The sequence below is a fragment of the Pagrus pagrus genome, assembly GCF_965226575.1.
Source record: "Pagrus pagrus genome assembly, chromosome: 18".
NCBI lineage: Eukaryota > Metazoa > Chordata > Actinopteri > Spariformes > Sparidae > Pagrus > Pagrus pagrus.
In genome coordinates this window covers 7,028,711-7,317,068 of record NC_140202.1, presented here as the reverse complement: position 1 = coordinate 7,317,068, position 288,358 = coordinate 7,028,711, and the positions used below count along the sequence as shown (strand labels likewise).

At 40.6% G+C, this 288,358-nt stretch overlaps 9 protein-coding genes across 12 annotated transcripts; 4 read left to right on the top strand and 5 right to left on the bottom strand.

The window, feature by feature from the left end:
- Window positions 1–23,315: 23,315 nt before the first annotated feature.
- Window positions 23,316–48,302, bottom strand: gabrg1 (gamma-aminobutyric acid type A receptor subunit gamma1). The gene is made up of 9 exons (XM_084381259.1): window positions 48,214–48,302; window positions 41,142–41,302; window positions 39,561–39,628; window positions 38,655–38,875; window positions 38,273–38,355; window positions 35,419–35,556; window positions 35,098–35,250; window positions 33,008–33,210; window positions 23,316–31,235 (listed from the first exon to the last, which is right to left on the bottom strand). Exons 1-9 carry the CDS (start codon window positions 48,288–48,290, stop codon window positions 30,954–30,956), a joined length of 1,386 nt encoding a protein of 461 aa, XP_084237385.1. The 5' UTR covers window positions 48,291–48,302; the 3' UTR covers window positions 23,316–30,953.
- An 8,650-nt stretch (window positions 48,303–56,952) lies between these two features.
- Window positions 56,953–102,842, bottom strand: gabra2a (gamma-aminobutyric acid type A receptor subunit alpha2a). Its single transcript, XM_084381258.1, has 10 exons — window positions 102,639–102,842; window positions 102,281–102,357; window positions 98,620–98,732; window positions 94,807–94,874; window positions 79,483–79,703; window positions 68,947–69,029; window positions 67,410–67,553; window positions 65,800–65,952; window positions 62,919–63,121; window positions 56,953–58,979 (listed from the first exon to the last, which is right to left on the bottom strand). Exons 2-10 carry the CDS (start codon window positions 102,346–102,348, stop codon window positions 58,677–58,679), a joined length of 1,356 nt encoding a protein of 451 aa, XP_084237384.1. The 5' UTR covers window positions 102,349–102,357; window positions 102,639–102,842; the 3' UTR covers window positions 56,953–58,676.
- Window positions 102,843–130,543: 27,701 nt separating this feature from the next.
- gabrb1 (gamma-aminobutyric acid type A receptor subunit beta1) lies at window positions 130,544–195,698 on the top strand. The gene is made up of 10 exons (XM_084381232.1): window positions 130,544–134,942; window positions 135,038–135,129; window positions 135,229–135,296; window positions 157,662–157,882; window positions 170,815–170,897; window positions 175,018–175,161; window positions 176,428–176,580; window positions 178,350–178,603; window positions 189,645–190,087; window positions 194,138–195,698. Exons 1-9 carry the CDS (start codon window positions 134,863–134,865, stop codon window positions 189,984–189,986), a joined length of 1,437 nt encoding a protein of 478 aa, XP_084237358.1. The 5' UTR covers window positions 130,544–134,862; the 3' UTR covers window positions 189,987–190,087; window positions 194,138–195,698.
- A 1,601-nt stretch (window positions 195,699–197,299) lies between these two features.
- commd8 (COMM domain containing 8) lies at window positions 197,300–204,058 on the bottom strand. Its single transcript, XM_084381233.1, has 5 exons — window positions 203,955–204,058; window positions 202,868–203,023; window positions 201,872–202,024; window positions 200,987–201,142; window positions 197,300–197,518 (listed from the first exon to the last, which is right to left on the bottom strand). Exons 1-5 carry the CDS (start codon window positions 203,997–203,999, stop codon window positions 197,498–197,500), a joined length of 531 nt encoding a protein of 176 aa, XP_084237359.1. The 5' UTR covers window positions 204,000–204,058; the 3' UTR covers window positions 197,300–197,497.
- Window positions 204,059–204,119: 61 nt separating this feature from the next.
- atp10d (ATPase phospholipid transporting 10D) lies at window positions 204,120–235,612 on the top strand. Its single transcript, XM_084381231.1, has 23 exons — window positions 204,120–204,647; window positions 211,160–211,497; window positions 212,024–212,218; window positions 217,933–218,137; window positions 218,734–218,819; window positions 219,897–220,003; window positions 223,089–223,220; window positions 223,324–223,436; window positions 225,043–225,295; window positions 226,423–226,637; window positions 227,459–227,650; window positions 228,315–228,993; window positions 229,123–229,229; window positions 229,501–229,627; window positions 229,726–229,910; window positions 230,216–230,516; window positions 230,697–230,773; window positions 231,159–231,284; window positions 232,129–232,329; window positions 233,185–233,265; window positions 233,453–233,557; window positions 234,417–234,604; window positions 234,698–235,612. The coding sequence occupies exons 2-23, from the start codon at window positions 211,211–211,213 to the stop codon at window positions 234,891–234,893; spliced, it is 4,158 nt and encodes a 1,385-aa protein (XP_084237357.1). The 5' UTR covers window positions 204,120–204,647; window positions 211,160–211,210; the 3' UTR covers window positions 234,894–235,612.
- Window positions 235,613–238,306: 2,694 nt separating this feature from the next.
- Window positions 238,307–247,543, top strand: dapp1 (dual adaptor of phosphotyrosine and 3-phosphoinositides). Its single transcript, XM_084380871.1, has 9 exons — window positions 238,307–238,461; window positions 240,068–240,190; window positions 240,682–240,815; window positions 242,100–242,230; window positions 243,894–243,941; window positions 244,112–244,174; window positions 244,312–244,397; window positions 246,113–246,200; window positions 247,468–247,543. Exons 1-9 carry the CDS (start codon window positions 238,379–238,381, stop codon window positions 247,489–247,491), a joined length of 780 nt encoding a protein of 259 aa, XP_084236997.1. The 5' UTR covers window positions 238,307–238,378; the 3' UTR covers window positions 247,492–247,543.
- Window positions 247,544–248,547: 1,004 nt separating this feature from the next.
- Window positions 248,548–251,281, bottom strand: lamtor3 (late endosomal/lysosomal adaptor, MAPK and MTOR activator 3). The gene is made up of 7 exons (XM_084380878.1): window positions 251,148–251,281; window positions 250,836–250,885; window positions 250,609–250,643; window positions 250,449–250,507; window positions 250,121–250,254; window positions 249,781–249,844; window positions 248,548–248,964 (listed from the first exon to the last, which is right to left on the bottom strand). The coding sequence occupies exons 2-7, from the start codon at window positions 250,842–250,844 to the stop codon at window positions 248,891–248,893; spliced, it is 375 nt and encodes a 124-aa protein (XP_084237004.1). The 5' UTR covers window positions 250,845–250,885; window positions 251,148–251,281; the 3' UTR covers window positions 248,548–248,890.
- Window positions 251,282–251,335: 54 nt separating this feature from the next.
- Window positions 251,336–256,868, top strand: LOC311273685 (protein YIPF7-like). 4 transcript variants are annotated; one of them, XM_084380874.1, is made up of 7 exons: window positions 251,336–251,446; window positions 252,148–252,253; window positions 253,689–253,811; window positions 255,041–255,177; window positions 255,514–255,659; window positions 255,788–255,969; window positions 256,210–256,868. In XM_084380874.1, exons 3-7 carry the CDS (start codon window positions 253,690–253,692, stop codon window positions 256,370–256,372), a joined length of 750 nt encoding a protein of 249 aa, XP_084237000.1. In that variant the 5' UTR covers window positions 251,336–251,446; window positions 252,148–252,253; window position 253,689; the 3' UTR covers window positions 256,373–256,868. The 4 variants fall into 4 exon arrangements, with proteins under 4 accessions (XP_084237000.1, XP_084237003.1, XP_084237002.1 ...); XM_084380876.1 differs by having other exon boundaries at window positions 251,353–251,446; window positions 252,200–252,253; XM_084380877.1 differs by lacking the exon at window positions 252,148–252,253.
- A 7,783-nt stretch (window positions 256,869–264,651) lies between these two features.
- LOC311274154 (retinol dehydrogenase 14-like) lies at window positions 264,652–267,819 on the bottom strand. Its single transcript, XM_084381594.1, has 2 exons — window positions 267,526–267,819; window positions 264,652–266,538 (listed from the first exon to the last, which is right to left on the bottom strand). Exons 1-2 carry the CDS (start codon window positions 267,763–267,765, stop codon window positions 265,921–265,923), a joined length of 858 nt encoding a protein of 285 aa, XP_084237720.1. The 5' UTR covers window positions 267,766–267,819; the 3' UTR covers window positions 264,652–265,920.
- Window positions 267,820–288,358: the final 20,539 nt, after the last annotated feature.

Sequence of the window (288,358 nt, the reverse complement as noted above, 5' to 3'; positions counted from 1 at the left end):
TGAAAACCAAATACATTTGTGGCGGGCACTCAGTGTTGTCTGATTAATTATCTCTGGTCGTTATACATTATTCCATGTCACACTAAAGGCTCATTGATGCACAACATTAGATGTGCAAACAGATACAGAAGGAGCCCTCTGTCATTACTCTGCCTTCATTTCGTCCAAATTTCTGCACGTATGTTGGAAAGATGGATTGAACATTGAAAACTGAGGCTATTGCTGAACATAGAAGCCCTATAGGATGCAAAATCAGGAATTTTCCAGGAGCAGCACACTTTGACATTCACCACTGTTGAATTTAATCATACTATTTCCTGTCTATGATATTTTGGAATCAGGGGGTATCACTCCCTCCAAGGGAAGGTCATTTAGAGGTTTTACTATAGAAGGAGAAACTATTGGATCCAGTATTTGAGAACCCTCTCACCTCATGGATTAAATATAGATTATGACTTGAAGTGTTGTCTGTAATGTACTCACAACCACCTGATTGTTAAATGTGTTTGTGACTTATACATTGCTTCTCCTGCATTATGATGATAATGTGACAATGTCTGACAAACATCTTTGTTGGATTGAAGAAGCTCTGTTCATGAAATGTTTTCTGGGAGCTATTAGTAAAGTGTGTTGGTCTCTTATCTGACCTTTTCCTGCAGGAGTTACCTATGAGAATAGTCACGGAAAAAACTAATGTGTTAGAAAAAACATTGCTGTAAAAGGTACCTCATAACAATTATTTTTTCCTTTATCACAGATACTAGTGAACTCAACATCTTAATAAATTAAAAGTTGTTTAACTCTGGCTATGAGGACACAATGCTGAGCTAGTTGAAAAGATTAAAATCATTTATCATTTTACACTTACACTTTGCATATTGAGTTAACCCTCCCATTACATTACCAATGTTATGTATCCAATTCCAAATATTACCCAAGAGGCTTCATTATCCTTGTAATTGAAACTAATGGGATTTTTGTTGTTGTTGTGCAATAACAGAGTAGCAGGCTGTAGGATAAAGGAACATCAGAATGTGATCAGATGTGTTTGATGTAAACAGACCAGTGAACAGAGAGCCATTAGCAGCTATGTACTCCTCACTTATCCCTGTCTGCCAGGGCACTGAGTCTATAATTCAGATCCTGATCCAGCCTCCTTCCTTCCTCTCTCTTCTCTGCATCTCTGTCAGTGACTGTGGATGATGAGGATTCCCTTTGGATGGGGGTTTGGACATCCCCTTGGCAGAGCGTGGGCAGTGTCATCATGGCAACTGCCAGCCTTACTGATTGGGTAGTCCTCTGCCAGTGGTTTCACACGCCCTGGGGTCCGTGAAATCTCTCTGTGCTGCGGCTCATCACATTATATCAGCTGGAGAATTACCAATTCAGATCTGTGAGTGACTACCAACATAGCAAACCATCACCTTAGTATATTTATAACTGTAAAGACAAATATGCATGTGTGAACAATGATCATGATTGGCAATCCCCCCCTTAAAAATAGTCTGTGTTAATGTAGAATTTACCCAGACATGAAACCCATTATTACTCGGCTCCCTAAACTCTAATAGTTCACCTCATCAGTCAGTAAGCTCCAATTTCTTTCATGTGGTCAGTCAAAATTGTAAGCTCACTCTTTTTTCTGATTACCTCTATAATGCTATTATCTCTGGTGTTGGAATGTGAGTGAGGTTGGTGTAACTAGTACTTAAAGGGGCAATTTGAAAGATATAACCAGAATCCAGAATTTCAAGCAGTTATCAATGATCGCTGCTTTAAAGTCTCATAGTGTGGATTTACAAGTGAGATGGCTGCGTATAACTGTTGGGTTGTTTCCTTCTGCCTAAAATGAGTCTATAGGACTTAATTTAAGTAACCCCTACACCAAAAACAGAGCTGTCAGAAATGAGTGTGTATGGTCATATGACACTTCTATCAACATTGTGAAGCCTGAATGATGGACAAATTCAGCATGTGTTTCATATTCCAGTGTGCTGTCGTCAGTTGGCTCCAGCAGACTCACAGTTCAGAGCTTAGCTCTGACATAGGGGATGTGCAGGGTGGGCCTGTAGAAAAACTGTTGTTCTGTGTTTCAAACTTTAGCATTGATGAAAATGTATTTATTACCCACATCAAAATTAGAACATCACATCCTTTTTTAAACTGAGATGTTACTCACTTTCTTGTGCTTTTCGCTGATGCCAAACACAAAGTGTTCTTTTAAATCTTGAATTTTTGCATTACTCAAATAAAATCTTGCATTTCACTGCATGTTTGTACGGTTACGGCAGACATGTGCCAGCGCCTCAGGTGGACTGGCCAAACCTATTTGTTGGTGAATACGATGTATTAATCCCATGCTGCAAATATGTTCTCACCTTGTGTCAGCCCGGTCATGATTCATCACTACCACCGCTGTGAGTCATTATAGCTCCTCTCATAGTGCATGTGTGCAGGCTCTGACCTGATGCTCAGAGCACTAGTATGCTATTCATGATCTTTGTGGCTGTCTCGTCTGCTTCCATGGAAACTGAGCTTCTATGATGTGGAATGGAAAATGAAGGTGACAAGAAGTAATCCAGCACATCCGGCAGGACAGAAGGTTTACTCCAGGACAGACAAGCATCGCTGTGTCCACCTACCACTGTGGCCTCGCTGTGGACTACAATACATTATTTCACACTCATTACCATATACCTTTGAATTATTCCCTGACCATCAGCTACAAGCTAACATGGTGCCATAGTCTATCGTCTTTCATCATATTTCCATGAGAATACACTGTGCCTCCTTTAACTCAGCTACCGTATGGAGCTTACCCATTCACATTTCACATTCAGCCTTATTCTAGAAGATCAATATTAGTCTCATGTCTGTGTGTTTAAGCACTGAGCCAGTAAGGATGTGGTTAATTTACCTGTTAATTTCCCAATACTGCGATGTGCTCTGATGAATTACCAGAAGAAAATCTACTTTTATATGATAATCAATGTCAACTGCTGAGCTGAATCACACAGTACCTGATATATTATCCCATGGTCTATCTAGTAAACAGTTATCTCTATATGTGGCATTAGTTGTGTGAATTAGTGCCACGGCTAATTCCAGAATTTTAAATGGTAATTAGACTTGTATTTATAAAGTGCTTTTCTAGTCTACCGACCTTTAGTGCTGTACAACACTTGGCACACTCACCTATTCACACACATTCATACACTGGCGTCCTGCAAGGTGCACCTGCTCATCACGAGCGATACAGCGCTTCATATCTTAAGTTTCCCACAAAAATTCTATACTCCATTCACACACCAATAGAAAAGCCATCGGGAGCAATTTGGGGTTCAGTATCTTGCCTCTAGACATGCAGCTGGGGGATCTGGGGATTATACCACAGACCTTCCGATTACTGAGCGACCTGCTCTCCTGAGCCACATGTTTTTTTTTAAATGCGGTCGCTGTGGATCAGGGGTAGAGCCACAGCGGTCTTGTTATTGGAAGGTCGCCGGTTCGATTCCCCAAACTCCTCCTGATGTGCTGGTTGGAACCTTGCATAGCAGCCACCGCCATCAGTGTATGAATTGCTGTAAGTCGCTTTGGACAAAAGTGTCTGCTATATAATGTAAATATTTTTATTGAAGGCATTTTTCATGTATAATTACAAAAGAGAGAAGACAGACAGAAAACAAGCAAACACAGTAACCCTACCACCCCCCACCCACATCTCTGCTATGGTCAAATTAAGTAGCTAGATAACTTCTTCACTTCTCTTACAACCAAAAAATAAAATAAAATACAATCAAGTAAGGTATGAGGTCCCAAGTGTTGATAAAACGTACAGTAGATCACAAACATTAGGTAGACAGAATAATAAGGGAGGGGGCAGATTTTATACTGACTCACTAGTTAAGTGGATGTAATGATGGTAGTAAAGCCAGGAAAGAACCCCATATTTTCTCAGATTTTTCTGGATTCCTCCTCACACTCAGATTTTTTCAGGTGTGCTATATGATGTTAATTCATTTAACCATTGTCTCTGCGATGGAGGAAGCTCTGATTTTCAGTTCTGCAGAATACACTTTTTACCAGCTGTGCCTGAGAGTAATATGAAATATTTTTTAGTGAAACTCATATTAAGACCTTTTATATCTTCTTTAATTATGTATTTCAAAAATTCTTCCAGAAGAGGAGAATTCCAGATCATACGAAGCAAGTCCCCATCACACGTTCTACATCTCTGACAATTGCGGTTGAGAGGTGTTGCGGTGTATTTGATGCAGTCTATGTGGAGCATAATAAGTTATATTAACTATATAAAACTGTATTTGTCCGTGTTTCATTGAACAGTCTGAGAGATTTCAAGCATACTACATCAGTCACTGTTATGCCTACAGTCAAGATCTGATGCCTATTTATTCTTCCTATCAATCTTATTGTAAATTGTCAAGTTACTGTTTAAAATGGCGTAAATGGCAGATATCAGCCCCTTACTAGTTTTCAATGTTTAACACGTACATTTGTTTTCAAACGGGGATACCGCGGGGATACAAGGGAAGTCTGTATAGTTGTTGCCGGTCCAATGTCTAATCTGAAGGTATTTAAATAATGTATTTTAAATTTCTCTTTCTTAATATTCCATCTGTGAACTGATGAGAAATATTAGGATTATCACATAGGGGAGTTATATGAAATAGTGAGATGTTTAAACCAATGGCAGCATGAGCTTCATGCCATGTGGAAAAGGAATTTAAAATTATTATCAGCATATAACCTGATTCCTGCATAGTTGTCCTGTTTTTTTAAGGGCAGAACCTCAGTTTTTGTAAGGTTTATCTGATAGCCAGAAGCAGCACTATGTTGTGAAACACTGTAAAAGTGGGGGAGTGAGTTTGCAGGGTCAGTTATAAAAGTTTAAAGGCCATCTGCATATAATGCTAATTTATTTTCACTCAAACCAAAATTAATAGCAATAATTGTGCTGTCAGAGCGAATAGCAACAGCCTTAGGCTATATGGCTATCAAAAACAACAGCGGAAAACTATGGCAACCCTGGCGGACACCTCTAGATAATGAAAAGACATTTGACAGGACTAGGACATTAGTTAAAATTTGTTAAAGAGTGTTTTGAGGTAATGAATAAATCTAATTCCAAAATTCATCACCCCTAAGAGTTTGGAAAAGAAAGCTAGGTTCGATCCTGTCGAACTCCGTTTCCTTGTCCATCGACATTAACATGGGATCTTTTGTCAGTGGGCTGCTTCTATTATATGAGAGTCTATGCGCATTGTCTGATCCATGTTGATTTCCAACAAAGGCCATCTTTTTGGCATTAATAATTTTAGGGATAATGTCTTCCAACCTTAATGTTATTAATTTTGATAAAATGTTGTAGTCTGAATTCAGAAGACTGATAAGATACGAAGTACACTTTTGATGATCCTTGCCTAGTTTTGGCAAAACTATTACTGTAGCCAATTCCAAAGAGTTAGGGAGAGTATTATTAGTCAGTGCTTCGTTTTGCATGTGTGTTAAAGGGATAAGAAGCTTATCAGTAAAAGCTTTAAAATATTCCACTGAAAAAGCCATTTGGCCCAGGGCCTTTATTATTCTGCGGAGACTTCATGGCATAAAGAACCTCCTTTTCAGATGTATCAGCGTCCCAACAATCCCAGATCCTTCATCCCCTGGATCAGGACTGATGCAGCCTTTGAGTAATTAAGAGATCTTGGTGTAGATTGGTCTAAAGCTGGATCTATCTAAGACCAAATTGAAATCACCACCAACCAGACAATGGCCCTCAGCGGTTGCAAGTTTTAGCATCGTCATGGTTGGGGCCATATACATTGTGACCCTGTTCATGTTTAATTCACCCTTAACTAAAATAAATCTATATAATAAACCATTATTGTCTTTTTCTGTTGATATTTGTCTGAATTTTTGTTTTTTTGTTTATAAGGATAGCTACACCCCTTGCTTTTGTGTTGAATGAGGAGTAATAAATGTGTCCTACCCAGTCTCTTTTGGATGAGTTTCTTAAAACAATGTAATTTCTTTAAGTATGTCAGAATTGTTTTTCTCTTGATTGGAGAATTGATCCTCCTGAAATTCAAAGAAATTAATTTTAGTAGACTAAACATGCCTTGATGAAAGATGAAAATGAAAAATGTTGGGGTACCTCAGACCATACATATAACATTGGAGCTGTGTGAATGACAGTATAAAAGAAAACCACACTATATCCCCATACAAGAGCACCCATTAATACCCCTTGAACTAAACATTCCTAGTGGGTAGGTTACTCTCTATTCTCTCTACAAGGCCTCTCAACAGTTACAAAAGAAGTATAATAAGTATCAAACCACATTAAAGTTTCTAGGAACTATAGCCTCCAATCAACAACAGTCAGAATTTAAGGCATGGACATGGAACCTGGTAAGTCATTGGGAACTGGACTTGAGGTATAACATATGCCACCAGTTAGTAAGAGGAATGCCGTGAAAATAATAACAATAATTCAGCTTTTAAACAGAAAAAGAGAAAACAGTATGAAGATTGAGCAGGGGTCCTTGGTAGGTTGTTTTATCAAAATAGCAAACAGTTAACTCAGACGTTACAGAGCTGCCCTCTCCATAATCCGTATGTAACTTACATGCGTCCTCCCCTCCACATCAGTGCAGGTAGCGCAGCCAGGTGGAGGTCACTCGGTGAGTAAAATGCTGTTGTCTCAGCTGCTCAGTTAGTTGTCATTGTCAATGATTTTCAAGAATTCCACCACTTCAGAAGGTGACACAAACCACCTGATAGTTCCCTCGTGCGTAATTTGTAGTTTAGCTGAATGGTACAGGGAATAAACGATCCCTCTCTCCTGAGAGCTTTTCTTGATATCCTTAAAGGGGTCTTTAAGGTGTTGCAGACTCTGGCTGCAATCAGGGAATATATACAGTAAATCCTGTTGTTCTCATAATTAATGTCTCCCGCCAGGCGTATAATTTTCTCCTTTTTCTTAATGTTAAGGAGCTTTCGTGATCATGGGTCTTGGTCTTCACACCGCCGTGATTTTTTCATTTTTTAAATTGTGTGAATGTGCGCGTGAATGGTTGTTTGTACCTAAATGTCAGCCCTGTGATGAACTGTCGACTTATCCAGGATGTACCCCGCCGTTCAACTCCAGCCCCATGAAAAGGATAAGCAGTTACAGAAAATGGATGGATGGTCAGCTAGTGTTGACAGCGCTGTTTCAATTTTAGAAAGTGAAAACTGGATGGAAGTTGTTTTGGTGTCTCCTTGTCTTGATATGTTTTGCTTACTTTCCTGAATGGCTGACGTAACTGCATCAGTTGAGAGTGAGGTCTTTCCTATAGGGGAGCTGGTCGCCATTTTGGTTGTATGCGCACGTCTGGTTGTTCATTTAGACAGCGATGGAGTATCTTTAATACCCCTGAAGTTGTACTATACCATGCACTGTGTCAATGAAGAAATTACTTCAGAGGTGTTAATAATGTGGTTTGAGAAATACATTTGAAAATAAGGCAACTGTTGAGATGCACCCACAGACCTCAGGTTTGATGACCTTCCTTGTCGGCTGCAAACTGGAAGTCCCCTGATCCACATGTTCTACAAGGAGTTTTTAACTGGTCATGAAACAGTCTCAATTTAATACTAATGCCTCTATATGACCTACATAAGCAATTGAGAGCCTCAGCGAGAAGACTGACCATGTTTGTATGCAATTGGTGAAGGCCAAAATTAAAACGAGCCATCTCAGAAATTGCTACAATGCCACTTCCAGACAGTTCCTTTGAGGTAAATCAATTACCAGAAGAAAAACATTTAGTCCTGATTAAAAAAACATGACAAAACACTGGAACACAGTGTATTCTTACACTTGGTATAGAATCAATAAAATCAGAAGCAATATTTCAGACTTTTATAAAGAGCAATAGTTTTGGTGGTAGGTTTGTATATGGAGTTATATGCATATTTAAAGTGACATCTGTCCTTGCATGATCTTTACTGGCAGTGACACTTTGAGTGGAGCGCATGCAGAGACATCAGTGAGAGGAGTCTGACACATCAGGGGTGAAAGCGGCACTGAGGAGACAAACCAACAGGGACCACATACTCACACATAGGAAAGAGTGGGGCAGGAAAGCACAGCTGAGGCCTTTCTACTTCACAGAAACCAGAACGCAGTGTGCCTGACCCACTGAGACCCGTTTACCTCCCCTGACATCTGGGTGCTACACTGAGACCAACACAGGATGATTTAACAGGAGGTAACACAGGTGAAGAGGAACCTCATTCACTCTGTCAGGGGAGCACTTCAATAATAAACATGGACTTTGTATTCACAGCTTTTAGATACTTTGATTCAGAGCTTGAAGTGGAAACAGCGCCAGTACTACCCTGATTCACAAGTTGGCATGTCTATCAGCCGGTATCAGCAAATCATCCAGTATTACATTCTGAATTTCTACAGCGAATAAGAGATACTGTAATAGGAGAGGTTGCTAATGTTCACAACATACATTTATTTAACCAAGGAGACAACCATTTTAATCACTACAGTAAAAAATAATTGACTATGTAAGGCTATGACTTTGTATGGTTGGGTATGATTTGAAACTGCTGACAGGAAAGGCTTTTATGTGTTCATATTATCCGATTTAGTACCAACCTGCACAGCTTTAATGTCAGCAGTCAATTCTTATGAGGGAGAATACCTGCCGGTGTCAGTGTCTTTACAATCTGCAGAGGGTTGTGTTAAGTGTGTATCTCTCTGAAGACACATCAACCCCACATCCCTCCGCTTTATTTACTGCAACATCATTCCTAAAGGTTATTTATGATGCCAATACCCAAGTGCCTCAGTTTCCATTATATCAGGAATAAAGGGGTTAGCACATTGTGTTCTTTAAATAATGAAGCCATATGCCTTGTTGCATTAATAAGTCATGCGCCAGCTGCCTGTGAGAGTAGGGGAGTGGGGATTGATATGCCATTTGTGCAGCTGCAGGACAATGTATTAATTGATCAGTGTAACAATATATCAGCTGTTCTTTCAGCTACAAAAGAAATCTAAGAGCATCTCCGGAGCTGCTGTATTCTCATGAGAATGTATATGGGATAATGAAGCCATGTCCTCATTAACTTGTACATGCCGGGCGCACATGCTGACCATACTTGAAGACAACTACATTCTTGAAGATAGGCATACAAATAATTTAATAATTTTGCCCCACATGACTGAGATTTTTTTTTTTATTTCAAGCGTCACAGCCTGAGGGGTTAAAAGGAAGCAGAGCTTACAGTCCACTGTGCAGTGTACAGCACTGAACACTGAACAGCTGATGGCAAGTCTTCAACCTACATTATTTCAACTGAAAAATTCATTTAAATTTTCTAGTCTATTTTTGACGTTTCAAAAGATACCACATATGTTGGGCCCATTTTTAGCAAAACAAAAAAAAAGAATGCACAAGTCTTCTTAATAATTCAATTTTATGTAAAAAAAAAAAAAAAAACAACAACAAAAAAATAGCAAGAAAGAAAGAAAACAAAACCCTCCATCTCCACCTATATATATATATATATGTATACATATGTGTGTGTGTATATATATATATATATATATTTATATATATATACACATATATATATATATATATATATATATAATGTTATTTTAAAGGCATACTATGCAGTAAAGGTCAACCGATAGTGGATTTTTAAGGGCCATATGTCAATGCTCAGTGCTGGTATGTGCTCATATGAGTGATGGTGTAATACTAGACAACGATTTCCTAAAATCAAAGTGTTTTTCTATCCAGTCTGTCTCTAATCTATTTGTAATAACAGCTGCTGAGACATGTGTTTGTGATATTGCTCGACTGTCATGTATGTCCCACCCACATTTCTGTACAGTCTATTACCTCCAAAGTGCTGGGTCTGAATGCTGCTGAGCTGAGATGGGATGGATGGAACATTTCATTCCTTCATGCTTTAAAAAAGGAAAGGGCATCTGAGAGAGCACTTCCACTGACATATATGTGTCATACATTGTTTATGAGGCATTCCACTAAAAGAAAGGCTTGCTATACTTTTCATCTGGGTGGCACATGGATTAAGACTGAAAGAGTGAGATTTCTGTTGAAATCTTCAGATGGCTACATAGGCTGCTAAGATTAGCTTTATTATTTATTAAAGCTGATAGATTCTAAATGTCTTCATAAAAATTCTCAGAATCTATCTTTATCTGTGTGTGCGTGTGTGGCTTCTTATACTGCTGGCATTGTGAGGGGCGGATTGAGCTTAGGACCTTTGCAAAGAAGAGACATTTTAAATCCTTATGCTATAGAGGCCTTGAGTTGCCAGTTGACAAACCAACAGATACTTGAAAAGTATGAGGTGGCCTCCTTTTTTTCAGACACAGGAAGGTGGTGGGTTTTTTTTTTTTTTCATCTTTTATTTTTTTAACTCTTGCATTGTTTCAAACTGGTGGATGAATATTAAAGGTTAAACAGTTACAATTTCTTTGGCTCAATTTTGTTAATCCAGAAACTGATTTTAGTGTTGTGCTTCCTAATTGTGCCTTGATAACAGTGGTAGCAGAAACAAACTTAATACACTCACTGAAAAGTGAGAGCAGATGTTTGAGTTAATCACAGTCTATAATCGTTGCCTCTGAAAGTCTCAGGTTTAATTTTCCAATCTAAATGTGTTTTTACAATCTCAGATCAGTTTGAAGTTGGTTATAACACCTTTAGGGACCTCCACAGGCTGGGTCTTAAAGTTCTATAGGAATTACAATGAACCAGTCGACTGTAAAAAATAATGGACAGAGCTACAGCGACAATATTTCTTAAGGGACAGAATGAAGCTCTAAGTGGAAGGTAATGGATGTCACCATCTTAGCAGTACCTGACTCCACGGGATCATCTCTATGTTCCCCGGGTCCTATGTTCCCCAATTTGTATGTGACTGGGGAACAAAGGACCCTTTTTCTAAAAAAAAGGGTCCCATGTTCCCCGCTGTTCACCCAAAGGGTCCTATGTTCCCCGCTGTTGCCGGTTGATGAACAAACCGGGGAACATAGGACCTTTTTTGGGAAAAACGAGCAACATAGGACCCGTAGAACATAGCTACGCTCCCGACTCCACCCAGCTTCTGGCTAATCAGAAATGGCCAAAGAGGCAAAGTGTGGATGGAGCTGATGGAGAGCCGAATGAAGCCTGGTTACTGAAACAAGAACATCTAGCTCCGAGCTACCGAGCTACCTCAGGCTTACAAGCTAAATGTGTTCACACAGAAGAAAATACTAAATCACCTTGCATCATTCATGCGAGTTTGATCACCATGGAGCCATTTATTGGCTTTTTTTCATGCAGGGCCTTACTGACACAGTGTCACCTATAAGAATGTTACTGGATACTGTGTGTGCATTTTACCCACTGAGTCAGAGCAAGTGGACGGGCCAATTAAGTGCTTGTCCTGCTCTTTTTGATGGTCTATGCCCGTGCTTGGGATAAGTCAGCCTGCTGCAGTTTGTCCTCCAATAGACTGTCACCAGGTTGGATTCCAACTTATCTGTGTTGATATAAAATTAAAACAATTTTCATGGCAGACTGCTAATGATGAATTGAGAAGTCTCACTGGAAAGAAGCTGTTCTGTAGTGCGGTGGTACGGTCGTAAAACAATGTTTATTCGTCTCGCCATTGTCATATTAAAATTATAGTTATACTATAAAAATAGTATTAAAAATATGTTGCCTGTTTCTTTCACTTGCTCACAGAGGCGAACAGGTCAGTAGCTGGGCATGCTATTTAGCATGGCTAAATGCTACAGACAGAACACAACAGACATGTCTTTGTGTAGCGTCATTTCTTGTGTGATCACTTGGTTTGGTCTTGTGCCCCGGTTTCTCAGATCCTGTTTGTTTATAGCTATTTTTAATCCATCAATGATGACAAATGATCACAAGTAGGACCAGCATCCTAGTAACTTAACAACATAGCAGCTTGGCCTTTGGGCGAGCTGATCAGTGGGGTTTCACAACACATCACACATGCCGACTATGGAGTGACACTCCAGCACCGCCACACAAGCCTGCAGCGCTTTGCTGCACCACCTGATTTGGTCTGAATGTATTCTTAAAGGAGCAGTTGCAGAGTTCAGGGAAACCTGCTTGCTAGCTGTCATTCTGACAGTCAGTCTTTCAGACAGGCTCTTTCTTTGTCTCTTCATAATGATTTCACACACGGTTGGTCATGGCGGTGTCAAATATGTAACACCTCATTAATATGATAATTTTCATTGGTTTTTACCTCGCACACAGATGCCACAGGCTGTGACTGGGCTGATGATATCATCCCACTGTGCTGTTACTAGGCAGTTTATTATTATGGGCCAACATGGCTTTTTGTGTGTTTGCAGTGTGTTTTGGTCTCTTGTGTGTGTTTGGGGTGTTTATTACGTGCCAGTTGTCAATTGGTATTGTTCTGTTTCTGAGTATCCCACAACAGACCTGGTAATTTCCTGTAAGCAGAACATTTTCTTCCGTCAACCAACCATTGTTGCCATTCTTGTTAATATGCAAGGACACAGGCATACACACGTACACTACAAAAAATGCACCCAGATATGCGGTGTGCTGTGCACTGAAAACAAAAGCATCTTAAGGGTGCTTTCACATCTAACCTGTTTGGTTTTATAACAAAGAAACCCTGCTGCATTTTTCAGTTAGTTAAGTTGAGTTGACCTCGTGTGAAAGCTGTCAACCGAACCAAGGTGTGAGCTAAAGTAACTGGACCAAGACCATCTGAATAGGAAGATGTCTCCACTTCCATTCAGACTCTGGTGTGTACCAATAGTGGTGTGAGACCAACAACACAAATTTATGATAGAAAATTTGCAATTTTAGCATGATTTCAATAGCAATAGCACTAATAAATCATCTGCTGATCAGTAATTGTTTTGGAAGCAATCTTAGCAGCCTGTATCAGCAATGCATACATTTTTGTAAATTATTTGATAATCACTAATAACCCTGATAATCACTTATTTTCTCTGTGAGCTATTTGTGAAACCGGAGAGCATAAATATACTTTACACAATAAAATCATTAAGTGTAGCCTGACCAGCTGTCACTCACCTGAATTTGATTTCCCCATGTGGTCTGAAAATATATTTTTTAGTGTCCTCAAACAATCCATATGTACATCAGTAAAATAGGTCTGAATGATGATTTTTGTTTCATAGTTTTTCATGTTTTTTGTTTCCTTTATTTGATTTACTAAGACTGATAATTTTTCTCTGTAACCTAAAGAATGTGTTCTGCATTGTCCCACTTGAATAAACAAACGTGTAGAGAATATGAGAATATTGTGTGCAGCAGCTAAAGGCTGAAAACACAGCAGTTATCTGCAGGCCTCTATCTGACCTAAGCCTGTAATTCACCTATGTAAGTGTGAGGGAGCACCACTGAATCACAATGTTCTTTTTTTTTAACCACATGTTGTATAAAAACTTGCAAATCCTGTCAGCTGAGTCGTGTTGACTCAGTGTGGCAGACGCTGAGCACATTTTGTTGGCTCTGCAAAAGCAGACATAGTTATTTTGCTGTGTTGCAGGATCTCTTTGCCCTCAAGCTGATGACCGGTACTCTCTGGGCTGCTGATGGCACAAGATACTAGGTAACTTTCTACCGAATGACGTACTTACTCCAACTGGACTGTGACTGAACAAGTGATGAGAGAGGTTTAAGTAGAACACCATAGTTTGTGTTGCGTCGAGTTTGGAGAGAGAACATGTTGGCCTAGGACACCTCTTCATCGTAAGATTAATCCATACTAAATGTATCTGCCATAGACTTAGGCTACATCTTATTAGGTAGACAGACAGTATGCAGAGTTAGGACAGGGCTCAAAACTGGCAACTACACTGTGAGGAGGGGAGTTTTGAGATGCAGCACTTACCGTGCCAATAAGCGCTGCCAAAATCCCAGTTTTTCAACTTTGGTCAGCTGGAATAATATTACACTAGTTTCAGAGAAATAATTTGTCCTGCTTTCTTTTACTAACAGCATACTCACAGAGTCGTTGGAAACCCAAGCACTGGAAACTTTTCAGGTCAAGACACAAGCAGTCAGAGAATCAGACGGTTGGAAGCAATCCCTCAAGTTAGTCAAACTTTTGGGATGGCTCTGTCTCTGAAAATGTTTAGGGTCCCAAGCTGTACAACTGTACCAAGTGTCATGCTTTTATGAAAAAGTGAGCGATTTCATGTGTAGATATACTTACAATTGTGTATTCCATTCAGTTAATATGCTGTTTAGATATATTTTTTATGGTGTGTGTATGACAGTTTCAGCCGTATTCTTTCAGCTGTGAGTCCTGCAGTGTCAAACAGACTCAGGAGCAAATAAAGAAATAATATAAAACATAATTCAAAACAGTAATTGTCTTTTCGAGGATTTGGTGAATCAATGTGTCTCTGTTGTATCAGTATAGAAGAACACAATGAAATGGCTTTGCAAGGGGAAAAATGAAGAGGACAGGATGAAGCCTATGATCGGAGCACAAAACAGCTTCAACAGCTGTCAGTGCTTCTTACATCTGTTAACTGCAGCGTGGGGGGTAACACGCTACAAAAGTAACTACATAAGTAACATAGTGTCCATTCTTTGATAACTAATATTTATTAAGTCCATAAGAGTCCAAGAATCAAAAGAATCAAAAAGGGTTTTTCATCAAATTAATCCAAGTTGTGAATACTGTGAGTCCTGTGTCCATCACTCCCTGTCTGCCAACTTTGTTTGTCAAACAAAAACTCTTCTTCCAGTTTTTATAGTTATTGCCCGGTCTGTCTTTATGTTGCTGCCAACAACACAAATGTGTCCCCATATTTTTCTATATAGGTGTCACCCTGGGACAGCCCATGGACCATTGCAAAGCCTCCAGTTTGGAAGACTAGTCAGCTCTGGTCAGACAGAGCAGTTTTTAAAGTGAAAGGCATTTTTATTAAACTGTGTTATAATGCCTGGCATTATGAATGCATGTTGTGGTTATGGGGCATACAGTGTAACCATTTGGATCATGGTACAGAATGAGGAAACAGTACAGCTGTACTACAGAAGTAGCAGTTCGATGAGACGCTGTGTAGTGGATCTGAGGCCAGAATATTTTGTAGAGAACATTTGTTGAGGTAGTCTGAATGCAAATCTAATTCAATCAGCAGAGACCAGTTCATAAACTCAAAGCTCCACAGACCCATTTCAGACTAATGAGCCCTTTGTCACATAGCAACAGCTTCCCGGCAGCCATCCTCATCTACTTTTGCTGTTTAAAAGGTAGAGGCGCTGAGGGGGGAGGGGGAACAAACAGTGATTTGATCATTCACTTGGCTGTAGAATTTAAATTGAAAGTGGGGGCAAAAGGTGAGGTGTGACTTCTGTTAAGCTTTAAGCTTTTTAGATCATTTATTTTGTAATAATACGAGTTATTACCTAATTCCATTAATCAGTGTCTCATTTTTTTCCCCCACTTACATTAGAAAACAGGAGCCATTGTTTCTAAAAGCACCATGCAAACAGAATCAACACAAAGTTCCTTGTAGCGGCTTTAAGATTTATGGCATTTATAATTATTTTAAATTTGTATTCATTCATCATGTATGAATCCACCTTGTGATACAGACAAACTGAGAAACTGAAGCAAAAACAAAAACATATCCTCTTCTGGCGGAGGCACAGTAACAGCAAAAGCTTTGTCTATGTTTGCCAGCTGAATTTCCTCCCTGGATCAGCATGCCTGAGTCAAAGAATTATAACAAATGTACTTAAATCAACTGAATTATGACAACTGAACAGTGGATTCCAAGAAAACTTCACATTTTTAATTAGCTTGTACTGCGGCCCCTGGCTGCAGGGCCAAAGGCGGCTCAGTTATTAGTTCATGCCCAGAAAACTACAAACCTGTGTGGATGATTTTCTTTTGACATTTGAATTAATTTGAAGCACTTATCTCTTCTGCACTGTTTTCTATGAAGACATAAACCCTCAGGAAATAAATCAGCTTCCACTTGACTAAAGAAAGAAAAATATAACTGAATAACAAATGAATAGGTAGAATTTAATTTGTATGACAATTCAGTTTACAGTTAATTAGTAACATCACAATAGTAAGTAACTGGACGGGCAGCCGTGTGTGAGAAAGCTGAAGCTCAGGTAACAGTTTTGGGGTAATGAAGGGGCAAAAAGTGTCAGTGACAGGCAGACACTTTCCTTTTCATGAGTGAGATGTGGATGAGCCGTTGGATTACAAAAGATGGAAATGGCCTTTTATCTATTATTCACATGGATTGTGGCTTTTCCACTGATTTCACTCTGTAAATGAAGACGGTGAGTGAGCGTGCCTTTGAATATCATATTTTGTGTTCATTAAAGCATGAGCTGTCACCACACTCAATTATTCCCACTTAAACAAATCTGGAGCCACACAGTGTTTTTGTAAACTTTGGAAAATAATGTTGATGATAGTCCATGTGTGTGTGTGTGTGTGTGTGCGCACGCGCATGTGTGTGTTACATGATGATCCTAGAATATGAAGATGTGGCAAGTATGCCAATATTGTTCAATTTGTGCAGAACAAACTCAAAAACTAAAAGTCGTTTGTTGACCTCAGTGCTGTTTTGGGTCACTAGCAAGCTCTTACTGACACAAGGGATTCTTTGTCAGCTTATAAACTTGTATCTTCTGTTTATGTTGATGTGTTAGAGAAAACTTGGTGAAACTTCTTGGATCTTTCTTGGATCAGCAGCATTAAACAACTTAAACAAAATAGCCTCAGGCTTGTATAGGCAACCGAGAAAGACGGAGAAGGTCTAATTTTTCCTGTTAAAGTCCACTCTCAGTTTGCCAATAAAAAAGTGATTAATACAGTTTAATTGCTAAAAAATGTTCCATAGAGCCCCTTTAATGCGTGGTGTTTATATAAATAAAGAAATAAAGGGGTCCCCAAATTCATTCATTAATCCTGAGTAAGACATAAACCAAATTTTATGGCAATTTGACCAATAGTTGTCAAGATATTTCACAAAAAACACAGATGACAATAAATAAATAAAAATAACCCAGCTCACTGTGAGAGCTTCCACTTGTCAGCGGATCACAAACTTCCTGACAGGCAGGAGGCAGCAGGTGAGGCTGGGGGGAATCTCATCCGGCACCTGGACAATCAGCACTGGCACACAGGTATGTGTCCTCTCCCCTCAAGGAGGAGACCAGGAGACCCATCTGTTAAACTCCTGAAGTTTTCAGACAACAAAACTAGAACCCGACACATATGCAGTCTTTGTGGCCGATGTCACTACCAAATACATCTGCCGATAAAACACACATTATTTGCACTGATGCCTCAAATGTGCTTATCAAACAAAAATATGTAATGGGGGCAAGATATTTAACAGTAAACTTTATTGTCTGAAATGACATCAGTGAACTGATACAGTAGACTTCACTGTGAATTTAATTATTATAAATCACTCCAAGCATCGTAGTCTGCACTGTGTGTTTTTAAAACCATAAAGTAATCATATTGGCTGATATCGACAACATGTCGGCCAATATCGGCTGGTATAGCTAACAGCTAACCCTCTGGTGTAGTGAACAGACCTAAAACCATGGAGATTACAGTGGACTTCAAGAGGAGCCCCCTAACACTGCCCCCAATCACTACTTCACAGCACTGTATCTACTGTGGAAACCTTCAGGTTTCTGGGACTATTCCCCAGGACGTACAGTGGACAGCCAACACTGGCTCATCATCAAAAAGGCTGAGTAGACTATATATTTCCTGCAGCCAGGCTGCACCGTGGACACGACCTGTTCCTAAAAGTCAGTGGCTCACCAGTGGAGTCACCAGGCCGCATTGTCATGAACTATTGAACATGACCATCCAATAGCATGGCTAATGAAAAGTTGCCTTTTAAATCAGGACTTAACTCTGATTAGATACTTCCTGACTATGCCATCCTTCACTAAATTGAACCAGATTAAATTCCACATCTTTGTGAGTCCTGGTTAGTAAGATCATACACACAGCTCTGTCCTGAGGCTGCTTGTTACGACCATAACAGCTCATAGAGACCAAAGTGGAACAAAAGCAATGAGTCAGTCATGCTGTACAGCTTGTAGGCTCCAGTGCATTCATTCAGCAAGTGATGGCTGTGTTTGGGTATAAGTCAAGGAAGGGATATTAATACATTACATAATCCTACATCAAGTTATGTACTGCTCAGCTAATCAGCTGTGTGCTGCAGCTCATCAGTGGGTCGAAGACAAACCTAATCAAGTGCTGCTAAAAGCTCACTGTGGAGCGGTTCACATTTTAACTGTTAGGCACGGCTATAAAACACCAGAAAAATGCTAAAGCGAGTCACAATTGTGAAGTACATGCCAGGTGCAACGTACCACGGAAAAACAATCTCGTTTTAGTGGCTTGTCTTTTTTCAGGCCTCATTTATACATCCCCTCGCACAGCAAGTCACCTTCCAGTGATTTTAACAGAACTGAGATGAACAGAGGGAATAGCAATCCACACACTGACCTCATCTCATTCAGGCAGGTGTGAAGAGAAAAGCATCCAGAGGCCGGTAGAGCCGCAGTCACCTCTAACTCTCTATGGATTAGTCAGTCATATCTGTGCCTGACAGGGAGCGAGCTGGAGGGAAACACTCCAACTGTTAGAGCTAATTATTTGGAAGAGGGACACCTGAGAAGCAAAGATGACTTTAGCCAAGTCTGACTGCTAAGGCGAACCAATTATAAACACAAAGAATGCCAACTTCAACTTCAACTTCAAATATCTGCACAAATATCCAGCATATCATTATCTTATCTACTTTTCATTTTCCAGCCCAAGCAATGAGGAATAGGTATTTCCCCAGAATTCTCTGAAACTAAATTTGAATCAACATGACAAAAACTCAACTTTAATATCATATTACCAGCAAGGGTTGGGCGGTATCCAATTCTTGATACTGTTTAACATTCCCCAAATGTTCAGCGGTATACAGTATTACCATCAGCTGATTACAAACCATAACGATACAATGAAATTCACGATATCACGATGGAAAAATGCCATGATACAGTTGTGGGACACGCACCTTTAAAGGTACATTCCATAACTGACTAAAGTGGAATTCTAACTTAATAAGCATTTCATGCTTTTACACAGTCTCCATCAGGAAATACTTTTTGCTGAATTGTCATGAAGCTGTAGATGTTCCAGCTTTCAAAGATTTTAAGCACCAAACTGGTGCTAAATCTTAGTTCGCTGGCTCTTAAGGGCACTAATATCCATTAAGGGCACTTGATCTTGTTCCTATGCCACAGGAAAGTGTGATGACTTGCTTAAACAGAGCTAAATATGTCACCTAAAGTCTGAATATGTAATGTACTACCAACCACATTTTTACACAGCTGAAGTTAATGGTCAATGGTTAATACAGATAGGATACTTGTACTTGGCACTATGTTTTAAATGTTGCAGTTTAGACATTCATCAATTTAAAGTGCATAAAACAGCCACAGTATATTACCTGTCACAGTTAAACACTAGCACAGACTGTGTTCTGTGATTGCACAGAGACCTATTATAGCAGCACAGCGTTTCTCTTCATGTATCTAATCCGAAGGTTTCACACTACACTCTCATTTGCCAGCCAGGAGGTGGGAGCTTTTCAACTTCTCACATCTTTATACCCATAATCACGTCACACCAGGAGACGACAGTTGGCTTTATTTTCATCCCCTCATCATCACCCTCATTCAGGCACCACTGACTTCCCCCATTCAGCCTACATGGTAATTGGTACCTTCCAGCAAGAACAGAAGAAGAGAGACAGTTACAACTTAAGGAATGTGGGACCTAAACAATAAAGGAAACCTCAGAGGTTCTTTGGATAACTCACAGCCTCGAAATAGCTTTTGTAATATTGTACCCGGCCTCCGAGATTGCCCCCATGTAGAAAATGTTCCATTTCCCTGGAACCCCATTTTTAATAATTAAATTTAAATAAAAAATGAATCAAGAAAGAACTGAACAGTTATGAAAACCTAAACACTTTGACAAAACAATGTTTGTGGAGAGCTCTGACAATATGATCAGGCTCCTGGGATAATACTAAAAAGAATGAGTGTTTTTATTATTCCCTCCAGAGATGTGCCAGAGATCTCATTTATGAAAGCTCTTTAATCAAGTACTTTTTTCTTTAACAGTTTACATTGGCCAGTAGCAATCCTTTAGAAAAACAAAGTGGAAAAATTAAAGGCATAATAAAGTTTTTATTTGTATCTTTAATAATAAAGCTAATGACACCAGTAAGATGATGGAGGACAGTGAGCACAGGGACTTTGGTGATGTGTCATTAATTATGAGACTATTACCAGACTTGGCATGAAATACTTTTGAGCCCACTAAACTCTATCCTTGTCTAATGTGTTAATGGTAGTCATAACTTAGAAGGCAGAATTGACAGCCAGGAAATTAAAATCGGGTAAATGTGGTGCAGTTTGTCTGTGTTTTTAATCTTGAGTGAGTTCACCTTGTTAATTGATAACTTTATTTTCCCCAAGGGGTGAGTGATTTGCTGTGTGGGCAACGAAAGAAGCTGAAGAAACAAATTAAAAAATGCATGTTCCCAAACACATTAGGGAGACACATTCTACACATAAAACAGAGGAAAATATAGAGGAAGTGTAAAGCATCAATGTGCAGCAGTTATCCAAGTACTGTTAGCTTGATAGGCAAATGTTAACAGAATAGTCATTTATTTTCATTTTACAACATAAGGTTGTATAATGAAATGAAGTTTGTAGTCCCTTAATGCTACTATTAGAAACTGATATTATATAAACTGATTCATTAATAATAACTCTTAAACATAAAACTGTCCGTTGTATTTGAGTGTTGAGTATAAAAGCTGTGAGCTTGACACAGGACTTCTGCTTTCTTAAGTTGCATTGAGGTATAAAGCTGTTTCTGGCCATCTTTTTTTAGCCGGGGTGGGCTATTTTTACATGCGGCAGATGTGATGAAAGAATTCCCTAGACTGTCACTTTGGAATGGAATTTTTAATTTACAAATGAAAACTTCACTTTAAATGATGTCATTTTTCCATTTGCAGCACACATGTGTGACTGAATGGGCATTAAAATTGCATATATAATCCATTTTGACCTCCACTTGAATAGTTGTTGGTGGGTTCATTAGGGTTTGACCTTCCAGTCATGTGTTTTGTGGACATGGAGCCAGGCTGTTGCAACTAGCCATCCGGTCTTATATACAGTATAATAAGTAAGACATGTATTCTCGGCACAAATTCAAACACATTTTCAGTGAGTAACTCTGTCAAGGTTGCCCTAGTCCCTGATCCCGTTTGTGATATTCGCCGATTGAATCTAAAGGCACAGCTGGTGAAGAGTGTGTCCAGGTTTTGGAACCTCAGAATCTGCTTTTTGCAGATGACATGGTGCTTATAGGATGGCTGAGCTCAGCCTTAGATATAAGGTGAGGAGCTTGGACATCTGGAGGGAGCTTGGAGTAGAGCTGCTCCTTTGTGTTGAAAGGAGCCAGTGAAGGTGGTCCGAGCATCTGATATGTAGTGAGACTGGACATCTGGGAAACATTTTGTGATTTTATGTTTCTAGAGGGAAGGAGGTTAGTCGATAAACCTGATTGGAGTCTTCTCTGACCATTTGAAAAATTGCAATTTAGAGGGCCAGTGTGTAGGATTTAGAGGCACCTAGAGGTGTGATTTGCAACCAAACACCCCTCCTCTCACCATCCCCTGTGGTGGCTGCAAAAAACATGAAACATATGTGTAACATTTCATACTCCTTGAAAGATAAAGTAAATAAAAGGCTCTTTCTAAAGTGACAAAACCACCACCATAAAGATTCTTAGTTTCAAGTGATAATATGCGAATGAAAACAACAATAATATACAATTCCATTTCTCCCAATAGATCCCCCTAAATCCTACATATTGGCTTTCAGTAATGGTTTCAGCTTTCTAACAATGGAATTAGTCTCAATTGTGGTTTAGTTAATACAATGAAGTATTTCTAAGTGCTATACCGTAGGCAACTAAGTCCAATTGGCTACGATATAGCACTTAGAATCACCATGACCTGGAGGGTTAAGAATCTTCACCAACACAGTTTTGTATTGCTCTAAGTGAACCATTAGCAGCTTGTGGCTCTTTAAAAGATCAGAAATTTTGTTTGTTTGGTCCTGATGTAATCCAAAACAGTGCTCACGGTGTGATGCATATTGCTAATATATCAGCTCAGCAAATATGACTCCCTTCATCCTTTCCAAGTATGAGTAATGTATGAGTATAAGTATGAGTAACAAACTTTTTTTGTATACTGTATACAACAGCACTTTTTAAAACTACACAATAAAGTGCCTGACAATGTAAAATTAAAAACCTACATAAGAACATCATACCAGAGGTATGCTCTACAATATGAAAATACCATTGAATGGCCATTGCATAAAACTGAGGTGTAAGAAGGCATTTAAAAGATGACATTGATTTTGCAAGTACATTCAGACCAAATCAGGTGGTGCTGCGAAAACACAGCAGGTTTGTTTCTCCATGGTCCGTGTTTGAGACGTGTTTGGAACCCCCAGTGATCAGTTTGCCAAAAGGCAAGGAAGCTGCTATTTTGTAATGCTACTGGCATGCTACATATCAATGGATTAAAAATAATAGTAAACAACCAGGATGCCAGGCATTAGGAGGGTAAAGCAGCAGCTATGTTCAGCAGTTATACATTTCACAATACTCTACACTAAAGTTCCGAAATTATCTGTTTCCATTATGACAAGCATGTACAGTTTCCCAGTTACACCACTAAAATGCCTGAATAGTGCACTTTGGGTATTGTCATCAAGTGCATGTGCAGGTCCATTATTTAGCCTGACTAGCAAAAGAATGAAAGGATTTAACGTTATTTCTTTCACTTACCTGGGCCGGTCATATTCTCAGTCTCAACAAGTTAACTTTCGCTACATTACTGAAGTATGTCTTGAAGCTGTTTCACTCTTTCCTGTAATGTTAGACAGGAACAGTTCTGCAGGATATTGTTGTTGGAGACTTAAGACATAATGAAACTGCATCTAAGGTCTATGTTAATCCCAGTGGTCAAATAATTAAGTACATTTCCTCAAGTAGGCTACTGTTATATATCTGTTATCAGTCTCCTTGATTACTAATAATCAATAATCGGTAAACACTGAGTCTCAGAATAACACTTTTTCCAGGCACTGCTTTATTTTCTCACAGTGTAGAGTTAATAGTCACGATACAATATGAGCAACGTTTACAGAGAATGACATACACAGATGAGAGATGTGTTTATATGGCTTGAGTTGAATGCAATACATAGTATTATGCCAATTATTAATAACTAGTACAGCAAACAACCTTGCTCTCATGTTCACCTGACTATTGAACATGTTTTTTGAGGTTGTTGGGCTGAAAAATACAGCATTCGATTTTGATGTCATTAGCTACTTACAAGGAGGCAATGCAATTTGTATGACATGTTACAGATCAACTTTTGAATACACTAATATGGAAATGAAATACACATAAGTTGAAAAGCCATATAAACTTACATTTTATTTTTAACATAGATCATGAAAACAATCATTTTTTGAAAGCCAAGACATAGGAGTGTTGAAGCTGAGGGAACTGAAGGCCCAATGAGACTATACTGCACTATCCTACAATGTGTAGGCAGAAGCCATCAGTGCTAAACCTAAGACACAGCTTTGTCGAAACGTGCAAAATTCTTGGAATTATACTCAGCAATTAAATATAGTCAGCGATGTAGCTACGATATGTGGGCAAAGAAGCTCTGAAAAACAAATGGTGCTTGCATTTATTATGCTGTAAATAACTTGTGGTATTGTAAATGTTAAACATATTCAGTTTGTAATTTGGAAATATAAACAAATGCACTTTGGAGAGATATATTTGACCAACACTATATTAAAATGCAGCCTGCTATATTTAAAAGCATTGTAATGATGAAAATCAGAATCATCAAAACATTTTTGCAACCCATGTATCTACAGAATTTCCTTTTGGTACAGTCTTACCAGGTCTACCAAGTCTGCTATAAATGTTATATTAGAAGTAAATGTGTCATTTGCACAAAGATCTGATCAGCTCTAAGAATAACGTGAGTGGAAGAGGAAAATCCTAATAAAGGGTTTCACTTCTGCTGAGGTGGGGGCAGGTAGGAGGAACTTTTGTGTGTTTTGGCTGTAAAGCTCAATCATACTGTGGTGGAGCCAAACAGTGATGTGTGATGATTATTGTATACATACAGACCAGATACATACATACCAGATACATTGTCTGGTTAAGTTTACAGTAGGATAGGCTTGCAGTGTGTGGAGAGTTTAAACTTTAAACTGGCCTGCCTCTCAATTTGAAAATCTGGTACAAAGAAAAAAAATCATCTCTCATAAAAGCTGGTTTGAAAAAAACACATTGAGTTGCGGTTGAATGACCCGTACTATAATGGGTCACATAAATTCAGAATTCCATTCATAATGTACTGTACATTTCCACAGCACTAATTCCATCAGTTCGACAACAAAGCAGGGCTCCAGACTAACCTTTTCTGCTGCTATCACTCCTCCTTTCAGTAGGGCAAAGGAGCAACAGCCCAAAATTTAGGAGCACAACTTAAATTGTCACTTGGACAACAAATGGGAAGCAGAAAACCTCCAATACTAACTGAAGGCAACACATTGATATTTTTCCCATCGTAAATTGTATTTGTTATGTATAAGTGCATTATTAGATTTCTTGTAAACCAGGCACTTATGCACAAAAACATACACTGTAGGTGTTTTAGAGGATATTTTCAAGTGTCCCCCTAAATCAAAGTAACATCAGAGTCAGACAGACCCCTGGAGGGATTTCATAACTGCTACTACTGCTGTGTACAGTGACTCTTGTGGGGAATTTGAGGGAGCATGCGACATTATACTAAAACTTTCTCCAGTCCAGTATTACTCTACAGTTCTCTGGTTTATCAGTTAAGTAACTGAACTGCAGACTGACTCTCTTTAATAATCAGAGTGACAGTGGACTCATATAAACAGGTCCAACGCAGGTTGAATAAGCATCTTACATCTTACACGTCTCATGTAAGAAATGCCTCTATCCTCTACGCTGCATTTTTATAAACTATGATAATCTGGTCATCCATCATCTCTCGCCCATGTTCAGGCAACGTCTCACTCCCTCTTCCTGTCTTTGGGTTAGAGGCCTGGCAGGCAGAGTAATGAACGCACAGCACAGCTTGTCATGCTTTTGTGTGAATAACACATTGTGTTCAATTTACTTTCCTTTTATGTTTTTGTCATTGTATGTCCATGTGGGAATGACTTTGTTTTGTTTGGTATTTTTAAATGTGTGTGTATATTGGGGTTGGGCAGAAATAGTGTCCATTCTATGAAGAAAGGTAGGTATTATGCCATCTTGAGCTGCTAGAAGGCTTTTCATGAGAAACAACTGTGCAGGAAGTGCTGGGCTTCATTGACAGAAGCTTAACAATGACAACAAAAAAAAACCGGCAAAGTAGAATAGAACTGCCTACACTGAATTAGTGAGTGGGAAGTGAGTTCATAGGAATAGACTAATAGCAGCAGAGTGGCTAGTACTGGTAGAACTGATGCTCTGGTAATGTAGTTTATGATGAATTTATCAAGACAACACGCAAACAACAGTTTTTACCAAAATATGATCAAACCTACCTAAACCTAGTTGCAACAGTGGTGCAAGCTGCATCAGTATTGCCGAAAGACATGCAAACATTTCTCCCACCTATTATAAGACAAGTCTGGTGTGGTTTGTCATGTTTTAAATAAACTGGTTTAACTGTAATTGGTGAACTAAGTTCATGAAGTAGAAAATGCTATAACTCAATTTGGTTCAGACAAAGGATGTACAGACATTTCAGTCATGTCAAGCATTCCTCATTTCTCGGTGCAGTCCGGACTTTCAACTATTTCTTTAACATCATTTATCAATTAAAATAATTCAATCGATTGTACATCCCTTGTTCTGACCAAACTTAGTAAACTAGCAGGTGTCACTGTAGGAGAACAGTTGCAATAATGTTCATGTTTGCATAGATTAATGTTGCTTTAGGTACATTCCTTGTTAGATACTTGCATGGTTGAAAACTACTTGTGTATGGAAACCTTCTGAAATATGGGCTAATTAACAGCTATGCCACCTGGCATGGCATCAACTGCAGATGCTGTTTAAAGACTGTTTTTTTTTATCTGATGTTTTACATATATGGAAACTTGATTCAGTCAGAACATATGTGCAACATGACTTTTTTACAGGAGATGCTACTAAACAGTTTCTTTGGTGTATGTGAAAAATTCAAGAACCGCTTGTCTGCAGTTATCTAAGTGGAAATGTTGGTGTAGCATTTTTCCTCTCTTGGTATCTGCATTGTCTGCATGTGTTACATTTCCATTTGTCTTCTCTCTTTATTTTTTGAAATATCACCAAAAAGCAGAGGATGTTGCAGTCTATATCGATGCACAGTATACTACTGAGTAACTAGTGGATCTAAAAAAAGTGTACAGGTGTTTCAGGCTGAAAGCTGAAATCTTTTTCAAAGTACTATTTACATGAAATGCTAAATAACTTATTTTCTTGAGTTATGGTATGGGCTCATGATGACAGTTTAACAATGTATGGGTTTGTTTAAAAGAAGCAAAGAACTTGTGTTACCCATAATATGCTTCTGTTATACTTTCTTTACTGACCAGCAGAGACAATAATGATGATGTCTGAGTTACATCACCAACAGTAATGCCCATCAGTAGTTGACTGAGTAACATTGGCTAATATTAGAGTGTGTAATGGTCCAAATCAGCTGTTCTTGGTTTGGAGCCCCTCTCTGCTAACTTAAAATGATACTGTCTATGGGTCGACCAATTTTTGGCCTGGCCAGTTATCGGGTCCTAGCAGAACAATGATCGTCTTTAACATTATTTCCTGCACTTACCTGGGCCGGTCATATTGTCAGTATAAACAAGTTAACTATAGTGACGTTACTGAAGTGTGTCTTGAAGCTGTTGGAATAGACTCTAGGAAAGACTATTTCCCAGAATGTTAGAGAGGAGCAGTTCTGCAGGATATTGTTGTTAAAGACTTAAGACATAATGGAACTGCATCCAAGGTCTCTGTTTTTTAAATCCAGTGGTGAGATAATTAACTACATTTCCTCAAGTAGGCTCAACAAGTACAATTTGAGGTACTTGACTAGTACTTTAGTTAAGTGTTTGCATTTTCTGATACTTTATACTTCTACTTTCCTACATTTTGGAGGCAAAGATTCTACTTTTTACTCCACAATCATCAAATGAATTGGTGTGCTGTTATAGATTAAGCTATCCAGCTAATATAAGCTCTCCCTTAACCAGTTTAAGTGATGACACTAGTGAACAATGCATTAGTAACTATATTCCAGTAGTATATTGTGCACTTTTATGTTTTGGAAAACTAAATGGTAACACTATAAGTTCTATTTTATTTAATTATATTCTTAAATGCATTTCTGCTAAGCTTTGTATTGGATTGTGTGGTAAATCAAATAAAAAATGTTGACACCAAGATTTTTATGTTTACTGTGAATGTATATCGGTTACAAATATCAGTTATCAGTCTTAATGACTAATAATCAATATCCATCATGATCATTTCATTTGGCTAAACTCTATAAACAGATATCTACATTTGAAAGCAGATAAAGAAATAAAAAAGGTTGAATGAAGCAAACAAGCTAGTTAACAAAAAGCAAAATCTCTGCAGACAATAGCAGATGGATGCTGAGATTGCATTTATGCCAATCTTTCCGTCTCTTTTGCTCTCCACACGGACTGCATTTACCTGCATGCAACCAAAGTCCACCCAAACATGATCTGTCAAGACTACTTGGACTAAAAACCGACTAAAAACAGAGACAAGCGGATTTCTTCAGAATACCAAAAACTTGTCCCTTGCCCACAGATTCTACTTTCATATGCAGATATCTGATTATAGAGAATTTATACCGACAAACTATTTAACAACTTCATGAACGTTGGCCATTTTTGAAGAAACGATTCACTGTATTTCTGTGCAGCTGCATAAAGAAAATTAAGATAAAAAAAATCTGCTTTAAGTCGATCATAATTTATCATTCCTTTATGAGATCTTCATGACTCTATGCTCTTGACAGCTGCCATTCAGACAATATAGATAAAATGCTGTGGAGAATATTTCTAAGAAGATGGTGCTGGAAATATTTTAGTATGCATTCCTTGTTTTGGATTGTAAGTGGCATTTTACATGCAACAGAACTGTATAAAAGGAAATACAAGTAATTTATGAGTTGTATAGTGAAGGACATTGTTTTTCTAACCTGTTCATGGAGGAAATGCACAATTAGAGCTGGAAACTTTAAATTCAGAACACAAGTGTATTTGAGAGTGTATGCACATTTCCTTGAACAGTGCATCAATGACAATTCTTGCACTTTGTGTAAGTCATGATACTTTAGAGTATAAAATCTGGCTGCTCGAAAATCAACCATCATTGTTCATGACAATTCACTGTTTGACAGAGGTTACAAATTCTTTCCATGCACTACCTTCTGAGCGAGGCTGGCCCAGTTTGTCCTCACTGACCATAATTTTGTGAGGTGTTGCCTAGAAAAATAGAACTGTATGAACAATGGAGTTGTTCAACTATCTAAAGATATGCTCCATGGTTGTAATATAGTGACCAATAGTGCCCCGAAGCCCCCAATCCCTGCAAAACTCACTGTTGTTATTTTAAATCTCAAGTGATTTCAAGTGAACCCAGCTGAGTTTACATCATGAGAACGACTGGTCTATTTAAGAAAATCAGGGAATATACCTTTAAGAGAGGAAACAATACCCATTTATTCCACATTACAGCTACAAAGTGCAATGCACCTCCTCTTTTCTGTTTCTTAACAATGTCAATAGCACGGTGGCAAAGAGTAAACAAACATTGGGCTTTTTTTTTATATCTTTGATGGCAATATCTCCTCTGTATAGACTGGAGTTTTACTTCCTGCAAACATTTCTGGGGTCAGAGCTGCTGTAGGTAGGGTGAGGGTTTGACAGCTTGTAAACAAATCAAATCTAATCTGCTAATTGAGTCAAAATACTTTCAAATCCTCCTTTGATCTGATAAGGTTTAACTTCTACTGTTGTAAAATCATTTTAGTTGTTGAAATCTACATTTCTTAGCCACCGCTGATATTCTCCCACTGGTTATGTCTGCCATTTTAACCGCCAAAAGCAACAACATGCTGGATAAAAATGTGGACCAAATGTACCCATATGTTTTTTACGCAACCTGATACCATGTCAAATCGTGTAATAGACCCACCAGTCCACAGTCACACTTTTTTTTTTTTGGCCTCAACTACCAATGAAAAAACATTTTCTCATTCCACGGTCAAGTTAGCAATAACAGACATGCAAATATAGGCAACAAAGGTAGCTGGTTAGGTTTAAGATAATGTTTCAGATCCTGGTTACGATTAAAAAAACACTTCCTTAAAATAATCCCCATTGACTATTTGCTTCACACAGGACTTGAACCCTGGTCACCCGGATGTAAGTCCTATCATCTTGCAATACAGACTTTCTGGCTCTTTATACCATGTTCATCATTTGCTCCCTTTATTGCCGCCCCCTGTTGGTACTGCACCTTCACACACGCATGTACTTTTGCACCTAAGTGACGCAAACCGTCACACTCACAAGCTGTCCTCAGGTGGATTGGCGGGTCTATGACACGCTTTGGCGTGAGCCTGGGCTGAAGAGACACAATGAGAGCTGTCAGCTCAGTGAATCAGGGTATGTTGTCAACCTTCAACAAGATCCAAATTGGAAAAATCAACCCAACATTTTACTGGTTGAGATCAACTTAAAAACCAGAGAAAAAAGATTGAGTGAAAAGGAAGTATGAGTGGAGTTAACAATTATCATGAAGCATTTTTGAAAAATGTAATTTAGCTATACTGTGTAATTTAGATTACCTGCAGTCATTAGCCCTGATGTCAAGATCCCCACTTTAAATGAAAACAAAAAAAAAAACACTTGGGGCTCTACTTCAATAGTGCAGTCACAAACACCAGTGCAAGGGGCATGTGCATAAGATAAAAATATAAACCTATAGACTGATTTTCTAACATACAACGGCCATGCAGCGATGGGGAAATATATCTGGGCTATCGCGCTCAACTTGCTGCAACCATGAAGCCAACCAGGATGAGTGGTGGACAATGGATAGATGGGTCGACTGTATTATGCACCAAAGGATTTGTAAAAGTGGAAAATAAATCAGAGTGGTATGTGCATATTTGAGATTTTTTCTTGTTGGGTATACAAATACTCAAGAAGAATACCACCTTGCTGCAGCAATGGCAATTTAGAGTCATAAAAAAGGAATCAACCTGGCAACCATGAATGTCCTCACAAATTTCATAGAAATACAGCCATTTTTTTTTTTTTTGATTCCTTGCTATGTCAAGTCATAGCCATACTGTACTAGCCAGTAGTTGTTGACCGATCTTGCTCTGGAACAAGGTGTTGGACAGATTGACAGACTAACTGACAGCACTCTTTTGCATTTTTGCCTCATCACTAGTACGAAAAAAACAAGGCACTGCCATTCATAATTCATCTTCAGATTTCAATTTAGTTCCTTTTTTGCCATACATGTTTGCTGAGTAGCTATTATTTATGCTACAAGAGCAGCTTGGCTTTAGTGAAATGTTTGCAGATGTTAAACTCCAGTCGTCCTTTTTTGAGGTACTGGTTTTATAGATACAGGTAACCTATCCAATATACCAGGTTGAAAAGGCCAAAAGCAGTAGGAAAGAATATTCGAGAGTATGAATCAATCTTGGAAACCCGCACATGCATCCTGTTCTCACGCCAGGCACCTGAGCGGCAGTCATCGAAGCAGCAGAAGAAGCTGGCGCAGTCTTTACCATCCAAACACTCGTAAGCATAGTCAGGCTCCTCATGATAGGGCACAATGTTGTTCATCTGCAGCAGGGATGTGCCAGGTCGGATGTTCACCATGCTGGATGCTTTCTGCTGTGGAGGAAAACACACATGCAGGTATTTCAGTATGTTACTTTATAAAGGTCGACCGATAGTGGATTGTTACAGGCCGATATAATAACCGTAGTTGGGAGAAGGAAAAAGCCAAGAGCAGATTTATCGGTCGATATTAAATATATATATATATATATATATAAATATATATATATATATATATATATCATGGGCGAGCGGTCATAATAAGCTATAAATGCAGTGCATGCCCAAGCCCTTCAATAAAAATAATTGAAAATATTAATCTGGCAGTGTGTTCAATTATACAATACCTTAGTTCTACTGTTTTGGTCTTAAATCCGTGCCTAATCTGTCCCGTTTTGCTTGCGAAAAGCTGAAAAGCTGACAGCTTGTTTCGCGCATGCGCACTGTGACACCGAGTAGTACAGTAACTGCTAGAAGCTGTGTTTACTGTAGATGAACATTTTGAATGGCAAAAAAGCTGTCAGTGAAGCAGCTTATCTGCCAACGCGCATGCGCAAAACTGACTTGTTTGAATTGTTCAGCGGGAAATTGTCAGTGGTTCATTTCATCGTGTAGCCTGGTCAAAATGAGTGAAAATATTAATTCTATTCAGTCTTTGCGTTCAGTGCCGTTTTCGTGGAGAACTTTTGAGGAAAAGAAAACTATAATTTCAAGTGGACGGCCTACTCCTAAAGTAAATATCACAAAAACTGCCCGACCCCCCCTCCCGTCAAACGATCCGGTCTGACAGTGACATATTGCCTGTTCATTCATGAAAACCATCTCGAAACACTCTGTCAAACAAGGTGGGGAATGAGAAATCTGCGGCGCTACCAGCCTAGTTCGCTCATTTTAAAAACACACCGGCAGCAGCGCCTACTGATCTGAGACGTGTCACGTGAGTTACTGTAAATGCTGTGTGGAAAACCAGCTGTGGTCTGTGATTGAGGTGCAGACGGGTGAGTTTGGAGCTGACGAGAGGATCACGCTGACGACCGTTTCGTTACATTTTTCTCATTGAAAAACTATACAACTGGCATTTAGATGCATAAAAAAAATAAGTGAAATAATAACAATTCGGTTTTATCAATCAACTGCTTTTAGTGATCAAATGTACTCTGGACCAACGTGATCACTATAAGCGGTTTCCACTGTAGTAGTTAAAAACCATATTATATTTTTCATTAATAAATAAATACCCCCCTTACGGGCGCGCATGGTATTGACACTTCAGCATGACCACAGTAAAAGGTCACCGCTCGCCACTGATATATATATATATATATATATACATATATATAATTAAAATGAGGGTTGGTACAGCTTGAGTTAGCCCATATTCTGTCCCAATTGGCAGAGTACTGCATGGAAGGTATTTCATGGAGTGGAGAATTACTTTATAAAAAAAATCTGTGATGTAACGTTAGTCTCAGTCTACATTGAAAAACGTGACATTAATTAAAGTCTGTTGTGCATGTATGGCTGCTGCATATCTAAAGTTAACGTACAGCAGTTACCTGTCTGTGTCAATTTATTTAGATTTAGATATTTTCAACAGAAGTGGCCCTCAAAATGATGATGATTGACTCAGTGTATCCTCCATGCAAAATAGTGACGTACTCCCCTGCGGTCGGTGGAGGCTGCGAAGCCATCGGCAACTATCGGAGCCAAGTTCAGCTGATAACAATAGTTTATAAAAGGTCCAAATCAGTCAACCTCCATTTTTTTGGGCTCAAAAGAAAATGACACATTGAAAAGAAAGAGAAGAGATAATGAGTGCTAAGTACCTGTGCGTTATTGTTGGCTTTTGCCTTTTTGGTCTGTCTGTTGCTGGTGAAGTAGTGCAGAGTGCCGTACTCCATGAGGGCAGCGAAGGTGAAGATGAAGCAGACAGAGACGAACAGGTCCATTGCAGTCACATAGGAAACCTTGGGCAGGGACTTCCTGGAGATGGTGCTTAGAGTTGTCATTGTGAGCACTGTGGTGATACCTAATCGGATTGTCACAGATACAAATTTGTATTTTGAATTCATTCATTTGAATGTAGGTGTAAATAAATAAAATTATGGTAATAATTATGAATTTGACAGAATACGTCAGCCAAAGCACAAAATCAATGAAATTCCATAGCAATCTGGGGTAGTGGGTCATAGAAAACCAACAGACCAGGCGCCAGGATTTCAGTTTTGGGTTGGCCACGGTAGTTTTGGCAGGGCCTCATAATTACATATCTATGTTAACAATGTTTGCCTTCTTTTGACAGTTTCCAGTCTGTTATAACAGAGGTGATATACCTTGGAGGGAAACTAGCACATCTGGTTGATTATGACACTATTCCACTCTACGTCTAGTGAGCTAGTTTAACTTTTAACAAGAGAGAGAGCCTTCTATTGAGTTGTCTCAATAGAAGGCAATGTTGAGACAATAAAGTTGGGCAGGAATCCTCAGCTCTACCTCCCGTCTTTCCTACATTGTTTTCTCAGTTATTCTAGTCTCTAGAGAAAAGCGATCAAAAGTTATCATCTAAAATTCACATCATAAAAAAATAACTATGTTGTGAGAGAGTGTGTGAGATCCCTCAAAAAGAGGAATAATGGTGCAGGACTAGCAGAGTGGAGGCAAGAGGACGAGCAAGTGTGCTCGTCTTCAGATTTTAAGTCAGTATATTGTTACTATCGTACACAGTATTACACAGTAGTACTGTTGAAATATATATAAAATCGAGAAAAAAGAATAGAATTGTACTTCACTTAATTTAACAGTCAGTTGCTGACAGCATACAGACGTTGACACAACTACTAGGCTACTTCTGTACGCTCTGCACTGAAACGTAATGCAAATTAAACATTATGAGGTTCAGGACCTTCGCTTGAGGACATTTTCCCTAACTGGACCTGTTTGAATTTTAGTTGAATAAACTCTGCTATATGGCATAGAACAGCTCAGTTTCTGATGGGGTTAGGCTTAGAGTTGGATTTCGAGGTTCAATAATTACCTCTTTCTAGCTTTGGGGCAAATGTATGAATCTTTCATAGCACAACTTTAAAGCCCTTGAAAAGTTGGCTTCAAATGTTAGGCTTCAGAGTTTGGGTTGGTAAGTTACTCTAGAAGCCCGTTTTACTATACTTGTAGAAAATATTTTAACATCCCAACAGCAATAAATAATTCAAATGCTCTGACAAATAAAAGAAAAAAGTCCAGGATCTGTCTCTGTTGCAGACCTCTAATAAGCCCACCAAACCATTTCATTTGGCCCATACGAAAAGATTAGATAGGCTACGTGTCTACCAATGTACCTGCCTACCTGCTAGAGCTAAGCAAGCTAGGTAAAAGAATGTAAGCGAGTAAGGCAGTGCGCAGTTGTGTCTTGGTTACTCTGGAGGGACGGTTAAAGAAAGGAGGGGGGGATTTTCTGTTGGACATTTTGACACTTTTAAAATTTAGCCTGCTCTTGTTGGTTCCTCCAATATTAACGAACCCAACTTTAAGTATTTCTCTACAACATTAATATTCATGACTAAATATTAAAAATCAAATTATGATAATAAGACTCATACAACCCGCCAACTGTTTTCACTCAAATATTGCTGAATCTTGATTGGTACAAGGAAGTATGTGACATCACCTTTTTTCTAACAGAGCCTTTCCCATTTTTAACCCGCGGCATGAGGAAATAATATTTTTTTTCTACTTCGGATGGGATCCCATCACTCATAGTAAGAAATTACTGATTGATGGAAAACAGTGTATGTTTTCAGGCCCCTAAGGCCTTTATTTTGTTGAAATATTTCCAATATTGATGGCCAGTACATTGCTTTACAGAACAAGGCAAATTTGAACTCTCTTCAACTTGGTATGAAATAATAAGATGTCAAACCTAGAGATGTGCGGGCTGGGACAGCATCCTTGTTGATCCAGAAGGATACCCAGGACAAAACCACAATCATACTGCAGGGTATGTAGGTCTGGATGGTAAAGTAGCCCATTCTCCGACTCAGGTCAAAAAAGATCGTCATGATTACATATTCACCTGAAAGTTTAAAAATAGGGTGGATAGGAAATAAAACAATAAGAGGGGAAGGACATTAGCTAAGGAAGCGTTAAATAGAGCACAGATTGGGATTTTACATGATTATGCATTCTTCAAGTAAAAGTGGAGACTGGCCATATGTAAATCTGCTTGCCTATAACATCTTACCTGACTGTGTGTGTGCCACATCAGAGGTGTTCCTCAACCCTACAAAGGCAAACTGGTAGAGTCTCCAGTACCGCTGGTCTGCCACCTCCACTGCCCGTCTTTGCCACCGGTACATGATCTCATTCTTAGGATAACCATCTACAGAAAATCACGCAACACAGACACATGATACAAAGTCTTGCTAATGCGTATTATTTGCAACACGAAGCTCAGATATGTCATTCAGTGTAATGTACAGCACAAGGGAACATTGCACCACAGCAAGCCAAAGGGGAGCATTAATGATGGGTCTGACCTGCACAGTCTCATGAAATTTCTTCAAATGAGCAAGATGGCTTAGAATGCAAATAATAGGCTGTGCACTGCGGCATGTGGTAGGTAAACCTTGAGCTTTAATAGACATTCCTGTAACAGTCAGTGGGACATAGTTAGGTTGTGCAGTAGTAAGCTGGTGCTTAGTCCGAGGCAATTCACAGTTTGGAGGCAATTGCTCTATGTGAGGTTTACGATGACAGAAGAAAGAAATCCCCTTTGTCATTTTACTAGGGGTAGACCGATTATTCAGCCTTTTTCTGATTATCGCTATCTGAGATTTCTCTGTCAGATTGCTGATACAAAAAAGCCTCCTCTCGTCCTCTGACTTAATTTCCTGTCCACAACAATATCTGATTGGTAACACATAACAATTAATAGCCTATAAACACTGAATAATCTGAATCTGCAAAGTAACTAGTAAGTAAATGTAGTGGGAAGAAAGTATAATTGTACCTTTGAATAGAACTTGAGTAAATTGTACTGGTTTGAAATTTTGACAGATCTTTGAAGATCATCATTTTTACTGCTAATGAATGTTGGTCTCAAATATCGGCTTTTAGTCTCCATCATTTCCAATAATTGGCATCAGTATCAGCCCCGAAAAATCAATTTCAGTCAACCCCTAATTAAAACATTGATAGTGCAGTTTGTTTGTTGATGCCACAATACTGATTTGACTTAAGCTTGTAGTGCTTTTACACTGGATTATTTCACACATGGAAGTCTCATGTTTGCCTGTTTTTAAAATATTCCAAATTCTGAAATAAATATTTTTGGGATTAACAAGTCCTCATACATTAAATTCATCAATCATCAGTGCCTCCCACAGTGACCTGTACAATACTTATTGTAAAGGTTGTCTGACATGGCACTCTTAGGGTGAAGATCCTAAAAAGGAAACCAATTGGTTTGGGGAATATTGTGGTGAGTTTAAGCTATGGGGAAGATTGCCTCAGCAGTTTCGAAATTATTCTTCCGATAAACACAAAAGAAGGATGCCGCCTCAGGTTACTGTAAAAAAACACAACTTAATAACTTGTTCAATAACACAACTTAATTGCATTATTCACTGATTTGGGTAAAACTGGATCTTATTTTAGTGGCAAAATATTTCCTGGGTTTTCCACTGTTGTCCAGCTGCTCTGCCTCAACTGTGGCTCAGTTAAGTAGCGTATCATATCCCCAGGTGCTACGAGTGACAAGCCAACAGCCAATCATTTAACAGGTGTGTAGTTCGGTTGCACCATCGCCATGTGACTGACATCAACAAATTATGGATCCCACCACAGTTCTCACAAGACCAGCTCTAGTTCACCTGTAAATGCTTAGCTCACACTCAGTAGCTCTGTCTGCTTTTCTTGCAGTCTGATATGGGGGTCTCTGAGCCTCAGCTCTGCCGGCAGACACACCGACCATGTCGGCCTCTGTCCCAGTCTTCCGATGCTCCTCTCGGGGTCACTCATTCTCCAGTTCGGCTCTTCACTGCAGGAGTGTCTCTGGGCTCATTAGGTTGAGCAAACAGGACGGCTGTCTGCTGCTGCCGGCTGCCCTGCTGCTGCTTTGCCACCCGGTCTGTATGCTCTACCTACGAGCCAAGAGACATTGCTGTTGCGACAGCCAAGGGGTTGGTGTTTTATCGGAGCAACTACAGCTCACAGTTTGCTGAATAAGCAAACATGCAAATCAAAAAACACAACTGTCTTTGATAAAGTGATTTAACCTCTTAGAAAAATTAATTTTAATTCAACTTTTTTTTGCCTGGTCTTTACAGTTGATAAAAGTAATACAGGTCATTAAAACTGATCAATATTACTGATATCGATCGATATGAAACTTCAGCCATATCACCCAAGCCTACACATAATTATGCCAAAGCAAATAGCACTCCACTAGCCGTTTCATGGGAACATTGATTGTTATGTGTTGGTTTAACAATTGACTCTGCTCCCTGCCAGTGAGAGCTAACAGCTACAAAAGGAGGCTTGTTTGTAATCAAAACTTACGTTCTTTTAGGCATTCAAACAAATGACCAGTGCTGCTGTCTTCATCATATTTCATTAGTTGTTTAGTAGTTTTTGTTGATACAATTCCAACTGGTTTGTGCTCATTTGATGACATTTAGTGTGACTGTTTTGGTCCTGATATTTGTCCTTAACTCCATGAAATGTTTTTTTGCATTTTTCACTTGTGTGTGGAAGATTAAAATCATGACAAGATATGAGAGGCTAAAGCACAATGCAAGAGACGAATGAAGGATGACACAGACAGCATGAATCAGACTGGGAGAGGGTGCATAATTCATTAAGTCTGTCAGAGAAAATGGGGCTGGGTGACCTCCTCTCTCCGCTGGTGGAGCATATGATAGATTGGTACAGGCTGAGAGAGGGCAGCCTCAAGCAGATGGGCCTGTCGGCAAGGAGAAGGAACAATGGCTTAGCCACTATGCTAGCCCAAACAGAAGCCCCTCTCTCTGAGTGAGTAACGGAAGTTGAAGTCGAGATGGTTCAAAAATGGGACAGGAAAGCGTTTGACCACCTACAGCTTGAAAACTCCAGTGGACACGAGTGTTCATCCATTGGAAAGTTATGCAGCTTAAGGTAACACTCCGCATTAATAGTCAACCTGACAAAAACAGAATTGTGACAGAGAAAAAGGCAGGTCTCAGCATTGACTTTTTCCCTCCCAAGTGTGACTGAACATAATAAATGTACTTCATGTTCTCTCTGTAACTATACCAGCAAATGCAGAAAAAACAATGACCATTATATCATGCTTTTATAAATTCGGATCACCTAAAAGAGAACTACACGATATAAATACAGACGCACACACTAAAGCTGCACAAACAACAAAGCGTTGATAGTTAAACGTTAAAAATGGCTACCGAAAAGGTCAGCAAACCAGGTGCATAACGGTCCTACCTCAATGTGTACATGACCCTTCCATTGCTCCACAGCCTCAGCAGGCGGTTGGGAGTGGTGATCCAGTGGGCGTCTGATTTGCGGGAATTTCTGAAGAATGTGTCGGGAATCCAGATTTTGCCTACCATGTTACTATTGAGCATGAGCAGCTTCATTGAGCTGTTAAACTTGAGTCGGCTGTCATACCACGTCTGGGCAAAGAAGATGTCGATGGTGTATTCCTGCAACAGAGTTAAGAAGTTAGATCTAAAGAAAAACAAAAAATCTCAAATTTCCTCTTATTAACTTGAGCAAGACATGTGACAAAAAAAAACTTAAACATTGATTTTGACTTCATGTTAACTTTGAAGAGGTCATATAATGCTAATTTTCAGGTTCATACTTTCATTTGAGGGTCCTAGTAAAATAAGTTTACATACTTTAATTAAATAAAATAAATTCTCATATGGTGCATTGCTGTAGCACCCCTTTTGACACTGTGTCTTGAACGCTCTGTTTTAGCTATGGAGCGAGACATCTCCCCTCTGTTCAATCTTTGATAAGACCGGCACATGCACATTACTTAATGGGCAGGATGTAGCCAATCAGAGGCAGAGTAGGCCAGGAGCCCAGCAAGGTAGTGTGATCCAAAATAACTAGCTAAAGCTGGTAATGCCGTACATGTTTGAGCCCAATTCTGATAACGAAACACAGGCAGAACAAACCAAACCACCTTCGCAACCAAGACTGGGGCAGGACATTTCAGAGTGGCAAGTTATTATTTTGTAAATATCTTTTATTTCAAATATAACGTTTTAACTTTGCAATTTCTCTACATCATAGTAGCAACTGTATGTCTGCTGACTGACTGGAGTGGTTATATTTTATAATATATACAGAGAAATCAGAAGAAGCACCAAGTCTCACCATGTTGATAGGGTCCACTGGTCCAATGCTGTTCACATATACGGCTGTTTCAATTACTGTCGGCCTCACTGAAACATAACAGAAGACATACCACATTGACACGGACAGCATCAACTTTTGTATGTTTGTTAGCTGATGTCCAATGTTGTCTGAGCTACAACAAAGAACAGCATTCTATCCCTGTGACTGCATATCCAAATGTTTGTCTAAGTAAAGGCCAAGTTAGGTTAGGCCAGAAATATATTAAAGGTTTTTTTTTTTTTTTGCATTTCAAGTTGTTTTAATATTTGTAGTCTAGTGTGGTCAGTCTGGTGCTATGTTGGTGCCAAGTGATGTCACTGAGAACGTTAAAGGTCATTTTAGCTAACTTGCTGTCAGGTTTACGGTTAGCAATCCCCTCCTTCCTCTCGCCGTCACCACATAAATACAAAGCGGTAGTTGCCAGACATAGCAGCAAACAGGAGGGTGCACAGAGCAGGACAGGACCACCTCTTTATAGTGTTCACTGGCCTGAGGCAGGGATACCAAAAAAAATGTGTTCTCTTTTATTGCTTGAGCAGGGGGAGGAGAGACCGACCAGACACCTTGTATTGGTGATTACTGTTGGAATAATAGAGCTATTTAACAAAATAAAATAGATCACATACAGCAGCTTCAATGTATCTTTGTTGTGTCTAATCTCTTGAAAAATGCAGGGGTAACAAACTAACGTTTAAGGCAACATGAAAAAGAAGTCACATAGGTTCTCAAAATCATTAAGTTTGAACATCTACAGTTTCATGTCAACTTAACAAAATGTATTTCCTGATGGAAGCTGTGTAAAACATGAAATAACTTAAGTTAAGTTATGTACGTCGATTCAGACATGCTAGCAGCATGAATCACCAAAAACACAATAGTGTAAAGTTGGTTTTCATGTGAGGACACCCTCCTTGTGCACCAGTTTAAAACTCACTGCAATGATAGGCCTTGCATTATGGTTATTTATAGGAAGTTAATGCGCGTTGCTTTTTTCCAGCGGTTGTAGTGGACCTGTAGTGTACTAATCAGGCATGCTAAACCTACTATGGTGAAGGCATGTTGATCAGATGCAGAGCAGGATGGCATTCACGTAGCATGGCTAAGTGCTAGCACCAGGAGGAACACAGTGGACAATTCTTTATGTAACGTTATGTTTTACTTGTATTCACTCAATTTAGTCTGTATCAGTTTTGAACCCATCATTATAATATGCTTTGCATCCTGTGTTTTTTTAAACTGTCAATGTGGTCCAACGGTCACTTGTAGGACCAGCATGCTAGTAGCAGACCAACATAGCAGCTTCTACTTTGGTATGTAATGGTGGTTGGCAAACTGCTTTTAGGTGCATTATTGCCACCTTCTGGATAAGCGGGTTAAAGTTCATAGCATTAATTAAGACAAACATGCCATGAAAGGACTCTCCCACACAGCCGCACAACCCTACAGCTGGTCACCCAGCTGGTCTTTTTGCAAACATCTTTTGAACTTCTTTTAACTTTTTTGTGTTTTGTGGTAACAGTTAAAACAAAAGCACATTTCCAGAGGATGAACTTGACTTGCCTCCAATGTCGGGCCGCAGTTTGTTGTCGTAACCCAGCAGCAGTTTATTTAAGATCAAAGTCACATCGCTCTCGTAGACCTTTGGTGATAAGACCCAGGTCTTGTTTATGGGAACGTCTTCATAGTCCTCTTCTTCCTGTTTACTCGGGCCAAATGCTGCACTGTGGTGAAGAAAAAAAAGAAACATTGTAGGAAACAAAGTCACAGGTATTTACAGTATAGTGCACATAATCCAATGGCTATGTGTTAATACCTATGGGCGTTCATGCAGATATGGGTTGGCTTTGCAGGAGGTTTTGAGCAATCTGATGGTTTTAGTATGACCATATTGTACTGGTTTACAAAACTCTTAACATTTTACTCCATTTAACATTGAAAAACCTCTTAGACCGCACTTGAGAATCCAGGGTCGACTGCAGCACTGGGTGAAAGTAGTATACTGTGATTTGTCGCTGAAGTCAGGAGCCTCACAATCACAACACCTGCATTTAGGGAAAGCCTACACCTGCAGGAAACCACCTCTGCACTCAGACAGAAATAGCCTCCCCGGCCTCAGATTACCTTCCAGCTAGAAGGGAAAAGCATTGCACGAGATTAGATCATCTTCCATCAACCAAGCGTACTCATCAATTTAGGCCCAATAGTCCTTCTCCCTAGACACATCCTCCAGAGGGATTCTGAGGTATACCCATGCCAGATGGCATACGTAATCCCCCAACCAGTACTCCCAGTTTGAAGTGGGTAGAATACCTCCATTCTTATTCAACATGGCTTGAGAATACGCACACCTGATTTGACATCTACACCTGACATCACTAATCATCGAGGCTGTCTATATTAGTACTAATGGCTGTATGCAAAGCTTCAGCCTCAACTACACTGTATGTTTACACTCTAATTTCTTCTGACTTTAAATTCTAATCAATTCATCCTTGAGTTCCTGAGATATCAATACCCTGTCTCATTCGTAGTATTTTCTGTCAGCAACCAACCACAGATTATACAATCTGCTTCCTATTAACAACGTCTAGCACATGGCCAGTGTACCTGAATGGCCATGGTATAAGTGTTTTCAGTTGCGTTAGTATGGACAGAATATTTCTGCAATGATGCTACAACCCTTGTCTGAACAGAGATCTTTTTTTTTTTCCATAAAAATAAAATACCTGTGTCATTGTGGACTGAAATGTTGTGGGCGTGCTGTGCAGATGACCAATAAATGGGCTGATGACAAAATGACATCAGGTCATCATGAAAGTAGAAAAAAAACAGTGGAAACCTAGTGTTTTAGCGCCATTAACCTCACTATTTGAATCTTTGGCTACATTTATTAAGACGTCCAACATTGTGACATTATACATATATAACAGAAAATAAGGAAAAGCATTTTGATGTCAAATAGTGTGTTTTGTGACATTTTAAACTGACTGTTTCGGTAATTAGTGATAATTGTGAGAGTAATGAAGTGCTTTGTGTTAAAACTACTTGTACTAGGCCAGGCATAGTTTTAAAAATTGATCATTGGTAAAAGGTAAAAAAGGGTTTAAAAACTTAAATAATGATTGAGTTCTGAAGTCTCGCTACATCTATTTTAGACAAGAGTGTTGAGGATGAGTTCAGGAGTCTCATTGACGCAGCACTTCACTGAGAGTAATTTTATGTATAGATTCACTGGGTTTGTGGTTGCTATGTTGAATGAAGGTTTCCACATTGACTAGAGTAGATAGTGAAGCTATTTGGTTTATTTCAAGAATATTTAGCTCATGTTTCTCTTCTCTTTTGGTTATAGTCATCTAATTGATTTAACAGTGCCCATTAGACCTTTCCTTTGTAGTTTTGCCTCACCTCTTTTTGTTTGTGCCCATTTTCTAAGCTCCTGCTAATGCGTTTAATGAACTTCACTTTAACGATTGCCATCTGCTTTTTATGTTGCTTCCCTCTCCCTAGCGAGTTAGGTTGTAACATTGTTTTTGCAAAATATCATTGTGCCAAAGCACTCTCCAAGGACAAAAGCAAAATTTTGCTTATCAAGCATGTATTTGTTCTATGCTTACTTCAGCAAACAACACAGCATAAAATCAGCTGTCGCTGAAAGCTATTCATTTTGTGATCACACCGATACATTTCAATAAAGCCTCTTTTTAGTTATATTCTGTTGTGAAGCAATACATTTGTGAAGTAAAGAAAAAATATATTTTTTTGTATAATAGGAAAGGCTTAAAGGGTATCTCAGACCTGAATCAAAGTCACATACACAATCTGAGTGAATATAGAGAAGCAGAATGCTTAGTGAATCCCATGAAAAAATCCTTTTTTAGGATGTAACCTAGGAATGACACACAGCTGTAGGCAGTGGTATGTGTTTTCTGATGCCCTGCCATGCTGTGTCTATTACAGGCAGTTTCACACAGCTGAACTCTGTCTGTGCCAAGGTGTGCCGCTGCTGTTCCCTCTTAATGAACATGGACCTGATACTGTAAAGAGACCCGAGGACTTGGCGTTCAGCCCAGACTTCTAATAAAAAAAGAACATGACCGCAACCTCAGCACAATAACCCAGTGCAGCAGAAATTATCCTTACTACTCTCACCTGAAAACAGAAATAATACTTTATAAGACTTGTCCACGTCTACTGTATGTGAATCATGTTTAGAAAATAGCAACATTTTCAGCAATTTGGTAACTACAAATTTACAATATATTTTTTGTCATGTTCCCCATTAGCAGTGGAGTTTAAGAATGGTAGTTTTGGTCTATTATTCTATCTGTTGTCCATCCAAACAACTTGGTTGGTACCAAACACGTGTTAAGAAGCAATTTTAAGTTCAGCTCGAGGACACTAACATGGGTATGAATATAGAATGGTCCTTTCTACAGCAACAGCCACACAACACTTACACATACATAGTGTGGATACGCATATTTCGCCGCGCTACGACATGCTGTGTGTGTTTTTTTTCCCTCTTGGCACGCCTGCCGGACATGACACTGGGGGCGTGGCTTAATCTTCAATTCCACCTTTGATTTCGAAGGTCGAGCTTGTGACGTCATTTCGATCTATATCTGACTTACAATCGAGATCATGACACCTCTACCTCTTACTACAGAAGTTCATAACCGTCTTCTACTTCCCATAGTACATAAAAAAACCATAAAAGAAAACAGAACGAAAACAAATCGTCACCAGCAACAGCTCCAAAACCCTATGATAGAACAAGAAAGGATGTCAGACAGTTTGAGTCTTTCTTTTGCTTGAGTTGAACTGAAGTTTAAAGTCACACACTGAAAGCTGGTGAGGCAGACTTCCACTGAACCTTCTTGCTTTGATTCTTGATTCAACTGGAGCCCCGGAGACTTTTAAACATGAGTCACTGATTCCGCACCAGTTCAGCCTGTCTTAGCATGTTCTTCTCAGGGACTTTTCTCCACTGTCATATGTTCTAGTGGTTGCTTGGTGGGCTAAAACCAACAAAGCCTGTGCTGTGTCCGGTATGGACAAAAGACCCACACCCACTAACGTCTGGCTTCTGTATGCAATGTGAATGTATGTTGTCTGGATTAACTTCCTGGTCAATTGATGCTGTGGGAGAAGAATATGACTCTCCCAGGACATTCTGTCTTCATACGATAGGATGTCATACGTACCCTGTATAATTGTTAAGGTCTGGATAAGGGCATAGTGATGTCTGCTCTATGAGTTTATATCTCATGGTCTCTGCAATTTAGCAATTCGAAACTACCATAGATATATCTACAGAACAGATGCCCGACACACCAAGCCAAAGCAAAGCTGATTGTTTGTGTAAACTCGTAGGATGGCCTTCCATCTATCTATGGTAGCAGACTTACTGTCTTCTACCCATTTTCCTCCTATTCCTCACTTGACCAGAGGTGAGAAGCTCTGCAGTAGCTTTTCCCCTCCTTGTTGTTAAACAGATAACCATGTATGGGAAGGATGCTTTCTGAGCTGTAGATATAATCTGAACATTTGGAGAGACTCGACAGGATTAACATGGCATCGCTCTGTGCAGATAGATGCGCTGTAATTGTGTTCCTCCTTGCAAGTTTGTATAAACTACTAAAGTCATCGGTGTCTCTGGGTCTTCTTCATCTCTCCTGAATGGTCAAGCAAACCAAAATTCCACAACAGATGCTATGACGTGCTGCTGGCTTGTTAATATCTTTCCCTCCATCTGTGTCAAACAGAACATCGAACATCGTTCAGTGGGCACTGAGTTTGAAAGACAGGCAAAGTCAAAGAGTCAAAAAAGTAACCGTTGTCAGTGTCTTCCATGTGGTCTGAGCCTATCAGCTGCCTGATCAGTACTGGGCATGTGCAACTCTCTCAACCGAGATCAGAAAGAAGCAAGAACTCCTCAGCAACTTCCGTTATCAGCTCCAGAAGAAACGTGTCTAATTCAGAATGTTATTGAGTAACACTTTTCAGAATAAGTTTAACGTCTTCTGGATGTAGTCTGATGAGGTTTATGATCTCCTACTTTCTACTGTTGCATGTTATCCAGCGCTTTTGTGACACACAAGAGAAAAAAACAAAGGCCAACTCGTCTCCTGGCAACGTGAAATGAGTTATTTGCTGGTTATTAGCGGGTTTACCCACGTTTTAAAAAACCTGCGTATACATGCCAAGTTCATCATGACACTGTTAGATATTGTGTACAGTTTGTAAATAATGAAATTCTTGCTCCAGATATGAAGGAGCAGGAGAAGCTCTGGCTTCAACCTCCATGATGCAACGACCAGGGCACACAGAGCCAGAAGATCCTGCTTTACCGTACTCTACCTTACTCTGCAGTGTTCCTTATTTTCTTCCTAAAAGAGGGCAGGTGGCACTGTGACGTACATGAGTACTGACACTGTCTGAGGGAAATAATGAATAAATCCTGTCTGAAATATTAAAATTAAAGATCCTACTAATCATATCTTACATGTACAGAAGGCTTTACGAAAACATTCAAAACACTACAGAGTTCACACTGTATATATCTTAGCCTGATCATATCACTGTTCACGCTGTATAATAAACCAGTCCTAACATGTTCTAATAAAAACGATGTGTCTGAACCAAACTAATTGCCCTGCAACACCTTTGTCTTTTTAGGAGCAGAATTCCAGTCCAGCCACCCCCAGTGATGAATTACCACCCTGCCCTTTATTCTCATCTGCAGCTGGTCTCACAGGATAGTGCCGGTGTTGTGTCAAAGTCTGTTCCCCCGTCGATGTGTGCGTCCCCTTACCAGCGGGACTGCATTCTTTCTACTAGATCAGTGAGTAACAAAACCCGCTAATTTATTAATACAACTGGGCATTTTACTCTTTTCATAGCACAGAGATCAGGCATTCTAGGTTAAATTAGGGTTCTTATGGCTGATTTTTGCTTTGGACAGTAGCCACTCTGTTAGCGGTGGGCATGTCACTAAAGCTGTCTTTGCAACAGCGAACACAGTGTTGGCAACATGGCTATACCACAGGGAAATGCTAGGAGTGGCAAAAGTTGAAAAGTTGCTGCTGCAACTAATTCTTTAAATGACATCTCCCCCTTCTGCCTCACTGAAAAATACAGGAATACTTATGCAGATATTCTTAATTTTCCATGTGTCATGCTCAACACAAGATGTCTCCTACATTACAGACAAGTTAAGAGAGAGAGAGAGAGAGAGAGAAATGACATTTTAGAACATGACTGGCTTCAGAGCTTGTCATGTCACAAATCATGCTGAAAGGTGCCACGTGATTCAGCTCATGGTAATGAATTCAACCTATTCTGCACAGTGACGCTCACAGTGAAGAGAGAAAACTACACCTATGTTACTGTGGAGGGTGTCACTTTATTTCATGTAGTTATTCCCCTTTAATTAGTAGTTTTTGTAAATGACATCCGAGCATCACCATCATTTTAGAGGATAACAACCTGTCACACAGTTAGGTTTTGAGGGTTAACCCCCCACCCCCACCCAAATGTTCCATGTTAGTTTCCTAATCCCTCTCTGCCTGTGAACACAGGTTTATAATCTCCTCTGTGCCTCTGGAGGAGTTTTGCCAAGTCTGAGAAAATAACCTGGATGGTGCCACAGTGACCGTCTCAGCCCTGACCTCAGACTGCAGGCAACAGACAGCTTAAGTGACAAACTGTGAACAACACAGTTTGAAAGGCACATTACTGGGAAGAGGTGGGCCTAGAAAGGTGATGTTAAGGTGCATTGTGGGAAATGTGGGATCCAGGAGTTTGACCTCTAGAGATTAAAGTAAAGATACCTCGACCTCTGCTGCTGCAATTTTTAAACAATGTTCTTGGAATGACAGCGGTCGAGGCTCAGCGTTGACTACACACAGATCCCTCAATGAAAACTATCAATGTTAAAGCAAGAGACAGATCAGTCGTGAAATGGAACAGACACACTAACTGACGCACCAGACACTCATTTTAAGGCCCAAATTGAACTTTTTTGGATAACGAGTTTGTTGCTTAAAGAAACAGGATGTCTCCTCAGCTGATCTGCAGCTCTCCACCTCACATTTTGACATTTTTCATCTGGAGCAGCAGGCCTGTCCTTACCAGGACACAGTTTACACCTCTGCCATCAACTGACTGACAGAGGTTTCCTCTGGGGCTGATCAGTGAAGATCTGTGTCTTCCAAGGAGCAAAACCATCCATCATCCCTGCATCAGCCTACATGACATCCTCCCGCTGCACTGAGACAGACAAAGGCTGAAGGCTCATGACAGACCCGCTGAAACTACAAAACTTAGATGCCGGTGTATTAAAGCCATTCTGTTTTTGTGCGCAAAATCACGCACAGATTAAAAAAAATGCAGACATATCACTCAAGGTCTGTTAATTTTCAGAACGTTTTCGGAGGAGGCAGAGGATAATCTCTCCCTCTCAGGCCCCGGCGAACACAATGACCCATTGTGCCGTGATCACACACAGACTACAAGATGCGGAACGCGGCGATTCAGGAGGCGGCAACATCTGCAGCCGTTTACTATGACAAAGCTTCCTCCTCTCATCATGGTGGAGGCTCCCTGCTCCTCCACATCAGCGCACACTTACCAGAGTCCGAGCAGAGAGAAGAGCAGCCAGGGATTCATGGCTCTGTGCCGCACAGCTCTGACAAACAGCCGCTTCATCCTCTCCTCCACAGCTGGAACACGACCTCAACAGCGTCCGCGGAGAACACCAGAGATCCACACTTGGCGTCTTCAGGTCGCCTCTAAACGCAGCCGATGAGGGTTAAATGTAGCGACCGGAGGACGTGAGAGATGCGTCCATGATTTGTGTGTGTGTGTGAGTCCGTGCGTGTGTGCGCGCGTGGAGGGGGATGTGGCAGAGTGAGTGAGGCTGCTGCCAGCGAGCTGACTCTGCTGTAGTCCATCTGCAGTGCCGCTAACAGGCTGCTCTGACAGGCTGCTCCTCACCGGTGTCGCTGAAAAATCCGTTTTTTTTTTCTTTTTCACATAATAGCCGATTTACGGTTATAGATTTGTATTGTGCATTGTTATTCACACTGACTTTTTTTTTTTTTTTTTTTAACAGAGCTGCATGCAGATGAAGGCACCTGCTGCTCTGCACAGCCTCATCACGCAGCGTGCTGGTGACCACATGGCTCCTGAGCAGCTTGAGCAGTTTGGGATTGGATTAAGCCCCTTGCTCAGGGGCACCTTGACAGAGTTACGTGAGGAGAAAGTGCCACATTCAGTCCATTGTACACATCATGGTTCCTCGGTCACCCAGCAGGGCCATAGCCGGGATTTCAGAAATGCAGTTATCCTGAGTCCAAGGAGACCCCGAGTCAAGAAAGCTGAACGTGCTTCACATGCATCCTCACACTTGAATGTTGGCACTGGATGGAGATCATGAAGCAGTGAAACTGACATAATTCCCAATGACGCTGACCTTGCCCATGAATATTGTCCTTGGTCATAAAGAGATGTACCATATATTCAAAATAGGGGAGAGGAGATGCAGACAGGTAATAACAATAATTTCCAACTGAAGGTGGTGTTGGAAATACTTATATCAAGATAGTTGTGTAGATTTTTTTTCTTTGACTAAAAATACATCTGACCACTCCAGTAGACATTATGCACCAAAGGGTTTCTCGGCCTATTTAGATTCTAGCTTATTTTGCATGTTTTATTTAACATTATGATGCAATCTACACTTTAATAGTTTTATTAAACATCAGATTTAATGTGAATATATGCCCATTTTATATAAATATAGGCCTGATAGGCAGAATATACTCACATCCACTGGAGTGGACACATGTATTTTCAGTCACAGTAAAGAATGTAGGCCTACAAGAAAAATCTGATTACATTTTAACAGTTCACTTTGTATACTGCTGATGTATGGTGAAGACTGCATTGGACACATATGTCACTCCTTCAAAATAACATATATTAAAAACAAAAGTTATTGTCGTGATTTTCACTTGTCGAAGAGTTAAAACAAACATTAAAAATGATTAGAAGTTACAGCCCTGTTGCTTTCTTCCCTTGCAATGAATTGTATTTTCTTCAGAAATTTCCTTTCATGTGTTTGAGTTATCCTCCCCAGAATAAAGACTTGGACTCACACAGTAATGTAGTTTACTGTAGCCTACTTTGTGCTTTTTTTTTAAACCTTAATTGCCTTTGGTCTAGTGAAGTTCTGTGAGATGAAGGCAAAGTGTTGGCAGTCATATGTGCAACATAGCTCAATTAAATTCCACTTTGTCACTTGGTTTCACTGTCAGCAGAGTGGATGAGTTGATGGGATTAATATCTATCACAACATGATCAAACTGCCTCTGCATCTGAAGGCTCATTAGTGTTCGTCCTCACATGAAAGAAGAGGAGGAGAACCACAGTACCATGTAGGGTTGTGTTTGACCAGGAAATTTAAATTGCTCTTCTTAGAAGAAATACATTCAACATTATCCTTGTGTCTGATTGATGTATTCATGGACGACATCACTGTGGTTTTCTGAAGGGATGGTTTGAAGTCTGGAGTTTGGGAAAATGTCCTCTACCTGAATGATAAAGGTCTCCTGTTTGTCTAGTCGTTGGTCTTGTTGATAATGCATTTCAAGCGATTGTTGGGACACCGTGTGAAGAAGCTCTCTATCTCTATCTCTGTGTTCTCACAGGATGGTTGGAGTTTGGCTTTACCATCGCCAAACATAAAAATCTGAACTGAGGGCAGAGGCGAGGTGATGACTGGAGGTGTCTGATGTGAGACACAATGCTGCAGCAGTGTGATAGCTGGACACCTGTCAATAAAGTCAACGCACCAAAGCGTGCTCACTTTGTTTGAAGCTCAATATCACCCCTTTTTGATCGTTACCAAGAAAGTCATTAAAAGACATCAAATTAACTACTGAGACCTAAACCTCCTGTAGGGAGAAAATGCTTCTGTTGCTAAGCAACTGTATCAACTAATTGTTCACGCCTAAATGGCATGAAAGAGATGACAGAAACCAATTTCAAGAAATCCCACTTGCTTTTATCTTTTCATCAAATTTCCCTCTCTGTAGCATCAGCACTTCTGTCATAAGACCACACAGAATTACATTATGCTCATATACATAGTGTTGTATTATTCCGGTAGGCCTACAGCTCAGAGTATTATCATTTCCCCCTCAAATAGTCTGGTTCATCCCACAATACTTTAAAGGGGCAATTTGTAAAATATGGCAAGAAATTTACATTTAAAACATTTAAAAAAATGAACTGTTATTATCAACAGAATCTGAAGAAACAACAATATTCACTTATGTCAGAGATGTCTATGTTTGTACTGAATTGCAGAGATGTCTACTGAGGTTAGTATACTAACCAGCTAGCCCTGGCCCGTCCTGTCTCCCAATACCACGATTATCACAAGAGGTGACAGTTCGATAGCCCCTGTAGCTATTTTGTCGGATTAGTAAAACTATGTTCCTTACTAAACAGAAAAATACTCCCATACACCGTTTGAATCCAAGCTGCTCTTTTGTTACAGAACTAAGACAAAGTTAATTGCCTTGTTAATTCATTGCAAACCACACTTCATTCAAAGCTGACATTAATGAAATAAAACTCACCAGCTCCTAATTTGTCTTTCCACAATCACCTCTGGTTCGGTCAAAATAAATCTGCAATTCAGAGTGAGATGTGAAAATATTCTAGCTCTTCATGCAGTTTCACCCACTGCTGATGCCCAACTCTGTCTCTGTCCTCTGCGTCATGCCTTTCCTCTGTACTGTGTCCCCTGTCTTCAAACTGACCACCATCAGTCTCAGAGGCTGTGTTCAGTCCCAGGCTGGTATCTAAATGTGTTCACCTGGAGGCTGCTGAGCCCGCTTGCATTGAGCCCTGTTGTCCCTCTTCACTCAAGGTTATAACCCAGGCTGACTCCAGTCAGCGAACAGGGCCACTAAGCTCCACAGATAACTGAGTTGCTAACAGTAGCTGGTCGCTACAGCCAAGATAGCTACAGATATCCTCTTTAGTTTTGGAGCAATGTTCTTTGTAATGAATTCTTACCATTTCTTACAAATTATACCTTTTGAACACTTTATTCATTGTGATAACAACATTCAGTCGTGAATAAAGATTTGTCAGGTGTTACTCTATGTTTTACTTATTGTCAGAAGTCCTTTAAATTAACAAAAATAACAATGTGATAGTCCATCTTTCAATATTTTCTTCCCCTTCCCCTACTGAGGATTAAGATCTTGAAAAACATCTCAAAATGAATAGTTTAGTTTTTTTAATTCCAAAACAGCTAGCCATTGTAGTTTTTAGCAAATCTTAATCTGTGTATTCATACCACAGCTGATCTGGCACACACATTCTTGCCCAGCTCCTGCATACGAGCAAACAGTTCCACCTCTCCCATTAAGTCAAGCCAACATGGAGTCTTTGGGCTCTATCTTACACCTGGTGCAAAGCGCCGCAGCGCAAGTGTCATTGATAGTTTCAGACCGACGCAGTTGTCATTTTCAAGCCCAGTCCCCACGATTGATTTATGATTTATAAAACACACCCATGACTAATTCAGAGTCTAAATACCACCTCTTTGCAACATGCGCTGCACTTTGCGCCCAGATAATCTGCCTTTTAACTAGCAAAATGGACTTGGACACGCCCTAAAAGCCCTAGTACGCTGCACTTTAGACCATGTGCTATAGGCCGTCTAAATAGGGCCCTTTGTCTTTATTATGTCTCTGTGCTGTGCTGGCAATGTTCCTGACCTCTGATCTTATGTGAAATGTACATGTGGACATGAAAGTTTGTGTGTATAGCATTCAGTTAAAAACACTCAGCAAAAAAAAAAAAAATATTGATGACTGGTAGACATTATTCACTTTTGTTCCCATCAGATCACACTGTGAGATAGCAGTGTGTTTGTATTTGTTTATGGGTGCAGGGCTAAGTCCCTTGTTGCTGACTGAGGCGGCAGACAGCCTAGTGGTGAGAGAGGAAGGAGAGAGGTAAATTATTCACACATGATAAAACCATTGTGAACAGCCTCGCCATCCCTGGGGCCGATGCTGTAGCTGTAATTATTTTTTAGATCTGAGTGGTGCTGCTGGGCATACACGAGGCTTCTCAGTGGCATTTTACTTTACACCGAGAAGCTGATTGTGTCAAAGGTACAGAATGTGATAAGAGCAAGCTATTAGTGCTAATTACTTTGTTGGGTTTAGAAACAATAGCCAGGTAATTAATGGCGATGTAATCCAGTGATGTGATCTGAAAGAACATATTCAATCTGACATTTTTAATTCTAATTAGCCACTGCCTGCAATGATCCATATCTGATTTGTGTGACCTCAGTCTGCCAGAATTCATGTAAATTTTCTCCAAAGACAGAAGTGTCATTGCTAGTTTCAGACTGAGGCAGTTGTCATTTTCAAGCCCAGCAGCAAAAATAAAAGCTCTACTTATTATTGTAGTGTATTTGATGGAGGTACATACGTTTTTCATAGAGATGTGATCCATAAGTAAGTTTTTTTCATTGTGCAATGCATGTGTTGTTCTTTGATTTCCAGTTCATGAGGTGATAGTTAGAGCTATGTGGAGTAATTTACTGTTTGATTCGTTAAGGTTAGTTGTTGATTACAAACAAACAAACCTCAGAACTGTTTTACATAAATTCCACCAGCATGTTCAGATCCCCACCAGAGGAAGTACTATCCTGGACCATGTGTATACAAATATTCCTGGCAGCTACAAAGTCCTCCCACATCCTCACTTTGGTCTGTCAGAGCATAATTCTCGGCTTCTTCTTCCTACTTACTCTCAGTTGATAAAGAGGGTCAAACATCAGTTAAAACTGTTAAAGAGGTGATATTATGCTTATTTTCCAGTCCATACTTGTATTTGGGGGTCCTAGTAGAATAGGTTTACATAGTTTAATTTTCAAGAAACACATTATGTTTCTCATATGGTGCATTGCTTCAGCATCCCTTTTTACACTGTGTCTTGAAAACTCTGTTTTAGCTACATAGTGAGACATGTCACCTCTGTTCAATCTTTGGTGAGAGTTGTCATGTGCATTACTTAACAGGCAGGATAGAGCCAATCAGAGGCAGAGTAGGGCGGGTCAGGCCGAGCAAGGTAGTGTGATCTAAAATAATGCTGCTACAGTAGTAGCAACTTTATGTCTGCTCACTGACTGGAGTGTATATCTTTTATTATATATATATATGTATATATATATATATAAATATATATATAAATGTATATAAGGCTGTTACATAGTGACATAATTCTTGGTGTTTTCCTTTCCAATAGAATTTGGAGTCTAGAGATTTAAACCGGGAGAGGGCGGGTTGAGTTGGAATCATTGTGAAAAGGTCATCTTTTTTAGGGAGTATTGTCATTTTAACGGTCCCCATTCTGCTCATGACGGAGAGTGGACGGTTAAGAAGTGGGGTTAGGTTGAGACCGAACAACTGTGACAGCCTGGGGGAGATATTAAGGCCCAGATATGTGATGTGAATTGTGCATAAAGGGATAGGTGGTGTTTGGGGCTGCCACATTGCAGCTGTTACTATGCAGTGGAACAATAGAGGATTTATGCCAGTTTATGGCGTAATTAGAGGAAGGATGAGCTATATGTTATCGGCATAATTTTATGATGCATTTGGTGTCTGGATCCCTTTGATTCAGGTGTTCTGATGAATAGCTACAGCTAGTCATTTCATGAAAATGGTGAAGAGGAATGGAGAGAGTGGGCATCCCATTGGTGATAACACCCGCTTCAGTGTATAGAATTTTATTCCAGCCATTAAATGATTCCACAAAGACAAATGTTTGCATTGTGTATATGAGAAATGACCAGTATACTCTGTGGAAGGCCTTTTTCTAATGAGACGATGATGGTTCCTCTTTGTTGGAGTGATGAATAATCCATTAAATTGCAAAGTCTGCGTGTGTTACTGGATAAATGTCTACTTTCGATCAAGACAGTTTGGTCTGGGTTTATTATGGATGAAATGAGATGATGATGATTTTTTTCTATTCTGTGAGTGTGTGTAGTTCTGATTTTAATGTTCACATATAGAACCCAGCAGGAAAGCCATCAGTGCTTTGTTGTTTGGCATGAGCTTGAGGGCAGTGTAGAGTTCGATCTCTGTAATCAGTGAGTCAATCATTTCAATTTGTTTCTTACTGAGTTGTGGTAAATTAATGTTGTTTAGTAATGAGTGGATGTCATGTCAGTTCTCACACGATAATAGGAGATCGAGGGGGTGGTGATGGTATGACAACCCACGGCTGCCACGCGAGAGACCACTGTTTGAGACAGCATTTCAATATTTCTAGACATGAAAACACTGGACATTTTGAATGAGACTTTGTGTTATTGGCAACAAAATCAGATAGTTTCGACAAGACTTGAGGACAATTTCCAGTTGAGTTTGTGGTGACTGAACTCGTGAAGCCAAAACATGATCTTTTCATAATCCTAGTGGCTTTTGTGCAAAAACCAAAAGAGACCCTAATCACACCATTGTCACAACATAAAATTCAAAATTGAACCTTAAGAAACATAACATTTTAACGTAAAGAAATGTCAATTTACAACATATCTGTTGTATTAATTCTGGTGATTAGGTTGGGTAAAAGTGTAGAAGAATTCAATAATGAAATGATGTGGTCACATATATTCTGAGTCAGTTTTGTAAGTTTTTGTCCATAGCTGACGAGTGCAAAGCTTGTGGGGTTTGAGCTTCTGTGTGAATGGGCAGATGACATCCTGTAAAAGGCTAGCCAGCAGTAGGGATAAGGTGATGCTGGTGCAGATCAAAGGCAGGTGGTCAAGTGCAGAGAAGAGGGTAAATGTGCTGATGTGCTGTGGATGCTGTGCTGGACCTTATTATAGCCGGTTCAGCAACACTCACCATTCAGGAGAACTCCTCTCTCAGCAATGCTGTGGATCTAAACACTGTTAGGATTTGCCTTGTGTGTGTGTGTCTTTCTGTGTGTGTGTGTGTGTGTGTGTGTGTGTGTGTGTGTGTGTGTGTGTGTGTGTATTAAGGATATCGAGTCACCTTTGTGTGAAGTAACCTGCACAGTGCAAGATTTTAGCCCTAGTAGCAGCAACGTGGACAGATAGTGTTCAGAGCCTGTAGCATGCTAGCCCTAAGCCATACTGCCATGGAACTTTCATACATTTACATTCCCAAGAGATTGAATCTAAACACTTCTGCTAATCTTTCATTTAATGCTGGCATCAGGCTGAAATGCCCAGCTGCCAAAACTCAGCTGATGAAAATACAGATAAACTAATCCTGTGGCTTTACTAATGCAGGCTTTCAGTGCAAAATTGTTGCAACCCTCCTCCACTCTATTCACCTCCACTTCATCATATCGCCCATTTCAAGCTCATCACATCCAGATTCTCAGCCATCATCTTTATCCCATCACCACCACCAGCGTCTAGGCTTCATCAGGGGGTTTCCTATACTACTCATGGCTTCACCATCCCTATTAAAATATAATAGATGTCATGATGGGGCCTTATCACCAGAGACTTATATTTCTCATCTAATGTGCACATTGCAATAAATATTTATTAACTGACTGAAAATTGTCTCGTTAGTTCTCTTACAGTTGAGTGGATTCTTTGAATGCAGGTTGGGGATTGATTTGTGAATCCTGGAGGTTATCTTGATTAATGGTATTGTCTAAAGAAAACTGTCTAAAAAAAGTTAGTGTTGTAGTAGTTAAAAAATCATGTCCTTTTCAAAGATGAGGACAGAGGTTGAATACAAATAAAATGGCAAAAAACGGTCACTGTCCAGCTTACTTGCGAGGAAAATCCATGGTGGGGGCAGTCTGACTGAAAATCCAAGGCACTCTGATAAGTTTAAAAACACTTTATTCGGTAAATGGATACGCATTTCGACTACAAAGTCTTCATCATGGCATCAATGCCCTCAATAATTTTCATTGGAATTAAGCTGGAGAGTCACTGTTTTGCCATTTTTTTTGTAAATTGTCACTAAATTTTACTGTGAACACCAAACACATTAAGCCCAATGACACACAGTTATTTGCACTGATTTCGAAGAACTTAGTGGGTCCCAATACTAGGTTAGAATGAAAAACTGTGATTTCACAAAATAAGCGTAACTCAAATTCTAGTTATGATGTTTTTCCAATGCTTACAACTGTATCTCAAATCTTATCAAGTAACCTAATTATGGATTGTCAACCATAAGTTTGGGCGATCTAAAACCTCCCGTCTCAGATATGAATGTCCTCCTTACTCTTCTCTGGTCATCCACTGACTCCTGGTCATTGACCTTTCACCTCTTCCCAGTGGATGCTTTGAGACAGGGTCTGAGGCGGACCTTGTGCTTATTCTTTTCTTGCTAACTAACCTTTATGGTTCAGAACTGTTAGATCTGAGCTGAATACAAGAAATAATGTTACAGATTAGAGAAAATTCAAGAATTTTTTTCTTAAAACCAGAACCTAAAATCATGCTAACACCCTTATGGTTTTCTTTTTTTCAGTTTTTGTTTTCTTTTCGCACATGTTGGATCTGATGGTGCACCTTAGTTTTGCCAAGCTAAAAACAGGAAGACACTAAGAATTGTTGTTAGTGCATTTCACAAGTTTGTATTAGTGGTCAAATGAATCAGGAGGAACTTCTCCACTCCAACATTTAAAGAAACACAAACAGGGTCAAGTGTGCAAGAAGGAAAAATATTGATCTCTAGAACAATTTTCATCTAAAAGATATCTAAATTGAAAAGTGTGTTTAACAAAGCACAGGGTTTATATGTACATATATTTGTATAAGAAATCTATTTAACAAATATGCAGAAAAAATAAAAACTTTTACACAAATTGAATACACAAAATTCAATAATGCAGTATTATTGACACAGTAACGTCTTATAATGGACCATATCGGATGCGATTATTAAATATGTTTAGGTCCATTGTTCCTGCTACATTTTATATAAAAAAGATTACAATTCAACAAAAATCATTTAAATAAACACAAAGACACTGTTACAAAACACATAAAAACATATCTATTTTACACACACAGAGACGCATATTCTCACACATTTGTATCCATTCAGATTTATCTTCCACAGTGTGACACAGTCCATGTGGGGAGGCAAAGTGGAAAAAATTCTAAAAAGCTGTACAAAAGCTACAGAGTGAGCAGCAGAGCACCATGTAGCCCACGGTGTGAAGGTGGTGAAGCTGTGGTGTGGAAGAAGCAAGTATTCTGATGTTAATGTGATCGTTGCAATCGTCCCATAGAACTAGACTACTTCCCGCAGAATCAGTTTTTGCCCAGAGATAACTGCTCACTGTAAATATACTGAGGAGCAATCAGATAACAGTGGGGAGGGTACAGTTGACAATTAGTGTTGAGATGACAACATCCCAGTGTTGTATTTTCAAGTGCTGACTTTGCTGCTGCCCAACTCCCTACTGCCTAGTGAACAGAGAAGTTTATTAATGACAGAAATGTCAAGAGAGCATAAAACTCATCTTAGTGCAAGAAAATATAAGCAGAGAAACAAAGATCCATAAGTGTTTGCGTGGTAAGAGATATTTTCTTATATTACTTCCTTAAGACTTCAGTATTACATTTCACAATTATGATTGTTACAAATTTATCAAAAAAAGGATGACTGACATTAATTGTGGGCTGTTTCATGGACCATGTTGATGAAAATAACATTTCTTGAAGTGACCACCTGTCAGTTTATGATGGTCTCTTAATATTGAAGTCAGAATAAATGTTGACAATGTAAGTTTTGCTAACCACAAGAACGTTGAAACTTGACATTTCTTTGTGTTGCAATTTTACATTTCTTTGGGTTCAATTTTCAATTTTATGTCATGACAACACTGCTTATGGTCTGATTAGGTTTTGACATAAAAAAAAAAAACAAACACTTTTCACAGATTTTTCCATGCATCTAAACAGCTTCTCACAGATGAAAAAAATACCAACAGATGTTTAATTCCTGAATGGGCTGTATGTTTGAATTGAGCCCTTACAGTTCATTTGGCAGGATTGAGGTCTTTAATGACTGGTTCTCTGTTCAGGTAGGTGGCCCAGTAGACCAGGTTAAAGCTCCCGAACAGCACAGGGAACATGATGCGGGATATGCGGTCGATCTTACTGACGCTGTTAAAGGTTTTCTTGTTCTGCTCGGGCTTTGTCTCTGCTGTCGTCTTGTTGGTATCACTCAAAGCACACTTGGATATGGTGGGCAGCGTGGAGTCTTTTGTGATGTTGGGAGCGTAGTTAGCCACAGCAACAGCATAGGCGTTGTTCTTCTTCATGATGGCCACTTCCTTTTTCTGCAAGGAGAATGTTTCAGGGTTAGAGACCTTTAGAAGTAATTATTACTACTTTAATATTGTGGTGCACAAAACAAATTTATTAGCACGGAAATGCTTGTATTTTCTTCTACAATTGTATTTTTTTACATGGACAATGCCCATTTGTCAACAGTGTATATAGTGTATATTATAACCGAGAGGCTAATTTATAATCTATTTCAATAAACCAGACATCATTCACTAGTACATAGCTGTTTTTTGAGTGAGTCTTAAGCTACTGTCAACAAAACTCTGAACTTCCTGCAGCATTTTACATAAAATGCCTACCAGAAAAGGATTACACTATGCACTGAGCTTCTAAAAGACTTTTAATGTGACACATAGAGTCAGCCAGTTTACTCCAAACATGTCACATAGCAGCCTGATCAGTGCCCCTTTGCCTCAAACTTTTACACCCCTCTAGCATTGCTTCTTGAAGCTCCCCTCTCGTGGAATAGTATAAAGAATGAAAAATGTCTGACTGGGGGTATGGTTGGAATGGTTAGATGGGTCATACATAGGTCTTACCCCAGTATGTGTGTGTGTGTGTGTGTGTGTGTCACCAAGTGTCAAGTCTGATTTGTTTTTAAGTTAGAGAACTTATGTAACATAGTTATTTTAAGTCGAAACTTTATCTTTTCCTAAACCTAACCTCTACGTTTTCCCAACTTTAATAACAGCCCAAAACTCATTTTATGTTATCTGTTTGTCGCCAAGCCTTATCTTGAAAGTCTAACAAGATGTAGAATATTACATGTTATTGCTAACTTGACCGTGGAGACCGTCACGTCCAAAACTGACACTAACGGGGTAGGTAGAGCGTCATAGTTTGAAGCTGCCTTTGAAGCTGAAGGCCGCTGACAATGCTGCTGTATATGAGGAGTTGGAAGTTAAAGCATGTTGCATACAGTATATGCAGGAAGAGTCGGTGTTTCACTGCATCAAGCCTAACAAACATGCTGGATTAAAGGTTTTGAAAAGGCACATTTTCTACCCTACTGGGCAGCCATTAGGGCAACTGACCAACATGACAAGTATACGATATATTGTACATAGAGAGTGAGTGGGTAAATTGTTTCTGTCAAAAAGAGAAACTGGGAGTAGCAAAAAGATGAGTATAACCTGGCTATATTGGTGTACTAATGGAATTTGTTGTGTTGTTGAAACATACATGCTACTATGTGAGAATTAATGGTGAAACTCAGGATCTCAAAGAATCCTGAAAGAAAAACCCTTAATATATAATATAGAATTGTTGTAGATTCTACTTTATGTGGAATTGCTGGAGAAAATGTTGATGTTTTGTAGATGTTACTCCTAACATTTTATTTTTATTTTGTATGATTTCAACTCTTTCACACACACTGCATAAAGACAAGCATTGGCCCATTTACACTTAACCACTGCATCTTGGCTGAATTGAAAAAAAGTGTGACTGCTACCAAAAAACATTAGAAATGAAATGACATCTGATTGCTGAGACGCTTCCACCATGCCACATACATCATCCTCTCTCCTCCCAAGTCATTGATAGTAACCACTTCCAGTCTCTTGTGCTTAATGCTAATGGTAGCTCAAGTGACACTGAAATCTGCTATCTTTCTGGCTGTTTCCTGCATTGCTTTCTGGATGAATCATACTAACCTTATAGCATGTCAGAAATAAGTGCACTGTTGTGTCTTTGTTCCCAAATGAATCAGAGTCGTGATTCTCTGTTGCAAAGCAGGAAATGCACGATGGCAAGTAATAACATAAATTATGGCTAAAAACAGGCAATTACCACTGCAATTGTCAAATCATTGAATTGGTGACGCCTGTGTTTTATAAGTCAAATGATCTGTGTGAGACAGTTCTATTCTTTAGTTCCACTCAACATTTTCCCCTTATCATATGCACTGGTTAAAATTGAGGTATATCTGCTCAGTCAGACACGAGTGAGACTGAAAATCAAGGCTTCAACATTTAGTGTGTAGGTTGGTGGTATTCTTCTTCCATGTTCAAGTCATAGCTCATTCATTCATTCATTCATTCATTCATTCAGCCTTTATTTAAATCTCATAAAATCATTGAGGGCAAGCCCTCATTTTTAAATGATGTCAAGAGCACAAATAATAAAAAAAACAGAATGGGTGCAAAAATGTGATAACAAACTGAAACAACCAACATAATCAGAGAGTGAGTAAATAGAATGGGTACATTAAAATGATAACAGATAAGAAGCAATCTGACAGCATACAAATAAAAGGGAAAAAGTGATGAAAATTATAAGAAACTGCAAGCAAACAAACATAACAAAACATTAATAAACAGAGGTGCATAAAAGATAAATGGCAGACAACCATACAGGACAGCATTTAGTTAAAAACAGTTACATTCAAATGCTGAGTAGTTTGAAATCAAAGTCAAACTGACCTATAGGTATAACGGCATCAAGTTTAAATGTACGTTGTAAGATGTTCCAAGTGTATGGAGCACTGAAACTGAAAGCAGTTTTCCCAAATTTAGTGTTTACCCGGGGAACTTGGAGCATTATACAATCAGTAGAGTGTGTTGAATAGTGACTCTGTGACCAGTTTAATAAAGAGCTGATATATGGTAGCATGTTGCCCTTCAAAGCTTTAAAAAGAAACACAAACCAATGGCTGTCATGTCTTACTGTTAAAGGTGCCCATCCAACTTTTTCATATAGAAGACAATGATGAGCGGTATAACAGACACCAGTAATGAATCTGAGGGCGGAGTGATAAACCCAGTCTAGTGGAGTTAGAGTGGGGACAGAGGCATGTCTATAGATAACATCATCATAATCCAGGACAGATAAAAAGACAGCTTCAATGATCTGTTTCCTACAGGACATGGGGAAAGTAGTTCTGTTTCTGTGTAAATAACCATTTTTTTCACAAATGTGTTAAATTTAAATTTAAATGTGAGTTTCTGATCCAACCAGATACCCAAATATTTGTATTAGAAACCCTTTTAATACTGTGTCCTGTCAGAGTGATGTTGAGTTTGTTTGCATTGAGGACTAATTTCAGGTTAAAAAGAGAATCTTGCAGTTTGTCAAAAGCTTGCTGGAGAATTGTAATGGCTTTATGTGCAGTTTTAGCACAGCAGTACAGGACTGTATCATCAGCATAAAGATGGGCATTGCAATTTGTTATAGAGGATGTAATGTTGTTTATATAGATTGTGAATAAGACAGGATCCAGTATTGAACCTTGCGGAACCCCTTTAGACAGTGATAAAAATACGGAACGATAATTTCCTACAATCACACATTGTTGTCTATGAGACTGGTAGTCCTTGAACCAATTACTGGAATTACAATCAAATCCAACATAACTTAACCTCTGTATGAGCAAAGCATGGTCAACAGTATCAAAAGCTTTTGTTAGATCCACAAAGAGGGCAACACACTATTTCCCTTTATCAACCGCAGATATAATATCATTAGTAACTGAAGTGTGAACAGTACTATGCTTAGCTCTGAAACCAGACTGGTGAAGACTCAAAACAGGATATATTGAGAGGAGTGATTTGAGCTGATTATTGACTAATGGTTCCAGGACTTTAGCAAGACAAGGCAGTTTAGACATTGGTTGATAGTTATTAATATCAGTTTTATCACCCCCCTTTATGCAGTGGGACAACATGTGCAGTTTTCCAGATCTTAGGGATAACCCCAGAAGAAATGGATAAAATAAAAAGTTAAGTAATTTCATCAGCAATAAATGGAGCACATAGCTTTAAAAAATATTGGTCTAGTTGATCCTCCTGATGTGGGTGTGTCTTACTCTCCCTTAGGATATCAATATCTATGAGGTCCATCACATTAAGCATCTGTAAATTCACTTAGAAATCATGGAAAAATGACACTCCTGAAGAGCAATGTGCCCTCTAATTGTGTTAAAACTCTACCTTGTCATTGACAATACTCTTTCCGTCCCAGGCCCAGCCTCGCTTGGTGAAGTAGTTGACAGTAGCAAATTCAATAAGTGCAGAGAAGACAAAGGCATAGCAGACAGCGATGAACCAGTCCATAGCAGTAGCGTAGGCCACCTTGGGCAGTGAATTACGGGCACTAATACTCAGGGTTGTCATTGTCAGAACTGTAGTTACACCTGGAAAGAGAGGACAAAGGCATAAAGAAAAAAAATATTCAGTATTTTTAGTAAAATGCAAACAATCCTTCCACCATCTGGTCCAGGAGCAGGCCTACAGCATTGGGAGCAAACAATTTCTCGAATACCTACAACTCAAGTCATTGATTCAGGCCACATGTAACAGTGCAAAACTCTCTTGGTGCCACTACCTCAACCTAACAGGAAGTCAACCAATTTGAATTATTCTGCTCATTTTCTTTCCTTTGGGACTACATTCCCTCAACTGTACAATGGTTGTATTCCTATGCACAGGCACAAATGTGCCTGCCCCGTACCATATTACGCTGCTGTAAAGCACAATAAATGTTCAAAATATAGCGTACACTTAAACCGATATATATATTTTTTTAGGTGGGTCTTATTTTAGGTGGCTAAAACATGTCTTGCTGTCGGTGCCATTTGGCAGTTCAATGCTCTGCTTCTCTGTTGGTGCTACACGCCGCTTCTCCACAAAAGGGGAGAGCTGCTGGTCATACAGTCATTATGCCACCAAATGGCAACCAGAATTAAGCCTCATCTGTCATTGTTTTATTTACATAACATTTTCATGGTCTCTCATTGATGTTCTTAAAGTGTTTACAATTTAAAATTTACAAAAGTACAGAGAGTTAAATGTGTACACTAAATAGTGTACACTACATGGTTACACTTTTTAACTGGAGTTTGTACACATGATTGTAAGTCAGTGTCTAGTGCTATAAACAGAATATGTCCATCAAAAAATGTAAAACCAATGAATGTAGGGGATCTGTGAACAGCCTAAATGGTATTACTCAGTGTTTTTTTCAATCCCTGTCCTGGGGGCCCCTGCCATGCATGTTTGATATTTCCCTGCTCCGACACACCTGATTCAAATGAATGGGTCATTATCAGGGTTCAGGAGAGCTTGATGATGATCTGATCATTTGAATCAGCTATGGTGGAATGTTAATATGTGAGCTTACTAATGGTGTTTTTACTCATGATGCACTCATACCTGCAAAGGCACATTATGAATCACGAACCAGATGTCTCTGTTACTGAGAACAAACTCCTAACTCCTTCACTAAGTCACAAAATGCCCTTCAACACAACCTTTCATTCCTGCCCTGTTTGTCACAACGGATAATGACTGGGCTTATTATTGTGTTTTATATTTCAGTGGATAAATGGAGAGAGAGCATTACGTTGTCCCCAGACAGGTACCTGACATTTTACCAAAGGGGAAATCAGAGTGTGGGTGTGGGTCCACTGTCCTTTGGCAGATAAGCAGGGTGAGGCCTCATTGGGACCCTCATCTGGTGGCCTGCCTGCAGTGTCGTGATAAAATGTTCACGTGTCAGCATGAACACAGTTTACAGTGAGGACTGCAAACCTGGGCAGGTTCAGGTGAGGATATGATGAGGTGCTGTTCGTGGACGGCTGTTTGGCTTTATGTGCTTTTCGGTTTCATCACAATAATGGATATAAATACAACACTTACAGGTATTCCAAATAAAAGGCACAAACACATAAATTAAGGTTTTCTTTTCTACCAAACACTGTATATGACAACATGATGAACTTCCGTTCTTTTTTATCACACAGTTAAATAAGTGTGCATTATTTACTTAACACTTGATGTCATTTAGCTATGGCCAGTTGAGTTTTCTTCTTTTTTTTTACTTTTGATTGAACTTTGATGGTTTAAAATTCCATTTGGATTCAGCTCTAAGCAGATAAAATGTCTTAGAGCTTTGAGTTGAATGAAAACCTTTTTGTCATAAATTGTCCTCTGGTGATTTGGGACACACAATCCACAGCGGAACAGGCCTACTGTTCATCAGTAAAATTTCAGACATCTTGCTTGGTCGACAGCTTGGCACCCTGTTAACCTGTTTAAAATCACACAAACCCCTTTCTTTGACCTTTTATTTATTTTTACACTTTCATTCTACATCCAATTGTTTATTATTCCTTCAAGTGGATGACATGTGATCATGTCAGCGTGATTGATTCTAACTAGTTCTGTAATCCACAACAGTTAGCAGCCTATACTTACTCTGGTAACTCTGAGTGTTCCCTAATAAACTGGAGTGTGTATTGCATGTCATCTCATACAACAGCCTTTTCATTTGGTTTTGGCTTGTTCAAAAGACATAACTTCAATACTAAGATAACACAGTACTAATGTGGACATTACTGACGGCCAATGTGGTTTCAAAATTACATCAACAAATATATTGTATACTGCAGCTGTTAGAGAAAAGGCTTATTTTAATGTATATTATGGAAAACAAATGTCTACATGAAACAGATGTTAAGGACTATATTAGATTGCATCGTATCACACTGAATTGCACCAAATTGTCCTGTATTAAAGATGTATCGTTCCTGATTTCTATCGAAGCCCGTATATCTAGATGTATATCAGATTGTTTTACAAGGGAGAGATGCACACCCCTACTTACACCTACTTAAACTAGTTAAACTAGAAGTTTTAAATGAAATTATTCTAAATCGTCTTACTTAATGTTGAAGTCGGGATCATTTGACTAATGAAAGTGTATATGGCTGGAGAAATTCAACACAGCCATGCGTTGGATAAATCTGTTTTCTTTCTCTGTGGAAAGTGTGAATAGAGTTTGTTTGAATAAATGTTAAAATAAAAACCTCACCAAAGACAGTTCTGGCTGGCACTGACTCTCGATTGAGCCAGAAGGAGACCTGTGAGAGGATGACCGTCATGATACAGGGCAGATACGTCTGGATCACAAAGTAGCCGATCTTCCTCTTCAGATGGAAGTGAGCTGTCATGACTGTGTATTCACCTGAAGACAAGAAGTACAATGAGGAAGTACAGAGGAGTCCAGCTGAGTCAGGATGGTCACATAAAGTGGGGGCATGTCATTTCAGATGTGGAATTTAAAAGGTACGTAAGATATCAGAAGAAATATTTGTTATAGTTCAGTGTGGAGAATAGTCCTTCATGATTTATTGACCATTCTAACTGTTCCCTAATGGGAAAGCTAAGTACACAGCCGGAAAAAGTGTGTGTTCCTGTCAAAAGTTGCTTTGATCACTCAGCTCAGCTGCCTTTGGTGGAAGTCTTCAGCAGCCTGGTTTGTGTAAAGTTCACTAGGCTATTTTCTGGCCCTGCAATGCCCTGCGACGCTGTAAACTTTGGGAGCTGCTGCAGCTGCCATCTTTCATTTCCATCCTTCACTTCCTCCAGGCTGAGAATAAAACAACTTCAAAGAGATATGAAGAGGGTGGACTTAATGCTACAAAAAACTGATAAAAAGAGCACAGTGGGACTGTGAGAACAATCTGTTTGCTCACTGGACAACAAACAATGTCATTCTCCAAGTGATGAAGATGTTGAAGGACCCTACCTTCATGTTTGGGCAAATTAACTACAAGATTCTATTACTAATGGCCATTTTTAGAACGTACCGTACCAGTATCAACAATACCAGGGCCAGATGCATAAAACTGAGCGGAGATGCACAACTAAAGCTGTGTGTACACACAAAGAGTGGAGTAGAAAGTACAGTATTTTTCTCTGAAATATAATGGAGCTGAAGTATAAAGTACTATAAAACAGACATATTCAAGTACAAGTAGTCAAAATTGTACTTAAGTACAGTACTTGAGTAAATGTACTTACTTACTTTCCACCACCTCTATTAATAATGTATGTCTAGTGTGTAAGTGTGCATAGTAAGTTGTATACTGAGGGAGAAAAAGTTCAAAAATGGAACTGACAAAAAATGTGGTCATAAACCGTTTTCAGATCATCTATAAGTGAAAGTTTCATACTGAGAATTACTGCAGCTCAGTACAGAAATGCCAGAGATTGTCTGGGATGAGGAACAATCAAATGTACTCCTACACAGAACATAATGTTAGAATGATTGAATATTAAAACCAGGTTATGCTTCATACCACAATCTAAACAATAAACAGTTAAAATAGGTCATAACAGGGCTAGTCTCTGTGCTCTAAAAGGTGATAAGGTGAGTGAAGTTGAATAAAGTAACAAATAATCTAATATTACACCATAAATTGATTTACTGTCATACAGTACTAAAATGAAAACCAGGGGCACCTATGGCTGTCTACACTGGGGTGCCGGAAATAACTCTAACTTGTATTTTAACTGTATATTATTTGTGGCTGTATGATCACTTACTTTTATATATTGTTGGCAAATAGCATGATTTCATTCTTACAACTTTGAATCAGCAAGCATGTTAACATGGAAGTAACTGTTGTCTATGCTCACCAGTGCTGGATTTAATGGTCTCTTTCCCCACAGTCTGGCCCACCAAGTCATACTGGTTGAGTCTGGATCCATCAGCTGCTACATCTACTGACTGGGAGGCATTACGTGTCCAGATGTAGGTAACCTCTGTCTTAGTGTAGGCATCTGATGCAGAGAACACACAGAGACACTGATCAACAAAACAAATCCTACAAATCCCTCTTCATCGTATTCAATACACACTCACCTAATTAAAGCTCTTGGCTCAACTAACAGAGATCAAATGGTATAATTATAAAAGAGGTATAATTACTATCTTACACTTAGTGTAACAGCAGTCTGATAATTCTATGAAGAGTAGGCCTATAGCCTGCTATAACTTGAAGTGTAAGATAATTCAAATATTTGATTATAACATTAATGTCACCGGGCTGTTTCATACTTGTTAAAAAACAAATGCTGGATATTATGCTTCTAACAACTTTCACAATTAAAAGAATAATAAAAACTACATTTTAATATACAGTACAGAGATCTAAGTTAATGTTGCAGGTAACACTTTACATTAAGGTCCACGTCATATATTACTTATTGTAGTTAAGTCCATAAGATGCCTGAGACTATATAAGTGTCACTAACAACATCATGAACACGTTTATTTTCAGATTACTAAGACATTTATAAGAACATTAACAGTTTATACACTGCTTGAGAGTTTTTTTTATATTGCTTTAATTAACAATTAACTACAGCTTTTAAAGCTAGACAATGCTTTGTGTGCTGTGTTTTTTAAAAAAGAGTCGCTAGAGGGGTCTGAAAACTTGCTAAATATAGCGACAAAGTCGCTAAGTTGGCAACACTGGTTGCGGGGCTGCACGTGGTCATCAGGTCATTAACCTGATGTCCACACTGAGTTGCAGGGATTAAGTTAAAGACATTAACATTCCTGAAAACACTTTAAATAAAAACAAACAAACAAAAATAGAAGTTTAGTGCAATTAATCAAGTTTTTTTTTTCCTTCTTGACCTGAGAGTGTAATAGCTGTCTTGTGTTTATATTTTTGTTTTGTAACACAAGTATTGTTTGAAAATGTTATTTTATGGATATGTAAGGACCTCCAATCCAATTTGGAATTTAGCAGAGCTGATATAATTCAAAGGCTGACAGCTAAACTGTCAGCCTTTTACTCACATTTCCATGTTGCTCCTCACCTGTAAACTTTTCAGCATGAAGATAAGCTTTGGGGGTTTATATTTTTGTATTGTAATTTTCACACCATGCCAGCAATGTTTAATAACAAATTAGCGTTGAGTCCCCAGATATAGTTCATTTGTGTAAACCTATATCGATTTCATCTTCTTTTATCTAAGGCTGAAATTGAAGCAACAGGCTGATATACTGTCTTCAAACTGGAACGTTAATGTTGAGCAATGAGCTTGAAACCCTTGTAACATTTTACTGGTCTGTGTTTAAAACAATGAGCATATTATTTTAAGTTAAAATGAGGCCAAGTTTTAGGCTGTGCAGTATGGATGAAGGGAATCTGCTCACACTTACAGCTGCCAAACTTGAGAGGACAGGAGTGAGAGTCCATGGGGAAGTCTTCCAGGTGCATGGGGCACTCAGCTTGAACTGTTAACCTGGCAACACACACACACATACACACACACACACGCATTGTTTAATTAAATCCATACAAAGAACAAAATGCATTTCTTTTTCTACATTGTAAAATGATCTGAGATTGAGACATTGTTTTGATGAATACAATGTGTCATTAAGGGCACAAGCTTGCACAAGCACAAGCTTGGAAGAGAGCAATTTTAAAATTTTACCAGGAAAATGCTTTGTTGAGTATAAAAATATCCTTTGTCCTGACAGGCAGCAGCACATTAAAGAGACAGACATACAACATACAGTATAACAGTACGGACAATAAGATCATGCTGAGACAAAGTAAGACTTTGGTCATTGTGTCCTGTGTAACACAGGGCACATAGCTTGGTCAAAGCATTGACAGCCAGATGTGCCTTCCTCCAACATCTTCAGTCTATTTCTGAAAAATATGCTGTCATAAAATGTGAGGTAAGAAGCTTACTGTGCATGATTGATTTTGAGTATGAAGGTTTATTGTTTTGAAGGTCCTGGATAGGACACCACTGCTTTGTTTCTATGTCCCCTTCATTATCAAAGTGACTTTGTCAACTGTAAAATCTAGTTATTGTGATGTTATTGTGACGTTCCTGCTGACAGGTAAGTGACAGTCCACATTATGACATTTCATGATTAGTTATTACACAAGGGCTCTGTTTGGTGAATCAAGGCATAGAACACAGTGTCTGTTCCTGGTTCTTGAAGACCTGTCGTTGCTGAAACAGGTCGCAATCCGTAGAGCCAGTCGGCCCCATCAGCCTGATGGATTTTTCCTTTAAGTACAATCTTAGGTTATATCTGTGCCTGGATTAATTACTGACTTAATGCACCACCCAGCAAGCATGCTACATGACCCAAATTAAACACACCCATGATGCGACCATGCATGCTGGGTTTAGCTATTGTGCTAAATGCTAAAATGGCCATGGAAGGTCATCATACATCCACTGTGTGTGAGACCTTTCCGCTGTTTTTGATCATCCCTGTCAAGGCTCATTCAACTAAAAACCTTTTGAAGATTTTGAGAAGTGCACTAGGACAAAAAGGCTGAGTGAACTGGTTTTATTATGCATTGAGAATGGGAATCAGCTCACACATGACCTTCAGAAGTCACTGATTGCTGTACTTCACTGTATGAGACTGCCAACAACCACTGCCTTACCATGCAATGCAGCTTTCACTGTTTTGCATTACATCTTGTGTAAAAACTGTGCAGGCTCTCTTTTTGCTTCGGTGTGTGTGTTTATGGGGTATACAGTAGCTGCTGTCAGTTTACACCAATCAGCCATAACATTATAATCACTGACAGGTGAAGTGAATAACATTAATTATCTTGCTATAAAGGCACCTGTCAGTGGATGGGATATATTAGGCAGCAAGTGAACATTTTGTCTTCAAAGTTAATGTGTCGGAAGCAAGACAAATGGGTACGCATAAGGATCTGAGCGACTTTGACAAGGGCCAAGGGAGAACAACCAGTGACAGGGTCATAGGCACCCAAGGCTCACTAATGTGTGTGGGGAGCAAAGGCTTGCCCGTGTTGTCCAATCCCACGGAAGACCTTCTGTAGCACACATTGCTGAACAAGTTTATGCTGTTTCTGATAGAAAGGTGTCAGAACACACAGTGCATCACAGTGACAACTGGATTAAAAGTTAGTAGCTTATCTTCACGGAAGTCTTTGCCTGCACGTGTGATTCTAGTCTTTTAATAGGGATTTGACTGCAATTGTCTTTCTAGATCCTAGTCATTTTTATTGAATCTTTAAAGATAAAGGATTAAGTCATTGGACTCGGATCTTAGCTGGATTTTAACTGTGGACTTGTGCCAGTTTCTAATGAGCACTTTTGACACTTTAATCATTGCTATATGTAGTGTCTGCCAGCCGGCTTACTTACAGTTACTTACAGGACATCAGACTGTTGAAACAGGTTCTAAGAAGCAAGGACTAATTGATCATGGGTGTTTCATCCATAGCAGCTGCTCAATCAACTCTCCATATTGAACACTTCCCGTGATGTCGGCCCATTGACCAACAACTGTTCAGCTGCTGTCCCACTTGGTGATGCCACCAGATCAGCAGATTACCTGGTCCAGATCAGCCAGGACCGCGGGGGGAACCAATTCTTTCAACTGATGCCCTGGTCCTGAATGATGACATCTGGCCCACCCTTGGGGCTAAACCCAAGGTCCAAGCCTGCTCCACTCCATGCAACTCTGAGCCTTGGGTCCACGTCAGGAGCAGCAAAGGTCAGGCTAAAGGCTCTTTCCAGCTGTGCACTTCTGACACGCTGCCACTGAGCAATAATTCTAAGCACTGAGGACAGACAGCACTCTTCACAGCTGGGTGACCATCCATCCTCCACTCCCAGGCTAGTTGGTGGCTCTCCTGGATGTTGTTGGCAGACTGAGCTCAACTGTGGCTGTAGGTGTGATTTTAGTCTGAGGGGCTGCTTGGGTGGCTGTCACCACAGGGGCTTGAATCTTGGCTTTGTCTCTCTCTTTTGTTTGGACAACTCCCCCAGCTGTAGCTGTGTTAGTTTATTGGCCAGCTGTATATTAATTTCTTCCTCCTGACATTTTCCTTTCTTGTGGTTTTCCACGTGATGAATCAGTCCATTTTAATCTGGCCCACAATGTTGTCTAGCCTCTTTTGCACTTCTTCTGGCATGGCTTTCTTCACCTCCAGTGAAAAGACTCTGGGAGTGCCTGGAATTCCAATACCACTACTCAGTCTCATCCATCAATCTTTGCTGCTAGTTGGAGGGGCACTTGTCATCCTTTAGTACCTCTGCTTCCAGCTTTGATGGATCCAATTTTTCTGGGTAATGTTTTCTGAGTTTGGCAGTGTCCACCAAATTCGACACCCTCAATTGTATTTCCAGTCACCAAAGCTGGTAATTATGCTGCATGGAAAATATCTTCAGTGGTGTACTTACCAGTCTCATCATGCAAAAGCAGAGCATTTAAATCTCCTAGCACCAGTCTTAACCCTGCCGTGCTTTCCTCCAGTGCCTTTATTCACTTGTTTGCTCCATCTGTGAGGGCAGGCAACCTTCCTGCCAGGCCTATCATGTCCATAATGGACCACGGCGATTACCAAGTTTGCCTGGCCCCATAATATTAAGAGGATACATGCCATCTCCTCCTCTGCCCCCGTCATCTCTTATGTTGAGCCAATTAGGGTCAGATATCCCGTTAGGGGGCAATTTAATAGTTTGGTTTTCTCAACCCGCTTCCCATTTCTCAATTCCATGTAGTCTTCATCCCTGTGATTTGTATGACTGATGCTGTGATGATGTAGTGCTGGTGGTTCTCTCCTCTCTTCGTTGTCCTTTGTTTCTAGAGTGCTATGCAGTCGAATGATTTTTCAATCATTCTGTCTCCTCACCATAGTAGTATGGTCCCCTCGTAGGTCCCCTCTTTTCTTTAAAACCTTTCTCTAAGATGTGTTTTTAATAGTGTCTTACTTCCTCCTGGGATCTCAGGGACTTTCCTAACTGCGGCATGCCTGATTCCATTATTTCTGGGCCTTTCCACAGTATTTGTAAGCAAAGATTTCTCACAGAAATACATATGATTCCAAATACTGTCCTTTTACATGCATTTTATATCATTTTGTTTTTACAGCAGTCAGCCTATTTTTAACCCATTTTCCCACTGTGCTCAAGTTTGGTAATTTCTCCCATTAATCTCCCGTTTTCATAGTGATACAGATCAAATGGGGGTGTCTTATTGTCTGTGCGGTATATGTGTTGTGGTACCTGGCAACCCAACCCAGAGGCAGAGGTGAGCATGCGCAAATAACCCTGTTTGTCAGTCATCCCCAAGCTTGCTAAGCACTCCACTACACTCAGTTTGCCACTGGAAATGAATGAAACCAGTGCCAAGTAGAAGAAGAAGAACTTGCTGCAAGACTTCCCTCTTTGTTGACAATTGTCTATCTCACTTATGCGGGGCACATAGGAGGGGGAAGTGCTGCAGAACACTGTCCGCCTTCTTTCAGTACCCAACCAGGTACTAGCAGCAGCGGTTGAAATATCCCACTATGAAATGGAACAATTCTTCAGGACCCTTATATTTCATCTGTTGTTGATGATGTGTTTATGTAAACAGACAACCAGACAATATTTCGTTTTCAGCTGTGGTGATTTCTCTTTGGCGATCCTGGTATTATCACAATACCATTCTTATGGGGATAGAAAAGCATGGATGCTTGCAGTTCATTCACAACCTCATGCTTTTAATCATGCCATCATGTAAAAAAGAACACTGCTTCAGTACTGGGTGATAAAATTAATAGTGCTTTATAGGCTAACATTAAAGAGTACCCTGCTAGTCTGTACTGATATGAGAGGAGCCGTACCAAGCTGCAGGCAATTAACAAGTGGCGGACAAGATGGCATCAGTCTCTAAAGTTCCGCCAGTTCAGTCCAGCAGAAAAAACTATTTTAACTAATTCCGCTGCTTTTTAAGTTAATCTAAGTCCACGTTCCACATCCTGAACTGTGTCTTTCTTAGTTGGGCTATTGTTTTAAACGATCGAAAGGTCCGATCGCCCCAGTTTGCACGGCTCACTGTGGCTCACCGCCACCTCGGAGACGCCCTTGGAGTGATGCCAGTTTTTGATTACGCACTCACTTTTCTGTTTCCATCACCACTGTACGGGCAAGTCTTCACATCATTGCGTGGGTGATCCCCTTGTGGACATTTCGGCCCACGGCTGAAGGCAGTTTGAAGAGATCCCGCAACAGGTGACCCTGGAGTGTGCTGCCACCGCAAGTTGCAGCTGGCTGCTGTTTCGCCTTCACACCGCTGCGGGCTCCTGGACGGACGGAGCCCTGGCGAGCAAGTGTTCTGCACGGCACGTCTCTCAGCCGTTGCCTCGGTCTGCATATAGCTCTCTGGCTGTCTCTGGCTGTCTGCTGGCTGCTGTGCTCCCTCTCTCTTTTTCAGTGTACCTGTATATCCACATCCATGCCTCCGCTCATCTCGCCATCAGGCTGTGATGGCTGTACCCGCCTGGCTGGAAAGATCCTGGAGCTGGAAAAAAGAATCTCCAGCCTCTATCAGATCCAGGAAGCTGAGAAGTTCCTGGACACCATCGTCTTCGGACCGGCCCAGGTGACAGGCAGTGCGCTGGGACCAGGTGTCACCGTTCCAATGGATGCTGCCCCGCCCCTTTCTGCCCCAGAGCCTGCCACTGCTCATGCCTAGGTCGTTTCCCCTCCCCTCCCTGCCCTGGAGAAGTCTTGGTCACGGCTTGGGGCTAAACCTAAGGGCCTGGTCAGCTCTACTTCGTACCACTATAACAGCTGGACCAAGGCCAGTGGGAAAACAAAGAAAGAAACCCTCCCCACACATGCACACACATACACACACGCACGCACACACACACACACACCTGAGGTACCTCATTTCACTCTCCATTTGGAGAACAAATTTGACATGCTTAGTCAACAGGATTTCCCCCCTCTGCCCGCACCTTCTCAACCCATTTCCCCACTCTCCCAGCGGTTACAGGGTGCCTCCAATTTTTCACTACCACTCCCTCCTCCACCCACTGTGCCAAAGCACTTCCCTCCCGGGTCCCGTCGCTCCATACCCTGTTTCACTCCGGTCCCCCGTGCAGGCCGCATTGGCCCTGCTGCTTCTTCTTCTTCTTCTGTCCAACCGGCTCCATCCACGCAGTCCTCACCGGTGAAGTCCACTTCATCATCCACTCACCCATCCGCTGCAGCGACTGTCCTGCCCCCGCTTGCAAACGCGACTACGCACTGTTTTCCTGGAGCTACTACCTCTGATACCCTGAAGAAACTCCCTGGTCTCCTGGCCTCTTCCCCACCCACAGTTACTAAAATCATACTCCATTGTGGCTCAAATGACACTGCTCAACAACAGTCAGAGCTGACAAAAACAGATTTTATCCGCCTTTTTAATCTCCTCAATAGCAGTGGGAAAAGTGTTTTTATCTCCGGCCCAATCCCTACTCTGGGTCGCGGCTCGGATCGTTTTAGCAGGATTCTTTATCTTCATACCTGGTTGCAGTTTGCCTGCTCAGAGCACAAAGTCGCCTTTATCCACAACTTTGATCTGTTTTGGGAACGCCCCTCCCTTTATGCAAGAGACGGCCTTCATCTTAACACGTTGGGAACCCGCATGCTCGCTACTAACCTACAGCTTGCTGTACAGTATATCCCCAATTGACTACCAGTATCACACACAGGCCAATTTGATAGCCCCTCTTCCCCCATGTCCAAACCAAACTCTGTCCCACCGTCATCCTATATTAGCTCCCCCTTGTGGGTAGAACACGCTGCTGCGCCTGTGTTGTCTATCCCTGTCCATGTCACCAACAGTCACCATCATCATAAAGCCAGCAGAGGGATTATTTCAGATAATTTAGTATCACTTAAACTAACCAGGGCATCTGTATCGGATGCCCCCTGGACGCCTCCCTCGGGAGGTGTTCCAGGCATGCCCCACCGGGGGGAGGAGACCCCGAGGAAGACCCAGGACACACTGGAGTGACTATGTCGCCCGGCTGGCCTGGGAACGCCTTGGGATCCTCCCGGAAGAGCTGGAGGAAGTGTCCGGGGAGAGGGAAGTCTGGGTGTCCCTGCTCAGGCAGCTGCCCCCGCGACCCGGCCCCAGATAAGCAGAAGAAAATGGATGGATGGATTAAACTAACCAATTTACCTCCCCAAGTTGCAACTAGAGTTGCCCTTCTGAATGTGAGTTCCCTATCAAATAAATCATTTATTTGTCAAGATATTATCTCCTCCAATAAGCTGGATATGTTTTTTGTGACAGAAACCTGGTTAAGCACAGATATTATTCCCTTAGTTGAAGCCACCCCTCCGGATTATTCATACTTCAATCAGCCCAGTCTTTCTGGTCGCGGCGGTGGTGTTGTTGTCATCTATAAAAATAGTATAACCTGTTCTCCTGTCTCCTTTGGCAGTTGCTCTTTCTCTACCTTTGAACTCCTTGGCATTGTACTAAATAGTAAAGCCCCTGTGTTGTGCATCATTGTATATAGGCCACCAAGTCAGAGCAAAGCCTTCCTGAGTGAATTTTCTGAATTGTTATCTGTTGTCATGCCACAATATGACAGGCTCCTAATCTTGGGTGATTTTAATATTCACGTCTGCTGTCCTACAAACTCACTGGCTACTGATTTCCTGCACTTAATTGACTCCTTTAATTTAGTGCAATCTGTTACCTCCCCAACACATGTAAAAAACCATACCTTGGACCTAGTATTATCCTTTGGTCTCTCTCCTAGCAATTATGCTTTTCATGATATCTGTGTGTCTGACCACAGGGCTATTCTATTTGACACTGAGCTTTTCTTACCTGCACCAAAACTCCCTGTCCCAACCTGCGTCCGCATACTAAATTCCACCACACCTAGTTTATTTTCCAGTGCTTATACTGCCGATCCCACTGTCCCTGTTATTGAATCTCCCTCTACCTACTTAACCACCGATGCATTGTTAGACCTCTTCCATACATCATGCCTGCGTATCCTAGATTCCATCGCCCCTCTCAAAGTCAAAGCTAGGAGGAAAATAATGAACCCCTGGCTGGATGAATCCACACGCTCTATTCGCAGGGAATGTCGGAAAGCAGAGCGTAAATGGGCAAAAGACAGACTACATGTATCGCATGAAACATATAAAGAACTTTTGTTTACATATCAATCCGCTGCTAGGCATGCAAAAACAAAATACCTCTCAGATATCATACAAAAAAATACAGGCACTCGAATTAGAATCACATTAAAATCAATCATTCTGTACTGCCAGTGCACTGATTTTCTCTGTGCTGTGCTGGGGTCGGTGGCGTCACAGCTGGTGAGGCCAGCCGACTCAATAAGTTAATAAACTCTGTTGTTGGGATGGAACCGGACAACTGGAACTAGACTCCTGTGCTGTTTTTCCACCATCGTTTTTTTTAGCTGTGCTGAGTCAAACAGAGCCGTGCTGATTTGCTTTTCTATCACCAGTTTTACTGCGCCTAGTTAAGCTGAGCCATGCTGGCAATGGAACTGCTCTGGAGTAGGGCCAAGATGTGCCCGCCCCGCCTCCAAGCAGGTTGTGGTGACATCTCACGACTTGAATCGATACTCATGTCAACTCATGTCTGTGCAGCAAACCTGAGAGAAAGATGTTTTTAAAAGTCAGTGTGTTCAGCTCTCAGTACTTGTGTAGCTTCTAACTGAACCTCTTTAGCTCCTCTCGTCCTGTTTGTTCTTTCAAACATCTGCTGTGTTTTACGGTTTCATCATGTTTTCTTTCAGCTGTTTTGGGAGTCATGTTTAGGCACAGCAGGTGAAAATGCAATGTTTCCTAAAATGACTAAATAACGGGGGGCTTTTATTGTGAAGAAGTTAAACCGAGTAGAACCACATCGACAGATGTTATCGACAAACGGCAATGGATAATCCCTCTCAACCTCTCCATAATGGGTTATGGTTAGGGTTGGGGGTTAACATCACTGCAAAAGATGTCACATTAAAAAATGTTTTGGGATTACTGAAGGTTTTTTGATTTCATTTTTTTGTGAAAAATGAGTCATCAGAATAGACAGCGTCATGTGCATAAAAATGTCAGTCAGTGACGATCAGTGTTGGGTGTCGTTACTTGCAAGTTACTGTGTTATCTACTGAGAGAAGTAGCACGTTAGAGTACTTTAGAGTTACCAAAAATTACGGTAAAACCCCTTTGCGACTCGTTGAGCATGTCGGTTATATTTTCCAGACAGCGTGTAGCCAACTGTACATGTACCTTTGAATGTATTGACTCTACTGCCATGTTGTAGCCTTCTTTGCTGCCCACAATCAGTAACTCTGCAGCCTAATAATAGGAATGACAGAAGCAATATAAAATTTACAGCTCTATATTTTTCTGACAATCTGACAGTGACTGGGCAGAGGCATTCAGTATTAGGCACAGCTGTTTCAATGAAAATAATACAACACGGGCTCTGCAGGCCTAGTATTTGATGTTTAAAAATGCAACTAATGAACCCATAAACTATGAGTGCTTACATAGAAACGATAAAAGCACAAATACAATGAAAGTGCATGTGGGTTTTTTTCAAAACATATTCCTAAACACAAACTATATACGTTCATTTAGGCTTTTCAAACACACAGACTTACCCAGCCAATGTTCTGTTCTCTGTAGTTTAGATTAGTTTTTAAAATTACTGATCATAAAGCAGGAGAAGAAGTTTTCCAAAATGTTTGTCTGACAGACTGTTCCTCTTGGGGTTAAGGACAGGACTTCCAAGGGTAAAAAGGCTCGCCATGGGCACACTAGATGGCAGCAATTGTTTACAAGCAATTGATAGTTTACTGTCTGGCCTCAGATGGACGATAAAGTTGCTCCCATGCTTTGAATTGTGGGCGAGAGTATTTTTTTAAACAGACATCTTGGGGCACATGTCGGATTTTATGAACTTGCTGGAAAGCACAAACTTAGACAAGACCCACACTGAGCGTGACTTCTGCCTCACAACAACAACTAATCACGTCAGCCATTTTCAGCCGAAGCTGACGTCTGCAGCCATAAATAATAACTGTTACAGCAAGCCCAGCTAATCAGCCAAGATCTGAGGAGGTGCTGTCAACTTTGCCGTCCAACTCTGAGAAAGGTGTATGCAGCAGAGTCAATAGATGCCTTATCTTAAAGCTGCCATGTGAAAACTTTATTATTGTAGATTACAACAGATGTGAAAGGCACTGCAGATGGATGAATGTTTTGTTTTTGTAATTTTTATGTACTGAGATACAGATTTTGAAAAGCTTTTATTTTGTAGACTGCTGTGGTCTGATTATTGGAAGGACTTTCTGAATAAAAGGGGAATTTAAATGATGAAAAAGTAGCCATGTGCAGTAATAAAGATCATTGAGGATGCCATACACTGATAGGCATCGAGATGCATCGAGAATTGTTTTGCATTCGAATCGCTGACAGCTGAATCATAATCATGAGGCCAATGAAGATTCACACCTCTAGTTACAGATTACTTTTATGAAAAACAAACTAAATAACAGATTTCTTGAATTGCGGCACAAACGTGTTACATTAGTCATTACAACAAAAAAGTAATCCGAGTACCCAACGGATTACTTTGTAACTAGTTACCCCCAACACTGGTGATGATCCAGTGTTAGTATATAAATAAAGAACAATAAATAATCAAATATGGACCACTGGAGGACTCCACAGGACACAGGTGTCTAGGATTAGCTAGAATCACCACTATGAATGACATGAAAAATATTTTGCAGATGTGATTAAAATCAACGTTCTATTCAATGTTTAGTACTATACTAGTGAAAAGGAATAGGAATTCTGTATGCCGCTATAAAACCTGGATGATTGAACATTTCATATCACTAGTTGTAATAAGGATACAACCAGCTACCTCATGGTGTAGAGCAGGGTCCCATCCTCCATAATCCTCAGCAGCTTGTTTGGCATAGTCATGTTGTGGGCCACAGATTTCTTGCCATTATGGAAGAAGGTGTCAGGGGTCCAGATCTTACTGGCCATCAGGTTGTTGAGAGGCAGAATGTTCATTGGTCCATGGAACTTCAATCGCTCATCCTTCCAACTCTGACGGAAGAAAACATCTACAGTGTACTCCTGAAAGAGACACAGAGCAGGGGCCACAATGTTAAAAAGACCCATGTTTGCATATAATGACTTGTCACAAACACAGGTGTAACTGATCCACTTATGACTTTTAGAAAAATGAAACAATATAACCACTACATAATATTATATGGGAAATGAGGTGTGATAATAGCACTGGTGTGACAGAAATATATGGCAGGTGGATGAATCATAAAACATTAATTATAAAGTATTTGCAAATAAATTATAAAGTACAGTCACTGGTTAAAGGTGCAAGTTGTAAGGAATGGCCAGAATTCAAAGGTAGCTCCAAAACTCAGAACTGCTAGAGTATAAATGTTCTCGTGTGTAAACTTTTGAACACTGTCAATATCAAAGTCACAATATGACCAAGATTAATACAAAATTGAAGAAGCTGGAACTGTTTCTGCAATTTTGTGATTAAAATGTATAATGAAGCACTGTAATGCTGCAAACAATTCCTGGTCTACAAATGTTCTCCGGTAATTATATTTGTTTACAGGCCCCAACAAATGTCACATTGTCATTTTTTTCAGGGAAAATAAAAATTGTGATGCAAAAGTTATCCCTACAAATCATGAATCATATCCCAATTGTATTATCTGTCAAAGTAATTGCAATATGTTTTTTTAACCATATTGTGCAGCCAAAATCATATATCAAGTACCACACAGTCCCATGGTTGGTCTGCTTGTCTTTCGCATGATACGTATAGCCTATGAATCAATCGCACAAGATTCCCCAAGAGATACCGTGTCTCTGAATGATGTCTATTCTATCCATCAGCTTATAAGCGGGTCCAACAAACACTGACAGACTTAGTCTTGTTCAGTCAAGAAATATTTATGGGCAGAGTCGCCCAAAACCAACCCGAAAACACCCTTATTTGTGTCTAGTCATGCAGATACAGTTTTAGTGGCCAGATATTTTAATACGTGATTCATGCAACTACTCCAAAACAATGAGGTCAATTTGTGATGCTCACATTATGAAGAAAAGTTAAAACAATAAATAAATAAAATAATAATAATAAATAAAGTTTTTTTTCACAAAACAGTGTCTCTCCATGCTGTAAACTGTTTTAAACTACTTTCTATGGAAAAATGACCAACTAAACCTGTCTGCATTAGTACAGACTTTTTTAAAGTTGAGCAGGATCATCTCACTAACATTGAGTAATACCTTGTCTATCAATATAATAGATGTATAATAGAAGGATTTGTCAGTGTTTTCTTTGAAAACATCCATATGTGGTACATTGTGTTTTCAAATCATTCATGTCCTGTTATCCTGGTGTGTCCTCAGCTTCAGACAGAGTTTAATGCATGTTCGTGACCTGGCCAAGCAGCACCTGGATGGGTGCGGACCTGTCGGTCACAGATCCAGTTGGTCCCTGAGGCAAAGTGTCAGCCACAGTTTACATCAACATCAATCCCTCCAGCCGAGTGGAAACATCACTCTCTCATTCTGTCTCTCTCATTACAGTATATGTAGATCCACATTTTCATTGGACTGCACAGGAGGTTCCAGCAGTGTGTCAGCAAATCTGTGCCAGAACAAACTCTGATGAGTTAGGTGTCCTACTGTCATGTCTTTGATTTTGGTGCTGCAAGCAGCAATGTTTAAATGATGGCTTCTGAGGAAACAAAGGGAATACTTTATTATAATATCCACTAGTAATTTAAATTATATCATGAGCTAAAAATGAACTGTAATTATCTGCTTAACACTGTGTAAGCCTGAGCAGTCTGGTGAACCATCCCTTCTTTCTTCAGTCGGTATCAACACACAATTAATCCTCTTGAAGCCAACATAGACTATGTTTATTCAGAGTATAATAGTACGTGTATTTGTCCTGAACCATCACATCTGTCACATTTTGGCAAGAGCTTCTGGTCAGCTTTCTGGTCCACACTCCAATTCAAGGTGCTACAATAGGTACACAAAGGTACACAATAAAATAAGTCAAAGAATTGCGGTGAGGTCAAATGAGAATGCTTCTTTTGAATCAGCTGTGTAGGAGAATTTCAGAGAGCGAGTGTTGGATTGGAGGAGGACGACGAGTTTTGTCTGTGTTCTTAAGGAGCCTGGAGGACACTAGGAGGAACAAAGTGCAACTTAAACTACTGTCTGTTTAAATTAAATAAAAATAAAATTTACCTTATGCATTTGGGATTTTCAATTCCTTCTTTTCTGTTGTATACGTCTGAATACGTACCATCATACTTGTACTCAAACTGTGACCCCAAAACCAAGGTATGTATCGAACCGTGACTTCTGTCTGCTGTCACACTCTTAATGTTTATGTTTGTATTTGTGTAACAGACTGTGAATATGACATTGTTGTAGTGAGCAGGTCCAGGTGGCTCAACAAAGTGTGTCACTTTGACATGAGAGACCACAGTTTGTTCTAACAACAGTCAATGGTGCTTTCTTTTAACCACACTATGGTCTCAAAAGAAAGAACCATCGTGAAGATGAAGATTTCCTTAATATAACAAAGTAGTTGCTACAGTTCTAAACCATGAGTTGATCTACTCTGAGATAGGAAACTCTGAGTTTTCGGTTCCAGAACAGCTGATTTGAGTTAGTTTGATCAACTCGGAGTAGTTTCACCTGGAGTTAAGCGCGTGCACCACAAGTATAAAAAGACAGCATCAATGGAGCCCCGATTCTACGAGTCACCATGGCAACGGGGAAGAGGAGGGCTACGTTTTTCACCCCACTGGGCGTTTCAGGGCGAGGCACACTTTTCTGACCGCTCTGCATACAGTTGCCTTGCTCAAGTGCTCTGCATCTCCGACGTTGTATAAAAAACTCCCTATTCAAAAAAAACGCAGCGCAACACACAATATCTGCTGGGATGTGAGAGCATGACTTTGGTTGGTAATGTTGGAAATGTAAGGACAGGTTAAGTTGTGTATGTAAATGATGGACTGTGATGTGAAACGGACCGCTCAAAAAGATAAATGTCTGGAAATGCAAGAACATCTATGCGCGGTCTGATAATCATCTCCCGACGAATATTTAATTCTCTGCGCAGTAATGCTGCACCTTCATCCACGGGATCATTATCAAAAGGACATGCCATGGTAGTGAAAATAGTCGCCACCTAATATAACTTCTAATGTCGCCTACTGACTGATTTTTGCAATGATTTTTTTTTCTTTTTTCAAAAAACAGACGGCAGAACTATATGACGCCAAAACTCGCCTGCTGACTGAATGAATGAGGAAATCAAATACCGTTTGTGGCTGAAAGAGGGCGGAGACAGAGAGAAACTCGAGGTTTGTTGAGAAAAACCTGGTCCCGACCAGGTTAGGTTCATAGAGTATGTTACCATGGTAACTGACCGAGAGCTTAAGTTACCTCTCTCTGTGAAACAGGCTAGAGTTACCCCTCTTTCTCTGGTTTGAGTTACCTCCCTTTGTGAAACGGAAAACTCAGAGTTTCCCTCATTTCAGGGTTAACAGACTCAGAGTTTTCACTAAACCTGCGTTGTGAAACGGACCCCTGCTTAGTGATACTAACACCTATGAGGCTCTGAGGTGAGATACTATCAATAGCTACAAAAATAAGGTTATAGAATATCTACAAAAACTAGAAAAGGCCATTGACAGGCCATTATATTACAGACTGTACCCCGGGGAAGCCATCCCATGTATCTATGGACTCCCCAAGATACACAAGGAAGGATTACCACTCAGACCCATCATCAGCAGCATCAACTCAGTTACCTATAACATATCCAAGCACTTAGCCAGTATCCTAGCTCCTTTGGTCGGTAACACTCACCACCACATCAAAAACTCACACGATTTCATCAGCAAGGTTAGAGAGATAACAGTGGACCCAGACGAAACAATGGTTTCTTATGATGTCACATCACTACTTACATGCATTCCCACTCAAGAAGCTGTTAAGATGGTGAAGAAATGCCTGCTACAGGACAGCACTTTGTCCAGCAGAACCAACTTCACCCCAGATCACATTTGTGCCTTACAGTACTTGACCTCTGTCTGATGACCACCTACTTCCAGTACAATGAAAGCTTCTACAGACAGAACTACGGCTGTGCCATGGGCTCACCGGTGTCCCCGTAGTGGCCAACCTCTACATGGAAGAAGTTGAGAGCAGAGCCTTGATTACCTTCACAGGAACTGCTCCTAGCCACTGCTTCAGGTATGTGGACGACACCTGGTTCAAAATCAGAGCAAGGGAAGTGGAAGCATTCGCAGAACATATAAATGCTGTGGACAATAACATCAGAATAAGTTCACACGGGAAGATGTCAGAGGAGACAGTCTGCCCTTCTTGGACTGTGCAGTACACACTGAAGAAGACAGAAGCCAACACATTGAGGTGTACAGAAAACCTACACACACAGATCAATACTTGCTGTTTGACTGTCACCACCCACTGGGGCACAAGCTGGGGGTCATCAGAACCCTAAACCATCGGGCTGAGACTGTGCCCACGAAGTCAGAGGGGGATGAGAAGGAACAGAAGCACATCAGGGGAGCACTTAAAACCTGTGGCTCCCCAAACTGGACCTTTGTCAAGACCTGTAAAAGATCCAGAGCAGGCAGAGAGGAGGAGACGAGAAAACGTAACAACATTGTCATTCCCCATGTCGCACGAACATCTGAGGAACTCAGGAGGGTCTTCAATAAACATCATCTCCCGGTTCATTTTAAACCTACCAACACACTGAGGCAGAAACTTGTCCATCTTAAGGACAAAACACACAGGCATAAACAGAGTAATGTAATGTTGTTTATGCTGTTCAATGCAGCCAGGACTGCACAGATTTGCACATTGGGGAGACAAAACAACCTCTCCATAAATAAATGGCACAACACAGGAGGGCCAACTCCTCAGGTCAAGACTCCGCTGTCCACTTACATCTTACATCATCCAGAGAAGACAGATGGTTTGAAAGAGGAATAAAGGAAACCATCTATGTCAAACTGGAAGGACCGTCTTTGAACAGAGGAGGTGGCCTAAGACATTACTTATCACCCACCTACAGTGCTGTACTGAGTTCTCTCCCCAGACAGCTTAACAACCATTCACACCTGGGCTCACCTAGCCCTAGCAACCCACATGAAGGCCAGTTTGACCAACCACCCACATGTGACCCTCACGACTCTGAAACTCAGAGCTCACAAGTGTCCTTAACGACTCTGTAAGAACACACCCACACAGAGTTTAAAAGCCAGCCTTCTCCTCTCCAGTTAGTTAGAACTGAAGAAGCCTCTTGGATGAGAGGTGAAACGTCTTCAAGAAACTGAAACAAGTCCAGTTGCCTACGATACAGCACCTGGATTGGGATCTTGAAGCTAACATAAAGGCGTCCTGAGTTTCCTCAAAAACAAATAAAATATATGCTCACATTCATGTAAATGAATGTGAACATATATTGTTCACATAATATAATATAAAATGTATATAATATAAATATAATATAAAATGTTCTAATAAATGTGTCAAGTGCATTAAATACATGCATATGAAATCATTCCACAGGTTTCACATGGGGGGGGGTAAAATAATGGGGCCTGATGGAATTTATAACGAGACAAAAGTAATACCAGGACCAGAAAATAAATGAATTAGGGCTGAGCAGAACAGAAACACAGTGTAACTGTTGTGTAGCTGGACAGACTATTGGGCAAAGACTGGAACACTAAATTATTTAACGTTCTATAACATCCTTATAGGTCAAGTCTCCGTATCCTTCTGCTCAACATCATGTGTGGCACTCCTCTGTTAAAGACCACACACTTCACGCCATGTCTTTGTTTTACTTATCTCTTTGATTTATTTCTGTAAAATTTCTGTATAATGTCTTTATTGTAGATATTTTTATTATTTCTTTTTTTGTTCTCTTCATTATTAGAGTTCTATTTTCTATCTTATTGTGCGTTTGTGTTTCCCCTTGCATTGCATTACAAATGTGTACCTTGTGCTGGTACTAAATAAAGTTAGGAACATACAGTTAGGAAATAGCACTCTAGATAGCTAATTCTTGTCTCTCTTGTACTCTGATTTAACAGTAAATTTATTGTGGCCCAGTGATCTCTCTCTCTCTTTCTCTCTGGATGTACACCGGACTACCAGGTCACTTTGGGCGGTGACACAGAAGGACAGCCAGGAACAGGCACTCAGCCATGGGCATGGGTCCTACTGATCTCCTATAACTGACACCTTATTATTTCCTAACTGTATGTTCAGTGGCTGTCTGTTGTTAATGGGCTGTGCTTGGGGTTTTTTGGGTTGTTTAAAATAAAAAGGCAGTGGCGGAGCTGATGCAGTGGACTGTGAGCTGTAGGTGCCCTGTTAAACACACCACCTTGACTGGCTGTCACAGTTGCAGTGTCTCCACTCCTGTCCTGCAACTAAAAGGCAAATTTAAGACCGCATTTAAAGCCCCCCCCCTCCAGTGTATTTTGGTATTTTTCACCAGCAGTAACTTGACACAACAAGGTAAAAGGATTGGTAATAATCTGCTAAAGTTTAGTGATAATATTGGGTTGATAATCACATTAAGAAGACACACGTCATGTAGCATTTTCCATTGGAAAAAGGTAATGTAGTAGAGATAACCATCTGAACCATCTGTCTTGTTTTGTACAATGTGTACATGAATTACTCCATACGACGACGTGCTATAACTCAAGATATTTATTTGTCAAAACGGACATGAATAGGCTCACTGTTTTGCAGGAAGGATATATTCACACACGCTGTGAATTCCTAGTCACGATTATATGCGGATACTCTAGACCAATACTTGACTGTACTGTGGACATCAAGTCATGATATATTCTATGTGAATATTATCTGCCATCCATTGTGGCCATCATGAAATTAAGAGGAAGCATTATGTATTTATTTTGCAGCCCTTATCCAATACGTAAACTACCATCTGTGTTTACAGGTAAGAAATCACAGCATATGAAGTTTAAGTTTGACAGTATTATGTTTTTAATGTCATGGTTCTTATTAGAGATTAAAATAATAAGATGATAATAAGAAATGCATAGTTAACCAGCCAATTTGCCCCCCACCCCTTTCTTTTGATGGCTACTCCAAGATTTCCAATAGGCCCTTCTGGGTCCCCCATAAAAAATCTCTGGGGACAACCCTGTCAGTGTGTGCAGGGTCAATCAAAATATCAAAATATATAATTCTCACTTTTGGTTTATGATTTTGTTCTCAAAGAAGAAGTGATTTACAAAGCAGTATGATGTAGCACACAAAAAATGCAATTTAATTTCAGTTTCAGTTGCAGACTTTAATAAATGTCAACATTTTTTGTTAAACACCAATATCATTAAATATAAAGGGCTTTACAATGCAGTCATCTGCCAATCAGAATGGAGAATCCAACATACAAAACAGGCAGGTGTGTTAAGCTTCTGAAGGATCTCACTGTGTTTTTGCTTTCACATTATTTGTGTGAGAAGCACATACGGGACATTATAATCCAGAAATGAGAAACCCTCGCAAACATGGAGGCAGAGGGAGCAGCAGGGGGTCGTTCAATCTATCAGGAAAAGGGAAGAGGTGTGTGTGTGTGTGTGTGTGTGTGTGTGTGTGTGTGTGTTTGTGCGCGCGTGTGCGTCCGTGCGTGTGTGTGTGTGTTCTTGCGTGGGAGATGTATGTGTGTATATCAGAGACGAGCTATCAAAGGCAGAGAAAAGATAGACACTGTGGTGGAGTGAAATTATCTGTTGCAAGTTTGATGGAGACATGGCATGAATTAAACATGAGACCATCTCTCTTTTTTCTTTCTTTTGAAGGTGCTGTCTCAATCATCACCACTTCCATCCCTCTGCCCCGTGCTTCTGTGCCTCTTAAATATTTGAAGAAGGTCCAGGTGGGGTGAGGAGGGGGTTGGGTGGCTGCGATTGTGATGGAAAAACTGAGGAAAGCTTTTAAGGCAGGAAATTGTGTTTGTGTGTGGGTGTGTATGTGTGTGTGTGTGTGTGACTTTAAATGTGCATTTGCATGACAAACTGGATGTTGATATTAAACCTACCATTTTAACATGGTTTCATGGAAAAAAGACTCCCACACAGTCCACTTCACTTGCAATTAAGGTTGATGACAACAACGTTTAGATACTTAGACCTTCATCAGGTTATCTTAGGGGGGAGGCTGTCTAAAGTAGGGTTGTGGACTCACGTGGCCCAATCAGGCCACACCACAGACAGACATCCCTCGAAATCCCATCAAACACACCCCGACCAACAAATCTACGCCACTGAATCCACTTTCCTGGAGGCAGTTGACAAGTGACTATGGTGGGAGGTGGACAGATGGATATGTGCTGATGTAAAGTTGGGTGTCATAAGCATAGGAGTGGAACCTTAGACCATTGTGGCGGATGATTTTACCAAAAGAGCAACATGTAGTTCTTGACATCCTTCCTCTGTAAAAATGTTCGGTCCGCTACAACTATATATACAGCTTTAATAACTTTGGAACATATTTGTTTATGGAACAAGGGCTGTGGATTTTGTCCCATATCTTTTACAGCATAGTTGTTGTGGATTCCCTCTTTGTCATAATGTACAGGAGGAATAATTCCAGAAACCAGAGCATATGGAATCTAGTTTTGCATTGAGATGGGTGGGATTCTTTATGCCCTTAAAGGATAACTACCGTTTTTTTACAACCTGGACCTTATTTCTAGCATAAAATACGATCATTTACTCACCCAGATAACTTTGGTGTCATTTGGCGTGGTTTGGTCGAAATTAGATCCAGTGGAGCGCCGATATATCCATATAATGCGAGTGACGGGGCACCGAAGCGCAGCCTCTATGAGCATTATCTGCCACGAAACTAGTTCATTTCACCTACTACCTCTGACCTGGAAGATGTCGTCTCTGAGCTGCGCGCGCACCCGCGACAGCCCGGCTTGTTTACCTGTAGCTGCTACTGCTGGTTTGACCCCGGATGTTGATAACAGCCAACCCCGGACTCAGAGGGGAATAGCACTAGCGTATCGTAACAAAATATTGGTGAAATGAACTAGTTTCGTGGCAGATAATGCGTTATATAGAGGCTGTGTTTCAGTGCCCCGTCACTCGCATTATATAGATATATCAGCGCTACACTGGATCTAATTTCGTCCGAACAACTTCAAATGACACCAAAGTTATCTGGGTGAGTAAATCATAGATCATATATTTTGCTAGAAATAAGGTCGAGGTTGTAAAAAACGGTACTTATCCTTTAAGGACATAAAAAATCCCACCCATCTCAATGCAACACTAGATTCCATATGCTCTGGTTTCTGGAATTATTCCTCCTGTACATTATGACAAAGAGGGAATCCACAACAACTATGCTGTTAAAGATATGGGACAAAATCCACAGCCCTTGTTCCATAAACAAATATGTTCTTAAGTTATTGAAGCTGTATATATAGTTGTAACAGACCGAACATTTTTACAGAGGAAGGATGTCAAAATGTTGCTCTTTTGGTGAAATCATCCGCCACCATTGTCTAAGGTTCCACTCCTATGCTTATGACACCCAACTTTACATCAGCACATATCCATCTGTCCACCTCCCCCCATAGTCGCTTGTCAACTGCCTCCAGGAAATAAAAACTGGATGACATCTAATCTCCTCAAATTGAACACCAATAAAACAGAGCTCATGGTTGTGGCTCCCAAGGTGCTGCTCAAGAATGTTGGTGATCTGCTCCTCAACGTGGATGGTTCCTGAATCTCACCATCCTCTGTCCGCATAATGGGTGTGATCCTGGACTCTTTGACTTTTGTGGACTTTTTGGCTCCGTGCATTCCAACTCTGCAGCCTGTTACTGAACACAACAAGACTGGAGAACAAATGCTGCGTCTCTCCTCTGTGGCCTTAGATATGCCTTATTTCAGCCTGGACTAACTATGCTAAAGAAGTGAGACCAGCTGCTTCACTGAACCTACTGTACAGCCCGCCGTCATCACCTGGCTGTGTCTTGGCGACCGTGGATTACTGAGTCTGCTTGACATGCCCGATACTTTCCAGGAAGTTCACTTCATCATCAGCCTATCCATCACCTCAGAAAAGCAACAACATATTCTTACTCCCAAATACAACAGTTTGGTCAGTGGCCTTACACATCAAATTATGATGCCCTACCTACCTCTCTAGTGTCAGTTATGCAAGTGAAGGGCTCCAGGTTGGAAAAAAAAACACTGGCACAACTCTATTTTTTCTTCAGATCTTATTTTAAGTGGTCCCGCCTGTAATTCTTTCAATCACAGATGGTCTTCATCAAGTGAAGAAGTACAGACACCTGTATTAATTTGTGACACAATATAAAATTGCATGCACCTACTTTAACAGGGCAGCCTGACAGCAGTCTAACATCACCATAAATTATATTCATTAAAAAAGTTTTGAATGAAAACATAGGCAAACTCATTTAATCTGATGAATCATTTAAATAGGTATGATGGAGAGCTTCTGAAAATGCAGTGGTTAAGTTCTTAAAGTCTTTTATTATACTAATATACTATACTATACTATACTAATTTTTCTATAAATGTTATCTTAACAGCCGATAGAAATAGCTCTACAGGAGGTCATAGTATGGGTCCACTGCGGTTTCTGATTTTACCATAATGAAACATTTCAAAACATCCCGTTCTCTGATTCTTTCACAAATTACAGTCTGTGTATAACAATATGTACATAGTATATCAGCTTTTACTCCAGCTCAGCCAGTCACAATGTGGATGGAAAATGGCGGAGTGATATTTTAGTGATAACAAGTTGTGCTGTCATAAGGATTTGAGCATTTTGTAAAAGTGGAGTGACCAATCAGGTTGCTTGAACTTAGCTAAATTACTTTTGAATCAGTCAGTGTTAAAAGCCTTTCTACAGCCATCCAATATTCACTCTTCAGCTGACAGAGCAGCCACATAGGAGAGATGATCCATGGTGTGTTAGCATTTTATTACTGAATGATGAGCATTAGAATCATTTCTTAGACTGCAAATCTGATGTTTTCACATCAAAGATGATGAACAAAGGCATTAAACCTGCAGAGCGGGACATTTACATGTAAATGAACATCAAGTCCTACAAGTTCAGACAACACTGATTAAGCCAGATTTCTCTCTCCGGTTTTCATAGTACACCTGAGTTTTAAAATCTGGAGTCTCTGGCATTTTTCTGTGGCAGTTGCACACAGCAGTGATACATTTTATGTCAACCAGCAAAGATTGGTTTGTCAGAACTGAAGGGGCAGCAACTATAGTGATTAAGAAGACTACAGCAGGGGGAGGATGGAGAGAAACAGAGAGGCTTACTGAGAATCATGCCTGACACAAGGTTTCAGTACTTGTAGTTTTGATATAATACCTGACACACCAGCCTTCACCTACACCTCTGACTTCACCACATTTTCAATGTCTATTGAAGGATGAAGGAGCAGGTTTTCTATCCAAATCAGTGTGAGGTAATTCATTAAAAGGTGAGTTAAGACAGACTCCCTATATTCACAATCATTGGGGGGTTATGGCCATCTCTATTTTTATCTTTGTATATTAGGTTTTCTATCATTTTAGCTTTCATGTATTCACATCTCCATACTCACATCTATGCAATTGTACAAAGACAATGACTTTTATTAAGAACCAGGTATTTGCCACCTCTTAAAATTAAAAGAAAAAAGGAGTTGTAGTGTTAATTAGTAAAACAAATTCCAATAACAACAACTCAATCATATCTGATTCTGAAGGACAATGCATAATAATAAACAATTACATTGAGGAAGTTAGGTTAACGATCCCTAGACTATATGGATAAAATAAAGCCAATCTAGCATTTTTTCATGATTTCTTTTCAAAATTAATGCTCTTTTCTGATACAACTATTATTATTGGAGGTGATTTCTATGAATGCTGATTTAGACCGATCTAAGTCAACAAATTCTTCAGACCATGGCAATCAAATTAACCAGTTGAGCAACACATGACCGATTATGGTCTTGGTGATATTTGGCACCTAAAACCCCCCACTAAACAAGAATATACATATTAATCATCCCATCACAATTCTCTCTCCCAAATTGATCACTTCCTCTCTAGCAACTCAATCATTTCAGAGATACAAGAAGTAAAAATCCAACGTATTACCATCTCCGAACCCAGTACAATAAGCATTATTTTTTTATTAAGAAAGCCAAATTTAAACCATGCACAAGATGGCATTTCAACACATCATTACATTTAGATCTGTCTTCAGTACATACTTGAGGAGAGAGTGGACATCCTCTAGTTGAGCTAAATGACTCTCCAACAACCTCTCTTTATAGAATATAACATCCCTTATAATATATAATACAATATTATAATAAGAAGACCCAGTTTCTCATCCAAAACATAAAACATAATGATTTCATCAACTAAAGCAACAACAAGAAAAAAATATCATACAATCTGTTAAAGTTTCTGTAGGGAATACTCTACCCCAAATGATATATCAAAAACATTTCAAACCTTCTACAGCAATCTCTACACACCGGATTGTACCTCTGACTAAACTATGATAAACACATTCCTTGATAACATTAATCTACCCAAACCAGACATTTATGCAAATATCTTAGACGGACCCATAACGCTAGATGACTGCTTTACAAGCACTTTTGGACCAAAATAAAAAATATTACCACTATTTATCAAAATGTGAACAGAAATGTACAAATCCTCCAGCATCCCACCACATATGAATTTAGCACTCATCTCAGTTCTCCTCAAACCTAACAAGGATCCAACTCTCTGTGCAAGCTACCACCCAATATCACTTATCAATAAAGACATTAAAGTTATTTGTAGCGTTCTATCCATGAGATTAGAAAAGGTCATCCATATCCTAATTCACTCAATCAAACTGGTTTTATTAAAAGGTTGACACTCCTCAAACAACAGTCTATTCGACCTAATAAATATGTCCAAACACCAAAAGATTAATTCATCATATCATTAGATCCAAAAAAAAAAAAAGGATTTGACCGTGTAAACCGGACTAACAATTGAAAGGTTGGTCATCAAATGGATTAAAATATTTTACTACTCACACAAAGCATCAGTAATCATCAATGAAATAAACTAATTTGCACATCTCATTTGCACTGTTTATTGAACCCCTAGCAGCCGCTCTTCGCCAAATCACCAAAATTACGACCACCAATACAACCCATAACGTCAGTTTATATGCAGACAATCTATGATAATGTCTACAAAAACCATCAACATCACTGTTTCATCAGTGTTTCAAATCATACAAAGGTTCTTGTCCGCAAACAATCTTTCAACATCCAAACTGGTAACTTCCATTATCTTGGCATTCACATTTCCTCAAATCTTCCAGAGTTGTTCCACCTCAACTTCATTCCCAATCCTTAAATCTACTGAAGAACAGGTAAACTGATGGAATCATTTATGATTATCCCTCACAGGTCGCATTGCAGCAATATTGGTCAGCTTCCAGGTGTGTATATACTGTATATATTTGTATATGTATATGTTTCCTGGAAAAGAGAGCACCGCTCTCAGTGAACCAACCTTGAATAAATAAGGGTTAAAATTAAAAAAAAATCCCAGTACCTGAATGACTGAATGGGTCAATTGCCAGTTATTCCCAAAACAACATTTATCACTGTTCCGAAAACAACATTAATATGTTTAATATGTATAATATGTATAATACATCAAACCTCTCCATGTCAGAGGTGCATGACAGTGAATGATCAGATCTTATTTTTAATAACACAGTCAACCCCTTGCCATGTCATCACTCTCCTGGTTGGAGTGGCTGGGTTTCCAATAGCAACAGGACAAGCAGAGCTGACAGGGTCTCTGTCTGGAAGATTTTATCTGCTGGATGTGTGTAATTACATCAAAGCTGGTCCGGTAAGTCAACATATCCACATATATCCAATATCCACAGCATATTTAATTATTATTTAGCCTTATTAAACACAGAGTGCTTAGTTGTGGTAGCTTAGCTGTTTTCGAAAGTGGCACTAGAGGCTCAGTTATGAGTGAAATGGAAGCCATTGTATCAACTGTTATTTTTTAAATATATTTTATTTCAGTCTCTCTCTCAAACTCAGCACCAACTGAACGATGTCTGAGCACTGCTTGAACAGAGATGGACGGAAAAGTGTGAACTAGTCAGCAGCTGTAACTTCAACGTGCATCACAGCATTGTGCCAGACAAGGGGTGAAAATTAGTGTGTGCACCCAGTTGATGTATTCCCATCGTAGTCAATCGGAGCTGGAGCTGATAAACACCCATAACTGTAGAGTCATTTGACCCAAGAGTGAATGGCAATTGTACCCATTAACATTAAAGAGCAAAAGACAGATGCTTGTGGGTCTTAGTGGGGATTTTGTCTGGTGTAAAAGGGCTATAAGTCATTATACTGACACTCAGATATCAGATCAGTACCATGTGTGATGTATAAGGTTTTGTGCCTTGCAGGTACCCGCTGTTGGCATGTACGTAATACAGAAGTAGAAAATTAGTTGTTGTTGTTGTTGTCCAGAGCTGAAGCAGCATGCTCTGTATGTTATCAGTGGTGGTCCTAGCTTGCATGATGCCCTGAGTGAACCTCACCTTACCCTAATTTGGTTCAATTCGATTGAATAGAATACCGTTTAAAATGTTTGCCCTTGTGTGGTTTCCCTTTTTGTTGGGTCCTTCTCAACCTGGTTGTAACAGTAGCAATTTGATTGTCTTTCAAACATGCTCGATCCTCCTGATTTGTTTACTCTCTCTGAGACGATTCTTAATTTTTTTTGTTTAGGTTTTGTTGCCTCAGAGCCTTATCATATATTACAGATCACTTTCACAGAGTTCCTGCTTAACACCCAAAGCAAAAATCCTACAAGCCTTTTGAAAACCAAGTGATGTGTTTTTAAACGTCCAATTTATTTTGACTGCTTGAATTGTGCATTAGAGGCTTTCAAGGACACTGACATTTTCATTTCACACTTTGTGTATTGTCTTGATTCCCAAAAAGATGATGCACTATGAGACAAGGTGTGAGACTTACCATATCTGTGTCAGACACTGGACCAAAACTGGTCACATAGATGTCGGTTTTCACTTCCGTTACTCTGTCTGCAAACACAAAGAAATAAATTCATTGCAGAAAGTTAGCTGTAATTGCAACTCTCAAACACTCCTATTCAGTTTTATACTTCTAAAAGGTAGGGGACTTGTGAGAAACAGATTAATGAAAGATCTGTCAAAAAAGTAGCAAAGGCTGAAATATCCTGACTTTCAGTGCCTAATGTGGGTCAAGCTCTAAAATTTGAGTTAGGTCCTTTAGCATGTGTGTAAAACTGCAAAGAAAATCATTGGCACCCAATGGGGGTCTACTGCCATTGGGGAGTTCAGTTCTATATTTGTACCATATTTTCTTGGGTGGATGATGCACATCAAGTGGCATCCACATGAATGCCAGGACCCAAGGTTTCCCAGCAGAGCATTGTGTTGTAACAAAATTCTCAATGTTATTCACTTCAACTGTCAGTCCTTTTAATGTTATGGCTGATCAGTGTATATGGATGTATGTGTTAATGGATCATTTTAGCACAAGGAAATTTACGCCAAATTAGATCATTGTGTGGAATAGCATATACACAGGTGGCCGGAAGTCAGCGACGTCATCAAAACAGTAAGACAGAAGGTCTCTGTTTTTTTTTTCCTAAAACTGTTCTGCCTAGCCCCGTCCTACTGTGCTGTAATGGCTTGTACACGTTGCCTGTTGCTAGCTGTGAGTGCTAGTCCCACTTGACTGTGCTCTGTAGATTTTTCAAAAGTTGGGAGAAATTCAAAGAAGTTGTGGTGGATGAATGGGTCAAACAAAGTACTTTCACAGAGAAGACTGGACTCAAGGTGAGGGAAGGAGCCCGTGAATTTATGTGACACAGTTACAAACACATAGAAATGCTGTGAGCATGGTTTATGAATCAGAGAGCATGGTTTCTAAACTTGATTTGTAAACTGAGAGTGCAGATTAAAATGACTCTTATTTTTTTTCCAGCTGATCTGAGGAGGGCGCCGTACACCCCATTACATTTTATCTTGTGTGGAGGGACGGTTCAGGCTCCAAACATAAATTAAACTTTGAGTGATTGTGGCGTACACAGGCATATACAGCAGAAATGTTGCAGTAATCAGTCAGTCTCGCATTACAGTACCTGGGGTGCTGAACATGGCACTGACATCATTTACTCTACATCTCCCACAAAAAAGATGAACTCCACAAGATGTTTTTTTTTTTTTCAGGTGCATGCCTCATAAATGTCAGAGCTGTAGCCTGAACACAAACCATAAATCCACCAAGTGAAGATCACCACATTTATCAAACACACACCTACACTATAAGCAAAAAGTTAATCCTGGAACAACTCTTAATATAACTGACACCTGCAACGCGACTTTCCAATTTCCATTTTGGATGACTGAGTAGAGAGACAAAACACTGAATGAGAGGTACAACTACCAAAATTCAACAGGCTAAGAAATTAAAAAAAAATGCATTTGAAGATAGTTGAAGAGCAACATATTCTCACTCTGAATTATAGCAGCTTGGTTGGTGGCCTACAGCCTAAAACTATGATGCTCTACCTCCCCTCTGGCGTCAGTTTTGCACGTGAAGATTACAAGGTTACAGGCTAAATTTATTGTCATTTTTTAAAACAAGGGTTTAAAAAAAACAAAACTATGTTTGAGTCCTTTGTGCTGTATCTATTTTAGAAAATGGAGTTATGGTAAATTGATGAGTCTCAAAGTACGAAAAACAAAGCAGGTCTGTGTATCATTTGTTCATTTGATATTCAATTGAGAATTCAAAATCAGAAAACGAAAAAATGATTAATGTCATTATTTGTTTATGAATGTGATACAAAAAAAAATCATGCATTGTTTTCCGTACTTTTGCTTTAATGCTAAAAAAAAACGGATCGATTTGTGTCCACTGGAAGTTATTTATTATGGCTTTATTGACTCACACTGTAGGTCTGGCTTGTAAACTGCTTTGTTTATGACAGTGTCTTGTAATAGGGTGAATGGTGTCTATAGTTTAACCCCATGCACCTCTATCACTTGTTTCTGGACTATGTTATTTCAGTGAGATGTTAGGGTCACAGTGTTGCATACAGGTTTACTTCAGAATTCAGGATAGGAAGTTTTCAAGACATAAATTTGTTTTGACTTCAATCTTCTTTTTTGTAGGTAGCATCCACTTTACATCTAACAAATTGTTACACACCTGGGATTTGAATTTATGACATTGGTGTTGCACTCAGAAACTGTGGGAGGCGCCAAATCAAATAAAATGCCAATTTCTACATGTAAAACTACCTGCAAAGCTGCATTACAGACACAATTACTGAATCTTTCCCCCACAGGTTGATGACCTTAGATCATTTTAAAACACACAAAGTGCACTGACATTTACTCCAATATGCAACATACTGTAGTAACCCCATTACTGTTAATACTCTGATGTTTTATTTACATCCAGCTGTCTCCACCAGACAGTACTCTGATATATAGTGTTTCAGCACAGATAAACCAATATAAGGACTGACCACGGGGACACTTTAGTGCTTTGTTCAGTGTGTATTATTACCAGTCTTCCAATAGGCGAATAGGTGTCTTTTTTCAACAGCTGTTAAATCACTGCTGCTGAGGGACATCAAGTCATCAAATTCCAAATGTTACATGTGCAAAGCACAATACACACATGTGTAACATTCATTTTGACATGTCCTGTGCTTTAAAATGAGCTCAGTGAATCATGTGTGATGAGCAGTTATAGAAGAACACGCCTGTGCAGTAATTCACCACATCACAAAAGCGATGAAACACTGACGGAACTCCAGACAAATGGGAACAATGAGGCTACAACTGTCTCTCATGGACCATGCATAAAATAAGAATTTCTCTTGTGACCTCTATTGTTCAGCCAACAGCTCCCATTCATCCATGTTTGTTTTGCTGTTGTTTTGCTTGTTGCCAAGGCACCAAGCTTTGATGTCAAGTCCAACCAAACAAGACAAGCCAAGCCCATCCAGCTTTACCAAGGCAAGGTCCCAATCACCATTATCAACTAACCACAGCAAACGCTCTATTCTTAATGTTGAGTAAATATACTGTATATGAGCACTGTTTGACAAAGAGAATAGTAAGCTGCTGTTTTCAGATACCTGTGTTCATGTGATGGCTGACAGGAGTATATAGACCACCTTGTACAACAAACCAACACACAGACCAATGTGCAATTTGAACTGTAATCACAACTCAACATTAAGATCCAAAGTGAGGACCCTCCTACATGGAGCACACATTAGCAGGTCAAGTTTGGCAGTATGGGCCGACAGGTACATGAAGCGGATGGTGATTCAACACTTACTATAATCATTTAACAATCTACAACCTCCATCACGCATTAGCTTATATACAATTTAACTGTCAATTCTGACAAAATAACCCTGATAATGTCATAGTGATGTCATCAGGCTTATATCAACTTGGGTAAGGAGATTTCAGATTTATAACAGCCAGTCTGACTTACAAACTGCAGGTATGAAGCTTGAAAGATGTGGGTATTCACCAGGCAGGAGTGGTCTAATGACTGACCTAACTAATGGATGCATTATGGGAAACGTGGAATTCAGTATTTGAGTTTGACTCATAGGGAAGTAAAGTCAAGATATCTCAGTCTCTGCTGCTACGATTTTGACCTTTTTTGTTTTCGTCTCTTTTGAGTTCCCCAACATTATAAACGTGTAATAGAAAATCACTGGAGAACTCCTTTACTGGTGCAGTATGTGAGTAGTCTTCACTGTCTTACCTCCCAGGCCTGGTCTCAGTCTGTTGTCGTATCCATCCAGCAGACTGTCCAGGATCTTGGTGAAGGTTGTGATATCTTTGGAGTTCTGTGTGGAATTGGAATCTGCTTTTGACCTAAATAAAAGACAAATGTGTGATTCTCGACGAAGAGAAAGAACAAAATAGACTTGTGAACTGAGAACTGTGGGGGTTGATACTTCTTAGAAATCTCCACCTACATTTTTAAATCCATTTAAACCCAGATTATTTCACACTAAACCTGGAAGGATATGTTGTGGTTTTGCATTTCTGCTATGTCAAATTTTGATATGCATTTTTAATCTTGTGCAAAATATTTGAAAATACTTGAAATTTAAATCCTTCGAAACAAAGCTGATTTATTCTCATTCTAAATAACCTTAAAGCAACTAATCATTACAGTTTTACTGTAAGCAAGACACATTCATGTTATGGCCCGTTTAAATTGTGCAATATCTTATGTATCTTATTCCACCATTTGAAATCACTTCAACTACAGACTTTGAGGAGCCTCCATAGTTTTCATTATAAACTGGTCAAACTTAAAAACTGTTAACATTTCTAGTGATCAGTCTACAAAGCACTTTTTTTCTTCAGAATTATAGATTCTGTTGTGTTACAGTTTATTTATAAGGAACAGTCCAACATTTTGGCAAATATGCTCATTCGCTCTGTGAGTGTTAAGAACTGTGCTCCATCAGGCTGTGGTTAGCCTAGCTTAGTGCAAGAACTGTGTGTGCAAAGTTGAGAAATACCAACATCTCTAAATCTTACTAATTAACAATTGTATCCCGTTTGTTTGATCCGTGCACAAATTGAAAGGTTAAAAAAATATATAATTTGTGGTTTTAGGAGGAGGTATGTGCTGGAACTATTTCTTGACAAACTGTGTTTAAAATGTTTAACTTAAAAGGTCCAATGTGTAAGAAAGTTGATTTTTGAGTGTCAATCCCAACTCGTTAAATACTGATGCTTTGGGATTGTAGGTTGGGTCAGCTGCCATCTCAGCATCAGTATTTGACAAATTGGGAATTCTTACAAATTGGACCTTTAAAGATACATAGATCTACCAAACACAACACAACACACACTTTATTATTTAATTCCTCAAAAAATTGAAAAAAAAAAAATGAATCTCCATAAGCTACATTAAACAACAACATAATAACAACACAACAATGCACATTCAAACGTGTTCAAAATCACTGCATCTGCAAGTACCAGCCTGTGTGTACAGTATATTGACATCAAATCTACAATACAGATCTTGCTCAAACATCTAGGAAAATGTTACAATGAAATGCTACAACGGCTACTATATGCCTCTTGTAACACAGCTGAGGATACATTTATTATAACAATCATCCTGGACATTTAAACCACTTTTAAACCCTGTTTGTTTATTGGCTTGTAAACACTTTCATAACGTTTTAAAATATTTTATGAATGAAAGTTAAAATTGTTTGAAATAAAATTCCCATCTCTGACCAAACAGATAGCCAGTCGTAATTTAGCATAATGGGTTATTTAACCAGTGGGTGGCGTGGGGTGGCACCCTGAAATATAATTGGCCACACCAGGTGCCACACCACGCCACCCACTGGTTACATAACCCATTATGCTAAATTACCTGCATTGGAGTTCTAAAACTAAGAGTTAGGATTTCTCACTATATATGTTTCATATGGTGATTTCACCCATCAGTAAGAAATATAAAATTGGCATTATGATCCAATTAATAATTAATTTAATAAAAAAATAATCAAATATTGAAATGGATTCAGGGACACAGATGAAGCCCTGGTGGTGTCTAATGTTAAATTAAATGTCTTACTAAATGTCTAATATCACAAACAGCACATTTTGTATATAAATGTAGGTGAAACAGAACAAGATTTGACATTGGGGAATAATGGGTAACAATCTGGGAATTAAAAAATATGTTGTGCTTCATGCATTTATTATGATGTTATTATTATATTTATTATATTATATATTATTGTGTGACCTACTGAGCAATAATATGAGTTTTAAGAAAATGAATATAAGTATTTTTACCTGCAGGGTATCTCTTCTCATATTATGGTGTACCTGTGTGTGACTATCTTTAAAAGTGGCAGACAGGTCATAAACAAGCATCAACCATTTATAACGTATGCGTTGGTAAACTGAATGACAGCTGAGACTGGCTCGCAGGGAGCTGTTGTTAAGCGACACTTCAGAGATGATCTGTGTAGAAAGGTTTGCCTGTGGTTTACATCTGCTGAGTTTCTGATGTAAGTTGAAATCATTTGAAGTTAGTCAGAAGAGATGTGCAGAGTTTGAAAGTAATGAAGTTAATTAAGATTCTCAGTGACTGCAGTAATCATGTCCTTTGCTGTTGATGACATTTACACTGTGGCAGGACAGAAAATCGGTCATCTTCTGCAATTGTCTTCGTTGTCCAATGGACACTTCTGGTTTTCAGTTTTCAGACAAGAGCATCAGGTCAGAAATACCTACAGTATAAATTATTTCCCTTGTAGCTATCAGTACTGTCCTGGCACATCCTTAGTATGAAAATGGACACTGTAAATTGGAAAGAATAAAGCTGTGCTGACACAATCTGAAGTGTGGAATTAATTCTGACTTTTTTTTTTTTTTTAAATGACTAAAACCAATTATCCTATTATCAGAACAGTTGGTGATATTGTAATAGTTCACCACTACTAGATTACCAGACGTTTTAATGTGAGACATGTAATCTAATATGAAAAACAAAGAATGGCAGAGGATCGTCAGAGGGGCCAATGTGGAAAAAAAGCCCTGCTCCTCTGTTCTAGCTCCTTAACCTGTTATAGCTTTTAAAACACACAAGTCTGAATATGAATTTCCTTTATTGTTTTCTTTATTTCTGAGTAATAAATTACCAGGACAATGAATTACCACAGCACGTGAGGCTTCTTTTCTGTTTAATGGCTGATAAACCTAATGGATTTATTTCATTACATTATGATTTGCATCACTACACGCTGTTCTGTGGAACACAATTTCTACTGTATGTGTAAAAATCGAATTGAACAGTACAACGTTACAGATGAACGAGGTTGCAGTTTGATGCTCGGGTTACAAATGAACTTTTAGAAGAGATTTGCTTGTAAGTCTGCTTCCATTAAGCTATCATCTCCGTCTAATTGCAGCGCGGTGCCAATGAGTGCCAATTCCAAAAGCTAAGATTCATCTAAACAAATGTATGTTTGGTTTAATATCGAAAATCTAAATCCACCAGAACGTCAACAAAACTCTTACATGACTGCATGTAGCACTGAGATACGTTTGAGATTTATCCTCCACAAACAATCCTGTTATTGTTAGATTTTTTCAACGAGGTCTGAAATTGCGCTTTCCATGTGGAAAGGTACCGAGCGCACAGACTCACCGTGAGGAGGGAAGATTCTTATATCAACGCGCTTTATTAACAGTATTAATGAAGCGGTGGTGTCAGTGCAGCTGCTGCTCAACCAAACAGTCCGTGAAACAGCCTTTAGGTCTGAGCACCAGAGAGCCGTGTCCGCTGCCTGTGCGCGCGGTCAGTCCGCCGCTCTTGTGACAGTATTCTGCGTTAATGTATATAAAAAAACACAAATCACTGACATAAAACTTACCGTGTCTGCCACAGTACGATCAAAGACACCAACACAGACATGGAACGTGAGCTCCATCGTCCTCTCATCGCTGAAGCCTGCGAACAAGACGGGAAAGGCTTTCAGTGCGCGTAATTTCATGGTAGAGCGGCACAAAGCACCTTACAGCTGTTACCACCGCACACACATCTCCATAAAGACAGACATTTCACCGATTTAGTCTCCTCACACCGGTGTTCTTTTCAGTTCAGTTAATCCAACACTCTGCAGAACAACTCTCTCCCCAAACACCGCCTGAACAAAGAGCTTTCCCCACTGCTTCTGTTGAGCAGAAAACGTCCAAATAAGTGAAATCTACCGAACGATAAATGCTGCCCACCTGAAACGCGACAGGTGTCTCCGGGGTTGCCAAGAGAGACTGGTCAGTGGCTGGAGAGATGAACGAGCCTTCCGCACAAAAGGAGTCGTAACCCAGAGAGATGAGCGCAGTTACTGTCCGTCCATTATGACAGCTCCTCCGACAGGGAGTCCCCACAGCTCACCCGCAGCTAACCTGAGAGTAAACTGTACAGAGAGCAGCGCCCTACTGTAGCACTGCACGCTCACAGATAGAAAGACTCAGGCGGAGTTGTCCGCCTGTAGGGAAGCGTTCATTTCACGGTAATGAGCTATTCGTGCGTACGGCTGCGCACGGTGAAGATCAAGCGTTTAAGTTGCATACAAAGAGTGCGGATGTCACACATGGGTAATAACAGCTGTTATGGTTAGTAGAATTAAATAAGGTCAGTTAATTGAATGTAAAAACAAGGAGAAAGAAAAAGCTTGGCAAAATGTGGAAAACTTATAGTGATCAAAAACAACCACTTAAAAATCCAGAGAAACCAACTGTAGCGTTCAGTAGAGAGTATACCTCCACGAAGGCCGAACAGACCCTTTTAATTCCATGAGTCCTGATCTACAAACTCCATAGCCCTGAATCACTCTAAATTTGAAACCACCCATAACTACTTAGGATCCACAACAAATTGTACTCACTCATAGACACCAGCATTATCCCCTGAGAAATTAATGTAAATGTTGAAAATCACTCGATCTCGCAATGTTAAAGAAAGATATTCCTGGATCCGGATCCACACCAACAGTTAATGGAGTCTGTTCTGGGCTGAGACACACTCTGCATCCAACTTTCATGTAAACCAGTTCAGTAGTTTTTGTCTAATCCTGCTGACCAACCACCCAAACAACCAACAAATCAGCATTGGTGAAAACACAACCTCCTGATGGAGATCATAAGAAACATTACATTTATTATTACACGAAGAAAAAATCTGTAACTAATCTGTTATTACAAGTAGTTCAACTGTTCCCGGTGTTGTTACCACTTGATAAGAATGAAAATATGTTGTGCATTCAGCTTCAAGACAGATACAGCCCTGAAACCAAGGCTTAGCCCAGCACCAGCCAGTATTGGCTTACTCATGTGACCAGATTGATGGACCAAAACTGGTCCAACACTGGACGGGACCAGATGCTTCTAACTGGAACAAGCTCTCAGGGCAATATGACCATCAACAAAGCCAAATCAGACAGCCATACAACATGGTCGAGAGCCAACTTACATTAGGTCCTCAGCTGCATAAAAAAATGTAGCATTCATTTTCCCTCTGAAAAACATTTAAAAGAATGCTACACTGAGCCTGATCTCACAGTATGTTTGCCAAATGATACATTTTGTAGAGGACTCCCACGGGTGTCAGTCGGCTGCACCATGACATCACTTTTGGTTGGGTGACAGGTGCAACAGAGGGCAGCTCTGACATACGCATCAGGGATAAGATGTTTAAGTATAAAACATCAAACATTATTTTTGTCTGGAATAACAGACTTCTCATAAATAAATAAATAAAATATGGCAACATTTTTAGCATAGGCTTATGAAATGAAAAGGAGTGTTTTTTGTAGAATCCATATTATCTGCCTGTCAATACGCAAAGTATAATATGGTATTGTGGTACTGACAAAGAGTTAGGAGTGGTATCACCTTGTTAGCAAAATTATTAAAGGAAGGAGTCCCACCTCCTGCAGGTCACTTTCACAGCACTGGGCAGCTCCTTCAGCAACAGACTGATACACCCTAAGTGTGTGAAGGAGAGGTATCACAGGTCCTTCCTTCCTGCTGCTGTCAGACTCTACAATCAGCACTGCTCCCAATAGACCTCACTCTGCACTCTGCACTGTGCAATACGGCTATACTATCTGGTCAATTTTCTTAATACCCATATTTATTATTTGTATTGTAAATAAAAATTCACTGCTGTTAATTTTGTACAATATCATGTTTGTATGTATATACAAGTCTATTCTATTTCTTACCTTTATAATTATATTGTTAATTTATGGTTATTGTTATTGGTTGTTTTTGTAATATTCTGTCCTTTGCCTGCTGTGGCAAACAAATTTCCCAGTTGTGGGACAATAAAGGAATACTGATTAAAATGCATCCTCCTTGTTGCCAGCCTCCCTATTATCAGTAGCCTATCTGTGCTGTGAGAGGTGCTTAAGTAGCAGATGTATTTGTAATTGTGTCAGTTTAGCCTTGAATAAATTATATTCTCTGAACTGTATAGCCTACCATGAATACTCAGTTCTTTGCTAAATTGTAGCCTGTATACTAGGAGTGTGACTCTTTGGCAATCTCATTAAATTAAAGAAATGCATGCAACCCCTGCCTTGTTCGAAGATGAACTTCAAGATAACTCTGCCGTGTGCGCACTTTAAATTGCCCGGATGCTAGACTACCCTTGCAGTTTAGTTCCACCTTTTCAATCCGTCAACATCCCGCTACTGATTAAGAATTAGAAAAACGATTTTTGACATTTGCAAATTCTGAATCGTGGGAGACAAGAATCGCAATTCTTATGTGAGTCGATTTTTATTTTCATTTTTACCCACCCCGACTGTATACTATATAACATAGTCTCACCATCATGATCAAGGTGATAAGCAGCATGTAGTCGTGGAAGAACGAGAGGATCATAGAGACACCCTGCTGCCTGTGGTATTCTTATAATAAAATCCTAGAACATTTTTATGATCATTAGGTCTGTGCTTCTGCACATGTAAATACATCCCCAGACCAAACCAAATCTGCAACACAATATTGTGGGGGTGACATGACCACAGATAGTCTTTACTTTAGGGATAGGGTTAGGGGTAAGGTTAGGCAGAAATCGCTGGTTAGGAGGTTATTTCAGGAGATGCTGGTTGTCCACTGTGCCTCTACTTTCAAGCCAGACCTTTTTACATGAGTGTCAAAGGACGACAATCACAAGTGGAACAAAGGGCAAAATTTCCAGAATGAAAACCTGAATTGTGAGAAAAAAGAAAAACAGCAGGAGATGAACTACGAAGGCACTGAAACCTGAAAGGTCGTAAATGTCTCAAGTAATAGTCCCTGATGGCAGCAACCTTCACAAACAGAAAAAGGAACAGTACTAACTATTCAAAACCACACAGAGAATACATTTGGGCGTGTAGCTATCTCCTGCGAGCAGGGCTTTGGTGTCAGTAAAGATGCTCCAAGATCTGATGTTAACATATGTCAGGGGGTGGCTGCAAGGAAAGAACAGAACACGTATATCAGATCAAAACAATGTACCTGTAAAAGGTCAAGTGCTCCAGTAATTAGGAAGGCAGCCATCTTCAGGGAAACAGTCTTGTGTCTTTGACATTTAAGATAATCCAGGGTTATAAGCTTTGTCTCATTTACAAGAACCACATAAGCCTCCAAATAAACAAGACTAAAAGCCAAAACCCCTGCTACAGGGCCCTAACACATGCAACAAAAGGACAGAAGGCTGCAGAAAAGAGTCTGCAAGGTCTCAGTCTCAGTATTCCTCAAGCAAACTTTCGATACAGACAATCAGGCCCACTTGATGCAGCAGTCGGCCAGGTGTATGGAGGTGAGTAAGTAGGCAGAGTTGAGCTTCTCTCAACAACCGAGTTTAACACTGAATGAGGAGGGACTGAGTATCCCCATTTGTAAATTCATGGCATTGAGAGGGCAAAGACATTCACAAGAAGCAGTTTGTGGAGAGACATTGAGACAGCAGTGCGATGCAGCCCTTGGCTCTTAGTTCTGCCTTTGAGAAGAGTCAGGATTGGATTTAACAGCGCACAGGAGTGAAAATGAAGCTTAGCTCAAGTTCAATCAGGAAGACAACATTTGGATTCATAAAAGCTGAAGCATAGCTGCTGTTGTTTTATGTTTGTGTATTCTCTGTGTATACTTGCTATCAGATCATGAATATTTCAGTTGCATACTTTATAAGAAACAAAAATTATTTCATGCAAATTTCTCAGTCAATAACTGAAAAAGGAAAAAGCTGAAGCCCAAGGCTTATTTTCACCTACTCTATAATAAGATAACTAAGAACATCAGCAGTACCAAAAGAGAGGAAAAAAAATACAATACATTATTCTTTAAATTGTAATCCTTGATTATTTTACACTTTTATTATATTAGCAGCAGCAGTGCCTGCGTGGATACCTGTGTTCCACCCTTGACTGTGAACCCAGCCACCATGCAAAGGAAACTAATTTTGGCTGCTTGTAATTGCTGTATCATTACTTCAGTTATTACCCAAAGCATGTGACCAGCAGTGAGGGTTGACCCATTGTTGATCGCAGAACATATCTTGAGTTGATCTAGCTGCATGTCCATTCGCTTGCCAGTGCTGATGACTGCTCCTAATGTGGGCAGCACATTTCCTGGCTTTGTTAGGGCAGAGCTTCTGAAAGGGTCATAGAGTGGATCCAGGCATTAAGTGTAAATGCTTAGTCATAGACACAGTCACAGTGGCCTGAACATGGCTACAAAAGGCACGGCAGCCACATGTGTGTGTGTGAAAGAGACGAGAGAAGTGATTTTGGCAGAATAAAGGAGTTTAGTGACAAGGAAGCTTGCTTTACCGAAAAGTCATTTTTGATTGGCAGGTAGGTATCTGTTAAAAAACACATACTTCTGGCATATTAACTTGTTACAGTTTAATCAATACGCTACCAAGTCAGTACGTAAGATATATTAAACTGCAGTTACCTTGTGCTTTATGGTGGTATACATACAGTACAAGCGTCACAATAAACCCCAAAGTGTCCAGATAAATAAATCAACAACTAGATAAGTAGTTCAATTTATTTTTTTGGTTTTTTGGGGGTTTTTTTTTCCACATTTAATTTTTTGTTTGTATTATCATTAACAAAGATCCAATTTGCAGCGTGAGAGAATTAACCTGTTAGGAGGCTCAGTATTTGTGTTTTTTCATTAACTACAGTGCATATATCCTAAAACCAACACTTACTATCTGGTCTTAGATTTTAAGTTTGGGACAATTTGACTAAACACAACTTTATTCAATAATCAGGGAAGTGTCCTTGTTAATGATGCCCTTTATTGGCAAAAGAAAAACTACATACAATTAACTGACACACTAAAGATGTGTCTTTAAAAAATAACTTGTCAGAAAGGGTTCATCCTCTATAAGGAGTACTTCAACATTTGATACTGAAGTGAATTTTTCTGTTTTAGTTTCTTCGCCCTCCTGGTTTCCAGCAGCAGCAGGCAGCTGTTCAGTAAAAGTTCAGACAAAGTTTAAGACTAGCTGGTGAACATAGTGAAGCATTTTGCAGCAAGTGGTGGAGCCCAAACCAGAGCTAAAAGGAGTATGACAGACCAATGAGCCTGTCAGTGTCAACAGTGAGCTATGCTCAAACAAGACCACAAAAGGTTTTGTGAGGACCAGCACAAGAATCATGCATTTGGTTGCACATGGTCTACTTCAGTCTTCCTTTTCTGACCTCTACGCTGTGACGTTCCTTTCAATACAAGGGTTGTATGGCTTTTCTGTGATTAAATTAGTTGATATTTTCCTGTTGTATTTCATACAAAGAGCCCAGGTTGGTTTGGTGCATCATTCAATACTGAAATTTTGGACCTGCACTATTAAAAATGTATTATTATTACTGAAATCTTATGTACTATTACTGAAATCTTAAGGGGAATCATTTTACAGACAATAGACAACCTTTTGCTTTAACTTTTCATTCTGAAGTAAGCAGCAGCAGTTTTTCTTTTTCTCAGGAGGTGGTGGAGACCAAACCAGAGCTAAAAGGAGAGTGACTATCAGACTAACATCCATCAGGCGGACACAAACATGACTCCAAATGAATGGTTATATTGATATGTGTCTGCTGGATGTGGAAATTGGAAACTCTTCTGTAATATGTTCGCCAGATACTTTTTTAATACTTCATATGGTATTAATATGTCAGAGCAGCGTTGACAGCTTGTTCCACTGCACCCAGATTGACCAAAGAAATACATAAATGCAACTCTGGATTGGAAGAGTGACCTTATTCAACTTCACAGTATGTCTAAATCAAGCCTGTAGGTCTCATATACATTTTTTCTATAAATGTTTTTCAGTCAAATCCATCAAATATGTATCAAGCTCTTAGGTAACCATTTCACAGATGACAACAACATAAGCCATGATGCTCTACTTATAGTTGAACTTGACAGCTAGATGAGTCATGACAGGTTCAGTCCAGTATGAAGAATTCTGCCTAAGGCCATCTGAAGAGCTCCATCTTGGGATCATCCTGACCCTAGAAGCTTCCAAACTGTAGGGTTAGTGACACAAGGCTGGTGGAGATTTCCATACATTCACATTCAAACCTTAGCTCAGAATTTATAGCACTGGTTTTGGTGAAGGAGCTTCCTAACCCTCCAAAATCATGTCGTCTGCTATAAGCACAACAACTCATTATTCATCATTAGACAGACTCCTTCGCCTCTGGATTTACCAGACTCCATTGTTCTCTGTTGTTGTCTTTGTGGAAGATGGAGTGACGATCGGGCCGGATCACTTGATCCTGATCCATGATCTGATCACTACCTGACAACAGTAACATGCTGCTTACACACTGATGCTTCAGTATTAATATCTAATTATGTGATATATACTAATATATTAGTCAGTGGGGCCAAACCAGTACTTTTAACCACATTTTGCTACTGGTACTGAGTTACCTTTACTTCAGTAAAGGATCTGAATACCTCTTCCCCCACTGGCTATAATGTGGCATAGGTGCTATTATTGGCTAGGTTTCTCCATCAGCAGCTTTATGTATTAATATAATATAACACCCAGTGGTCACATATACTCCTCTTCTCTCTTCAGATGCACTTTTGAAATATTTTGTTCCCACGCCTGCAAATCCTCAGCCACCTGCTGACACCTCCACCTCAGCACCTTCCAGCAATGCAGCAGCAAGTGCTCCTGCAGCAGGGACCCTGCTTGGCCATTGGTTTTAACTGATAAGGCAAAAACAGAGTATGTTCTCACTGATTTCATTGAAATTATACTTCTATGTGCAATACCTTATTCATATTGTATCTATATTTCACTTTACATCATTGTTAATTTAATACTGACTTTATTTTTTGGGTGTTTTATCTCCAAATAAAAGAAAAACGTGTGCAATGGCAATTATCTTAGATTCAAGGGGCACCAGCTAAAATCTTGCCTATGGCATCAACTTGGTCAGGGCCGGCTCTGCCACAGAAAGTTTTAACTTAAGACAATCAAATCCATTTTTAAATGCTCAACATTTTTTTTTTAACAGCAAAGCCACTCGACGTTTTTTCTGTCTGAATAACCTCTTCATATAGTAGTTTGTTTTTCCTGGAAAAGTCTGTCTCTGGGCAGGATTCAGTTGCATGCCCATGCACAAATTATCAGGCTCAGCACACAAGGAATGCACGTACTGGACATGCAAGACACAAGCTGACGCATTCATGCATGTAATGCGGAAGACAACAGCTGTTGCCGAGCATTTGTCATGTTCTTTCCAAACTCTTGGCTCTGTGCGCACAGTCCACAAAAGTTAATGTGTCCCTGCTCACACAATTCACGCTCTCAGTCTTTCAGGATATGTCATCGCTCGCTGACACTGTAGTCAGTGCTATAGATTAATTTATTGCAGCACACGGAGAGTCACCCTGATGGCTTTTTGATGTAGCCCTTGTAAAGCACTGTACTGCTACTTAGAAATACATTGGGCTGCAGGTATGTGTTTTTGAAGAACATTGAAGAGGATGTGATTGGCCGGGGGGTGTTAGAGACCAATGAGCCTGTCTCAACAATGGGCCAAGCTCAGTCAACGAAACCACAAAAGGTCTGCAAGATTGTGAGGACCATTACAAGGATTATTTTTGGTTTAACCATGTTGGGTAATGGTCTTCTTCAGTCGTCTTTAATACAACACTGTGACGTAATGAATCCATTCGTTCAGGGGTTGTTTAGCTGGGCTGTAACATCATACACCAGTTGATATTTTTCTGTTGTATTTCTGACAAAGGAGGGGCTCAGGCAGGTTTAGTAAGTCATTCCAAACTAAAATCTGTGAGCTGCACTATTAAAACTGTACAACTAAAACACATATTGTTTACGTAAGGTGTCCTCAAATCAACCAGGACTCAAACCTTAAGGTGAACATGTTTTTGACCTAATACTGCCCTGAGAACAGTTAAATCAATGCTTAAACTGGCAATAGACAACATTTTTGCTTTAACTTGTCATAATGAAGTAAATAGTGACTGCACAGTGTAATGGCTGTAGAAAAACAACACCAACCACATATAGATTGGTTATACACCTTGCTTTCACTATGCTATGCAGACTGCCAATTTCTCCTGAAGGTCGCATTCTGGTGCAAAGGACGTGCGTCTGCCATTGTGCAACCACAACAGGAAAAGGCTTTGAGGCAAAGGAGGTGAAGAGGGATTGGGATAGAAGCCCAGGTAAAACAAGGGTGAACAGACGGAAATTAACTTGATGGTGTGCTCTCCTATGTTGTGTCGAAGTCTGTTTCCTTGTTGCTGTGTTTCCCCTCACCACCAGGACTTGAGATGATTCAGAACCGACATTCTTTCCACTAGATCAGTCAGTAACAAAACCTGCCTACATATTAATACAACTAGGTGTTTTACTTTGCCTTTTCATAGCACTGAGATCAGAATCTCTTGGTCAAATTAGGATGCTTATGGTTGTTCTTTTGCTTTGGACAGTAGCCAGGCTGTGTTGCTAACGTTGTCTTTGTGACAGCCACGCCTACAGTAATACCACAGGGAAACGCAAAGAGTGGGGAAAGTTGAAAAGTTGTCTGTTTGCCCTATGCAATGTAATTAAACATTGTATGTACAATTAATTTGGAGTTGTCACGCACGGCAGGAGGAATCAATGTCATCAGCATCGCAGGATAGTAGAAATCACTGACCTGGGGTCTCATTAATAAAGCTTGCGCACGCACAAAATGGGGCCTGAATGACGCGCGCAAAAGTTATGATCTATAAAAACAAACTTGACAGGAGAATGTGCACACCTGAGCAAACTCTGAACCATGCATATGAACATTTTGGAGGCAAGGGGAACTGGCGACACCAACGGTGAGGTGTTGAACTGAAGCAGATTGTAGAAATTAACTTGAGTGGCATTATTCTGTGCATAATAATACATCTCACAATTGATTTCACTTCATATCAAATGTTATTTATAGATCCACATTATCATAAACATTCAAACCAGTGGTGTCATTTGTTCTTGCACATGTAGTGAAGCATAACTATTCCACAAAAAACACAAATCTGAAACCTTATTTCCAACCCCCGGAGCGCAGCGGAGAGGGGTTGGAAATAACGATGTCCTGGGGTGGGGGATAACACTGATCGTTGCCATCAATTTTGGCAAGTGGAACAGTCAGTCTGATCGCTGTAAACGTATAAATACTGCGGTGCCACCTGTGCGTAATGCTGCAGGGACTGCACGGACTGTCACTGTGAATGAACGTATACAATATGTGCTTTGTAATCTCCACCTCACCAACAAACACCTCATTCTCTGGTCCAGAAGTATGTATTTTTTCTCTTATACATTAATGAAGCACTTTGCATTGACCATTTATGGTTGAATGTGGGTGAGGGCGGTATATGAGGCGGATCCATGCGTGAAAAATTTCCAGGTTGATTTGGGATTTATAAAAGGGAATTGGTGTACACCAGGTTTTGTGAATCAGAATATTTTTTGCCGCGCGTACACTTTAAGTATGGACCCTACGCAATGATTTCTAAACGAGGCCCCTGAGGAGGAGATGCACAGCCTTCAGTTCATCTTTTAAGATTCTCAACCAAAATTGCAACACATTTAAATTCTCAAATTAAGAAAGAATTAAGAATTAAGAATTAAGAAAAATATTAATTTTAGAAAATTGCCTTTATTTAATTCATTCAATGTAATCTTGTTTCCCCTTTAGTTCCTTTGAGGATGGTTAGATACAGCTCTGTTTTACTTGGACAAATTATCAGTATGCTGTCGGCTGGCCTTTATTGACATTAATGGCTTAGAATATTTACAGCATAGTATTGCATGCATCCTCTGCGGACAAGTGACTGTGATACTGAGGGATGATGACAGCTTCACAAAGCAGGCTTACATATGTGTGTGTGTGTGTGTGTGTGTGTGTGTGTGTGTGTGTGTCTGTGTGCATATGTGCGTGTGTGGCGGTTGGGGGAGGGTGTTCATGGGAAAACAAGGTAGGTGGTCTTGACAGTTCGTGTTTGAAAATGCAGCGTTCATGACAGTGAGCAGGAAGCAGGGATGTTTCATGGCTTCCTTCCTGTCTGTGCTCCACAGTATGGAGGTGCTTTATAGAATAGACTAAAGCTGTGACGTATAACTGTATATTCTACGTACATGATGTGTTTACAATGACAGTGAGTAAATTTAAAAGAAATAAGTCATTATCAGGGTTGGGGAGTTATACAATTATATACGTTATGTAGTTATGATACATGATTACAATGATAACATTTTTATGATACATTTTGAAGTAAAGATTGATACACTACCATGCACATGCGCACACATAACAAGTCTCACAAAACCACTCTGGTCTCGAGTGAAACGATAGTTAATCTTGCAGTTTTCATGATCAGTCATAATCATGACCTCCAGTGTTAAAATGCTTCCACAGGGTGGAAAAGCGGAACAACTTTAGGGTATAGTGCAAGTAATGGCTTCCAGCTGTGCAAACAGTATCATCAACACTGTCATTCAAGTACTCTGCATCTAATTTTAAGAAACATTCACAGGTAAAACCACCCTCTAATGTTAGCTACACAGAAATCCAGTGAGCTATAGAGGTATTCTATCCAAGATTTGTCTGTACATGTTTGAAAACAAACCATTCAAAGTTTGCCAGTTTGAATGCGAGCAGCGGCCGCCAAGAAAGCTGTTGAGTGCATGACAATAGTGTGACAGCAAGAGCACAGTGGTAAATATTAGATAAATAAAAAAAAGATTGTGATGTCTTGTACTTCTGTTTGAATAGAATCTGAGTGGTGTCTTTGTGCTGCAAAGATAAATTCCCCTTCCGCCTTTTATACTCCAACCATCAAATTATACTCTGTTACTATCAAGTGGATTCTCCCATGTGAGCTAAAATGAGCTGTTTGGCAGATCCCAGAGTGAATGGAGGATGAATAATTTCCAACCAGGAGAGAATCATTAAGAGCAAACAAGTATTTATTGACATGTGCAAAATAAAGACAGGACATGTGAATAGTCTTTGGCAATTAGACCCCATCATGATGCCATTGTATTTTAAGGGGGTAATGAAGCCGAGTTTGGCACAGGATATCCCCCTGATTTAGTCTAGACACAGTTGGTGGTGGTGGTGAATGGATGATGAGAATGGCTGAGATCTATGGATGAGAAGAGGAGCAGGCTCCCGCTGAGCTGAGGGTGCTGCAGGAGAATTGGGTGTTAAAACATTAAAAAAATTAACTAACGTTATCAACAGAATGTGAAGAAACAACAGTGGTTACGTAAGATGTTGATCAGGAAATCTACTAAAGGTAGCATGCTAACCAGCTAGCTCTGGCCGAGGTGACAGTATGATAGTCCCCGCAGTTTTAGCTGGGAAATGTAAAAGCAGTGATTTGTCTTTCTGCAAGCACCTCTGGTTTGCTCAAAATAAATCCTCAGTTGGCTAAGATGTGAAAATATTCTGGCTCTACTGTCAGTCTCAGAGGCGTCCCAGTCTGTAGTCCAGCTGTAGATAGCTAAGGATAGCTACAGCCGAGAGTGTAGCGAGAGTGTAGAGAGAGTAGCAAGCCCAGTGCAGTGAGCAGCAGTATGTGGATTTGCTGCCCTCTACATTTTTGGAGCTACCTTAGAATTCTGGCCATATCCTACAAATCAGAAGTTTGAAAACCTTTTGGTTCCTCACCTCAGATTGTAATTTGAATGGAAGCACAAATATCAGTTTTCTTTTAACACTGTATGTCTGACATGGCTGGTCTGTAGTTCACCAGTGAACAAATAACATTTGTTTAGAGTTTATTTGTAGGTGGTGCTCTCACATGCCATTTTCAACACCCTCTTGTGGTGTTTTTTCATTAAGACAGTTCTGGTGCTACCCAACCAAATATTCAGATATATGTCACTGAGATTCATGACACTTTTTCAATACAATGAAAGGGAATGGAATTTAGTCTGTATTTCTCATATGACATTTACAGGATTCAAAATCAGCAGCCCATATCAGGCTTAGTGCCCCATGTAAGACTGTTTAGTTCTATAGATTTTGAAAATAAAACTAATTGTTCTTAAAATGTAAAAGTCTTATCTAATACCTCAGTGAGATGTCCAAGCAGGAATGGTACTGTATATATTTCTTAAGAAGGTCATGTTCCATGAGCCCCTCTTGTAACATTCATCCACTTCAGTAAAGAAGCCCCAGCGCCAGCTGCATAAACTTAGTCAAAGAGTAGTCTTGGCCTTAGAGTTCTTCCCTCGATGAGAGTGGCTGAAAGAAGACATGTTACTCCCTCATTATCTCAACTTTTGATCCATCAAGTCTCCAGCTTACTGCTGGTTCTAATACAGATGGCTACAATGGGACCAGTAAAGCAATTGCACTAGTTGTAATGACTTTGAAATGGAGGACTCATGAGGGTTTATTCACTGTGTGACCCCTCACCTGTGTGATTTAGCTGTCAAACATAGACTGATGGTAACGAGGGCAGACTGTGATGTATGTGTCACATAAAGGTGAGGTCAAGTGTAAGTGAGACGTTCTCATGGAGAGTTGTGCATTAATGAGACCAGGTTTCTGAGTTTTATCAGTTACAGTATGTCATGTGAAATAACCAGGATGGTTTTATTCTAAGACTGACTTTGCCACATGGACAACAATATAGCAGAGAGACCATTTCTTACATTCATTGTTTAGAGGGAACTAACATGGTATACAGTTTTTAGAAGGAACAGATCTAATCCTTCTTAAAAGAAAGGAGAGAAGGAGATATTAAAAAATGTGCATAGACAGGCTTATTGGAATAATATCTTGGTGCCATGCCACCAAATGGTATGAATAATAGGCTTGATTGAAATAAAGGGGGCTGTTAGGCCTTGGTGGAGGTATGCACTCCACCATTTACCATTCTAGTTTCTGGCTTTTTGTTGGATACTTTAATCATTTTTTGTTTGTTTTTGTTGTTGTTTGTTTTTTTGTGTTTCATTCTTAATGCCATTCTGTAAAGCATGTGTGAAAATATGTAAAAGGTGCTGTATAGAATAAAGTAACTGTGACTCTCTGATTTGGAGTACATACAGTATTTAACACAAATACAGTTTTAAGTTGTGTCTGATGTTTTAAAACATTAAACAACCCCTACAGAGTCTCATGAGCTATTGTAACAGACAGATCTGCAGATAGAGGGCAAGGAGAAAGATGCATGAAGTTAGTATGCCATCTTCTGGTCAAATTTGTCAGAACACCCCTCAGCATTGGGGTGACATCAAAATTCTTTACTGATGCATATACAGACCCTTTCCAAAAAATTAGAATATCATGGAAAAGTTTATTTATTTCCATAATTCCATTGAAAAAGTTAAACTTTCATAGATTATAGATTCAGGGCCCACAATTTAAACGATTTCGAGTATTTATTTGTTTATTTGTACATAATTTCGGCTTCCAGCTCATAAAACCCATGAAAACAGGAATTCAAAAAATTAGAATACTGTGAAGAAATCAGCCCAAAATTTAAATTGCTTCACTTTGGTTCAATTGTCTCAGTTCGGTTCAATATGGGGAAGACTGCAGACTTGACAACTGACCAGAAGACCATCATTGATACCCTCCATAGGATGGGTAAGCCACAAAAGTTCATAGCTAAGGAGGCTGGCTGTTCACAGAGTGCTGTGTCCAAGCATATCAATGGAAAGTCTAGTGGAAGGGCAAAATGTGGCAGGAGAAGATGCATCAGCAGAAGAGATGACCGTGGGCTTCAGCCTATTATCAAACAGAGAAGATTCAAGAATCTGACAGAGATCCAGAAAGAGTAGAATGAGGCGAGAGTCACAGCTTCGATAACCACCACATTCAGACGCATCCGGGAGATGGGCTACAACTGTCGGTTTCCTCAGGTCAAGCCACTTCTGAGCCTGAGCCAACATAGGAAGTGTCTCAACTGGGCCAAGGAGAAGAAGGACTGGACTGTTGGCCAGTGGTCCAAGGTCCTCTTTTTCGATGAAGGTAAAGTGTGCCTTTCATTCGGGAATCAAGGTCCAAGGGTTTGGAGGAAGACAGGTAAGGAACAGAACCCAAGCTGCTTGAGGTCCAGTGTGAAATATTCACAGTCAGTCATGATTTGGGGTGCAATGTCCGGTGCAGGTGTTGGTAAACTCTGCTTTCTTAAATCCAAGGTCACCGCAACAGTCTACCAGAATGTTTTAGAGGACTTCATGATTCCTTCTGCTGAGGATCTGTATAGAGATGCAGATTTCATCTTCCAGCAGGACCTGGCCCCTGCCCATACCGCCAGAAGCACCAAAACCTGGTTTGATGCCCATGCCATCACAGTGCTTGACTGGCCAGCCAACTCGCCGGACCTAAACCCCATTGAGAATCTATGGGGTATTATCAAGAGGAAAATGAGGGGCACCAGACCCAAAAACAAAGAAGAGCTGATAGCAAGCATCAAGGAAATCTGGGCTTCCATAACTTCCAGGCAATGCCACAGGCTGATTGCCACGGCGCATCGAGGCAGTGATTAAGGCAAAGGGATTCCCAACCAAGTATTGAAGATTGACATATCGTTTTGAAAGTACCATATTTTGATTGATTTGATGTGATCCTAATTTCTTTCTTTTTTTTCTGCAAAAACTGAGAAGTAAATGGTGATTTCTTCACAGTATTCTAATTTTTTGAATTCCTGTTTTCGTGGGTTTTATGAGCTGGAAGCCCAAATTATGTACAAATAAACAAATAAATACTTGAAATCGTTTAAATTGTGGGCCCTGAATCTATAGTCTATGAAAGTTTAACTTTTTGAATGGAATTATGGAAATAAATAAGCTTTTCCATGATATTCTAATTTTTTGGAAAGGGTCTGTACTATTTGTAGTGGGCTACCTTCTACACAAAGCCTGTATCACACTTTTCATTCTGTAAATGAAATGTTTTATTTACTTAAAAAGTGTATGGTCAAGTGGTTTGTGTAACTGTCTTAAATAATACTACCTGTATTTTTTACAGCATGATCTCACAATTGACCAAACAAACCCACATTTCTAGGAATGCTTTTTAAAAAGACATTGTTTTTTTGAGGTTCTACTGATTTTATATGGTGTTGATGGTCTAGAGGTAAGGTTATAGTAAAGGACAGTGTTGGGGCAGAGGTTCTGCTGAACTTGTACTGTTTGGTTTTACTAAATATCCCTCTGATAAAACCAATGACTAATATATTATCAATTATACTATACTGTTAACACATCTTCATAGATCTAAGGTCACTAATTAACATTCATGTCCCGACTTCCCATCAGAAATACCTGGTTTCAGTGCCACACACATGGCTCAATCCTGCTGACAAAGCAACCAACCGACAAATGGACACAGGTGAAAACAAAAAAACAAACTCCCCTTGGTGGAGGTAAAAAGACATACTAAATTTGATAATAAATCATTTAAAACAAAATTATTAGAAGTAATGGGAATGGTTGAACTGCTCTGACATATCTCCTATAGACTTGGCTATAAAAGCTCACAAGACAAAAATGAACCTGCACTTAAGGCAACTGGAAAGGGACGTTGATCCTTTTCCTTTTTCACCCTTCAGATGTTGTCAAAATTATTATTTAAGAAGACCTGGGCCTTCTCTTAATACCTTTAAAAAACAGGCTCACAAGGGACTTACCATAGGGGTTTATACGAGTGACTCTAAATAAACCTGTGTCATGTTGATGACACTGTAGTGTGTGAGTTCAGTGCTTTTAGGGGAAAAGCATCAGTGTTCTTTCAGTAGGAAGTGAATGAGGAGCTTTCTCTGTGTATTTGTATGTATGTGTGTGTGTGTGTTTTCACGTGAAGAGGCTAGCTGTCTGTAGGAGACAGCAGTCACAGATATGAACAGTAATCCGTGGTGGCAGTATGGGTCTGTGTGTGTGTGTGTGTGTGTGTGTGTGTGTGTGTGTGTGTGTGTGCGTGTGTGTAAGTCTAAGTGTGTGTAAGTGTGCTCACCACTGGAAGTCAACAGGAGGAACAGCACATACTGTATAATTACAGTTGCACATCATCTACAGTACAGTGTGACAGCAAGAATAGCAATGGTTTTGCCAAAGCTAATGGAGATCCAAATAAATGAAATGAGAAATGAAAAAACAGGTGATAAATGCCACACACACACACAAAGATATGTAATCTTTATATTGAAGGTTATCAGCTAACTTCTGTGAAAAAAAATTAGTTTGACCTGATGAGGAAAAGATAAAGATTTGTGGCATGGAGTAAGTGTGCTGGCATTAACTTATTTTCATTCTACAAGGGAACTGTTTATAGCACTAGATGGCACCAGAGCATAGACTAAAGTAAATGTATGGTGAAACAGCCAGTGCATTTTTGTGTATTATTCCCTAAACATGCATGTAAACGTATGTTGAATTGATGGTTGGAGACCTTGGCCTCACTTTAGCAGCAATGACATCTGACAAAACAGAAGACACATAATTGCACATAACTTCAGCTTGGGAAATAAAAAACCCCAGCCATAAAACATGGTTAAATACAATGGAAGGTATTCTGTACTGTGTACACAGCTCTAAACGTCTTAAATACCAAATTAGTCAATTCAGTTCAGTTGAACTCAATAGGCTTTATTGGTTACAGTTGTGAAAAAATAAGGAAGGATGCCACCTGTGCAACAAGTGCAGTCATGAAATTTCCTCGCTCCTAAATATTCCACAGTCAACGGTCAGTGGTATTATAACAAAGTGGAAGCGATTGGGAATGACAGCAACTCAGCCACGAAGTGGAAGGCCACGTAAAATGACAGAGTGGGGTCAGCGGATGCTGAGGCGCATACTCGCCAACTTTCTGCAGTCAATCACTACAGACCTCCAAACTTCATGTGGCCTTCAGATTAGCTCAAGATCAGTGCGTAGAGAGCTTCATGGAATGGGTTTCCATGGCCAAGCAGCTGCATCCAAGCCATACATCACCAAGTGCAATGCAAAGCGTCGGATGCAGTGGTGTAAAGCATGCCACCCCTGGACTATAGAGCAGTGGAGATGCATTCTCTGGAGTGACAAATTGCGCTTCACCATCTGGCGATCTGATGGACGAGTCTGGGTTTGGCGGTTGCCAGGAGAACGGTACTTGTCTGACTGCATTGTGCCAAGTGTAAAGTTTGGTGGAGGGGGGATTATGGTGTGGGGCTGTTTTTCAGGAGCTGGGCTTGGCCCCTTAGTTCCACTGAAAGGAACGCTGAATGCTTTAGCATACCAAGAGATTTCGGACAATTCCATGGTCCCAACTTTGTGGGGACAGTTCCAACATGACTGTGCACCAGTGCACAAAGCAAGGTCCATAAAGACATGGATGAGAGAGTTTGGTGTGGATGAACTTGACTGGCCTGCACACAGTCCTGACCTCAACCCGATAGAACACCTTTGGGATGAATTAGAGCGGAGACTGAGAGCCAGGCCTTCTTGTCCAACATCAGTGTGTGACCTCACAAATGCACTTCTGGAAGAATGGTCAGAAATTCCCATGAACACACTCCTAAACCTTGTGGATGCCTTCCCAGAAGAGTTGACATCATATTAAACCCTATGGATTAAGAATGGGATGTTACTTAAATTCATATGCGAGTCAAGGCAGGTGAGCCAATACTTTTGGCAATATAGTATATATATATGTATATATATATATATATATATATATACATATATATATATATACACACATATATGTGTGTACATATATATGTACACACATATATATATATACATAAAATGGAAGTAGTGGTGGTGGTAATAATAATAAAAATATGGCACATACAAATGTGTATATATATATATATACATATATATACATATATATATATATATATATATAACAAAATGGAAATAGTGGTGGTGGTAATAGTAATAAGAATATTTAGCTCAGGAGGTACACCGGTTCGTCTAGTAAATGGAAGGTCGCTGGTTCAAATCCCGGCTCTCCCAGCTTCATGAGCAAGATACTGAACTGGTTGCAGACAGGAACCCCAAATTGCTCCTGATAAGAGCTGGCACCTTGCATGCACAGTGTCCCACCATCAGTGAATGAATGGGTGAAGTACTTTGAGCAGTCAGTAGACTGGAAAAGTGCTATAGAAATGCAAGACCATTTCTTAAATGTTTTGTTTTAACTGGTTTGTATGAACCATGATCCACAAATATTCCATCATTTATATATATACGGTATATATATATATATATATATATATATATCTAGCTATCCACAAACACAACATTCTTTCCTTGTGACTTGTAAAAAAGTATTTTTGTCACTATATAATTTGTCATTTAAAAAAATACTTTTTGTGTGCACTCCTCAGAGAAATCATCCCAACCTCTTCCTCTTCAGCATCCAGGCGTGAGCTGTCCTCATCAGCAGATGACTCCTCTTCGTCCACCTCATAGTGCGGACCACCCCCACTGGGCGTGACAGTCTTGGAGGCCGGGTCAGGATGGCAGCAGTAGAAATCCCTGATGAGGGTGGCATCCAGAATATGTTGAGCCGGGACCCATGACCTCTCCTCTGGACCATAACCCTCCCAGTCAACCAGATACTGAAGCTTTCTTCTGCGGTGATGGACATGAAGTAGAAGGGCAACCACTTCCATCACTGAACCAAGGCAGTGTTTGGGGTGGAGTGGCGGGAACCAGTGGACTTGAAAAGGGCCGATGAACTTTGGTGCCAGCTTCTTGGACTCCGCGCGCAAGGGTAGGTCCCAAGTTGACAAACACACCTTTTGGCCTTGGTACAACTGTGGTTGGCAGCCTTGGAATGCCAATTGGCTGAGTGGAGGAGAGTTGTTCTGGCTTGGTTCCAGGTCCAGCAGCAGCAATGGATGAAGGCCTGGACAGACAGGCAAGAGACCTCCTTCTCCAGAGCAGGGAACAGTGGAGGCTGGAACCCAAAGGAGCACTGGAACAGGGATAGTCCAGAGGCAGAGCTGGTCAAGATGTTGTGGGCATATTCCACCCACAGGAACTGCTGGGACAACGAAGATGGATGCTTGGAGACCATATATCGCAGAGCCGTTTCCATCCCCTGGTCCTTGCGCTCTGACAGGCCATTGGACTGGGAGTGGAATCCTGATGATAGGCTGACTGTGGCCCTGATGAGTGTACAGAACTGCCTCCAGAATCCAGGACCCCAACTCGAGACCCAGCAGTGGGGAGACCATGAAGCCTAAAGATCAGGACCAGAACCAGCTCGGCAGTCTCCTTGGCTGTAGGGAGTTTAGGCATGGGAACAAAGTGGGCCATCATGCTGAACCGATCCACTACCGTTAAAATGGTGGTGTGTCCATTGGATGGTGGCAGACCCGCAACAAAATCCAAGGAGATGTGAGACCAAGGATAATGGGGCACAGGCAGATGTTATAAGAGACCAGCAGGAGCCTGGTGGCATGGCTTGTGCTGGTTGCAGATGGGACAGGCATTGACAAACTCCTGGGTGTCTTCCTCCAGGGTGGCCCACCAGAACCTGTGTTGCAAGCCCTCCCTAGTCCGCTGGACACCTGGGTGGCAGGTAAGTCTGGAGCTGTGAGCCCACTGGAGAGCCTCAGACCTAAGGGTCAGAGGAACGAACAGGTGATCAGGAGGGCAGGAGCCCGGCAGGACCCGGCTGAACCTCTAGAGTGACCCTAACATGTTGTTCTATCTCCCAGGTGAGTGAGGCGACCAAAAAAATTCTCCACCACGAACTGACTTTCGGGATCAGGCACTTGGAGGATGGGGGGAGACGTGAAACGGGCCTTGAGGTTCTGGAAAGACCCTGGTCGTTGCTGAAGAACCCTGAAGCCAGGTGGTAGGATGGTGATCAGTCTCTCCTTGGCATCTCTCTCTCCTCCTGGCCTGAATGTGTCTGTCCACTCTGGAGGTCAACTCAATCAATCCATCCAGGGAAGAAGGTAGATCAAAAGAAACCAGCTCATCTTTTATTTACTCCACAAGACCAGCCAGAAAAGCGTCATACTGAGTTGCCTCGTTCCAGTTCCTTGGACGAACTCTAGTGCGTAACACTAAGGCAAAGTCCACAACAGTCTGGCGTCTCCCTGACGCAGACCCAAAAGTCCTCCAGTGGAGTCAGGACCCATAGAGACCTCACCAAACTCCTTGCATAACTTGGCAGAAAAAGCCAGGAAGGACGAGCAGTCTGGTGTGCGTCGCTCCCATTTGGCAGTGTCCCACAGTCGTGCCCTTCCTGTCAGGTGGTTGATTGTGAATGCCACCTTAGCCTCAGGGAGAACAGGATGGAACAGTTCGTTAGAAACAGGTTGCAGCCCTCAGGCTCTCTAGCATAGTGCTCCAGGGTCCCCACCCGGGGCTCAGATATGGGTGAAGGAATAGGGAGTGGTGGAAATGGAGAGGGAGGGGGAGCTAGGGCCACAGACTAGTTGCAGCCCTCAACCAGTCAGCTGCTTGACCTGAGCAGCTAGTGTAGCTAGCACCTGGCATGGGACTGACATGCCTCCGGAGCGGTGATAGCCACCATAACCTTGTGCTGCTGAAGCATCCCCTGAATCTTCTGCAAGGGGGACTGTGGTGAAGAGTGTGCTGGGTCCATGTCTGGCCAGATTGTACTGTAACGGGTGGTGTTAGGACCAAGTTGCAGCACTCAGAAAACCAGGAGTAGTTCATAAGCAGCTTTAATGAACCATCTCAGCAGGATAAATGCAAGATGAGTACAAACACAGTAATGTCTCTTAACAAAGTCTCTGGAGGCATCGTAGCCAAGGCGGGCTGGATCTGGCTGTATCGCCGGGGTGTATGTAGCAGAAACAGTACCAATACTCCTGTTGATCAATACAAAGTTTGCTTTTTGAGTGAGCTGGTGGCAAGGTCAGCCGATGGATATCTACATGGTGAAGACACACTAGCGAGCATAGCAACACTGTGAGAGCTTCTGAGCCACAGAAAACCACAGAGGAGCAGAAGGGGAGACTCACTCAGAAGCTAGGTGGAGGAAAAGCTTTGCTGGACAGCTGCAGGCAACACAGTATCCGCAGAAGGAGCAGATAATCTCAAAAAGCCAGGGACAGAAGGCAGGTTAGTTTACCGTAGATCAGGCAAGATGGGTTGGTCAGAGACAGGCAGGGTCGGCAACAGGGAATAAGTCCAAGGAGAAGGGCTGGAGAGTCTTGCATGGTAGCCGAAGAACAATCTGGCAATGACTGTCTGTGAGGCTGGAGTATATATAACAGGTTGATAGTGATGAGGCTCAGCTGTGTGCTGAGGTGAGTTGGAGCTAGCTGATTAGGTGAGAGAGGCAGGTGACAGGGCAGGCAGAAGTAAGCAGGTGACCAGTTAGACAAACTGTGACACTATATAATGTATCCTGACCAGCTCTTCACTCCTCTTTTGATGATTTAGTCATTAATGTCTATAATTATATGATAGCTATCTCTGATATTTGAAGAACCAGCTAAACCCTACATTATTTCATCCATACAAAAACCATAAAGTAAGACTGCAAAAAGCTGCGTACAAAATGGGGCTATACATTTGGCTATATGTTTCTGTTTATTAAAAAGATCTCTGTCCCTCACAAAGCAATTATCGATGGTCAACAAGATTACTTCCCTAAGCTGGTAGAGCAAAATTAGTAGAATCCTCCTGTTTTCCTCTTAGTTACCGCTCGAAATCCCACTATGAGAGCATTTTAACCTTAAATGAAATGTGTCGGTAAAGTTAGACAGGTGTTTTGTCTGCATAAATGTAGATGGCTGTGATTGTGAAATGACACTCATGTAACTTGTACACATCTAAAGCCTTGTTCACACGTTGCTTTATTATTGGCTCATTTTTAGTAGTTTACCTCTCCCGCCTGTGTCATGCAGCATAAGTTTTCTTGACAGCATAACACTCAAATAAAGTGACCAAATCTAAAAGATGATCTCTGGATAAACCTTGGTCTTAATGAATCTGCATGCTGAGGCAAGATGAGCGTACTGATTTTGCACCTAAAATGCAATCAAACATTCATTATAATTTCCTCCATGATAACAACCTCGATTATTTGCAGGACTTTTACAGATTACAGCCATGGAAGGTTTGTTTGAGGTTAAGAGCACAAAGGATCTCTGCAGTTCTATTGAATCACATTCGGAATGAGAGAAGGCAAGTTTAAATATACTTTAAGCCTGTAATGTGTCAAGATACAGCTGATGGTGTATGAAGAAATGTTATGGTGGGAATGAGTCAAATACTCTGAATGGGACTGAAAAGTCGAATAAATCTCAAAATGTATCAAAGGTGGGGAACATTAATATTTAAATTGAGTTTCTTGCTTTACTTATAAATTAGCAGATAATAGTTAAATGTAGTATAAAATGTTGGAAAAGTGGTAAAAAAAAAATAATTGTGTGTGTGTGTGTGTGTGTGTGTGTGTGTGTGTGTGTGTGTGTGTGTGTGTGTGCACGCTTACGTGTGCATGTCTGACAGTGTTGGTAGGTGTGTGTGAAAGTACATGCAGTAGGTGTAGATGTGTGCATACGTGTGTAGGTATGGATATATACTGTATTTGTGCAAGTATGTACGAATCTGTGTCATCTAACTCATATCTTTTAATTGTTTGTTTATTTTCGTCCCACTGTATTTTTTCTCTCAGACTGAATTACTTATTCAAAAAGTGCATGATGTACCCTCAAAACCAGCAAATAAGAAACAGTGATCTTAATATGTTTGCAAACCCGCTTTCTCGCTAGATAGGTTAGGCTCTATATGCTCTTATGGTATATGCTGATCACATCTCTCCTTTATCACCACTTGGTTTTGTGTATATATAAACATTTTGTCATATGTCAAAACAGAATCAGCCAGTTTCAACTGCAGGTGCTGATGGAGAGTTCTTGTTTGTTAGTTAACAGTTTGTTATAAAAGCATTTTTTCTCATTGTTATCTCATTTTACTTTGAAAAAGTGGAGGGAACAAAATCGACCATTTCAAAAAGTGCTGGGGAGCATCCCCAGCTAAATGACACCTCATATTTCTAAAGCAAACAAAACTGAAATAATTCAACACTGACAACTACTGTACATAATTAAATGAGCAACCAGCCTCTTCACAATAGCCACATAATTTATCTGTATATTGATTGTTATACGCTTATTGCAGTGTTGATGATTGTAATTACAGTCAGCAGCAGAGTACTGCCATGGAGGAAATATATGTGTGTTCACACAGAAATAAAAGAAACATGCTCTACATTATCAAATCAGTCAAATAATCAATGTGCACAGTCTTGATAGCCTTCCTACAAACCCATATGAGATGTTTATTCATAAAGCTGCGTAACTACCAGGCAGATGTAAATATTCTAACAACTTATAAAGCTGACACATATTTACTTTTAAAAAGTCATGTGTTCAATTTTTCATGGAGTGAGCAAATTAGTTTCAGGGATTTAACTGATTACATGAATAGCATGTGTAACTAATCACTTCAACTGTGACGTTTCTACAGATCTTTGAAAGGTCACTACATTTGTGTTTACTCAAAATGTTTTTAATTCGACAGAGTTTCAGTCCCTGAGTTTCATAAAATTATTTTTTGAGAAAAGTAAATGAGATAAGCATTAATTTACCTGCTTATTTATGTTCCCATTGAATTTTTGAATTTTTCCATTTTGATTATTAATTCACTAATTTTTAAATGTATTGATTTATTTACCCCTTTATTTATTCTAACTGACACACACACAATAACAGATACATTAGCAAACCTCGACACTATTATGGCTATTGCACAATACTCTCGGATTGATAACATTATTATTATTTGTAGTAGTACTGCTATACCGTACGTGTTTATAAATATGTATTTAAAACACAGTAGTTTTCTTATATTATGGAATTATGATTATACATTACATTAAAGTTGTATATGTATAGGTTATTGTGTACTGTAAGTGTATGTTTATAAGTAGCTGTACATATTGTTTGTTTTATTTTATAATCAGTTCTTATATTTATATTATATATGGGGCTACTGTAGCTCAGGAGGTGGAGCGGGTCGTCCAGTAATTGAAAGGAATCTGGGGAATCGAACCAGGTCCAGGTCGCTGGAGGATTCCCCGGATCCTCCAGTTGCACATCAAAGTTTCCTTGGCAAGATACTGAACCCCAAATTACTCCTGATGAGCACGTTGGCACTTTGCATGGCAGCCCCTTCCATCAGTATATAAATGTCTGTGTGAATGGTTGAATGTGGCAAGTGTTGTAAAGCGCTTTGAGCGGTCCATTTACCATTTAAAGGTTCCATGTACATGTAGCAGGACGTTACAACTGATGTTTCATTGTACAACCCTGTGCTGTAAAAGTGTCAATAAATACTTATCCTAGTATTCATTTAGATTGGCTCTTAAGTCAAAATTTAACTTTAGTAACTCATTGACTTGCACTGTTGGATTCATTAATTTGTGCACATCAAATGTGCATCTTATCTTATCTTAGTCCAGTGCTTAAATCCTTCTTAGTTTCTATGGCTTGGTGCAAAATGATGGCAAAATGTGTTGCCCCATAGCAGGTTTATCTGGACCTGTAAGTAGCCAAGTGGATCATCAATTATAGATTTATTGGCATTGCCTGAGACTTCCTCTTTTGTTCTCATGTAACTACATTACTACAACCCATAATTGTTTTATAAGTGCCCCATAATTACACAATAATTGGACCAGAATTAGCCCTTTACTCTACGAAGACTGTAATCTAAAGGCTTGCTGAGTGAGACTGCCTCCTGTATCACCTCTTACTGCATTGCAACAGCAATAATGCAATAAACTGCATAATTGACAAGCCATATTTTTTTAGATCCGGAGTCAGGAGCAGGAAGTTATATCAGGAACACTTTAACACAGTGTTCATACAGAGGGAGGAGCAGGAGGAGAGGAGGCAGATGGAGGCAAAGTAGGAGCAGAAGGAGGAGTAGTGGGGGGGCAGGAGGACAGGAGGAGCAGCAGCTGGTGTTATCTGCTCATGTGGGTGACACCTCTGGGTGTCCCGCAGGGATATGGAGGAGAGAATGGAAGGAGTGCGGAGGGCATGTTATACTGTAAGATAGAATGCACAATACACACTGAAATCATATAATGAACTGTATGTCACAGAAATAAGAAATTAAGACTTAATGGCAGAGAATATGACACTAGGCTTCAAGAATGTTCACCAAAATAAGGAGAAATTCACCATGTTTTATGTGGATATCCCAACCAGTGTTGGTGGTAAATGTAGCTAATTGGGGCAATAAAATTCCCAGTCCATGGTGTCTTGACAGAGAAAGTTGGGTTATTTGAGTTTCCCTGCTTGTACAGCCTGTCTGCATGTACCAGGATGCATTGCATGGAACCTCCTGACGCTCCACCCCCTAATACTTTGAAACCTGCCCAGCATGTGGAGGTGGGCATTTGAAACGGGGCTGTGTACAGGAAGGCATCCGAAATAAAGTTAGCTATTGTTTTTGTGTATGTTTTTGATCTTAGTCTAGTCCTGCAGGTAGAATATTCATAGACTTGTGTAGGCTATTTAATGAGAAAAAATAGTAGTTGTAGTAGTAGCTTCCCTACCGGTAAATGGACCAACTGGCTGTTGCAGCTGCAGTGTCTCGGCTTGTTAGGTGAAGCAGACAGGCCGGGTGGCAGAGCTGCAGCTGGGCAGCCCAGCAGCAGGTTTGAGTGTTACGACAGCTATTACACCACAGAAACAGAAACTACCATAGCTGTTGTGTGAGTTAACACTTTTAAAATTAAAAATGAGGTGAAGTGATCCGCACAAAAAGTGATCCGCACAAAAACTTCCTGTTTGCTGTGTGTTTTGGTGCTTGGATTATTGACTATTTTGGGTTTTCGACAACTGAGTTTTGGATGACGCACATTGGACAATCTGCTGAGACCACCGGCTTGACCCCTGCCTGATTTAAGACTACCATTTTTGGATTGAAACTGCACAAACTAGTGGCCAGCAAGCTAACTAGCAGCTGAGCTAACAGCTGACTAAGCTAACAGCTGTTGAGATGAAAACATCTAACAATACTGATGGGGCCAAAGAGGAACCAGACAGCCGAGGAAGTCAATGAAAAAAAAGTCACTAGATTGTCTGGCAGAGGAGGTCTCTGCTGTTAGACTGCAGCAGAAGAGTATCCTGGACCTGGTGCAGGAGGTAAAGTTGCTGAGACTACAGCATGCAGAGAAAAGACAGGCGACTCGCCTACCTGGAGATTAGAGTGGATGACTTGGAGCTGTATACCAGGATAAATAACATGATTGTTACCAGGCTCCAAACTAAACCTCAGTTAGGCGGTGACCGCTGACAACAGAGAAACTGATGCTGACTCAACAGAACAACAGGTGCCTTCCTCCACTCCAGGGGGATTAAAGTAGACTGCTAGAACATCAGGGCATGTCACCCTCTGCCCCGAAAAAATACCAACAATAAACCAGCCATCATAGATAACTGCATAACATAAAACTGCTCTGTTAAAACAAGGAAGGAAACAAGGAATAAATACAAAAATATAAGAATAAGTTAACTAATATTATAAGGCAATGTTATCTGGAGTATTTTATTGATAATGATAATGAAAATCATAATATGGACGATGTGGTAAATAGCTTTAATACATTTTTTGAGTGTTGGACCAGACTTGGCGGAAAAATCCCTGATCAGCCGGTGACAACTGAAGAAGTTAATGACAATTATATAGAAATGAATCCCAGATCTATGTTTCTGACAGCAGTGGATGAGAGAAAATTGGAAATATTGTTAATAAATGTAAAACAAGACTCCTACCAACTTTGAGAAATTAAGTAGTCAAAACGCTTTAGTCATGGTCATCACCACTGTACAAAACCGAGAACAGACACTACTTCACAAATCACGTTTTTAATGTTTTTAATCACAAGTTTTTAATGACAGACTGGCCAAATTTATTGATAAACACAAATTACTTACCGACACAAATTACTTACCGACAGTCAATACAGATTTAGACCAGTCAATTCATCATTGGCATTAATTGAATTAATTGAGGAGATCATAAACACACAGAAAAAAGTATGCTGTTGGGGTACTTCTGGACCTCAAAAAAGCATTTGACACTATCTGTCATGAAATACTGATTAACAAACTGGAATGATATGGCATCAGGAGCATAGTATTGAATTGGGTAATATGTCATCTAAGTTGCAGGCAAACAGGGAAATTTGTGTGTCACAGCAGCCAAAGGACAGTTCAATATAACAAGAAACAATTCACACACTTGGGGTGTATCAGTCTACCGCTGAAGGAGCTGCCCAGTGCTGGGAACATGTTTGGACATTGCTTGTGGCGTCCCTCAGGGGTCAGTGTCGGGTCCCAAACTGTTTATTCTGTACATTAATGAGATATGCAAAGTATGCAAAATATTGAAGCTGGTATTATTTGCTGATGATACAAATATTTTTTGTTTGGGTAAGAATCTACAACAATTATAAGAGGTGATCACTACAGAAATGGAAAAATTAAAAAAGTGTTTTGACAGAAATAAATTATCATTAAATTTGAATAAAACAAAAATCATTTAATTTGGTAATTATGTATATTACATGTTTATAGAACACAAAAGAAAATCAATAGATAAGCTGTAATACATAAGATAATGGTTAATTTTGCAGGTATTTGGTTATACATTATATATATTTGTATATTTGTGTGTGTGTGTGTGTGTGTTTATTTTTTTTATGTATTCATAAGTCATAATGACTAAATAAGGAGGCCTAGGCTGAATTACTAGCTGAAGATGAATGCAGAGGGGGTGGGATTGGATAAATTTACACTTCTTATCACTCCTTTTCGAACATGTCATTAGAATTGCCTGTTTTCATATGCACTACTCTTTTGTTGTTCTGCTTGTTTGAGAAAAAAAATTTACATGTTCAAAGTGAAGATTTCAATCAATCAATCAATCAATCAATCAATCCATTTCCCCTTTCCACCTTCACAGTTGCCAGGGTTGCGGTTTTTCAGGGATTCTTTTAGGATAAAGAATATGCCTCTATATTGTGAAATGAATGCATGCAAAGTACTGATATAGCAAATTTAAAACAGATTCATTACTTATTGTATAGTTGTATTGCAGTAATGATTTATGATTTTTTACTAAATATATCACTGCGCACCTGGATGCGTATGTGGATGTGTATTGTTTGTTCATTTTTCAATGTGATTATTAGCCTATTTCTTTGTACAATTAATGTAACTTGAAAGTTGATAAATAAAGATTGGACAACATTGGATGGCAGTGTGTGATTACCTGTCGTTGCATAGCATTTTCTTCAATTTTTGAATTTGAATTCATTTTTTCAATTCAATTCAAGTCAAAGGGGCTTACCAAAGCATGACAGTATAATTTATCCAAACATTTGGACAGTCTACAATAACAGCAATATGAACATCAAAAAATATGCTATGCTACGACAGCTATCCACACACCGCCATCCAAAAAATTCATGCAAGTGTAATCATATTCTTAAACTAACTAAAAAATTTCCACTTTTACTGCAGTTTTGTATGTGGCTTGTCAAAGTTGTCTTGTTGTACTTAGCTGTCCAAGATGGCAGACATACTTTCGCATACGCAACTCACATCGGATCAGGACACAAGCTGCTCACGCCATACCAATGTGCCTCAGCACACCATCTGGGATTCACTGTGTTAGATGAATCGCTGATTCTTAACAATAGTGCCCCTGAAAACTGCTCATAGACTGTAGAAAATCATTTATCCTCAGTCAGTTGAAGCAGTTGTAAGTGATATATTTTTCTCAAAAAAATAGATGTATATTCCAACAGTGAACATTGTGTTTGGTCAGTAACCTATGTTGCCCCTCCCCCTGCTCATGCAGTAAAACAGAAAATGAATATATATTCCTGCCAAATTCATCCAATCCGGACAGAGAACTCTGTTTCCTGCTATATATATATATAATTACTGCTGCACATTCATGTTATGACGTAGAAAAGAGGGAGGGGATTGCTAACTTCAAAATGGACAGGAAGTTTGCCAAAACGATGGACAAGCAGGTATGTGCGTTGCAGAATAGGCTCCAGTTTTGCAAATAATCTATGCATGTACACATTTTCAGTCGAAACAGCATGGGTGCTACTTTCATTCATTATTTTAATCTTCAGACATGCACAGGAAACTAAAAGTGCTGTACCGTTTCTACACGCTCCCCTAGAAAACCCAATCTGGACATTTTATTTGTATTTTGTTCTTTTCTCCCAGTATGATGTGTGTATGCAAATGTAATGTACCAAGGGATCAACTGAATGAAAACTATTAAACAGGTATTCTGGGAATCTACTGCTGCCAAGGCTGCTTCATCTCAATACTGCCAGCCTCCCAACAGCCAGCAGCTACCCAGGCTGCTGCTGCACAGCTTCACTCACTCATCTGAGCAGAGCCTGTGCAGCAAAAACACTCTACGGCAGTACCACATGTGAACACCACCAACACCAACAACATGGCCAAACTACTGCAAAGAAAGGGTGTAATGACTCAAATCATATAAGCAATTGACAAACTAGTTCTCAACTGTAGCACGAAGCTTTCTGATACTTCATTTAAACTTTCTGTCCGAATGTATGTGGTTTGAATTCTCCTCTCAGATGAACAGACGTGTTTAATCCAGTTGAAGACACAGTTAACATCAGCACACAGAATAGCTGGGGCCAGGTAGTGTTTTGCAGGATATGAGTACTGGTTCATTTATGGGTCTCTGGACATATACTGATCAGCCACAATATTAAAACCACTAAAGGATGAAGTGAATTAATTATAATGAATGCTCTGATAGGAAACCATGGATCCCGCCATGCATGCAGATGACACTTTACACTCCCCAATAGCAGTGACCACCTTCAGCAGAAAATGCTTGAAGAACCTGACAAAGGTTTACCTGGCCTCTAAGCTCCCCAGAACCTGATCCAATTAGGCCTACGTGTGCCCGAACAAGTATGATCCATGGAAGTCCCAACATAGAGGCATGGACAAAGGACATCTGGGGTGTGTTGTGGTCTCTGATACAACTCAATTCACAAAGAGTGAATTTTTGCATAAATTAACATTCCACATCATCTTATATTACTGTTACGGCCTCCATTGAACAGGTAAACCAGCCATTCAAAGGGATAATATGATAAATCACAACAATCATATCGTGCACGTTACTGAAACATAATTACACATGTTTAATGCTTAATAAGATCAAGAAAAATGCATTTAAGTGGAGTTAAAAAGCTTATTTTGTATTTCCTCTCATTAAAACAATACATATTTTAAATACTTTATTAAATGACTGCGTTTAGGAGGAGTTAATAGGCTCTTGTCTTTTCCTCTCACCACTAAAACAAACTCAACTGTAAAATGGACAGTTGTTTGGATAACGTCAGCTGTAATCTGTTTTTTAGCTGGGCCTTTCTTTTTTTATTACCCTGGCATTCATTTCAAGAAGCACACTTCAGAGAGGGGTAGCTGTCCATTTCTTGTGGCTGGCTGCAGAGTAGTGGAAACCGTGAAGTAGTAGATATACCAATGAGCTCATTAATGTGGCTCCAAGGTGTACTGCAGGTATAAATCTTAAATATAAAAACTATGGAAGAAAAATCAGCAAATTAAATTACATTTTGGTTTGTAGGATTTTCTGCAACCCACACGTGTCACATCCCTGTCTTGGGAATGACTGCTCTGTTGGATTAGCATCTGGGAATTTGGAGGCCAGGTCAACACCCTGAGCTCTTTGTCACGTTCCTCAGGTCATTCCTGAACAGTTCTTGTGATGTGGCAGAGCATAATGTCCTGCCATCAGGGGTGCCGATGCCATGCCGGAGTTCACTTGGTTTGCAGCTGTGTTTGGGCAGGTGGCTGTGTCAAGTGGCATCCACGTGAATGCCAGGACCTAATGTTTCCCAGTGTAACAACCACCACATAAAGTATGCTTATTGGGAACTTGACAGTCACAGTGCACCACAGAGGACAGATATGAGTTGGGAAGTTAATAGGTCCCAAACAGCAAAGGTGTCAGGGTTCAGAAGTTCTTGAAAAAGCTGCATTGCTCCTTCAGGGGATTCCAGAAGCCTTTCTTGTTTGATACGGAGATGTTTCCAGGAGTAGCTCCAGGGTATGATAACAATAACAATAATGATAATAACAATAACAACTCTGACAACTAATTCTGTAATTCTGCGGCGAGTGTTCTGACGGTTAAAATGCAGAATAGTTCTTCTCCATTACCTTCACGCCCTGCAGTCGGAGCAGAAGACATTTCGGCTTCCATACAGCGCATCTTATCTCCTCTCTCATCAGTTAGTCGTGCGTTTCGTTTTCTAATGCATTTTCGAGGACTTTAAACAATTAATTAAGCCGGGGTGACGCGAGCAGAATGGATTCGGCTGCCTGGCGGAGCCCGGAAAATGCGCAGCTCCTCAGATGTACTTGTGTTGCATGAAGCCTCTCTCTCTCTCTCTCTCTCTCTCTCTCTCTCTCTCTCCCCCTCTCCGTGTCTCTCTCTCACTAAAGGTGACCGAGGAGCCGCGCACACTGCTCATTATTTAACGTCTTCAAATTGAGCGGCAGCGGGAAGACGGGCTCGACGCTGTAGTGACTGCTGGAATAAGCTGAGCGGGCTGCCGGAGGGGGGGTGGTGGGTCGGTGCTGCCTGGGAGACTCCGTGTGCCGCTTCATGCGCCAGCCTCCAGTCTTCAGGTGAAGCCTCCACACCTAGCTGTTATTCTTTTCACCGCGGCTCATCCAAATTCGTCTTGTCTCCTCGCCGCTGACGCTTGGATGTTGGTAAAACGGTGCGCATGCGTTGCTCTTGGAATAATTTTGCAGCCTAAGTTGCATCCGTGAGATCTTGTGGTCAAAGTCGTTGGCAGGATCAGAGTTAGTGATGTGGAGTACTCTGGACCGCGGATGCTGGGGGGTCTGCTGCTTGTCCCTGCTGGCGACTGTAGTCTGCGGGGCGCAGAGGTGAGATCTGATAACAGCATCATTTGTCATGTCTTATTCTGGACGGGCCCGTTAAGACGTCCTTATGTCTGAATTAAAACGTGTTTTTGTTGCAGTGCCAACGAGCCTAGCAACATGTCATATGTGAAAGCCACCGTGGACAAACTGCTGAAGGGCTATGACATCCGTCTGCGGCCTGATTTTGGAGGTAACAGCGCGGCTGTCCACTCTGTTCATGTAACCTACATGTGATGCTCAGCGGGCTGCTGTAGTGCTTACTAATACTCCGCTGTCATATTTTCCATAGGCGCCCCCGTCGATGTGGGCATGAGCATAGACATCGCCAGCATTGACATGGTGTCTGAAGTCAACATGGTAAGTTGCCGTGCACATTCTCGCTGGGTGCGATGCGGGGGGATAACAGACCGCTCCGGCGCGACAGTTGTCGGCCGAGTTTCGTGCCTTTTCGGCGGCCCCCCGCAACGGACAGATGGAGAGGCGAGAGATCCGTGTCAGTCCGGCTCGCCTCTGTAGGCTACTTGGTGCAGCGCCGCTCCTGAAGCAAACTCAAAAGATTCCCCTCCTCCTCCTCCCCCTCCTCCCCCCGCTCCCTTTTCAGCACCATGGAGAGATCCGCAATGTGTCAAAGCCAATCCGTATGCATCAAGTACTTCCCCGCGGTGTCACAACCGGCGAAGGCTGCGAATTAACAAGACAGAGACCATCAGACATAGAGGGTGAGATGAGAGAGGGAGAGGGGGAGAGAAGGAGAGAGGGAGAGAGGGGGGGGGGGAGAAAGAGAGAGAGAGGCTGTTTAGTAATTCCATACACGCATCTGCGGCCCCAGCATGCGTGGAGAGGCCGGTGTCAGAGAGGCTTCACCGCGCGGTGCGGGGAAACGGACGCAAGTAGGAAAAGACGGGAGAAAATCAGACGTCTGTGTGCATGTTTTGGTCGTTTTTCGGCCAGAGTGCAGTAATTACATAAGGACTACCAGTGAGTCAACATGAGGAAGGAGGCCCAGCAAAGCAGTGTGTCTGCAGAATATCATTTGACCACTTAATACAAGGTGTCAATGCAGCTGCCAAGGTGCCCAGGGAATACACACACCTGCTTTATCGCAGTACTGCATGTGCAGAGGAAGTGAGTGTCTGAGATTCAGACCTGACATTATTAACACATACAGCTCATTTGCTCACCGCTGCTTATAGAGCACAATCTCTCTGTTTTGAGGATTTGCTTTATCAAGTCTCTTTATATTCCACCTGCTTTGTTCATGATGTACGAATATTTGTAAATGCAGGAATATGATACAATTAAACAGCCGCAGTCAAACCTGTTAGGTAAATATATGTATATGTTCAGATGAATGGAAACTGGAAAAATCCAGTTAAGGTCATAAATCGCAGTCAACAGTACGACAACCCGTGAAAGTATCTGGAACTTAGATTCAGTCCGGGCTCCTGAGCAGTGCCCAAATATTGCTCCATGAACTCATCCTCAAAGTGGGAGCACAGTGGTGGAAACAAAAGCAGGACCTGTGATAATGTATACTTATAGGTTCTGTAGGCTCCTTAGTCACCTACATGTAGTAGGTGACTAAGACCATTGCTAATTTGTTGTGTGAATTATGTTTCGTGATTGGCCTATGCAGCGTGTTCACTTTCTTGGTAAGGCATGGAATGATACGAAGATTTACTCATTGAAATGTCTGAAAACGATGAGACCTTTGTTATATGTTCTGTTGAGTTGTGTACTTACATTATCCCAAATGTTTCCAACAATGTTCAAATCAGAGAAATCCACAAGTTTACTGAAGGTGACGGTGGGTTTTATTTGGTCGTCTGTCACCATAACATCCAGGAAAGCGTCAGAGAGGGAGGAAGTCAGCAAACGACTAAACATAAGAGGAATAAAACTTGAACACTTTACTTCATCCATGAACCGTTGTGGCTGAGTCACATCAGATAGATATACATCACTGATGGTAATTGTGTGTTCACCACCAGCGAGCTGCATGTTTCACCGCATTTCTGTTTATTCTCACATATAAAAAAGTTGTTTGACTTAATTTGCCTTACTTGACATCTCATATTCTGCGATGTGACTATTGCATGTGCACATTGTGATGCTAAAATGACTTACTGTGCAGCCCTAATATTCACGATAATCCCGATTCACGATCTACCTGCCACTCGCCTTCAGCATTGGGATAACTGTTACACTGTTGGAGTCATGTATTCTTCTTTTACATTCTGAAAAATGCTGTTCGATTGTGGGCAGGTTTCCTTTATTATGAGGCCAGTATCATGCCTAGTTGTTCTTCAGAATCAGAATCAGAATCAGTATTCCTTTATTGTCCCACAACGGGGAAATTTGTTTGCCACAGCAGCCAAAGGACAGAAACTTCACTTCACTTTCAAATCACGGATGTGGCTGCTTCTCATATTGCTCACATTCCTTAAACAGGAGCACAAGGTCAGGTGTGGCTCATATGGATTGTTGAAGGCTGATACCAATCTTTCCCTTTGAAGCTACGATAGAATAGATTTTATGTTTGAGTGATTGTGTTATTTCTTTAAATGTTAATGTTCAAACCCTCAAACATAGGACTGCAGATTGCTGTCATATTTTCTTCCTAGTATTTGGTCCTGAAAGTTTTATTTTCATTTCTAAAAATCTGCTGATACAGTAAAATAATGTTATCCTGTAATTCCCCAAAACAGATTACTGTACATTAGCCGTAAACAAGTTATCTACGCGTATTATTCACTCAGTTGTTTAGGAGAATGCTGCAACGCTGTTTTGCTGTGAAGCTACGTAAATGTTTTGTTGACTACGAAACTTCAGCCGACTTTTCATCGGTGTGAGTGGATAATGACAGAAATTTCATTTTTGTTAGAACTGCTCCTTTAAAACTTATAAAGTTCAACTAAAGCAGTATATAACTGTAATAATGGAAAATAAACAGAACAAATGCAATACAGTAGGCAGTAATGTTGCTGAAGTTGTTGGCTGCAGCGGTCTGTGTGACCATAGGACAAGATGGGTCTGTAACTCGTCCAGTTGGTCGGATGTCTACCTAGTGACTCCAACAGGCACTTGTGGAAGTACCCAAGTCTCAATACATACTCAACTGGACATCATAATTAGTATGATTGATACGCTGATACCGAACACAGCCTCAGTTTTCCTGTGCAATGAGGGATTATTAGCAACATTTCAGGTGTGCACACTTTAAGGTTTAGTGTCAGATAAAGTGGTTTAATGATCATCTTACTGCTCACACTCATAACCCCTTCACACTTTGTTGTAGTGATGTCACAGTTTTTCCAGTTGTCAGAAAATTAACTACAGCAAAACTAAAAAACTAAGACTCAACTTGTAATAAACTAGGATTATCTGAAGAGGCTTCATGCGTACACAGAGGTATGGTTTGTGAAAGTGCTTTAAGAGAGTTTGTATGTGAGGAGGGATGCAGGGTTCTGCTCACCTCTCCTCCCTCTTCATCTGCTGATCCTCTCAGTTTCTGCTTTGTCTGTCACCTCTCTCACAGCTTCCAGCCACCATTTCTCAGTCACCTCTCATCTGGGTGACGTACTGCAATTCCTCAAATAACTTTCTTCACACTTCTCCATGGTGGGGCACACTTCATTGTTCTCACCTCTGAAAGGAGAAAATGTGTTTCCATCACCATCACACAATCTCAGTGCATCTGGTTGCACATTTATCATACACAGTAAAACACGATTTACCTGACAAACTGACTCTGCCCTGCTCCTCTCACTCATTTTCCTTCAGAGGACCTTTCTCACTCATACTCACAGGGTACCTTGTGTTTCTGATAGTAAGTTGACTTAAAGGTCAGACACCTTTGTCAGTTACACTCCTTCACCAGTCTAAATTCAGCAATCCCGTAGAGGTGACTGAATACACCATCTTCCTGGATACAAAGAGTTTAGAGGGAAGAGGGTCCCGGGACATTGGAATATTGACACTTAACTGTTCAGAGACTTGGATTGGACACCGGGTGTCAACCAACATAACTTAACTAAAACCTCACTGCAGGTAAAACTGATAATAACCGGCAATTAACTACTTTCACATTACCAGTGGACGAGTTAGCCTTTCTGTTTTTTTTCCCTCACGTGTCCCATCATCATGAATTAGCCGTAGAAACAGAGAACATCAGAGAGCGGCAGATCATATACCTCATCAGACGACATCCAGTCCTAACTTCAACACACGCTATATCAATAAGATGCTGATTGAACCTAAAGGAATTCCATGAAATGATTGAACTGATTCTCAACCCAAGTCAACACAACTGGTCTAGGGAGATGGTCGCCCACCATTGAGTCTGGTTCTGTTCAAGGTTTCTGCCTGTTAAAAGGCATTTTTTTCTCACCACTGTCACAGAGTATGGATTAGACTTACTCCCATTGGAAGGTTGTCATGAGATGACTTTTGTTGTGAATTGGAGCTATAGAAATAAAGACTGATTGATTGATTCGGTTGAATAAATACTACTACGACGACTTCAGTTCAACCTCTGATTGAAGTCAGCACTCACCAGAGAGGCCAGTACCCTCCCTTCTTTTTTCCCTCTCCTCTCTGTAGAATTGACTTATTTGTTGATTCATAGCATTCAGTTACGCAAATATGTATTAATCAGCTGCCCTCATGTTCCTGTTGCCATTCCACATGACCTTTCTTTCAGTACCCACACACAGTACCAAAACTGGACATGTGTTTCTGTAATGTTTCTTTAAGTTTAGGAGTTTTGGAGATACTCTAAAAATAAAGGTGCAGTATATGACGTTCTATTGAATGAAAGCTTCTTTTTTCATGTTTTTCTAATATAGAAGACAAACAGAACATATGAAACACTATATTACTGCTCAGACCTGAAGGTATTTCCCTCAGCCCAGTCATAACTTTATTTCCATCATTCTCCATCAGCCTTCTGCAGTCAGCAGGGGAACATGATCATCCAGTTGCACTTGAACAAAATTAATGAGTTTAATAAAGGTCTGACAGGTTAACTCATTTTATGCTTATTTAATAGGCGAACATAAGAGAACAAGAATGTTCAAATCATATAAGTTTACTTGCCTAACCTTGCCTCAGCATGTACACTGTTAACACCTCACAGTTTTTAGTTTTATGTGTTTTCAATAAGATACTGTGGATATTAAACTAATAATTTAGCCCTATAAGAAACAATATTAACATTTATATGCAAATCAGTGTTTGCATGAGCCAGCCATTACAAACTTACGATGTGCAGCCAAGGTCATACAATTAATATAATCTGAAGGTTTTATCAATTTGGGAAAATGTAAGTGCTCAGTGAATTTCAAGGCAACCTTCATTCATTCCCTGGGACCATGAATATCCTTAGAAGATTTCATGGTGCTCTGTCCAGTAGTGTACTTTTGTTTTTCTGGGCCACAGCTTTGGATCGATGGATGGACCACCTTGACTTATTCCTGTGAGTGTTACTTTTCTGCTTGTTTATATATGGACAAACAGTTTGAAGAAGAAGCCTCCTTCAGGTTTCCCTGAGGACATTTCTAATGTCACATTGGGACAAATCAAGCGACCTTGCGCCTGACATTGACGCGAGACCAGCAGACAGAGCCTGTATGCTCGCGAAGCTCTACTGAACTTGGCAGTTAGTGAACATATTACAGGGAGATTTCAGATCATTGTCAGGCCCGTACTGGCCTTAGTCATCAGACATGCTGTGCTGTCAGAAGCGAGAGCAGCTGGTGAGGTAAAGCGACAGTGACATGAGGTTTTGCTGCTCGCTCGCCGAGGTCCAGCTCCTTCTCTCAGGATGCAGACTGATCGGCTGTGGCATTGTTTCTGCCTGGATGATGCACAGCGCTCTCTGTATTCATGTCTAGAGATACATTGTTATTTGTCTTGTGAATGTCAAACACGGGCAGTGCAGCTAGAGCTCTAGATCATTTGCCCTCCCAGAATTCCCTGCAAATACACAGGGGTTCTCTGCACAGTATGGGACACAGCTCATCTGAAGATGGACAAATTCACAGTGGTTCATTACATATTGTTTGCTTTAAATAGTGCCGTTCTTTTCTTTCCTGTTGCAGTTTGTAGTCCATTAGCTGGACAGACCTGACACATTTTTGGCTATCTCACTGCAAGCGGCAGTATATTGCTATTTTAATTGATTGAGACTCTTTTATAATAAATCACAAAGTTGCAGCTTCAAGTTACTCAACTTCTTTCACAGCAAAACATGTGCTTTCCAATAGAATTCAACTTTAACGAGAACATTCTATAAATACTGTAAGTTTAGCTCCAGTTGAAGGCAGAGCTCAGTTATGACGGTAACACTCTATACACTATATATATTTCTAAATGCTACACCTTGGTTGTGGGTGGATGATTCATGAACAGTGAGTTATTTTGACTTACTAGCGTAGTCTGGAAATATGGATACAGCGTATACGAAAGCTGCTCAGTGGTGCATGAAGCCAAAAAAGCTCAAGTTCCTGGATATAGAATTACCCGGATCCTTCACTTTAGCTCATTGAGCATGCTTACTAGAGACTTCTGCAAGTCGAGCTGGCTAGCTTTGTGTTTGGCCACCAGCTAACTTGAGTAGGGATGAAATAAATGGATCAAATTTTGACAGTGAAAGCAGAAGACATTTTAGAAAGTGTTTTTCTTGCCTAATCTCAACCAAACTGCAAGCGTGCGATGGAAGTCTGGTACATCTATAGCTGGTATGCTGCACTGGTCATGTTGTTGGGTACAGTGAGTAATGTTGTTTTGGGAGTCAATGGCAAACAACCTTTGTAGTCATTTAGGTACGAGGATGTTCTGCAAAGATTCCCACAATGGAAAAGAAATGGTGTATTTGTTAGAATATGAAGGCTGAAATTTAACAAAATCCAGCAGCGAAGTTGCTGCAGTTGGTGTTGCTCTCCTAATATCAGTGCAGGGTAGGAGCACGGGTTGCTAATATTAGCCTATAGAGCACCACTAGTTGCCAGGTAATGAAGCAGTGTAGGTTTTTATTTGATGACTTGACTGATAGTGTGAAGTTGTGATCAAGGGTCCATGCTTTTCTATCCCCATCAAATAAATGACAAATGACATACTAATAATACCAGTATTTCCACAGTGACGCTGACAACAACTACTGTATGAGGGTCTTGAATTTAGATTTAGATTTAGAAATGGGATTAACCTAAGCCTGCCATTGGGCGACTCTTTCAGGCTGCATTCCTTCTTCCTTTTGCTATATGCTTGTTACTGTTTCCAAAATCCCTGTCGCTATGGGAAACATAGACCGTCTCCTAGCTAGCAACCTACACACTGAAAATGACAAGTTAGCCTAACCCTAACCAGGTTAATTGGTAATTGAGTGATAATTGGTACAATCAGACCCTTCTCCAGTGCTAACAAAAGTCTCGCGATGAAGGCTACTAAGAGCTAAACTAAGACTTGCCTGACCCAGCTGACCAGACTATCATATCTTTGCACAACCGTGGTGAATTTGTCTCAACTTTCACCTTCCACTTGAGGGTGGTTCTCTCACAATTCAACATCAGAGAGAATAAAGGAACCCTGTGTTCTACTTTACTTTTTCTTTGCTTCACTGTGCTTGAGAGAAAATATCAGGTCACTCCATCCTGGACTTTGGGTCTCTCGACACCAGAATGAAGTGGTCTCTTTCTTTCTGCAGCACAGCCTTTCCCTGATCCACGCTGCGTTGGAGCCTCTTTGTAGCGAAACAGTTTGAGTTGTGTGGTTTGTTTGTTTTTTTCTGCTGATGAGGTAAAGTAGATACTGTATGTTATTAGGGCAACCACTGTGTCTGACTCAGTAGTGGCGTGTACTTCCTTGGTGAGTTTTAAGCACGTCTTTGCATGAATTCTGAGTGCTGTGTGCTTTGAGGACACGCCTTCTAATAAAAAACACTGTCCCCAAGGCTGTAAAAAGCTTGCCACTGCCAAAATCCATCAATAGCATCAAGCAGCTCATCAGCTTTTAATGAAAATGGTCACATTGCCTTCAGTTCCATCAGCATCTATCTGTGCAGTACACTAGCAGCCATCTAATACAGTGACATAGTAGTCAATGGATCTGATATCTTTGTCTATTAGTTGTCATTTAATCCATCTAAAAAGCAGCTAGTAACCAGTGTGTGAATGCTTTGGTGTGGTTTTACATACAGACATGGTATGACTGCAATCTCATGAACACTTTTGTATAAACTAACATGAGACAGTCAGATTGATGAAATCCACTCCTGTAGTATATATTTAAGAACCTGGCAAGGCTTAAGCAATCTAAAATGTCTTTAATTAGAATATGTGATGAATGAATTTTCTGTTTTACTGACTTGATTATGCAAAAACAAGATTGCCAGAGAAAGCCTCCCACAGGACTGTGCATTTAGAGAGAGTCATGTGGTGTCAGCGTATGTCCTCCTAGCAGCTGTTATCGATCGGCCTGGCGGAGTGATGTGTCCAGCACCACCTCAGGATTAGGATTTATGAGAAGCTCTACAGACAGTACTTCATCTCTGCACTGAGAAGATATCAAGGTGTCAGGATGTGTCCTGCTTTCCAGCAGCTAATTCAAATATGGTCACACGGCTCCAATGCTCCACATTAGTATGGGTAGTTTCACTTTATAGAGGCCTGTAAATTCAATAAGTGCTTATGACTGAAAAATGCCAGTTATATGATAATACTAACTAACAAAATGACCTACAAAAGCAGTAATATAATAGACATTAAAGGCTTGGGTCACACAAATTACAAAATATGTTTCATAGATTTATGTCATTCTGCCTCAACCCCCTATACCAATGCAGGAGAATGGACTATTTGTGGTGTTTGCAGTTTTGAAAATTGACATTTGAAAAGTTCAGATGCAACATTTCTTTCGAGAAACTGTGTTTCTTTTACTCTGGATGAACCATAGATGTAACTGTCAACAGTTTTCATTGGGAGCTTTTTTCTTCAGGAGAAGTGTGATTCAGTGACACAAGTTACCGTGTTACACATGAAGTCTCCCATCTGCAAATGTCTGAGTTTGTCTGAGCCTATGGACAGCTATGGCTTTGACTTGTTAGCCTGTCCAGAGAGCCATAAGATAAGAGGTTAATGAAGCCCCATTTGATCACATGGTCAGAGATGGCATATCGGAAAAGAAGGATGAAGAGAAGCACTGACCTAAGCTGGCGAGGGAGATCAGCCAGCTGGGCGGCAGTGAAATATGTGGCTTTGGACAACACAAGGCTGCTGCTGATATATGAGCCTGTGGGTTTTATGATAAATGTTATCCTGCTCTGTATGCAAATCACACAATGGAGAAGAGATCTGTTGCGCCCATCAGCTCCTCCAAGGTGTTTTAATTAAGAAAGAAAAAAAAAAAAGCAGTGATTTTTGGAGCAGCCCAGCATCCCAAGAGATTATGGTTATATTGGATGTTTCTGTACCTCTGTATGTACTCTGGATGTAGTTAGGTGGTCAGTATAGACAGACCCTCGGTGGTGAAAGTACGACACACATTTAGTGCCAGAATCTTTTGATATTCCCTAGTCGCTTGTAGTATAAAGTTGGCAAGGGCATATATTTGCATGTGAATGCTAGGGACATGTCCAAGACAGAATTGTTCCTCCCAATATCTGAGAAAACTGGCTTCAATCTGATTTGAACTTGTTGTGACAACACTGTGCTTGTGGTCTTGTTAGGTTTAGGCACAAAACCCACTTGGTTAGGGTTAGGAAAAGATCATGGTTTGGTTTACCTGGGTCTGTGGCCACAACACAGCTGGAAATTGTCCTGACATCTCACTGAAAATATCCTGTTGTTTTATGATGACATATGCCGTCTAGCCTGGCTTTCAAAAAAGTGACGTTAGAGGGTAATCTACAGTGTCATACTTTGAAGCTTTGGCCCACTGACCAACCTGCTGTATTTGATGAGTTGGTAGTGAGAACGAGCTGTCAATATAATCTATACACTCAGTTTCTGTGTTCCGTTTGGCAGCCCTTGATGGATTCCAGAGCAAACCTTAGACCATGAGACACTGGCCTTCAAAAGATCACTGCTAGATCTTTTACAAATTTTGACAATAAAACTTTGAACACACTTAAAAGTAATTGTACTGTACACTTTATAGAAATACAATGAATAAAGAGACATAACATTTTTTCGACCTTACATTACGTGTAATTTTTTGGGGGGTTTTGAGGAACATCCTCTGCAGGACGACATATGTGCATTTGAACTATGATGAGCATTCCTTAGCTACTTCCGTCATCAGCTCCAGAAAAAAACAATGTTTAATATCAGAATTTTAAATGTAATATTGATTAAACGTTTAAAAACAAGTTGTGATGTCTTCTGGGTATAGTCTGATGAGGTATATAGTCTGCAGCTTTCTACTGTTCCATGTTCTTTCTGCATGTTTGTGATGATGAACATGACCCACAAGAGAAAGAAGAAAGACAAACTCCTCTCTTGGCAATGTGAAAAGAGTCAATCACCTATTTTCAGCCAGCATTACGATGTGAATACACTGTCTGTTCAGCAGGGCCATGACATGTTGTTAAAAATAAACATGAATGGATCAAAATCAAGAAAGTCACTGCATGAGAACCATAGTCTTTCAACAGGACAATAATTCTGCATATAATCTCCACTGATCTGCAGCTACTGTGTCACACCTAGTGGATTTCTCAAGCAGCTCACCTTGCAGCCCTTCTGTCTCTCTCGTCTTCTTCTGGATACATACACTACGAAAAAGACACCAGTCAGCCTTGTGAACACATTTACTGCAAGTTTTTATGCACATCCTTCTTGAGTCTTGCCCATGCTGTATGGCATTCAATACAGTAGCCTCCGCATTGGGCCAGGAAAGCTAAAAATGAGATGGTTCAATATTTGAATCCTTGTCTCAAGATACATATGAGATTTCCCTCATAATCTGATACTTTCTATTTGGTGACAACCTGCAGCATGTTTACCTGCCATCTGTAGAGTGGGAATGTGAAGCCAATACCAGTCGAGCTCAAGAAAATTTAAAACAGCAGAGGGAGAGCAGGTGTTGTGCATGGACTCCATACTTATCTGAGGAAACATAATGATACTTTTGTTACTCACCTTATATCAACACCAATATTAAGATGCTTAAAAAAGCAGTAGAAATCCTTTACACGACATAAATGTCCCCACAAACATGCTACAAATGTAGAGGAACAGCAGAAGCAGTGGATGCTGTTAGAGAGTCTCTAATACGTTACAGGGGGTCCGCAGTCGCTGCCAACCTGAAAAAGGACCGGACAGTGTGAAACCTTTTAAAATGGGGCCACACACGACAACCGCCTGCCTGCCCGACTAGCTGTCTGTGCTCCATTCTAACAGACAGACTGCTTACACCACAAACCCAGCCGGAGCCTCAGAAATACAGTTCAACTCCGCTGCTCAATACAGTGCACTACCTAGGTAACTCTAACAAGCTAACGTTAGCACTAGCATAAGCTGCTAATGGAAACATCAGCTCTTCAGCTGACTTTTCAACCGATTAACTGCACAAAACTTCAGTTAAATAAGCGTTTCTATAATATTTCTGATATATACCCAGGTCAGTGTGTGTTTGTGTCTCTGTCCTGGTTCTCCTCGATACATCCATGACCATGGTCTCCCTCGATTAGAGCCTGGTCCACCACTGTTACCTGCCCCCGCCCTGCTCCTCCTCTCCACACCCAATCACCTGCAGCCGAAGTTCATATCCTGTGGTTGTATGTGTGTTTGCATGTTTGTGTGTGTGTGTGTGTGTGTGTGTGTGTGTGTGTGTCATGACTAATAAATTTTAAAAAATCTGCATTAATTCTGTCACTTTCATACCAAAAATACTGTACACTAACACACATACTAAAAAATAAAATACTAATTGTAATACAGGAACATTGTAATACCTGTTCATGTAAATTATTCACAGTATTACAACAACTTGAAATTTCAACTCTATGCAGCCAAAACTTTTAAATTGAGGTTTGACACTAAAGTCAGTCAGTCCCATTAACAAAGCAGTCAAACCTTCTTTCCCTTCTTGGTTCTTGGTGGTGAGAGTCATTCCCTTCGTCCTTGTGTTCACTCCTGGCAGAACCTTGACTTGTATTGAATTGTCACTTTCTACCTGTATGCGAGTGCAGGGGTTGGCATGGAAACAAGGAGAGGGAAAGGAGCATGCTGGTCGGATTGGCAACAGCAAAAGGCTTGATTCAGACACAGAGTGTTAACATCTGCCTTTTTGTGGGTCTGTGTTATTATTAATGTTGTATTAACACTGGAAATGTGTCCATTCTTATGATGCAGCAATTGTTATAAAAAATAGACCATGGCATTAGAGTGGATACAGTCTTCCGCTGAGTCAGAGGAACATTTTGTTCCATATTATGACATAACATCCAATCATCACAGCCAATGCAATCTTTTTTTTTTTTTTTTACATCATTTTTGGACAAAACTGAGCTCTATGGCACACAGGGGTAACAATATAATAATTTGAATACACATACAGTTGTTAGTATCAATTCATTGATGGTTTGAGTTTGCACATGGAATTGACTGCAAACACAGTGAATATCCTTGAATGTGTCAAAACTCTAGTCACACATGGAGCATTACAGCTGCATTCAATTATTTATGGCCACTCTGGGGCAGCACAACAACAATGTGGTGCAAGTTACACTCTAAAAGAGCTCCTTTAAAGTTCAGTTCTCATAAATTAAAATGAACTTTGGTTGCGGTTCACAATGATTCACATTTAGCAGACGCTTTTGTCCAAAGCGACGTACAGTAATTCATACATACACTGATGGCGGTGGTTGCCATGCAAGGTGCCGACCAGCACATCAGGAGCAGTTTGGGTTTCAGTATCTTGCCCAAGGACACTTTGACATGCAGACCAGGGGAATTGAACCAGCGCCCTTCCGATAACAAGGCTCTGGCTCTACCTCTGAGCCACAGCTGACCCAGAAGATCACATTCCCCAAAGATGAACTAGACCATATTCATTTTCTTTATATTCTGCTCATATTTTGTCTTGGTGACTAACTCTAACCCTCACAGTAATGAAGTAATATAACGTTTTACAAATAAGATTTTGGTAATATTATTACATTCACTATGTCAGGTAACATGTTACCACTCAGCCTCATCATCTGAGGCCCATAATGTCATTAACGATATCAAAATATATTGTTTATGACCTACTAAAAATCTCCAGGACGCTGCATGTTAGAGACTAACTATTCTTTTAAGGAGACCAATGTGCCAATGTAATCCAGCCTTAAACTGCAGTGTCTTTTTGGAGACGTAAAAAAATCCATAATGATATATCCAATGCTTTTTCTGTGTTTGAGGCAGAGTTGTTGCTGTTAGCAAGGTTGCAGGCAGTCCACTGGCAGTGTCATGATGCCTTGAGTTAAGTCTTTTGACCAATGAGAGGCTGTGTTCATGACTTGTCAACCTATCGGAGGCAGTGTAGGGCAGGTCTTCAAGAGAAGCAGTGGGATTCATGATCACCCTGCTATGTAGGAAAACAGTGCATGAAGTCTTTCAGTTAGCGATGCTCACAGTCACGTTCATTAGCTGCCAAAGAATGTGTTTGGTTCACTGTTCGATGAACCTGCTGTTCTAGCGTTTATGCACAACAATTGTACAACACGATATTAGAGTCATAACTTTAGAAACTTGTTACGGTATTATGGTGTCTTAGCAAACTGTTGCCCGTTGCCATTGTTAGCATGTATTTGTGTGTTTGGCTGTATGTTTTCTATTATTTCCGGTTGGGCTCCACTGATTCTCGTTAGCTGCACCCACTATGTTCACCAGCTTGTCACTAACTTTGAGTGTTGACAAATGTTGAAATGTTAATTTTTGCAAACCACGAATATGTTGAAACTTAACATTTCTTTATGTTGCAACTTTATGTTTCTTTAGGTTCAACTTTCAGTTTTATGTTGTGATGACTGTGCTTGTGCTCTGGTTAGGTTTAAGCCCAAAAACATGACTTGACTAAGACAAAAACGATTTGGTTTGTGTTAGGAAAAGATTATGTTTTGACTTAATAATACCTGGTGTCGTTGCTACAAACACAGCTGTAGATGTCCCAACGTCCCGTCAAAAATATCTGTCATTCGTTGCCAATATCTAATGGTCCCACACTTACAAATGTTGACATGCATACACTGGCCATCTCGCCGAGCTGAAACTCCACCATGATGACCTCCATCTCCTGAAATGAGAGTCAGCTCATATACATGTAATCTGAGGTATCTATGCAGGCTGCAGAAATACTGCATTCCTCCCCCACCACCCAACTCACCCCCTTTCTTTATGATGTCTTCCGGGCTGCACCCAGAGATGGCTGTGGGTAGGGAAGAATTAGGTCAGGCAGGAGCACACTGCAGTAGGTGCCCATGTTCTGCTGTTTCTGTGCTCGCTGCTGTAAAATATGGACTCAGAGAGGTAAATAGATATGTAGACATATAGAGAAAAGAGAGAGAAGAAGTATAGCAGCAGAGAAGAGATTGCTTTTATTACATCAATGCAGACTATTGGAGGGAAACAAACCAAGGGCATTTGTTGGCCCTGTTCTCCTGTCTGCCTTGTGCACTGCAGTGTGGTGCAGCAGCAGTGGAGCTCTGCCTCTCCCTGCCTGTGCTTTAGCACAGCTCATATGTATAACAGTATTCAGCTCACGTTAAGGCCACCGCTCTGCCGTGGAAACACCGAGGTGCCATAACGATGATGGCGAAGTGGGTGCTGAGGGGAACAGCTGTTTCTAATAATAGTCTCTTAGAAAGTTTTCATCTCCAAAGGGACTGTAACCCCCACCCACATCCATCACCAAACACACACACATACACACACGCACGCACGCACACACACACACACACACACACACACCCGCGCACACACACACACACACACACACACACACACACACAAACACACAGGTTGTCCTCCTTCTTAATCTGTGTTCCCAGGCTTATGAGGCAGCAGAGAGAAACTGCTGCCTCATGAGAGGTGATGTCATCTCCAGTTTATTATTGGCCACTAACAGTTCCAGTGGCTGGCTAAATGGCTAATCCTTCTGTCTTATTACTCAGTGCTCTACTGGTGCGCTGCACAGAGCAGGACACTTGTTTCTAACTTTTCTCGAGATATTTGATTTGAGCCCTGACAGTGATTTTCTGATAACAGTACATTCTCATATTATGGAGATTCACAGGTGAATGAGATGAGACTTGCGGCACATTGACTATGCCTTCTGCAAATTAACGTCTGGGTCAAAAAAAATTGCGTCATTGCAGATTTCAAGTTTGTGGGGTGTTTACGAAGACTACAGACAAAATGAGCCCGGCCACAATTAAACTTATGCTGGATTGTTTAAACCATACTCATCTGCAATCATGCAAGTCACAGAGAGACATGACATTACTGAATGACTCTCCTCTGTCTCTGAGCAAGTGTGAAGTAGTGCACAGGTGAAAAGTGTTATTTCTCCCCGTCCTTCACTCAAAGAGACAAGTACAATATCTGTAAGCAGCAGATTGAGCAGGAAAAGTAGATTAACGACCTTAATAGAAAAATAAGTCTGATAAAAGTACAAAATTAACAGAACAAGATTTTTTTTAAAGTGAAGAGAACAAGTGAGATACATAGCAGCCTTGGGGCATTCGACCCTGTGTAGGTGGATATTTTTTTTTGCTAACATTATATCAAGATTTTGCTTTATTACCAATATAAATGATCGTTTAATAATTTCAGGTTGATTTACTAGGGTAAATTTATAACTTCTGACCTTTACAACTGATTGTAATTTTATTAATTTTCTTTAGTGTTGCCTGAGTCAGCAAAAAGACACTCACCGGTGATTTAGCCATGCGTAATGCTTGTCATGAGTTAGGCACCCTTATCTCCTCTCTGGGAACAGGTTTTGCAGGGGTATTACATAACACAAACTTGGCCAAATCAACATAAGTGCAGTCAACACACCCAGGACCATACCAACCATACTTCCGTCTTTCACAATAAGAGAACATGCTTTAATAACTCCAGCTTAAGCAGCACAGTGATCTTACGGACACACTTTTGAGGGGCAAGAGTGTCGCCCCAGTGCCACTGACGTGTTCTTCCTGCTTTCTCTCATCAGAGTCACTTTCCTAAAGTAATTATACGGGATAAGCTAAAAACATGATTTAACTGTGTAATCTCAGTGTAATGGAAGAATACTTGACTTGTGGTAAGCTAACTAAAGGTTGGAAACTGTTTTCTGCTGTTGTTGATGTTACGATTCGACAGTGGTTGTCTTTATGCTTAAACCGTCCGCCTATTTGTCTTTGTTGTTCTGTGACCACAGAGAAAAAAAGTGTCTATATGTGCCTCAAGTACTGTACATGCTTGCGTTTTTTTCTGAAAGTTTGCTCCCCTCCAGCTTGCTGGGAAATGCATGCATAAGCATCTTTACAAACTGCAACGAATGCTGGAAAGCCGTGAGAGCTGAGTGGAATCTTAACTGCAGCTTTGCACCTCAGATTAGCTCGATAGAGGAGCAGTGATGCAACGTTCTCCTGGCAGCGTCCTGCAAAGGTTACCTGCAGTCAACTGAAGCATTCTGATGAGTAGTTCATCAGAACGCCTGCGAGGCTTTTAGGAGCTAATATAAATTACTTAAATGAAGCCTTTTTTTCTCTTTTGACTTTTAACAGTATTTCATACCTTGTTTCAGCTTTATAACCTCTGTCATGTGTTTTCTCAGTGACCCCACCATTGCGCACTTTCAGCTAATTATCAGCCGTGTTCTTTTCATTCTGCACCTGTCTCGTGCTCCATCCTCAGAAACAATCAATATGCAAGTGAAGGTGACCAGGGATCCTATTGGATATTGGATGTTTACAATTCTGCGCTTGGGCCACTTAAAAGAATATCTTCATTTGGCATGTCAGTGGTAGGCTACTTGTAAAAATGAGAATTTCTTGGATAGTTTCTTATGAAAGAAATCATTTTATGCCATTCAAAATAATTTAGTTTTTTTTTGCCTGTACGTCTTAAAGTCTTTAAAGGGCCAGTTTGTAAGATAAGTCCAGAATTTTAGTTAAAATGTTGAAAAAAAAAGATGTATACAAGCGGCGAGTTTGCCACTTAGTCTAAAAAACTTTTTTTTCTTTCCTTTATAAACAGAAAAAACTCAACCTCAAAATCCCAGTTAATTGCTTTGTTAACTCATCTTAAAATACATTTAATTTAATCACCTCTGGTTTGGTCGAAATAAATATTCGACTCATCGAGTAAGATGTGAAAATATCCCGGCAGCACCTTTTTGCCTGCTGCTGATGCCGGACTCTCTCTCTCTCTTTCTCCACTGCCTCTTCTGTCCCGGCCTGCTGCGTCTTCTCGTCCTCAGAGTCACAGTTCTGGTCAGAGCTGCTGTAAATCACTAAGACCCTGTCTTCAAAGTGACCCCTGGCAGCCACAGAGGCTGTGTTAAGTTCCAGTCGGGTGTTCAGCCGTGTTCACTGGGAGGCAGCTGAACCTGGTCAAGCTGAGCCCTGTTGCCCGCTAGGTCGCAGTGCAGGCAGACTCCAGACAGTTAGTGTCCAGGCGCGTAGCACCACAGCTAACTGAGCAACTCACTCATTTGGTCGCTACTGCAAGAGATAGCCTCAGCAAAGAGTCCAGTGAGCAGCTGTTAGCAGTTATACTGCCCCTTGTAGGTTTGAGCTATCCTTGGATTCTGGCCATTTCTTGCAAATTACAACTTTAATCCCACAAATTGTTGTACATGAATTGATTTGGGAGAGTGTCAGTGTTACAGTAATATATGAACCATGTTAATGGATATTTGTCACTTGAGGTCAGAATCACAGGGTGGGCAGTTTGATATACAGTGTACACAGTATGCATATGCTATAACTTTAGTACACACACCGAAATTCTGTAAATCAGTGCAGTTTCATTAATACGGAGAAGCATTATAGTCATTGATGCACGGTGCAACATCCTTCAAGGACAGTGCTACAGAGAAATGTTGACTTGATTTCTTCTCTAAAGGACAATGCACAGCTGAAAATGTATGGAAAGAGAGAGCACGAGTGTAGTGCCCCGATGATGCTGAATATGTGCAGGTCATCTCAATGTGCTGTGACACAATGCATTTCACACACTGTACAGTGTTATTGTTGGAATGCAGTGTGAGAGCGAGGGACAGCAGCAGAAACACATGTTCCCTGAGGCTCAGACATCACACATCAGCTTGCAGAGCAGCAAAACAACAACACTACAAAGAGACAATTCAGCATGTCAAAGCTCCTGAAAATCCTCTTTTTACCCTTGTTTTGTCTCCATGTTTGGAGCCAAGCACAGGAGGATTTTTATACTGCACTCTCTGACATCATCAGTCTGTCCAGTCCAGTGCGAACTGGGTTTGTACCATAACTGTACACTGTCCTCCAAGAATAACACTGTGGAGGCTTTAAGAGGCTGTTAGTGTAGTACAAATTAAAACTTTAGATCTTAATTGTTTAGAGATCGAAATCCCCCCCAACTAAAACGGTGTTGTTCCTACAGTTGAATGTCTGAGCCTCACTGTGTAGAATGAGTTTGTGTATGTAGCAGTGTATATGTGGGCGAGTGGATTTTTGGGATTTCAACAAGATAATTGAAATATTTGTGGAAAAACAATACCAGACGCAAATGATGTTTTAAAGAGCATTTTATATACATCTTAAAACATAAGTAGAGGGGCTATTTATAATACAAACAGCAGAACCCGACTCATAGTGAATCTGGTGCTGATACAATATTGATTTTTGAGAGTCACGGCAGCATCATGTAGCAATTTGTATTTTGTGTGATTCGGCACCCTCCACCGTTTCTAGTGCAACACAATTGCTGTAAATACAAACCCCAGGTTTCTGTAACAATTTGTAATTGTTATGTCTTGACATAAACATGCATGTTCAGGCATATTTTGCCATGCGGCAGTCAAAGTTTTGCAGTGCTGCACACAACTCAGCACAGTAACAGCATGCCCAGGCTGACACCTGGCTGTAACATGCTACCAGCTAAATCTCTTTTTGAAATGAGCGGACTCATGATCAAAAACTAGTGACTTGATAACTTTGCTGACACAGGCAAACATCAAGCAAGTGCAACAACACAAGACATATAACTTAGCAAGCCAGCTAGTGTTACTTAATTTCAACAGCAACAAGTCCAGCTCTGCATGAATTAAAAAAGAAATCACTCTTGAGTCACAAATGGGACACAAACCGTGATCCAGTGTATGACCTATGCATCCATCTTACCACCCCTATGACCCCTGACATGGACTTTTCTGGCTCTCTATTCTGCTGCACTAGAGGGGCGCCTCAACAAGTGACAGTACATGGGTAACTCCAGCGTTAAAAAGCATGGGCCTGACCAGGCTGCTGTATTTGATGTGTTGGAAGTGAGAACGGGCTGCAAAAACACATGCATTGTGTTTGTTCTACAATTTCACTGCAGTGAGCTCCCATCAGTACAGCTACAGATGATGTAAATCAATACTTCTTGTGCTTCTATTTTTAAATGTGATGTTTCTGAGTTCATCAAATGTCAAACTTGTATTGACATCTAACAGGTCATTGTAAAGAATAATTGGGTGTGCTGGGATGTAGCATGCGGTGTAGGAGACAGCTGTCAGATTATTTAACTCAGAAAAGCGGAACACATGAGGCTGTATTGGTATGGTAACACTGCCTGGAGAACAGATACTTACATTAAATTCTATGAGCTGTCATAACTTTATGATGGGATGAAGATGTCGAGGAGCAGCAGTGTTTCCAGTGGAGTTTGGGAGTAGGTGAAAGAGCTGACCACAGGGCTGCAGCAGGAACAGTTGAAGAGTTCGGGGCTGATGTGGTGACAGGAGCCACAGAAGGGCAGGTGAAGGAGGGAGCTCCAGCTCTCTAAGGAGTAGTGGAAAGAATTGGAGCGAGCAGGCCGGTGACTGTTCCTGCTGCTTAATAAGAACTGACGTTACACAACATAATCCACCTCAGCAGTTTGTGCTGCGGCTGGAACAAGTTATTTTTGAAAAGAAGGTACAGACTGCATGGGAAGCTGCGGCACTCTGCCCTATGACAGCCCAGACTGTGAATCATGCTGCACACCTTAGCTGTGCACACACTTTCCCTCACATACAAGTGCTCTACTATTCAAACACTGTCGTAAATCAACACATGCACACGCCAAACACACACACACATTGTAACAATACTTATGTTGCCAAACCTGGCAACTTGTGTAATTTCATATTGGTCTAGAGTTTTCCGAAGCATACTTGGATTCTAGTTTTATAGTAGGGTGGTATGTTAGTGGGCCGGCAGAAGAAAACAATAGTATGATAAATCAGTGGGAGGGACCAGAACAAAAAGGAGCCATATTCACAAATAATATTCCACCCTACCCGTACAGAACTGTTAACTAGGAGTGGTTTAAGACAGTTTGTAAACTGAAAGACCTCTAACCTAAATCCATGCAGTAGAATACAGTGTAGAATATAGGGATTCCTTTAATCTGCTGATGGTGATTCAAATCCAATACTTTTATGACTGATATGACCAGAAGACATTTCACTCTACAGAACTACAGTTCACTCATGATTATAAAGTGGTTTTAAATAGTGGAGCATCTCCCCTCATAGGTTATCTTTGGCTCGTGTACAGACAAACACTTAACTTCACTACAGACTACAGCAGTTCAATTTTCACTTGTTATCAAGCGAATGGAAATAACTTCAACACTCACACACTGTAGACCCTTAGGTCTTCAACAAGGGTTCAAGGACACCTAGGGGGTCCTCAGAGTTACTACAGGGGGCTCAAATGATTATTTGATAATTGAAAGTTTTTAGTTTTCAATAGTTTAAATCTGTCTGAAAATAAAGATTAACATGAATTCAAGGTAGGAATTAGCAAAGATTAATTCATAAAGAAAAAAACATTTTATTCGCACAACATTGATTATGGTCTACCCTTAATTTTCTAATCGTGAGCAGCAAACCTAACCTTAATGTAAATCACTGTGCAGCGCCTATCCATAAGTACAAACTAGTCAGCTGACTACGTTTTATGAAAAATATCGGCCAGATATCTGTATTCTTATCCCAAGTGTGCAGATATTCTTCTGAGCTACAGTGGATTGATTTATAGCTCCGAGCATTAGCCATGTTACAACTGTATGCCAACTCTATCAGCTAAAGGGTCCTTGGCCTGAAAAACTTTTAAGACCCCCACTGTAGATAAAACACACCTACAGTACATCAACGTAATGCACCCATTGTGTCGAACAGCAGATATTGTTGTTGCCATGAAGGCATTGAATGTCACTGCCAGAGATGACACTTTAAATTTATTATCAATTAGTTCTGCATTCTACTAAGTTTCAACTATTCATGCTATTTATGGCATGCATTTCTTCAGCGACAACCTCTTAATGTTATTGCATTCTGTAATTCCTTCCCATATAACAGTTTTTATTGTTTTTGCCCACCTTTTCCATATGTGATTCATATTGCGCACTTCTCACAAGGGAGTCACAAGAAACAAGGCATGCACTGACTGGACATGTTGAAATGAAAAGCTACTTCCATTTCACTTCATGTGATACAGAGTAGTTCAGTGTTATCATATCTGACAACACTGTAGGCTATCCTTTTGGGTGTTCCTTATTAAAATATGACACAATTAATCCTCTGAGCTCTGAACCTTAATAAGACCTGTCTCACTTCTGGGATGGAGTTTTGTAAACTGAGGGAACACATGACAAACACATTATTTTGACAAAAATCAAGCTGATATTCATCAACTCCGATGGATTTTCTAATTTTACCAGACCGGAGAAAATACAAAAGTGTATTAAAACTATATTATATACCTACATATAAAATTATAATTTTTATATCATGCCTTGACATTAATCGTCTAATTCTGGGTGTGGCTTTCAGATAACAGGATGCAGACCTTGCTATTGAGTTTAACACTGATTCAGGGTTTAACATCGTTATTTCTAACATGGTTTTGATCTTCAAAGACAGTGATGAGTCCTGAAGACTCTCAGCCTTTCTCATTTTGCAAATAAAGACAGTTATTTCAGTTTGGTCTGAGTGAAGGTGAACGACTCAGGCATATGTTCAGTCCACTACAGATGGGACTGTATTTGCCCAGCAGCAGAATAAGATACATTGTAGAGCTGTCTGCATAATTATGATAATTGATTTCATTGTGTAACATAATTTGCCAAATGAAGGCATGTTGATGACAATTAAAAGAGACCCAAGGATTGAGCCTTGGGGAACTCCACAATTCATGTTAGTCTGCTCAGGAGCATAGTTGATTAATACCAAAAAGTTTCTGTCATAGAGATACTTTTGGACCAAGGTTTTGCCTAGATCAGTTTCTAGATGAATATCCAAACAAAAATTGGTCAAAGTAAGTTTAAGTTACATAATTGCTGAAGCACAACATTTGCAATAGTTTTACTTACAAAAGTAAAGTTTGATGTTTGTCACAACCTGAAGGTCTAAAAGTCAAACTCAGTTAAAATGAAACTGCACAGGGCAGAGATGAGATGAGTCATTGGTCCATTCACGTTGATGTGCTAACCTTCCTCCCACCCTGTGACATTCCCACAGGACTACACCATCACCATGTACTTCCAGCAGTCCTGGAGAGACAAGCGCCTCTCCTACACTGGTATTCCTCTCAACCTCACCCTGGACAACCGGGTGGCAGACCAGCTGTGGGTCCCTGACACCTACTTCATTAATGACAAGAAGTCCTTCGTCCACGGGGTGACAGTGAAGAACCGGATGATCAGACTGCACCCTGATGGAACTGTGCTGTATGGTCTCAGGTAGGAGCTGTTTCCACTCTTCACTTTATAGCACTTTTTTTTTAACTGCAGAGACTATACAACATATAACTTGGGGTTGCCCAAAACCTGAACTGTTGAGAACTTTGGTATAACATTCCTAATGGTATTTCCTACCAACTACATCATTTCTATTTGCTATTTGGAGGGCAAGAGCAGTTGAAGAAGTTGCCCTGATGGTATTGAATTTATGTCACATTAATGTTGACATTAATGAGTGAGAGTCCAGGTCCCTGCTTGGGTCTGCATAAGACACTGCGTGGCCCAAAGAGGTGTCCAATGCATTTATTATTGCTAATTATTTTTCCATTTTGTGTACCTAAAACACGTGTGTGCATGCATGCGACGGATACATTGTGGCTCGTTTCGAAGGTCAAGTGTTCCTACAGTGGGAAGTTTACTTACATAAGTCAATTTTAACTGACTGTATGTGTTAGACCGAAATGACCGAATGACCGAAATCATTGAGACTATAAGACGTCAATCACACAAGACATCTGTTTTGACTCATTACATTCAAAATTGTTAAGTATTTTCTTCAATATTTGCATTTCAATCTATTAACAGGGACAGAGCTTTCCATCACTTGCTCTGACAGCTCTGACTGCTTTGTGTCTGGAAAATGTGTGCCAGAATGTGTGTTGATCGCTATGGCAACAGGAAAATATGAGCTGTCACGTCAGCAGTCTTTGCTGTGACATAACTGCATATTTAGCTGGCCTTTAGTAGTACTATCGTTAATGTGAGTGTTAATGTTGCCTTAGTTTTATGTAGTGGAATGTACAATGAAACACGTAGTATGAACACATCTTGCAGCTGCCCATCCTCGGGGCATGTGTGTGCCCAAGTATATCATGAGTAATTGGCACTCTTGGCATTACCGGGCCTGTCAGCCAATCAGAGCAGAGCAAAGCTGGAGCTAAGTGTTGTGTAATGAACAGTAAATGAAAAAATCGAGTTTCGAAGCAAAAAGACTGCCTATCAACTCCGGTTAATAATAACTTAGGCAGTAATATAGCTTTATTTCACACATCTGTGCAGATATGTGCTTTTTTTAGATTCCATTTCTCAACACCAACAAATCCTATTAGAATATGAGTTTAGGCCATGTTTATGCACAAAACAACTGCAGAATTGGGTTCGTAGCAGCTGATTAGAATGGCGAACATTCCTCAAAGGCCTCTATCAGCAGCTAAGTGTTGCTCTGCTGGTGTCTCCTCTGGAGCTTGGAGGGAGAACCAGCTGGTAAATCATTTATGAAGCCTCTCCTGGTGCAGTGTACACATGGCCGTGCCCTCTGCAGCAGAGCATAGTTACGATGAAGTGAGCTGCGTGGAGTTAACTGAAGGAACAGTGGGCCGGTCACTGTCAATAATTCAGTCATCTGAGTTCAAAGGCATTCTGCGCTTCAGAGGAATGATGACTTGACAGTTTTCAGCTGAGAATTTTTTTTTTTCGCTTTGAGGCAAAGCTGCACATTTTAATAAGGTGTTTTGGTGCACATCAAGGCCTGTCCTGGATAACATTCTAGTTCTGACATTTCAAATCATTTTAACATACAGTGGGTGCTAGTGTTTCAGTCATTCAGTATGGTGGTTAGGAGGTTGATGTGGCGGGGCCTTTCTGAGGGGAGTTTGCATGTTTTCCCTATGTTTGCATGTTTTTTGTTTCTCTGGGGGCTCTAGCATCCCCCAACATCAATGATGCGTTGGCATAATTCTTCTGCTAGTGCTTTTGACCAAGGCACCAGTCTCGTTTTGGAGTTGCTTCCCAGAGGCTCCTCAGAAGGAGTTTAATGCAGAGACAGATAGGGTTCTTCTTCTTCTTCTAGTGTCACTAGCAATCTCTCCTCCTGTTTTAATTTGTTTTCTTCCATTGACGAAAGACAGTGCCCGTGTCCACATACTGTAGCATTTTTTGGGGCAGAAAAGTGCTGGCAGTGAGCTCAGGAGCATTATGATGAAGCGCTTGTGCACTGAGAGAAAAAAAAAAACGCTGTACACAGTTCAGTGGACCTTCATGGTCAAAGTTGTAGGGTGTGTTGCTATGCCGTATTAAGTCGGATCCAAAAAGCCTTAAAAAGCAACTTAAACGTGTGTGTTTACAGTATGCACGCAGGTCATAGGTGCACCCCAGTGCCAAAACAAATAGCACAATATCTAAGGTTGCACTGACAAGCTATGCATGCTTCAAAATCTTAATAAATGGACCTGTCCCTGAAACAAACCCATACAGACAGGCATTTGATACTGATTTATTTACTTATTTTCTAAGTAAGGAAAATTAAATGTCCCAGCAGGGGATGCCAGTTGTGCAAGGGGTCTCATGAGAACAACTCTGGGCCAAAATCAGAATTAAAGTGTTTTTACAATCACTATTTATGTTGACATAGAGGTAGCTGTTATTTTGAGTAGTCATATAGAGTTATATGTAACCAATTGTTTGGCTAGTTAGGTGGTTAATCAATAATCCACTTAAGTTCTAAGGTTTTATATATCATATTTAATCTCATCTGAATCTGGAACATTTTAAGCAACTTTATTGCAAATATTGAGAACAGTGGCACACACTGTATACTTCACATCATCAAGTTAATACATTCCCATCATATTTCATTTGAGGTAACATGTTTGGATTTTTTGTTTTATTTTGTTTGTTTTTTTCACACTCCTCTTCCCATGTTTGTGTGCCTTAACCCTGACTGCCACTTTCCTTCTTTATACTGTAAATATTTCAGACGTCATCTAGTAGAAGAAATATAAGGAAACATTTCATAGGAACACTTTGCCTGGTAAATCCAACATCTTAGTCCATAAACTCACCATCATGGGCTTCAATGCATTCTCGCTGTCACACCTCATATCTTCATCAGCTGCCAAAATAGGTGCACATTTTTGAATGACTATCAATAATATAGTTGCCGTATGAAGGACATGTTCACTTTTTCCACATTACATGTGAAACCTGACACGAAATGGAACAGAAACACATTAGATATCATTTGGAACGTACGTAATAACCCATTTCTCTTTCTCTCATTACTTTGGGTTTGTGCACTGAAAAAAAACTCCACAAAAAGTTCACAATGCCTCATGATAGTTGTATTTTGATCAACATCTGATCATCCTTTACATTTATGAATATTCATGTTTGGTTGATATAAATAGTGTGTATTGATGGTTTTGGCTCACTCTGGTCAGCACCATCATGATGCACAGTAATTGGTGATGGTGTGGCAGGTGGCTGAGCAGCAGGCCTCCGACGCTGAGCAGCACAGGAAAAGAACCAACATGGTTATCATGGCAACACTTCATTTACAGGAAGACACTATGGTGACTGTAAATCCTCGAGTATAGCTACAGAGCACCTGTCACAACACCGACACCTCATATAAAATAAGATATGGTGTAGTAATTTACTGTTAGGATCGTATACGGTATTATTCAGCATAGGCTACAATGCCTATGGTCTCCAGCCACAATCCCAATGAGAGAAGCACCAATTTGATAAAAAATGATAAATACATACAAAATAAATCCGTTTCATGAAGGAGCTATTTTCTTTCTACCCAACTATGCCAACAGTATCACCAGGCAGGGCCAAGCATCATGGACAAGAGGTTCATTGGATTTAAACAGTAATGGCGTCCTCATCAGCTGGAGCTGTAAAGTTAGCTGGCTTAGTTAGCTTAGTTTGCTAGCCAACGACCACACCAGCATCCCAGATCTCGGCCTGTTTGGCGTGGCTCTTTGTTTGTGGGTAATACATTAATTTTAACCTGCTGCATGTCTGTTAAAATCAGGTGTATCACCGTGCAGGAACTCCCTTTTGAAAGCTAGTTTTCACACACACACACGAAGAGAGGGAAACAATGACAAAGAGAGAGAGAGCGAGAGTGCAGGAGTGCTTTCCATTTAGGCCCAAACAGGAAAGAGCATGTTGAAAAGGACAGAGAGCAGTAGCTTGATTTGTCCAAAAACAACAGTGGCTGGCCCTGGCTTCATGGCTCAGTGAACACAGGCCTTGTGGGCTGTCCTCAACATTCCCCTCTCCTCCAAAGTAAACACTCCTCTCTGTGTCCAGATAAGCACGGCTTGACTCTCCCTAAGTCAGTTCACACACAACATATCCCTTCTGCCTCACCCGAACCTCCTTCCACTTTTTTTTCCTCTTTCCATCTTGCTTATTTGACTTCTGTTGAATTTTAACCCCACTGAGGAGGCTGTGTCCAGAATGACAGAAAAACACAACACTATCAATCCCGGTGATATTGTCAGCTCGATGGCACAGCATCCATCTGCAACCCTGCCAGAAAACTCATATGCTACTATCCTGTCAGTTCATCTTTTTTCTCAGCAAGACTTCTAAACGACAAAAAAGTTGCTTCTCAGTGTCCAAAATGAACCACATGGTTGTTAAAAAAAGAACTGTTCATATGCAGGGGTGTTTCTTGGAGTTGACAAGGTCTGGTGCTAAGCCCAGACCATCTGGGACTGAGGCCAGAGTGTGTGCCAGCGCAGAGCGCACACCAAATTTCTTTTGGGGATCCCTGCTGTTCTGCCTGGGACACTACTGACTGAATTTAATTTAATTTTACTGCATTGTATGAGCACTAAGCATTACATCCCATTTGAAATGTAATGTTTAAGACAACTGCTCCAGAAACACTGACATCTGCAGGGCAGCGGAGAATTCTCAACCTATGGTGCCAGTATTTAATTGCTAATGTACTTTTTTATTCTGTATTTACATTTTTATTTGACTGCTGTAATGTTTAATACTGTGTGTTGTACAAATTAAAAAAACAACAGCAGGATGACAATAGATTGAATTTCATGATGTGTTTATATGTACAACCATTTAGGGAATATTAGGTGTTTAGACCATCTCGTGTTTGAACCAACTCCTCAAGTATCCTTTTAAGCAGCATTATGTAAAAATTGGTATTTTGTGCAAATTGGCACCCCCACCATTTACTTGAGTGCAACACAAATGTCATAAATAAAATTCCCAGGTCTGTATCAATGTTACATGTTAACTAAAAACAAAACTTTGCACGTCGTGACGATGTTACGTCTTGAAAACCTGAAAACTTGCATGCTCAGTCATTTTGTACCATGTGGCAGTCAAAGTTTACTCTGCACACAGCTCAGAACAGTGTGCAACATAACTTAAGTTACATTTTGTACATGATGTGCATCAACTGAGTTGGTTATTTGAAATAACTCATCACTGACTTTTGGTTTCACAAAGTTCTGCATTTTTTTTTGACTCATCCATCCACACTGTCCTCCTCTCTTTATACTTACACTCCCCTTATATCCTTTATACTACTAGTAACACTTCGAAACACCTCCATGTGCTTCTATTGAGGATCCTTAAAGATACGTGAACATGTACAAGAGAATGTTCCAAACCCCGCCCACCCCCTCAGTCTCTATACATCCACACAAACAGCAGCAAGGGTTGGGAGTGGTCTGAAATTCAATTATTTACATTCCGTGATTGTTATAGATTTTAGTTAGCAAAAGACAACGGTCATGGTTTAGAAAAAAACAATGGTTGGCAGTACACAGGATTTTGTTAACATTAACATGCACCATGCTACTTCAGGCTTCTGAGAGTGCCTTTCTGGATAACATTCCCATTTCCCTTCTGAGAGCTTTTCACATTTTCTGAAGGAGCTGGGAAGATTTCTTTCACACTGGTGTGCTACAGAATCATTATCCCCTCCAGGCTCCCACAATTATTCATCCAGTGTGCTCGCTGCTGACACAAGGGCTATATTTAGGTTTGCCAAAATGCCCTCACCACTGACTGGCACATACACATTTTGGTTGTTAGTGGTTCATCACCTTGGGTTGGCTAAGAAAACATATAACACATGGTGTTTGTGTTTATTTTCCGCACCCCAGCGCCATTAGACCTGTTTAGCTGTGACTGATGGAGGATGCCTGACCTCAATAGCAAAACAAAGATAAAAGACGGACAGAGCAGCCAAGTTTAGTCTGCGCTGCTGGGCCTGTGCTGATGGACTGTTAATAAAGCTGCTTGTCCTGGTCGTTATATATAACCACTGAGCATACAGTTAGAAAATAATAACGCATCAGTTACGCTGACAGAGATTTTTTCATGGCCCTGGTAGTCTGCAAACAAGAGGGAGGGAGACCGCTGAGAGGCTCTGAGTGGGAGTCCACATGGACTGATAAGGAAGGAATTTCGTTGTACATTCATGACTACTGGAGGCTCAACATTGGCTAAATGTAACTTTTAAACTTGCTGTGTAATCATGTCTGTCAATGGGCTCAACACAGCCAGTGCAGAAGTGCCTTGAACTGCATTACTTCCGCAGGCTGCTAGATACTGCCTCCAACCAAACCCTGACCCAACAAATCATCACGAGAAGTTATGAGAAGTGTGGCTTAGTTTTTTCTTTTTCTAGTCTTTCGGTGGCATTTAATGGTAGTTGTTAGGTCTTTGATCAATGGAGACTACTCAAATTTTCAAATTCCCAAGTATGCAAATCCAAATTCCAGGGAACAGGAGACAGCACGCTCAACTTGCAATTCGGACAACCGCATTGTTGCTGACGTCGCTGCCAGTTTGGGTGATACCTCTTCAACTGAAACAAAACAATCGCATACCAGCTGAGCATTTCCACCATGTTGACTGGCAGATACAGCAGTCATCTTTACTGTAATGTGTATCACAGTTAGGTACGCACCTCAATTTTGAGGTCACAGTTCTGTACAAGTTTTGTATAAAAAGCCTGAATGCTTAAGACTAGGTCTGTTGTCAATAGTGTAAGTTAGAGTTGTTCCTCCTAGTGTCCACCTGAGATAGTTGATACAGCCTGTAGTGCATTGAGCAGTGAACGTAGGTCATATTTTTTTATGCAAGGCTGATAACAAACACATGTAAATGTGACTTAAATGCCAGTTTCTTCAGTAATATCTTTGTCCCTGTCTGCCTTCAGAACTAAGGGCTGCTTTAAAACAGCATGGAGAGTTGTTGGGTTTTGTTTGCTGCTTTTCAGCTATTGACACATCTGGGTGAAGCCGTCTAATGTGCATTAGCATGCTAGATGTCTTTCCACTCACATACAATTGTCAAACAACACTGTCCTCATCTGATCCACGACTTACTCTCCAAAATGTTCCCACAGCTGATGTGAAAGAAGCAGGCGGATCCTCTATCTACAATAAGTCACATTGTCTCCTTCTTCTTCTTCTTTATCTTGTTTTTTTGCTTCTTCTTCTGCTGCTTTTGTTGTTTAATGGCTGTTGGAAAACAGCTTTTAGGTTCATTACCGCCACTTACTAGATTAAAGTGTGGAACAGAACGAGTTTCGCAGAATGATATATGCCCGACTGACTGCATGCACCGAGCTGTGATGTCTGTACCGTGAAGGTTCAGCAGCGCTATACATTTAAAGAAATAAACCATGAACCTTAACTTCATCTTCAGACAAACCAGATTGGCAGGTTTAATCTTAAAATGGCTGACATCAGTGCTTCTGGTAAATTGCAGTACGGCTGCAGGGATAAAATCACATACTAACATACTGCCAACGAAGTACTTAATCAGCATACATTACATACTGCCTAGTAAATGCATGTGTAAGTATGGTGTTACCAGCAGACTGTTCACACTTTAGTACGCCGTCGCAACATGTCTTCTCAGCATTACACGACTTAATCACATTTCCACCTTCTCCATACATCCATGTGCCAGCTACTGTTGAATGAAAGTTGTTTATCACAAGTTTAGCAGCTACCGTCGCTATGTTTTAACTAGCAGAAGAGCAGCATGCCGAGCTAAGGTGATTGAGAGTGTAAAGAGCTGGCAGCAGGATGAAGATGAGGAGGAGGAGGAGGAGGATTTGTATCTCTGGCTCTTTTGGCTACGTCATCCTATAAAGTTTACCAACAGCAGAGCTTAACTGTGATAATGGTAAATAAACAAAATAAATGTGATACACTTGACTGAAATGTTAACACTCTGAAAACACAACATTTTTTTGTAAAACTGCCCATATTTGAAACCTACACATTGATTTCTTGTGTAAAATATCCTCAGAAGTGAAGTGAGTGATGAAATAAATACGAAAATTGTCAATTAAAAAATTGGAGGGGGGGAACCGTTTGTCTCGCCGCCTGTCATCGGACAGTCTGAACAGCTGTATACTCAGAAATTCTTGCCAGTGTTGTATACATCTTGGTATTTCTGATGTACACAAAATCTGCATACTGGCATTTTGGCAATTTCAAACTGTTTGGCATAAGATAACCATGGAAGTTGACTGGCCAGTAATCTTAGGAGCTCAAGAGATGATCTACATTCATGTCTTTAAAGGATAACTACCGTTTTTTACAACCTGGACCTTTTTTCTAGCAAAATATATGGTCATTTACTCACCCAGATAACTTTGGTGTCATTCGGCGTCGTTCGGACGAAATTAGATCCAGTGTAGCGGCGATATATCCATATAATGGGAGAGACGGGGCAGCGACACACAGCCTCTATATAACGCATTATCTGCCACGAAACTAGTTCATTTCACCAATATTTTGTCATGATATGCTAGCGCTATTCCCCTCTGAGTCCGGGCTCGTCCGTTATCAACATCCGGGGTCAAACTAGCAGTAGCAGCTACAGGTAAACAAGCCGGCTGTCGCGGGTGCGCGCGCAGCTCAGAGACGACATCTTCCAGGTCAGAGGTAGTAGCTCAGCCTACAGACCCCGGATGTTGACAATAGAGGAGCCCGGACTCAGAGGGGAATAGCACGAGCATATCATAACAAAATATTGGTGAAATGAACTAGTTTCGTGGCAGATAATGCATTATAGAGGCTGTGTGTCGATGTGTAAATGTGTAAATGACCATATATTTTGCTAGAAATAAGGTCCAGGTTGTAAAAAATGGTAGTTATCCTTTAAAACCAGGAAAATAAATCAAATGTGTGAATCAAATAAAATAAAACACACATTATTTGATAAATTGAATACATATTTAACATATGTACAATTCCTTTCTCACCTGAAAAACTGTCTGCAGTCAACTGTGGTGATTTCTACTTTTATTTCACAACGAATAAAAGACGATTTGGGAATAAGAAAGCAGTGTGTGGATTCTTTGTGGTCTTCCAAGTGTAAAGTATTTATGGATATGTGAGCATGTGATTTTTTGGATGGTTCAAACGAAACATGTAAACTCACTTGGTCCAGTGGAGACTTAAGGATTGCGCTTATGGAATGGGTGAAGTGCAACATCCTACTGCTCCGTCCTTGACAGGTTACAGAGGTGACACTCTCTATTTTTACTGTCCAGCCGCGCTCTCTGCACCTGCTTTATAATTAATCTAGTGCTTCCTAATGCATTCACTGTGTCCAAGATATGGATCGACAGCCCCAGAATATTCAACAAGGTAAGAAAATAATGAATATTCATGACCTGAGGGGCTTTTTGCGTCCTGACACTGTAACAGCTGAATCTGGGGAGATGTGTGTGCAGCTAGACTCTCAGCAGAGTGAAGAGAGGTGACCAAGGAGGAGCATTAGTGGATCATTTTTGGCTTCCTAAGTCACACTTGTCATTCTTTTTTTTAAACTTATTTTACAATAAATGTTAGGAAATATAATTTCAGCTCAAACTAAACTGTATTACGCTTCTGCAGCTTTCAGCTCTGCAGCCATGATGAGGGGAATTCCAAACCACTGCAACATTCAGCACCAGGACAGACTCCTTATGAAACATGTAGATGATACAGACACATGCAAAGTACATTTCCAGCCAGCTGTACTTTTGTCAAGTCTAAATAAAACCATCCACTGGACCTTGCTGTTTAAAGTGAGAACCTTTCAGCACTCATCCAGCAGAATGTGTTGTACATCATCATGCTGTTCCTGTGGTGATTTCCACTAATTGTCCAACCCAGTATCATGCCAAGCTGTGTAACAGACCCACCGGTCCACCGGGTCACTGTCGTGTTTGGCCTAAAAAGCATGAAAAGTCAGTTTACACTTTCAAAATAAGCCCACAAACTACTTTTGTTTTTGCCTGTTTTTGCCTTAAAATAATCACACCTGACTATTGGTTTCACAGAGGATTCAAACCCAGATCTCCTGACTGAAAGTTGTGTGACTGATACACCCGTCCAACCCTGACCACTTCCTATGATGGACTTTCTGGGTCTCTACACTACGTTCATCCTTTGCCCCTGACCTATAGTATCCACCATTTTACCCATTTATTGTTGTCCCTCCTTACTTTTCTCTTCCGCCTGTTCACTATTCCAATTTGCTATTTTTTATTCGACATGATCTTGGTTATATTAGCAACAGTAGGGTGAAAACGCGTTGCTTTTTCATACCTTATAAACCGCTTTATCATATATAAGTATATACCTGAATTCCCCCACTGGGGATCAATAAAGGTGTATCTTATCCTGTATTACCTTATAATTGTCTTTAGTTTACCTGTATTGTCACTGCTATTAAAAACATAGAAAGCAGACTGACCACCCCTCATTCTTGTTGGGCGTGCTGCTCTGATTGATCGTCGTATGGCTCAGGGAAATTCTTGCAGTGGCTTACACGTATCCACGGGAACTTCTGTGCCACCTTCACTGCTGTCTCGGTTGTCAGCAGAACCTGGAATGGGCCCTGGAACCGCCTTTGTTTCCAGTGATGGCATCTATGATCCTTGATGAGAACCCAATCTTCAGGCTGCAGGTTGTGGAGAACTACAATGGCTGCAGATGGCAGGGCACTTTTCACCTGTGAATGCAATGCTGACAGAGTAGCAGGCAGGTTGGCACAATATCTTAGCATCTCATTCTCCCTTTGCCCACATGATCACTCCTGTGAGCTCATTTAGTATAACAATGGAAGAAAGCATGTGGCAAACATGGTTTACCGTCAGGGCCAATCCACACTGAATTACTAAATTTAGCACCAGATTTTGACCACAGTCCACGTTCGTGAGGAGCAGGGATTGATTGTAGAACAGAAAATTAATACCTCAGTGGAAGAACCCAACATCAAACAGCATGGAATGGATTTGAAACCAGAGGCAGCTGCAGACTTTGCAGCTGCATCAGGTGCAGCATTTCCTATAGAAATGAGTTCAGGGCTGTTAGTGTGAGCATCACATTTCATGACAGAGATCGAGGCTGGGAGCAGAATGGCGTCTAGGAGGCCAGAGACGAGAAAGATCAGGTCTAGATGTGCAGACTTGGCTTTGGAAAGCAACACAGTCATGAGGTTCACCATCTGCATGAGTAGCAGGGTTAAGAACAGTACATCTTTTCACTGTGATGTTCGCCATGTCTAAACGTGTCACATGATGCATGATGCTTTTTTAGCTGCAGCAACAGCTTGTATTGTAGTCACAAAGGGAGACTGGCTGCAACAGGACCAGTCTTTGTTTACCACCATGTGATTGTGTCAAAACAGATGTCATTAAGCTGTCCTTTTGGTAAACAAATTGAGTGAACGGTAGGTCAGGTTTTGGCATTTCTAACGTAGGAGCATTCTCTAAAGAGGTTTTTAAGTCAGCAAAGGCTTTTTTATCTTCATCAGTCCAGGCTGGTCTGTCATGTGCTCTGACATTTTTACCATGAATCATGGAAGAGTGCCTCGCTCTCTGAATATCTTGGGATCCATTGTTGGCAGTATGACGTCAGTCATAGTAAACTCATCATTTGCTTTTTTGTGGTTGGTCTTGGCACAGGCTTTAATGTGTTTGCGAGAGATGGATTTGTGTTCATTTTTAAATTGATGTATGTATTTATTTCTATATTTTTCTTCCTTCGCATTTTTCCAACAGGTTATTTCCACAAACATATGTCTTTCTAAACTTACCCTTACAGTCCCAGACATTGCTTGACATACTGCCAAATTAGACCTGCATGAAAAAACAGAGATAATGAAAAGGAAGTAAGACTGAGGTTGCTGTTTCATTATTGAGTACATTGATGAACTCACATTGGTACTGTATGTACATCCCTTACTAAAGTACAGAATGTGTACAGCAATCGTTTGTCATGTGTATCCACTGAGCTGCCAGATTTTCATTTGTGACTGCATGCCAACAGGAATATTGCTTGTCCATTAGCCCTGTAATATATTTCCCCATTACAGCATATTAAATGTTAAATGCTTAAATGGTTTTAGTGGTTAGCTAGGATGAGGTTTAATTGTGTTTGCTGTTTAAAACAAATGATTACGATGACTGACCCTGTCACTACACGACAAGCTCATAAGCAGCTGTATGAGGCTATAAACAGGACCTGTTAATGTTCCAGGAGACCAAATGAATGGGACTACCACAAGGTCGCCATGAACTGTCAACACAGAGCTCAGAAATTAAAAAACAAAATAACTCGATCACAAATTATCTCATAAACTGTCAGACTGAAGTGTTTCCTCCTTCAGATGTAAGACTTCAAAGGGGGGGAAGTCACGGGTTTCACCCGATTGCCTGGATTTTAGTATTAATTCTTAATTACTCATAGTTGTAATTAAGATTGAACACAAGGCTTTTCTCCCCTGCAGTCGTGACTTCAGCAGTGCAAAGGCAATTATGGGAGAGAAACAGATTCAGTTCCAGTCGAGATGTAAAAGGATTTGTGTGATTGAAGGATGAGAAGGTACGAAGTGTACTGAGGGATTGAACTTGTAGGAGTAAACTGTATTGTTCATTGTTTCATAAAGCTTTTTCTCCAGGCATCAGGAAATGAAATGTTTTCCTATTTTGAAACTTGAATGCTGATGATGGTGATGGTGTGGACTAAATCACATATCAAGGAGTTCTAGTTTTGGAAGTGCTGTAATTTAATGTCACAGTGCATTAAAGATCATGATTTTTCATTAGATTTCGGTATTTGACATAGATCCTTTTTTTTTTTCAGGATCACGACAACAGCTGCCTGCATGATGGACCTGCGCAGATACCCACTGGATGAACAGAACTGCACCTTGGAAATAGAGAGCTGTAAGTGGCTGAGTTTGAGTGTGTGTATGTGTGTGTGTTTTTGTGTGCATAAATGTTATGGCCACCATGCAAAGTTTTGCCTCAGGTACAAAGTATGCTTAAGGTCTCTTTCCCACCTGTAGTTTTGTTCAGCTGGTTTCACTCATGTTCAGGGGCAGCTGGTCAACAGAGGGAGATAGAGCACCGCCCTCCTTGAGCCACAAAAAAAGAAAATGATTAATTTATTGTTACTATTATCATCATCATTATTATAATTTTTATTCATAATTTATCAAACTGTACAAAGTTTCTAGACAGTGTGTCCTGTTTTCTGAATAGCCCGGGCAATTCTGATAGACTTCCAGGGTAAGGCTTTTTTTCTAGCTTCAGGCACAGCGATGCCATCTCTATGGGTTCTGGGAGGGCTTGCACTGATACGTTTTCGTCATGTCTAACCTAGTGGCATTCACATGCTCCTCAGATGGTTTTATTTCCCAACCTGGAAAGTCGTTCTTTCTTAAGAACCTTCTCCCTCCGTTCTTACTAACACAGGGAGAGACCCACATTTTTTCATGATCTTCACGTCTAGTTTTCCTTCAGTAAATACAGGTTTTACTTACTGAGCACCATTAGCTGTCAGACCATCCTGAACAGACCAAACACTGCAATTTATGATATTTAAGAATAACTTATTCAATTTGTTTCTTTATTTGCACTATTCTTGGAGTTTACTCACAACCTGAAGGGGGAATTTACCTTAAAATAGAAGGTTGTAAGATTTGTCAGAATGTCTCAAAAAGGCCACAGTAACCAGAATGGTCTCTTCAATCATCACTTGCTAGGGAATCTATAAATACACTACTTCAGGCAGAGCTTCAGCAATAGCATGACGTGAAGAGGTGTATTTATGTAGGTTGTTCGGGACATTCTAAATATACAGTTCAATAGCAAAGAACTGGATTATGCTGCAGGGCTAGTTTGAGAAATATCTATTGATGATTCAACATATGTGTTGCATTGACTGAATTGCCATAGAAGCAAGTTCCACATCTTTTAGCCCTTTTAAGCCTAAAGTAAAAGGTATTACTTTAAAATGGACAACAACCATCGGCCTGAGGTCCGTCCACAATGTGTTGATGTTAATTCTGACCAGGCTGCTGTCAACATCACATTGTAGGTTCCACACCCAGTGACAATATGTGGTTCACACTGATTTGTCCCTTGTGTGTTTAAATAGGATTACTAATTAACACGCAGCTTAAGTACACAGATTTATCAGCAACAATGGGGTTGTTACATTTCATATAGCTTTAAATAGCTTTAAATGCTCCACAAATCTCTCCACCTATTATTACACTGTACCTCAGGCCAGAGAGTCTCCTTTGCAGGGCTTTAAATGGCTCATCTATAGTTGTCTATTTATTTGTCATTATGCAATGCATTACTGTATGATGACATGTTTGCTGTACTCTGTAAGTAATAATAATCAAGTTACAAAAGGAAACTGTTCATGGTGGAGTGTTGAGGATGAGTTCAGGAGTCTCACAGCCTGAAGAAAGAAGCTGCTTTGTAGTCTGGTGGCACGTCAGCAGATACTTCTGTATCTTTAGCCAGACTGCAGCAGGGTGAACAGACCACTGCTGGAGTGGGTGATTTATATTAGAGAATAGGGTTACTGCTAAAAGTAAGTTTTTTAGGACAAATTTGTGATGTAAAAACAGACATTATCAGGGACATTCAACTAACTAAATCATGTCAAGGTGTATGCATTTTTTAACTAATGTATTCACGATAATAAATAATTTCTTTGCTAATGTCTTCTCACATACATTCAGACAAAAAAACAGGGCAAAATCATAATGAAGCCCCTCCAGTAATGAGAAGTAGCTAATTCCCTGAAATCCTGCAGCTGGCATTAGATAAGATGGAGAATCTAAAGACAGAGACTAGCTGGCCCAATTAAATTGGTCTAATTACTGAGAGGGCACTCTGGTTCAGGCTGTAGACATAGCCCAGAGACCTTGCAGAAAAAGTGAAGGAGAGGCTTTATTGTTGTTCAAGTTCAGCCTGTGGGAAGCTGGAAGATGTTCAGCAGTTAAGTAGAAAATGAGAGGCCTACTCTCTGCTTTATCAGCCTCACACTAATGAATTAACAATGATTTATTGTTTCTTCCATTCCTCTTCTGGAGGACATAATGTGACATTTACTGTGTAGAGTGGATGATGTTGGATCTAGTTCGGTACCAGTATTTCACTATTATCATTTGAGAGACTTGTTAATCAAGTGTCTTCTGGGAGTAGCTTTCAACCACCTTGATCCTTGTATTTGCTCTACCTGTCACCCTCCTACTTTGACCCTTTGATCGTGTCACCTATGTCAATAAAATTTTACCATGTAATGCATTTCAAAACAGAATTTTTTTTAAAAAAGTAGCTTGTACAGAGTTTGTGGTCAAATATTGTTCTCTGTCACTCCTTATTACCACATAGCCTTTTTTTTTAGACTTTTCCTGTTCATCTTAATAATAGTTAGACATTTAGGCTTTCCAGTTGGATTACTGCAGTGGAAAATGACATTGTGAAATCTTTTATGGAATGGGTGGAGATGTGTATTTATGGTGATTTGTATTTAAATGAGCATCCATTGATTCATCCATCTATTTTCTGGACCCACTCATCATGTTCAAAGTCAGTGTCTGATGTCTTTATCCCAGCACAATGGGCCAGAGCCAGGGCGCACCCTGGACAGGTCACCAGTCCATCACAGCACTGTCTCCATTTTTTCCTTGCAATAATTTTGAACTGAAATTATAAAACGATTTGGGCCTGAGAGTTCATTGTTGACCTTGGAATCTCCCCGTCTTCATCGTGGATTGTAAATGTAGTCAGTTTGTAACACAACCTTGGAATGACCCGATTAGAAGAGGACCCTCAACACAGAGAACAACATCATCTCTTCAGTGAGGACGACAGAGAGGGAGGTGCAGCATGTGTGGAGGCACTGAGGGCTAATGGGAATAAGGAGAGGAAGATAAGAAACTTAAACTGAGCCTGCTAATTTAAAATCAGAAAGATCGCAGTGTGACTTTGTTATAGTTTGACTGTCAGCCATCCAGCCAGTCTTGAAGTCAGAACAGTTAAAAATTACCTAGTGTCATCAATAGATCTAGGCTGTTGGAATAAGCCTGCCACTGCCTGATTATTTCAGCGTAATTCTCCCTTTTGCTGTCTAGTTGCTACTGTTTTAAAAATACCTGTCTCTACAAGAAACAACAACCTCCTATCTAGCAACCTAGCAACATGTAACTGTAATTGCTCTGGTTACTCTAACACTAACCTGGTTGCTAACAGTACAAACCTACAATGACCATGAACACCAGAAACAGGAAGTAGTTGACATCCAGAGAAAGATCAAGGAGGACAATTTACAGTTGACACCAGAAACTATCTTTGAGTGACTAAGGCTACCACTTCCAGTCATATAGCCTCGTCTATTACCATGTGACAAGTTTCATACTTGGGTCAAATGATGACAAAACCACCTTTAGTTACAGGATGTAGTTTAAAAATTCAAACTATGAAATAGCTTCTTTTAAGAGTCTTGACTTGAAGATTTTACCCATCAAGTTTGTAAATAGACTTGTATTTCTACAACTGAACATTGAACCAGCGACAGTCTGACTCTTTGACGACCCACTTTACCTTCTGAGATACAGTTCAGGTCCAGTTTGTGTGCCACATTTTATATGAGGAAGACTAAGTCTGTCTCCATCATATTGCATGCTCCGTCTGCGGGTTGCTGAGTTAATGAATACTTTAAAGACTCTTCAAGAACATTTTTTACTGCAACCTCTCTACTTCATGACATAGTCAGACTCAAAAGAAGTGTGTACATCCATATGCACAGAAAGGAGGGGAGTGTGATGCCTTTGTTCATTATGATATATTGTTACCTCTTTAACTCATTTTTGTTGAGGTATAGCCATACATATTCATGGGCACCTGACCTCAGTAGTCAATTTGTAATAGCACTCTGCTCATATATACTACATTGTTCCTGAAGTCAAATATGCTTGTCCTTGTTCTTCATGGAGGTTTAACTGTGTTGTTAAACTGTGTTGTGTTCCTCTGCCTCTCTCAGATGGATACACCACTGATGACATTGAGTTCTACTGGCAGGGAGGAAGCAACAGAGGCTCAGTCACCGGGGTGGAGAACATCGAATTGCCCCAGTTCTCCATCATAGACTACCAAACCCTCTCCAAGAAAGCTGTGTTTGCCACAGGTAATACAGTAGTCATACAGTATCATTTTACCCATATTGTTTTGATGTTACATTACAAAGACTGAGAAGTCATGATTGTATGATTCTATCAGTTATGATTGGTATAATGTCTTGTTCATGAGTTTTGTACTCTCTATGTGTTTAGTTAAAACGGACATATCATATTCATACATGATGGAGCTGGAGAATTCAAAAATGTTTTCCCTTTGTTACTTGTGGTTTACTTCAGTAGAAACTTGGTGCACTTCCTAGCACACTCTAGGTTATTTATGGATGAGAGTGGACATATGCGACCAGAATATCTCATGGCTGGAATGCACTGGACCCAAAACAACTAAGCACCAACAAGCACACTGACGATTGGACCAAACACTTTCCAGCCACACACTGAACATGTTGTACCTGGTTCTGGTCACTCATTTTCTGTGCTTCCCCTCCAGGGTTGAATGTGCACAGCAGGGAAATGCAGGAGTACAATGTTCAGGGATATCCTGAATATGGTTGACCATGCTTTGCCACTTGGCCTCCCTCACATCTGGACCTCTGTTAGGAGTGGAAACTATCCAGTTCTGTACAGATGCTTAATAATGGCTGGTCTCCACAGCCTCAGGCCCTCACACACTATCTTCTTTTTGCAGTAGCATCCAAAGCTTCCCTAGTCCTGAGGCCTGTATTATGAAACAGGGTTTCTGGTTAGCAGGGTAACTTCAGGGTTAACCCTGGCTTTTCAGGGTTGTGACAGGTGGTTCACTTGTTACCAGGGCACATCATCATGGCGACCTGTTCCGAAGCAGGTTATGTTCAAGATAACAGATCAACGCATATAAAAGCACTGGCCACTGACCAATCAATTCTCTTGAAACACGGCATTATCATTCATAGATTTCATGGAGCTTCCTGCATTTGGCAGCTGCAGCGGCTTTAGACCTGGATCACGTGTTTTACGTCATTGTATTTGTCTAATAATATAGCTCTGGGTTGACCTGCCGAGTCGATAACAACAGCCATGTGTACGCTTAGCAGGATTGCAGATATTAAGCTTGGTGAAGCTTGAAAAGATATCCTGGGTATGCTGACCTTGCTTTGTAGTACAGGCCCCTGGTCAGTAGGGCTGGCTCTGCTTCAGGCTGTGAGGTGGCTCAGACTCAAGTTGTTCTAAACTTCTTGTTGACATCTTTACACAAAACAAACTGAGGTCACATCATCTCATGGACCAGTACACTGTAAAATCTGACAAAGTGACTTTATGTATTTTGTCTTTCACAGGTTCTTATCCACGTCTGTCCCTGAGCTTTAAGCTGAAGAGGAACATTGGCTATTTCATCCTGCAAACATACATGCCTTCCACCCTGATCACCATCCTGTCCTGGGTCTCTTTCTGGATCAACTATGATGCCTCGGCTGCCAGAGTAGCCTTAGGTCAGTGATTTTTTAGTTTTTTTTACATTCAATCTTTTTTTTGTTCTTGTTAACAAATAGCTGATATCATTTTCATTCATGTTACTGTTATGGCTCTATTTAACAGAGTCTGTGTGTTGACTGGTCAATTGGGTCACGCATTAAATATCTCTACATCAATCTTTATGAGCATGTTATTGTTCAACATTTCACTCAAAACATTGTTGTGCCTAATTTTTCATTTTGTTTCCAGTGCAAATAACAGTGGATCAGCACTGTTGTCTCACAGACTTACAGTGTCAGCTTTGATTCCTTGGTCTCTCTGCCCCAGTTTCCCAAATTTCTCAAAACATGGGCTAGAGATTGAAAATTATCTGCAGGAATAAACAGGAGCATCTATCCCCAATGATGGATCAAGAGTGTGCTTTTTACCGATTGTATTTTGGGATAAGTTTAAATGATTATCAATTCTACCAGGGGAACGCATGCAGATGCGGTATGGAGCCAGAACAGTAACAGTGAACTATGGCATCAAAAATAAAATGTGTTATTGAAAGCAAAACCTGAACTCATACAAGAAACATTACATTGAAAAATTAAACACAGACATTAAAAGTTGTTTTATGATATATTTATATTTCGGGGGGATTTGTTTTTCAATGAAAATGTTATGATTTTTTTTCATGTCTATATATTTTCAGTGACAGGATTTTTTCTACTTTCAGCATTTTTTCCATGTCACTGGTTTTCAGTTTAAACTTGCTGTCACTGCTTTGGCGTGGAGAGGAGGTGTGATGTGCATACCTGCATACTAATGTCGAATTTCACTCATGTAGACCTGAGGTCCACCCTGACCCTAGCATATGGGACTTGCTTCCAGGAGTTTGCTTCAAACACCCAAACAGGAAGTTATTCTGTTCTGGCGGAGCTCTGCTGGAATAAGGTCTCATGTTAGCTATTGTCAGCTGTCTATGAGCTATCACAGCTAATGTTAGCTAACGTCATATAAACACACAGCTGCAGTGTCTCTGAGCATATTAGGCAAAGTGGACAGGCTGGGTGGCGGAGCAGCAGCAGGACAGCCCGGCGGTAGCCCTACCTAACGAGCCCAGAGACACTACTGCTATGACAGCTTAAGTGCTGGTGTGTTTACCGGTGGAGCAATGGCTCACTATATGCTGCATAAGCTCTGCCACTGGCTGTTTTTTTACGGAACACGAAACATACAGTTAAGAAATAGCATGACGGCAAATCTTGTCTCGTTTGTGGTGTGATTAAACAGAATTCATCCTGGCCCACAACTCCCTCCCTCTGGTTGTGGAGTCGAACTACCCAGACACCCAGGGGGAGGACAGCCTTGATCAGGAACTCGGCTGTAGGCGTGGGTCCCACTGTTCTCCCTCCCTCTTATCCAGTGGACTACCAGGGCGACGCAATTCTATGTCAGCGTTGCTGATGTATTATTATTTGCATGACAGAACCCAAGGCTCTGGTAAAACAGGGAGATGCAGACTCTGTGTTTAGCATGTTGACCATTAAAAACTGTATGTTTTAAATTATGTTGTACATGGAAAAGCCCATCTACGGACAAGAGTTAAAAACTTGCAATAGCTATAAACTATCTGTGTTGCACATCAGTTGCTTTCTCTGTATTGGAACTATGTTTACGATGTTTGTCATGGTTATTGGCATTGTTTTGAAAGCAAAACTCTTTGTGTTCCCTCAGTATGCAGTGTTGCTGGTAGATCTCCTTCTAACTGTCCCCACCCTCTACATCTGCTTGTCTGCAGGTATTACCACGGTGCTGACCATGACCACCATCAATACCCACCTTAGAGAGACTCTACCCAAAATCCCCTACGTGAAGGCCATCGACATTTACCTCATGGGTTGCTTTGTCTTTGTCTTTCTGGCTTTGCTGGAGTACGCTTTCGTCAACTATATCTTTTTTGGTCGGGGTCCTCACCTGCAAAAGAAGGTGGCAGAAAAGGCAGCCAAGTCAAATAACGAGAATAAGAGCAGACTGGAGAGCAACAAAGTGCAGGTGAGATATGTGTGTGTGTGTGTGTGTGTGTGTGTGTGTGTGTATATATATATATATATATATATATATAAACAAATGTGTGTGTGTATGTGTGTGTGTGTGTGTATATATATATATGCTATAAACATTTTCCATGGCGTTTTGTTAATGACACCAAGCCAACATTTGGCCCTCAGGTGCTGTTGAGCCATTGTTGTTGCAAGTTTCATTGACAAAATGACGAGTAAAAAGAAAATCTTATATATCTTACCTGTAAGTGCTAATATGATTGGTTCTTGCATGAAGCTCATTGAGTGAAAGATGGCTATTCAACCTGGCAAATCACCTCAATTGAAAACCGACTACTGAAGTAGCAGTTAATAATGAAAAAAGTTTTGGAATCCTTCCAGTAGATTGCCTCGTGACACGGCTGCAATGACTGCAACGTAACCTTTTAGGGCAACTCCGACCATTATAGTTACGTCCACTAGGATAATTTTTGTAACCAGAAACACAAGTCTTGTTCAAGGAGAAGCCTGGTTCTGAAATTTCAGAAGCTGAGTTGTTACAATTGTTGCCATAATCAATTAGTCAGCCATAACATTGGAAACAAATTCTTGCTGGTAGTTCCTCTATGTAGATTCCAAACTCCTCTCTCCAACTCTTTTTTTAAAAATGTTAATTTTATTTTTTTTAACTTGTTTATTGGATTTTCACTGTAACAAGCATTTACACAGTAATTGCACCTGTGAGTTGCCTTTTAAAGAACAAAACAGCATACAACAACATCAGTAACAACCAGAAATAACATTACAACCATCATATACCACACACAGTCACAGAGAAAAGTTTGTTTTCAACTGGTGTGTTGAACCAGGAGAGGGCGGGTTGAGTTGGAATCACTGTGAAAAGAGTCTATTTTAGGGAGTATTGTCATTTTAATGGTCCCTATTCTGCTCATGATTGAGTGTGGATGGTTCAACCAGCGGAGGAGGTTATTTAGTTATTGTTTTAAGGAGTGGGGTGAAGTTGAGACCGAACAACTCTGACAGCCTGGGGGAGATATTAATGTCCAAATATGTGATGTGAATTGTTCATAAAGGGATCGGTGGTGTTTGGGCTGCCACATCCCAGCTGTTACTATGCAGTGGAGGAATAGAAGCTTTATGCTATTTTATGGATTAATTGGAGATGTTGGAGTATGTTTCTATGAGTTTAATAGTTATAGCAATGACAGAGGGTCTTGTAGGAAGAACTATATGTCATCGGCATAAAGACTTATACTACGATGTGCATTTGGTGATTCCTTTGATGCAGGTGTTGTAGCTGCAGTGTATATGATTTTAACCAAGTAAATAAATGATTATCCAAAGCCATTTTTCTACATTGTGGATATGAGGAATGACCACTTTAATCTGTCACAAGCTTTTTCTACATCTAATGAGATGATGATGGTTCCTGTTTATTGAAGTGATAAATAATCCATTAAATGTAAATGTCTCATTTCACCACACACAAGCGAAGACATGAACCGCCTCCTCTTGGTATACTTGTATACATGCACACAACCTAAACTTAAAGAAACACCTCTAGTTTATACATCACCACTCTTGACAAGATTACCTTCTGTGGCTCCAAGCCAATAATAAGACAAGGGGGGTGGTAACATAAGAAACAAGAAAACAACCAAAAACAATCTTAACTTAAATAACTCTTTACCCAGGTCCATATAGGAACCAAGGCTATGTGTCTCAAGCATTCAGGGCCTGACAGGTGATGTAAAGAATGTCATTCACATAAAGAATGTCATATCAGCAATATTTCCACACTACACTCCACCCTTTTGAGCATTTGCTGCTCACTTCAAGTGAAAATACCTGCACAAGAAAAACATCAATGTAAAAACATTAGCATAAATAATAATGACATAGTTTCTTGTAGAAACCAGTAAATAGGGAGCACCACCATTATGCTGCCAGCTAGCAAGAAGCAGACTGATTCAGCTAGGCTACACCCACACCATCTAAATAGGTGCCAGGGCCTAGATGACATCATTTTGGAGCGTGGTTGCTTGTGGGATAGTTGAAGAAGAAGGATCGTCTTGTGGATCTGGAATATTCTTACAGTAGCTGGCATGTATTCAAGTAGCTCTCTCTGTGAGCTTTACTGCATATGCTGTGGTCAGGAGAACTTGGTAAGGTCCCATCCACCTGGGAGATTTCCAACCTTTCCTTCCGAAGTAACCTGGCTTCAAGCTGTGTAGTTGACCTACAACCTCTCATGGTAAAGCATTTTTTACCTGTCTGAATACCACAAAGCACTGGGCAATTGTTCCTTCTTTGGGGCCTTATCCCCATATTTGAAGGCCTACCAAACACTTTCAAAAAGACCAAGGAAGGACTCCACATTTACTTCTAATCCTTCCTCCCATATACATTAGATCTAGAGGAAGTGCTATAGTCTAACTAAGACCTTCTTGTTTACCCCGGTGCTGGCTATGAATATGAACAATGTGTTTTATACTCAACTACTGCCTTTAGAGCAGCATTTACAAAGTGTTGTCCATTATAATTGCCAATTTTCTGTGGAAGGCCCCATTTCAGAATTATATTACTTAACTTGGCAACAGCATAAGCGTCCACCTTGGACACCGGAAACACTTCCACCCATTTCCTAAACATATCCACCACTAAAAGACAGTACTTGTTACCTTCACTCAATGTAAACTCAATGAAGTCCATCTGTAAATGGTCAAAAGGCATACCAGATGGTGGGTGTGAACCAGATGGTGGGTGTGAAGCCTCTGCCAATGTTATGTGTAGCACATACAAGGCATTTCCAACAATAATTTTGAGCGTAGGTTGAGAAACCCTTAGTAAACCAACACCTTTCTATGTCTGCTTGCATCTGCCCTTTTGATGCATGGTCTTGTTGGCGTCAACATTTTGTGACATGGAAGCAAGCTGTGGTGACACAAGAGGTAGCCTGGCTGCTCTTTTGGCTGCTGCTTCTGCTTTAGCATTACCCTGTGAAACAGGATATACATTTTTAGTATGAGTGTCACATTTGCAAATAGCAATCTGTTTGGGTAATAGGATAGCCTCTAAAAAATCAGCCATTAGCTTAGGTTATGCAGTTGGCTTGCTTGATGTAAGAAACTTCCTGTTTTTCCAAATAAATCCATAATCGAAAGAAACCCCCCAAGCATAATATATATATATATATTTACTGAAAAGAAAAGTTAGCTGGCAGTGGCTCTGCTATTATAGTATCATGCAGCGTAACGACTGCAAAACCTGCCAAAACCATGCCTTTGGCTGAGTCATGTGAGACTGATCCGTCAACAAACAATGCCAATTCAGCGCTGGGGAATGGTGTATCTTGCAGGTCTGGTCTAGGGGAGCAAACTTCAGTTATGGCTGCCACACCATCGTGTGGTTCTCCTTCCTCAGCTGTGGGAAGAAGGGTAGCAGGATTTAGAACAGTGCAACGTTTCACTGTAATATTAGCCATCTCCAACAACGCAGTATTCTATCTCAACCACCTTGCAGCTGATAAATTAGCAGTTTTCTGTTCAAGCAATATTAATACCCTATTAAATCTCAATGGGCAGGTACAGCTTTCTTTGCTGCTGCCCTAAGACACCTAGAAAGTCCAGCTACCACTGCATCTAATTTAGAAGAAAAAAACGCTGCTGGTCTTTGTTTGTCTCCATGCTCTTGAAGCAACACTGATGTCATATAGCCATTCTTCTCTTCAACACTCTGTGTAAATGGTTGAGTCATGTCTGGTAGTCCCAAAGTCAGTGATGACTGCAAAGCTATTTTTAAGTCAACAAAAGATTTTGAAGTTTCCTCAGTCCAGGTCACCCTTTGATGCACAGTCAGTCGCTCTTTATTGTACACTAATAAGATGTAACAAGCTGTACTTTTTGTCAAATTTGACAAAAACAATAGAAATAATATGATCTATATTAGACAGTTAACATACACTGTTATATGCTGAGTAATCTAATAAAGACATATCAAGCCATCATTTGTACCAAATAAGGCAAAAACTATAAATACTATGGTCTTTATTAGATAGTAAACTAAGACAGTTACAGGCTAAGTACGCTATTAAAACATAAAAAAATCAGAATTTGTATTAAATTAGGCAAAACCTAGAAATAATATAGATATTTAAAATCCTCATTATAAACCATACACCTAAATACTAGGAGTGGGTAAACTCTGCATTTACACCCACCAGTAGACACATTTTTCTTTCACCTCGGCTTGGCTCGGCTATGATCTAAACATAAGACCCGGATGAACACACTAAATTCTGTGTGCGTAGTGATGAGGCGTTATCAGACATGTTGTCAACATCCTGTGGTGGCAAGTAAATAGAAAAGGAATTTGGATGCATCTATCCAAGAACTATATTACCGGACACAGTGTTAGAGGTGGAGCCCAGTTTTCTCTTCTGTTACTGTTACCTGCAGGAAGAGGGAATGGGGTCAATACACGATTTTTAGTCGGTTGATCTGTGTTTAAAAAACCGATGTAGACCTAAGCTAATTTTGGTGGAAAAGTGGTAATAGTGACACATTACAAGAAAATCTGACTCTAAAATAAAGCAGAGAACATCTTATTACCTAACTGTTGGACCCCTATTACTTTCTAGAGGTGGATCAGCGAGTATAATTCTATACTTCTGACAAACATTTCCAGCAACATGTAGTTTTAAAAGGTGGCAACAGGATAAATCATCAACTGTCCCATCCTCAGTGTGTGAGGTCTCCAGCCTGGTGGGCTGTCTTCTCAGCAGCTTGCAGTGCGCTCCCGCTTACTTTGGCTAGCAGTGTGCAGTGACTGTGGGCTCAGGCTAATATCTGGGTCGGGGTCAGTCTCCATCATCTCATTTGCAGGTTGATCTGCAATGACATTAAATGTTTTTGTAGCTAAATCCACGAGGAAAGCAGAACATAATTACGTCCACTTTGCCAGTCGGTCTGTCATATTTACACAGGCCTATGTCATCCTCTGTTGTTATCTTATTATATTACTGTTGTATATCTAATTGTCTGACAGAGTCCGTTTTATTCCACCATGACACCTACCGTGTCATTAGCTTACCCTAAGATTCCACAGGATGCATGTCCATTAGGTTCCAGCACCGGTACGGTTTTGCTCCATCATCCGTCGTCTGGCAATCCCCAACAGCTGCGTTTTGAGTCCAGCGCAGCACTGCCGGACAGCTGGAGTTGCGAGACCAAGGAGTTCCCGCAATAATTACATAATCACGTGTGACCGCAGTTATGTGTTATAAACACAAAAACACAAAGTGTTCCCAACAAAAGGATTAGAAGAAGTGCTTGTATTTGTTTCTTTTTTGAGATTTTTGTGTTGGCGTCAACACGGAGTGTTATGTTGTTGTTTCGGTGTGTGACTTCCTGTCTGCTCTGTGCTGAATTTGGCTGAATTGCTGCGTTGTGCTCCGGCAGAAATAGAAGTCCTGCGTATCTGCTCTGTCCCAACTTCGGCAGTCCGGAGCTGGGACGGAGCAGATACGCAACGCAGCGGAGCCAGTGGAAGTAAACACATAGACTAGAGTGAAACCTATCAGCTCCGCTGCCGTGGTGGAGCCGTGGTGGAGCCGTGACAGAGCGGAGCCGGACCAGACACGTATCTGTTGGAATCTAGCCGTTAGCGTTAGCTTGCAGCAGGAGCAGCCAACAGCAAAGAGATAATTGAAACAGGCACGGTTCTCACACATGCAGTTAGCTTGTTTAGCCTTTCCCTTTCACAAGTGTATAATTGTACAACCACCAAACAGTTAGAACATAAAATGTTCTCTGCTTTATTTTAGAGTACTATTTTCTTGTAATATGTCACTAATTAACCTCTAAGAATAGCTTATAAGGGTCCCACAGGTAGGACATAAGTCATAATGTTCTCTGCTTTATTGATTTTCTTCTAATGTGTCACCAATCAACCCCTAAGAATGTCTAATCAGGGTCTAACAAGGTTTTAATTAGCTACAAATTACCCTGTAATAAAGTGAAACTATATTGAATAAAGCCCAAATAAATGCATCGTCCTCTGAGCTCTGTTCTTTGACTGACCATTATCAGTTTTTAAAATTTTCTAATAAAGAACATATTTCTAGGTTTTGCCTAATTTAATACAAATTATGGATTTTTATGCGTTATTAGTGTACTTAGCTTATCACTGTCTTTGTTTACTATCTAATAAAGATCATAGCATTTCTAGTTTTTGCCTTACTTGGTACAAATTATGGATTATTAACTTTTATTAGTGTACTTAGCTTTTAACTCTCTTTGATTACTATCTAATATAGACCATATTATTTCTAGTTGTTGTTTAATTTGACAAAAAGTAAGGCTCATTGCATCTTATTAGTGTGCTCTAAAATAAAGTGTGACTGTGCAGTCAACCCCTTACCATGCACAATACTAGATAGTGGAGCCTCCATTTCCACATAATGAGGGATCGTCCTTTCTACAGTATGTTATCCCTAAAAAGAACAAAACTTGTTTTTTAGTGATTGGTCTGGGAATCTCTTGGATAGCAGCTATACGTTAGGGAGAGGGGTTTGACCTCTGCTGTGATCACATGTCCTAAAAAGGTCAATTCTTACTGAACCCACTGTTTTTACGAAGACTCACTTTGTGACTGTCTGCTAAATGTTGCAACAATGATTTGTATCTGTTCACAGGCCTGCTTTGACAGAGAACAAATCATTAAGTCATCCACATACTGCAATAACACGCTTTCGCCGGGTAATATCAGACTTTCCAAATGATTTCTTAACGCAGCATTACAAGTTGCAGGACTCTTGCAAAAACCCATAGGGAGACAAGTCCAGGTCCAAGTTTTCCCTTTGAAAGAGTACTGAGAATCCTTTTGCACTGGGGTACTGTAGAACGCGTTAGCCAAATCAACAACTGAAAAACATTTACTCGTCGGTGGAACTTGTGACAACATAGTATGCAAATTAGGGACGTTAGGTGCTTGAACATGCACTGCTGAACTTACTGCCTGCCTGACTTGAACAAATCTCCATCCCTCTGGCTGGCCAGCATCTCTAATCTAAAATATAGGTGTGCGCACTGTGTGAGGTTTCACAGAGAACAAAAAAGTTAGCTTTTAACAATGCTTCAAAGACTGGTGTTATTCCTTGCACTGCTTCTGGCTTCATGTCTAAACAAAAATATGTTTATGTTAATTTGTTTTCTGGCACTAATTGTATACTTCTCTTTGCAAGAAAAAGTGTCTCAAAGCGCCACTTATAGGCATTAAGTTCTGGGCAATAGAAGATATGTCTGTAACCTGCCACCAGTGGTCCTCTCTACACTGCCTGATCCATGGTCCCATGGCCCACCACTGTATATTAGGAGCTTTACCTAGTAAAACATGCGGACTGGAATCGTGAACATGGAAAAATGCCTGTTGCAACTCATCTGGGATTGTTACTCATACAGCACACAACACTCATAATTCCAAAACATTCAATCTGTTCCCAGAACATCACCTTCTTGGCCCTCTTTAAACCACAACAACTCATATTCAACATCTGGCCCTGATGAATCATAAGTACAGTGCAGACTCTGTCATTGGGGTCCCTGTCTGTGTATGTGTGTCAGCCTGCTGTGGCTGTGCATAGGTTTGAGCCTGTTGCAACAAATATCTAATAATAGAACCTGGCCCTGTGGATGTGAGCCTCCACTGATAAACATACACCAACCCCTCTGACCTGTACGGCACTAACTGTGGTATCTCTTGCTTATGTCTAACAATTTCTATTCCTAAATTACTGGCAGCCAAAGTGAGTCCCAAAGCACATACAAGGTTGCGACCCAATACATTAATTGGGGAGCAGGATGAGAGGAGAAAGCAATGCTTAAAGGTATTGTGCATATCATCGTCAACTTTTGATTGATTTGATTACTGATTCTGTTGCCCCAGAATCCACCAAAAAGTTGATAGGTTGACCTGCGACATTTGCTTGGGCATCACTTTGTATGTGTCAATGTCAACATAACATAAGGACTCCAGTTCGACTACTAGCCAATCAGCACTCTTGTTTCCCATCTTTTGTTGTGGACAATCTCTGGCCCAATGACTAAATGCTCCACAATTAAAGCAACCATCATGGTATCCTCTGCCCCGTCCCCATCTTCCTCCTTGTCCTCGTCATCTGCCACGTCTTTTACCTCCACGTTACCATTCCTCATAAACTTGGAGGTGAGCCAGCAGGCGCTTGTCTTTAACATGTTCTTTCTTCTTTTTTTTCTTTTTCTGCTTGTCCTTCATTGTCTTTTCCGCATGTTTCTCCACATCATGCTGTCATGAAAAAAATCTGCCGCTCAGGTGTGCTTCCCATTGGCTTATAGGAATAGCACTGTTATCATCAGGCTGTGAGCACGGTATTCTGCTGTTGTCTTCAAAGGCTTTAGTCAACTGAGTCAGATAATCAACTACTAGACACTACTAGACAATTGTTTGAAAGCATCAGTTTTCCCCAAATCCATTCTGCGCTTGAATCTGGCATTCATCATGGCCAACAGAGCCTCAATCACAGCTCTGAAGTGACTGCCTTGACCCCAGTTATAATTATTGTCACCTGCAGGCCATTCTGCTACAACAAGACTCAATTTCAAGCCCATTTGGAGCCCCGCAAAAGTTTGACTTTGTGGTTGGCTTGAATTGTCTAACTTATACTCAAAGTTGAGCTCCATATTCTTCTCCCCCATCTCAGTCACTTGTGGAAGACTTACTTCCTCCATATCCGTCTGTGACCTCCACCAATGGCAGCTGCAGCAAACTGTCAGGAGCGTGATGAATCACCACCTGCTCTCCCCCGTCTCTCTGGAGCATCAGCTAACATTGTCGTATGCTATTGATACTGTCCTGAATCTTTTGTAGTATCTGGCTGTCATTCAAAGCATTGCCTGCTCCCACAGGAGTACTGGTCTTTGGCAGTTGGCTGCAATGCATTGGTGTTGCCACAGAAACTGGCACTGGAGTATAGGAAGGTGGTGCCACTGAGGACATGGTGAGGGAAGATGGTGTTGGTGGTGATGAAGGAAGTGATGAATACAAAGCTGTATTTGAGAGCGCTGGACTGGACAGACTTTGGCTGTCAGGAACGGTGTTTGGGATTGAGGTCACCTGCATTCCTTGTTGAAGACATTGAGGGCCTGTTGGTGGAACTGAGTCCAAGTCTGCATCTGGGAATTGAACACACTGCATAGACTGATTAGATTTCACAAGCCCTGCCTATGATTTTCTTTCCATCTGTTTTGCTTATGGTAGCCATTCACCATATGCCTTCCAAACTGCCCTTAAGGGTGTATACTGTCTTATACCCCTTTATGACATTGCATCATATTTAGCTTGATCTACCATCTCTTTATCCTTGTTCCTCTTTTAGCTCACTTAACTGTCTACCCCCATGGAGAAATTCACATTTTACCACCCAGACATCCAATTGTTCACAACTTTGTGGTCCCAGACCTGCCCTAGTAACATGTCTGTTACACTGAATCTTTTTTATATTCCACCCTAGTCTTTCATCAGAATCAACCAATAATAACCTAATAAGTTGTAATTCTGAGAATCACAGTGGGATTTTTCTCACCAGAAAGACACTCCTCCCAAGTTCTCTTGTTTAGTTCAACTCAGTACCCTGCCGTGAAACCCACCATGTCTCAGGCCTTCAGGTCCCACTTCTCTACCCAGGTTTCTGGGGAGGTACTGGGAGTGTGCACTCTTCCTTTCAGCACCTGAAAAACAGAGGATTGACCACAGGAGAGAGTAGTCTTTTCTGTATTCAAACACTTGTAAGTGAACGCATCAACGATCAATATGAAATGCTCTGGCTGAAGGCATGAAACGCCTTGTGGTTTACTTTTATACATGAACCTAAACCAACCTAAACTTACACAAACGTCTGTAGTTCATACATCACGACTCTTGACAAGATTGCTCCAAGCCAAGAATAAGACAAGTGGGGTGGCAACATGAGAAACAAGAAAACAACCCAAGCAAACTTGTTCAAAAATAACTCCTTAATCCATGTCCACATAGGAACTAAGGCCATGTATCTCAAATATATTCAGAGCCTGACAGGTGATGTAAAGAATGTCAGTCACATAAATAATGCCACATGTGCAGTATTTTACACCATCAATGGATTTTTTAAACTCCTCTTTGACTGATGATATCAGTGACCTAAGATCGGTAGAGATTGATAGTTAATTTGACCAAAGATATCACTTATAGACCATCATGGTCTGCAGGAGCTTAGCAGTCAGTGTTCCAGAGGGGCCTACAGTAGCCGTAGCATTGATGCTGGAAGTGAATCAAGAGTGTGCAGCACCCTCCCCCTCTGACCCATGTTTCCACCATTGCCTTCCTGCAACAAATCACCTCTCGTTTGATTTCAGAGTAAGACTTGTGTTTCTGGTTACAAAACGATCTCATTATTTAACGAAAACGTCTATCTTTTAGGAATCAACTATGTAATGTTGTCAGATACTTGGAATAGCAACTTAAGCCTGTCAGTGGCAAAAACATTACGTTGCAGCCATTGCAGCTGTGCCGCAGCTGTGTCGCAGCTGCTATCTGAGGCGATCAACTGGAAAGGTTCCAAAACTTTTGGCAAATATGAATCATTTACAAACCCAAACATGTAAATATTGGGCGCAGGTTTATTTACCAGCCTATACTTAGGGTCACTAGGGACTCCAGTCTTATTCAATGAGTTGATAAGGGTTGGGATGCTTCTAGATGATTGGACATACACTTCTTTTTAAGCATTGTGACAACTGGAGTTTTGTTATACCTCCAGTTGCTCTAAGGTATTGATGGATTTCCAACTCCTCTGAGCAAACATTATATTCCTCCTTCAAAACTGTCTAAAAAAGGAAGATCCCTATGGGCAGTCCACACTGTTGATCCTGGATGCTGCTTGTTGTTAGGGATCAAGCCTTTGACTTTGCTGTTTATTTGAGTTTGATCAGTTAATGACATCTGCTGGCCTCCTTCCTCAGGTTGATGCACATGGCAACATTCTCCTAACCAACCTAACCAGTGAGATGGGTGGAGCCGATATGATGGGTGCTCTCAATGACCCTCGTGCTACCATGTTCTCCTACGATAGCGCTAGCATACAATACCGCAAGCCGATGACCAGCCGAGACCTGTACGGACGACCGGCCATCGACCGGCCAATGGGCCACAAGAAGGGCCGCTTGCGGAGAAGGGCCTCGCAGCTCAAAGTCAAGATCCCCGACCTCACGGATGTCAACGCCATAGACAAGTGGTCCCGTGTTGTCTTCCCAATTGCTTTCACCTTCTTCAACCTGGTCTACTGGCTTTACTATGTCCACTAGGATGGCAGTGGCAAGCCTGTGTGGCTTCACCACTGCTCCTGATATGTTAGAAAAACTACCTAGGTCTTGTACAGCGATGGAAATAGAGGATCATTCAGTCGGTTTGTATAAATCCTGTTTTGGAATGAGAAGTACTGGATGTCTTTTCAATGTAAATACAATTTAATATATAATATATAAATATATATATATAAAACAGAGGTATACTTTATTAAAGATCCTATCACTTTTGCTGTACTCATCCATACAAAATAGATATAGATAAATAATATGAAAATAAAGACAGTAAAGGTATGGTACTGTATGGTATTTGCCCAAACTTGCCAAAAAGTCTTTGGTGACTCCAACATTAAGGGCAATGATCTTTCCTTTGGTCTATCTTTCTTTTCTTACCTTCTTTTATCTTACTTCTTGCATGTGAATGGAACACAACTTTTATTTGCTTATAACTTCAAAAAACAAGAGAAAAGGAAGCCCAGTGCAAAACAAGTAGATAACTGAAACAGTTTTTACATGAGCTTGTGACTAAAGCTCATTCAGTGTATTAACAGAAGACGTTTGGTTGAATTCTATCATGATAAGGTAATTTTTAGTTGGTTTAAGCTCAGTGCTCTGACTGAGGTTGTATAATTGTGTTGAAATCCTTTTGCACTGTAAACCAAACTCATTTTCCTTTCATTTCTGTAAAAAAAAAAAAAAAAAAAAGCTTTGCATGGCTCTACTGAGCCACTCTGTACTATAATCATTATACTGTATGCTTTTGAACAATCATTGCATTTAAGGTAAGTACAGGACCGATGTTAATTGGAACTCCACTAATTTCTGAAAAACAATGTAGTCAAATTTGTACGTATCATATTCTCACAATGTCTGTGAGCATGTACAATGTAATTTTCTTCAAAAGAAATCAGGTAAAAAATGACAAATGATGTCACCACTTTCGAAATCATATTAAAAATGTCAAGCCCTGATAAAACACGCTGCTGGTGTTGACACACCTGGTGTTACAGATTATTGAAAGTTGTCAGATGTCAGATACGTAAAGTTATACTGTTCATAACTGTCAGAATTGCATATAGCTTCATCCACCTCAATGTGGTAAATTAAGCGGGAATTGCGAGGTCAGTGTTACTCTAATGTATTTTCCAGTGCATTGCCTTTCAGTTTATTATCAAGGCTGATGTAGTCAGGGCTACAGATCAGTTGTGAAGACCCAAGTTTGAATTTCCTCCAGCGCCAGTAAAACAGCTAGGTTATACATGTATACATGTCAAGCTGCATCTGTGCCCCTTGTATTTTGGTTAGGGAAAGATCGTGGTTACAGTTAATAAAATGTGATTGTTAATTGCATGAAAGTTGAGCACCCTACATGGGCATGTAAAGATTTTAAGCTCTATTATTTACAACCGACTTCCTGCATTGACACTTTACTTGACATTGAGCTTAAGTATTGACATGCAAAATTGTTCAGTTTTGGTCTAATTTCTAGGGATTTTTAGCCTAAACATTTATAGCAGTTTACCATTGACAGGAGAGGCACCCTTTGTGGTAGTCTGCTATCACACCCCCACAGGTAGATTGAGGCACATGAGACCCTATTTAAACGATCTAAGGCACCTGGTCTAAAGCGAATGGCACAAGTACTTTTAGGGCATGTCCAACTCCCGTTTGCTAGTTAAACAGCAGGTAATCTGGGTGAAAAGTAAGGTGCTCATGGGTTGTCCTGAGACCCTGAATTAGACATGGGTTTGTTCTGGGCGTAACATAAATTAAATTGATCAGAGCGTCATCCCCCATTCCCTATAAGAGCCAGGTGCTCCAGGACCTGGAGATGAGCAATTTAACAATGGCTCTTGTCTTTGCTGAGGGATATGGTCCGCTGCTGCTCGACACTCTGCCTCCACTGTCTCACAATCATCTGTCCCATCCATAACTATTTTTGCCTGCATATGTAAAAATACACTGATATTTGACTGAGGACAAGAAGCGCTGCTGTGCCTACCTCTGTGTGCGAGGTGATAGTGATAGTGATTGCGGATCCCAGTCCATGGATCAGGCTGGAGGGGTCATAAAAAGTATTCTGATCAATCAGCGGTTGGGATGCAGGCGGGTGAAATACATCTTTAATGAGGAAAGTATACATTTCGTTACTTGCAGGGATCCTCCAGCAGCAGGAGCAGTATGTGAATGTATGCCTTAATGTGCTCATTTGTGCATGAAGAAGAGCGGATAAACTTCATTGATCAATTAAAACTACTGACTCGCCGACAGATTCCATCAGTATTTTATGTTAATTAATATTCTGTGGTCTTCAACACATCAAAATGTCTTTTGATGTGTTGAGTTTTGCTAAATGTGCCATGATATTTGTTAGAGGGACATTACTGCACACATGTTCATGTTTAAAAGCAGACTCTCTAATCATTAAGAGAGTGTATGCACGTTTTGAACCCACCTGTGTAGGCGCATCTGAATAATGCGTCCTTTAGATAGCAGGAAGAACAGCTTAGACCAGCTTTTGGTTGGTCTACAGCGCAGCCACTTTCTGCTGCGTCAAGACAGCAATGTGCCATCGCTGCGCCTGACCACACATCATTTTAAGACCACAAGGTGGGCACAAGTACATTTGCTATTTACACAACATGGCACTGGGCGTGAAAACTGCGTTGGTCTGAAACTAGTAATGACACTTGTGCTGTGCGCCGTTCTGCGCCGTGCGTAAGAAAGAGCCCGTCATGTGTTTGTATCATCCTTTGTATGGTAACTTCGGGTTTAGTTTAAGGATAACTTCTTTTGTTGTGGCAGGCTTTCTATTTTGGTCATAGGTCATTGAGTGTGTTTGTACACAGTCTGAATGTTCATAGTCGAATTCTCTTAAAGGATAATTCAGGTTGATTCCAACCTGGACCATTTTCTCAGTTTAATTCTCAAAGTAATTGCTGCAATCTTTGAACACAGCAACAAACTTGCAACGGGTCAACAAACACTTAGCAGTCAGGTGATCAGACATGTTGTCAACAAACAGCCTGTTCTCAGTCCCGATACATCAAATACAACAGCCTGGTCAATAGTCCTAGGCTTCAAAGTTTGATGCTTCACTTCTTGAAGTGATGCTCCAGTGCAGTTGTATAAAGAGCGAGAAAGTCCATGTCAGGAGGTGGATGGGGTGGTTAAATGGGTTTTTTAGAACATGTTCCCTCCAGAGACCGGAGTTTGCATCTTGTATGTGACACGAGTGGTTTGTTTTTAATTTTTGGAACGTAAGTAAGTGAACGTACGTAAGTAGCATAAGTGATGTCATGTATGTAAAGTTAGTTACGTCACAAATGTAACGTGATGTGAGTTACATCACTTACATTACTTAACTATGTGAGTTATTTAAACCCAAAGAATTATCTCTTACTAACCTAACCAAGTACTTCATTTTGCCTAACCCTTACCAAGCAGTTTTCTTTTCTTTTGTTTTGCGTGAACCCAACCACACCGTGACTATTTGACAACATTAATAAAGTTGGAAGCATTCAGCACACTTACTTTTGAAAGTGTAACTGAACGTTGTATATGACATATTGTTGCAAACTTGACCACATACCCCTTCACGTCCAAAACTGACACTGATGGTGTAGTTTGAAACTTACGGCCACTGACCAAGCTGCCGAATTTGACAAGTTGGGAGTGAGAACATATTGCTACAAACTGACTGTGATGCAGATTATGGACAAAATCAAGTTGTTTCTTCCCATTGTTAGTCTTTGGAAACCTTTCCTTTAAAACCTGTCTCTTTGAACGTTCCAACCGCCCCGAATAGCTTTACAGATTGGAAGTACTGTCAAAGATAAGAATAATCAAATACGACATCTAACTGGTTAAAGTAATTTGTTATTTCTTTCTCTGTGATTCCCCAGATGCAGATGAACTGTTACAGTATAGTGATGGTAACTAAATGGTTAGGACAGATGTGAACTGCTTGTCTTATCAGGGCTTTAAACAAAAAAACAACAAAACCAGACAGGACACAATAGTAGCAGTGTGCTCTTTCCTCATGGCTGAATATTGTGCCTTTACCAAGAATCTCGATATTTTCACAGGGTTTAACTTATCTTCTATCTAGTGAGTAGAATTTAAAACAAATCATCTTGTACTTTTTTTAGATTAAGAAGAACAAGGAGAACCAGAAACAGAAGTGGACTCTTTACAATCTCTTCTGAGGCTCTAAAGTACCATTATCGAAGCATAGAGTGTAGTAAGACATTCCAGCATTACGATGACAATCTTTTGAATTCAATGCTGAAAAAATCTCCTGCGAGGCAGGTTTCCATGCTGTCAGTGTTGCTGTTTCTGGGCGCAGCAGTGCGGACGAACAGGAGGTGAAAAAATAAAAAAAATAAAAAAATAACTTGGCTTTCTTCACAACAAAGGACCCAGAGCAGATGGACACATGTTTTTCTGTGGACGGACGAGCTAATGGACGTCCTGAACAACTGGTTTGCCCACAGGCTGTGGAGGGGGAGGACATGTTTTGGACTCTTATTGTGTAAAATTACTGTACAATTTTCTCTCATGCTCTATATGTGCTCTCAAGGGGAATGGGGTGTGGGTGTGTTTGCGTGTGTGTGTGTGTCTTTCTGCTTGTTTACAGGCCAACATAAAGACACTGAGCAGGAACAGTCTTTGTGTTTGTTTGTATGTGTGGCTGTCACAGAGAGAGAAACAGAGTGAGAGGGAGCATATGGATGCATGTGAAAGGGAGAAAACACAAAATATTTATTTGTGTCAACTTATAGAGACTTCAAAGAATAGAGTTTAAATAAAATGCTGACATCTATACCATATATAGTGTATTTTTGCCGGCGTATCAGAAAATATGTATCAGACTATCTAAGTATGTTTTATTTTGTTTTGTTATTTTTGTTCCTCAAAACCAATAAACACACTGAAGATGGCCAATGGGTTGATAATAGGGGCCTTACAAAGTGATGTGGCCCCACAGGCTCCCTACCACACTGCTCCAGCCATGATGATATGAACCTCATCAAGATAACATTAAATGCAGGGTTCTGTATCTAACAAACAGAGGTAATACAGCCAGTTTTTATTATGCCATTCAATATGTGCTTAAGTTATAGGTATATCATGATATGCAACCAAATCTTGCAATGTATATTTCTGCAAACCATGAATATGTTGAACTTTACATTTCTTTATGTTTCAGCTTTCGGCTTACTTCGGTCAAATTCTCTGTTTGTTGTGACGACGCTGTGCTTATGGTCTGGTTAGGTTTGGGGCACAATCACAATTAGTTAGGGTTTGGAAAATATCATGTTTTGGCTTAAATACCTGGTTTTGTTGTCCCAAACACTGATGAAAATGTCCCGAAGTCTCATTAAAAACACGTGGTTTTGTTGCCACCTCTGATTGTGGTCTGAGTGATCGGATCTCAAAGGCGTCCTCAGTGCTTCTTGGGGGTGTACTTAGAGCTGTGCACTTGTGATCGGATCACTCAGGACGGATGTTGGTATCGAGTCTGAACAGCATCACAATGTGCCACAGCCGGCTGTTTGACATTCTCACTGCATTAAATGTATGTGTGCATGTAGTTTTTGACTGACTCAGTCCAGCTAGGAAAAGTGTATTAATTCTTGCCTACCGTGAGATCATTTCACTGAGAACAGAAAAATGCACAAATTCTTTAACTACAATCACTTTGATTCAGCCCTGACTCTGCCTCGTTTATATCCAGCTGCACACTGCTGACTTGCAGGACCATTGTCTTTATAGAGACTGAAGGTCTGGAGTGAAACTGCTCTGGCTGGAGGAGAATGCCATTAGTCCAGTTATCATGTCTGCTGTTGACAGCAGTGCGCATTGTCATGATTAACGTGAAGCTCTGGAGTGAAGACGAATGCCATTAGCACATTTAGCATGACTGTGTCTGTCAGCAGTTGTGCCATTCTCATCGTTAATCACGGTCGGCTGTCTAATCGACTGGAAGGCCGCAGCCTGGACACAAATGTCACCACACTGTGACCTCTCTGCCTTCTCTAAGATCGAATTATTTTAGTTCTCAGTTATTTATAACCGAAGTGAAGATGGCTGCAAACAGTGGCTCTGTCTTACAATGCTGACATGAAACACGTTTATCTTGCTGTAATTGTTCCTCCTGATCATACCAGCCATTCAAAAATCCATTCTTAATGTGCTTCCAATGTAAGCCATGGGGGACAAACTCCAAACACAGTACTCATTCTGTGAAAACGTATAGTCCAAAGTCAATCTTAAGTTATATACGGTTTTAGCAGTTTGAGGCAATCAAATAGTGGGGATCTTCTAAAGTTAGTTTTTCTGAGTAATTTCCCTTGCGTTTCCTTGCTGAGCTGCAGTTGAAGAATATGACTGGTACTCATATGACTCACTTTGTAAGAAACTCATAGGGCAACCACCAGTTTAACACATTAAGGTGTGTTTATAGGTCTTAGGGAGTAACACTGCACATGTGGAAAAAAGGGATCTTAAAGCCTTCTGTGGCTCCAGAGGAAGCTTCGTGTAATCTGATAAATTGCCTCCAGTGACAATCTCAGTCATTCAGTGGCTAAGATGCATTGTGGGTAATGTAGGCGTTGGGCTTTGAAAGGCAGTCCAGTACAGTTTGAAAACAAATGATCGAAATCATACAGCAGATCCAGAGAAAGCACCTTTTCTATTCCACACATTCTTCTTCCTTTTCAAAACCCAGTGACTACATTACCCACAATGCAACTTACAAAGCTACTGAATGACATCACTGGAGACAATTTATTAGATTACATGCAGCTTCCTCTGGAGCCACAAACAGCTGTACGCTAATGTTTTTTTCACATATGCAGTAGCACCCTCAAGACTTGTAAACAAAACATGTAAAATGTGTGGAGTGTATAATGTGAATAATCAGTGAGTATTATCAGGCAGTTGATTTATTGGTTTGGCTGCAGTGCACTGAACAGAACAGTCATGTCTCTGCAGCTCCACACAGGTAGAATCGGAGGCTTCTGATTTTTAATTTGCCCCATTTACTTTATAAAACAGGCGGACAGCGTCATCGTGATGTCACCTTTACGTTTATAAAGAGCCAGAATGAAGCAAATTGTTAAAGAAAAGTCTGATTACCAAACATTAAGTATTACCTCTTAGGGGAGAGGTACATTAAACTAACATTTGGTAGGTAGAAACTGACCAAATTGCACTAAAAGGAGTTTATTATAATAATATTTACCTGCCCATAACAGTTTTTACAGGCCCAACACTGAACAAGCTCTTGTAAAAATGAACACAAGCAATGAAAAAGCAAATAAATGTTTACTTTGACATGTTCATGTTACAACAACGCGTTACAAAAACAAAACATTGTGTTCAACTGCACATAAACATGACTGAATTACAAATGACAGAACTCATCAAATCATCATTATGTATGAAAAAGACATCCATCCACTCGTTGTCGGCTCGACTGAGATCAGTGCTGCACAGTCTGTCCATCACTTCAACTGCAGCACCACCTGCATGACAGAAACACCAACAGCATCTCATTTGACTGATAAAGTGAAGATTTACTGCTCACACAAAAGCAGCAGAACAAAACGGAGGTCAGAACTTAATTGTTTGCAGATGGTTAGACATTTGTGCCTGAGTCACATCAGATGGATCATCATCAGCAGTGGAGGTTGTTTAACATTAAAAACAACAGCTCCTATGATCCCAGCCTGCATGTATCTTCTGTACTGTTTTGACTGAGAGACCCCCAGTGGCAGAAATAAAATAACATGTGTTTAAAGTCTGTAAAATGCTGCAAAAATGGACCTTTATTGTGAAGGCCTGTACCATTATTTTTTGATTGAATGACTCAGAGCCTTATAACATCTTTTAATCTCTTTGTTTTAATTTAACAGTGAGGATATTTAAAGCTGCACCACTTAATATTTTATATTAGAAACAAATCAAGTGACCATGTAATGGGAAACTCGTAGTGATGAGCTCACAGAGTTCTTGTCAGCTCATCAGCTGATCGACCATCACTGCACGTCTACTGCTTTATGGTTTTGGTTTTATGCCGTACTACTACAGCAGCAGCAGGCTGCTGTCTCGGGTGAAAAAGATCCAATAAAACCAGAACCTGCTTAGCACCAAACAGCAGATAGAACATAGTGGAGCATTAAGGAGCGAAAGAAGCAGATATTTCTCTCAGGAGTTGGCAGCGACCAATCACTGAGCTAAAAGGAGAGGTACGTTAAATTGGACTTACATTCATCAGGTGGACACAAACATGACATGAAATGAATGCTAATGTTGCTCTGAGGCTGCTGGATGTGTCAATAAGGACACAACTGTATAAGGTGATGGTATGTCAAATGTCAGAAATCTTAAAAAACGCTCACCAAATATGAGTTTCTCCCTTTTTAAATAAACAGTAATATCCTAAAAGAGCTGGACACTGTACACTGCACAGTTTTTTCTGCTTTATTAGACAGTTAAACTTAAAAAAAAAAAGGTCAGAATACTGTAAAAGCTGTAATAATTTGATTTAAAGCATACTATAGTTATTTTAGTGCAGCTGTACAGTCACGGTGTTTGACATGAAGCTAACAATATCACACATTCATTTCTATACACCTTTATTATACTGCAGAGCTCTGGCTCTACACTGGAGCAATGCCACCACCTAGTGTTTGTCTTCTGTGGAACATGGTGGCTGTGTTTCTCCTTTACATTCTAATACCTGAAGGCCAGGTTGCACCAACAGAATAAAATCATAGTTTAAATTTAAATTATGTTGCACCAAACTTTAAAACTATCTTACAATTAAGAAATATTATATTTAAACTTCTCTTTAAACCTGTTTATTCTTTCTCTAAAGCTAGATTAAATTAATTCTGTTGCACCAAAGCCAATTTAAACTGTGATCCAACATTCACTTTAAACTTACACTTGAGGAGGTTTCACTGTTAACGTCTTTTTATAATGAACCGATCAAACTAATCAAGTAACTGGAATAAAATGAATTTATCAAGACACCAGTTCAGTAAATCTGGAGTGGAACAGGAAGACTGGACTGATAGGACATTTCCACATGTGCTACCTTGGCTTGACTCAGTTTGACTGCAGTTGGGATTTATATCTCCATTACAACAGGGCTACCCGCTTAAAAGGTGTGTGTAAAACTAAAGAGCACTTGTGTTGAGTAGAAGACATTTAAAAGTAGCGGGCTGCTCCATGGCTGTGACAGCGGTCAGAGCAGCGGCTGGAAACACTCTTCCTCCCTGATGTATGATCCATGAATCTGCACTAACAAAGATCCACTGATACAGTTAAACACACATTTAATTTCCTGTAAATTCTTCACAATAAATGTCCTATGTCAAGTTGACATTTACAAGCTTTTATTATGAAGCAGCAAAATATTAATAGATGTTGAGCTTTAACCAGCAGGAACACAACAAAAAAACAGCATGATGTAACGAACATCATTAAGAAATTAAGAGCAGCTGAAAGTTAATGTTTTTCCATCCTTTATACTTACTAGGTTGCATGTCTGCCTGTTTATTTAATTATTATATTTATTTGAATTTGGGTAGAATCTCCACATTGATCAAACTCTGTTTAACTTTGGTTTACATAAATAAACTGCACTTTACTAAGAAGAGATTCATTTTTAATAGTGCAACAGAGCTCTGCTTAATGTTAAATCTGGATTTACTCTTTTCAAACCTAGTTTTACTAAACGCTAATCAGAGCTTATCTTTCATTAATTTAATTGTTGTCAGCTACCTAATTAGTAATTATTTTAAATTGCCTTTGTTTCCCTTGGCTGAATCAACCTTGACCCTTGGTCTAACACAGAGGTTCTCAACTTTGGCCAGGGCCCTCTTCAAGGGCCACTTAATCTGCACGCAGGGTAGCAGGAGATTACTAAAACTCATAGACTCATACAGTTTAATTTAAAATTAAAAGCCTGAAGCTAAACGTGAGTAAATATTTTGGAGAAAAGCCTTTTGTAGCTCCAGAGAGAGCTGGGTGATGTCAGCAGAAATAAATGTCCCTAATGGACATCAAATGAGTCAGTGTTGGTTGATGCTGGAGATTATGGCCCAGCCCCATGTCCACCCTCACAGACTCACTCGCCTCTGGGCGAGACAAGGAGGGGACACAAGGAGAGAGGAGTTGAGACATCCATGCTCTGAAAGCCTCATTTTAAAGCAGCCTCAATGAAATATGATGTGTGTCACACTTGCATCATCTGTCCATTGTTTTATCATGGTCTAATGCTGTATTTCATTTAATTCAATTCACAATGTGGCATAATGTGACAGAAGTTATATCAAGGTGCAATGTTATTAAAGAATGTGGATAGAGCAGTTCCTCTGAAGGCTCTGCACAAACTGAAGAGCAGAGAGTTAGATCACACTTTTGATCTAAAATAAATACTATGACAATAACATAGAGTCCTCTCAGACGTTTTGAGCCCTTTATAGTAACTCTCTGTAAATCCACATTTTTACAGACTATGCCTGAGGGAATCACCCAGAGTTCATAGTGTTGTGATGTTCAACTTGGACTTACCAGGGGAAGCCCAAAGAACAATGATAATCCAGATGATGGTGCTCTTGAATATATGACTCATTTCCATTATTCTAAATACAGTTCCACACTCAGTTTGAGGCTCCGGCTAGCAGCTACATTAGCGTAACACACCAGCTGCTGCATCCATTTTAATCCTCTCTTTAACACTGTGGTGGAGTTCAAAGATCTTTTAGCTACTTGATCAGCTACAGAAAACCAACACTATTAATAATGTCTGAAAACTTGAACCAAAAAATATCATTTCAAAATATTAGTATGTTAATGTTAATACACTAATCCACTCAGTAACTAACTCAAACTTATTAAACAGGGTTAATTTGCACACTAAATTCTAAATTCATGAGAACTAGCCAAATCTCATTCTGCGGGAGTATTTAGTGTGTGTCTACCTTATTAGCAGCCTCTAGTGAGCTGACAAGTGTGTTCAACTCCTCTCTGTTCATCTCCATGGTGAAAGTCCGCAGGGCACTGTTCTCTTTCACATCCAGACTGAGACTGAGCAGAGGAGTGTGGAGAGACGAGATCTTATCACTGGACAGAGCTACCTGCAGGGAGAGGATGGGAGACAGGAACAGGAAGTAGAAGAGGTGAAATTTAGACATAGCAGCAGTACGGGAGCAGCGGAGACAGCGTTTCACAATACCCAACACTGGCGTTTGGACAAACATAGATTTACTATGGCAAGCCTTTTTACTACAATGTCAGAGTATGGTTTTTAATGCATGATAGCAGCTTTCAGTGAGAAATAGATTAATTAATTCAATGGGCTGCAAAACCCAACATTTCCAGCTCAGGTTACTCCAGAGCAAGAGACCAGTGTCTCCAGACCATCCAAGGTTTGTCGCAGGTCCTTCTGCAAAATGCTATACTATGAGTATCAAATGGGAAGCTTCGGATGAGCAATGACATGCACAATAGTCAAAATGACATTTGATATCTGTTTTGATATCTGCAATTGAGTTTTGACCATTCAAAACTCAATCACAGATATCTCTAACTGTTGTTTTGACTAGCCAGGATGACGTCATCGCTTTGAGTAGTTAAAATGACGCCATATATATCTTGAATAAAAATTTGACACAATTTACGACAAAAAAAAAATGAAGTTGTTATCTGTAATCTTAATTCCAGATCATCAAATTTAGTTAATAAATGTAAAAAGGCCATGAACACTACTCGATCAGTCATGAACAAACAGGGCTGGTCCCGCCGCTGCAGTCCAACCAACAATAAGTAAAGCCAATTAAACACTAAAGAATAAAGCATCAAGTGACCTTAAGCTGCCAGTCAAAGTCCTGCAGAGTAGCAGAGGAGATGGAGTTGGTTCTGTCCAGCAGAGAGCGGCGGATCTCCTCTCGTCGGACTCTCAGCGCACTCAGCACGGCCTCTGCATGGCTGCTGCCCGCCCCCGACAGCCCGGCCAGAACCTGCACACAGCCAGCAGGAGGAGAACTGAGGTTCTGACCCAAGAGCAGCCACCATGCACCCTGCCGTTTCATGGCTACAGCCGAGAGTAAAAACACCTGCCTCCTTCACACAGACTGCATGCTGTATGAATAGATATTATACATACCGATGCGACAAAACTCAGCATTTTAAAACATTTTAAAAAATCTTAACAATATAGAAAGTGAAAGTTACAGATGCGGAAAGGGGACAGTTTTGTTCCGCCTCTGATCAGCTGGCGGAGGTAGTATCAGAGCCGCAGCAGAGGCGAGTCTGTGTGAATGGAAAAGCTGGCAGTGCAGAGCAGGGGTGTGTCGGTCTGATGGTGCTCACAGTCTGACAACTAAACAGATCCTTCACTCGTCAAATAAAAAAAAATGACCCACACTTCAACGCCTAAAGCAACGTTACAGGACCAAACAACAGTAATGTGGTAACTGATAGTGTCTTTGGTAACTTATATGAGGATAAAAGGCTGAATTTATACTCGGAAAAGTGTCTGTCATCCTGTCTGTCATCCCGTCTGTCATCCTGTCTGTCCTATGACTCTATGATCACCTATGACTGGTGATGATCATCTGATGTGATTTCGAGCAAATAACTGACTCAAAATGTTTTCAACAGTTTCCACTATCAAATTGTTGTAGTTACTGTCTCTGGCAACTTATATGGAAAAGTCACAGCGATGGTCAGCCCTACAGACCGAGTCTTCACTGGCTTTATGCCGGCGCTGCTTTGTTCAGTGTGAACACACGAAAGGATAGAAGCGAGCCTTCGGTTTGGCGATATTGCAGAGTCTCAGAGCGAAAGAGCTGCTGACTCACCTCTTCATCCAAGCTGTTGTTCCCCACCGCCAGGCGGCAGACGGCAGTCAGGGAGTTGAGCAGGTCCAGCCACTCCTCTGGACTCCAAATGGAACCGTAATCTCCCCTGGAAGGACGCTGCCGCCCACACAGTCCATCCACCACCCTGTGACACAGCTGACACGAACAACAAGAAGTCAAAAACAAAATCTGATTTTTTTTTTACTCCTTTTAAAGCTCGACCCTGGAAATGTATATCATATAACAGATGTTATTTACATTCTTTTTTCTTGAATAAGTTATGATATGTTTAATGCTCATTTTAATTTGAGTTTTTGTTATGCATAATACAAAGTGACATTTAAATTAAACCATTTATAATTGCTTCTTGAGATGTATTTTCAATTTTTTCAATCAAATTTCATAATTTACTTTGGTGGCACACTCTGGACAACCTGGATCTTCTAAAGACAAACTGAGCTGGAGAGAACATACTGTAGGTGTAACTATGTGAAATAAAAGATTCAGTTTGCATAATCTGGTCGAATGTTAAAATGTTAAAGTGATGCTAAAACTACTTAGTTGCCTGGCACGCTTTGAACAAAGGATGGACTCTTCTCACTCAGAACACTCAAAAGGAGTAACAGCAGGAAACAAACTATGAACCTATGTTCATTAAAACGTGACATGTCCAGCTGTGGATGAACAGTCAGCCTCCTGCTGCTGCTGCTGCTGCTGCACACTGTCTGTGGTCACCTGCTGCAGGAGTGAGTGAGTAAGGAGAGAGATCAGATGAACATTAAGCTAAAGTAATAAATATCCCCACGGTGAGTCATAATTATGAGATCAAACATTATGAGATGAAAGTCATAAGTTTGGGTTAAAGTCAAACATTTAGATACAAAAGACATCATTCTGTCTTTCTACCTCCACATTATGTCTCACCATGACAATAAATATTAACGGATCCCGACACTTTCTGCAGGCTCACTGAACGATGGACCGAGCAGGACTCTCGGTCGGAGCTGTAAGCGGACCCGCTGTCCCGTGAGACACTCGGACAGCTCCATCAGCACCGCGGCACACGAACAGAACACTCGGTACTTACTTTGACACAGTCTGTGACGGGCAGCCTGCTCAGTGTGTCCACCATGGCTCCGTTTGTTTCCGCCTGCCGCGCTGATCAGCTGACGGGAGTCACGTGGTCGCATCAGCTGCGTCCACATGACTCGGGAGGAAACGTCATCGTCTCCAGAGTCGGTCTGCTCACACCGTTAGTGGATGTGAATTATGTGCCACACATATTACTCGCTAATCATTTCTCAGCGCTTCGCTGTCGGCCGGGTGATTTACATCCAGACAGACCGACATGGAGGAAATCCGAACTCCATTTCAGCATCTATGAATTTAGCGTGACCTTGATATTTGGCGACAGGCAGACTGAAAACGTCTAAAACAGATTTTTCAGATGTGTACGATGAATCCCTCGGATGCCGAATGGATCACACAAACCCATTATTACCCATATCCTATCAGCTCCTGTGAGCTTTGCAATCCACTGCTGCTGTGAGGGAAATGTTAAATTCCTCAGTTTGTCAGAAGAGTTCTGTTTGGACGGGGAAAACGGAAGGTGCCGCAGCCGGGGAATTAGACTAGACTTTCACATCCTGCTTCGCACCTCAGGGTGGTTGGCGGGTGTGTTTTGGGAGGTCCTCCGGCAGCCTGCCGCACGGTGATCGGGAGGCACAGTGATGTGACGGAAGCGACACACGACAGGCAGCGTCTGGAAACAAAGAGCAAGGTACGTGTCGTCTGTCTCCTCAGCTGCGGTGTGTTCATGTCAGTATGGTGGACAGTGCAGAGACGGCGGAGGGCTGCGGGCCTCCTGCTCATACTGTCCGCTGCTCAGCGACAGTAGCACAACGCATATTAACGCTCTGTGTCTCAGAAGTTCCTCCTGCGGGATAAAACTGCGCTACAGCTCATTATCCGTATTATTATTATGATCACAGCATGTTTTTTGTGAGCTTCCATTATAGTAACAAGTGGGTTGAAGTCCTGTCTAAAGACTCTTTCAGTCAGAAACACTCATTAGACGAGATGGTGCGGTCTCTCTGAGTCCAGTTAAACCTTCGCGGAAGTGAATTTCATCAAATCTGGTATTGTGTTGATGTGCGTGATCACATCCAAGTGTGTTTGTTTCTCTCTTACACAATAAAGCACATATCAAGTTTCCCTTCCTGTAGCTGTAAGAAGAGATGGTGTGATGCTGATCAGGTCCACTGTGAGACAGATCTAACATCTCTGCAGAGATGTTGCAACAGCTAAGGTTGACATTAACATGCAGCTTTTAAGATATATGAAGGCAAGTGACTACAGAAGTCGTGGGACATTTATTAGATACATAAAAACTAAAGCAGTCTGATGCCCAGTCCTGCAATTAATCCTACCATGAATGTTCCCATACAACTTTGCTCTTATAGTTGCCGGACTTTTGTGCTTTGATGGAGTCATTGTGCTTAAACAGGTTGGTTCCTGATTCCCACCCACATTCAGAACCCCTATATTGAGTGTAGCCTGCTGGTGAGAAGATCCAAAGTGCACTGCCTGGACTCCAGAACCATACTTGCAAGTGATTTAAGCACTCATCAGTCATGTTGATGAAGGTTCTCAGTCGTCCAGGTCATGGTAAATCTAAGTCCGTATCATAGGCAACTGGACTTCAGTTTCTTGAAGATGTTTCACCTCTCATCCAAGAGGCTTCTTCAGTTCTAACTAACTGGAGGAGAGTTGCAGGCTTTTAAAGAGTCATTAAGGACACGTGTGAGCTCTGAGTTTCAGAGTCGTTAGGGCCACTTGTGGGTCGATGGTCAAACCGGCCTTCATGTGGGTTTCTGAGGCTAGGTGAGCCCAGGTGTGAATGGTTGTTAAGCAGGTCTGGGGAGGGAACAGCCAGTTCCTCGTGTCCACAATGAATCTTTTCTGCTTTTTAATTTTGTTCGTTGTGATGGTTTGTTTTCTGCCTGTAGTTATTCTGTGGGGGGACGTGTAAATACTGCAATATTTTAGAAAAACTATATTTCCAAGTTAAAGTAGGCAGACATAGAACAGTAGTAACACCAAATATGTTGTATCATTTTAGATCTTTGTTTCTGTAATATTCAGTGCAAGAGTGATGATGGTCAAGGGGCATTTGAAAACACTTGTATTGTAAAGAAAGACTACACATTTTTTTAAGAAATACAATTAATATTTTAATTTCTTTTGCAGTCCATTGCAAACACATATGAATTAATTAATTCATGGGATTAACAAGCATTTTGGTGGATTATTTCAATTGAAAAACCTTAAGTGAGTCTGGGGGAGTTAAAGGGCACCGATTTCAGACAACCACCCTTCTAGTGTTTAGCCTATCCTTACTTACTCACTCCTTATTTGAAAAGGGTGGGTCAAATATTCAACAGTTACAACAAAAACAGAGAATAGCCCTTCAGTTATGTAAGGCAAGACAAGGCAAGTTTATTTGTATAGCACAATTCAGACACAAGGCAACGCAAAGTGCTTTACAGGGGCATACACATTACAATAAAAGAAATTAAAAATTGCTTTAAAAATACATTAAAAACAAGTAGGATAGAATAAGACAAGACTGAACAATAAAAGTCACAGTGCAGTTCGAAGCCTTGTAACTGCTTCAATGAAACGCAGTGGCAAACAGAAAGGCCTTCAGCCTTGATTTAAAAGAGGTGAGAGTTGGAGCAGACCTGCAGTTTTCAGGGAGTTTGTTCCAGATATGTGGTGCATTATAACTAAATGCTGCTTCTCCATGTTTAGTTTTGACTCTAGGGACTGAAAGCAGATCTGTAGCTGAGCTAAGTCCTTTTATCCTGGATATATTCTTAAGGTGATGGTAGGCTGACTTAGTGTGGCTGCTGAAATTCAGGTCTGAGTCCATGATCACACCAAGGTTTCTGGCTTGGTTTGAAGTTTTCAACATTACAGATTGAAGCTGAGCAGAGACTGTAAGTCGTTCTTCCTTGGCTACAAAAACAACTTGAACTTGTGGCTGGTTTTCAAGCCAAAGATAATTAATGGAATCCTGCTTCGAACTCCAGGTTTCTGTTTTTGACTGAATTGGGAAGAGACAAAGCTACTCTCTTCAGTAAATCTGTGGACATTACTTGTAATTGTGTGGAGGCTTCTGTCTCTACTCTGCTGAACTTTGGGCTTAGTAGGCCTTGATGATGACACCATGCCACCTGTATCTGGAGAAAAAGTGAGAAAACTATTCAGCGAAAAACTACAAGTGGATCATCTGAAAATAGAGCTTGATTGGCTCGCTGGATTGGGAAATCAGTGTCATCATCTGAAAAGCCCAGACCCATTGTGGTCAGATTTCTGCAGTTAAAGGACAAACTTGCCCTTCTGGACAAAGCCAGGGCAAGTTTCTCAAATCCAAGAATTTAGGAGTTTTTCCAAAGATATTGAAACCACATGGAAAGTGATAATTCAGTTGTTACAAAGGGAAAAGACAACCTTCAGTCTTTCAGGATGGTGAAAATACTCTCAATAGTCCATTTGATATAGTGAAAAAGTCAAATGATTTATTTGTTTATATTGGTCATGAATTAACTGATAAAATGTTTGTCATGGTACTCCACTAGATTTTATTTCACAAATTCTTCCTACTATGTCTTCTTTTAAGCCTCCAATATTCAAGAAAAAAGCGACATAATTGAACTGAAAACATCTTTGGGCAGGTGCGATATTACATTTTTATGTCACGATGATCTTGGCCAAAATAACTGTGATTCACGATATTATCCCAATAATCATACAAATGTGCTTCAAACCCTTAAAATGGCACTAAAACATACTGGGATCACTTTACATCACATTTTGTTAAGAAACAAATATGTTTATAGCACTACAGATAGAACACACATTTTTTTATGAACATCCATGAGTCAGGGAATCAGTACAGGACTGTACGTTATTGAGCTAGAGAGAATTTTCAAGACAGTTGTAAGGATATTCATAATCACCCTTACAATGAGATCTGCAATTAAATCTTACATTGTCCTATCTCTAACTGTGGTGTTATAAAAGAAGGTGATACAGTGCACAGGCAGTAGTCTCAGTTGTTATCTCCTCTCAGTGTAAGTCATTATCTCACCCATGTGCTAAGAATGATGGTTAGCAGGTTAGACATGCCACAGAGCCCTGTGAGAGAGCTACATGCTGTTACTTAAGGAGGTGCACTTCTGGCTTTACTACATTTTACATGTTGTGCTAAGATGTTAGCTACTGCGTGAATATAAGAGGAAATGTTGCAGGCAGCATATTCAACATGTTGTATACTTTCACTTTCATGCCAGAAACATGTTTCCTCTTGAAAAAGATTATCCAGATCCTTTCGGTCAGCACATTACAGTGAGAGGATAGCTTTCAAACTGGATGAGATGATCCGGAGTAATGAAGGCCTAATTTAATGCATGACAGCAGATTCAAATCCAAATCCACCCCATGTCCTTTCGACCCTGTGAATGCATTTAACCCCATTTTGCATTCTGTGCCTTTTACAACATCAGTGCCCAAAATATTCAATATCTCCATATTGATTACAATTACGTTGTGAGGCAGCTCGATTTGAGAGATCCCGTGATAATGTGATTTTGCAGATCCATCTCACCAGGCTTCAAACAATGCACTTGTAGAAGAAGAACACAGAGGTCGGACTAATCGGCATCATTTGAGGAACAACTGGCAGCTACGGACTAGTTTAGGTGTCACAACCAACGAGAGAAGCGACTGTTGGTTTGACAACAACAATGACAGCTCCTCCTGCTTTTGCATCTGTTATATCTGAACTGAAGAGAATATTTAACTGAAAGAAACACAAAAAACAACTCTGAAGCCTTTCCTCAATGGAAAAGATGTTTTCCATTGTTTGAAAAACAAAGATGTTTGACAGTGCATGCATTACACTTGCATTTGCGACTAAAAGTTCATGTGTGCGAACTGTAAATTGCAACTAGGAGGGTGTGTGCAAATAGAAAACTCAGCCGAATGAGCCACTACTTCTTTCACACAACAGCAATGACAAAAATAGCGTCACTGCGCTGGACCAATGCTGTCCAGTCTGCCACAAAACTAGCCAATGATGTTGATCGATAAGTCATGGGATCCACCTGTCAGTGTGAAAGGGTCTCCAGGAGCCACGAATAAAGTCAAGGTTTGGGAGGGTGGCTCAATATGGAGGTCAGTGAAGACGCAAACTGAGTCTCAGATTCCAGTTTTCATTCCACACTACCTCCTTTTGAACAACACTGTTTGAGCATTGAATCAGACATTTAAAAAAACAACTAGTGCACTTTTTGTATTCAAAAAAATTATATTGTTTCGCTTGTAAATATCTCCTCATATTCCTTTATTAGGGTAAAACATGTAATTTCACACTTTATCATTAGGCCCCCAAGTTTCTGTATGCGCTCCTATGGGGTTCTTCAACTTAGGAGTACGTGGTTCTTTGGAAAATAGTTAGCGCCAAGCCCTGAACTGACTCCACTAGTGGTTCTGAGGATTGTGCCAGTGTGAAATCCTGGGGCTAACAGTTTGCTTTGCCTGAGGCTAAGAATGGTCTAAGAATGAATAAACATTCTCAGAATGTTTTTTAGTCCTGGGCTGACTGCAGTGTGAAGAGACTTTGGCCCCGATCACACCGAGACTGTTTGCTTTTGTAAATGTAAGTTGGATTTTCACTTTGAGATGACCAAACCAGTGTACAGAGGAACCAGCATGTAGTGTTCCTGCTTTTCTCTGTGTGTAATGTTACACTGCTCATTAGAATGAAGCATTGTTAGGCTAGCTGCTGTAGACTGTGTGACACTCACATGTCCTGTCGGTACAGTTCCTGGAGGAATTATTTAAAATGACCTCAGTATGTGAAGAAATGTGTCAGAAAAGGTTCCTACCAGAAATACTGGAGGTTCCACACAGGAGGCACGAGGCCTGCTGTTTCATGTGCTCATACATTAGTGTGTTGGCTGTGTCATATTGTGTGTAGCCTACATTCCTCTGTTGTAAAGAGGGCGGTGTTGCACTGATATGGACAATGAATCATATGAAAGCATTTCACAGTTTCTTTCACACTCACACTGTGGGGTTTTAGTCTTCTGTGCCATATCAACTGGTACAATATTGATAACAAACAATTTTGCAAAGCCCAGGATTACAATTGTTTTTACCATCCAGCCACAACATTTTTTACTTTTTTCACACTCTTGTTATATGGTTAAAGGTGCAATATATAAGAATTGCCCACCTGTCCAATTCATACTCAATATAAATAGGTGGCAGCAGCAGATTAACTGCTGCTGACTGTAGCTGCATTTAGGTAGTTCAGGAGCTCCTTTAGTCATGCAGGTAGTGGTTCGGACTGGGAGCTTGGGGACCAGGGGAGTGTTAGTGTTGACACTACTAGCACAGGAGTGTTGGACCAAGATAGGCCCAGGCTAGCTGGTTAGCATGCTAACTTTAGTAGACATACAGTATCTGCAACACAATACATAGACATCAGAATGTTAAAACTCTTCTTTCTGTTGATTATTTTAGTACATTTTCGGATGTTTTTGACTTGTTTGTTATTGACTTCTCACTCTTTGTACTATTAAAGACCTTTATGACAGAACAGCCCGTTAAATCAAGGTTGTCTTTCTTTGAGGCTATCAGTATTGTCACTAAACTGATAAAAGATATACATGTAATGGCTCTACTACAGGATACAGTATGACTCAGCAAGTTAATGATTAGCCTATACTTTCCCTGGTTCATATCCCAATGCACCTGTTTGCATTGAATCTAGTCATGTACACTCAAAGTAGGAGAGAGATGAACGTTATTGTACGTGATTGTTTCATTCCACTCAATTTAAATGACAATTCTGTTAATATTACATATCACCTCATCGTCATCAGATCGCATGTGAAGACCCAAGCCAACGATGAAAGTGTCCCTCTAACAAGTACTGTGTGTAGGGGTGGGTCGCATAAGAATCTAGAATCTTATTTCCTGTGATCCAGAATCAATTCACAAATGTCAAAAATGTATTTTCTAAATGTTAATTAAAAGCACTATCCTGAGGGAACAAAAAAGGCAGAACTGAACTGCAGGGGAAGTGCAGAACCGGTTTGTTTGCTTGTTTTTATGAGTAGAAACATACAGAATAACCCCTGACTGATCCTTTAAACTTGCAGACAGCCTGGATAAGAACAACCTAGTGAGAAATATGACTTTGTGGTTTTCTTTCTGCAGGATGAAGATGATGTGAACTCTCACAGCTCAGCTAGAGCCTCTGCTGCATAGATGGAGCGGCTCCACTGGGTGCAGCATCGCTGTCGGCAGCTGCTGGAAAGAGACTCGGAGCGAGGCTGGTACTCTGCCCCCAATGGCCTGCCCAACAAAAGCTCCCTGGATGCCCACAGCTCCCCGCAGAGAGTCAGTGGAAAGCGGAGAAGGGTGTTTGCCCATAATGGGCTCCACCAACAGGAGTACGAAGCTGTGTCCAAAGGTTATAAGGGGAACGCCATCCGCACTACCAAGTACAGCTTGTTGACTTTCATTCCCATGAACCTGTTCCAGCAGTTCCACAGGTCAGATTTCTACTTGTGCAAGCACAGCAAAAGAAATTTATGAAATAATATTTTTTTTGGTTTTAGGATTTGCTAGTGAGAACCGGCCTTCTGGCATGATAATTGGTGCTCTATCTGAAATTGCCATGTTGTTGTTCCTAGACCATCATTGAAACTGACCTATCGCACTGTTTTGATGTCATAGATTTTTGGCTTTTTTTCGTGTTGTTCCTGGAACATCATAACAAAATGTTGCTTGCATCTCAAGTGACAGTCTCAGTTGGTGCAAACCATGGTGATGTTATGGGTTGATGCAGGGAGATCGACATTTGTATCCCGGTTTGAACATATTATTATATATATTGCGAGTTGCAAAAGCTGTGACATTACAAAAACGTGACTGGTCAGTTGCAATGATGGTCCTCGAGCAAAATTAAATATGATGTTCCAGGTCTAGTAGCACTAGTAGGTCTGGAAGCACTTTTTGGTCTTTTGTAAATTTGTTGTTTCTACATACTAATTTGCTGTGCTGGGCCTTCCTTTGTAGGGCTGCCAACCTGTATTTCCTCTTCCTGGCGTTGCTGAACTGGGTGCCAGTTGTTGAGGCCTTTCAGAAGGAAATTACCATGATTCCTCTGCTGGTGGTTCTCACTGTCATTGCCATCAAAGATGCCCTAGAAGATTACAGGCGCTACTTGTCCGACAAGAAGGTCAACAACAATGTAGTGCAAGTGTTCTGTGGGTGAGTCAACCTCTATGAGCTTAACGACCAGTTCCTGTTTTCTGCTGGGAATCTGTCCTTGTGAAACCTGTGACCTTTAACAAAAGAGATGATCTCTTGTGGTCTTTAGGTGATGCTACAGGACAAAGCGTAAAAGTAAAGAGTGCAAGTAAAATCGAATATTCAGGCTGATATCTGAAAACCTGGACGAATAACACCCAAACGATCTAACTACTAATCAGCATAGTAAGTAATTATAGGTCCATAGGTCCTGCCACCCAGGTTCACAGAGCTGACCAGTCAAGCATGAGCCTCAAGACTGCCACAGCTTGTGTCTCATTCATTCAGACAGCAGACAAGCACTGGCTGTCACTCGTATTAGTGTTTGAGATGGGAATTTCAGTTATGCAGTGAGTGCATTGCAGGCACGGTGAGCAAAAGAAACCAGACTTTGCTTCATTATTTTGGATGCAGCCACCTTCACTTTCTTTCTGGCATTCTCAGCCCCCCTTTACACCTCCCTCATACACACACACACATATACATATTGATAAATATATATGCTTGTAGTTTAGCTGAGGGAGGTGTAAAGGGGGGCTGAGAATGCCAGAAAGAAAGTGAAGGTGGCTGCAAAGTCTGGTTTCTTTTGCTCACCGTGCCTGCAATGCATCAACATATATATATATATATATGTGTATATATATATATATATATATATGTTGATGTAATCCCTTTCAGAACACGTTTTTTTTCAAACTAAATGACAATACGGGTCTTATGTGACTTTGTTCCAAAATAACCCACATGAGCAGTTTCTGATCTTGTTCCCTTAGAACCAGAACATTGTGTCAGTGGCCTCCAAAACGGTTACAAATTCACATGCTTGTTTTCTGATCTGTCACCACTGTGATGTAGTATTAGCACAGAGACTATTTTAAGGTTGTGGTCATGGTCAAATTAAACCGTTGACTTTTTGTTTATAGTCAGTAAACAGGAAACAGTGGTAAAACAGTCAGCGGTCTCCTGTCACACACTTTGTTCAGATAGGGGTTGATGCAATTATGGGGTTAACAAAGGTCTTTTTAAACTTTTTCACAAATGATTTATTCACTCTTTTCTTCTGAGAGTCAACATTAACATTTGTAATGATTTGCCCACTAGTGTCGCAGAATGTTCATACTGATCTTATCTGTAAAAGATTCACTAAGAATGCATTTCAGTTGTTTCTCTATAATATTTGTTGCAACTAAATGATTAATATTTCTATTGTTCTGTTTAGGATACTCATTTAGTTAAAGTTCACCCCAAAATGATAATTCATTATGTGCTTGCCTCCAAGCAGATGGAAAATCACATGAGGTTCAGCATAGCCAGTTGTTAAATCAAACTCTTACAGGGAGTCAGACAAGAGCAGAGCGAAAACATCTTTTCCATCAAGAAAATTTTTCTTTGCTCTTCTTTCAATGAAATATATTCCCCAGTTCTGTTATTTATTTGTCCCTTGTACCTCTTGTGTCTCAGTATAACTGTGTCCGGCTGTGTTTATGTCTGTAGCTTTATAAGTTGGAAGAGCCATCATTTCAATATGTTAGAATAGACAGTAATATGATCTGCTCTGATCTTGAAGGATCGTCAGGAAATCAATAATGGCACAATTCCCGCTGCTGCTTTCCGTCACTCCTTTCTCCTTTATCTGATTACACAGTCTCTTGAGGCCGTTGTAAAACTTGAACCTTGAGTTTGTTTACAGCATGAGGCAGAGGAGTGGCGATGAGTTCCGTCATCAAAGTAGTTAACCATCCACTCATCCCTCCCATTGCCACATTGCCTGCCATGTCTATGCCTCTACTTAGGAGCGATAGGCAGACAGTTTCCACATCAGTCTGGTCTGTTGGAATTAAGGACAACATGAAAGAAGAAATACAAGTACAGCTGGAGAACAGTTGCAGGTAGCGAAGGCTTCTAAGTGGAGACCAACTGGGCGGCGGATCTGAAACCACTGGAACAGTTGACTCATGTATAGCTTGAATCGTCTGAATCCTTCTCATTTTACCAAGGAGCGCCCGTGGAAGAAAAGGACGGTAGTACCTTCTTCCACAGAGGATGAGGAACTGAGTCAACTCCTGAAGTTGTATAAAAACAACAAGATCCGGACCACAAAGTATTCTGTCCTCTCCTTCCTGCCCAAGAATCTGTTCGAACAGCTCCATCGCTTTGCTAATGTCTATTTTATCTTCCTTACCGCGCTCAACTTTGTCCCTGTGGTGGAGGCCTTCCAGCCAGAGATCGCTCTGGTTCCTATCATACTGGTGCTGTCAGCGACGGCTGTCAAGGATATCTGGGAAGACTACCGCAGGTTTAAGTCAGATCATTTGATCAACAGGCTTCTCTGCCATGTTTACAGCAGGTAGGCTTTTAGTCAGTTTGATGTGACCACAACGACTTCTAACATGTCTTATTCTTGTGGACCTGTATATTCCCCTTTAACGTAAAAAAAGTCTGGACAAATCTCATTTTATGTTTCAAGAAAGATAGTTGTGATCAGTTGTGTGCTCCTTTGTTTTAGCTTTCTCTTGTAGCTGTAGTTTCACAAGTGATATTGTTAATAGAAAGGTGATTGAATTAATTGAAATGGATACAAAACCTTTGGGCAAAAAAAATCAAGGTTTGGAAGGAATATAATTAGTGGATCAGATCATTACTCTTTTATGCCATTTTAAGTCAAGACTTCCAGTAAGGCAACAAAATTAAAGTTCATCAACTAGTCGGTCAATGAACCTTTAACAAAGGATTGTCTTCACGTCATGGAATGTAAGACGTAGCCTACTTCTACTAGACAAACCCTGCCCAACAACTTTTATACTATTGTGTGGGATTGTCCACCGTCCATAATTCTTAGTAAATATTTATTGTTAACTGTTCTTTATGCTGGAGTTTTAGTTTCTTAGATAAGTATTCATTTCAGTTTGACTGGTACTATATTCAGTCACAATTCCCCAACTATTTAGTTATTATGTTTAAGAGAAAGTCAAACGGAAAACTGTTATTTGAACAGTGTATTTATTTATTCACACATGATCAATTCACATGACGTGTGTGTGTGTGTGTGTGTGTGTGTGTGTGTGTGTGTGTGTGTGTGTGTGTGTGTGTGTGTGTGTGAATTATGTAATAATTTGCAATAACAGTCTAAAAAGTAAATATATATTTACTTTGAACACAGAAAAGCCTATTATAATAGCAATAAAAAAGATCAAACTTATACAAATCAAAAAAATGATTTTCAGAAAGTTAAAAAAGAAAATAAACTTACATGGCAGCTGCACATCCAGGCTACCAAGAATACATAATTGTAGCTGAAATAATCATTTTAAATGGTAAAGACAAACAAAAACGGCTCATCATGTCAGTGCTATATTTAGATTGCAATAAAAGACGGGAGTAGTTGGACGTTACCTACTGACCTTACATTGTAAATACTGTTCACTGACGGTAATGCCTCAGCTCTGCCCTGCTGTATTTCAGTCATTGCCTGGAAATGGTGTTGGACTGTGAGTGTAATAATTAACCACTGATTGCATCACATCACATCGGAATAATACCTGCCAATCATAAGTGGGTTCTCTGAACTTTCAAGAGGAATGCAGACCTCATGTACATTATAGTTAGAAAGACTGGCACTGTTTCTGTGGTCAAAAGCCAAATAAAAGGTTCAACTGTATAGTCAAGCAGTATAGCCTTAACATATATTGTTCAAACTAGTATTCATCATTCACATTGATTGACTTGTGTCCTCCTCCTGCGGTCTTTCTGCTTATTTTCACCTGAAAATTTGTTTTGCATAGTAGAACTCCAAATTGTTGCCCGTGGAGAAGACTACGTGAAATCCAAATTATGGTCTGTGGACAAAAGAATGTTGTTCTGCTCGCCAACAAATTAAAACTGTTGTATGTAAACAGCTGGAGCCAAACCATCAACCAGTAGCTGCCTTCAGTAGACATAATGGTAGACTGTGATGCCTTAAATTTCAGAGTGGAACAGTCGATCAGGACAAAAAGCATACAGGGGTCTTTAAGTCTAGTCCTTGACTGTAATGACTGCTTCCAATGTCCTTTTGTATTCCTCTTTTTGTCAATGTCACCATGTTATTTGTCCGTGTTTTAATATGCAGTTGTATAATCAGGTTACAACATCAGAACCAGGATCATAAAACAAGTAGGGCTATTTTTGCGCTACCAGAGTCCTGCCAACGTTGAGGCAACAGATTTCCCCTCAACACACCTATTTTGTCAAAGACACCCTCCATGGTAACGCTTTTTAGCTCTTCTTGATTTTGCATCTTAACCTGACTCCCCAGGTGGTTTGTTACGCAGAGCCATCTGGGAAGTTGTACTTGGGAACTGTTTGGAAAAGGGACACTTTCCAAAAATACTAGCTGACTGGACAGACACTCCGCCTAACACTATCTGTCACTGGTTAACTTAAACCAACCAGATCAACACGATAGTCTTTAGTGCTGTTCTTTGCTCCTATTTCAATTAAATATACTCTCCAGTTCTGGTATAACTGATGCTATAGCAGCATCTAAGCTAACTTCTTGAGGAGCCACCATTGTTTTTTTCGAACCATCACTTCTCTCACTGATCATCACCCCTAAACCGCGCCCGTAGCTGCTAGTAGTTCTTCATAGGATGCTGGCTGGTTCAAACCCTGTGTGTTCGACCGCAAGACAGCAGACAAATTCTATTCAAGTTTCAGGATGCATGACAGCAGTTTGTCAGCTTTCCCAAAGGTAAATAATGACTTAGAACTGTAGTTAGATGCTGGAAATCGCCATTTTTAACATCTTTTTTTTTTCTCTCTCTGCTGTCACCCTGTGGTGTACACTACCACCAGGCTCCACCTAGGCCCTATATTGTTTTCATTGTATAAGCTTCAACTGGGCTCCGCAATTGGGAAATACAGCATCCACTACCATTGCTACACTGCTGGTGACACACAGCAGAAATACTTCTTAAACCAGGTGAAGCACTTAATTTTCAGACTCTTTTAAGCCGTGGTGAGGATGTCAAACAGGGGATGACCAAAGATCCTTCTTATTGGTCTCTCTTATTGCTTTTACTTGAGAGCAACAGTCTGTTCACACTGCTGCCATCTGGCAAAATATACAGAAGTATCTGCTGCCATACCACCAGACTACTGAGCAGCTTCATTCCCCGGGCTGTGAGACTCTTGAACTAATCCTCAACACATCATAGAAAAAAATAAATGTAGCAGGACTCAAGGACTTGATCATTATTTTGTTTTTTAAACCCTTGTCTAAAAAACTACAATAAATTTCCCTTGTGCCTTTATTACCTTACGTCTTAACTACAGTACCTTTATGTGAGAGTCGGTGTGCCCTACCTTGCTTGCAGCTTTTTAAAAATTTAGTAGCAATAATCTCTCTCTCTCTCTCTCTCTCTCTCTCTCTCTCAAGAAGAGACCCATGGTACAGGTACATCTACTTGTACTTAAGTGCGTACTTGAGTAACTGTTCACTACCACTACTGCCTCTCTGTACACTACCCAGAAAGTAAAAAATAATGCTGACCACTCTGGATCTTTTTGCCGTATCAGAATGTTAATTTACACTGTAATCTCATGTTCAAAGGACATTCGGTGGTCTCTTTTTCTACTCAAACATTTGCTCAAGATTGTGTTAATCTTCCTTTGTGTCTACTCATATTGTCCCATAGCAAGCAGAAAGCCTACATCGACAAGTGCTGGAAGGATGTGCGAGTCGGAGACTTTGTCCGTCTGTCCTGCAATGAAATCATCCCTGCTGACATGCTGCTGCTGTATTCATCTGACCCTCGTGGGGTTTGTTATATTGAGACCGCCAACCTGGACGGAGAGACCAACCTGAAACAAAGACAGGTGGTTTTGGACCTCCCATTGCAGGTAATGCATGAAAGAGATTGATGAATATAAGATGTGTCTTTGCTTCTTTTGTGGCCCACAGAGCAAAGTGGCATCTGTTCACCCTTTTTCTGTCATTGTCATTAACTTTGTGTTCTTGCATACCTCTGAGAACTAAGTGGTTTCCATTGAGAATGCTTCTTTTAAACTTCCCATGAAGTCTTGTTCTATATGCCAAACTGGTCTCCATCTCCTCAGAGGCCATGCTCACTGGCAGCTGTTTTTTTTTTTACTCCAATTACAAAAACAGTTTTTCCTCAAATGTAATTCTTATAGCTAATGCAACTTTACAACAAAGAACAATACTTTCAACTATCATATTAGTGGTAAAACAAATACCAACACTTTGGGTTGGTGGCTGGCCTGACCCCCCCAAACAAAGCATCATTGTCTGATGACCTTGAAATGAGTCTCAACAATCAACTATTACAAATACAAGAAATGTAATTTATATGCGTATAGAGTAAAGACAAATACAGCGGTGGCAACAAATCCCTGAGTCATGTCCCTCCAGTTGTGGTTTGCATTATCACATATGTGTTATCTGCAGGTTTGATGGAGGTTGTTTTGTGTTCCAGGGAGGAGAGACGACCCTTGAGAACTTTCACAGTCGTATCGAGTGTGAGAACCCCAACAATGATCTCAGCAGGTTCAGAGGTTACATGTGAGTTTCTCTTCATCTTAGGCCAAAAACTTGATCCATGTCAAGAGGTAGTAACACAACACAAGCACGAGCTGCATCTGCGGGCACTATAGCATGAACGATGAAGCTCTAGCTGAACATGTCCAAATGTTTCGGCATATATATGACACGTTGTCACCTCCTGTTTCTTTCCTTGTCTATTTCTTTATCTCTTCCTTCTGTGCAGTAGGAACAGCAGTAAACGTTCCTCCACACACGTCATGCAGCTGTCCAGTTTATGACTGCTCTGTGTTATCTCCACCTGTGCATAAGAGCACAGTAGGTTCAATAAGGACGCCTGTTTGTGCCAGCTGGCAAGGCATTGTTATTTGCACTGGCTTACTTGCATGGACCATGTTTCTGACCTTACAGTGACTGAACACATCTGGCACGCACATGCCATGAGTTCTGGCTGTTATCCAATGCCATAGCTTAGCAACAGCAACTTGGCTGGTGCAAGGAGGCAGTATTTCTAGTTTGGCTGCTATGTTGATATATCTTTATCAGATTATAAAGATATATCTACCAGAACCTGCCCAATGTACCATTTGGCTAATGTTACAAATGTACTGTATTGATAACAGGTTTTTTTTTTTAGCTTATAATGAAAAAATGATTGAGCTTGAGATAATTTGAAATTCTTAAATTTCCAGTGAAGTTTCAGTGCACAGATGTCATTTTAGACAACAGAGTTCATTGTTAAACTGTAACATATCATGCCTGTGCAAAAAAACGTGTGTTTATCAGCTGATAAACACAAAAATAAAGTTTTCATAAAAATGTCGCCATCAAATGATCCCAGGGTCACACTGTACACAAACTTACAAAGCTGCTAACCATTTTAAATTGCTCTTGTCTATCTCCTTTGAGAAATCAAATACACAGGGCTCATATTTATTTATTAATGTTTTAATAGTATAGTAAAGGAAATGTTTACGACAAACGTCCCTGCATGTGGCTTCCACCAATCAGTGCAGTAAGGCCTACTTTAAACCATCACACTGCCTCAAACACACTTTTAGCTGTCTTCCAAACATACATATGCACGTTGTTTCACAGGGAACACCCCAATGGGGTTCGTGTTGGCCTCCATAACAGCAACCTCCTGCTTAGGAGCTGCACCATCCGCAACACGGAGACTGTGGTGGGCATCGTAGTGTACGCTGGTAAGAGCACTGACTCACTCATAAACATCTGACTACTAGTTATTACAGAGCTCTCAATTACAAGTATGTATTTCTTAATGTCATAAACTCTGAAGGTGTCCTCTTATGGTCATCATCCCTTTGTCCTGTAGTCCCAAGCACCTGTTGGGGCCATGGGTTCCATGTACTTTCAAAGTGTAATAGGACTTGCCTGCTTCCTCCACCATAGCCTCAGTCACCACACTGCTGAGTGTATTAATGCAGCTCGAGTTCATTTTGCATGTCGTGACAGGTGTAAGTGGCGTCTAGAGGGATCATTTTCACAACATCAGCCAACTCAGGGTCCTTTATAACCGTATAGTCCAGTGCAGAGAGGAAAAGCCCACCCCCCCTCTGACATGTTATCATAGGCCTCTGTGTCAGTGGAAGGTCTGTTATACAAAACAGTCAGATCTGAACTCCTTGTTGACTCCCTTTATGCTCCAGTAGACTTGTTTGCATTTTAAACACACCTTTTTGCATTTGCACCTGGTAATGCACCTTAATACCCACTGTTATTATCTTTATTATGCCTGCAATCTATAATCACAATATGCAAATAAGGTAGGGATGCTGCTTCATTCATTCATTCATTCATTCATTCATTCAGTGAGTTAGTTTTTGCAGAGGAACGGCTTCTCTTTTAACAGTTGCATAGGTAGAGGAAGCTGCAGTTACCACAAGAATGTGGTCACACTGAGCATTTCCTCGTGGCAGATCTGATCTGATCACAGTGCTCCTCTAGATGAGCTGCTGATCGATCACACTTCGACTGCAGTTTGTTCTACACACATTTACAACTGCAGGAACATCAGTTTTTTTTACCAGTATCCACATATAGATGACCAGTTTGAGATGAGATCTGTGAGTTTGAGTGAGACTTCATCTTCTGATCTCAACTGGTACACTCTATTATTTTATGATGCTTCTCTAAACGTGGTTGTAATAGGTGAAATACCACAAGTGCAAAAATAATCATTATGTACAGTGTGTGACCTCCGACTCCAATGAACCCAAAAATCTTCTGTACCATGGTCTCATGTTAGATGTAACCGTCTGCAGCTTTGAGCCAACGCCCAGATTATCTCCAGCCATTCTAGACATGCTACATGTAAGCCGCTTGATCCAACCTCCCACACAGAGCCTATAGAGTCTGTATGCTAGGTTTGTCTCAATATATGGAATCCCTATGTTATGATGTGTGACCAAAAAATACCCCAGCTGCTTTGTGTCTGTTGAGAGTAGAGATAGAACAAGTGGAACCAGTCAGGTGAGTGGGAGCAGGCGTCCACCACTACTACCAACTCTGAACTGTATGCAGGTCCTGTTACAGTACTCGTGTTACATTTTCACATCATGTAAGCAGTATACTAACACGTACCGCTCGGTATAAATATAAATGGTCGCAGGAAAGTCAGAAGTTATCTTGGCATTGATCATGTTTTCGAAAAAGAGTTAACAGTGTCATAATCAAGCAGATGCACTAGTTGCCTTGCACAGCATGAAATCATGTTTGTTTTACTGAGACTGGAAACTGTCAAAAGAAGGCAAACATTATTAACATAGCTCTGTAATTATGAGGCCCAGCCAAAACTGAAATCCTGGCACCGTGCCTGACAGACGGACTGGAGACTGATATCCATCTTCTTATCTAACTCTCTGAAATAATGAGCATAAGCTATTTCCAAAAATGTTGAACTGTTCCTATTTATTAAATAATAAATAGTATTTATATTATCCTTATATGCTCAAAATGCCCCACCACAACTGTATTGATATAGAAACTACATTTTTCTATGCTCCGGTAAGCAACCATGCCCTGCTGTTATGGTTAATCATGAGCAAATGTGATCACAATCACCATAATGCCTTTATTTATCAGCAGTAAGATATTCCAGGCGATGGCAGTTGCTCAGAGCAGAATGTAAGTCAGAGCAGCGTCCTGCAGGACGGCCGTGATGCTGCAGTCATGGAGCCATTTACTTTATTCACTCACAGAAATTCTTCACTTCATTAAGCCTGAGTTGTGCTTCTCTGAGCTGGAAAGACAGATTGTTTAGATAGACTTGTGTAGTTTTTTTGTTTTTTTTAACTCCTGTGTTAGGCTTCGTTTTGTCTCCATTTCAAACCTTCCTCCCGTTACGCATTGAATCAGACAAACAACTAATGTTGACTGCAGTTTGATGGCATGTCTGCGTTGCCTCCTCTGCATGCCTTTATGACTTGCTGTCACACAAACAGCCTTCTTTAAGTAAAGTGGTTTTGCCAAGGCGTTGACATGTACCCTACCTTCAGAGAAGCATCATTACAGCATTACTCAAATGATTTACAGACAGGGTGGCTCTCATCAAGTGGTCCTGCGTTCATTATGTTAAAGGCTACACTCTAACAGCAGAATGCTGCTTAATTCAATTGGTTAGCAGCCTGCTGAAGTAGTAATAACCTCAGAAAGTGTGCAGATATTTCAGTGCTGGGGAGTGTAGTGTAGCTCCCTTTATACTTCCTTGTTAAGCCAGTCCCTGTAAGTCCCTAGTAAGATTAACTATATCATTCGATCATGTGAATAGTATATAAAAGTTACAGTAAGTCTGGTGATATTCCACGTTTTTTTTCTTCTTTTTTCTCGACAATGAACGTATCCTGCTAAAAATTATTGTGTGTATCACAACCTGATCCATCTTCTCTGTTTTTGTCACAAAAAACCTCTTAAAAACACATTAGTGTCGCACTGGGTGACATGTTCCTTCATTGAACACACACACTGTAGTTTATTTTGACTCATTCAGCCACTTTTTGACTCTTTATGGCCATTACTTCATGGCTTCCATATCCTAATGCTGGAGCTACTCTGCGTGGTTGTTGGTGTGCACCTGAATGTGATTGCCAGCTTTCACACCTAAACAAACCACCAAGAAAGATGTAATGTGTTGTCTCGAGGGATGAAGCTATGATGAATGCCCATGTCATGTAAAACTCCTGCGAAAGCAAGTTCGGCTGATGTACTTCCTTCAGTATAATGGTCTGTATAACGTGGCTGTGTCTGTTCTCTTCCTGCTGTGTGACTCAGGTCACGAGACTAAAGCCATGATGAACAACAGTGGGCCGAGGTACAAGCGCAGCCAGCTGGAGAAACGTCTGAACACAGACGTGCTGTGGTGTGTGCTGCTGCTCATCATCATGTGTCTGACTGCTGCTATAGGTGTGTATCCACCCTGACTGACGACGCACCGCTCAAACGTGTCCAGCTTTAATCATCAGTTACTGAGAGTGACGAGCTGCTCTGGTGTCGTGGTGTTTTTCAGGTCACGGCCTCTGGCTGAAGAACCTCAAAGACCCGATCTTTGAGACTGACACAGAGACGTCTCCTGCCCTCGCTGGATTCTATGTCTTCTGGACTATGATCATTGTGCTGCAGGTAGATTGTTAACCATTTCAGTCTCAGGCCAGAAAAAAAGTATTTTACCAGCTCCAACTATATATCTATGACACCTTTTGTTTTTTTACGGTAACAAGCAATACAAGATACAAGAATACACAACACACTTTAAAACATGGAACATGGAATACATATAAAATATCCATATGTAGTTCTTCTCCCACTAAAGACAGCAGCTAAAAACCTGCACCAAATTTAATTTCAACACCTGTTTGTTATGTCTGTCAACGTCAGGGTTATTTACACATGACTTTTTCTAACAAAAAAAAGTTATGATTACCTTTTTTACTCCTCGTAGCATTACTTGTTACATTCCTTTTGCGTTACTCTGCAACATCGTCATGTGAATGTCAGTTAAGAATATAACATTAAACTTTACATATGCCCACATATCAGCACATCCCTATCCTTACAAGGAGGGCATACACAGGATTTTTCTTTTATGCTCTTAAATGACATAAAACTGCATCGACCGGTCAAACACAATCAGACAAACTTGCTCAAGTTGCTCGCTCACATCACCATGGCTCTATAGTCGGAGGCATCCCACAAATTGTTTCAGAGAATCCGTTCCTCCTCAGAGTCGGCACAAGACTGTTCAGGCCGATCAGCCTTTCCACAGGTTCACTACACATGTTGCTGTGTTGAAGTTCACAGATATCAGGAGAGGTCAGGAGATTGATGCCCAAGCGAGCACCAAAACACTGCTTGATGGCTTTTTTTTCCTTTTATGAAGATAATTGAAGAATGTATGTAATGCAAGTAACAACATACATTTTTGATAAGTAACTGTAATGTGATTACTGAATTAAGGAAGAGTAACACTTGTCATTGTCATAACTGGCCTTCATGTGGGGCACATCTCCCCACACATCCTCTTGGATGAGATGTGAAACTGAAACAAGTCCAGTTGCCTACGATACGGCACTTAGACAGAATGTGATTACAGTCCCCCCCCCCCCCCCCGAACACTGCTTACTGAAATTGTGTGTATCTTTTGTCACAAACTATATCTGTCTGTTTTTTCTAATTTGTCAGTGCTGATTTGTGTGTTCCTTCAGGTACCGTTGAGATAATGCAACACATGTACATGTAGCAGATTCATAAGTTTAAAGGGACAGACATGAAACCACTGCAAAGCAGTATAATACCTTCAGGCTATTCAAAGATCCCACAATGACAGTGATGTTATCCTCCGTCACAGTGATTACGAGATAAACAGTCTTACTTTACGCTAAGAGTGATCTGTGAGGAATGTGTGCCATCACGTGTTTGATTGGCCAACACAGCGTCTTGCCTGAAGGCGTCACATTACATTGTGGCTAAAGCTGAACCCGGTTCCTCTTTTTTGTCACGTGACCAGCTCCTGCGCTGGCGTCATCATCACAGAGGTTCATTGAAATGAAAGAGGTGGTTGTGTTTTCAATCTGAGTCTGTTCTGGCACAGTTTCCCTGTTTATTTGGTTCAATATATTTGTGTTTTGTTTTGTTTACATATAGTAGTTGGTTAGTTTACTGCTTCAGAAGTACTTGTCATGTCAATAACTGCATCATGCAGAAGGTGTAATCAGTTTCTGTCCAACAGGTGCTGATCCCCATTTCTCTCTACGTGTCCATTGAGATCGTGAAGCTGGGCCAGATCTACTTCATCCACAACGACTTGGCCCTGTATAACGAGCAGCTGGACTCCAGGATCCAATGCCGAGCTCTCAACATCACTGAGGACCTGGGTCAGATCCAGTATCTGTTCTCTGATAAGACGGGAACGCTGACAGAGAACAAGATGGTGTTCCGCCGTTGCAGCATATATGGGGTTGAATATCCTCATAAGGAAAATGGTAAGTGTTGATACTACGACTTTAACTTTCATCAGAGCAGCGATCCAGTTTGGACAGTGAGGTTTTTAATAGAAACAAATACAGCCAGTATGGTGGGACGGGCAATGTTATTATCGTTTGCTTGTGATGGACATCAGAGATAATGATATCCTCGGGAAGTGAAAGTCGCACGGAATTTAAAAATCTGTGTATCACGTTATAGCTCGAGTTATGACTGGGTTGGTATGAGTTTTGACCCAGTTGGGCATTGAGGGTTTATCCATGAGCTGTGTCTCACTGCTGCTGCTCCAGCTGTTGACTGTGTTGACTGTGTAGGTGAGCAGCCAAACCAGAGGGTGATCTTACCCTCACTAACCTCTGGTAGCTTTAGAGCACCTGAATGCACCTGTCCTTTTCACCTCACACTGTCATCTCAATAATAATCATTTAAGCTTATCAATGGATAAGATTTGAGATTTGAGAATTTCAGTATTTGAAACGTGTGAAAGATAGGGTGTGCCCAGTTTAATAGGCTTCAGCTGTTATTTCAGTGTGCCAGATAGCTTTCACACTTAATCAGCTTTTATATAAATATAGTATTGGATCAGACTATATTGGCAGATGATGTGAAAGAATTCAGATGGAGACTGAGGCCAAAATACGTGTGGACGTCCCGAGTGCAGGTCAGGTCAGGATTCTTTGTTCACCGGCCTCCAGTTCAGCAGTAGCTTTGAAATCATATGATGTTAAAGGAAAATTCTAGTTCATTTCAATGCAGGTCTCATTTTTGTAGTCATTCTATTTGTAATCAACTTTTTATTTAATATTTGAACCTTTTTAAAACATTCACTACTACAAATAAAGCGACTGTGAAGAACAAGCATGTAACTTTAATAAGTCAGACACAAAGAGAAAATGAAGGGAATATAAGTGAAACTAAAAAATGAAACAATCAAGGCGAATGACAACAAATTAAGAATGGAGAGTTCACCGTTACAAAAGGCTGGACCACTGATTTTGATTTAATTATACATTACTTATGTCTGAGGGAATCATCAACAGCTTGTGTTGCACTGGCACTCAGTATAGTGTGCACTCAACAGACCCAGTGTGACAGACTGTAGTGATGTGAGCGCTCTGTGTGTCAGCTCATAGGCTGGAGGTGTACGAGGCGGAGGAGAACGAGGCGGCCGGTCGCTCTGTGACGCTCAGGTCGGGCTGCAGTCGTAAATCTCTGAGCTGTCGCTCCCTCAGCTGCAACCGCAGCTCCGTGTCCCTGCACACGCTCACCGCAGAGTCAGAGGACGAGGACAGGCTGTCCAATCACATCCAGCCCAGAACCAGCGCCTTCTGCAGCCGCGTGGTCAGACTCTCACACACTCACACACACACACACACACACACACACACACACACACACACACACTACTGACACATTATTTGTGTCTCATCCTGAATTGAAAATCCATTGACACTAATGCAGCTGTATTTGTTCTGCAAGCTGATAAACCACGATGCAGTTTTATGTCTGAAAACACAAACTGAGAATTTATAATTTCTCTCTGCTTATCTTAAATGTTTAAAAACAGGTGGAAGTCACATGAATAGATAAATAAGAAACATTTCATGTGTTGACTCTGGTGTATAATCAGCAGTTAATTTGCATTTTTTCCACCTTTTTCTTGATTGTCATAGTTATGTAAAGCACGTTCATCACTTCTGCTTTCCTGTAAACTGCCATAATCACAAAACACTTCTGTGTTTTTGATCTGATTAAAATCTGTTTGAGTTAATGTGTTCCTGTCAGAGGAAATCAGTAAAAACTGCAGATGGGGCGATAATAAGTGATTTAATGACTGAGATGAGCTAAAACCAACAGATGCACTGGTGTGGTCCTTTTTACTGTACACTCATGAAGGTATCTTAGCCTGTTTTACACTTTAGAGGTGTGGAGATGAAAAGAATTGTCTGTTTGTGAGACAGGGACGATTAAATAAGAAGACACTATTAGTTGCATTGTGGGAAATATAGGACCCAGTGTTTTTGGAGCTTGACCTATACAAGGAACTTGAAGTCAGGACAGGACAGTCGATAATGGGTAGTTACACTTTCCTGAGATCTACAATGTGTTCGTGCTCCAGCCACGATGGATAAGCTCTGCTGTTCCTGCATCTGTGTGTTCAGGCGAAGGAGGTGGTACCAGACCCTGAGCTGGTGAGGAAGCTGAGCTGGCTCTGTTCTCCCGTGAAGCCTCTGAGTGACGGCTCCTCTGGGGCTCCCTGCAGCCTGGAGCTCACCTACATCACTGACTTCTTCCTCGCTCTGGCCATCTGTAACAGCGTGGTGGTGTCGTCGCCCAGCCAGCCTCGACATGTTGTGAGTAGATGACATCCGTCAAGTATGTTAGGGTCGGATCTCCAAAACAATGTGTTCAGCTGTTCACATTGTTTGAACTGGTTTATTGCATGATGAGATGTCAGTCAGTCATTATGGTGATAGAGCCGAGCTGACATACATAAATGGCCTTCAACTGAGACTAGACCGAGAATGCTTGAGTTTACACCTAAATCAAACCCTCATTCTGTATTTTCTGTCCGGTGGAGGTCTGTAACAGTTTGTGGTAACACATATTTTCTGCTGTGTCTATGGATACAACTGCATCACTACTGTGGTAAAAGTTTACAGTGTAATCAGTAAATACATTTACATAATTATAGTTATAGGGAATATAGTTTAGGTCTACATTTGGAAATTATACTGTAATTACCATGATTTACAGTTAAAATAAATAAACTGTTTCTTTTGCACTTATCCTATGACCCTGCATTAGTTTAGCTGCTGTCTGCACCCTAGATTACTGTTTGACACAACAGCATCAGATGAGATTAAACAGAAAGAGAGAGACAACACATATGGCGTTTAAATTTCAGAATTTCACTTGAAACCAGCACAACATCTTTATAAAAAATGATCACTGAACAGTTCAGCACAGGAGATCTCTGACAGGAAATGATTCCATGTTCTTTTCTCCTCCCTGCAGGTGCCTGAAGCACGAACACCTCTCAAGTCCCTGGAGGAGATCAAGCTGATGTTCCAGCGCTTCAGCTTCTCTCCTTTCTCCGCCCTCTCCACTCCTCAGATCAGACGCAGCCCTCGCAGCTTCACCAGCAGGCTGTTTTCTCGAGGGAAGACTGGCTCCTTCACCTTCTCCACTCCCCCCAGCAGCACCGCAGACGGGTCAGAAACGGGCCAAGAAAGCAACCTGGAATCCTCCAACCTGAGGCGTAAACTGGACTCATCGTTCAGAGAGGACGGAGGAGATGCTGGACAGAAAGAGACAGAGGATGATATTGAGGATTCAAAGACAGACCCTGATGGGGTCAGGCAGGAGGTGGAGGACCTGAGCAAAGACCTGAGCAAAGAAGAAGAAAGTGACACTGATGATGAACTGCTGTATGAGGCGGAGAGTCCGGACGAGGCAGCTCTGGTCCATGCAGCACAGGCGTACCGCTGCACCCTGAGGGGGCGCTCTGCAGAGAGCCTGCTGGTGGATCTGCCAGGAATCGGCTCTCTGGCTGTCCAGCTGCTCCACATCCTGCCCTTTGACTCCAACAGGAAGAGGATGTCAGTGGTGGTCCGCCACCCGTTGTCAGGGCAGGTAGTGGTTTACACCAAGGGAGCCGACTCTGTCATCATGGACTTAACTGAGACACCTAAAGGTAGGAAGAAGGAATGTAGGTGAAAATACTAGGATCACCCTGACTGAAGAATTTTGTCTCCTGACTTAACATGATCCACAATGTTCCTCCATAACACTGTCATTCTGTGTGTCCCCCTGTTGTGTTCAGGTGCAGAGCGGGCTCAGGAGATCTACAGTCACGTCAGAGAACAAACACAAAAACATTTAGACAGCTATGCCAGAGACGGACTCCGCACACTCTGCATTGCTAAAAAGGTAACTTTTCAGATGGTGGAACAAATGAGTAATGTACATTATAAAAAAAAATACATTTCCATCGCATATTATTACTACTGAGCCTTCTCTGACTTCCGTCGTACGTACTAGGACGTGTTCACTGTCATCATGTCAAGTCTGCGAGGGCGACAGATCAAAATGCATTTTGCTGACCTCTATAGCCTTTACTTCTAAATATTTCTGTACTGTGATGTGGGAGCATGTTTGCTCAGGAGTGACTCCAGCCCTGTGGGTTGTGTGTGTGGAGCAGGTTCTGGAGGAGGAGGAGTACGAGGTATGGCTGAAGAGACATCTGCTGGCAGAGAGCAGTATAGAGAACAGAGAGGAGCTGCTGCTGGACTCAGCTCAGAGACTGGAGACCAACCTCACCCTGCTGGGTAAGAGAGCTGCTCTCTGCAGCTCACACATGGACAGCTAATATACCAGAGCTGGGAGCAGTGGTGCTTAAAGTCTATGTTACTGTGCGTGTGTTCAGGTACCACAGGGATTTTGGACAGACTGCAGGAGGAGGTCCCAGAGACCATTGAAGCTCTGCAGAGGGCTGGGATCAAAGTGTGGGTCCTCACTGGAGACAAGAAGGAGACGGCCATCAACATCGCCTACGCCTGTAAACTCCTCTGTCCTAATGACGAGCTGCTGACAGTCAGCTGTGGAAGCAAGGTCAGCAGCCATTACAAATCCATTCTCAGTTTGTTTATAGGAATAAAGTGTTCTGAATCAGGCTTTGAAATGATATATGAACAAACCCCTCTGTAGAAACCTTCAGAATATAGATGTTTGACCTATGTAAGTGCTAAGGATGATAAGTTTTCATTACATTTCCCAGTCGAGAAATGTATTTTACTAGTTTAAACAGCTTCCACTCCCTTATGGCCAGCTGCTTCATGGATAAAATCACAAACAAAAATAGTTTCATGCGTTCATTCTTTGAAAGTATGTAACATTATGGATTTCTTTTTCATCAGGATGCGTGTGCAGCTTTACTCCAGGAGCTAAAACTGGAAGTGCAGCGCAGGGGAGACCGTCTGATTGAACCGACTGCAGCAGAGAATCGTTTGGAAGCTTCCTCTGGCAGCGCCACCGACTCTGTTTTGGTGATAGACGGCTGCACACTGGACTGGGCCCTGCAGGAGGAGCTGAAGAGAGATTTCCTGGAGCTGAGCTGCAGGTGCAAGGCTGTGATCTGCTGCAGGTCCACGCCACTGCAGAAGAGCCAGGTGGTCCGGCTGGTCCGGGACAAGCTTGGTGCCATGACCCTGGCTGTGGGTAAGGACTCAGGGATTCAGAGTTTTCCACACCTTACTTGTTATGAAAACTTATAAATAATTCAGAGAGTATCTTTTTATCCTGCACGTCCTAACATGTTTTCTCCAGACAATTAATTTCCTAAAACAAAACGGTTAAACATGCAACAAATGAAAAGTTGTTTTCGTCTTTGTGTTTAAGGTGATGGAGCCAATGATGTGAGCATGATTCAAGTGGCTGATGTGGGAATCGGGATATCTGGTCAGGAGGGCATGCAGGTGAATTACCACTAGATTACATAAGTCTTAATAAATGACATGTTGGTGGCATTTGTTAGTACATGTCCTCCTCAGCTGCCTCTGCTGAGACAGTTACAGAGCAAAGACTTTTTGTTGGCTGCAAAATACACCTTGTTCATGTCGCTGAACACTTCCAGAGTGAGTAAGATGTAACTGAAAGTTGGAAAAGAAGTTTGTTGGCATATTAGTATCTATATGTACATCATGTAGCATCTACAGTATTATATTATAGTAGGCGGAATTAGTATGGTTGAACTGTCCAGTAGGACCTAACAGAGGTAAAAGCCTCAGTTTTTAAATAATTTGAAGTGTTGATGTATGAATCAGTCTATATCTAAATATTTTCCATGTTCATGTCCCCCAGGCTGTCATGTCCAGTGACTTTGCCATCTCCAGGTTTAAACACCTCAGTAAGCTGCTGCTGGTCCACGGCCGCTGGTGTTACTCTCGCCTCGCAAACATGATCCTCTACTTCTTCTACAAGAATGTGGTGAGAGTTTTTGACAAACTCTACTTAGTCTGTGGATAAAAATGATTGTAAACAGCTTGTTCAAACAGTCTGGTGAAGATGGGGATTTGGGTGTTAATGTTAGGCCCCCAGTACACAAACACCCCCAACCACTCAATGTAATTCTAAGAAATGCTTACTGTGAACAACACAAGGTCAAGTATTTTCCTGCCGCCTCACTTTTTACTAAAATAATCTCTATTGTTTATGTCTTGCGGGGTATTTGTAAGCAGCTGTTATGACTGAACACAGTCTAATAAATGTGATAAGATATCAAACACAGCAAAACTGCATTGCAGCATTCTCCTGAACAACTGAAGTAGATGGGACTTGTTTTAAAATGTACAGAACAAAAAACCCAACAGGTCGTCTGCTGTAATCCAGGTCTCCAAGTCTCCACTTCATCTTTTCAAATGAATAAGGCATCTCAGGGCTTCCAGAGACTTGGGTTATGCCGGATGAGCTGCATAACCCTAACCCTTTTTATTTATTTTTTTGTCTCCAGCTACTTAAGTTGTTAAGCAGAATGCTGCAACTCTGTTTTGCTGTGAAGCTCCAGAAATGTTTTGTGGACTATGAACTTCACCTGACTCTCCATCAGCATGGGGGGACGAGATAATGACTAAATTAAAAATGTTGGGGTTGACTGTTCCTTCAAGGCCTTTTCCCTATAGGTAGAAAATCCAGAAAGAGATATGTGTATTAACAAAACAAAGAAAATATTAATCTCAAGTAAAGCTCTGTACCCAATTCAGCTGTGTCTGCGGACACAAGCACCGCAAACAATTGTTGGTGAATCTTCACTGCTGCTTCTCTGTGTCTGCAGATGTATGTGAATCTGCTGTTCTGGTATCAGTTCTTCAATGGTTTCTCTGGGAGCATCATGTCCAACTCCTGGGTGCTCATCTTCTTCAACTTGCTCTTCACCTCTGTTCCTCCTCTCATCTACGGTGTCCTGGACCGGGACATACCTGCAGACGCTCTGATGGAGCTGCCTGAGCTTTACCGGGCTGCACAGACCTCCAAGGTGACTGAACACCAACAAGACACCTTTCAAACCTCCCTTTAAAACCTGCATTTGCACTATTATATAACATATACTATTTATGTTATATCGGATTGTGATACTATATCGTAGAGCTGAAAAGTGATGTCATTTGCTGAACTTACCAGACTGTTCTATTTGTTCTTATACTTATCTTTACCCACTCTGTCTGTATATCCACATTCCTGATGATTACTTATCAAAACCAGTTCATATTTAGTGAAACTACTAGCGATGTAACAATATACCGAATTTTGTGATATCGTGATAAAATAAATAGTCAGAAGTCAGAAGTAGTGAGTTCAAATTATCATTTGAGATTGTCTGTTTGCAGTAAGTACATTTTCTGTTCAGAGGAACATGGAAGTGTTGAACAGTGAGCTGCAGTTTAATGTGACAACACAATAAGTTTACACTAAATACATGTACTGAAGCACAAGTACAGTTGGGAGGTTAGAGAAAAAAAAGTACTTTGAGTTTGGAGTTACAGACTCTAGTGTACAGTCTGGATGGAAGTAACCAGGTACAAGCAGTGACCAGGTGATGGAGTAGTGGCTTCAGGGCGCAAAGACCTCAGTACAAAGACTGAGACACAGAATCTTTCCCAAATCGTCCCCAAAAGTCCCGATCGGAGCACCCTTAGTGAAGCCTAAAAATATCATAATAATATGTGAAGGCCATGTCGCCTCAAGCGCCTTTTTTATCTTCATGTGTGCAAAAGACAGGAAACATGGACTTCATCTATCTGAGAAAGTATGCATGAAGTCAGTGGTACTAATGCCTGACTGTTGACCCTGTGTTAAGAAGGACTAACAGATTAATCATGTTCCTCTGCAGATTTATGTCCCCTCCATGTTCTGGATCAATATCCTGGATGCTTTTTACCAAAGCCTTGTCTGCTTCTTCGTGCCTTATTTTGTAAGTACACTGTGTCAAATCTGTCAAATAATTTAGTGTTTCTCAATGAACACAGGGCTAACTGTTTTTTTTCTGACAGCCTTACAGCTTATCAGATGGCATCACATTTAATAATGCATAGCAAGAAACTCTGTTCATACAGTTCTGGTCCCATCCTAATGTAAGATTGTTGTGATATTTGTTTAAGGCACTGGCAGGATCAGACGTTGGGGAGCTGTCCTTGGGCTCTCCAATCAACGCCTCAGCTCTCCTCATCATCCTGCTGCACCAAGTCATCGAGAGTCACACTCTGGTCAGACACACTGATACACTCAAAGCTGTTGTGATGTGTTCACTGAACGTGTAGCAAATTTTTGCCTTGCGTTATTCTCCTCAGTTGGTCCGCAGGATCATTTGTGTTTACTTGTGTTACTCATGCAAGTGTTCATCCGCCCCGAACAGCCAGGCACTGAGGGTGTGTTTGTGTCGGTGGGTTTTAATTCAGGTCACTAACTGACCTCTGCACTCAGCAGAGACTCCGCTTCTCTCTCTTCTTTTCCCTCTCTCCTCTCTGTAACATTACCTTCATGAAGTAAAGTACTTTCCCCCTCCAGCTCCAGTCAGCAGTCAACATTACAGAACATCAACACCCGACAATGGAGGTCACCTCCGTATCACTGCTGCAGTCAGGTTGATAAACAGGAGTGAAGATAAATCCACTTTTTAATCCCAAAAGTTCAAAAGTAATCTCTGAGCTCTCCTCCCGTCGGTAAACGTCTCTGGATCAGAGCAGAATCTGATGAGATGGGTGTTTATTCCTCCAGTAGGTCTCTAGGCTTTACACACAAGCTCTGACCAACAGCTGCCCTCCTAACGCTAACCTCACAACACAAGTACATTTTTCCCTGAAAGTTGAATGTTTTCAACTCACAACCAATACGCAGATGATGTGACTTTCATATATTTGCTTCATTTGTGCCACCCAGTTTCAATAACAACTTTGCATTTATTTGCATCTTTTGCATTGCCTTTGTATGTAATATCGACAATACATATTGTTGATATTAGAATATCAAAACATTGGAGTGTATAGTGTGCAACAACAACAGTAAACAAACAGATTGATGTGGCCAGTTGGGTTGTGGAGTCTAATCCTCTGTGTTATTTTGCAGACGTGGATTCATATGCTGGTGTTGGTGTCCAGTGCTGCTTTCTACTTTGGGTTTGTGCTGCTCTTCAGTTTGTTCTGTGTGACCTGCAGCCCCCCCACCAACCCTCTGGGGGTGGAAACTCTCCAGATGTCCCAGCCTCTCTTCTACATCATATGCACTCTCACTGCTGTGACGGCCCTGTTACCCAGGTACACACCTGTACCCTCAAATACACCATGTACATTCACACACAACACATATTCAACCATAACTCACACTTTCCTGTGTGTTGTCCTCTGCAGGCTGTTGGTCCGAGCACTGCACAACACCTTAAACCCCTCTGCTGTTCTGAATACAGCTCAGATGGACAAAGTTGATTCAGAGAGGTACTTGAAAAGAATGCAGCGCTGGAACCAGAATCACTCCAGAGTCAACAGGCTGCCAGTGTCTGCTGACAACCCTGGCCTGGAGCCCAGCACAGACGCAGTGGTTTCCTGACCTCCTTCTACACACACACAGAGGCAGAGGGCTGCATCCTCTTGGTCAGCAGACCAGACAGTCATACCACTATATGACCTGGACAGGGAAAGACCTGATAGTAGAGAGACTGTGGATGTTGAGATGCTGGATTCAGTGCATGTTACTGACCGTATGGATTCTTTGTACAGATGTTCCACTCACCAGCTATTCACGATCTCTGCTGAAGGACCACTCATTGTGCTAAATGTCCACAGCCAAAGAACTCTTGGAGAGACTGATTTGCTATTAGGAAAACTATGTTTGATTTGGACATGTTCTACTGAAGCTGGACTCACTTTAAAGGACTTTTAAAATCCTAACCGACTGTGAAATCAGGTTGCATTACACACCTAAGGAGAATCTTCACAGATGTTTTTTTCTCTAATCTCAAACCTTAACAATCCACAAGACTTGAAAATAACGATGCATCACATACTTCAGGATATTGAATACGTATTCCTGAATAAGGATATGAAGATTATTGTGCCAGATTTCTCCTCCGATTGTCGGGAGGGGTATATCAGGGTTAAAACAGCTGATACTCCTGTAGTCTGAGCCTGACCTTACTGAATGCATCAACAAACACCATCAGCTCATGAAAACCTTTTTCTTCAACAAGGCAGGGCTGGGAGCATGTGTCCATGCACCGTTTTTGTGATGAACTGGCAAATCTTCTCTGCCCTGTCGGCATCACAACAGGGCAAACATGGCTGAAACAAAACAGGAGGGTGCTCTTCTTCCAACATCTATGAAGGAGGCGGGCAGGAACAGAGCCATAGCAGTGCTGTCTGGAGATGTCTGGATCATGGTCTTGTTCATGTTTACTGCAATATACTAGACTGATGTCATTTTTTTTTTTTTTTTTTTTAGTAGTTCACACTGCTTGATGATGAACAAACACGCTGACATGCCCACAGTTGCTGGAATGTGTTTACAGTCTGTGGATGGTGTGTAGAAAAAGACTGAGAATTTCACTGAGATGTTACAATGAGCAGCCTGTTTCTGTTGACCCGCTCAGCTGTAGCGCTGACACCAGAGCAGGTCCGAGGATTAATCACTGAGTCATACGGACATGACAATACTACATTAGAAATCACTGACGCTGAGCTGTTCTGAGTTTGGACTGATGCATTTGCACGATAACTCTTGTGCTGAGCTGCACTAACGAGGATAAACATGGATCAGATTAAATCAAGATTTAAAGGATTTTGCACCCAGGAGCCCCCAATTAGTAATATTCTCTAGTTCACTGTTTTCATATATAAAATACTTTGAACGCATGATTGAACCAAATGAAACTGAAATGTGTTTAGTCTGATCTATATTAGATTAGATTAGATCATTTGATAAATTTGCAACAAATTGCATTACCTCCTACAGATAATGTGCATTGTTCCAAAGCCTGTTTAAGATTAAAATGTTTTATTGTTTTATTTTATTAAATTATTTATACAGGGAACTCCTTACCATTTAGAGCAGGACACCCCAACGATGGCCCTCCATAAGATTCACTTTGGTCCACCAGATGATTCTAGCAAATAAAAAAAAAAAAGTACAAATGATAATGATATGTATTGTGTTTTATTGTGTGGTATAAATGCTCTTTAACCATGTTAGGATCCCTCATTATTATTTTCATATTCTGAGCATGCTGTGCAGAGTGACATTTGTGCAGGAAGTCGGTCAATGAAGAGAACTTGGGATCCTTACACCATTTTGCATCTTCACCATGTAATACAGGAGGTGTTTGCTTTTTGCCTGTGGCCCACCATTAGTTTTCAGTTTTGGCCCACTTAGGGAAAAAGTTTCGACACCCTGATTCTTGCACATTGGGCCATGCAATTGCGCCTTCGCATAAAATGATTAAAATAATTCTGTTCATAATAGAAAATCAGCTGTGTGTAGTGTGATAGGTTTATTGTGGATCTTGGATTTAATGACATTATGATTAATTTTGACATAAATACAATAATAGACCCAATAATCATCTCAGATTAGTAATGAAATTAAAATGAAGGAGGATGGAATGTAAAAACAAACGTGGATCGACTAATTCTATATGATTCCTGAGCTCATTTCATTTAGTCCTTCTTGGTGCAGCCCAGCAGTGAAATACTAGTTCTGATGAGTGAATGCACTATGTGATAGAAATCCTGAATGCAGTTTGGCCAGTTCAGAATCCTAATAGTCTGAAGTGAAGTGACCATTACCTGTGTAGTAATGAACCATCTGATAACATGAGAATACTTTCTCAGCCTTAACTCTGATTCAGATGCCTTCTTTTCTACAGAAGCCTTAAAGACTGCAGTGCAGTCGACAGCAGTCATGGATGAGCGTTTTCATATTGTGTAATGATTGTAAGTCCAACTGTTTGCACTGTTTTATTGCAATAAACACATAGTTGTTCACATCTGTATAGTCGGTCTAATTTATATGCAGAAATTACTTGAGAACTTAAATGAAGTCATCTTGTCAGATACACATTATATATACATATATATGTATATGTGTTTGTATATATATGTACACTACCAGTCAAAAGTTTGGACACACCTTCTCATTCAATGGTTTTTCTTTATTTTTAGTATTTTCTACATTGTAGATCAATACTGAAGACGTGTTCCTTCATAGTTTGGTGTCCAGGTGACTACCTCATGAAGCTGACTGAGAGAATGCCAAGAGTGTTGCAAAGCTGTCATCAAAGCAAAAGGTGGCTACTTTGAAGAATATAAAATATAAAACATATTCTGGTTTGTTTAACACTTTTTTGTTTACTACATAATTCCATATGTGTTCCTTCATAGTTTGGATGTCTTCAGTATTGATCTACAATGTAGAAAATAATAAAAATAAAGAAAAACCTTTGAATGAGAAGGTGTGTCCAAACGTTTGACTGCTAGTGTACTTGTATTAGCACAGTTATGTGGCCAATTGGCTCATATTTCCTGGGAAAATTTGAACCAACACAAAAACAATATGAAACATATCAAATTATAGTTAAACTACTGTAGAAGGCATTGTATGATCATATCATATCCCATAATCGTTTTTACACAATTATTCAGTCCACATTTTTATCTCTTTATTATATTATATTATATTATATTATATTATATTATATTATATTATGTTATATTATTATGAGCATCCGCTGATGAAAACTGAACTCCAGAAATAACTGATGAGATGACCTGGTTTATATTAATATCTGTATATTTATATCTAATATCTATAAACATTGAACTGTATTCCATACTTACAATTAAACTATGCTCTTAAAATACAAGACACAGACCAGGTGACTTCTGTACCTCTAGTGTCTGGTGGTAGAGCTGTAGAGGGAAAGCACACTGACACTGTGTACTCAGCCTCAGCAGAGAGTATTTCCTCCTAGGCGTGTCAGCCAGCTTTCACTTCTTTCTGCTGGCTGAACTTTTCGGTCATCGTCCGAACTTTGTGGCTTGATGTTTGGTGACTGGATCCTCCTCATGAGTTTCTACAGTGATGCGTCCACTGAGGACATGAGTGACGAGCTGGAGACTTTGGGGTAAGACTGTTCATCTTCTTTGACTCTGGTGAGGCTCTCTCTCTCTCTGCTGCCGCTCACCTGCTAGAGAAAACGATATTCTGCTCGAAGCGAACGAATCACGAGCCCACATGGACAGAACCATGCAGTTAGAACTATTCACGAATGCGCTTTATGGAACGTATTTTAAGAGCTCTAGAGCCGTGCTGACGATGCTTGTTTATGAAATCTGGTAAATATTACAAGAAGTTTATCATCAGAGTTATGACATTTAAGTAAAAAATTCAATCCAGCACAACTCAATTTGTAATCAGGGAATATGACTCATATGCTGTTTTTATTTCTTCAAATGGCTCACATGGCCCTATTGGCGCATGGTCTAAAGCGCAGCGCGCTGTGCGTTTAGGGTTGGTCCAAGTCCAATTTGCTAGTTAAACTGTGAATAATCTGGGCACAAAGTGTGGCGCACGGCGCAAAGACGGAAAATGTACCTCCTGAATTAGTCATGGGTGTGTTTTGGGCAACATAAATCAAACCAATGGTCTTCCCACATTCCCTTTAAGAGCCAGGTGCGCCAGGGGACGTGTGTGTCTGACTGCGCCTTTGACTTCGGACCAGCTTTCTGTTGGTCTATGGCACTTTTCTGCTGCCTCAAGATAGCAATGCGCCATCAGTGCGCCAACACGCCCAGGGGCGCACAGGTTGCTATTTGAAACTAGAAATGACACCATAAGATAGAGCCTTGGATGGATGGATGGATGGATTGATTGATGGATTAAGCTTCTGCTCCTCAGATAGCGTCCCACCACAAAAGTGTTTTGTCTAGCAACAGTTAGTCGTCTAATCAATAAGTCAATTGAAAGAAAAGTTATTGACAACTACTGTGAAAACTGATTCATTGTTTCGGTCATTTTTCAAGCAAAAATGTCAAATATTTGCTGGTTCAAGCTTCGTAAATGAAGAGTCTTTGGGTTTTCGGTCGACTCTGTGTTGACACTGCACAAGTATAACGTAAGGTTATAAGTATAACAGGTTTCTATGAGAGCTTTCTAGGCCAGCAAAGAGCAGAGTCACTGAAACACTGAAACACACACTGAAGCTGCTTTTAAAATATGGACACAAACGAATCATGTTCATTCTCCTTGAGCTTGAGCATGAATGTTTTTCAACTTGGGAATGCAAATTATGGACTTTCACATCCCCTTACTAGTTTCCTTTGCATCTGTTTTACAGCCTGAGACTATTATTAATCTTGAACATGTTCTCTTCACCTTTGCTTTAGATTCCGGTGCACATACAACTAGCATCTAGGTGCTACACATCACATCTCAGTGTTCAAGTGATTAATGTGGAATAGTGCAGATTCTACACGGAGTTACAAAAGCTTAAGAAAAGCAATTATACTGCACATCTCTCACAGAGAATGAGCAGGAGAAGAGGTGGAGAAAGCAGAGGCTGTTACATCATGCTGGTTTAGTGGCTTGATGTCATTATTGATTATGTTTTTTCTGAACATGGTCATTTAGATTTATCTATTTTTTTAACTATATATTTAATAGAGCAAGTTTGGTTCTTAGTTCACTAAAACCTGTAACTTACAGGTTATTTCTTCTTTATTGTGTTGCAGGTGGTACCACTATGACCTGTCCCGCCATGCTGCAGAGGCCCTTCTCTTGTCTAATGGGACTGATGGAAGTTATCTCCTGAGAAACAGTAATGAGGGACCAGGCTGTTTCGCACTGTCTGTCAGGTCAGTCTGTCTATAACACACTTACTCTCAGTGACAATAATAGCCCTGGTTTTGGTCAATAGTGGCACCATAAACATCTCTTGTCACAGTAAATTACTGGTGTAATTCTCAGTAATGCGCTTACTTTCAAATAGTTCAGCAGATGCTCAAATGAGTTATCTAATGTAGGGCTTATCATGCCCAAACTGTTTCCCTTGGAGAGCCAATATTAAAACTTAATGGTGGGCTGCCTGCCAAAAGTAAGCAACTTCTGTAGAGATAGATAAGATATACTTTTTTGTCCACAAGGGGAATTTCTGCTTGGGCAATAGTGCTGCATACAGCTACATTATGTAACTGAGAAAGTACAGTAGTAACCAAAACACAATGACACTATAAAACAGTACTGCATTGTTAAGACGCAAAAATGCTGTTAAAAATAGTAGACTATGAACAACAGCACTACTTTAAAAGTGTAACTTTACATTTTGTTTGTTTGTCATATGACACAGGGCGAAGGATTCGGTCAAGCATTTTCACGTGACACGCAAAGACCGCGGCTATGCGTTTGGGTTTAACGAGTTCGCCACCCTTCACGACTTTGTCAACCACTTCGCTAACCAGCCTCTGCTGGGCAGTGACACAGGTATGCAGAACTTCAGATCTTATCTAACAAGCATGCTGCATTTTTTGGCGTACGTACATTTCCTCATTTGTACGTACACAAAGATTTACTATGGGTTTTAGAAATGAGACCCCTCCCAGTAAGCACAAACTGGAATTTCAGAGTTGACTTGCAGCTGAAACCTGGGTGATTTCCAGTCTGAATGTCTAAGGCTTTTGCCATAATTTCCCCTGTCTAACATGTGGTACAACAATGTGACACAAAACACAAATTTGTGTAATAACAACAGCTATGATGTGCAAATAAGAGCATATCATCATCTTGGAACCTGACTAAAAAAAAACACATCTAAATTTCTTAATTCAAGACAATATTGCAAATTCCAGTGAAATATGGTCTAAATGTGAGCATTTAATTAACGTCTTCAAATAGTCTGTGAAAAAACTTTTACTTTTGAACCAGTTGTCAACGTCTTTTCAATGATGACTATGGACGTTTTTTAAATGTCTTTTCAATGAAAAATGCCCATCGGAAGTCATGAACAGACTCCCTCAACAGTCCAGTTGCTGAGTACTCAAGCCCAGAGTGCTGCGCTTGGATCTGATTGCACAGAAAGGCCAAGCAGCTTTACTCACATTCACTGTTAACATGGTTTTCTTACATCTGCAGTGGATCCTGAAAGTGGCCAGTCTTTCAGAGGCAGGGCAGACTTTGCAATTGAAATCAGTTTAATGACTTTAATTTTCTGATTTATTTCAAAATATTAGGTGACATTAATAAGATTTCAGAGCACCATGAAGAAAATGTTACCTGTCTTTTGTGGATGACATCACCATCTGACAACTGTTATTTACTGCATTTGTTAAAAGTCAGCACACAAATGAGGAAGACATCCGATGTTCTCATCAATATACTGTATATATACTGTAAAGCTACGCAAATAAAAATGTTAATTACTTTTTTTCATTTTATAGAGAGGATGTTATTATATAAGTAAGACAAGGGTTAGGGTTAGACAAGTCTTGGAAAAAACAATCTGAGTTAACCAAGAACAACTGACAGTGTAGCGTGGTGGCCAGCTGTTGACTGTGCTATTACAGGATTACTACACGATATTTTCCTGTGTTGCGTACTTCACACATGACATAATAAAGATGAAACTTTACAACACTTCCCTGCATTGGTAGAAAATCTCCACTCCACATTCTCCATTTGACAAGAAAATAGTCCCACATATGTTTGTTGCATTGTTGAAGTTGTACGTTCTCAGTCAGGGCTGTAACCTCCTCACTGCCTCTGAACCAGGAACCCTCATTGTGCTGAAGTGTCCATATCCTTGGCGTGTGGAGGAGCCTTCCATCTACGAATCTGTGCGGGTTCACACAGCCATACAGACGGGCCGTACGGAAAACGATCTGGTGCCGAGTGCTCCATCGGTACTGTACACCTACTGTACTGCACACACCTGTGAGCAGCTGATACCAGAATGTAACCAAATACCTCTGTGATGTACAGGAGGGTTCAAATTCAACTTATCTGCAGGCCAGCCTTAATAGATAATCCTATTATAACATGGGTATTATATTGATAGTTTTTGGCCATTATTTCTTTTTTTCTTTGAAAAACAAAAGTAATTAATGGTTTACTAAATACCACCAATCATAGCTGAAGTGATTAACATTGATCATTTCAATGCAATGTTCTGATGGGAACACTTGGGTCCTGGCATTCATGTGGATGACTCTTGACACCTGCCCAAACACTGATGCAGACGATGTACACTCCAGCATAGCAACTGCACTACCAGATGGCAGTGGCCCCCCAAGCAGGACAATACACCCTACCAAACGGCAAATACGACTCAGGAGGTGACCAGAGTGAACCTGGCCTCCAAACTACTCGATCCATATGCGATCAAGTTTTCATGGTATGCCAGAACAAGTACGATCTATGAAGGTCCCACCTCGCTTTAACGCCCTGGTGCCAGACATCACAGGACACCCCCTGAGATCCGGTGTCCATGCCTTGACGGGTCAGAGCCATGTCCATTACACTGTTGGGCCTCTTTGGATTGGACCTTTCCGGCATGTCCCACGGATGCTTGATTGGATTGGTCAACACCTTAAGCGATTTATCACATTATTCAGGCCATTTCTGAGCAGTTTTTGCAGTGCGATAGGGCGCATTGTCCTGCTGGGGGTCACTGCCCTCAGGTAGTGCTGTTGCCATCAGGGAGTGTACTTGGTCTTGGTGCGTGTCAAGCAACATCAACATGAATGCCAGGACTCAAGGTTTCCCAGCAGAACATTTTTTTTTTTATGTTGAGGCTGCTCCGTTTATATAGAGGGGTTACAGGTTGGAAAAGTACTTGTTCTGGACTGTTACATCCACTGTGTGATAGACAAGATGCTGCTGGAGTTACGAGTAATGTTAGGGTTGTGTTACAATGAATACTACTTCAATTGCATTTTCTCCCTACCTTGAAATACATAACATTGTATCATGTATGCAGCCATCAAGTACAGATTTAAGATAATTTTATAGAGTTCTATTTTTACAACAAATCATTTAAAAACATTGAATTGCTTTTATATCAATAATGAACACAGAGAGAAAGTGGTATGACATGCAAGAAGTGGGACTGTGGATGTGCGTATGCAGCTCATCTATTTGGCTACTGGACATCACAAGCTGAAGCTGAGCTTTCAATCAAATCTATCAATCTTTATCTGAGAAAGGAGTTGCTGGCTCAGTTGTCATCACATGACTTAAATTTGGAACCTTGGTCATCAAACTAGTAGAGTTGTGACTTGACACATGTTGTTTCTTGTACAAAGACAAAATCTCCAAGCAAACTAAAGGAACAGCCATGGGATCACCCATCTCCCCAATTACAGCTAACGTTTACATATATTATCACCTGTTATCATTTAATAGGAGTTCAATAGTTTGGTCACGTGTTGACTGAACTGAACAACTTCATTCGCTGATGATAAACCATGAGATGCGACTGAAAGCTCCCGGTCATTAGACCTTGACTTAGGATAATTTGTCCACCACAATTTATTTTTATAACTAAAAAAAGGCATGTCTTTTCAGCTGGGCACAAAGGAAGGCTATCTGGTGAAACAAGGAGCAATTGTAAAGGTAAGAGCAGAGGAACTGTAGAGGAGTGAGACCTCATCATGTCTAAACACATAGCCGTTTATATCAGGACTCTGTTTTCAGTTGTCCTCTTGTGATTGTAGTTCAAACTAACACTGAGGTGATACTTTACTGTAGGTGATAATTAAAACACATCCAAACATTTTCTGCAGAGCTGGAAACAGAGGTGGTTCACACTGAACAGATATGAACTCAAGTACTTCAAAGACAAAATGGTGAGTCTCTCCTGGGCTTGTGTGCCACTTTCACTTCACTTTTTTGATTAGAGTGTGAGATTAAAACATTTTTGATTAGATTTCACCTAAAGGGTTTGAGTTTGTAGTGTGTAAGGTGCAGAGTGTCTCTGTTGCAGTGTGAGGAGCCCATTCGAACCCTGGATCTGAGAGCCTGCTCTGCAGTCCAGTTTGACTACTCTCAGGACAGAGTCAACTGTTTCTGGTAAGTGATGGTCAGTCAGTCACCAGCACTGGGAGGCTGTACCAGATCTTGCATGTGAAAATATTATGACAAAACACAAGAATTGCGTTTTGGTTTGGATCACTGCCAGCAGGGATGACATGTCCTGATGAACCTGTTTTAGGAATGTGCAAAAGGCTGACGGAACATGAATAGAAGGAAGGAAGTATAAACAGTGAGGTTTAACCTCTAACTTGGCAAAACCTTTTTGTTTGCAGCTGGTGTCAGTTTGTAGAGAACAGCTTTCATTTCAGTTCAAAGTTTGACAGTTAATGGTCGTTAAGTTTCATTAACTTCCTCAGCTTGCATGCGTCCATGACCAATGAATTATTGTGTATACATTAATGTCTAGTTTACCAACAAGTTTGTATTGAGTGATAGCCTTTATCAGTCTTGCATTTGTGTTTCATTCTAGTTTATAATCTGAAGTATGAGAGCCTTTTGTCCCACCTGTAAGGGTTTGTGTTGGTTATAGAGTAAGTATAAATATTAGTTTTCCAATAATTTCAATAATCAAGGTATTCTTTAAATATTTTTTTTAGCATGAGCATAAAAATAGAGAATGACTGAATAATGAATAATGTGAGAAACCACACAGAAAATGTAAGTGTATATGTGACAGCAACGTATCAGATAACATCAACACTATGAAGAAACAGCAAAGCAAGTCCATTCAGATCAGGCCACAGTTGTACTTCCCCCTGGCAGCAAATCTGACATTTGTTTTGTGTGAAAAAGAGGAAGTTTGAACAGCTAAATAAGAGAAGGAAAGAGGGGGAGGGAAGGAGAAGTGCACCCAAGCTGAAAGCAGCAGTGACTTGTTAGAGGTTAGAACCAGGCTTTACCTCAGACTGCCCAGTGCTGAACAGGAACTGCTGATTTGGATACAAATGTTCTGTTTTTTTCTCGGATTGTGGTCATTTTTCTATCAGTTATGTTTTAATAGAAGCAGATTTTATGATCTGATTGATTGTATTTTCTACAGCAATGGCTGCTGAGGCTCATGAGTAATATTACATGCCTGAAATAAAACTGAAAGGGGAAAAAAGGCAAAAGAGAAAGCTTTTGTGTTGTTGTTTCATTAAACTTACTAGGGAAATACTCTTATATTGAGACATCTGAAAAACACAAATGCAGTGTTAGGCAACTCTTTATTTTATGTTCCATCATTTCGAAGATATTTCATGCAAAGAACTCTTTCATTTGGTTCTAACTATAGGGAAAATAGAGACTGCTCAGTTGTTACATCCAAAATGAATAACAATTAATTGCGTATTTTATTAGCTGAACAGAAGGAATGATTACATCTCAACCCTCATATGGACTGAGGTTTTAAATAACACTTAAAAAAATAGTAAACCTACCCTTTGAACTTGAGAAACAACAACTAAACCATAACCACTTCACTATGAAATAGGTTTGTGAGAAATGACTAATGATAAGGACACTAAAATAAGAGATTCAATTATATGACCGCCATCTGACTCAATGACTCACTCTTTTATGGGGTCACATCTGGCAACAGTATCATGGAGCCAAAAGTTGTTGTGGTGTGATGCTGTGGACAACAAGGACAGTTGATGCTCTTATCTTGAGAGTGTGGTCACTTCTTAGAATTCAAACGACAAATGACAAAAGCACATAATGTAGATAATGTACTGTAATGCACAACTCTCCATATCTCTGTGTGTCCACAGCCTGGTGTTTCCTGAGAGGACATTTTATCTTTGTACAAAGACGGGTGTGGAAGCAGACGAATGGATCAAGATCCTGAGGTGGAAACTGGTGAGTGTGTTCGGACTGCACTGCTGCCAGAACAAACTCAAACTCAAGGTCCTTCGCTCTTCGCTCCATGTCATAGGCACTACACTCACAAGCAATATTGATAATCTATAGACATATAGCACAGTCCAGACTTTTCATTACAAAAAAGCATTCTGGGAAAGTTGAGGCTGAGACAATGACAAGGCAGGTTTAGGGAAATTTGATAGGAAACAGTGCAACAAAGGATTTTTTCTTGTGTAATATGAAGCCACTTCCTTGTTACTGTAAAGTTCTCCTCTGCTGGTTAAACAACACTTCTGTACGTTATTACAGTGTGTAGCTTAAGACCCTAACTTGAATCCTTTTGACCTGAACATGACAAAAGGGTTGTGCGATGTAAAAGAATGGGGAAAAAAATGCCCTCAATTTTTAGAGAGCTGCATTATAACTAAACTAAACCGGGTTTATGAAGAGTTAGCCCAAATGTTCATGCTGAGAGGTTTATTAATAAACTAATATCATGGGTTTAAGGAGAGCTCAGTGGGACATATATTAAACTGAAAGTCATAAAAGAAGTTCACTTGAACTGAAGGGATCTGAAGGTGACAGCAGACATAATAATAATAATAATAATAATAATAATAATTCTTTCAAAACACCATACATTACAGCACTATGATTTACTTTACTTACTACAGAGCTTTTTGCTCACCATTTTTTTTCCAGCTCAGTGCTTCACCAGTCCACACTGCTGCACATTACCTGTTGCAATATTTCTACAGAGACAACCTTTAGTTTAAACCTAAGTTGGGGACACCAAGGCCACCATCTTTTCGTTTTTGTATAATAACACACTCTTGGTCACTTCTCTGGTAGTTCCCCAAATAAAATTCACTATAATTTCTTTTATAATTACCTGTTTTACTTGTAAGTTTTAGTACTTCTTTTATTTCCTTTGCCTCCCAGTTTCTTTCATAGGACTTATTATTGTGTATTTGTACACCTAATACTGTCATTTTTATCTTGAAAATTAATTACTGGCCGTGTATCCCTTTCCAAGCCAGACTCCTTCTGTTTTGTCATGATTTAATTTAGCACCAGATACTTCTTTGTATGATGTAAGATGGTCATTTATTATATCAAGTACTTTTTGGTTCTTAACAGTATAAGTTTGTAAAGAAGAATCTGAAAATGTAAATGATAGTTGTTGGGGCATGAAACCAATGATCTGTTGATCTTTATGGTCAGTGCTGCAGCTGACAGGGACTCTTGTGTCTCTTGTTTCCAGTCACAGATCAGAAAAGGTCAATGACTGCTGTCACGGAGACACTGGAGATGGAAAGAAGCCCAACCCTTATAGAGGACATCACATCCACTGGATGAACAATGAGGATCAGCACCGTTCAAAATGAGGAGTGAACTTGAGCATGATTAATACCAGGACATTTCCCTGACTGTACTGACTGAAGGATAACAGCTTGGATGTGACTCCACTTTGCTTTGTGTTATATTTATTGAGTTCAAAGTTGCTTACTTTCTCAAAATCTCCTGTTAGCAGACTTACTGTACTGTTCTTTCTAACAGTTTGTTACTAGCATGTTGAACATGAATTTGCTTTTACAACTATTCAAGGGCATTGCTAGCATTATTTTATAACACCCAAACCAACAATGTGTCAGTCGGCCTCTTGATACTTTCTGATCTCCCTACCCAGTCTATGGCTCCCAGCCCCAAACCCTTTGGTAACTGCTGGTGAGGAACAGGTCAAAGAAGAGCTCTTTAATATATACGCTGATCAGCCACAACATTAAAACCACCTGCTTTATAATGTGTGGGTTCCCCTTGTGCAACCAAAACAGTTCTGACCTATCAAGGCGTCACTAGACCTCTGAGGTGTCCTCTTGTATCTGGCAACGGGATGTTTGTAGTGGATCCTGTATGTGTGGGGGTGGAGCCTCCATGGATCGGACTTGTTCCGACATGTCCCATGGATGATTGATCCATTGTCCTGCCATTGCCAGGAGAGGGTGTACTTGGCCCTCACAGTGTTGGAATGGGTGGCGTCCACATGAATGCCAGGATGTTACTCACATCACCTGTCAGTGGTTTTAACGTTGTGGCTGATCTGTAGTCAGTCACTGTACTGAAGTTATGCAGTTACCTCTGTCCATGCACATACTGTATGTCACATGTCCGAAAGGAGAGACGGACACCTCAGCTATGTGTGGTGAGTGTTGCATGAGAATTTACTGAGGACATTAATGACTGTATTGATTTTAAATAAAAACAACAGAATGAAGGACAATGACTGCATATTAATTTTTGGGTGCACTGTGCCTTTAACAATATCAAATCAAAGGGAAACCACTTTAGGTGCAAAAACTTAACATTTATTCAGACTTCATGACATTTGATTTGACATATAAACTCTGTCTTAGCTGTGAAAATGCTGATGAGGAGCACCTAAAGTCTATAGAAAATGGCAGAAAGCAAAGTCAACAGAAAGAAACATGTACAGGAAAGTTGAATGATGATGTAAAGTCAGGAGGTGTCAACACTTCCAAGAAATGATTTGGAAGTGTGAAAACCTCCAGACAGGTTTTCCCACAGGACATGAATGCACCCTTTAAAGACAGAGATTCAATGAGCAGGATGTGATCCAGACGAGTGATTTTGCTGTGGATCCTGCTAAGCGTTCTGTCTGTTAGTGCTTATGTCACCTCCACCACCTGCCTCAGCTCCTCTATTAGAGGAGCCAACTCCTTCTCCAGACTCATGATGAGACCTGAGGACACACAAAGCAGACCGTCCTTTCTTTAACAGTCGACTAGATGCTCAACAAACAGGAGAAGAACATGTGAAAAATGACGCATGTTCAACGCAGAGTAATGTGCCACGTCTGATGACACCACCAGCAGCACAAAATAACAGCTCTACACAGATCGCTGACTCCAGCAGGCAGATGTAACTTAATGAGCATTCTTATCCCTCAGAAAATGAAACCATCTGACTCCACAACCATTCCACTACAGTACTAAACTATTAAGTCCTACTGGTCAGCAGCTAAAACATCATTATTGTGTTTATTTTGTTTTACAATTTAATACAGATATGTTCTCTGATATCTGAAGAGTTTCTGAGCAGGTCACACAGACTGACAGTGACTGTAATTCAATACTAATATGAGAAAAATATCATAAACTCACTGTTGAGCAGCCAAAAAAGGTGCAACACCAGCAGTAGGCTGAGGCCGAGGGCTCGTCCTTTTCAAGTTATTAAAGGCCTCAACGTCTGACTGGTGTGAGTTCCCCCCTCACCCACAAATATCTGAACAACTGTGTCGCTCAGTTAGCATGGCTTGTAGGCATCACCAGTTCTTTTGCACAAAGTGTGAGTTTTACAAGTCCGGGTATCTAACCAACTTGGAACTGGATCCAAAATAGAACCAGCTATCTGAACACATACCTATTTATTCATTATAGTATCTGTGCTTCATGTTTTTTAGTATGTGTGGCTTTTAGAAAAAACATAGGAACTACTGTTCTTACAGCAGACGGAGGTGAACGACATACAGTGATTATCGACAGAGATGGTTAGTTACCTGTGTTGGCGTTGCTGCTGGCAATAAAACTGATGACCAGTGGTAACCGATTGAACTGCACGATCTGTTCAGCACGGAGACACAACAGACATGTTGGTCAAAAACAGGAAAAGGGGATCACATCCACAGCTCATGTGTTGGGTGGTATGGGGGGCTCTATATGAAACAGATAGTGCTATATCTAAAAGCTGAGTAGAGCTTCTGCATAAAGGCTATGTAGTATCTCCAGTTGTGAATAAATGTTCAATAATCATAAAACATCATTTGGGTGGTTGGAGCAAAGACTTGCATCATTTATCAGACAAATCTATCACACGTGATAATGGAAGCGTTGTCTGACCTGGTAGGTATTGTAGTAGCAGATGATGCTCTTGTTCTTGGAGAGGCCCAGCTTGCTGCCCTGATCTGTGGCCAGAGCAAAAGTGGACAAGAAGCCGGGTCTCAGCGCGTGGACAGGGGCGTTATCATTGGCAACTATAGGGACACAGAAACAATGACAGCAATAACTCTGCAGACAGTGACCCAACAACACCACAATGCCATGGATCAGTGTGGTTCCCCTTTGGTGTGGGGTTGTAGTACAAATGCAGACAACCAGAAAGGGTGTATATACAGTATGTTGCCCAATATACCAATGAGGATAGATGGATTCAGAGATAGTGCCTTACCTTTGATAACCGGGACACCGTCCCTGTCTGTCACTACAATAGCATGAAGACCTTCAACACTGAAGCAGGAGAACAAACAGTAGTTATTTTTACAAATGACTCAACAACACCACACATTATGACCACAGCTTCAGCAGCATGTCACATCATGTATACACACCTCTGCAGCTGTTTGTACAGGTATCTCTTCAAATCCTGCAAACAAGACAAGTTTTTTATAGAGTTTTTCCCTCAAGCTGTGTGTTGCTAAAACACTGTACACACCACAAATATGAGACTTTTTAATTGTTTTTTAAAATATACATATGTTTCTTTCTCCGCGCTAAAAAGGGGCAAGGCTGACCAGAAGAAGAGACACAGACAGACAGACAGACAGGCCACACTCACATCAGCCATGGTGGCCAGTCTTCTATGTTGTCTTCCAGACCGCTGAGCTACTGTGGAGAGAAAACAGGCTCAATTAAGCGAAAAAGAGAAACTTCCCCGGCTGTTAACAAACAAATGTGGGCCCTTCACAGTGAATTGAAGCGTGCTAACATAGTAGCTAGTGAGCTAGATAACTGACGGTATTTAGCCAGCTGTTACTTCCTGTAGTCTGTGAAATGCCAACTTTACCTCAGCATGCTTAATTAATCTGAAGAGATAAAGCGAGAGATAAACGAGAACACAAATACAACAACAGGTCAATGGCTCACATACCTTCTCTGAATCAGTTAACATCGAGCAGCAACATAACAGCCAGGAGCTAACAGCAGGAATCACATGACACACTTGTTTTGTTTCCGGCTCGTGACGAAGTGTTGAGGACAGTCAGTGCTGCGCAGCATTCCTGCACCGCGTGACGCACTGCGCACTGACGCAGCACACAACAGCTGCTGAACTTATAATTGAATCTATGTCGATACTGTGCTAAATGCAGTATAGCCTAGTTGTGTGTTGTCCAATCAGAAGAGTGCTGTGATTGCGACGTTAACTGATGAAACAGGGACCTCATGAAGGTAACACTATGATAATATTGTGCATTTGTTATAATTATACATTCTCTTCGTGTTTAATGTAAATACAGTGATTAACCGATACAGTGAAAGGAGACTTTTTTTGAAAAGTGAGGATTTTTTCCCCTAATTATGAATCTTGGCGTTCACTCTCACTCTCAACACCAATACTTTTCACTTCTATATGACAGCAGGTCAGCTGTGTACAACAGCAATACATATGTTCAACAGGTACTTTACTTCTGGCTTTGTATAACAATACAGTACCAGTACAGTTTCCATTATAACCCTCTGGAGTCAATCATTTTGATACATCAACAAAACTTCTATAGTATCTTTTCAATTATTCCACAAGCAAAATCATGCATACAAACTAGAAACTAGAATTCAAATACTACACCAAGACATTTAATGCAAGTCTAGTAAGAAGGCTATGATTACAGCTGCTCATCTACGTGTTCCACAAAAAAAATGTAAATACAGGGTGAAGAAGTTGTCTGGGAACCTATTATACATATTGTTTACTGTATACTTCAGTATTATTTTGACAATGCTTGTTGTTTGGAGTAAATTAAAAAGACATATCAAGCATGGACAGGGATATGAGAACTGCTCAGTACCTCTCGATTCTGTCTCAACTGAAACTGCAACGTCTCTGGGACCAAGTCTAAATATAGCCAACTATTAATAGTATATTCTAACAGACTGGGCTTCACATGTTCTCTGTCCCTGACAACACCACACAACTCTGTGAAGCGTCTGGGAGGAAGCTGTCTACACTGTTTGGCTGAGTACTTCACACTCAAACAGGTGAGTTTACTGAGGAGGAACAAAGAGGTAGCTACTGGCCTGTAAGACTATATGCTCTTAATTGCTCTTTTACTTTTAGATTGTTTGTCATGAGCCAGAGGTCGTCAGACTGACTCATTTTGAATAATAAGAACATAAGAACATATTTTGACCATTATATTGATAATCACAGGTTCCCAAACTCAGGGGAACACATGACCAGAGGGGAAAATGAAGATTGAAACTTAAATAACAATAGTTTGCTAATTTGTAATAATCCCGGGACAGATCCTTCATTCATCTCATTAGTTCCACCCGTGCTTTTCCTGCTATGAACAGTCAAAATGTCTTCAGTGAAATAAGTCCAAGAATCAGATTTATTCATGTTTGGGATGATAAAATAACACGAGTGTTCTGATGCAAACAAGAATTAGAATTATTTAGAAATTAAAACAACACATTTGGTACATGATGGACAGATGTTTGACAGAGAGGAAAATAACAAGGCTAAGTAGAAACCTCGTATACGTCTGGACTGTTTATGGTCAATGTGCTCCTGAGGACATAGACCCTCTAACGGCAAGTGGGCAAGTGAATCGTATTTTATTTGATATAGAAGTTTTGGAGACTTCTACATCATCAGTGTAAAAAATAGCTGCATGCAATCGCATAATATATGTGCAGTGCACAGATAATTCTACCTAGGTTAGATGGCATGTCCTAGACGGCCTTTGGTGTCATAATCTTGTGACCAATTTGTGGTTTTACATGAATATTTTTGCCATTTTTTACTGGATTGAGGCAACATTCAATCACATCATTTTGTAAATTTTATTTTATAGTAAAATCATGTTGAAAGTGTGTATCAAATTAGATTCAACAGGTAATAAGATAATTTTACTGTGAATCCATCAATCTTCATTTTCTTGTCTTTTAATGCATCATACGTTCCACAAAGCAACAAAAACTCTATTGATTATTTAATCCATGCAGTGGTGTATTAGCATAAAAAAAAGCATAAATGCATCCTCAGGATGTATTTGTATTTTCCCACGTCTCACTGTTACAGCCTCTTTAGGTCATAATTCAGAACTGATCATGCCTATTCATTTTAAAAGCACAATGGCTAATGGGAGAACTCCAACACTGGACCGGCCAGTGGCATAACTTCATCACCTCATCAAATCACTCAGTCAGTAATTCAGCGACAGACGTCAGTGTTTCACGGGCTGCTGTGATCCAGCTAAAAACTGCTGATTCAAAGAATGAAGAAGCCTATCTTCACTTTCTTCACTGTCATTATACCATGGCCACAGAGAACTCTGGATCCTGATGGTTGAGCAGGAGTCTGAAGTTCTAGTAACCCGAGGCACTGATGAAGGCCTCTCTGTTCTTATGGTACCTCATTTCTCAGTTGTATTATGTTATTTTGTCTCGACTTTGTTCTTCTGTTCAGCATGGGGGACTTCCAGCAGGTTGAGCAGGACTTCTACCAGACAGGATATTACTTAGATGACCAGGGTCAACCTGTGGCCTACTACGAAACCTACAATTCCACAAGCCCTGCTTATTATAATGAGTAAGTACTCAGACGTTTGAGGATGGCACTAGATTTTAGTCCAGGTGATATGTGAAAAATTTGTTGTAACATGTTGACCCAGTACTTAGTAGTTATTACTACATTATTACATGACTACACAGTAATCATGGGTCAGACCACACACATCTCCAAACTTGGCTTTCAGTTTGATCTCAGCTACACACCTGTAAAGTTTCATGACTGCATCATGCGTGGTCATGGTGCTATCACATTGACAAAACCTGTTCACAGACAGGCAATGCCATACCTGGCTCAAAACTCAAAACAGCTTCTGTGGCTGGTCCCCACTACAGCAGGGTGGAACACATTTTGTCATGATCACAAACACACATGATTGACAGGTCTGATAACATTGTGATCAAATAATGCAGGTCTGACTGATTTCTGCTGATGAGACTGCACTTGAACAGGAGCCTCTCCTACACAAATCTGAGGAAAAGAACAACTTGTCGATAAAAGAAAATCAGTGGTGACCTACTCTTTGCAGTGTGTTCTTTCATTATCTGGAGGCATTTCTCCATTAGAAGTCATACAACATAGATATGTTGAGTTTTAGTGTGTTTCTCCATGCGTCTCCTATTGACTTAAAAACAGCTGTAACCACAGTCTGGCCCCAAAGCAAGATTCAGTGATGTAATGACCCTTCCTTAATTTTTAAGGTCCTTGTTATGGTGACGATTTGCCGTAGATGACTCTTTATGTCAACATGCGTCCACCTGAGGACACCAGATGTTCAGGCTTTTTCCACTTAGGCTGCCAAAATGCATTCTGGGACATGTAGGAATTGCAATAACTTAAAGGTCGTATTTGTAAGAAAAGTTGATATTTGAGTCTCATTTCCACCTCAACACTTTGGGATGGTGGCCAAACCAAACTACAACGCCAAAGTGTCAGGACTTGACACGTTGGGGATGACACAATCTCCACAATGACTCCAATCAACTTTTCTTACAAATAGAACCTTTCAGGTAAAGGTAGAAGTGGCAGAGTTTGGAAAAGAGTGTACTTGTAAACGTTTTCATTTTTATACCAAATGAATCTTAGAATGACTTGTACATGTCTGGCTTATGACAGCTAGAAGCAAGAGAGATTTTGCTGAACGATTTTCCTACCTTTAAATCACATACATCATTATCATATAACTACTTTTATAGTTATTCAGTAAGGTTTTATATGAATATTTGTTCTTGCAACTGTGTTATTTTCAGTGGAACACAGGCTTTTACACCAGGTGATGTGGATCATTCCATGGAGCAGCAGTACACTGGACAGTTCTACCATCCTGCTGGGACTGTGGAAAGCACAGGACCATATTCTCTTGAAGAGGAACCCCCCCTTCTTGAGGGTATAAAGATCATTTGTTTCAAAATATGTTTTCATTTGTTAATCATAATGACCCATGTTGTATTAATTTAAATCCAGCCAGCAATCATCCATTCATATAGAGGTCAAATGTGTTGACCCGAGGAAACAGCTGAGGGACCAACTGATGACTGCACATAACATTCCTGTATTCACACAAAATGAAAGCCACATGTAGCTGGAACTTAACTCAACAACAAACAGCAAGCATAAGTCGTTGAGCTGGAGGAGCATTTTGTGCACTGCACGCAAACAACATACAAAGAGTGGATTTTCAAATAGTTATTTTCTTTTCTTCCTCCTTCTGTACACTGTCTAGAGCTGGGCATCAATTTGGACCACATCTGGCAGAAGGCACTGACGGTGTTGAACCCATTTAAACCTGCAGATGGCAGCATCATGAATGAGACTGATCTGACAGGTCCTATCGTCTTCTGCATTGCATTAGGGGTCACTTTAATGATGGTGGGTTTCTAGCATGATGCTGCTGCCAATCTCAACCAAGTATATGACCAATACGAGAGACACTGTGCTGTGCTGTATAATATGTACAATTAACAAGTGTGTTTATTTCTTTATTCTCATATATTTAGGCAGGTAAAGCTCACTTCGGTTATGTGTATGGGACCAGTGCTACAGCCTGTATTGGGATGTACTTCCTGCTGAGTCTGATGAGTTCCCTGTCAGTGTCTTACGGCTGTGTGGCCAGTGTCCTGGGCTACTGCCTCCTGCCAATGGTGGCCATCTCTGCATTCGCTGTCTTCTACTCTCTGCAGTAAGTATATGCAGTATGTTTCTATGACCATGATCCCAAAGCAAGTTGGGATGGTGTGTGAAATAAAAACAAAAACAGAAAGCAACCATTAGCATACAAACATGTAGCAGTCCCATTGTGTAGTACTTTTTTTAATTTTGGCTGAATTTCTAAATCTCTCTGGAGACTGGTTTTAGTTTGACAAAAAAGGCCAAATAACACTTTCAGAGTTACTTTATACCTGTCTTTTTGTTTTCACAGAGGCATCCTGGGTACAGTTCTGGTCTTATTAGGGGTTGGTTGGTGTAGTTTCTCTGCCTCCAAGATCTTTACCTCCACCCTGGCTTTGGAGGGTCAGCAGCTGTTGGTAGCTTACCCATGTGCCTTGCTCTATGGAGTTTTTGCGTTGTTCACTGTATTTTAACTTTTACTGGATTAAACCTATAGGGAAAAAAATATTATTTCATGTTACTGTACAATCGTTGTTGTTGTTATTATTATTATTATTATTATTATGTTACTTAGTTTACAACGTTAAAAGGAGGTTTTGTTTTCACCCCAGTGTATTTGATGGTGAATCATTCACTGGGATATATAGGGAATTTGTTGGATGGTTGCATATGACAGAGCTTCAGCTCCAGGCTGAGTCTCGAAATCAGTCAGAAGAAAGCATGTAAATGTCCTCTATCTTTTCATAGAGGAAGCTGAAAGTATGTGTTTGTACATGTACTATTGAAGGATTCTCATATGATTTCATCATTGTTCTGCTTAGATTTTCATGAAACTATAGCTAATACTTACATGTTAGATATTAGGCTGAAGCAGTGTCTTATGATCTATAATAATACAGTAACTTGATGCTCTGTATGTGATTTATTTTGTCCTCAAGGATTTTAATGAATAAAGATTTCCTGGTGTTAGTTAGGATTCTATAGTCATCTTTCCTTTAGTCCTTAAATCTCACAGTCTGGATCTAGCATAGGCTTTGAATCATAATAGACAGTCGTCATCCAAAAAGGGCCAAAGGTAAATGTCCAACAAAATGATTCCACCTTCAGGCATGAGTCTATGTTATGCCCTTAAACAAGGGTAATAGTAAAGGGAGAAGGATGAAGAGACTAACACACACACACACACCCTAATTTCTCTTTATTGAGTAAGGGAGAGGAGCCCCTCAATCCCTCCTACTCATTAGCAACAGGGCTATGCACTATATTCAGTCCCCCAAAATCCAAATAGTGACCAGTACTGTTTCATATCTGCAACCAAAGATGATATTACATGTCTTGAAAACAGAGTACTGTAATAACTGAGACAAGACTCCCTATAAAATATTCTTGTCAGAAAATGACTCAAAATATGTACAATATTTGATTCCAGATAACAAACAGACCTTTACTCCCCACAGCTTTACAGAAGAAAGTAAAGCTGTGGGGAGTAATTATCCCCCGTCATCCAACTATAAAGGCAAGAGTTCAACAAGTTTCCTTCTAAATTTAACTAAACATGAATAAATGTGCTTTTCCTTCCACTATTTTTTGTGATTTTTAAGAGTGAGTTTATTGGGATAAACAGCTGGTGAACTAATTCTGCAGTTGCAATTAAACCATTGCAGAAAAAGAGGAGACAATGACATGACAAGCATCAAACCTCAAACACATAAAAATGATGTGGAAAATATGGTGGAAATATGACATTTGGGTTTTCTATGTATCTATTGTATTGCAACTCATAAAGACCAATAAGGTCAAATGATAAAGAATGGCACTTAGTAGAGTGCACACCTCTGGCAAGACACAACATTATCCTTTTGTATCCACTCATAGATACCAGCCACCTAAATAGGCGTGTGGTAGTGTCCTTACAGAGTCGTTAAGGACACGTGTGAGCTCTGAGTTTCAGAGTTGTTAGGGCCACTTGTGGGTCGTTGACCCAACCGGCCTTCATGTAGGTTGCTAGGGCTAGGTGAGCCCAGGTGTGAATGGTTGTTAAGCTGTCTGGGGAGAGAACCCAGTACAGCATTGTAGGTGGGTGATGATAATACTGTCTCCTCTGACATCTTCTTCTGTGAACTTGATGTTATTGTCCACAGCATTAAAACATCCTGTGAAGACATCCGCTTCCCTGTTCTGATGTTCTGATTTTGACCCAGGTGGCGTCCACATACCTGAACCAGTGGCTAGGAGCAGTTCCTGTGAAGGTAATCAAGGCTCTGCTCTCAACTTCTTCCATGTAGATGTTGGCCACTATCGGGGACATCGTCGAGCCCATGGCACAGCCATGCTTCTGTCTGTAGAAACCTTCACTGTACTGGAAGTAGGTGGTCGTCAGACAGAGGTCATGTAAGGCACAAATGTGGTCTCGGGTGAAGTTGGGACAAGCCGGGCTGTCGCGGGTGCGCGCGCAGCTCAGAGATGATGAGACATCTTCCAGGTCAGAGGTAGTAGGTCAACCTACAGACCCTGGATGTTGACAGCAGACAAGCCCAGGTGGTGGGGATTTGATAGTGATCTATTATGTATTGTGTTTTGAGAGTTATCAGTTTCATCTGCAAGTTCCTTTTCATAAAAAATAAATGACAAGGGTCCCATTTTTGATTCATTACCCACCACAACGAAGTAGCCATTCTCAGTTATTGCAGGAGAGGGAGCCACAACATCACAGTTTTGCAACGTCAACACCATTTTCACCACTGAATGAGGATACATTTCTCTTCAGTCCCACATGTTTAGCAGCGTTTTGAACTAAGAAAATGAATGTGAATCTGACAGAAAGTTGTTATGTGGTTACATTTTTTTTCTTTGAAGCCATTTCACACACACTGCTTAGTCATTTAGTTTGCAGAAACATTGCAGTATTGTTCCCGCTGTGTTGTCCTTTTCTAAGCTTCGTACGAAAAAGGACAACAAACTGTAGATGTGAATGTGAAACGAGGAGGATGTTTACAGTCGGAGTCCACAGAGATGTGGAGCATTCAGAGGAAGAAAAGGAACTAATTTTTCACACAGCCTCAGTGATGTATGGGCGTCTGAGCAGACTCTGACAACTGCCGAGTCAGTGATGTTCTGCAGACAACGTGCTTTAAGAGCAGGGAGAGTGGGCAGGAGAAGGGGGGGGGAGACATGGATGTCGACACAATTCGCTGTGATATTAACAACTGGTAACTTCTAACAGTCCTACTCCAATCAGAAAGGTGGATCCAGTCCCTCAGGTGCTGCACACGCTGACAGGGTGCACCTCTGAGGGACTGAATACCAAGGCCATGATCTCCCTCTGCTCTGTGTTTCTGCTTAGTTGTGGGACCAAGACTGAGCTCCGTCACAGTGAGTCAGACAGAAACACCACAGCACTGCTTTAAGAATGTGGCCATGCTGAAGGATGGTAACATTTCATGCTGCACTAGAAATGGTTTTTATAAAATACTATATCCATTATAAATATGTAAATAACCACTAAAAGTACAACAAATACTTTACCCTTAATCAGATGTTTGGTATAGTCAGAGATCATTTAATCAGACAGCTTGGAAACAAACTATGGTCAGTCAAACTTATCAGAAAAAAGCTGAACAGTAAACTTAATACCTAAACTGTCTGTTGTAAACATTCATCGCAGTTTCCAGACCCACTTCCTGCTTGAACTTTGACCTACTGCACTTATTGTAGCTAGCTGTGTGCCCACAATGCTTTATGTACAATGGGGGATTATTAGCAACATATCAGTTGTGATGACCTCAGAATAATGTGGATAAACTGTTGGCTGTCTTATCATTACATCTCATTTTTCTTGACCTATCACACTTAATTGTCACAAGTCCTTAACTAAACAAAAGAAAGGGTTGTTTTTCTTTTCCTTTACAGAATGAATAATGACCTATGAGTATTTTCATTCAACAGGACAATGTTTGTTCATACCGTTCAAATTAGTTACAATTTAAACAGAAATTATTCTTATGGCCATATCCTGATTTGTCACCTCTGCTGTGTTTACAGAAATATGATATGGACACAGACAGACAGTACACAGTGACATTACAGGATTGCTCCCCAGTAGGTTTCACTGTAAAACTGTACAGCACACAGTATCCCTGCACAAATGCACATTCACAAACTGTATGCAATATGTGAAAGTGAATTAATATAAAGTATCTCACCATCAACTATTAACAGATTTTCAGACTTGAGGGAACGTTCACACAAACTTTTTGAGACTGTTTTTCCGTTTGGTTTTTAGTCCCTGACTCCAGGGGGGTGCCTGGTAATTATTCATTTATATTATTATGTTGTATTATTGTTTTTAATAATTAATATTGGTAATTATTAATTGCTAATAACCAAACCTGCCCTACCAGTGTACCCAACAATGTTTAGCAAGTAATGTTTAGCATTAGCATCCTCATAAGTAGAGGATGATGGGAATGTCATTAGTTTTGGTCATGAATATTGACACCATGATGGTGGGCAGCATGGTGGCGCAGTGGTTACCGCTGTTGCCTGCATGGGTTCTCTCTGGGTACTACAGCTTCCTCCCGTAGTCCAAAGACATGAAAGTGAGGTTAACTGGTGTGAACTGGTGACTTGTCCAGGGTGTACCCCGCTGCTCGCCCAATGTCAGCTGAGATCGGCTAAGGATAAGCAGTTACAGATGATGGATGGATGGACAAGATGATAGCAGCTGAGAAGTGAAGGGATCCCCAACGTTACTACAACTTATTCTGAGGAGGACATGAATGTCTGAACCAAATGGCATGGCAAAATATTGAAACATAAAAACTTCAACCCCAGTTGGTGAAGCAAATTCAAACACAAATTCACTGGTAGGTAGGCTTCTTAACGACCTATAGGTGGATGCAAAGTAAAAGGTTACCACAACAGTGATGAAGAATTTTATGAAAATTCACATTTTCGATTATCAAATTTTTGGGAGAAGGCAATACAAGAGAGTGATTCATAGTGTGATGGTCCTGGATATTGGCCACTTGTTTTTACACTCTGTTATTTCTCTTGCATCATCAGTAGAGGGTTGATGTGATTTTACAGCTTTATAAATGGAATACAAAACAATTTCAGTCACAGTCGATAACTTCAGTACATGCTGAAGTACTTTACAAATAACTTTCTGCCGGGAACTCTCAAAGAGAACTTCCGTTCAGACTCTAATTCTTCGGTGGGATTGGCAGAGCCTAACCTCAAGTGTTGCCCTCAACCTTAACCCTGTGTAACCTAAACCACAACATGACCCTGTAATTGTTTAATTCTGGTTTAGGCCTTGTAAGCATGCAACATTCTTCCCCGGTTACAAGACAGTTAGCTGAGGTGATGGCATAAACAATAGCCAAAGAGTGTTTATATCAATGAGAATACACCAGCTTACAGAGAGACTATATGTGAGGGAACATGTGTGTGTGTTTGACAGCAACAGAAGGGAAGGAGCAGGCCCAGTCTCTCTTCTCGTGACTGGTTAAAGAAAACAAATCCCTCTGGCCAAGCGGTAGGCTGAAGACAAGCACTCCTTGGGCCCCCGCCTCTCCTGCTACTTTACACTAAACTCTTCCAGATGATTTATGGGCTCTCTCCTCGCAGAGACTCGCTCCTGCTCACCTTTCATTCACCAGAGCACAGGCTGACGGGGATCCCCGCTCTGTGCCTTGCAATCCGTCATTAAACCAGTCTACCCCATATGACAAATAACCAGAGGTGGGTAGAGGAGCCAAGAACTGTACTCAAGTAAAAGCAGAGAGAGGGAGGGAGGGAGAGAGAGAACATAACAGGTGTGTAGTTGAGATCAAAATGAAGTTCTAGTTAGAAGATGTGTTTGGTTCCACCTATGCATACTGAGTACTAATGTTATAATGTATTAATGACTCGTGTGTACTCATGTTACATGTAAAAGGGCGTCATGGCTTGTGTGATCCCATCTCTAGTTACACGAGTACTCATTTCTCATTGGTCGGACCGGACCCACCTTCAACTCTGGACCACACTTTGCCCCAGGATGACGCACACAATACCGGCTAAGGTGTTGGTACTTTGTGTTCTTTGACTTTGGCGATTTGATGTTTTTCCCACTTGTTGTCTGTCTTGAGTGTGGTGTGGTAACATGATGTCCAGAGGTTTCTGTTTGGCTTACCAAAGCATTTGTTATGAGATTAAGACACACTTTCTCCTGACTTTTAAGACCACATACAAAGACATAATAAATAAAACAACTTGGGTAATACTAACCTGGTTATAATCCATTAAAACTGGTAGTGGATTACTTTAGTATCAGTCTATCAGAGTTACTGTGGATGTATTGTCAGAACTGTTAATGACAGACACATCATCCAACTGCCAGCAGGCCTCTCACCAGCAGTCCAGTGATGATTGCCAGAACTGAACTTGTCAGTTTGACAGGTAAGCACAGGTTGTCACACTGCATGTTCTACTCACCTGTCAGTCAATGTTCGCAACCTAACAGTCCAGATATCAACTGGGCAAGTGTTTGATTGCTTTGCCATCAAGTCCGGACTAAATTAATAGTAAAACTGATTAGGAGTGAGCATTTAGCATTTAGTCATTACATGGTGACAGAACAGAGCACTATGAAACATTATCCAAAGTACACTTTTAAGTCTTGTAAATTACCTAGTAATTGTGTGTACACAGACTGATTTTTAAAAATGGATATTGGGGGGAAAAAATGAAACTATGTAAAGTATGTGTATATGCATAAATGAAGTAAATGTAATTGTTTAGGTTAAAATGTTAAAATATATAAATGCACTTACATATAACTAATTAAATCGTGGCCATTTCTTTCAAATTACACCTTTAAGATAGACAATTATTTGCGGACATCTTTTATCATGTGGAAAAAGCTAGCATGCTCTGGAAAATGTTATCTCCATCTGATAGCGGTTGATATATTTCAGTCTGACTAAAGTGGTGGATGACTGACTACACTTCATCCATCAGGCTGTAACAGTAGTGTGGCTATAAACCATATTGAAACAGCCAGTATTACAGTCAAGTATGTCAAAATGTAAACGATCAAAGGACAGAACAGTTTGATATATAAAATAGGTGCAGCGCTACTTATCATTTTGCTTTTGTTTCAGTTTATAGGTTGATTATGCTGGAGAGACCTGAGCACAGTGAGCAGTCCAACAGAAGCTGAGGAAAAGACAGATTTAATGCGCCTTTAACTGAACCATTATGTGTTGGACCTTGGGGCATAAGCAGCCTGAGTGCAGCCCTCACATCTGTATCAGCATTGCGGTACCTATCAATATTACTGTGCCGATTAAGGACATTAAACTCTGTAATTGCACTAATTGGAGTTATTTGTAAAGTAAATAGAATGGAGCTGCCATTACAAAGGCCCAGGAGCATTCTGTGTGAGATGGCGTTATGGCAGTTGATATATGCCTCTGTGTTTCTACCTTGTGTTCCAGCTCTCTATAAATGATCCAGAAAATGTCCTAATGAACAACACAGGTGGGAAAGTCATTATGTATCCTCGGGTGACTCCCACTTCATGTAGGGAGAAGTGCTCTATCTATGGGTGACCTGGAGAGCAAACATTCCCAGCTAATAACCACAGTCAGAGCAACCAGCATGGCTGACTGAAGCCTAAATAACCCCTGAAAAAGTTGGATTTCTCACCCCCCTCTTCCTCCTCCCCCTCCTCCTCCCCTGGAGTCTGTGCGTAAATGAGGCAGTCTGCAAATGAAGCAAGTCGCTGGGCATTATTCTATTACAGACACCTGATTGTAGAGGCCTAAAGCACAATAAGATAACAGACCTACCTCTGAGTGCTGCTGTACAGAGCGAGGTTATTTAAGGAAACCTTGAGACAATCATTTATTGGCCATTGTTCTCAGTTAAAGTCGCTGACTGAGACACTTGTTACCTGGATGCTTTTAGATTGTGTTTTCTCATGTTCACAATATCAGGTTGCTGACAGTTGAAGCGCTCGTTATCAGAATCAACATTAGGGGAAAAAAAGAAAAAATCTTCACCCCGACGAGTCACTTATATACTTATATCTGCTTGTTTCAAGCTGTCTAGAAAGTATATTTAAATCTTTAAAACCAAGCAGATAAAATAAATAAAATATATAAATATATATAAAATACATGAATATATACAAATAATAGTCTCTTTATACACCATGACATTATGAAAATTACTTTTCATTTTCTTTCTTTTTTTTTTGACTCAGCAGTGTTCTACTTAAAGGTCCATTAGTGTATAATCACCTGGGACTAAGAATCATTGTAGTTGTTACCTTAGAGTAAGTCTTTTATATCTACAGAAGGAGCGGGCCGGGCCCTCTTCCACGGAGTCCGCCATGTGTTACTGCCATGTTTCTACAGTAGCCCAGAACAGACGAACCACACACCGGCTCTAGAGATGATCTTTTCCGTTTTTAGTGGCCACTGTAGAGGAGGGTGAAGCGAGGAGGGTTCAGTTGGTTGCAATCTGCAACCACACGACTAACTCCCAAACACTGGACCTTTAAATGCTTCATTCAGTAGTTATTAAAGGACACATGAAACATGAGTGGAAACATGACATGACACATCTGTACATCTGTTTGCTACTAAGGCAGAACAGACATACAGTACATATGCAATGTGAAGTGCACTGATGATACACAATGCTGTGGTCTGATGTGGAGCTAGGAATGGATGAAATTCTCAACGACTGCAGGTTGAAATCAAACGTCTGTTCAGATTTATTATCTTGTTTACTTATTCTGTGGTTAGTCAGTTCAAGATTCAGAGACACAAATCAAATCCACCATCATGACATTTTGATTCAAATGCAACTAAATCATGATCAGTGCATGAAAAACAATGTAACATCACATTTTACAAATAAGCCAGTAAAAAGAGCACAAAGAAAAACAGAAACAGAGAAATCTCTAATGTGCTTCAGCTTTGGCAGGAAGTAGTGTGCTCATGTTCGCTTCTATGAACTACAGGAAGAAACTGATTTAAAAAATATGTATTATTTAAATAGCCCTTTAAATGAAAACATGGTTTTCCAGGAAAACATGGACATATTCCTAGAAGCAAAGCAATAAAAAAGAGGGATACAATGCCAGCCATGTGAGTCAGCTTTACAATTTGAAAATTTAAAGATGGCGACACTGACTATGAGCAGATGTGAAACTGTTGATTACACACAAGTTGAGATGGTTTTCCTAGTTGTTTCTGTTACCTGCTGCTATACCTGCAGCCATACTGTATATAACTATTTCCAGCTACAACCATGGTAACCACACCAGTAACCAGTGACTTAAAGGTGTCATTTGTAAAATATAGCCAGAAGAAAATATAGGGGGCCAGTGGCCCTAGAGTTTGCCTGGACTGAGACATCACAGGCAACGGGGCTCAGCTCGACTGGATTTAGCAGCCTGAGAGTGAACACGACTGGACACCGAGCTGGGACTGACCACAGCCTCCAAGACCAACTGAGGTCAGTTTGAATAGGTAATAGATAAAATAATGTTTCCTTTCTTGACACGTGAGTTTATTTTGTCCATTTAATTACACTTAAAGCTAAGTGAGCTTATGAAATGTCGCAGACTCGCCACTTGTATCCCCCAGGTGAACTGTGGGGGCTATCAGACTCATTTGTACAAACTGGTATTATGAGGGCGGGCCGGTGCTAGCTGGTGAACATGCCAACGTCAGTAGAAATCTCTGTGGGACAGTACATGGACATCTTTGGCATAATGTCAGTCGCCTACTGTTGTTTCTTCACATTCTGTTGATAATGTTTTTTTAATGTTTCAAACAAAAATTCTGGCCATATTTTACAAATTGCATCCATAGCTGGCAGAAAAACTATCTCTGTGACATCAGTGTGCTTTGGAACTGATCAACACTCTATGTTGTACCGAGCAAGGAACTGAATATGTAGAATATTTCAGGAATTAAGGCAAATCACTGGATAAGCATGCTCGAACTGAATTCAGATCTTACGTGGTTATGCCCACCATGACTTCACTAATGTCCCACAGTTTACAGGCCACTTCCTGGTCAGTGGCCTTGTCCAGCAGAGTCTGAGGCTGACAATCTGCGAAGCACTTGCCCTGCACACCGTCTACATCTGGGCTGCAGGCCAAATACACTGAAGTCTGAGCTCCTTCCTCTGGGCTCTTAAACAAGCCCCAGGAGAGCAGGTTAAACAGGGGCTTCGCTAACACTGGGACATGAACATGCCTCCCCAGATTAGTCCTCACTATGCCTGGAGTCAGAGCGTTCACCGTAACTCCGCTGCCCTCCAGTCGACGGGCCAGCTCGCAGGTGAACAGCAGGTTGGCCAGTTTGCTGCGACTGTATGCAGAGGCCTTGTCGTAGCTCTGCTCACTGTTCAAGTCCTCAAAGTTAATGTGACCGTGTTTGTAGAGTTTGGAGGAGATCACCACGATGCGACTGGGGGCTGATCGTTTCAGTAGGTCCAGCAGCAGGTGGGTGAGCAGGAAATGCCCCAGGTGGTTCACTCCAAATTGCATCTCAAAGCCATCCTGTGTTTTGGTGTAAGGACACTGGTAGACACCCGCGTTGTTGATCAGCACGTCCAAGCGAGGTTCTTCCTGTTCAGCAGCACAGAGGACAGGGGGTTATGACACACACCTAGAGACAGTCCATTACAGTCCATTCTGACTGCCAGACTTTCTTGAATTGTCTGTTTTTAATGGTCAGGACAGTGAATCAAAACATACAAAAGGGTATCTCAGTTCTAGATGTTTGCAAAAGCTGCACAGGATAAACTATCCTGTCAGTTATGCTGCAGAATATTAGTGCCAAGTTTGTCTTTAAATAGAATGATAGAAGGCAGGCAGACATTTGCTGAGCCGCAACTTGTAATCAAACTACGTAATCACACTTGTTTTGGCTGAGACACCAAATACTTAAGTGTGTGATGTAATCTGTTGTTTATTATAATATATAACAGAATAATCTTTATCTTATTTTCCACCATTCAGAAATAGTGCCGTCATTTAACTTAAAGCATTTAGTGATTTAAAATGTTAACGAGGCTGTAGATGTATTAGAACTCACAAAGTCAAAGAGTAACACACTGACTGTCTGTTTTCAGTGACACATGCAGGAACTGCTGAGCTGTGTGAACTCTATTCAAACATCTGCCTCTCTTAACTGGCTCATGAATACATCTTCCAAACGCACTTTTGTAAATCTATGAGGGGTTTTCTTAAAGTTGGCTTTCATTAAATCCACTCAGCAGATTGATTAACTCAAACGTCCTGCATGACATTTTAGTCTCATGTTTGCTGGCAGCAGTCAGTGCAAGAGACACGCTTATAAAATTGAAATTGTACTGAAATAAGTGATATTTGTGAAATCAAATGCAAGCCGAATGTTTTTTCTAGTAGATTCGAAAATACATCGCCGACTTTCGTGGCGTACATAACACTACTCTGAGACAGTCGTGGTCACTTCTCCAAAAAGTGCATAATTTTGAATGACGTTTGGCTTGACGTTCTTTTCACGCAGGCACGTTAGTTGAACAGCCTACAAAGCGAACCTCGCTTTATAACAAAAAGCTCCACGGCAGCTACCTTTATTATGTCTTGACAGAAAGTGTGTACAGATGTGAGTGAGGACAGGTCCAGCTGTTTGACGACTAGCTGTGTGCTGTCCGCTCCAGTCTCCTGTCGGATCTGCTGAGCTGCCTCCTCCGCCCTGCTCATGTCCCGACAGGCCATTATCACGCGGCCCTGCAGCCTCGCGATGCCCGCTGCTGTGGCTCTCCCTATCCCGCTGTTAGCGCCGGTCACTATCACTGTCTTTCCCTTCATCGTCCTGCTTCACGCGGAGCTGCCGTTCACAGTAAACATCGAAGATGTTAGCTTCATGACTCAACAACATAGAAATACTTCATTACCCAGAATTCACAGCGGGTGACAGTTGCCTTTGCGTAAACTCGTAAATGTGGCTTCTCAGCCATTCAACCTTCTATTTCATCATATCATTTCCCTTTTTCATTCTAACACCACATTAAATATCATAATATTCTAGATTTGGCTGTCAAAGGTGTTTTTGTTTTTCAGATATCCAGTTTTGAGACAGTTTCCAACAAGATCATGTGTGATTACAGGCAACAAAAGGAAAAACAAATGTTCCACAGTTTCAGTATCAGATTATTACGACGGAGTGTTAGGGCCACATTGAGGGGAAAAAAATCACAAACTTCGAGAATAAAGTCGTAATTTATGAGAATAAAGTCGTAATTTACGAGAATAAAGTCATAATATTACGAGAATAAAGTCGTAATTTATGAGAATAAAGTCATAATATTCTAACCTGTTGTTTTAGAGGAAGACAGTTGGTAAAATGAGGGCCGTGGAGGATTTTGTGGAGTTGTACTTTAGGATAGATTTCACAAACAAGGAGATACTTAGTCTTTTGGCACATCAGCGTCATATCATAAGTATTAGGACTTTAAAAAGACTATGCAAGAAAATGCATCTTTTCCGGAGACATATCTTTTAATAACTTCACAAGTAAGTAAACAGTCAGAATAAAATCTCTTCATACAGAGATCTGCAAGTGACCTCAAGAAATCCAATGTCTTTGGCTTACTTTTGTAATCCATGACAACTTGATCACAAATGATCAACACATATGTTCTGTAAACAATAATAACCTTGCTTTGATCACAACCGATCAATACATTTTCTGTAAACAATAAAAACTTTGGTTTGATGCAAACACATCAATACATTTTTCTGTAAACAATAAGCAACCTGTCAAGATCAACATCCTTCTGTAAACAATCTGATCACCTGTTTGTCACAACCATTCAATCGACCTACTTCCGTTTTAAGTACTTCGACTTTATTCTCATAAATTACGACTTTATTCTCGTAATATTATGACTTTATTCTCATAAATTACGACTTTATTCTCGAAGTTTGTGATTTTTTCCCCCCTTATAGACGTTTATGAAGTGTTTTCTGGAAACACCTCTGCTGCTGTTTTGAGCTCTCAGTGGCACCAAAAAAGAAAAAAAAAAAAGAATATTCTTGGAAACAAATTTCAATTTATTCTAAGTGCTGTATTGTAGGCAACTGGACTTGTTTCAGTTTCTTGAAGATGTTTCACCTCTCATCCAAGAGGCTTCTTCAAAGAAGAATGATTTTTGAAGTTGTTTTTTACAGTAACAGTTAAAATAGTAAATTCATGTTTTACCCATTTTAAGTATCTCCTAGTATCTTCTATTCACTGTAGGAATTAAACATTTCTTATATTTAATAATATGCTGAAGGTAGTGAGCAGTGTGTATGGTATGATGATGTAGTATGTATGGCATGCATGTATATCCCACCACTTAGTCCTTTGCCTTTTTCAGTAGTGTCTTCAAATCTTGTCTTTTAACCTGCATATGTTGCAATATATTGTCCAAAGAGAGCATCATTCCATATCTGCCATGTTCTAGTTGTGATGACAATAAAGCTCTACTTGACTTAAATTTGACTTGAGAATGTAATACTTAATGATTTGTTGATGGCAGCCGATACACATGGCAACACGGGGAGTACTGATTTGTTGACATCGAACATACAGAAAGTGTCTGTTACATATACCATTATAATGAGGACATCAACGTTGCACTGTGGATATAGTACACCAAGTATCAGTCTCTACACCTTCAACATGCTACTGAAAATCCTCATTATCTCTCTGCCCCTGTCTCAGATTTCCTGAATAAATCAAGGAAAGCCTTTAGAGGCCCTGGAGGCCTGTAACCAAAAGAAACAACAGCAAGTCAAACTCTTCAACTTCCACCAGTGGTACTGAGTCTGGGCCTGTTATGGTTGGTTTCACAGTTGGGTCTCTACCAGCCGCAATAATGTGTTCATAACATCTGTAACATCTGGAATACATCTGAGTTAAAGCCAAGCTTGTAACAGACAAATAATCGTGGGTCCAGCCCGCTGCTCTGCTTCAGCGAGTGAAGCTTCTGCAGCGTCCCATCGGTAGCTGCTGCAGAGCTGCCTATAGAGAAAAATAAAAACTGTTATACCCTTATACAAACTTTGACGGGGATATCAACACATTTATCGCTGCACAGTGAACAGCAAAGGAAACAATAAAAGCTGTGCAAAGCAGCTCCTTGAAGGAGCAGTCCAACTATATGAAAAATACAGAAATTCATAAAATCCACAGATGGTCAGAACAAAGACAGTTTAGCACAAAGAGGAGGAAACAAATGTAAATTAAATTACAGTAACACGTTTTCCTTGAATGAGAATGTTTAAATACTTACATTACTCTTGTTCCTGCAGTAAGTGGCTCGCTGTCATTATAGCATATTGTGTCCTGTATGCAGTATTCAAGTATATTTTGAAGGCTTTAAATGATAATTCCAACCTGGGTCATCATCACCTGGGGTGTTACTATCATTTCTGTTAGTAATAATACATTTATACTCACAAAGTTTATAGATGAGATCATGGCGACATCACTAAACATGAGCTCATCTTTGTTGACCCATCTGACAGAGCTGTGTTGAGGCCCCTGTATTGCCAGATCTTGTAATTTAATGCAATTACAGTGTTATTATTACTGATCGAAACAATGCACCGAGCTACAAAAGTGAGACTTTAGTTCTGTTTAACTGGAGTTATTCCTTACCTCAGTAAGCCTCCACTGTGTCTGTTGGTAATACTGCATTGATTGTGGTCCTACAGTAAAGGTCTTGGGGCCAACACTTTCAGCTTCCACCCAAGCAGCAACCACAGGAGCAGAAAAATGTTTAAACAACAAGCATGAAGAAGCAAGGACAAGCACGGGGAGATGCATCCAAAGCTGTGACAGGGCACAGGATCCTCTTGCTGTGGGGCATCAGTGTTAACGACGGAACCATCGTGCTCCCAAATATGCCCATAAGTCTAGAACTCACACTCATTCAATTAGCTTTCTGACAATGTAAAATTCAATTCATCATGTATTTGTAGATGTTTTCTTTGGTTAACCTGTTCATAACTCATAGACTGAAGATGTCAGGTGACAAGTAGACATTAATCCGTTAAACCTGGTCACAACACAACAAAATAAGACACTACTGCATTGGACGAAAGTGTTTTGAAATATGCTGGTGATAAACTAATGTCTTGTTTCCTAAAATCAGTGGTGGCACTTTCACCTCTCACCTTCAGTCTTGTGTCAAAGTTTAAGGCAACATAACCTCCCTACCACAGTGAGAGACTCAGCTCTACAAGTTCATGATTTATCACAAGGCCGTCGGTGTTCATGTTTTACTAAAACATGTCCCAAGAACTGGATACACCTCACTGTGCTATCAGCTCTCTGTATATCACCACTCTAGAAACCCTATCGCACATGTTCTTTAAGGCTTTCCCATTTTTCTATCCAAACATAGCAACGGCAGAATCCACACATTCCCACGTTCGAGCCCGTGTTTTCTCAAATGAAGACAAAAAAATAACAAAACAATTAAAGAACTATCTGTCATCCAGCTAATAAAAAACAGCTTTAACTGACATAATGTATGGCCTAGATGACAACTGCAGCCCCAGTGTGTCACTAGCCCGGGCCAAGACTTGGCTTTGATAAATGGAGGCCCGTGTTTGTTGTGAAGGTGAAGAAATAGGGATAGGTCTGTCTCAGCTAAGATGCTCAACACTCAGTGCTGAGCGCTCCCAGGACACATGTCTGTCTGCAAGCAGACCTGACCAGTGTGACCGGGCAGGCCCTCCAGGCGACTGCCTCAGGCCCCGGCTACATGTCGCATGATGTTTAAATGACAGGCAGCTCTCACCTTAACCCTCAGCCATCAACAGCTGCAATGGAGTGTTCAGCAGTCTAACAGCTAAAATTTCTCAATATTTCTTATTAAACGCGGATAAAGCAGTAAGATATATTGTCTTTTAATTGCCTTGTGATTTTTGAGCCTTTCACTGAGTTTCAGGTTGCATGGCGCACACTGTACCATCTGACATGTGACTCCCACTTTCACTACACTTTGATGTTGGAATTCTCAACTTCAATGCAATACCTTGGAAAATATTGATACTTTGATACCATTTTCAATACCAGGGAGAAACAACACAACATAGACTACAAAACACACACACACACACACACACACACACACACACACACTGCTGATTGATCTTAGACAGAACTCAAACTTTCTCGTGCAGGTGTACCATCACCTCTCCACGACCCCATACACAACCTTCAAAGATCAAAGTTCAAACAGTTTCAGACACAAACATCAAAGCATTGTTTACTAACACCTCTACATTCAGAGTGTCTACATGTGCTGCAGATGACAGAAACCTCCCTGCGACCAGATATAAGCCAATAGCAGCCTTAAATTCAAAGCTGGATTTGCATGACTCCCATCCTGGATCTCTTCCCAATCATCCCTGAGGCGGTCCAGCTGGTCAGGGTGGATGGTCAGAAGATGCCATGGACAGTGACTGTCTCAAATTCCACTGCTTGTAATCCAAAACCTGCACTTTCCTCGTGATTGTATTGGCCCATGAAGGCCAGCAAAATTCATATTCATATTTATCTTAATATAACCAATTTTTTATTTTGAATCAAAATACTCACTATTACATATTGTCCAGAGATGTGACAGTGTAACATGTTCAGGGGGTGCAACGGCTGTCATGCCTAGCAGTCTGTGTATAGTACAAAGAATGCACAACATAGCAGTAAATTAAGGATGACTTTATAATTGGTTTTGCTCTTAGGTTATCATTATTTTAAGAAAAGCTGTCTGTAGTGCACCAGTGAGCTAGTTCAGGCAGTCAACTCCAGTAGCACTGCTGTATACACATGTGACATGCCTCACTCTCCACAACCATCAACCAAACACGCTCCAAATTCCCACCGCTCCCTCTGCCCTGTCGGTGCCACTGCTGCTCTGTATCACTATTACCAGTTCTTTCAGCCCCACCACACCAGATGACACCTGGAGGCTCCTAGTAGGGGTTAAGATGTTTTCTCCTGCTGTAATAAACCTTTTTAAATGTGAGTTGTCTGAACTGATTTAATGCACCACCCGGTGAGGATGCTAAGTGACCCAAATCAAACACACCCACAATGTTGCTTGAGCAACAACTTTGTGGTTGATCCTCCAGCTGCGACCTTTATATTCACTAATGAGGAATTTCTACCTTCATTGAAGTGTGTGAGGTCTCTGTCAAAGTTGTGACAGCTGGGTATTCGTTCTGTTTTAAAAACTTTGAGGAGCGCAATGGGACAAGATTGAGTGGACAGGCTATGAAATGCGTTCAGAATGGATAACTTGAGGATAAATGGAGGACTTTGCACTGTACCAGACTCAGAATGTTGTTCAGAGATGTGAGTATGACAACAATCCCTCTGAGTGTTGTAACTCTTTCTCCAGAGGAGAGTGTCAACAACCACTACGTTGCCTTGCATTTGTGTTACATGGTGTGGTTTACTGGAGTAAAAGATTACTGTACTCTTTTCATCCCTGTCAGTAACCACAGGGGCAGCCACATCAGACAGGACTGAGTGTAACTTTACTTTAATTTGTGGTCGCAGTGTTTCTTTTCCAGAGGGCCACTGTTTCTGCCAGTCATGCTGTTTTTATGCACAGTTTTCTTAGCTTAGCTTTCTTGGCAACGTGTTTTATGCATATGAGGCTGGACAAAGCTAAGTTACGGACATGTGGTGCAGAGACAAGGATCCCTTTAAATGTCGGTGGTAACGGGAGATAGTTTCCTCTGCAGGGTGAGACAGTTGGAGATTCATGTCAGAGCGACGGTGGGAAACAGTGGTGGCTACAGTGGTGAGCTAATAAGCAACTGCTGCCTTATGACAACACTGAAGGGACACGCTGCAACAAATTCATAAACAACAATGTCATCATTCATCACGATGTTTCACTGTAGACATCGTCATATGCCAATTTGGCAGATATCGCCCAACCCTAGCGTCAGCCCTGCAGGCTCAGGGATTGTGAGGTGAAGACATCAACATCAGTGTTTCGCTATATAAAATCTTCCCAACCCGTGAGCTTTCTCAAGGTATCAAAAGTTTTTCTCCCCCTACACACAGTAGTTGTTTCCATGCACAGTCCATCTACAGGCAGTACCACCCATCAAAATCCCTATTTGTGTTCACTTGTTCACATCAGACACCAGCAAGGTATGCTGTTCTTTAATGTCAGATAAACCTCTTGATGTGAAGCACTTTAACCAAACTCTGAGAAACTCCACCTACATGCATTTAACTGATTAGTTTCCTGTGTTACAGTCATTCTCAAATTGGTCTCAGCCTCAGCCCCCAGTAGACTTCAAAAATAGCTTGGATTCTTGGCCTTTAGAGCTTCTCCTGGGAGCTAAACTGACAGGCCTGACCTCGACTAACCCTGCCTGTGATTACCATCCAGTAGTAGGAGGCCCTGCATGGAAACATGAGATCACAGTGGATAATGTGGATTTCCAGAGAAAGAGATGAGTCTGATTGTTTTTGGAGGCGTCAGATTGTATGTGGATTGTTAAGAGTGAAAATCAGTGTGTTGATTCTTATGAAACACGATGCATTTGAAACTGCTTTGTCCTCCGCTTTGTTAACATTTCAGACTGCCTTCATTTCCTCAGGAGACCATGTAACTCTTAAAGAATGAATGATGTATTAAAGTGGAACTCTGAAACTTTAATAGACGCTCAGTTCAATACACTGTGGGAGTTTTCCTGCTACAGCTTTAACTCAGTCTGGTGTGAGGGTTATAGTAGCTAATGCTTATATTAACAAACTTATATTAGAAGTTGCTGCATTAAGTCACTTCACTTTTTTTTTTATATTTGTGCTAATGTTACACTCCTCTACTCCTGTAGTTACTGTTTTGTTACCGAAACTGTTCAGCAAAAGTTACATATACTGAATTTAATAGAACATTCTAGTTTTACTGTAACCTCAAGTTTACGTTTGACTATCATCTCTGTTAATAAGAATATTATACAACAAAAATTATTGCTGAGATGTGGGAGAGTGGGTGCACACACTTTTGATGAGAAATTTAAGTATATTGATCCAGATTAACAGCGGAACTGTTTTGTTTGCAATCTGTTTGATTAATAGAGGTATTAGTAGGTCTACTACCTGTGTTTGTTGCCCTTTACGTTCAGGCTACATTGACCACACAACATAAGCTGATGTGCAGTGGAATATATTTTTTTCATTGTGTGGTCTCCACTTGATACGCCCGAACATAAAGTATAATTAGTGGGCGTTCTCAGGCACTACAGACAGACAGGAGGTGATAGGCATCTCCTTCAGCAGCATTCAGTTAGAAGTGCTACCGCAGGTCAATTATTCCAACAGCTGTCAGCTGTTAACACAAAGATCTCACAAATGTAACAATTCTATTTTCTCCCTCATCATAAACCATCATTAACACCACAGCACTACATACTGTATCTCCGAGACACCTTCTATTTATTCATTTCACAAAGTACATATACACATACAGTACATGATCCCTCACATTTGCCCTGTGCAACTTTCCCACACAATTCTTTTTTGCTTCCTGTGCAATCTTACTTTTTCTACGTGCATTATATTTTGAATTGTATATACTTTTTTTAATATAATAATCACACTATGTGTGCGTTACAATTTTGAGAGCAATTATCCTGTGCAATTACTTGCTTCTGTTCTATTGTGAATTCTATTTTTGCCTGGATTTTATCTTGTTTCAATTCCCTTATCTTTCACTCAATCTGTAAGCTGCTATAACAAGTGAATTTCCCCGGTGAGGGATCTATGAATTCTTATCTTATCTTGTCTTATATTACATTGAACTCTAACACTGCCAGCGAATATATGGTGTAGAGTTGTGTGAGTCACAGGCACAACAAGACAGTGAGCTTCTGTTTATTATTATTGCTATTATTATAACAATTATGCATCTAGGGATGATCTTGGTCCTATGCACACCCAGTGGATATATGTCATTACTATCTTAGTGCAGTGTGAGGGTCTCAGACAGGGCCAGTCTTTGTGAAGTAAAGGCTTGTCTTTTTTGCATTCAGTTTCAGCAGCTGAGAACTCAACAGGTTCTTCCCAATTTCCAAGACAACATTTTCAAAAGTAATGTTACCTGGAAAGTAAAGGTACAAGTAGAAAATCATTAAGTCCTAAGGACAAATGGCATTAAAACAAGCAAATATTTTAAGGAGATGCACCCTCAGTGATGGCAACAAGATTTGTGTGTACAGACTTTTGCCTTGAGATGTGTTTGAATGACATTTTGCAGAAACTTTAAAGTAGAGTGGCCCAAAGTTGAAGCAGGAAGCGAGGCCTTAAACTGTGATGAATGTTAGGAACATAGCCTTTAATAAGATCCACTCTGATAAAGTGGAATTATCCTTATGCATGTTTCATCCTACTTTACACAAAACAAAACTCCAAAGCACCAAAAATAAGCATCAAACATCCATCAAACATCAGTCCTGTGTTTAGCTGAGATTAAAGCATGAGTGATACATTGTAACGCACTTTGCAAAGCACAATTAGAGAGATGTAATTTGCCAGCTGCACTAATCCATCATATGGGTATGTAGTGTCAGCCTGGGCTACATCAGGGGCTGCAACATTTGCCTAAATCTCTCCCTCTCTGCTCATTGATTTGCACTTATTACCCACTCCAGAGTCATTTTGGGGATATGTAAACAACTTAACAGCAGGCATGTTCCTGTACTGTGTGGATGACTGATTATGCTTGACTGGCTTTCATGCAATGCACAGGGCCATGGTCCGCTTGAACCCCCCCCTCCCCTGCGGTAGACCCTGTGATCTCCCACCCTCCTTCCCTCTCGTTCAGCTCAATGCAAGGGAAGTGCAACCCAGAGAAAAGTGTGGTAGTCATTTTCCGCATTAACACTCTGACCCCTGCGCTCACTGTTGGTTCTGATGTTAATCAGGTTTACAGGCCAATGAGAGAAATGGGGAAAGAGAGAACAGAGCTTTTGGGTGTGGGACTCCAGGATAGTAGACCCTGTGATAGTTCATGAAGGCCTAGAAATCACTTAGCGAGAAGATTTCATCATGATTCACAACTCTGAGTTTGGATGAAACGGGTAAAATATTGGGATGCTGGCTGACTTCCTGAACTCTGTGTCGACTCCCTCGGTGCTGCTCTGTTTATAGCCCCTCAAAGCTTGGTTGTTTTGGCACAGTCAGTGGCTTACAAGCAATGAATTATAATTTCCTACATTTTCTCTCTGGAGCTCACTCACTCCATTTTAAACCCTGTTTTATAATCAGTGCACTGTGTAGCCATTAAATTTTAACGTTCCCCATCTGGAGCAACAGTAGCAGTAACCATCAGGTTCTATCCTATACAGAACTGAAGACAAATACCTGTTACCTTGACCCATCCGGAGGACAGTTGGTTTTGACTCTTGTGAGTTAGATTGACACCCACCAGTTTAGCCATGACAGCATTCTTTTTAACACACACACACACACACACACACACACACACACACACACACACACACACACACACACAGTGACTTAAAGGCAGAATAAAGAGCATGCATAGGTCAGTAAACTCACCTTGGTCATATATAACCTATGTATGTATGCATGTATGTATACTGCATATTTATACGTATATACAGTACAGACCAAAAGTTTGGACACACCTTCTCATTCAAAGAGTTTTCTTTATTTTCATGACTATGAAAATTGTAGATTCACACTGAAGGCATCAAAACTATGAATTAACACATGTGGAATTATATACTTAACAAAAAAGTGTGAAACAACAGAAAATATGTCTTATATTCTAGGTTCTTCAAAGTAGCCACCTTTTGCTTTGATTACTGCTTCGCACACTCTTGGCATTCTCTTGATGAGCTTCAAGAGGTAGTCACCTGAAATGGTCTTCCAACAGTCTTGAAGGAGTTCCCAGAGATGCTTAGCACTTGTTGGCCCTTTTGCCTTCACTCTGCGGTCCAGCTCACCCCAAACCATCTCGATTGGGTTCAGGTCCGGTGACTGTGGAGGCCAGGTCATCTGGCGCAGCACCCCATCACTCTCCTTCTTGGTCAAATAGCCCTTACACAGCCTGGAGGTGTGTTTGGGGTCATTGTCCTGTTGAAAAATAAATGATGGTCCAACTAAACGCAAACCGGATGGAATAGCATGCCGCTGCAAGATGCTGTGGTAGCCATGCTGGTTCAGTATGCCTTCAATTTTGAATAAATCCCCAACAGTGTCACCAGCAAAGCACCCCCACATCATCCCACCTCCTCCTCCATGCTTCACGGTGGGAACCAGGCATGTAGAGTCCATCCGTTCACCTTTTCTGCGTCGCACAAAGACACGGTGGTTGAAACCAAAGATCTCAAATTTGGACTCATCAGACCAAAGCACAGATTTCCACTGGTCTAATGTCCATTCCTTGTGTTCTTTAGCCCAAACAAGTCTCTTCTGCTTGTTGCCTGTCCTTAGCAGTGGTTTCCTAGCAGCTATTCTACCATGAAGGCCTGATTCACACAGTCTCCTCTTAACAGTTGTTCTAGAGATGTGTCTGCTGCTAGAACTCTGTGTGGCATTGACCTGGGGTCCGTTTCACAAAGCAGGTTCAACAAACTCTGAGTCTAACCTTGAACTCTGAGTTGATCTACTCTGAGATAGGAAACTCTGAGTTTTCGGTTCCAGAACAGCTGATTTGAGTTAGTTTGATCAACTCGGAGTAGTTTCACCTGGAGTTAAGCGCGTGCACCACAAGTATAAAAAGACAGCGTCAATGGAGCCCCGATTCGACGAGTCACCATGGCAACGGGGAAGAGGAGGGCTACGTTTTTCACCCCACTGGGCGTTTCAGGGCGAGGCACACTTTTCTGACCGCTCTGCATACAGTTGCCTTGCTCAAGTGCTCTGCATCTCCGACATTGTATAAAAAAAACTCCCTATTCAATAAAAAAAAAAAGAAACGCAGCGCAACACACAATATCTGCTGGGATGTGAGAGCATGACTACGGTTGGTAATGTTTGAAATGTAAGGACGGATTAGGTTGTGTATGTAAATGATGGACTGTGATGTGAAACGGTACCGCTCAAAAAGATAACTGTCTGGAAATGCAAGAACATCTATGCGCGGTCTGATAATCATCTCCTGACGAATATTTAATTCTCTGCGCAGTAATGCTGCACCTTCATCCACGGGATCATTATCAAAAGGACATGCCATGGTAGTGAAAATAGTCGCCACCTAATATAACTTCTAATGTCGGCCTACTGACTGATTTTTGCAATGATTTTCTCAAAAAACAGACGGCAGAACTATATTACGCCAAAACTCGCCTGCTGACTGAATGAATGAGGAAATCAAATACCGTGTGTGGCTGAAAGAGGGCGGAGACAGAGAGAAACTCGAGGTTTGTTGAGAAAAACCTGGTCCCGACCAGGTTAGAGTCATAGAGCATGTTACCATGGTAACTGACCGAGAGCTTAAGTTACCTCTCTCTGTGAAACAGGCTAGAGTTACCCCTCTTTCTCTGGTTTGAGTTACCTCCCTTTGTGAAATGGAAAACTCAGAGTTTCCCTCATTTCAGGGTTAACAGACTCAGAGTTTTCACTAAACCTGCTTTGTGAAACAGACCCCTGGTCTCTAATCTGAGCTGCTGTTAACCTGCGATTTCTGAGGCTGGTGACTCGGATTAACTTATCCTCCGCAGCAGAGGTGACTCTTGGTCTTCCTTTCCTGGGGCGGTCCTCATGTGAGCCAGTTTCTTTGTAGCGCTTGATGGTTTTTGCGACTGCACTTGGGGACACTTTCAAAGTTTTCCCAATTTTTCGGACTGACTGACCTTCATTTCTTAAAGTAATGATGGCCACTCGTTTTTCTTTACTTAGCTGCTTTTTTCTTGCCATAATACAAATTCTAACAGTCTATTCAGTAGGACTATCAGCTGTGTATCCACCTGACTTCTGCACAACACAACTGATGGTCCCAACCCCATTTATAAGGCAAGAAATCCCACTTATTAAACCTGACAGGGCACACCTGTGAAGTGAAAACCATTTCAGGTGACTACCTCTTGAAGCTCATCAAGAGAATGCAGAGTGTGTGCAAAGCAGTAATCAGAGCAAAAGGTGGCTACTTTGAAGAAACTAGAATATAAGGCGTATTTTCAGTTGTTTTACACTTTTTTGTTAAGTACATATTTCCACATGTGTTAATTCATAGTTTTGATGCCTTCAGTGTGAATCTACAATGTCAATAGTCATGAAAAGAAAGGAAACTCATTGATTGAGAAGGTGTGTCCAAACTTTTGGTCTGTCCTGTATATAAAAGGCTTGTGCTAATTAATGTTTAGAAACTTAGATGCATACTGGACATATTATAACTTTATAATGAGTCTTTATGGTGGTGTCAGAGTTAATACTGCTGTGTGCTCTGAATTTGAAAGGCACAAATTTATGTAGCGCACAGTTGAAGTTCACCGGCAAGGACAACACCATCAATGAGATGTAAATGATAGTTTATTGAGGTTGAATAGGAATATGATTTTGAAGAAGGCAATTTAGTATGAGTGCAATGTTGATGAAGTGTTGAGCGGCTGCTGTGTGGGGAAGTCTTCTTAAGGGATCAACGGCATCTTCCGGGCTGGCAGCCCTCAAAAATCTCCCTCAAAGACAGAGATGCAACTCGGCATTGTGCAGATCTTGGGAATGGGAGTGGATGTAGCGTTTGTAGGCTTGAGTCATGTGTTCTGTGTTGGAAGTGATGGTATGCGGATCCAGTGACAGCAAGTGAGGAAAGTCTGACCAACCTTGACGAATTATGTGCATGGAAAACGTCAGGTGACCTAAAAGGAAGAGCGGATGCCGTTTGTGCAGCAGGTAGATAAGGAGAAGTTGTTAATGGGAAGATTTATGTGATCGAATTTCCCAGTGCTGGGATGTTGATGGGCGTTGAAGTGGACGTGATTAATTATTGGTTGGTTGGGTTGTGGAGACGGGCAGGTCAACAGTGGCCACAGCCACAGAAAGAGCACACATGCAGGAATCTGCACTGAGGCATGCTGCAGCCAGATCTGTTGAAGTTAGAAGAAGAAGAAGAAGAAGAAGAAGGAGAAGTTTGGCTTGAGTTTTCTTTGTCTTTAATTTTTGATTTTTGAGGGGGATGGTCTGTGCAGTGTCACATGCAGATGATCCATGTGTGGCGGATGAAACTTGAAGCAGTGAAGGTGGGACAGTGCAACTGTAGTCAAGGCTCCCCGATAGGTGTCTAAATTGTTGAAGCCGTGCTGCTGCATTGGAGGTGAACTGAATGTGATAGAAACCTGTGCGATAGTGTGTGCAAAACGGAGGACCAGTTTGAGGACCAGAGTGAGGTAATCATCAAACTCCCGTTCACAAGCTGGGTAAGCTGGACAGAAAATGTCTCTATATAGAGAGAAACCTCTATCTAATTACTAATAGTATTTATTAATATTAATAATAGAATTATTAATTATACCAATAAAACGGGGCACCACCCTGGAATCAGGGACCAATAACCAGACCGGAAAATTGTCTCAAAAGAAGTGTTCACTTTAAATGTAAATATTTATAAGATATTTAGTATCACAGGAACAGTGAAGGAAATTAATCCGGGCACTGACCATCACAACCAGCAGCTACCACAAAGCACATGCACAAAAAATCACAGAAAGCTGCTCTGTACAATATAATATAATTTATTAATGTTAGCAAATTGATCAATAATCAATAATACTTCAGTTAACAAACATCCATCATTCAACCACAACTAAACTATGAAGCTAAAACACTAAGACAAACTCAAGCAACAACCTACAAACAAGCATACAGTGTGTGTGTGTCTCAGAGAGACAAAGAGAGCCAAGATGGCAGATGTAGAGACAGAGAGCCAAGATGGCGGAGAGAGAGCCAAGGTGGTGACCATGCAAGGCATCAACAAAAATTGGCGGAACAGTGACTGTCGACCTAACATGTGGTTTGAATCACAGTGTGGTTTGGACAGAGCTAGACTCGGATGTTTCCGACTTTGGTGTAGGCTGTAGGTGCTACCACAAGACACGAGTCTGTAGTTATAGCGGGGTCGCTAACGATTAGTTTTCAACAAAATTTTTGTATGCTCAAGCTTATTGTATGCTCAGCAGAGTCAACATGGGCCAAGAAACCGTTTTCTGAGAGCATGTCCTTCTGCAGGGATGAGAGAGAATGGGTTGTGCAGCATCCTGGACGTGTTTGGTAAACACGGGACAGTCTTTGGCTCTTCCAGCGAGATAAAAGACTGCGGCCTAGGCCGAGGTAAAGTCCAAATGTTGTTTGCTCCCTTTTAGTATCAGCTGCGCAGATGAAAGCTGATGCTTCCAGCAACATGTTCCGATGGGACTGCTTGAGTTGGGCGTGCAGCTGATTTTATGGTTCTCCGTGCATCTGGCTGTTGCGCTGAACTGACAATGCATAGTGTGCTCTCAGACAATGGGAGAAGGGAGTTCAAACCTGTACGTGATTGTTGCAACAAGGTGCCACCTACTGGATACTAGGGTTTGGGGTCAAGTGGCCCTCCTAATGAGAAACATTGACCATAAAGACAAACAAATACAGTAGTACAAATGGAAAATGGACTTGGATTTCTATAGAACTATTCCAGTCTACTGACCCCTCAGAGCACTTCACAACACTTGTCACATTCACCCACACATTCATACCACTGATGACAGAGGCTGCCAGGCAAGGCGGCAATTTGGGGTTCAGTATCTTTCTCAAGTATAATTCGACATGCAGCCGAGGGTGCCAGGTTTTTTGAACCAGCGACCTTCTGATTACCGGACGACTCGCTCTACCTCTTGAGCTACAGCTGCGCAGACAAATGCATGACAGCTAAAGAGACGAGGCTAGATCAGGAATGATACAGTACTTCCTAAGGAAAACAGTATTTCTATGCTCAGCCACTCACACACCGACGGAGCAATTTGGAGTTTGGTATGTTGCCAAAGGACACTTCCAGATGCAGCCGGAGGATCCGAGGATCAAACCACCTACCTTCCGTTAAGTGGACGACCCGATCGGCCATCCTGAGGCCCAACCGCAATTAACCAACAACATACTATGTCTATGTAAATGTCAAGTATTTCTGTTAATTTAATTTATAAACTGAATAAATAGTGTAAAGATATTGAATATTGATTTAAATGACAAAGTTAGCATTAGCTTAGTCAGTCTGTTCAGATTTTAGTGTAGTTGCCATAGAATTGCAGACATTCAAATTTCCAGCTACTGTTACAATATAATGATTGAAAATGCATTGTTGATCTTAGAAACAGCAGTCTACAAAACTGTGGACATGACTGTTTCCAAGGTTCAAAATGAATTTCAATCTCATGACACTGTGTTAACACCAACTACAAACCGAAAACATCTGGAACTAAAATGATTAAGAAGGAGGATTTGTTCTACGTTGGATTAAAAAGCAGCCTTCCTCAGAATCTGGGGAGGTTCTCCAAACAACTGACCTTTGAGCAACCTCCAAATTAGGGTCAAATAGTTTTTGTAGAGTTTGAGTATTTTATCAACAAGCCCCATTACATTTGGAGTACAATCGAATCCAAACAGAATTCAGTGGAACTGATCTATTTCTCTCTGAAGAGTAATTTTATGTATCATTTTCAACATCATCACAATACATATAAAAACATGGCACAGCAACAGTGTAAACATGGTAAAAGGTTCTCAATTAAGACATCTATGTATACTAAAAATATGTATGCTCATTATACTAAGATGAGCTTTGAATAAAAGCTGTCTCTCGTTAATCTGGAATCATCAGCATCCTAGGAACTCTTGTTTTGTTATTTAATCAACATACATTATAAATGCTTTGTTGCCTCCTCCAGTACTGTGCTTGACGTAAATAACAAATGAATATCAAATGTCAAAAATTCAGTACATAAAACAAAAGTACAAGTTATGTAGATAAAGTACAATAATTAAATACATGGTACAAATATTAAATGCATTCAGGGGAATGATGGAGATATTTGTCAACAGGGAACATCGGCGATATAGTCTATCAATATCAGTGTCCTCGTTCAGGATCCAGAAGGCTTGAGGTTGTTGTCATATGTTAAATGGAACTAGATTACCGCCCTAGACGGAGTGATATGAGATGACCTAGACATGTGAGCAGCGTAGGAATACATGGGAGTGCTCTGTACTATGCTCTATGATCTGACATGCTTAAGTAAAGTAACGTGAATCTTATAACCGAGTCCTCATCATTGACTCTCGAATAACACAACAGAGGTAAGTAGCTCCTCTTTTGCTTCTCCGTTCTGGCTCTATGTCTGTGGTAGAGCCTCCCTGACCACAACAGTTCAAAAAGTCTGTTGGATGGCTTGAATCCTTGATGATTCTACCAGCTGTAATACTTGATTTGCTGCTGCCAAACCAGGAGATGATTCTAGGTGTGAGTCTATGGTACAGGTGTTAGTATTTGTTGGGACATCCTGAATTTCCACAGCCACTGGAGATGTGGACCCTGAGGTTCAGAAAGTGGATCAACCTCTCCGCTGAGGTCCCATCAATCTTGAGAGGGGTGTATCGCCCGTCTTTTCTTGCATGACTCTGATTGGCTTGGGTGTATCGCTTTAGTTAGAAGAAAGCCTCCATGGCATTATGGTCCTGGTAGGCACTCCATGCTCCACGGAGTTTAACTGATAATGCCTTCTTCCCATTGAGGAAACATAAAAGTCTGACAAAGATTTTTGAGGCCCTGGCTATCTGCTGGACAACCCACTGGCCCCGATCATGGTGATTTCACTGTTTAATCCCACCACAAATGAAACAAAAATTAGCTAGCATGCTAGTTGCTGACTGTATATGTTCAGTGTTTGTCCAGTATTAATTTGTTGTATCTGTGTTTTTCTTGAAGTTGGTTTGCAAAACAAACAGCCATCAGATTGATACAGTGAAGCTGATATAGCAGATTTTGAGCTGTAGTTTCCCTGGCAATCACTCTGTGGCAGCCGCAGGTCTGTGGGCTAGTAAGGCAGAGTGGTAAAAGCTGGGTGTCAACAGCACAGACCAGGGTGCCTCCAGAGGATGAGTGACCCTGAGAGGAGCATCACAAGGCTTGGAATGAGGCTGAAGTGTGTTGGTATGTTTAACCAGGAAACTACCGTATCAGAACCCCAAAGAAACGGACACAACCAGAGCTACACAACGAGTCAACAGTTTTAGTTGAGCAGAGAGAACATAACCAACAAAGGCAAAAGTAGTTGGATCCATAATAACACGTAGCTCCCACCCTGCTTCGCCTGAAAGTCACGAATCAGCCTCTTATCTCTGCGGACATTCGTTGTCCTAACACCACATGGTCAGATTTTCCACAATTTATCAATTCGCCCTCATCTTTGTTGCCAGCAAACATTACTGTTGTGGAATTTTGGCTCGCTTGACCATTCAGGAGAGATGAAGAAGACCCAGAGACACCAATGACTTAAGTAGTTTATACAAACTTGCAAGGAGGAACAAAATAACAGCACATCTGTCTGTACAGAGCGATGTCATGTTAATCCTGTCGAGTCTCTCCAAATGTTCAGATTATATCTACAGCTCAGAAAGCATCCCTCCCATACATGGTTATCTGTTTAACAACAAGGAAGGGAAAAGCTACTGCAGAGCTTCTCACCTCTGGCCAATTTTACATTTTACACTACGAGTTTACACAAACAGTCAGTTTTAGTTTGTTTTGGTTTGTCGGGCATCTGTTCTGTTGACATATCTACACAGCTTCTCAAAGACTGTGAGAGATATAAACTTATAGAGCAGATGTCACTATGACCTCATCCTTACTTTATCGGGCCTAACGTTTATAGAGGATAGGTACGACATACTATCTTATGAAGACAGAATGTCCCGGACAGTTTTATTTCTCTTCCACAATTACCATGGTGTTGCAGTCATAGGTAGTCACACTGTCATGTGTGCACAGGGAGTAGAGGATGGGGCTCAGAACTCCACCTTGTGGTACTCTCATGCTGTTAATGGTGTTGTGGTTGAGGTGTAGCTGCCCCCCCCTTACTGCCTGTGGTTTGCCAGCCAAAAGGTCCACTTCTATTTCTATTAAGTAGTGTGAAGTCTTAGTTGCATCAGCGTGGCGAAATTGGTGGGAACTTTGGTATTGAATGCAGGGCTTTAATCAGTAAACATCATTCTCACATATATCCTTGTTCTGTTCTCCAGATGGGTCCGGGCCAGAGAAGATTTTCAGCCTGAACAGTGTTGCAACTCAGCTCCCTCACTCATTGCACTGTCCTCCATGGCTGAGCAGGCTGAAAATACCAGGAGGTTGAGGGGAATTGGGAGTCTGTTGAAATTCCTGTGGGTGGGGAGTTTCAATGCCTGGCCAAGAAATCAATGAGTCATTGCTATTGATTAACAACCCTATCACCGCTGTCAAATATATGATGCGCATTCAGAGCTGTGGGCCAATAAAAACTTCACAAACTGTATTTTTAGAAGAATAAGTAGTATCGTAACAACAAACCCAAACATTAGCTGTGGGAAACGAATCAACAGCCAATAGTTTGCCATATTGATGTGACAATACAGAGGTAATTTAGCAAAATGTGCACATTATATGAGCTTACTGTTAAAATAACACTCTCACATATCGTACTTTGCAGTTTTGAATACGTCACCATCACATTAAGCTACACCTGTAATTTTACTGTTGCCTTTCATTCCAAGTTCAACATCTCATGTTTGTGCAGCTTGACTTAATTTGATGGATGATGTACCAGTGGAGCAGGCGGTTCACTTTACATTGAAGTAAATACTCCAGTTTTCCTCCACTATCAGATTGGTTTCAAATGAACATGTACAGGACACAGAAAGAAACCATTTGAACAAGATATGTGATAATGTGAGATTTCATCCCTTTGAAAAAAACTAAAAACTAATCTAACGTCTTAGAATCACTCAGAATCAGAGGAGTAGCAGAGTAGCAAGGACTGAATCTGTTGTAAAGACAGTAATCAAACACTCCACATACCACAGTTCTTCTCTTCTCTTAACCAGGGAAGAAGTAGGCAAAAACAGTAGTTAAAGCTACAGACAGAAGATCAAGCTGACAGGTACCTCACTCTCAGCCTGCCAACACCTCACATTAATGTAAAGCCTCCAAATTGGACTCAACTTGTTGTATAACCCATAAACAGGCAGGCAGAAGGAGCAGCTGGACCGCTCAGTAAAGAACAATTTCTCAGGAAACAGGTGGAAATGTGCCAGAAACTGCATAAGTAATGAGGGAAGTGGGAGTCGAGTCGGGCAGTCAGGTGATGGGGAATGACTCAAAGAGGTTTCTGCAGATCACGGGGTAGCTGCATGTTCTGCATCGTCAGTAGACTTAGCATGCAGGTGAATGAGAAGGCTGGGAGAAGACAGGCTGATATTGTGACACAAGTCAAGAAACACAAGGAGTCAGACAGTCAGACATGTTTTTTCAGTGAGACTGTATTCCCAGAGCGTACGAGCCAACTGAAAAACATCCATAACATATTAAAGTGCAGTTCTCTGTCTCACTTTTAAACACAGCCCTCTAATCTTTGAACTTTGAAAAGAATCCCCCAGATCATTAAAACATTTTTATAAAATGAAAAGCTCCAAATTTTTTCCCAGTTACTGGAAGAATCTTCAGGCCAACAGGCATGTCTATTATCTAAGTCAGGATGATGTACTTGTAGGTTTAGATGTCAGGTGATTTAATTCAGGTGATTCTTCATTTCTTTTGACTTGCTGTCGTAAAACATATCATCTTATTTTAAAAAAATCAGCTACAGGCTGAAAAGGACACTTTCAACAGCAGGGTCATTGAGGAACAGGCTTAGTTGTGAATTGCATTTTCAATTTGTCAATCTGAAATCTGACATTTTAAATGAATTTGCCAAATACCTTCAGAGGTCTGGATCCTTTTGCAAACAAGCATTCATATAGAAAAATGCCCTTATAAGAAACCACTTAAGTAATTTCTGACAGATAAGTCCTATCTGATTCTAAGACGGAGGTCTAAGTCTAATAGAGCTGGAATGCATCATTTCCTCACTGTTGTTTCCCATGTTACCATGCCAGGCATTTGCACTTACATATCTGATGTAATAACAAGTAGAGGGTGACAAAATGGCAGAGTGATATGGAGTGTGGAGACCCCACAAAATACAGGCAGAGATTTATGCAGAAAACCTAAATTACCTGAAACAAAAAAGGTTATAGATCCAAACTGCTTCTACCTTGCACCTTAAATAACTTTCATGGGAAATCATGTTAAATGTTTGCCTGCCGGGCTCACTTTGTTAAAACCAAGCAGGAACTAAGCAAAACACACCTTTGAAT

Bases quoted from the DNA above. Each gene is read 5' to 3' on its own strand.
- gabrg1 (XM_084381259.1), bottom strand. From the start codon at position 48,290: ATGAAGCGGCTGTTTGTCAGAGCTGTGCGGCACAGAGCCATGAATCCC. The intron at 38,356-38,654 runs GTAGGACCGTTA...TGTTTTTGTCAG, and splicing joins AGGGTCATGTACACATTGAG to GTTGACTATTAATGCGGAGT. The intron at 35,251-35,418 runs GTAAGATGTTAT...TTAAACTTTCAG, and splicing joins TGTGGCACACACACAGTCAG to GTGAATATGTAATCATGACG.
- gabra2a (XM_084381258.1), bottom strand. From the start codon at position 102,348: ATGAGAGGACGATGGAGCTCACGTTCCATGTCTGTGTTGGTGTCTTTG. The intron at 79,704-94,806 runs GTAAGTCTCACA...TGTCTCTTTCAG, and splicing joins CAGTGTCTGACACAGATATG to GAGTACACTGTAGATGTTTT. The intron at 58,980-62,918 runs GTAGAGTTTTAA...TTCTCCTTGCAG, and splicing joins AGAGTATTGTCAATGACAAG to AAAAAGGAAGTGGCCATCAT.
- gabrb1 (XM_084381232.1), top strand. From the start codon at position 134,863: ATGTGGAGTACTCTGGACCGCGGATGCTGGGGGGTCTGCTGCTTGTCC. The intron at 157,883-170,814 runs GTAGGAGCTGTT...TTTTTTTTTCAG, and splicing joins ACTGTGCTGTATGGTCTCAG to GATCACGACAACAGCTGCCT. The intron at 175,162-176,427 runs GTAATACAGTAG...TGTCTTTCACAG, and splicing joins GAAAGCTGTGTTTGCCACAG to GTTCTTATCCACGTCTGTCC.
- commd8 (XM_084381233.1), bottom strand. From the start codon at position 203,999: ATGGTGGACACACTGAGCAGGCTGCCCGTCACAGACTGTGTCAAA. The intron at 203,024-203,954 runs GTAAGTACCGAG...TGTTCGTGTCAG, and splicing joins CCGTCACAGACTGTGTCAAA to CTGTGTCACAGGGTGGTGGA. The intron at 202,025-202,867 runs GTGAGTCAGCAG...GGCTGTGTGCAG, and splicing joins ACAACAGCTTGGATGAAGAG to GTTCTGGCCGGGCTGTCGGG.
- atp10d (XM_084381231.1), top strand. From the start codon at position 211,211: ATGGAGCGGCTCCACTGGGTGCAGCATCGCTGTCGGCAGCTGCTGGAA. The intron at 227,651-228,314 runs GTGAGTAGATGA...TCCTCCCTGCAG, and splicing joins CCAGCCAGCCTCGACATGTT to GTGCCTGAAGCACGAACACC. The intron at 233,266-233,452 runs GTAAGTACACTG...TATTTGTTTAAG, and splicing joins GCTTCTTCGTGCCTTATTTT to GCACTGGCAGGATCAGACGT.
- dapp1 (XM_084380871.1), top strand. From the start codon at position 238,379: ATGTTTGGTGACTGGATCCTCCTCATGAGTTTCTACAGTGATGCGTCC. The intron at 238,462-240,067 runs GTAAGACTGTTC...ATTGTGTTGCAG, and splicing joins GACGAGCTGGAGACTTTGGG to GTGGTACCACTATGACCTGT. The intron at 244,175-244,311 runs GTGAGTCTCTCC...TCTCTGTTGCAG, and splicing joins AGTACTTCAAAGACAAAATG to TGTGAGGAGCCCATTCGAAC.
- lamtor3 (XM_084380878.1), bottom strand. The intron at 250,508-250,608 runs GTGTGTATACAT...CTCCTGCTTCAG, and splicing joins CTGTACAAACAGCTGCAGAG to TGTTGAAGGTCTTCATGCTA. The intron at 250,255-250,448 runs GTAAGGCACTAT...GTGTCCCTATAG, and splicing joins CGGTGTCCCGGTTATCAAAG to TTGCCAATGATAACGCCCCT.
- LOC311273685 (XM_084380877.1), top strand. From the start codon at position 253,690: ATGGGGGACTTCCAGCAGGTTGAGCAGGACTTCTACCAGACAGGATAT. The intron at 253,812-255,040 runs GTAAGTACTCAG...TGTTATTTTCAG, and splicing joins AGCCCTGCTTATTATAATGA to TGGAACACAGGCTTTTACAC. The intron at 255,660-255,787 runs GTGGGTTTCTAG...TCATATATTTAG, and splicing joins TAGGGGTCACTTTAATGATG to GCAGGTAAAGCTCACTTCGG.
- LOC311274154 (XM_084381594.1), bottom strand. From the start codon at position 267,765: ATGAAGGGAAAGACAGTGATAGTGACCGGCGCTAACAGCGGGATAGGG. The intron at 266,539-267,525 runs GTAGCTGCCGTG...GCTGCTGAACAG, and splicing joins TCTGTCAAGACATAATAAAG to GAAGAACCTCGCTTGGACGT.